This window comes from Rhinopithecus roxellana, chromosome 7, assembly GCF_007565055.1.
Source record: "Rhinopithecus roxellana isolate Shanxi Qingling chromosome 7, ASM756505v1, whole genome shotgun sequence".
Lineage (NCBI taxonomy): Eukaryota > Metazoa > Chordata > Mammalia > Primates > Cercopithecidae > Rhinopithecus > Rhinopithecus roxellana.
Genome location: NC_044555.1, coordinates 63,675,826 through 63,919,618, shown reverse-complemented (window position 1 = coordinate 63,919,618; position 243,793 = coordinate 63,675,826). Strand labels below are relative to the sequence as shown.

Here is a 243,793-nt window from a genome sequence, read left to right as displayed (position 1 = left end):
TAGGTGTGTATTGTTTTCTTTGCACTTTGAGAAGCTGGAGTTACAACTTTTTCTCAAACCTTAAAAGTGAGAAGAAAAATTAGTTCTTTTCCTACAGTTCCTTTGCTTCCTGAAGCAGGAAGACCAAAGGCATGTTATCCTTTCTTTTATCATGGAAGGGTTAGAGTCATAGGAAGAATATTTTGCAGAGATTGGGACAACTATTTTGCTTAGTTAAGGAGAAAACTGTATCTTCCTGTTTTCATGCAAGGTATTTTGATAATAAAAAAGAATATACTGGCAACTGTTTCCCTAGAGAAAGTTTTTTTCATTTGCTGGTTGCTGGCAGTAAGAGATGTACAGAAGCAGTTAACAATTGTCTTCAGGGCCGGGCGCGGTGGCTCAAGCCTGTAATCCCAGCACTTTGGGAGGCCAAGACGGGCGGATCACAAGGTCAGGAGATCCGGACCATCCTGGCTAATACGGTGAAACCCCGTCTCTACTAAAAAGTACAAAAAACTAGCTGGGCGAGGTGGCGGGTGCCTGTAGTCCCAGCTACTCGGGAGGCTGAGGCAGGAGAATGGCGTAAACCCGGGCGGCGGAGGTTGCAGTGAGCTGAGATCCGGCCACTGCACTCCAGCCTGGGCGACAGAGCGAGACTCTGTCTCAAAAAAAAAAAAAAAAAAAAAATTGTCTTCAGATTTGGATTAAAAACTCATATCTCTGTACTTAAAATATGTACTTAAAGTTATTTTCGGCCGGGCGCGGTGGCTCAAGCCTGTAATCCCAGCACTTTGGGAGGCCGAGACGGGCGGATCACAAGGTCAGGAGATCAAGACCATCCTGGCTAACCCACAGAAACCCCGTCTCTACTAAAAAATACAAAAAACTAGCAGAGCGAGGTGGCGGGCGCTTGTAGTCCCAGCTCCTCCGGAGGCTGAGGCAGGAGAATGGCATAAACCCGGGAGGCGGAGCTTGCAGTGAGCTGAGATCCGGCCACTGCACTCCAGCCTGGGCGACAGAGCGAGACTCCATCTCAAAAAAAAAAAATAAAATAAAATAAAGTTATTTTCAAATTAGCACACAAATAAAAACACATAAATCTGACTGAGAAAAAAAAATCACCTAGTCCTGTGAGACCAATTGAAAGGCTGTAATTTGAGGTAAAACGTGTGTGAAGAAGGATGAGAAAATTTATTTCCAAATAATACACAGTATTTGTCAAACCATTAGTTATTATGTTTTTTAATGTCAAGAATGGGGCTGTAGAAGAAAGCTTTATTAAAGTCTCCCAAGTAGGCTAAACTGTTCTTTGGTCATCAAATAATTCTTGGAAAACACTTACTTCCTAATGACTTAAGGTTCTCGGCAAATTTATTTGTGGAAGATGGGAATTTGGTGACATTAAATTTCAAGAGATTAATTTGGAAACAAGTCCCACAGTGATTTCCTCTGTGGATAAACTGTGTGTGTGTGTGTGTGTGTCTCTGTGTGTGTGTGTGTGTGTGTGTACTTGCACAGAGAATTATAATAATTCTTGTATGACCAAGTTCCTTATACCAGCCTTCAAGATTCTTCTTAGTCTACCCTGTATAATTTATTAATACCTTTTAAACTGAATTTTCTATTACTTTCCCATTGTTGAAGTTTTGGGGGTGCCAATTGCTCATCCTTCTTTTCATCCAAGAAGCCAGATTGGAATCAAGATAGCTTTGCTGATGGTAAAGCCAAATTGGAGAATGTGTGAGGGCTTCCTACTGCCACCCCCTGAATTAAACAAACCTCACGGAGACTCAGGGGAATGCTGGCAACCCAAGGGAAGTGGGGAGGGCTTGCCAGGCCCATTGCCTTGTCATTGCAGTGCCCTCATGCCCTGGCTAATAAGCACCAATAGTCACTGGGCTCTGAGAGTTCTTCATATTCACCCTACTACTTCTCATGGATTAGAAGTGTGATAAAGGTCTCCTGCAAATGACTGCAAGATCTCTCTGCCGTAGACAAACTGCTCAGTTTGCTGGTCCCAGGACGTGTAAAGTTCCTTTGGTTCCCCTCACCTGGAATGCTTTTCATAGCCTACTTCATTAAATCAAACCCAGCCTGCTTTTCAGCCTAGTTCCAATCTGCCTTCTGTGAAATTTTCCCTGACCAACTCAACCCAATCATCTGGCATGGATTCACCTTGTTTGTTTGTTTGTTTGTTTGTTTGTTTGTTTGTTTGTTTTGTTCTCCAAATATTTATTGAGGTCCTACTATATACAAGACAATGTACTCGAAATAATGCTGTTAACAAGACAAAGAAGCCCCTTAACCTAAGGAACATACAGTCTAGTGTTAAAGGCAAATACTAACCAGATAATTCCACAAATAAGCTATCATGGACTATGGTGAATGCTGTGAAAGAAAAGTTATGGGTAGCCATGAAGGAACCCCATCTGGGGGCCTGATATGGTCTCAAGACAATAGGTGAGGTCTCCATGGAAGAGACTTTGAGTTACATTCTAAAGGATGAATAAGAGTTATGTACACAAGGGGTAGGGGTGGAGGAAAGATGGTGAGGAGCTGTCCAAGCAGAAGTAGCAGCATGTGCAAAGACCCCCAGGTAGGAGAGGGCACAGTGCATCTGAGGACCTGACAGAAGACCAGAGTGGCTGACAGCAGAGAGCAAACAGGAGAGGGGCCCGAGATGAGGTGGGAGAAGGTGTAGGTGAGGACTTTGGCCTTTATCCTAAGAGAAGTAGTGAGCTATTGGAGGTTTCTGAGCAGCGGACTGATATGATAAGATTTGTACTTTATATCACTCAGAGTGCTCTGTGGAGAATGAACTAGAGAGGGCCGGAGAGGAAGTGGAAAGACTAACATGGAAGATAAAGGTATAGGGAGAGGAATAGAGAGAAAATAAGATAATGGGAGCATGTAACCCTATGTTGGTTGAGAGGTAGTACAGTAGAGCATAAAAACAGTGGCTCTGAAACCAAACTGCCCAGCTTTGTGCCCTGGCTTTGCCACGTACTATCTGACCTTAAGCAGATTACCTAAGTGTTCTCAGTTTCCTGATCTCCAAAACAGGGATAATACCTACTTCTTAGGTTATGTGAGGGTTAAATGATGAATATATATTTAAAAACTTAGAACAGTGCCCAGCACACAGTAACTTCTTATTAAATGTTGTGGCTACTCTGTTAAACACAAATTATGCCTAGAACCACAGAATGGTTTTACTCACTAATCAAAACAAAAACAAAACATTCTTCTGCTTGATGATGGGCATTCAAACTGTTTTAGTTATTTATTTGTTAACTTATTAATTTCTTAGAGATGAAGTCTCACTATGTTTCCCAGGCTACATGCAAACTCCTGGGCTCAAGCGATCCTCCTGTCTCAGTCTCCCAAGCAGCTGGGACTACAGGAATGTGCACCATACCTATGCTCAAACTTTTTTAATAACAGTGATATTGCAGGACAGTCCACAAAATGGACAAGAATGGCCTTGAAGGAAATACAGATCTCAGAAGGGTATTTTTAACAGAAATGCCCTTGAAGGAAGCACATGTCATTCCTGGGAAATTTATGGTTGGCTTCACCACCAGCCTGCTTTATTCATTGTGGCTCCCCCTCTTTGCCCTTCTTAAGCCATTGCTCTGCCTGGTTTTAAGCACGGACTCAGTCAACACTGGGTTCTGAATTTTTTCTTGGGGACAAGGAAGTCCATGCATCAACCATAGGCTTCATTCCAGGACTGGCCCCCTGATATTTCATGTCTTGTAGTTTGTCAGGTCACTAAGAGGTAAGAATAATGCCTATAAGCCAAGAACCCAGCCTGATGTTCTGGAATTAGGTCACAATGAGGGATACTTGGACTACTATGTGCCAAACACCTGTTCTAAGCCATTCTCAACATTCCTGACTATAGATGCAACCTCCTAGTGATTCTGATTTTACATCTATGGGACTGTGTGATCACGAGCTAAAAAGCTCTTCTGTATCTGAAGACCAGGGTAGCCTATAAATCTAGAACTAGCTCAGGACAAAGGAGAGATCTCACCAGCCCAAAGAAAGCAACAGAAGGTCAAATAGCTGGGAAAACCTGGGCAGGGGAGGACCTCTCCAGAAAAAGTAGGCTGCTGGACCACACGGCCACAGAGACACAATAAGAAAACAGACAAGCGCCCTACTCAAGATCACAAGGACAAGTTTTTCACTGAGAACTGGGGTAGGAGTAGGAAAATTGGCAATAGGCCAGTTGTCCCTAGAATAAATCAGGTAAATTATGCTCCAGAGAAGGCAGAGCTGGTGGTGCTGTTCTTCAGGGCAGTACAGCCTCTTTCTGTCACACCTTACTCGGCCAGGGCCAAGTTTGTAGACTACAGCTGCTGGGTCTCCTGGCAGATGTTCTGCTCCACTGTGCCACACTCAGCTACGAACACCTGAACTTTTTTTTTTTTCTTTTTAACCAGACCTTTCCTTTTTGATCTATTGTCTTTCAAATTTTCTGGCAGGATTAGTGTGTCGATCTCTTCCAAGATCTTCATAAACTGTTTGGTTGTGGCTTTTCCTCTCCTATCAAGTTTGCAGAGAGCTTCAGTTTGCAAATCCTTGGCCAGAAAACCTTGCTGGAGTCCAGTAAGCTGTTTATTCAACTCTTACAGTTCATCAACTTTCTTCTCCAACTCTTTCAATTTCTTCAGTTCAACCTCTTCCTCTGGACTGCTCTTTTTCCCAATTAACATGACTTGGCAACCATTTTGTATTCCACATGCTGACAAAGGTATCTCCATTTCCTTCAGAGATGTTCCCTTAATTATGAGTTTCTGAAAGGAGAGTGGAACCCCTGTGACCTCTCCAACAACCTAGGTCAGGTCTTGGGCAATTGGTTCACCGCTGGACCTGCTGCAGGGTAACGTGAAGGTCATGCTTCTCATTGCTGTGAGTGACGGTCATGCTGAGCTCGGCTGCCACTATTTCCTCCTTGGTCACCTTCTCGCTCCAGGCTGAGCAGGGGTGGATTTTTTTTCTTCACCTGCAGTGAGCTTGGCCAGGGTTCCAGGGTCTCCAACTGGTGAGGCTCCTGGCCTAGCCAGGAGCCCAGCCACTTCCAGTCTGGATTCATCTTCTTCTCTTAGTTCTTTTATGACTCCCACTAGACTGTAGGCAAATGGAAGCTGGAAGGCAGGTAGTACAGTGGTTGAGCAATGGGCTCTGGGCCAGACTACCTGTGGTTAAATCCTGCCTCCATTCTAACTCACCTTGGCTCAGTCCCTTCACCTTTCTCAGCCCCAGCTTATTCATCTGAAAAACCAGACATATATGCTCATAATCATAACGCTACCCAACTCATAGATCGTAGTGATGATTAAATGAGATAAACCATGAAAAGCCCTTAAGCTATGGCCCAGCACATGCTAAATGCACAATAGATGTTAGCTACTTTTATCAATTGTGTCCGAGCTATGCTAGTAACATCTCAAGCTTGCTTCTCAGTTTCAGTAAAACAGATAACTTTAGATTCTAGAATCTCCTTTAATGAGCATTCCTCCCTCTAAATCGCTCCTATAGGAATAGGAAGTAAAGTGTAGGAATTTGCTCATTTTTCGATGTGATGTTCAGTGAGTAGGAGTGGAGAAAAAAAAAATGAAGGAGGACCACTCTCTCCTCAACCAAATAAGTAGAGCCATCTTATTTAGGCCCTGAGATTGTTTTAATCACCATACTGCTAAAAAGCAGCCATGGCAGCATTTTAACCTCTTTCTCAGGAAGGACAAGCTGCACAAAGGGGTCGTTTTAGAAGTAAAACTAATTAACTACCGGCTGCTAGTCTGCATAGTTTCCAATTCTTGGAAGTCTTCTCCACCCACTCTTTGCCCACACATCCTCCTCCTTCCACTTTGTGGTAGCCTTGGATATACCAGTGAGGAAGCAGGGACAGAAATGGCACAATCAGAACTCTTGGTATCACTGAGACCTTGACCTCTTTTGCACTAGGGCCTGTTTAAAGCTCTTGCTCTTCAGGTACCATTTACAGGACTCTTCCTCTCTGGAAAGAAGAACAGTCTTACAGGTTGAGTTATAAGTGCTACTTATTTAGAAAAGGGAAATATCTTTATTACACTCATGTTGTGTTATTTATCTCTGTAAGCCATTTAGCCACCCTGATGAATAATTTACTCATTGCAATAATAAAAAAACAGGTACTAATCCCTGGGGGATTGGGGTGGGGAAGGACACACATTGGAATGAGTTTTGAATTAATAAGCTTTCTGCTTAGTGTAAACTCCCCAAGAAGCAAACATTCTCCTCAGGATTTTAGCAATTCTGATGGCTAAATTAGAGATCATAGGAGAAAGCAGAGAAAAGTCTGGATTTCACCAGAAAACCTCAAAAGCTTCCCAATTGTGCACAGTGTCAGGTCAAAGTGAGGGAGACGTGGGTAGAGGCAGCTATTCTGAGATTTTAAATCAACCACTTATTACTGCTAAAAATGTGTACCCTGAATATCATAATGAGAAATATCACATACATCCAAATTGAGGGGCATTCTACAAAATAACTGGCCTGGAATTCTCAAAGTGTTAGGGTCGAGAAAGACAGAAAGACTGTGGAATTACCCTAGGTTAACAAAGACTTAAAAAAAAAAAAAAAAAAAAAAAAAAAAAAAAAAAAAAGAATGACATCTAAATGCATGAACCTGAATTGGAGCAGGATATGGAAACAAAATACTATAAAGGACATTGAGACAATTGATAAAATTTGAAAATGGACTATGGAGTGGATAGTATTGTATCAGTGATAAACTTCCTGGCTTGAATAACTGCATGGTGGTTAGATAGTGGAATTTTCTTGCTTTTTGAAAACACACACTATGAAAAAGACACTTGCACATGCATGTTTATAGCAGCACAATTTGCAATTGCAAAAATATGGAACCAGTCCAAATGCCCATCAATCAACGAATGGATAAAGAAATTATGTGTGTGTATGTGTGTGTGTGTGTGTGTATATACACACATATATGTATATACATACATACTACTCAGCCCTAGAAAGGAGCAAATTAATGGCATTTGCAGCAACGTGGATGGAGCTGGAGACTATTATTCTAAGTGAAGTAACTCAGGAATGGAAAACCAAGCATTGTATGTTCTCACTCATAAATGGGAGTTAAGCTATGAGGATGCAAAGACATAAGAATGATAGAATGGACTTTGGGGACTCAGGGGAAAGGGTGGGAGGGGGTGAGAGATAAAAGACTGCAAATCGGGTTCAGTGTATACTACTTGGGTGATAGGTGCACCAAAATCTCCCAAATTACTACTAAAGAACTTCCTTATGTAACCAAATACCATCTGTTCCCTAAAAACTATGGAAATAAAAAAAAATTTTTAAAAGAAAACATGAACTAAAGTATTTAGTATGGCTAGGCACAATATCTCTAACTTGCTTGCAAATGGTTAGGAAAGCAATTGGTAAATCTGGATGAAAGGTAAACCGGAGTTCCTGTACTATTATTGCAACTTTTCTGTAAGTTTGAAATTATATTCAAATAAAAACCTGTCCCCCAAAAAATCAATCTCAGATAATTTAAATCAGACTATTTCTTGGGACCCAGTTGCTCGTGGCTATACTTTCTCTGTGTCTGGCAACATTTCTGTCACTTCCTTTTGCCAGGGGTGGAAACTCTGACAGAGAGTTAGGTTTGTTTTATGTCAGTGATTATTTGTCTCCTCTGATGGACTGTAAGCTCTTCTAGTAACAAGAATTTGTTTTATTCATCTTCATAACTCCTGCATCTACCATGGTACCTAACTTATACTAAGTGCTCTAAAACAATTTGTTGAATAAATAGTGGAATGGCTTTTAAGTGACCATTTGGACTTAGATTTCCAGTCGCAGGGCTTCATAAACGATTTAACCAACAGATAATTCCATATTCTGTTTTTATTCCAAAATATAAATTATATACTTTCAGATTTGTTATCTCTTATCCCCCAAAAGTATGTCAACATTTTTTTAGAAGAGAGAATAGCCAAAACAAGGAGGCAGAGAAAAGGAAATCCTGTTATTTTATTGCTACACAAGTGATATTGCTGCTGGATTAAGTATTTTAATTTTTCAGGGCTTATAGTTTATCTTCAAAGGAGGATCTGTGTTTCTTGCTTTTCAGTTGAAAAAATCTATTTCTTTTAGCCATTATATACATTTGGGACTATGTAGAGCTTCAGGATTTAAGATTCTTCTCAACGTGAAAGGTCACAGAGCATGATGGAAGATCGAGTTTGCTTTTCGGTTTTAGTCTCTTCTTCTATTCAGCTCCCATTTCACACTTGTGAATGCTATCAGTACCTGTACATATAATCTTCTTCTTTTGGGCCCTTCTCTCATCACCTCACAAAAGCATCTAATGATGTTCAGAACTTCTCTGATGTTCACAGTTACACCTCAGTATTATTACAAGCTGACCAAATGCTCACAGCCAGGCCATTTTTTTTTTTCCTGTAGGACATAAACAATCTCACAGAATACCAAACACAGATAAAGATACCCTGAGACCATCAGAAAATGAAACAAAACAAGGTCACTTCATAATTTTGTCTAAGCCCAAACAAAATCCAAGCCACTATGCCTTTCACAACAGACCCAATCATAGGATTGCCCCCACTTCTGATAGCATCTGATCGAGAGCAAATCCCTGCTTCTTTGTTCCCCTCCCCATCATTCATCCAAAGCTCCAATTGTATCATAGTTTCTTTCTAACACACTCTTACTGAGACTCTGTAAGGTCCACGATGATGTGTGTTTCTTCACTGCAATGAGTAAAACCCCATGTTGTTGAATTATAGCCACGTTCCTGGTCATACTTGGCTGAAGAGCATTGACACACTATTCTGGGGAATATTCTTCCTGACCACACATTCAATCTATAAATATTTGAGGGGTATTTTAGAGTATCCAAAGAGAGTATGTCCAACTCCTTGTTTCATTTAATCAGAAAGTATCTATTGGTAACATTCATTAATTCATTCCAAAAGTATTTATTGAGCATTGACTCCATGGCAGGCACTGAACTGGGTGCTTTGGATAAAGACACATTACTTTCTCAATGAGCTCACATTCTGATAGGCAGGACTTCAGTACAGTATGATAAATTGTATAGTAGAAGTAAGAACCAGGTAGTGGTTTGCAAAAGAGGGCATGATTACTTGGGGAAAACTTGGAATACTTTAAGAAAAAAGAGCTGCTTAGCTGATCCTGACAGATTATCAGTGTTTACCCATTGGACAAGGGAGGAAGGGGTATTTTATGCAGAGAGAAGGCACTTGAGGAATGGTTGGGATGCCTGGGATGAGAAAGTGGACTGTAAAGAAAAGTCTGGAGAGGAAGGCAGGGCCCCCCGATCATGAAGGGCTTAATGGATTTAATCTTGCAGTGGCAAGGAGCTCACCAGAATTTATGGGGGGAATCAACACAAATATAAGTTGTAGCCCCTGCACTCAAAGAGTTTTCATTGTTGTTGGTGAGATAAAACTCACACATAAAAAACAGCTAGAAAGCAACATAAGCAATATAAAATTGTAGCTCTCCTATCCTCTTGCTCTACCTAGAAATTTCCTGTAAAGAACTCCCATATCCATACAGTTATTTGCCAGAGGGCACTCTCTGACCATGGGAGCATGCTTGGTTTGCCAGTAGGGTAGGCCAGAAGTGTCAAGTGTTAACTTCCACCCCATCCCTAATAGCGACCCTAAACCAATTAGGGATGGAAATGAGTGGATACATATCTGAGCATCCTCAGCAATCAGCAGGACATTTCTGAGGCATATTTTACCCAATATCTCAGAAGGTGGCCAGTGACATTGAGCCCCAGTTGTCCACAGTAGTAACCCTTTCATTTACATCCAGAATATTGATTTTCCTTCTTTTCTTTTGCCATGCTTCCTAAGATTATACCCCCTCCTCCAATAAACTAATTGCAGTCAAATCCTTGCTCAAGGCCCACTTTTTCCAAACCTCATACAAAGACAAGGGTCAAGTATTAAATTATGTGTTACAGTCTCTATCAGCTCTAAGAATTTCTGGAATAACCCACTTTTTTCTTCCAACCAGCATGCCTCACCCTTCTGCCCCCACCACCTTTGCTCTATATGTTTCTCATTACCTTGCCCCTAGGTAGGTACCAGACTATCCTCAGGGTGTTGATGACCCCAGAGGATACTCAGCCTGTAAAGCCCCTACTCCCATGAAAAGCTACTGCTTTTCTTCTAGTCTCATCTAGGTGAGTGAGTTGGCTGCCTCGCAACTTTCAAAAAACTCGTCACATTTTAGGGGCACTGAGACCAATGCCAGTCATTTCAGCTTCCTAAACATTCATAAATACAACAGCTGGGGCTTGGTAAACACATTTTTCCAGCTAGGGGTCACATGGAGTTCTGTGAGTAATGATAGCCTTAGTGCTGGGCTTCGCCATAAATTTATTCATCTAAGTATCCAGGGCATGTACCTACTCAGACTTGAGAAGAACATTTGAGCCTATTTCTCTGAAGCAAATATTAATGAGCCGGATATGTATTCTTGAGTCAGCTCATATTCCAATTATTATTAGCTGCTTACATCACTAAACTTGTATTTAGCATGACACCTGTTGCAAACAGGATCATGTTTCTTTATGTCAGTAATAACAATTTAAATCTCTAGGATCAGTCACAATTTGACATTTAATTTATTTCTATTACAACATGGACTGGAAAAAATCTTTTTGGCATTGTGGGATAGAGTAAGAAGCAAAACCAAAAACAGAAATTGGAATGTGATACCTTTTTAATAATTGGCCAAAGCTAGTAAGAACTTTGAGAGTATATATTAAAACATGAAATTTAATAAGTTAGCAGGTTATGAAACCAACATTTAAAAATCAGTGAGGATGGTGGTTAAATGGGTATATATTTTTACTTAAACTCATTGAACTGTGTACTTAAAATCTGTGCATGTTGTTGCATGTAGATTAGACCTTAATAAAGCTGATTAAAACTCACGTATACAAACAAGGAAGTTAGAAAATATAATGGAAGAGAAGACGTCATTTTAATGGCAAAGGATAAACCAAATAAGTAAAATACGATACCTAGGTGAAAACTTACTTTAAAAAGTTTCAGAACCTACATGAGGAAAACTAAAACACATTTCTGAAATACATGAAAAAGCCCATGAACAAATCAAAAGACATACCATGTTCTAGGTCAGGAAGATTCATTATCATGAAGGTGTCAATTCTTATAAATTTGCATACTGACTGAATATTTAACAATATTAAAGAATTATTAATTTTTATGTGATGAAGGTATTACAATTATATTTTAAAATGTTTACTCTTTTAGAGATAGATCTTCAAGTATTTATGAATAAAATAATATAGTTATCTGGGGTTTGCTTCAAAAGAATCCAGTGGTGGGGAGAGGGGGGAAGTAGATGGGAATGTAGGTGAATCAAGATGGTCATGCGTTTATAACTGTTGAAACTAAGTGATAGTACAAAAGAGTTTATTATTCTGCTCTCCTTAGTTCTCCATATGATTTAATTTTTTATATTAAAAATTTAAATAAAGTATAATCTGTTTTTAAATAAAGTATATTTAGAGACATAATTAAGAATTTTCTGTTTCTCTCCTTGTTGACCAAACAAACAAAACCTCAAATATAAATCAGTATCTTCCAAAGCCAAAACAAAAAGAAAGAAAGAGGGTGGAAGAAAGAGAGGAAGGAAGGAAGGAAGAAACAAAGGAAGGAAGAAAAAATGTGTTGTCAAATAAGGTTACAAAATATTGCAGACTTTTTTTTTTTTTTTACTATCATAGATTCACAGTACATATTAGCCAGTAGTTCTTTCTAAAATTTATTAATTTTAATTTTTTTGTGTGTGACAGTCTCGCTCTATTACTCAACTCGAGTGCAGTTGGCACAATGTCGGCTCACTGCAATGTCTGCCTCCCAGGCTCAAGCCATCCTTCCACCTCAGCCTCCCAAGTAGCTGGGACTACAGGCATGTGCCACCACACCCAGCTAATTTTTGTATTTTTTGTAGAGACAAAGTTTCACCATGTTGCCCAGGCTGATCTTGAACTCCTGGGCTCAAGCCATCCACTCATGTTGGCCTCTCAAAGTGCTAGGATTATAGACATGAGCCACCATGCCTGGCCAATTTTTGACAAAAATTGTATATATTTTTTCACGTACAAATGTTGTTTTGAAATATGTATGCACTGTAGAATAGTTAAATTGAGCTGATTAACATATTCATTACCTCACATGGTTTTTTAATGGTGAGAACATAAAATCTACCCTCAGCAATCTTCAATAATACAATACATTAATAACTACAGTCACCATGTTTTACAATAAATGTCATGAATTTATGCCTCCTATCTAACTGAAATACTGTCTCCTTTGACCAACTTCTCCCCAGTCTTTCCCCTACCCTCTCCCCAGCCCCTGGTAACCACTGTTCTATTCTCTACTTCTATGAGTTCGCTTTTTTAGCTTTCAAGTATGAATGAGAACATGTGATATTTGCCTTTCTGTGCCTGGCTTATTTCACTTAACATAATGTCCTCCAGGTTCATCCCAGTTGTTGCAAATGGCAGGATTTAATTCTTTTCCATTATGTATATATACCACATTGTCTTTATTCATCTATCTGTTGACACTTAGGTTGACTCCATACCTTGGCTATTGTGAATAATGTTGCAATGAACATGGGAGTGCAGCTATCTTATTGACATACTGATTTCATATCCTTGGGATATATATCAAGTAGTGGGATTTCTGGATCATATGGTAGTTCTATTTCTGGTTTTTTGTTTTTGTTGTTGTTGTTTTTGAGACAGAGTCTCGCTCTACCACCAGGCTGGAGCGCAGTGGCACGATCTCGGTTTACTGCAACCTCTGCCTCCTGGGTTCAAGCAATTATCCTGCTTCAGCCTCCTGAGTAGCTGGGCCTACAGGCGCACGCCACCATGCCCAGCTAATTTTTGTACTTTTTTAGTAGAGACGTGGTTTCACCATGTTGGCCAGGATGGTCTCGATCTCTTGACCTCGTGATCTGCCTGCCTCAGCCTCCCAAAGTGCTGGAATTACAGACATGAGCCACTGCACTTGGCCTTATTTTTGTTTTTTGAGGAGCCTCCATACTGTTTTCCACAATGGCTGTACTAATTTATATTCCCACCTACAGTGTGTAAGTGTACCCCTTATCCCACATCTTCTCCAACACTTATATTTAATCTTTTGGATAATAGCCATTCTAACAGATGTGAGGTGATAGTTCATTGTGGTTTTAATTTGCATTTCCCTAATGATTAGTGACATTAAGTATTTTTTTCATATACCAGTTAGCCATTTGTATGTCTTTTTTGGGGGGAAATGTCTATTCAAGCCCTTTGTTTATTTTTTTAATCAGTTTATTTGTTTTCTTGCTATTGAGTTGTTTGAGTGTGTTATATATTTTTGATATTAACTTCTTATTAGATGTATGGTTTACAAATATATTCTCCCATTCTGTAGATTGTTTCTTCACTCAGTTGATTGTTTCCTTTGCTGTGTAGTTTTTTGTGTGATATTATTTCATTTGTCTATTTTTGCTTTTGGGGTGATATAAAAAAAATCATTGCCTAGACCAATGTTATGGAGGTTTTCCTCTGTTTTTCTTCTAGTAGTTTACAATTTCAGATATGTTTAAGTCTTTAATCCATTTTGAGTTTATTTTTGTGTATGGAGTGAGATAAGGGTCTGATTTCATTCTTCTGCACGTGGAGATCCAGTGGTTCCAACATCACTTATTGAAGAGACTGTTCTTTTCCCATTGTGTGTCTTGGCACCATTGTCTAAAATCAGTTTAACCAAGAAAGTGACATATGTGTGCACTGAAAACTATAAAACATTGCTGAATGAAATTGAAGAAGACACAAATAAATTGAAAGATATCCTGTGTTCATGGATTGGAAGAACTAATATTGTTAAAATGTCCATACTATCCAAAGCAATCTACAGATTGAATGCAATCTCTATCAAAATTTCAATGACTTTTTTTTTTCACAGAAATAGAAGAAAACAACCCCTAATTCATGTTGAACCACAAGGACCCCAAATATTCAAAGCAACTCTAAGCAAAAAGAACAAACTGGAGCATCACATTACCTAACTTCAAAATATGTTATAAAGCTGTAGTAACTAAAACAGTGTGGTATTGCCATAAAAAACAGACACACACACCAGTGGAACAGAATAGAGAGCTCAGGAATATAGCTAGTGATTCTTAATCAGGGTGAACATCAGAAATATCCAGAGAGTGATTATTTTTTGTTTCCTAAATCTTGGTGGCGCCCAGTCAATTCTAGCTTTTAAAAGTTCCCCAGGTGATTCTAATGTACATCTTTGAATGAGAGTCACTGATTGCAAGCATATCAAATGCCTAGAAAATTTCTGCAGTCAAGAAACTTGTTTGACATTGCTTACCTCGATATTTCCTAAACTTATGTGACCAAGGAAACTTTTTATCATCTAACAACTATTAAGAGCTCCCCAAAGCTGTGTTCTGTAACAGGTAGCAAAATGCAAATTTGAGCTTCCTTGAATGCTGTCTAAAAAGTAGGAGTTTAGGTTAGATTACCTCCAAGGTGTCTTCTAGCTGTAAAATTTGCAAATTGTAGGGTCCAGATCTTTAGAGTTTAAAAAGTGACTACTAACATATTTAATTTGTGCCTTTGAATTCAGCCAAATGATTTCTTCAATTAATAATGTACCAGCAAATTTAAATATGCCCTTAGTCCATACTTTTGACAGCTTTCTGTCCTCCAAACTCACTCTCCTGTCTCCTTCCCCCACCTTTCAGCTCGAATATAACATCTGAATAAAATCAGTAAAACCTTCTAACGTATTTTTTCACTTTTTAGTGGGAGGAATAGAATTTATGGTACTACCTTCAAAAATAAATTCTGCCAATAGGATAATTACAGCTTTCAAAGATAAAAGTTTAAGAAGATATCTTTTTATTGACTCTTCCAATTAAAAAGCAAATGTCAATGGGAGCTGAGCCCTTTGGGAGTTAATGGTTGTTGCTAGGGTGACCAACCATTCTGGTTTATCTTGGATCGAGCTATTTCCAGGAACACAGGACTTTCAGTGCTAAAATGAGGACAGTTTCCAACAAATTAGGACAGTTGGTTGCCCAAGATGTTGCCAACCACTGTTTGAAAAAGATGGGGAAGGTGTGCAGGTTTCTCTGTGGGTCAAGGGACATTATGCATTTGCCTTTGTCTTCTAGCTTTTTTCTACTCCTACCATCATAGTGGCAGACTGTCGCTCAATGTCATCCATCTCATTATTACCTTTTCTTGCCTACTCAAAGGATGCTTTCAGGCAGCTGGGGTAGTTGGAGGGCTGCATCTTTTTCTATTTTACATCTGTCTTCTCTGACTTCTGATCTATAATCCCATGGCAACGAAAGGAATAAAGAGTTGGAAAAACATCTTTGGTTGATTTCCATTTACATGACAATGTGCTGTATGTGGGTGAGTATGCAGGGGCAGAGAGAGGCACACGTTGGGAAACATGCAGTTGACTGGGAGGTGCTGAACACAGTTTTGCTGACGGTTGAGCAACAAGCCAGCTGGTGCCCAATTTGTACTGTCCTTTATCGATTGATTAATTGATTGAAACAAGCACAAAACCAAAGGCTTATTTTGGATGTGTTAAAATAATATCTTTGCTCAACCTCGCTGATAATTTATTTGTTGTTTACTTGGTTCTAAGGTTATCAAGTACCTATCACACTGGAAAGTTAATGCTTTTCAAGCAGTTTATTCATCACCATCCTAGCTAAGTTTATTGGACCATAAAACCACCAGAGGTGATAGATTATTAGTTAGCATCTATTGGTAAGTCACTGAGCTGGAGGTTTCAAGTGTTACACTGAATAACAAGGTTGACTCTCTGTTTTCCAAGCAGCAGGCTTTTAAAAAATGCCACACTCTGGCTGGACGTGGTGGCTCATGCCTGTAATCCCAGCACTTTGGGAGGGAGAGACAGGTGGATAGCTTAAGGCCAGGAGTTTGAGACCAGCCTGGGCAACATGGTGAAACCCATCTCTACTAAAAATACAAAAATTAGCTGGTGTGACATGCTTGTAGTCCCAGCTACACGGGAAGCTGAGGCATGAGAATAGCTTAAACCCCAGAGGGGTGGTTGCAACCTAGGTGACAGAGTGAGACCCTGTCTCATTCATATATATATATATATGTGTGTGTGTGTGTGTGTGTGTGTATGTGTGTGTATATATGTATATATATGTGTATATGTGTGTGTGATATTTTATATATATGAAATTATATATATATAATTTATTATCTCTTAGTTTTTGTGGATCAGAAATACAGGCACAGCTTATCTGAGCCCCCTGGCACAGAGTCTCTCATGTGCTACAATCAGGATGTTGACTATGGCTGCAGCCTCATCTCAAGGCTCCAGCAGGGAAGGACTCACTTCCAAGCTCACTCATGTGGTTGCTGGCAGGTTTCAGGGCCTCAGTTCCTCATTAGCTCTTGAGTGGAAGTCACTCTCAATTCCCTATCACATGGACCTCTCCAACAGAGCAACTTGATTAACCAAAGGCAGCAAAATGTTCTGCTAGCAAGATAGAAGCCAGTCTTGTATAACTAATCTTGGAAGTGAAATCACTTTAGCCACATTCTATTTGTCAGGGGCAAATTACTAGGTCCAGCTCACACCCAAGGGGAGAGAATTGTACATGGATGTGAATACCAGGAGACAGGGCTCATGCGGGGCCATATTAGAAGTCTCCTTTCCATGAAGTAGTTTCAGAAGGAGTATAGAAAATTGCTTGACTGAGCTGCCTCTGAAGCCTTGTTTGGACTCTTGGCATTGCCACATACTAGCTACACAGCTTTGAAAAAAGTTACTTAATCTCTTCAAACGCCAGTTCACTCATCTATTAATCAGAATAATAATTAGCTCTCCAGATGGTTGAGAGGATTAAATTAAGGGAAATTGCATATGTGGACATTTAGCATGGTGCCTGACACATGGCAGGTACTCAAAAACATGACTTGTCCTAGCCACGGTTCCCCAGCAGCAGACCCTGAGAGATAGAAAGATGGATTCCTATCTCATCTTCCTATGAAGATGAGATGAGCAGAGGAGAGGAAGAAAGGGAGAAAATTTGGCAGCCATTCTGCAAGAGGTAACTTCAGCCTGATCCTGCCAGGAAATTCTGCAGTGTGAGACCTCCAAGTTGTATCATCCCGAGGTCAGACAGTTGTGCTTTCAGAGTCCCACATTCTATAGCCATTGGTTAACAGTCACCCCCAGGTAGAGGTGAGGGATGAAAACTCTCCACTAATCCTCTGACCTGTGGGCAAAATAGCTCCAATAACCTGAGGGCAGCTTTCAAGGAAGAGCCCACTGAAACGTGGCAATTCAAAGAACACTGAAATCAGTGGAGGAAGGACACATATAGTAAAATGGCAAAGAAATCTGAAGGAACCTATCTGGAGCACTGACACTGTCCAGTGTATTACTCAATAAAACATACGGTAGTGGTAGTGAGAATGGAGTAAGGGGGCAGATGTAAATGTTGCAAAGACAGAGAGCTTACAAATTTGGCAATTGATTAGATACTGGGAAGAGCAAAGGATAGGCTTTGAACTTTTGGGAAAAGGAAGTAATTTGTGAGAGGACATAATGAATTTACCTTTGGACCTGTTGAGTTTGATATGCTGTTGGATTATTCAGGGAGTAATGTCCATCAGGAAGTTGTGAACATATGAATAGAGCTTGAAGAAATAACTAAATTAAGAGAAATAGGTTTTGTAGATAAAACAATGGACTCTGATGAATTCATCAAGGTTCAAGAGAAAGAAAAAATAAGAACCAAGGACAGAGTCTTGGAGCGCCTTTAGAAGCAAGAGGAGAAAGAAAATCAGTGCAAGAGTCAGAGAAGGAGTATCCAGAATTAGGAGAACAAAGAGGCTTCGGTGTCATAAAAGTCAGGAGAAGAGAGGCTTGAGAACATCAAAAGAGGGAGAGAGGTGGAGAGGAATAGAAAGAAGGATATAGCAATTGGATTTACAATTAGTAGGTTATCTGTGACACTGGTGAGTGGTTTCAGAAAGGTGGCAGAAATGAAATCCACATTTCAAGGGGAAAAATGGTGAGAAGATTATGAGAATTCTTTCAAGAAGTTTGAGCGCAGTGAGTTTGGCAGCTCGTGGGAGGCAGGATATAATTATTTTTAATATAGGATAGACGTAAAAATATAAGTGAGGGGAAGGGCCAGTAAAGCAGGTGTAATTGAAAATATAAATTGATGGAACCAGATCTAAAGTGTCACCAGAAGACAGTGAGGTCAAGAGAATATTCCTATTCTTCCTTTCATTTTGGGCTCCAGTAGAGTAAGTAAACCCATTCATGACAGCTTCCTGTAGTTGATGTTATTATCAGCGCCCCCCCACCCCGATTCCCTTTAAGCTTAGAATCTGTCAAATTGTGAGTCAAATAGTGTCTCTAGTAAAAAGTGCTTAATTTCTGATGAAGCTTGCCATTTGAAAAGTAAAATGCAAAAGATGACTATATCAGGATGATGAATAGCAGATGCTTAACTAGCAGTGAGAGCTCACAAATCCACCCACAACACTCATCAGTATGGAGGGAAGCAATAACCTAAAACCAAATGCAATTTACAGACCTAATTTTTGGTTTCTGTGAACTAAAGTTTGCATCAGCATACAGATAAAACAACCTTCAACTGGACTTCATGTGCCCAGTCCCTCTTGATATCTATAAAGGTAAAGACTGGGGGACAAGTTTGTTAGTCAAGGGCTTTAAATAGAACCAGAAATAAAAGGATCTTAAAACTAGTCACTGTATTATTTTTCATCTTCAATATGTTTTGTTTTTATTTGGATTTCTTTTCTCAGACACTGGGAGAAGGGATTTGGGGTTCTAAATTAGGCCTGGAATGAGGAAAATACAACTATCTCTTTTTTTTATTTTTTTTATTTTTTCTTTTTTTTTTTTTTGATTCATCATCTTTTTTTTTTTCTTTTTTTTTTTTTGAGACGGAGTCTCGCTCTGTCGCCCAGGCTGGAGTGCAGTGGCCCGATCTCAGCTCACTGCAAGCTCCGCCTCCTGAGTTCACGCCATTCTCCTGCCTCAGCCTCCCGAGTAAGCTGGGACTACAGGCGCCCGCCACCTCGCCCGGCTAGTTTTTTGTATTTTTTAGTAGAGACGGGGTTTCACCATGTTAGCCAGGATGGTCTCGATCTCCTGACCTCGTGATCCACCCGTCTCGGCCTCCCAAAGTGCTGGGATTACAGGCTTGAGCCACCGCGCCCGGCCCTTTTTTTTTTTCAATTCATCATTTATATCATGTATAACTCCCAATGCAATCCCTCCCCCTCCCCCCCATGATAGGCCCCAGTGTGTGATGTTCCCCTTCCTGAGTCCAAGTGATCTCATTGTTCAGTTCCCACCTATGAGTGAGAGCATGCGGTGTTTGGTTTTCTGTTCCTGTGATAGTTTGCTAAGAATGATGGTTTCCAGCTGCATCCATGTCCCTACAAAGGATGCAAACTCATCCTTTTTTATGGCTGCATAGTATTCCATGGTGTATATGTGCCACAGGAAAATACAACTATCTTTATGACATTATTAGTATTTTCCCAGAGTATTACCCTGGATTACAAACATGAAATTGAGCTTCTTAGATCCACCAGGACCCCAACTTGTACAGAAAAGGGCAATGGCAGCCCCTGTTAAGAGTTTAGTGGTGGAGGTAAGGACCTCTGAAACCAATTCAGAGCCAAGCAATACTTTGTAGCCACCTTCCTACTGTTAGGCTTATATATGCCATGTTAAAAAAACTGGAAATTAATTTCACCATATGATGTGTCCATGGAGTGGTTTCTTTTCACCAATCTGGAGCCCACATAAAAAAAAAAAACTAAGGACCAAACAATGGAATTAAAAAAAATTCATAGATGTAATTCAAGAAAACATTGCTGAAATCAAAGGAGCCTTGAATATACAGATTAAAATGCTGTACTCAGGAAAAACTGGTACTGAATGCACATTCCAGTTATTAATATCTCAGCTCCAAACCTACCCTTCTATATTCCACTTGGTGATGCTGGGACTGGGACCTGCAAATTACATTTCTCATCAGCCAACTGGCTCCTTCTTAGGACCTGCCAAAGAGGAGATAGGATGATTAATAATAGGTGTCAATTTGACTCCATTGAGGGATGCCTGGATGGCTGGTAAAGCATTGTTCTTGAGTATGTCTGTAAGGCTGTTTCCAGAGGAGATTGACATGTGAGTCAGTGGACTGAGAGAGGAAAATGGCCCACTCAGTGTGAGCAGGCACCATCCAATGGGCTGCCAGTGATGATAGAACAAAGCAGGAAGAAGAAGGGGGTATTCAGCTTGCTTGCTCTTCTTTCTTTTGCTCGCTCTCTCTCTCTCCTGGTGCAGTATACCCTTTCCTCCCTGTGCTCTTAGACATCAGACTCCAGGTTCTTTGGCCTTGGACTCTGGAACTTGAACCAGCAGCCTCCCCAGGGCTCTCAGGCCTTTGGCCTTAGAATGGGGATGCACTATCAGGTTTCCAGGTTTTGGGCCTTACAGACTTGGACTGAGCCATGCTACCAACTTCCCTAGGGGCCATGCTACCAGCTTCTATCTTTCTTCCCCGGCAGACAGCCTGTTATGGGACATCACTTTGTAGTTGTGTGAGCTAATTCTCCCTAATAAATTCCTTTTCATGTATGTATATATGTGTATATATATCCATATATATATATGGATATATATGGTATACATTTTAACATTTTATATATATCCTATTAGTTCTGGTCCTCTTGGAGGACCCTGACTAATACAGAAAATTGGTACCAAGTAGCAGGGCATTGCTATAAAGATACCTGAAAATGTAAAAGCAGCTTTGAAACTGCATAATGGACAGAGGTTGAAGAGTTTGGAGGGCTCAGAAGAAGACAGGAAGACACGGGGAAATTTAGAACTTCTTAAAGACTGGTTAAATGGATGTGATCAAAATGTTGACAGAAATATAGATAGTAAAGGCCAGGCTGACAAGGTCTCAGATGGAAATGAGGAGCTGATTGGGAACTGGAGCAAAAGTAGCCCTTGTTACCCCATAGCAAAGAACTTGGCTGAATTGTGCCCATGTCCTAGGGCTTTGTGGAAAGCCATACTTAAGAGTACCTAGGGTATCTGGCAGAAGAAATTTCTAAGCAATAAAGCATTCAAGAAGTGGCATGGCTACTCTTAGCAGCTTACAAACAGATATGGCAGTAAAGAAGTAATCTAAAGTTGAAAATTATAATTAAAATGGAAGCAGAACATATAAATTTGGAAAATTAGCAGCCTGGCCATGTGGTAGAGAAGGAAAGAGCATTTTCAGGAGAGGAATTTAAGGGTGCTATGGTGCATCAACTTGCTAAAGAGGTCAGCATGACTGAAAGGGAGCCAAGTGATAATAGTCAGAACAATGGGAAAAAGACCCCAAAGGCATTTCAGAATTCTTTGACGCAGCCCCTCCCATCACAGGCCCAGAGACCTAAGAGGACAGAATGGTATTTTAGGGGACGAGCCTGGGGCACTGCTGCCTTGTACCACCTTGAGATACTGCTCCTCGCATCCCAGCTGCTTTGGTTCCACCCGCAGCTTAAAGGGCCCCAGATACTGCTCAGGCCACTGGGCCTTCTGGAGGGTACAATCCATAAGCCTTGGCAGCTTTCACCTAGTGTTAAATCTGAAGGCTCCCAGAATGCAAGAGTAAAGGAGGCTTGGTGCCTTCCACTTAGATTTCAGAGAATGTATTGGAAAGCTTGGGATCCCAGGCAGAAGCCTGCCACAGGTGTGAAGGCCCCACAGAGAGACTCTACTAAAGTGATGCCAAGGGGAAATGTGGGCTTGGAGCTCCCACAGAGAGTCCCTGCTGGAGCATTGCCTAGTAGAGCCACTGGAGCAGGACCACTACCCTCCAGAACCCAGATTAATAGAGCCACCATCAGCATGCAACCTCAGACTAGCAAAGCCACAAACATTCAACTCTAACTAGTGAGAGCAGCTATGTGGACTGAGCCTGGCAAAGCCATGGAGTCGGACTGCCTAAGACCTTGGGAGCTCACCTCTCACACCAGTGTGCCCTAGATGTAAGACATGGAGCTTTAAGAGGTAATGTCTGCACTGTTGAGTTTCAGATTGTATGGGGTCTGTTACCTTTTCCTTTTGGCTGATTTGTCCATTTTGGAATGGGAATGTTTACCCAATGCCTGTATCACCATTGTATCTTGGAAGTAAACACTTGTTTTTGATTTTACAGACTCATAGGTGCAAGGAACTTGCCTTGAGTCTCAGATGAGATTTTGGACTTTTGAGTTGATGCTGGAGTGGGTTAAGATTTGGGAGCACTATTGGGAAAGGATGATTATATTTTGCAATTTGAGAAGGACATGAATATGGGGGATTGGGGTTGAATGATATGGTTTGGATGTGTGTCTGCTCCAAATTTCGTGTTGAAAGGCAATCCCCAATGTTGGAGGTAGGGCCTAGTAAGAGGTGTCTGGGTCATGGGAGCAGATTGCTCATGAATGTCTTGGTGCCGTCCTCATGGTAATGAGTGAGTTCTCCTTATACTAGTTCCCACGAGAGCTGGTTGTTAAATAGAGCCTGGCACCTCCCGCCCCTCTCTCTTGCTTCCTCTCTTGCCATGTGATCTCTGCACACCATCGCTCCTCTTTCCCTTCTGCCATGAGTGGAAGCAGCCTGAAAGTCTCACCAGAAGCAGATGCTGGCACCATGCTCCTTGTACATCCTACTTAACTGTGAGCCAAAAACACCTCTTTTCTTTATAAATTACTCCCCTTCAGGCATTCCTTCATAGCAACACTACACAGACTAAGTCAGGGGCCCTATAGGGATATTGTAAGGCAGGAGAAGAGACCATTCTTTCTCATTTTTGCATAATGCTCCTGGCAACATTGCCCCAGCAACATCACTTTGTCGGTTCCTATCTCCAGTTTCTTTGGCATTCTCACAACTGACTGATCTTGCCCCTTCAGAGACAACAGCAGCAGCCGAGAGTACACATTCTTCAGAGGTCTGAGGATCAGCTCTGCAGGGCCTCTTCAAGCTCCTGAAATGCTAGCACTGAAAGGAATCAGGCACATTCCTCAGTCCTGGGCCCAGTACAAACACGTCCCACCATATATCTCAACTTTTAGAAAAACACCACCTGGAAAAATCCCTGATAACGACACAGCTGTTTGTAGTTTTACTGAAAGCATGGGAACCAATAGATCACCGCTAAATGTATAACTTAATATGTTAACCAATTGTAATGCTGTAACCTAAAGAATTCCCTTGTTCCTCTGTAACCTTACAAGTCCTATTTACATCGGGCTATAAAAAGCGAGCGCACGCATTGTTCGGAGCCCTCTTGTATGTTGTGGAACGGAGGGACCAAGTTCGAACTTGCAGTAAAGATCCTTGCCGCTTGGCTTTGACTCTGGACTCTGGTGGTCTTCTTCGGGGAATAAACGGTCTGGGCATAACAGCACCAGCCAGGCAGCACCCCTTCCTAGAAGGTTGGGGTCCCTGCCTCCAGGGTTCTAGGTCCTGTTAGTTACTTCCATTTGTTGCCACCCCTCCCACCCTGTCTTAGGAAAGGTAGCTGTTTCCTGCAGGTATTATCTCTGATGATCACCCTGTGTACTTACATAGTTGTCCCGTATTTTAGTTGTATCTTATTTTTAAGTTTAAAGATTAGATGTTATTATCTTTATATTCACTTGTTTTTTTTTATATTCTCCATTTGGATTTTATTCATTATTATTCCTTTTTGCATTTCAGACCTTATGTCTGCCATTATTTTCTCCTGCTTGATTGACAATCCTTTAGAATTTAATGATGATCTACTGATAAAAGCCTTTTATTTTTCTTTGTCTAAAAAAAGTTTTTTTCATTTCTGTTCTTGAAATATAGTTTCTGTGGGTATGAAATTCCAACTTGACAGTTACTTAATCTCAGAATATTAAAGATATTCCACTGCCTTCTGGCTTCAATGGTGGCTATTGATCTAATAGCTATCCTTTTATAAGTGTTTGTTAGCCTTTTCCTCTCTGGTTGCTTTGGATATTTTCTGTCTTTGTTAATTCACAGTTTCACTAAGATATATGAAGGTGTAGATTTTTCTTATTTTTCCTGTTTGGGATTTATAAGAATTTTATAATGAGGCTTGGGTCTGTCAACAATTCGGGAAAATTCTTATCCATTATCTCTTTGAATAGTTGTGTTGCACCATGTCGTTTAACCTTTTCTTTAATAGATTTTATCTCCTGTCTCTGGGCTACATTCTAGATCATCTCTTTAGGTCTCCCAGCTGGTGCTATCACAACACATTCCTCTGTGGCTCAGGCTCTTGCCTCCCATACTGTAGCAGTGCTGCAGAACTGAGGCTCCCAGTTGCACCTTCTTTTTGTTAATGTGGGCCCTATCTTATGGCCCTCTCAGGAGACATGAATTTAAGTGGAGTTTGTTCCTGGCACCCTCTCTGCTTCATAGTCATCTACCTTGCCATGTCCTCCCAATTCTTATTTCCCTCCTCCAGGGACAGTCTAGCAAGTTGTCTGGCCTAAGGAGACATCCAATGAGGGAGTGAAATTCCAGTCTCCTTTTCTAACAGGCTATAACTTTATGAATGATTCTCTTGAAACTCCCATCTTGGCTTTGAAAAAGGGAAGTACCCTTGCCCCGAGGTAAATCAGAGAAAGGTTGATGGTGATGATGAAGGGTCACAATGGCTTACTTTACAGATACAGAGTCATGGGCTCTCCCTGAGTTCTCCTATAGTATATACTAAGAGAAGGGAAGGGGAGGATCTGCTTTCTTTTTTTAATTTCCAGTTCATATTCTTTGCAGTGGAGCAGTTGGCCTCAACTCTAGATGGCTATCTAAACTTAGATTTAGGGTACTATTTAGTCTTTTATTAACAGCTTTAGACCTTAACTTTAGTTCCAGGGAAACAAAAATCTCACTCAACATCTAATCACACATTATTTTTTAGAGAAGTTGCTCAACCATTGGGATACTCAACTGTTACTGTCCGTTGTATTCCTAACTTTACTCCTTAATATACTGTGCTTAACTCAAATAATTCAATGAACATGTGTTTAGAAGAATTATTAAATCTTTCTGAGCTCTTAGTTCTGATATAGCAATTTCTTTTATGATTTCTAAAATTCTATCTAAGGGATAGTTTGTTAAACACTTTAAAATATATGAAATCTATGCAACTCAATAGACCCTATCCTCATCTTGGCTATTCCCTAAAACAGCAGCAAAAAAACAAAAACATCTACTTCTGGTTAGCTTCTCAAATTAGAGCAAGTATAAGCACAATCTATTGATTGTCTGGGATGCACACACACTAGCGTCATCCATTAACAATGTTAATTAGAGGAATCATCAATTAAAGTATAGCAGGCCTTGGGCTGAGAATAGACATTACAGAAAACAGTCATGATCTGCTAATTATCTAATCACTAATGGACATGAGTGAGTTAAACAGCATTATGACACTCATAAAAACAGTAAAAATTTTAAATAAGATAGCATATGCTTTTTGTAAAACAAGTTAAATAAAACAGAAAAGTATTAAAAAGAACATAAAAATCCCCACAAATCATCTGACCTGGAGGTGAACACTGGGAATATTTTGGTAAACATCTTTATAGACAAATTTTAAAAGAATCACAGTTTGTCATGGTTTTATGTATCACAAGCATTACCATTGCAGATACTTCTCAATATTCTCTGTAACTTCCTCATATTCTTTCATTTTATAGAAGATTAATGATTCACTAGTGTCTATTTGCAAACATTTGCATAAAGGAGTGGGATTAACCTCCGGAAAACTAGAATGTAAAGAGGTCATGGAGCCTATTTAGAAGCATCAGACTTTAAGAGTTGCCTATAATTTTAAGGAAATTCCTGAGCTTTAATGAGGAAGATTATATCTAAAGGCATAACATAGCAAGTTAGTTTTGCCCTGTTGATCCGATGTTGGTGTTAAATCAGTGGCGAGTTCTTTTTGGTTTTCTTCTGTGTGAATCTTTATAGTTGTCTTTATGGTGTCTCCTTTAATTGCTAAGCAGGACTGCCACCTAGCTTCAATTGCCTAAGCTTTCAGAATGTCAGAGCTTCCATTAAATAATGAGTGGCCAACTTGAAAGTCCCTTCAAATGCCTCTATCACTATCACTTAAAGTGCCCTTATCCCAGGCCAAAGGAGATCTTCATTTGGCTTTGTTATATTATCGTTGCAGGCAATGAAGATTTTGAAAGAACACATTCCTCAACACATCACAGCCTTGAGCACATCACATCCCCCCATATGCCTCCACTTCCTGGGCCCGACACAAACACATCACAGCCTTGAGCAATGCCTCCACTTCCTGGGCCCGACACAAACACATTCCTCCATATATCTCAAAGAAAAACAACACCTTGAGAATCTCCGATAAGGTTACAACCGTTTGTAAAAGCGCAGGAACCAATAAGAAAGCTGCTAAAAGTATAATTTAAAATGTAAACCAATTGTAATGCTGTAGCCTAGAGAAATGCCTCGTTCCTCTGTAACCTGACAAGTCCTGTTTACCTCGAGCTATAAAAAGCAAGTGCACGCATTGTTCCAGGCCCTCTCGTATGTTGTAGAACGGAGGGACCAAGTTCGAACTTGCATTAAAGATCCTTGCCGCTTGGCTTTGACTCTGGACTCTGGTGGTCTTCTTCCGGGAACAAACGGTCTGGGCATAACAATTTCAGAGGAAAAAATGCAATTGTTACTCTTTGTGTAATCACAAGATAACAGGAATGAGCAGCCCCTTTGGCTACTCAGAGGATGAAGCCAAAGATATGCCATGGTCAAGTATGGTGGGCAGGGACATCCGTTTTCCCCAGGCAGATCTTAAACGTCATACATCATTCACAATACCAGGTATTTTGTAATAGAAATAATTATTTAATTATTGTCAGAATCAATTATTCTCAACCCTGGCTGCACATTCGAATTATCTGGGAATCTTTTAATCAGTATCAATGATTACGTCCCACCTCCAGAGACGCTGATTTAATTGTTCCAAGGTTCTTCTCAGTGATTGGTATTTTTAAGTTTCTCAGTGATTCTAATTAATGCCCACATTTTCAAACCACTGATTGAAATTAATAGAAAGGAGAGGAAACCTCATTATAGCTATAGTTTAGATAATGAAAGAAGCCAGTTTAGGGCTGGGAGCAGTGGCTCACAACTGTAATCCCAGCACTTTGGGAGGCCAAGGCAGGCAGATTGTCTGAGGTCAGGAGTTCGAGACCAGCCTGGCCAACATGGTGAAACCCTGTCTCTCCTAAAATAAAAAATAAAAAAATTAGCTGGGTGTGGTGGCGTGCACCTGTGATCCCAGCTACTTAGTAGGCTGAGGCAGGAGAATCGCTTGAACCCGGGAGGCAGAGTTTGCAGTGAGCCAAGATCGCGCCACTGTACTCCAGCCTGGGCAACAAGAGTGAAACTCCATCTCAGAAAAAAAAAAAGCCAGTTTGAGCAGATGCTCAAATTTTGAGGAAGGAAAAAATGGGAAAAAGTAATGTGTTTTTCATCTTAGTCATGTTTCAGTGCTGTTTCCTCATAGCCAGGATGACCATATAATTTATCATCCAAATCAGGACACTTCTGAGAGTGAAAGAGGGAGCTATTAACAAATATGCCAGAACAAAAATTAACTATTACTGTCCAGGCAACTTGGGACCAGTTGCTGCCATGCTTAGATATATGGCTTGCCTGTCCTCTTGATCTCAATAGTTGCCCAAAGGTAAGCAATACTGTTGTTGATGTTTTAGTATTTGCCTACTGGAAGACTTTTAAGTCACTTTTAAAACTATGTGTCACCATCATATCAAATTCTAGCAGTCATTTTTTGGAAAGTTATTTTTTGCTTGTTTAAAAGATGCATGTTCTCAATATTCTTATTTTACTGCACCACCTTTCTCTTGCAGAAGAGATAGGAAATGCAACCCACATATATTGCCTTAAAAAAAATTTTAACCACTGTGGATACTTTTTAGTACCTCCAGCCAAAATTAAATGAGACAGAAGTTAGAAACCAGTTGCTGTAATTAAGTTTTTAGTTTGTGTGTGGATCTTGCACACACAAACTCGGTTCATTTCCCATTAACAAGGATAATTAAATGTTAATTGGACTTAAGACATTTGTGAATGTATAGTCTTAATTAATTACATTTATCGATTAGCTTTATTCTTCTGGCTAAATGAAATGTCTGTGAGAGCTCTTTAAAGAAGTAGAAAGTGCCATATAAGTGAAAGACATTATTATATCACTGAAGTTTGTGTTTTAAAACAAATAATCCTAATTTTCCTATGAGATTTGGTTCAATGGGTTTTCAATAGTTTTCTTAACCTGAGAAATATTTTAGCAAATGAAATTTTATTTAGAAACTCAATATATAAAATAGGTTAAAGACCTGCTGCTTGGATTGAAGTGAGAAGAGGAAATTGGGGTGGGGACAAGGGGAAAGAGGCAGTACTTTGGCTATTCTGTTCACTCCCCCTCTTTCGGAATAAAGGTATATGAAGAGAGTGGGAGAGAAACTTGGGGCTTTGAAAATCTATGTTGTGTTCCTAGTTTCAGTACCAGCTTTCTGCTACAGCCCAAAATATTAACTTATTTCCAGGGGTTTCCTTTTCAACTGATAGAGGATAACACAGCCTGCCATCTGCCTGCCACTCAGGGATGATATTTGAGCCAAAGATGATAAATATGACATGCTTTGATTTGCCAATGAGAATTTAATTAAATCTAAAGTACTTTAGGTTTATATAATAAAATTATTACTAATGAACAAAAGAAGCAACAGGCCCAGAGAGAGAAAAGAAGACAGAGATTTAGTGCTGAGTTGAAGAATATTTTAGCAAGGATCTCACTCTCTTTACATCTTCTGTTATTCATAAAGCCAAGCTAATAAATCTACATGATCTTTTACCCAGACTTCCTTCTCTTATGACCATTTTCCCATCAATTGGTGAATGAACAAATTGTGGTATATCCACACAATGGAATATCACTCAGTAGTAAAAAGCTAAATGAACTTTTGATACACATAACATGTCTGAATCTCAAAAACATTATGCTGAAGGAAAGAATCCAGGCACAAATGACCATACACCCTATGATTCTATTTGTATGACATTTGAGAAGACACAAATCAAATCCATAGTATCAGAAGGAAGATTAGTGGTTGCCTGGGCTAGAGGTGGGGAGTATTGAATAGAATGGGGTTGCAAGGGAGCACTTAGGGGTTCGGGAAATGTTTTGCATCTTAATTGTGTTGATGCTTACACAAGTTTATACAAGTTTATACATTTATCAAAACTAATCAAAATATACACTTAAAATACATGCACTTTAGTGTATATAAACTAATGTCAATTTCATTGATTAAAAAGTTTCATTTTCTTTTCAAAGAAAGAAAGATATGGGAAGAGAGTGGGAAAGAAACTTTGGGCTTTGCAAAGTTTTCTTTCAGTTCTTTCCAAATTGAACAAATACTAGTTTGTTCTTGGCACTGATGCCAGTGGAACAAGATGAAATATTACATTGAAATACTCCTATGCAATATATTGATCAGTTGGTCTGCTATTATCTCCTAGACACTATCGTATCTACTTCTAAAGCTTACACTCTAGATGTGAATGTTGTTATTGTTTCTACTTCTATGTTTACTCTTAGCTTCACATTATCCTCTGATTTTATTTAATTTCCTTTCATGTAACGCTTGCTATTTTTTATGATGACATGCAACCATACAAGCTATATGTACTAGAAGTACAAGGTAGAGTATAAATTTTTAAAATAAAATAAAATAAACTTATTTGGGTTTTTAAAAATTATAGCCAAAAGCAATGTGTATTTTTAACTCACTGTATGTATATGTATGTGTGTGTATATATATATATACACACATATATAAAATAGAGCATGCATCTCACACACACAATTACTAACCATTAATAGATTTAGAAATCCAATGAAGTTGGTGGATTTGGGAAGATAGTTCATAACTGTGACAGGTTCAATAAATGAAATATTTGCTGTGTTCTATGAGTCTTCTCCTAAAACAGAAACTGATCAAATAGGATTAATAGTGGACACCCTGTAATTGAGAAACCTGGCAAAAAATAACTCTAAAAAACCTCATCAGAAGAGCATTGTACGGATTTAGATGTTGCTTTTCATGTTACTGGTGGCAAAGAAGATGAGTAACAGTAAGCCCTACTCTTGTATTTAGGAATACTGAAAACCAGCTTTTCTTTCCTGGAATCAAAGCTATCTCATGACACCAGTGAAATGTGTTGTTTAAAGGAGATTTGCTACTGGGAAGAGTGCCCAAAGAAAAGTAAATAAATTAAGTTTCAGATATGGAATTGAGGGAACAAATTTAGGAAGAACCCTTATTAAGTACTTTCATATCTTATGTATGAAATATATAGAAATATGTCCTTGTAATAAGGATAAAAAACATACAATTCTATTTGAAGGTACAGATGGTGCCTCTATGTGACTGAGATAGGAATTGGCAGTGCAGACATGCTAATAAAATTAAAATTATCTAAGAAAATACCATGTTCAAAATTTGTTCAAAATCCAAAAAAGAAAACTAAATAAATGATACAATATAAAACATATAGCAACAACTGCAATCTATGATTTTTGTATCAATTAAAATGTTAATTTTTTGTATCTTGAATACCTTTCCTTTAACTTTTTCATAAACATAAATGCTCTATTGGCAAGTACATTAATTTCTCTTTCCTTCACGATGAATAGTCATAAAGAGATATGATTATCACATAAACACTTTTCTTTCCTTAAGTTCAAAGTTCAATAAACTAGGGCCGGGTATGGTGGCTCACGCCTGTAATCCCAGCACTTCAGGAGGCCGAGGCTTTTCTTTCCTTAAGTTCAAAGCTCAATAAACTAGGGCTGGGCTAATTTTAGCTGGGCTTACGCCTGTAATCCCAGCACTTTGGGAGGCCGAGGCAGGTGGATCACATGAGCTCAGGAATTTGAGACCAGACTGGTCAACATGACAAAACCCTGGCTCTACTAAAAATACAAAAATTAGCTGGGCATCATGGTGGGCGCCTGTAATCCCGACTACTCAGGAGGCTGAGGCAGGAGAATCACTTGAACCTGAGAGGTGGAGGTTGCAGTGAGTCGAGATCATGCCACTGCACCCCAACCTGGTCGACAGAGAGAGACTCTGTGTCAAAAAAAAAAAAAGTAGATATAAGCTGAAATTAAATTTCAAATGTTGAAATGTGCAACAAAACTTAGCATCAATATCCCTACCCTTGACCCTTGCTACTTCAAGTGTGGTCCACAGGTGGATCAGAAGCATCAATATCACCTGAAAACTAGAAATGTAGACTCTCAGGCCCCACCCTAGCCCTGTTGAATCAGAATCTGCATGCATGTTAACAGGAAATTTGGGGAATTTGAATGCAGTTTACCATGAGAAGCCCCGTCCTAAACCAGTAATATAACCAGAATTATTCACAAAATGGCTACAGTAAATAACCATTCCAGTTTGCCCTATGTCTGAGACTTTCAATGCTAAAATTGGGAAAATCCCAGACAAATCCAGATAAGATGGTCACCCCAGAATTGATCAAAATTCAACTTTAGAATTGAGGAGGAACAAAACATGGATGTGGAGAAATTACATCCTGGATCAATTTCCATTCATGTTAGCTCTTCTCCCATAGCCTGTTTCCACTCACTAATTTTAAGTAATAATAAAATAAATGAAATGAGGAACAGCTTTCTGCTCTCTGTGATGCTGAAATCTGAGAGCTCTTTAGGTCCTTCTATAAATAAAAACATGAAAACCAGGCTGAAAGGCCTAAGAGATAAAACCTGCTTTGTCAGTAAATTTCTTGCCACTGGGCTAAAATACTTGATAGTTTCAAGCAAGGTATTCTGTTCCATTCCTTTCCTGGTTTCTCATTCAGGATTGTTGAGCTGTACCTCTGGCCTGTGTGTGATTATCTCATAGTTACAAAAACCTCCAACGAAGGCCGCCTGGGATAGAACTGTTTGCTCTCATTAGCTGAGAAAACAAAGCTCTGTTTATTCCTCTTGCTAGTATCAGGGGAACCCTGGTTTAATTCCAACACAGGTCTGGGTGTTGATTTCACACAAAGGGATTACCCTATGCATCAGTGAAAATTCTAAGGTACCCTCAAAGGAGACATTTGACTCAACACTGTGTGACTAGGAAATACTGGGTGTACATAATACATCATAATTTTCTTTTAACACATGTGATTAGCAAATTGTTATAAAGTCAAATCAAGTAAATAAGATGCCAATAATATTGACTCATCTATCATGGACATGGGTATTTATTTTGAAATCATCCCTGATACATGTCTCTTTTGTACAGTGCTGACCTCCTGTGAGTGTGGAATGGGTAGTCACTCATTAAAGTAGTTGCTGCCAGTGCTCTACCCATAACCTCTTCAGTCTATTCACCATGTTCATGCTTTCTGGCTCCCTGAAGGCTTTCATTTCCAGTAGCTACATTTCTTGTTGGATGACTGCTCTTAAGCAGCTGAAGCCTGATTTGCCCAGAGATATAGAGAGCTGGAAGTGCCTGGAGGCCTGTGTCCCCTGAGAGCAGCCCTTAACCAATCAGTGACAGACAGTGAAAAGAAAAAACTATTCTACCTCCCTTGCCACCTGTAGGGGACAATTCTGAGGTGTGTTTCACACGATCTCCATAACTCTCCTATGAGATTGACCCAGAGCAATATTCTCTGGAACTTTGCTTGCTGTCATACCCTGGCTTAGCCTCATTTTTCCTTTAGCATACTGTCTTTACATGGAAATACCTGCTAATAATTCACAATCACATGAATCCTTGTTTTACGGTCAGCCTCTGGGACACTGAAACTAAGACATTCATGTTACATAATTTGAAGAGCATTTAAATCTCTTCTGTCTTAAAGAGACAGACTGTCTATACAAATAGATATACAAATGAACCTCAAGCACATGCAAGGATGTTCTGCTTAATCATGGTAAGATAAACAAATGCAAATTAACACTACACAGAGATACTATTTCTCACCCATTCAGGTGCAAAAGGAATCTCAAGGTTTGACATCATACTCCATTGGTGATGTTGTGAGGAAACAGGCATCCTCATTGGAAGTGCAATGTTTTTGGAGAAGAATTTGTGACATTTAAAAAATTACATATGTATTTATCCTTTGACCAGCAATTTCACTTCTAGAAGTCTAGGAAAAATTCAAGATGACATATACCAAAAACTTCATTTCACCACTATTTGTGGTAGCACAAGCTTGGAAATAACCCAAACGACCCTCAAGGAGACTGGTTGAATAAACTATGCTACATCTAATCAATGAAGGACTAGTTTATGTTAAAAAGAATGAGGACGATCTCTTTATACCATTGTAGGTAATCTCCAAGATATATTGTTAAAACCAAAAAAAGCAAGGTGAAGTAAAATATGTATAGCTTGCCACCTTTGGCACAAAAAAAGGTCTTGGGACACACACGCACGCGCACACACACACACACGCTTGCTTCAATAAGAAACAATGGAAGGAAAAAATTAACAAAGAAATATTACTTACAGGAGGGGAAGGAAATATATGGGGATATGTGAACAACAAGAACAATGAAGAAAGTTAGGACTCTGAATGTACCTTATTCTATAATTTTGACTTCAGAATCATAGAATAATTTTTACACAAAACCAAAATTAAATTAGATTGTAGTGATGGAATCTAATTATAGTTCAGTTTGGTGGCATAACCACAGAAGTACTATTTCAAGTGATTTTTAAATGAAACCCTTTTGGCCGGGCGCGGTGGCTCAAGCCTGTAATCCCAGCACTTTGGGAGGCCGAGACGGGCGGATCACGAGGTCAGGAGATCGAGACCATCCTGGCTAACACGGTGAAACCCCGTCTCTACTAAAAACTACAAAAAACTAGCCGGGCGACGTGGCGGCGCCTGTAGTCCCAGCTACCCGGGAGGCTGAAACAGGAGAATGGTGTGAACCCGGGAGGCGGAGCTTGCAGTGAGCTGAGATCCGGCCACAGCACTCCAGCCTGGGTGACAGAGCGAGACTCCGTCTCAAAAAAAAAAAAAAAAAAAAAAAAATTAAACCCTTTTAACCCCCTTAAATTATTTGAGGAATATATCCTAAAGACCAAATAACCTCAAAGAAATCTTACACTGCACTCAATAGTCTTGTTTTTAGTAATAATATTGTTATTTCTGAGACTATGACATATAAAGCAGGAAAATAAAATGATCGATTATTAATATGTTAATATTATTACGATGTTTTCCATTTAAGAGAAAAGGGATACACATCGAAAATAAGTTAAAAACCCAGTAGTCTTAAATTTTTCCTTGGAATTAACAGTATAAACTCATGATTTGCTTTTCACTTTATAAAAGTGTATACATTTTGTAATTCTGTTCATTGAAAAAAATGTAGAAGCAATGAAAATCCAGTAGAAACTGGAATCCCTAATGTCCCAATTATGGTCTCTAAATAGCATTTGCCACAAAAAGGAATCAGGGCTCCTTAGAGTAATGTTTGGTTCCATGTCTGCAGCAGAAATGTATAAAAAGAATCTGAGACATCACATTGTTCCACAGAGCAAGGAAGCTATAGAAGCCTATTGAGGTCATGACAAAAAGGCAACAGCATGAGGGGGCTACTGCTGGTGAAAGATGGGACAATTTGAGCATCAAAAGAAATAACGAAGCACACCGGATATATAAATATTTATGAATTCACAATATTATTTGAAAAAAGGGAGGCTTCTTTGGAGGTTACTAGAACATCAACTCTTCTGAAAAATCAATAAAGAGACATAATCAAACATTTATTCTATTTATTGTACAAGCTGTACTTTAGGTAATGACATAATTGGTGCATGACATTTCTAGCAACAATCATCAAAACCTATCAAAATCATTAGATGGATGTCAGTGGGGACCTTTATAATGGAAGATACAGACTTACAACACCTGAACCCAATGTCATCAGTCAGGTCACAGAAGGAGACAATATGACACAGCCAAATAAGACAGTTGAGGACAGTTTAATAAAAAGACTGCTTATCATGGTATGGGTGTGTTTAAGGAAAACCAACAAGGAATAATGAGGTACCCTAGGAGTCCCATAAGAAGGATGCCATTATTGCTTCTCAGCCTTTTGGCTAAGATGAAGTGTAGTGGAGAAGGATGCCATTAACCCAGAGCCTGAAGAGGTAAAGGGAGCAATTACTGGAACATAGAGAGAGAACTGTAGCTATAAGAGAAGGCCATGCAATGGGAGTTGTGGCCTTTGGTGGAGAACTACAACCACTGCCAACCTGTGGCAACTCAGAAGAGAAGAAACCAAGGGAATAAGTACTCTGACTTCACTGCATTCCCATGCAATGATCTACATGTGTCTGCCATTAGACAGCCAGAAATTAGAAGACAAAGAATTCTGTTGATGCAATCTATAAAAGGCAGCTCCTGGGGCAACGAGCATGGTACAGAGGAGTGGAGAGTATAAATGAGAAAAACATATCTGACATGCAAGTGATAAATCCTTTCAGTACCAGTCTGAGTCTTCAATAGGCCCAAACAAAAGACCAGACTTCATAAGGATGCTCCCACCATTTAGGATTTTTTAATTCTTCCCTCACTTTGAAAACCAATTCCAACAGAGTCCTCAGGATAGAGGCCATAGGGACCCTATTTGTTCATCCCAATTTCCAGCTGGCGCACTAAAACACCCACAGTGAGATGCAAGATTTGGTTAAAATTCTGAGCTTCGGGAACTCCAGAAAAGGATAAAACTTGTAACAAATTCAATCTGGCCCCTTGCAGCTCCTTTAAGTTGATTTTAAACATAAAATTATCTTCAACAAAATCTTGGCAAAATTTTAAATCTTTCTTCCTCTCTAACTATTTCAGAGTTCCTATCCTTTCTACCCATGAAAAAAGCCTAATGACTTTCGTCACTTGATAACTGGGGTGAACTCTCAACAAACTAGGTATAGAAGGAATATACCTAAAATCACTAAAGGCCATATATGACAAATCCACAGTCAACATCATATTGAATAAGGAAAAATTGAAGGTTTCTCCTCTTAGATCTGGAACAAAGCAAGGGTGGTGCTTTTACCACTATTACTTAACATGGTACTGGAAGTCCTAGCCAGAGCAATTAAGCAAGAGAAAGATATAAAGGGCATCCAAATTGGAAAGGAAAAAGTAAAATTAGCCTTGTTCACAGATGACATAATCCTATATTAGGAAAACTAAATACTCTACCAAAAAAAAAAAAAAAAAAACCCTGTTAAAACTGATAATTGACCTCAGTGACATAGCAGGATACAGAATCGCCATACAAATATCAGTAGCATTTCTATATACCAACAGCAAAAAAATCTGAAAAAGAAATCAAGAAAGCATTCCCATTTATAATAGCTACAAAAAATAAAATACCTAGAAATAAATGTAACCAAAGAAGTGAAAGATATCTATAATGAAAACTATAAAACACTGATGAAAGAAGTCAAAGAGGAAACAAAGAAAAAAAAAGATGTCCCATTCTCATGGATTGGAAGAATTAATATTATTAAAATGTCCATACTATCCAAAGTGATCTATAGATCCAATCCAATTCCTATCAAAATACCAATGACATTCTTAATATAAATGGAAAAAAAATCCTGAAATTTGTATGAAACCACAAGAGACTGTGAATAGCTGAAGCAATTCTTCACAGAAAGAACAAAGCTGGGGCATAACACCACTTGACTTAAAAATGTACTACTAAGTGATGGTAATCAAAACAGCATGGTGCTGACACAACAACAGACACATAGACCAACAGAACAGAGTAGAGAACCCAAAAATAAATCCATGTATTTACAGCTAACTCATTTTCTTCAAAGGCACCAAAAACTTATATTTGGGGAAAAAAACAGTCCCTTCAAAAAATGATGCAGGGAAAACTGGATATCCATATGCAAAAGAATGAAACTAGACCTCTGTTTCTCATCATATACAAAAATCAACTTAGGTGCAGTGGCTCATGCCTATAATGACAGAACTTTAGGAGGCCGAGGTGGAAGCATCACTTGAGTCCAGGAGATTGAGACCAGCCTGAGTAATATAGGGAGATCCTGTCTCTACACACACACACACACACACACACACACACACACACACACACAATGTGTTATCCGGGCATGTTGGCACATGCTTATAGTCCCAGCTACTTGGGAGGCTGAGGTAGGATGCAGTGAGCCATGATCATGCCACTGCACTCCAGCCTGGGTGACAGAGCAAGACCCTGTCTCAAAAAAAAAAAATGTAAGACCTGAAACTATGAAACTACTAGAAGAAAACATTAGAGAAACACTTCTGGACATTGATCTGGGCAAAGATTTTTGGGGCAAGACCATAAAAGCACAGATAACAGGCCGGGCGTGGTGGCTCACGCCTGTAATCCCAGCACTTTGGGAGGTCCAGACGGGCAGATCACGAGGTCAGGAGATTGAGACCAGCCAGACCAACATGGTGAAACCCCGTCTCTATTAAAGATACAAAAAATTAGCTGGGCATGGAGGTAGGCTCCTGTAGTCCCAGGTACTCGAGAGGCTGAGGTGGGAGAATGGTGTGAACCTGGGAGGCGGAGCTTGCAGTGAACCAAGATCGCACAACTGCACTCCAGCCTTGGCGACAGAGCGAGACTCCATCTCAAAAAAAAAAAAAAAAAAACAATAAAAGCACAGATAACAAAGGCAAAAATAGACTAATGGAATTACATCAAACTAAAAAGCTTCTGCACAGCATAGAAAACGATCAACAGACTGAAGAGAAAACTTACAGAATGGAAGAAGATATTTTCAAGCTATCCATCTCACAAGGGATTAATAACCAGAATATGTAAGAAAAGAGGATGTGGAGAAATAGGAACACTTTTACACTGCTGGTGGGATTGTAAACTAGTTCAACCATTATGGAAAACAGTATGGCGATTCCTCAAGGATCTAGAACTAGATGTACCATATGACCCAGCCATCCCACTACTGGGTATATACCTAAAGGATTATAAATCATGCTGCTATAAAGACACATGCACACGTATGTTTATTGCGGCACTATTCACAATAGCAAAGACTTGGAATCAACCCAAATGTCCATCTGTGACAGACTGGATTAAGAAAATGTGGCATATATACACCATGGAATATTATGCAGCCATAAAAAAGGATGAGTTTGCATCCTTTGTAGGGACATGGATGCAGCTAGAAACCATCATTCTTAGCAAACTATCACAAGAACAGAAAACCAAACACCGCATGTTCTCACTCATAGGTGGGAACTGAACAATGAGATCACTTGGACTCGGGAAGGGGAACATCACACATCGGGGCCTATCATGGGGAGGGGGGAGGGGGGAGGGATTGCATTGGGAGTTATACCTGATATAAATGACGAATTGATGGGTGCTGACGAGTTGATGGGTGCAGCACACCAACATGGCACAAGTATACATATGTAACAAACCTGCACGTTATGCACATGTACCCTAGAACTTAAAGTATAATAAAAAAAAATTTAAATAAAAAAATAAAACAGCAAAAAAAAAAAAAACTCAATAGCAAAAACAGAAAACAAAAATAAAATAATCCAATTAAAAATGGGCAAATGATCTGAATAGATATTTCTCAAAAGAAGACATACAAATGGCCAAGAAGTATATGGAAAAAATATTTGACATCACTCATTATCAGAAAAATGCAAATCAAAGCCACCATGAGATCTTATCTCACTTCAGTTAAATGGCTATTATAAAAAGACAAACAATAACAGATGCTGGTGAGGATGTGGAGAAAAGGTAATGGTTTTACACTGTTGGTGGGAATGTTAATTAGTACGGTCACTATGGAAAACAGTATGGAGTTTCCTCAAAAAACTTAAAATAGAACTACCATATGATTCAGATATCTGACTGCTGGGTATATATCCAAAAGAAAGGAAGTCAATTTAGCAAAGAGATATCTGCACTCCCATGTTTGTTGCAGCACTATTCATAATAGCCAAGACGTGGAATCAACTTAAGTGTCCATCAAAGGATGAATAAATAAAGTATGGTATTCAATAACGTTCAAACTGAGAGCCATATCTGTAAAGAAATCATAGGTAACACAAACAAATGCAAAAACATTCCATGATCATGAATTGCAAGAATCAATGTAGTTAAAATGGCCATATTGGCTAAAGCAGTAAACAGATTCAATGCTATTCCTTTCAAGCTACCCATGTCATTTCTCACAGAACAACAACAACAACAACAGCAAACTATTCTAAAATTCATATGGAACCAAAAAGGAGCTCGAATAGCCAAAGCAGTACTAAGGAAAAAGAAGAAAGCTGGAGTTGTCTCATTACTCAACTTCAAACTATACTACAAGCCTTCAGTAACCAAAACAGCATGGTACTGGTACAAAAACAGACACACAGACCAATGGAATGTCATAGAGGACCCAGAAATAAAGCCATGCAACTATAGCCATCTAATCTTTGACAAAGTCAACAACAATAAGCAATGGGGAAAGGATTCCATATTCAATAAATGGTACTAGGATAGCTGGCCAGTCATATGCAGAAGAATGAAACTGGCTCCCTACCTTTTATCATATACAAAAATTAACTCAAGATGGATTAAAGATTTAAGCATAAGGCCTCAAACTTTAGTAATACTAGAACAAAACCTAGCAAATACCTTTCTGGACATCAGCCTTGGGAAAGAATTTATGACCACATCCTTAAAAGCAATTGCAGGCTGGGTGTGGTGGCTCACACCTGTAATCCCAGCACTTTGGGAGGCCGAGGAGGGTGGATCACTTGAGGTCAGGTGTTTGAGACCAGCCTGACCAACATGGTGAAACCCCGTCTCTACTAAAAAAAATACAAAATTAGCCAGGTGTGGTAGCACACTCCTGTAATCCCAGCTACTTGGGAGGTTTACGCAGGAGAATCACTTGAACCTGGGAGGCAGAGGCTGCAGTGAGACAAGATCCTGCCATTGTATTCTGGCCTGGGCAGCAAGAATGAAACTCTGTCTCACACACACACAAAAAAAAGCAATTGCGACAAAAACAAAAATTGAAAAGTGGGACCTAATTAAACTAAAGAGCTTCTGCACAGCAAAAGAAACTATCAACAGAGTAAACAACCTAGAGAGTGGGAGAAAATATTTGCAAACTGTGCATCTGACAAAGGTCTAATATCCAGAATCTATAAAGAAACCATACAATTGAACAAGCAAAAAACAACCCCATTGAAAATGGACAAAAGACATGAACAGACACTTCTCAAAATAAGCCATACAAATGGCCAGCAAACATATGAAAAAATGTTCAACATCACTAATAATCAGAGAAATGCAAATCAAAACCACAGTGAGATACCATCTCATACCAATCAGAATGACTATTATTAAAAAGTCAAAAGATAGGCCAGGCGTGGTGGCTCAAGCCTGTAATCCCAGCACTTTGGGAGGCCGAGGCAGGTGGATCACGAGGTCAGGAGATCGAGAGCATCCTGGATAACATGGTAAAACCCCATCTCTACTAAAAATACAAAGAAGATTAGCCAGGTGTGGTGGCGGGCACCTGTAGTCCCAGCTACCTGGGAGGCTGAGGCAGGAGAATGGTGTGAACCTGGAGGCAGAGCTTGCAGTGAGCCGAGATCGCACCGCTGCACTCGTGCCTGGGCAACAGAGCAAGACTCTGTCTCAAAAAAAAGAAAGAAAAAGTCAAAAAATAGCAGATGCTGGCAAGGTTGCACAGAAAAGGGAATGCTTATATGCTGTTCAAGGGAATGTTAGTTCAGCCACTGTGGAAAGCAGTTTGGAGATGTTTCAAAGAACTTAAAAATAAAAGAGAATTGCCATTTGACCCAGCAATCACATTGGCTGGGTATATATGCAAAAGAAATACATCGTTTTACCAAAAGACTAATGCACTCATATGCTCATCACACCACTATTCACAATAGCAAAGACATGGAATCAACCTAGGTGCCCATCAACGTGGACTGGATAAAGAAAATGTGGTACATATACACCATGAAATATGATGAAGCTGTCAGATACAACAGACTGTTTCCTTTGCAGCAACATGGATGCAGCTGGAGGCCATTATCCTAAGTGAACTAACACAGGAACAGAACACCAAACACCACATGTTCTTGCTTATAAGCGGGAGATAAACAATGGGTATTTGTGGACAATAGATACTGAAGACTACTGGGGAGGAGGTAGGAGGGGAGCAGGGGTTGAAAAACTACCTATTGGGTACTATGCTCAGTACCTGGGCGATGGGATCAATAGTATCCCAAACCTCAGCATCATGCAATATATTCAGTTCACAAACCTGCACATGTACCTCCCGAATCCAATATAAAAGTTGAACTTATTTTTAAAATGTGGTACATATACACAATGGAATATTATTTGGTCAAAAAGGAATGAAATTCTGTCATTTTCAGCAACATGGATGGAACTGGAAAACGTTATGTTAAGTGGAATAAGCCAGGCACAGAAAGACGAATATTGTCTGTTCTCACTCATGTGTGAGCTAAAAACGTTGATCTTAAAGAGGTAGAAAGTAGAATGATGGTTACCAGACGCTGAGAAGGGTAATGGGGATGGGAGGGTGAAGAGTGGTTGACTAACGGATATAAAAATACAATGAGATAGGAAGGAGTAAGTTCTAGTGTTCAATAGCACAGTAGGGTGACTATAGTTAACAGTAATTTACTATATATTTCAAAATAGGAGATTTGAAATGTTCCCAATACAAAGAAATGATAAATGTTTGAAGTGATGGATATCTTAATTACCCTGATTTGATCACTACACATTGTATGTATGTATCAAAATATCACATGTATCCCATAAATATTTACAGTTATTATGTATCAATAAAAATCTTTAAAAAATAACTAGGGTAATCATAATATACAGTCAGTTTTCTTTATTCATGGATACTGTATTTACAGATTTGCTTGCTTTCTAAAGTGTATTCATAACACTAAAATCTATACTTCTGGTGCTTTTGCCATTGTTCATAGACATGCTCAGAGTGACAAAAAATTTTAGCCACTCAACATGCATTCTCCTTGCTTAGGTTGAACAAGCTGACAGCCTGCCTACTTGTTTCAGCTCTTACACTGTAAACAAGTGTTCTTTTCATGGTCTATTTACTGCCACATTTTCCCCATTTTTGTGCTTTTACTTAATGATTTTGCTGTTTAAAGTGGCCTCCATGTGTAGTGCCAAAGTGCTGCCTATTATTCATAAACACAAGAAGGCTATAATATTTCTTTTTCTTTTTTTTTTTGAGACCGAGTCTCGCTCTGTCGCCCAGGCTGGAGTGCAGTGGCGCGATCTCAGCTCACTGCAAGCTCCGCCTCCCGGGTTCACGCCATTCTCCTGCCTCAACCTCCGGAGTAGCTGGGACTACAGGCGCCAGCCGTCATGCCGGGCTAATGTTTTGTATTTTCAGTAGATAACGGGGTTTCACCGTGTTAGCCAGGAGGGTCTTGATTTCCTGACCTCGTGATCTGCCCCCCTCGGCCTCCTAAAGTGCTAGGATTACAGGTGTGAGCCACCGTGGCCTATACTTTTTCTTAAAAAGAAAATATATATGTCAGATAAGTCTCCTTCAGGTGTGAGATAGTGCTGTTGGCCATGAGCTCAAATGTATAATCTATAACTATATGTTAATGTATAATGAACCAACAGTACACATTAAATAAGGTGTCTTTAAACAAGAACACACAGAAAACAAGGTAATATATTTATTTGTTGATAAAAATGTGACCAGAGCCTTGCCGGAACCTGACCTTATGTTTTCCCTAGGAGTGATAGTTCAGTATTCACCAATTTGGTGTTTGCAGTGAATTTATAGAACATAACTACTGTGCATAACAAGAATAGACTCTATTAAATAAAATACTTTGGGAAGTGAAAGGTGGCAGGTATGGACAACAGATACAGGCTGGGGCTGCCCTGGACACCCCACTAATAAGATTATATCTAATGTGTTGTAGCCAGCTCCCACTAACCTGCAGAGCTGATTGTGGGCGTCCCTTTCTGACTTCACATTCATTGATTGCACATTGCTAGCTTGTTATTGGCCATTGTGGGAGTATTTACACCATGGAAATAGTCAAACCTTGTAAATCATGGATTTTTTTTCCCCCAGGAGAGCCAGTTGTTAAACATTTACCAGCACACCACTGACTATAACTCTTCCTTTCTGTAATTCTCCCCTCAAATGTTTCACCAGTTGGAGGGATCTTTCCTCAGGTCATTGATTATCCCATATGCTGCCTAGGAAATGGAATTAATTTCTGTCTCTAGTTAATTCCTTTTTTGAACACTTCTTCTCAAGTGGAATCGGCTAGGAAGCCCCAAATATCCCAAACACAACCATGACAAAATGTGATGAATGATCTAGATCTCACCAACTATGTTGAATTGCAGGGAAGCTACCAGCAATGATATCAGCTGCCTGCAGCGCTGGAGAAAGGAATGCTAAGGCAGATGCCTGGAAGTGTGTGGCAAAACCCCATGCTTTTTGTCTTTGTCTGCTGATGCCCATTGCCTTCTATTGTGGAATAATAGATCCTCCTCATTCCACTTTCAATGTCTCTCATATCAAACTCTAACTGGAACTGTGATGGCAAAAGAATCTGGGAAATATAATTTCCAGGCTTTCAGTCCTTGTGGTACAAGAAGGTGTGGATAATAATGAATATCAGTAAACTCTATGTGACATGGAAGGTAAATAACTCTGATATTAATATATATTAATAAATTATTCAATAAATAGATGTGCAAAGCACCATGCTAGGGCAGTAATTTTCAAATTATGGGTAAAAATCTATAGTTGGTTGTAATATAAATTTATTATGTTGTGTTCGATATTATTTTTAATACAATTAAAGCAGAATAGAATAGAAATATCAAAGTGCATCACACATAGTTTGAGTAAATTGTTTTTCTAAAACTTTTAGATAGATAGATGTATGTATCTACTTGTTTGCTAAGTAAAATGCATTTCTTACTGTCAATTACAGTCAAAATTTTTTTTAAAAAATGTTGCTTTAGAACAGGGATCAGCAAGCCTTTTCTGTAAAGGGCCAAGTAGTAAATATTTGAGGCTTTGAGAACCATACAGTCTCTGTTGGAGCTACTCAACTCTGCCTCTGTAGTGTGAAAACAGCATATATAATAAATGAATGAGCATGCCTGTGTTCCCATAAAACTTTATATACAACAACAGGTAGGTGACCAGTAAGATGTGACTAACAAGCCATAGTTTGCCAACTCCTTATTTAGAGCAGTGCTTTTCAAACTATCTGCATTAAAGCACCAGTTCTGTTGTTCTTTTTGTTCCTAATTAGTTGCAAGCCAGACCAATACATGGTTCTGCTGCCCAGGGCAAGTATACAGCTCACACCACATGCAAGTCATTCTAGCCAGTTCAACAACACTCAATCTGGCCTATGCCTTGTTCTACTAGACGAATGTACTCATCATGCACTTAGACGGTATGGTAATAGTAAATTTCTACAAAAGATCTTAAATATGTACTCTCAATTTGTGTACTTATCTTGTTGCAAACTGGCAACCAACTGTTCCCAGACCAGCTCCTCTCCATGAACCACATCTCACTGCTTTAGAAAATACAAAGAAATTAAAGATACTGCCATTGTATTCAAAAGGTTTGTAAGCTAATGGAGATGAACTTGTTAACAAAGAGCAATAATACAAGGTAGAATACAATAGGTGCCCTAATACAAAAGCTAGCTCATAGCACATATTTTCCCCAAACCTAATTTACCTGTCTGGAATGGCATATGCCATTTACAAAATTTCAAATAAATTATTTCATGCATATCAGTCATTATTAAAACTTTGTATTTGATAATAAGATGTATGTGTGTATCACAATTTTACACACACACACACACACACATATATATATATATAAAAGAATATTTTACCATCTTTTTTGTTTTGAAAGGTGCTCTGTGAAATTTAAGAGGAAAAAGCCCTCTCATAGACATCATTATGAACAACTCTGTGAATGAAGACTTGGAAAACATCCAACTCAATTACTGCTGGAGCTGCGGTTGACCAACTAGAGACAGAAGCTATTGTTATTTCCATGTCAAATGGCTTGCTTCTGTCTCCAGTGAGAACCATTACTCTCCATATGCTAGTAGCAAAAATAATTTAGGAAATATTTTTAGATTTATAAATATATAATATGGTAGATGAGAGCCAGATCATAGTGCGACGGAGTCACACTTTTTGACGTGAAAGTTTCTGGCAATTCCCCCTCCCCATTCCCTCGAAAATGGACTGTTTTCTTGCTATTTCTTTTTCTGCCCAGCAAGGAGGGACTTCTGATGACAGACTGGTTTGAGAGCTTCTATGCTGGAGAATCGGAAGAAAATGGTGAAGTGGGGTGTGTGATCAAGAGTTGCATGGAATCCTGATTTGCTAGATGTGGCTAGATCCTTGCAAGCATGGGTTACTGATGTCAACTTCAATTTTAGTTACGTGAAATGTACTTCTTTGAAAGAAAACACTATGTGAGGGATGGTTTTATAACAGTAATATTGTTGCCTTTAAACGAGTAGCATTAACTAGCAACGTTTTACCTTGTCATTTTCCTCCCTCAAAGTACTCAATGTTTGAAGCTAGATCTTCAAAATCTGTCAGAGCTACTTTTTTTTGATGAATGCAAAACCAAACATGGATAATGCTGAAAGAATCCCATGAGTCATAGATTTTAACACTGTTTTTGGCTCTTATAATATTGACTCAATTAAAATTTGGGCATTTTCCCCTTTATAAGAACCTGTGAAATAGAAATAATCAATATAATCTCAGTTTTACAAACAGATAAATTTTAGATGCAAGAGATTAGATGCTTGATTTAGAGTCACTTGGTGAATTGGGTCTCCTGATAAATTAAATTACAAAACTGGCATGAACTCACAGAACTTTTTGTCCCAAAGAGAATGACTGGATGATTTTGGCAATTGGAACAGCTACAGACATAAGAATGAAGAGAAGCTTCAATCAGCTACTGATGTTCCAGCAAGCTCCTCATCCTAATATCCTGCCGTGAACACCAGCATGTTCCACAGAGACATTACTGTTAAAGAAGGATTTTTGGGACTTTTTGTGCTTTGAAAAAGGCTTCACTCCACCTATATCCCAGACCCCCACCTCCAGCTTCTCCTCTGCTCACATATTACCCGAGAAATGTCATACTCTTCACTACTTTAAGTTGGACTGACATCTAGGGGGATTTGGGACAATGCATTTTTATAAAATAACATTTTTATTTTATACAGTATGTTTTGAGGGGAAAAGACCCAGGAAATATCACCAGGACAAAAATGGGACAGAAAGAGGGCAGAGTATGAATTTTGTTTGAGTTTGTTTTTTATCATGCCATGAAATAGAAAGCTTGGAACTATTCTTGATAGTACACCCATGAATAAATGGGTCAAGGAGGAGCACTCTGAATCAGTCCTGTCACTAATAAGAGAAGGGGAAGTTGCCAGGCTCTGAAATACTTCCCCATGGGCAACAGATCTATTAGGTAGATATTGTCCCTCTCCCTGCTGGCAGAACACGATTAATATCATGGGAAAAGCTCAAGGATGATTAGGAAGCACATATTTTATTTTTAAAAAGCCTAACTATCTAAAACCTGAAATGTATGTATTTAATTTTCTCCAGAAATGGTTTGCAATCATCTTCCCTTGTCACTGCATTTTTCAGGATAGAGAAAGCTCATGCCTTTGTGTTTGTGGTACACTTCAAGTTCTTAGAGTGACTAATAGCACTGCATTCTTGGATGATTCAGGGGGATATTTAGTAGTATTAATGTATTATTTTAATAAGTAAATTTAAGGCAGACTATTTCTCCAGTTGAATTGCCTTTGTGAAGTCCCACTGAGTCTTCCTAGTTTATATAATAAGGCTGACTCTGTTGGAAGGGTGACCTGCCTGCCTGGCCAGAAGTAAGAGAAATCGCTTTTTGACCTAAACTTACTCCCATCATTGATTTATTTTTCCAGATGCTTCAGCACAATCTTTCTTACCTGGATCAGGGATACTGCAAGAAAGAAAGCATTGATCTGGATCAAGAACGGCTCCATATTGTGTTTCTGGTTTTTCTAAGGCAGGAATGCAAGCTCAGCATCTGGCAAATGGGTTGTATACAACCTTTTATAGGTCATAAAATTTTGAGTATCTGATGAAAGCTGTGTTGATCCAGGTCCTCTGAGATGGGGTTAACTGTGCAAGAGAGTCATTGAGGGAAAGACCTGTGAGGGAAAATGGTGAGACAGAGGTGGTTAGGAGTGCCATCTGACTCTTAGGGTAGGCCAGGAGTGCCATCAGACTGAGAAGGAGATTCTGACCCCCTGTGGAGGAGAAACAAAACGAAGGTAGGCTAGGTGGAAGTGCCTTAGACTTTAATGCATGTCTAAGAAACTTTTGGCAAAGCTGATAAGGAGTCCTCGGGCCACAGGGGCAGGTCAGAGGAGTCCTGCATCTCCCATTGAGATGCCTGCCCTAGTGTCCTGCCTCACTTACTCATGGCTGAAAGCAGCAGGTGCGAGGCATGGCTTCAGTGAGTTGATGGATTTCAGAGCAGCAGCACGTCAATTATAATCCTGACAGTCAGGTCTGAGAGGGACATTCTCATGGCTGCCACAGTCTCCTTGCACTGCACAGACCTACTTCACCACACAAGGTCAGGGAACAGATCCTACATGGTTTCCATGAACCTCTTTTTCTGAGGGAAAAACTTAGTAAAGGAAGGTTAATAAGACGAATTACAACCCCTGTTCTGCAGCAGGTCTTGAGGCTGCCTCTTCCTCAACCGTCACCTGTGCAGGTTTTACTGACTTTACCTGATGGTTTAATCCAAATCTTCATTCCTGAGAGGTCTGAGCCTTTGGGAATCATACACTTCTGAGGTTGCAGTCACCACACTTGCCCACTCAAAGTCATAAATGGGCAAGAGAGTACCTGGAGGCACCAAAGTGTATTATCTGGGCAACACGCACACATTCTTCCATGCTCCAATTGTATAAAAACAGCCCTACTTCCTCCTGGTGATCAGCATCAATTATTGCCATAATTGTGATCCCTTTTCTTGCCTGCTGGCCCCTGAACACAAGTAGTCCAAAGTGTCCTGGTGGCAGCCATAGCTTAGAGTTCCATGGGACCCTTCCTACACCCCTTGGCAAGAGTGGGCCCTCTTTGAGGAACATAACCACCAACTCTGCAGAACCCAGAGTTGATGAGACAAGAAGCACAACGTCCTCCAGTGGTAAGTGAGGCTACTCATGCTTCCACCCTTTGTCCTCTGGATCTATGTATTTTTTCCTACTGGGGACACAGCACCAGATAAAAGCCTCATATTTAATACATACACTGTATCCTGAAGGATGATGCCTCCTTCTTTCAGAGTGTTGCCTTCAAAGCAACAATTTAGTTACTTTCAAAGACCATTCCAGCATTGGTTGAAGCCGGCTGCCTCTGGACACTGTAGTACCTGATATGACCAGTGAATCTCATTATCATGGGGTCATTCTCACCCCTCCTTTGTAGTAACATGGGTCCTCTGGTCAGATGTTATGTTGCATGGGATTCCATGCTTATGAATCAGGACTTTCATAATCCCTCGATAGTGATGCTGGCTGAGATTCTGCAGGAAGTAACAGCAAACCTATGCCTAGAGTGGTTATCTATCCCTGTGAGGACAAACTGCTGGCCGTTGCAGAACGGAAGGCGCCCAGTGTTTTTGACTTGACAACTGACCAAGGGATAATGTCATATCTGGGAGCTCAGTATGGGTCTCTTTTGTTGACAGGTTGGATGTTCAAAGGCAGCATTAACTAGATCAGTCTTGGTAAATGGGATTCCGTGCTGTTGGCCTATGTCTCTGCCAACATGACCCCTCCATGTAGATGCCCATGGTGCCCTGCTTGTGTGGTGGATATTTTCTGGTGGATAGTTATGTGTGATACAAAGATATTCATACTTTGTACCCACTCCCATATGTCCATCTACATACCCCTACCCCAGCACCCCTGGTCTCTGATCTAGTCTTCACTTCCAGGATTCTGACTAGATGGACAGACCATTGGCCACTGCCTGTGAATCTGTAAATATTATTATTTCAGGCCACTTCTTCCACAGAAAGTAGATGACTAGATGTACCACTTCAGCTTCCCATTCAGAAGATTTTCCCTCTCACTGTCTTTCGGGGCCACTTCTGAATGTGATTGCAATGAAGCCATCATTCATGTTTAGCTTTCACTCACGTAAAAAAGCAGACTCATCTGTAAACCAAGAAAGAGGTTTATTCTCCTTCAGCTATTTATATGTGAACTCTCCTTCATATGGCTACAGGTGCAAACCAGGGAAGGAGAACTGGTGCATCATTTATGGATGATATGGGGGTCTGAGCTACCTGCTTATGCAATTTACTTGTGTTCTCGAGTCTTGCTTGAACTCCTTCCTAGATGTACCATTTCCATAGTATGATGGATTGATGGTAGGTCTATCTGACTTTATGACTTGGGTGGGTCAGAAAGAACCCAACTCATAATGAGTAGTTCTGGCTGCATGGTCACTTGACACCCATGGTCAAGTGTTTTGTCTTTATTGGGGCCCAGTAACATGCCGGGACTTGTTTCTCAAAAGGCATAACGTTTTTTGCTGCGGGTGGCAGGTCCTTGCTCCAGACTCCTAGGACCTACATTGTTTTGCTCCCACTGGAGCTTGCCATAAACTCCAGACTGTATCTTTGTCCACCATTAACAACTGTAATACCATATGGTCTGCTGGATTATATGGCCCAAGTGGCAAGACTGCTTGTACCATAACCTGGATCTGCTGCAGATTATATTCCTGCTCAGGATCCTACTCAAAGCCAGCAGCCTTGCATGCCACCTTGTATACAGGCTAGAGGAATATTCATAGGGGTGGAATGTGCTGCCTCCAGAACCCAAAGAGACCTACCAGGTGCTGGACTTCTTTATCTACAGTAGGGCATGTAACATACAGCACTGTGGTTTACTTTAAAAGTTGTATCCAAGCATGATCCTGACCACTGAACTCCTTTATTGGGACACTTTTCCAGGTCACTATCAGTGAAATCTTTAGCAATAGAGCTACCACTTTGTGCTAGGGACTTTCCAAACCCCACCTGTTAACCAGGACAACTCCTGGTACCACGTGTATAGTCCAACTCCTCCAAGAAGTCAATACTACATGGGATTAGTAATGCAAGAGATTTATTAAGGACAGTGCCTATGAGGGAAAATTGGGAGGGAGCCAGGGAAGGCTCAAAGCAGATCTGACCCTGGGTGAAGGACAGAGAGAAGGGAGGAAGGAAGGAAGAGAGGAAGGTTGAGTGGATGCATCTTAGACTGAAGTACAGTTCTGAGGGAGTTCAGCAAGGCTGTCAGGGAGCCATTGAGCCAGAGTTGCCATCAGAGGAGTCCTGCAATTGTCTTGGAGCAAGCTGTGGGCAGTGTAGCCTTGGGATCAACTCAGTAATGGATTTCAGAGTGCTGGGGCCATCAGTCAATATGCTCTTGGCAGTAGATCTGAGAGGTGCATATTCATGGCTTCCCAAAAAGCTCTGATTCCCATCACAGAAAAAAGTACTAATATACACATAAAATGCTGTGCCTAATTTTACACAGTTAATTGATCCACTCAGGTGTATTCATTGCCTCTCATGGGTGGTTAAGAAAACCTGTTTTCAGAGTTAATTGTTGATCTCACTTAGTAATAATAGATTCTGTGAACTTTTATCTGGAGGATATGCAACACATCAAAAATCACTATAAATTAATTGCTGCTATGATTTGAATGTGTGTGTCCCTCCAAAATTCATGCATTGGAACTTAAACCCCAAGGTGATGGTTTTGGAAGGTAGAGACTTTAGGAGGTCATTAGTTCATGAGGGCTTCTTCATCGTGAATGGGATTAATGCTCTTTTAAAGAGGCTTTACACAGCATTCATGCCCTTTTGCCCTTCTGCCAAGTGAGTATATAGCAACAAAGCACCATCTTGAAAGCAGAGACAAAACCTCCACCAGACACTGAATCTGCTGGCACTTTGTTACTGGACTTCCTGCTTCCAGAACTGTGAGAAATAAATTTCTGTTATTTATAAATTACCCAGTCTGTGATATTTTGTTACAGCAGCAAGGATAAACAAAGACAACTTCTTAAGGAGATATATAGCCTCTTCATTTATAAAAAAGGACCATATACTCTTAATATTATGTAAAGTACTGTATGCATTGTAGATAATCTGAATTTGTCAAATGGGTATCAAATAAAGATACTAGTCAAAATTGTCCCATGTTAGAAATAGCTTTAGCAGTAGGAGTGAGAAGCAGCAATGGCTTTTCAATCTCTTGTTTTCCTCCTTTCCCCATCCTTCCCCTGGTCTTTCAATCTTGAACCCGTCTCTTTACTCGTAGTTTGGCAGAGCAGAAATTTGGCGAATCTACCAATTGCAGAAGGTTCAGACCCTTATTCTAATAAGGAAGGTGCCCAATTTCTTTAATCAAATAAGATGATTTAAAAGTGTAATTCCTCTTTGATAGGCAGTTCAGTTGAAGTGATGCAGTAGAATACATTTCCAAATCCAGACTAAAGACGATCTTGGGCAACTCATTTATTTCCTTTGCTTTGGATTTCCTTACCTTTCTTAATGTTTACAAATATATAGTTATTTATTTACTTATAATTTTAATTGAGATAAAATTCAAATAGTGCATAAATAGTAAGGCAACAGCTCAATACATCCTTACAAACAGTTAGGTAACCACCAACCAGATCAAGTTAAATTACTGGGTCATAGGACATATGTATGTTAGCTTTGCTAGATACTGCTAAATAGTTCTGCAATGTGGTTGTACCAGTTTACAGTCCCATCAGCAAGGTATAAGAATTTTAGGGTCAGGCATGGTGGCTCAAGCCTGTAATCCCAGCACTTTGAGAGGCCGAGGTGGGCAGATTACGAGGTCAGGAGATCGAGACCATCCTGGCTAACACAGTGAAACCCCGTCTCTACTAAAACTACAAAAAAAAAAAAAATTAGCTGGCACCTGTGGTCCCAGCTACTTGGGAGGCTGAGGCGGGAGAATGGCGTGAACCCGGGAGGCGGAGCTTGCAGTGAGCAGAAACTGCACTCCAGCCTGGGCTACAGAGAGAGACTCCATTTCAAAAAAAAAAAAAAAAAGAATTTTAGCTGTTCCATATCTTATCCTTACATACACTAGGAACTGCAATTCCTTTACATTTTAGTCATTCTGGTGGGGATTTCCCACTTTTAAGTAAGACTAACTGAGCTACTATTACTCTGTATCACTCTGAGAGTCTCTTAGAAAGCTTGGGATTGTTTTATCCTGCTAGATACACAGAGTAGTGATGGGTTTTGTTTTATTGACTACATGTTAAAGTATTCTTAGTTCTTTGGAAGAGAGCCTCACAGGCTGGAGTGCAGTGGCACAATCATGGCTCACTGCAGCTTCAACTTCCTGGGCTCAAGCAATCCTTCCACCTTAGTCTCCTGAGTAGCTGGGACTACAGGCACATGCCACAACTACTGGCTTTTTGTTGTTGTTGTTGTTGTTGTTGTTGCTATGTTGCTCAGGCTGGTCTTGAACTCCTGGTCTCAAGCAATGCTCCTGCCTTGGCCTCCCAAAATGCCGGGATTACCGGATGAGCCACTGCAGCCGACTATGATAATTTCAAGTTCAAAATGATTATTCTTTTCTTCAACTTTTAGATTCAACTGCCAAGTCCTGCCAGTTTTCTCTTGGCTCAAATCTTCCATTTTCATGACTACTGCCCTAGTTCAGGGAACAAACTAGCCAGGAGACTGGTTTCCCAAATAAATCTATACAACACCACCAGATTAATCTTGAGGAAGCACTGCTTTCATTATATCCCTCTTTAATGTCAAAATGTTCTATGTTCCCCAGTGCCTGCAGGAAAAATTCTAAACTTAGTGCCTTATTAATGAAGGTGCTCCTTAGTTTTGTGCTAACATACTAAAGACTTCCACAAACAAATCCTCCACTTCAAATCATGTGGACTACTCACTGACCATCAAACATTCTCATCTCACACATTTACTCACAGTCATACCAACTGAATGTCCTTCTTTTTCTTTGCCCACCCAAATGTTGCCAGTCCCTCAATGATCAAGTTGCATCCATCCACTGACCTGAAGGGGTTCCTTATCAGTCTTGCAGGTGGCATTTTCTCACTCCTCTTAGGTCTTATGGCATTTCATAATTGTATAAAACAGAACAAATATTTACAGAGTGGCAACAGAATGCAAGGTGATATGGTAGATTTGAAAATAAATGATATACTCCTTGAACAGAAAGCACTCAAAATGTGAGATAACAGTAAAAACGGAAAGTTTGAATAGGAAATATGAGATATGTCACTAACATTTTTGAGCACGTGCTACGTAGCAGGCCATGCTCTAAATATTTCCCTGCACATATATTTCTATAAGTAGTTGTTATTACTATCCTCTGTTTACAAATGAGGAGTCTGAGGCTATAGCACTCAGTCAAGGTCATCCAGCTAAGAGGACCAGTAGGATTGGAATAGCTGATATTCTCATCCTTCGGGCTATCAAACTAAAGAAAGAAAAGGAGACAGAATTAACATAGAGAATTTATTTGGGCAAAGATTGAGGACTGCAGCCCAGGACACACTTCCAAGTTGCCTTGGGGAATGCTCCATTTGGGCCTTTTTGTTACAAGATTTTTAAAGGCAAAAGGGGACAAGGACTTGTCTGATACAAAGTTGTTTGACAGGAATTCTCACTGGTTTACCAGAACAAGTTTGGTTAGTGGTTGGTTATGCATTGCTAAACTATGGCTATGAATTATGGTGTCTAGCATATGGCATTTCATAGCTACTTGGCTTCAGTTAGTCTAGAGCCCATATAGCAAGTGCCCTCAAGATGTAGATGTAATTATTTAGCTCAAGTGGGAGTGAGATTTCACTGCTGTTGATTTTAACACCTCTCTGGGCCTGATAATTGAAGAGGGCTTGCATTCGTCAGATAAAAAGTCTCTTTTCCTTTTCAAGGCCATCCTGCACTTAAGATGAGATCCCAAGTTCCAATTCTTCCAGGAGAAAGAAAGATTGGGAGGATGGAATACATTGAAAGACAAATAGGGAGGTGAATACAGAGAAGCAGAGGAAGGCAAGAATTAACAACGGAGAAATGAAGAGATAGAGTGAAGCATGAGCCAGTAAAATGGAGCTCAGAATCCTGGAGCTAGTTCTGCCAATATTGATTGTGCTCCCAGGTACCTATTTTATAAACAGATCTGTTGTACAAACTCAAAGTTGTCTTCACAGAACACTTTTGATGGATAGGTTGTGTCAATGGCTTCCCATTGAACATAAAATAAACCAAATTTCTTATCTTAGCCTCAAAGGCCAATATGGACTGATCCCTGCTGAACTTTTCAGATGTGTCTTGTGCTCCTCTCTCTCTTGCTCACTATACTGTAGCTATACTCTCTTCCTCCAGTCCCATGAAGAAGACAAGCCCTCTTTCATCTCAGAGCCAATCTGTACACTATTCCCTCTAGCTGGAATATTCTTCCCCTCCATTCTTCACTTAATTATGCGGAAATCAGAAATTAAATACCTTGATTTCTTTTACTGACCTTAAAGAAATGTAATTTTTACAATTATATTTAATGAAAAGCCTTGAGGGGAGATAATCTTATTAGCATAAGCACTTTGAGAATTAATTCAAAGTGTCATGCTGGTTGTTAACTTCTTAGCAAGACAACGAAGAGAATTTCAGAGAACTCAGAATTTATCGTTCAGTGACTATGTAAAAAGGCATTGTCAGAAAAAGAGCCAATTGTGGTGAAATGTTTTAAAGGTAAAGATATGTGATCTGTCCCTTGTTAATGGGATAAGTCTTTCAGAGAGATGTTCCGTGACATGGTTAGTAAATACAAAATGTCTAATGTAACCACTCCTGCTCATAAAACATGTTTGTTACAGGAACCCCTCTAGTCGTTCACTTAAGTAATCAAATTATTTGTAATAAGAAATATGATGGGCTCATTTAAGCCATAAGTGAACTTCTCAGCCCTACAGCTGAAGCACTGGCATCACCTCAGACAAATCTGATTCAAAACCAATGAAAAGCCTGTTTTTCCCAATTATTCTCATCAGTCAGAACTCAGTTTAAGGTCACCTTCTTTGAGAGGCTTGCTCTGGGAACTATATTTAAAGCAGTACTACTCAAAATTTGGAAAATTATTTGGTAAAAATACAGAGGCCCAGGCTTTCCTTACTTTGATTAAGCCAGGACAACTGCATTCTTTATTAGCTCTCCAGTTAATTCTGATACCCATGAAAGTTTGAGAACTACCAATCCAAATGTTTATCTTTCCTTTCATCCCTTTATTTTCTATTATAGCATCCAATTTGTTTCCCACACAGCTCTTATCACAATATCTATTTACATGTGGTTGTCAGTCTCCCCTACTAAACTATAAGCATCATGAGGCAGTGATCATGTCTTTCTTGTCAATTACTATATCCCCAGAACCTAACACAATGCCTGGCACACACTTGGGGCTCCAAAAATAGACAGCTTTGTATGCATAGAATTTTTTTAAAAAAAACTTCAATGTGAATTGCTTCCTAGTACAGCCAAGACTTGTTTTATAATAGTAAATCATAAACTTTTTTATTTTCCGCCAGAATCTTTTTGAGGGAATGCTAATAAATATTACAGATAAAATCAGAATGAGAGTTGGGCCTGGTGGCTCACGCTTGTAATCCCAACACTTTGGGAGACTGAGGTAGGTGGATTACTTGAGGTCAGGAGTTCAAGACCAGCCTGGCCAGCAGGGCAAAACCCCGTCTCTACTAAAAATGCAAAAATTAGCCAAGCGTGGCAGCAGGCACCTGTAATCCCAGCTACTCAGGAGGCTGAGGCAGGAGAATCGCTTGAACCAGGGAGGCAGACATTGCAGTGAGCCAAGATCACACCACTGTACTCCCGTCTGGGTGACGGAGGAAGACTCCGTCTCAAAAAACAACAAAAAAAAAAAAATCAGAATGCGGTCAGTGGTTCTTGTTTAATCAAAAATGGTTGTTCCAGAGTTCTGCCTTCTTGGCCTCTCTTGGATCCCTGAAGGCAGTATAGGGCCATGCTTTACAAAGTGTGGTCCCTGGAACAGAAGCATCAGCAGATGATGCAAAAGAAATGGTGAGAAAAATTGCCGACACCTTAGCACAAATCAAAGCAGTAGAACCAAAAATCATTGTATTCTTCACTATCACACAGAGGCACTTATCAAAAAAGCCAAGTTCACTTAAGAATGTCCTCGATGGCTGGGGCAGTGGCTCAGGCTTATAATCCCAGCACTTTGGAAGGCCAAATCAGTCCGATCACTTGAGGCCAGGAGTTCGAGACCAGTCTGGCCAACATGGTGAAACCTCGTCTCTACTAAAAATACAAAAATTAGCTGGGCATGGTGGTGGGTGCCTGTAATTCCAGCTACTCGGGAGGCTGTGGCCTGAGAATTGCTTGAACCTGGGAGACAGAGGTTGCAGTGAGCCAAGATCACGCCACTGCACTCAAGTCTGAGTGACAGAGTGAGACTGTCTCAAAAAAAAAAAAGTCCTCGATGAAACAGTAAAAATTGTTAATATTAAATTTCAGCCCTTGAGGACACATCTTTTTAATATTCTGTGTGATGAAATGGGAGGTGAGCATTAAGTCCTTCTGTGGCATAATGAAGTATGATGGTTGTCTTGAAGAAAAACACTTTTGCAATTCTTTGAATTGTGCATTTAACTAGCCACCTTTTACATGGGACACCAGTTTTACTTGGGAAAAAAGCAACTGACAAAATGGTCGCTGAGACTTGGCTATTTGGCAGACATCTTGAAAATTAACAAAATATACCTGTCACTTTAAGGAAAGCAGTTGGCATTATTTCTTTTGTTGTTGTTGTTTTTTTTTTTTTTTTGAGACGGAGTCTCGTTCTGTCACCCAGGCTGGAGTGCAGTGGCGCGATCTCGGCTCACTGCAAGCTCCGCCTCCTGGGTTCATGCCTTTCGCCTGCCTCAGCCTCCCGAGTAGCTGGGACTGCAGGCGCCCGCCACCGCACCCGGCTAATTTTTTGTATTTTTAGTAGAGATGGGGTTTCACCGTGTTAGCCAGGATGGTCTTGATCTCCTGACTTCGTGACCCACCTGCCTCAGCCTCTCAAAGTGCTGGGATTACAGCCACCGTGCCCGGACAGCAGTTGGCATTATTTCTTGTCAAAGATACAATTTTAGCTTTCAAGAGAAAACTAGAATTGTGTAAAATGTGTACCTACTTCTCAATGCCTAAAGATTTTTCTAATGAGATCAGCAGTGATATTAACAAATATGATTTTCTGATTTTATGTAATGAAATGTGCCATTATTTGGAAGATCTGTATAACTCAGTGAACTAATATTTTCCAAATGATCAGTGTGGAATCATGTGTGAGTAAAAGGTTCATTCAAAGGGCAAGATAGACATGAAATTGAATGTAACAGTGTAGAAAAGTTAATTTATATGGTTTCACATTCCACATTGCAACTAATCTATAAGGAGCTATAATCAGTTGTGGAGTTTCAGTGTAACAACAAAATATATCCACAATTAGCTGCAAAGACTATTAAAATAGTCCTTTTTTCCAAAAACATATCATGTAAGGTGAGATATAAAACAAGTTTGGCCACTCCATTGATTAACTTTATTTTGTTGTGGAAAATGTAGTTGTTTCTCATAAAATATGTTGCTTATGTTAACTTGTGATATGTTTATTATTGATATAATAAATGAATCAATAAATAAATATTTCTAAAATTTCTGTTTTACTTTCTAGTGTGGCATATACTGATATATTCCACATAAATAAAAGCTTTTTAAGATCGTCAAAATTTATAAGAGCATAAAGAGTTTCTGAGTCCAAAACTTTTGAGAACTGCTGCCTTAAGAACAGTGTGAAAACTTCTTCTTTTGAGCAGTGCTATTCTCAAAGATGGATGATAAACCTTGATCAGTTCTTCCTAATATTTTCCTCTTTTGCCAGCTAGACCTAAAGTCCAGCAATTACTAAATGCCCCTGATTTATTTCACATAAATATATATTCCTGTGATGCCTTTCTAAGTAGAGTTTAGTCACCTTGATTGGATTTTCAGACTTGTTGGCCTCCATGATTCCATTTGGCAATGAGCCAAGTCACTCCCCTCAGTTGCATATTTACGAACCAGCTCCTAGACAGAAATTACTAAATAAAGTGTCAGCTGCTGGACCCTGCCAATTTCAGAAGACAAGCTCATTCCTTGTACTTTTTTTATACCAAATATTCCACTCAATATCTTTCTGATGATGGGATATAAATTTTTACAAAGGGCTAAAGAAACAATAGACAGTGTTAAAAACAATTGAACAAAGGGGGCTAATATTTGTTTAGCATTTGCTCTAAACCAAATTCTGTTATATATGTTACTGCATTTAATTCTCCCAACAACTCTATGAGATGAATATTATTATTCCCATTTTACAGATGAGAAGAGCAGGGTTGGATAACTGTTATACAGTAGAGGAGGGATGAAACCCAGGCCTCAGTGACTCCTAAGACAGAGCAATAGTCAGACAATCTGGGTTGTGTCATATACTTTATAGTGGTATTTTACAGATATGGGGGGTGAAAACCCTTCATACAAGCCTTCAGAATTGCCTCAGACCAGTGATCTCAGTGTGGTCCCTGGACCAGCAGCATCAGCATCCCTAAGAATTTGCCAAAGTACAGATTCCTAGGCCTTACTTCAAATCTGCTAAATCAGATACTTTGTAGGTGGGGCCCAGTAATCTGTGTATTATCAAGCCCTCCAGGGGATTCTGATGCACACTTAAGTTGGAGAACCACTAAAACAAGCTTGTGTTTGTCCAACCTGTGGCCCGTGGGCCACATGCGGCCCAGAACAGCGTTGAATGTGGCCCAACACGAATTTGTAAACTTTCTTAAAACATTATGAGGTTTTTTGCAATTTTTTTATTGTTAGTTCCTCAGTTACCATTAGTATTAGTGTATTTTATGTGTGACCCAAGATAATTCTTTTAATGTGGCCCAGGGAAGCCAAAAGATTGGACATTCTTGCACTAAAGTATGCCAACACAGCCTCAGGAAGCCAGGGCAAGGGGCAGACCAACTAAACAGCTACTGGGTTTGCCAATCTGTAAGGGTGCTAAAATTCCACATAACTTAATCAGAAATATTGTGGCAGTTAACTTAAATCTCCTCTTCTCTGGGGAAAGTAAATTGGTCTCATTCCTATTCCATGCAGGTAATAAATTTCCTGTTTTGAATTTCAATATGTGACAGAAAAATAGTGTTTGTTATTTTTAATATTCTCCTGTCTTCTACAAAAGGTTGATCCTGGTAACTGGAAGAGTTTTTGTTTGCTAAACGTGAGTTCTTCCACATTTGTCTAATAGCCTCTTAGCGCCCTACTCCTCCTTGATGCCTGAAGGATGAGCAGTACAGACCGACAAAACATCTTATTCATGGGTCATCTTAGATCGTATTCCCTAGAACGTAGCCTGAGATGGGGATTCTTGTGCCAGTGATTTATTGAGGACACACTCTCAGCAGAAGGCAATCAAGTTGAGGTGTCAGAGAGGGGTTGGGGGAGCAGTGTGGAGAGAAGCTAAGCAAGGACGTGGTCTCAAGTGGTTACTAGCTTCAGCCTGATCCCACCCACGTGGCGTTATGGGGCTGAAATTTCACCCACACACTTGCTCCTGCCTGGAGAGAAGGGAGCCAAGTTTTTATATCCCTATATCAGTCACTCATTAACTGTGGGCTACTAGTGGCCAGGCCAGGGTGAGAGTCTGACATCCTGGGCTAACAGTACTTCCTGGTGGCTGAAAGCAGCACTTTAAAGAAGGAGGCGGCTGTGAGGCATTAGCGCGCAACCCTGTCAGCAGCTGCCGGATGGACGAACCCAGGTGAAAGGCATCTGGATGGGGCACCACCAGCATCTACTACATGGATGTAATTTTAGGTTTCTGTTTGTATCTCTGGATATCAGTGTCCACTTCTGCCTAAGGTGTAAATTTTCCTCTCTAGCCCTTGGCCTTATAGAACCATAGCCCTGGACCAGCGAGCTTCCCGTTCCCCATTCAGCCTATGGGTAAATCAAATCAAGCAGCTGTATGTGTAGGATCCCAGATCATTTGCAGAGGGGCATTGAACACATGAATTATCCCTCCCTATTGAATATATTTCTATACCAGGAACATTGTTGTTATTTCCTAGTTTTTTTCTTTTGTGAAATGAAAGGATAGACTGGATTTTTTAAAACCCTGTTCCAGTTTTAAAATTCATTTGCCTAAAAATTTTGCTCCAGAACGCAGTTGTGCTTGCATTTTCTCTAGGGATGAGTTTCACAAAAGCGTGTATTAGAGACTAAGTCTACTGTCATGGACATAAGTGAGGCACTAATAAGACTATGAAATGTTTTAGCACATGCCAGGGAATTCAATTCCATTTGATCTGGCCATGATTCTTTTATCAGTAATTGATATTAATTTTTCTGAATAATTATTAGGGAAGAATTTCTTTAAAATATTAAAGAACTACAGGGTTGATTCTCAAATACTTGTTTCAATGATTCGTGTCATATGTTTGCCACACAAAATGGACAGACGCTATCATTTTCACTATGGGGTCTTAAGGAACCTAGCAGAAACTGAGGCAAGACACTGCATTGTATGTGTCTCATTGCCCTCAAGTACAAGGTGATACTGAAAAAATTCCTGATATAAGTTGTTGATGGCAGGGTCTCCCCTACTAGACACTGATCCTTTGTATGATTTAAAACAAAGCACCTATTTGGGTATATGAAATACTAAAAAGTGCCCCCTCTCCATAGACAACATACAAAAAAGGCGTTCTTTCCTCCTGGCCACAAGGCCTGTAAGGAGACACAAGACTTGGTAACTGAAGTGCAGACTGGGTCTCAACCTTTATTCATTTCTTTCATCTGAGACTTTTACCCAAACCACAACTTGCAAAGCAGTATGTGGCATTCTTGGTTATAGGAGTCTGATCATTGTGACTTGAGTGGTTTTCTGTTATTTAATATGACTCTTTATATTTGTCAAAGGATATCAATCCTACAAGATTGCCGAGTGGCACCATGTCTCAGATTTGCCTCAATCATCTCTATATAAGACATCAATGAGAGCTTCCAAGACGAAAAGGCTCAAAAGGAATGTGTTCTGAATACTTTCTTCATATGTAGTCCTCACTCATCTTTATCACATGAGAAGACTTGCTATGGAATTTTGGCACTGGACCAAGGGGGCTCTGACATTTCAACTGAGGTGGGTCACGAAGTCAGGAGATCAAGACCATCCTGGCTAACACGGTGAAACCCCATCTCTACTAAAAATACAAAAAATTAGCCAGGTGCGGTGGCGGGCGCCTGCAGTCCCAGCTACTCGGGAGGCTGAGGCAGGCGAAAGGCATGAACCCAGGAGGCGGAGCTTGCAGTGAGCCGAGATCGCGCCACTGCACTCCAGCCTGGGTGACACAGCGAGACTCCGTCTCAAAACAACAACAACAACAACAACAAAAGAAATAATGCCAACTGCTTTCCTTAAAGTGACAGGTATATTTTGTTAATTTTCAAGATGTCTGCCAAGTAGCCAAGTCTCAGTGACATTCCTACAGAATTGGGCTGAGAATGAGGTTAAATTGTATGTACACAATAAAGAAAGCTATAGGGCTTTTTGAGGAAAAAATGACTATATTTTGGCAAGAAAATTATTACAAGTTCTTTCCAATTGAGGGAAGAAGACTATGCTATCCATTTAATTCAAAGAATAACCAGGAATGAGATGGGACCTCGTTACTATGGGAGATCATTTGGTAAGTGGAAGGACACTTCTCTCTATGTAGGCAATTTGAGGGTGAGCCTTCCACAATCTATATGACACCTTCTGGTTAAATCATTGTTATACTCTCTGCTGAAAGATATTCCACTGAACTCCACTCTCTTTCTAAGTGCTTCCAATAAATAACCACGGACATGAAAGTCACCTTTAACATTTACTGGAAAATTTGATTTGTTTTTTCTGTAACATTATGAGCCTCTTTCTCCCACAAAAAAAAAATGTTTTATTGCATCTTCATTGCAAATCTAATTTGTAATTCCTTGCTTACTCATTTAAGTCAGACATGTGTGCTGAAGAATATCAGTCAACCAGCCTGGAAACATTTTTCTAATAGTAAATGTAGAATGTAAAGGAAATTACATTATTTTGTGTTCTGTAAAATGTATAATTTTAAAAAAAACTTCACTTATGTTATTTAACATTTTAACTAAAAAATTCAAATTATGTCATGATCATTCAGCAATACAAATGTTGGTCACCCACAAGAGAAATCTAGTTATAATTACATTATAATAATTCAATAATATAAATTTTTATTATCCCAAAGAAAAATTAGAGGAAAAACATTGGCTAAAATGTTGCAAGTAGTAGATTTATGGAAATATTCAGCATATGGTGTGAGTAGATGCATGATAAACACAGACACGAAAAAAATTAAATTGCTCTTGCTAGAGAATTTGAACCGAAGAAAATGCTACTCTAGGTATCCATGGTTTTACCACTTGCTAACAAAAGCTTCTTATGGCTTGTATCATTACAGAGAAGAGATGCATGCTCTTGAAGGACTCCCCACTACCACATTCTCACAAGTTATTGGAAAAAAACTTCAGAGTTTGGGAACAGTAATAGCTATATTTTAAGAATTTTGTTATTTGCCTCCATAAATGAATGCCTGTCTACCTCATTGGCCTGAAAATTGTACCACATCTGTAAGATGAATCATTTGGCTTTCTAGTTGGTCCTGGGGGACAGGAACACAGCCCACAGATTTACCAGTAGCTCACTGCCTGGTAAATGTTTACTTATAAATTAGCGTGGGTGATAATTTATTCAGGTAATAAGCATAGATTACATTTAATGGCTTAGACATTATACATTATGAACACAGTATTTTATGTTGAAGTAAATGTATATGATAATTAATATGATACCTAAATGTAACTCAGAAATTGTGAATTAGAGAGTTTAAGCAAAGTTAAGTGTGTATTACAGTGCATCAGCACTTAAAGGCTTTGGGAAAGTTTCACAATGGCAAAGCAGTATCATACAGTTCACCCATACCATGTGTTAGGGTTTTGTTTATTTTTTAGATTCTCTTCTCCTTTCCCCACAAACCAACTCATTCTGTTACTGAAGAACATTGCTTCTTTCTTGACGAGCAACACAACATCAAAATTTAGGCTTCTGGAGCTGAGGTGAGTAATCTGTCAGCAGGGACACCATGACAGCCTGATGACACAACAAAGAAAGAAAGAAATGGATAAACATTAGCGACAGTCTGCTTAGGGACCTAGAGAAGGTGAATTAGGTTTCAGCTTTGCAGGGCTACAGTTAAAATGCATTTTCTCAAGAAAACGGTAAGAGAACAGTTCTGAACTAATATTTATTTATTTATTGGAGGAGGGGATAAATGAAGGTCAACAGAGATCAGACTGACCCAAATAGATACACAAACACTGCATAATTAGGACTCACTCCAGGACTAGTGGGTCACAGAGTTGAAATGAGATGCTACAGTGATAGCCGTGATTGAATTTTCCAGTCATAAGTAAACCTAGTTATTGGCTAGTTTTAGAGAAATATAATCCCTCCTATCCCAGATCCTTGTGTTTATACTATGGTTTGATCACTCACAACCTAGAGAAGTTTAGGATGAATCAGATGTAGAGTGATCTGAGCAATGTCTGCTGTCTGAAGCTGGGTATTCCTGAAAGAGTATTATCTCTATAGCCAAGAGTATACAGCTTCCCCTTGGTCTGTCAACCACAAATGGTAATTTTCACTTTTACTCTTCTCAACTTCCACAAGAATGACAATAATAATATCAGAAACAATGGTGAATGTTAGCTGAGTGCCTACTAGGTATTAGATAGAATACTAAGTACCATTTCATGTATTAGCCAAGAAATATTTTTCAAGCACTGTGCCAGGAGCTTTGGTGAGCTAGAGGGAAATGCTCACTCATTACCTCATTTAATACAACAAAATTCTAAGGTAGCTTTTATTATTATAATTCATAGTTGAGGAAATCAATCCTTGAGATGACAGATAGTGCAGAACTGGGTTGGAACCCAGGTTTTCTCCGACTCTATTCTTTTTAAAAATTATTATTTTTTTGATTGATAAATTATAATTGTATATATTTATGGAGTACAATGTGATGTTTTGATATATGTATACAATGTACAATGATTAAATCAAGCTAATGAACATATCCATCACCTTACTTACCTATCTTTTTTATGGAGAGACATTTGACATTTCTTCTCTAAGTTATTTTGAAATATATATTATTATTGACTATAACAATCACTCTGCTGTGTAATAGTTCTCAAAACCTATTCTCCCTGTCTACTTGAAACTCTGTACCCTTTGATCAACAACTCCCCATTGCCTTCCTTACCATCCCCTAGCCTCTGGTAATCATCATTCTACTCTCTACTTCTATAAGTTCAACTTTTTTAGAGTCCACATATAAGTGAGATCATGTAGTATTTGTCTTTCTGTGCCTGGGTTATTTTACTTAGCATAATGTCCACCAAAAAACTGTTAGAACTGATAATGGAATTCAGTAAAATTACAGAAAATGAAATCAACATACAGAAATCAGTAGCATTTCTAATATACTAATAATCAACTATCTGAAAAGAAAATTAAGAAAATAATCACATTTGTAATAGCAACAAAAAATTACTTATGTATAAATTTTATCAAGAAGGTGAAAGACCTGTTTACTGAAAACTATAAAACACTGATGAAAGAAAATAAAGAAGACACAAATAAATGGAATGATATCCCATGTTCATGGATTGAAAGAATTAATGTTGTAAAAATGTCCACACTACCCAAAGTGATCTACAGATTCAATGCAACCCCTATCAAAATTTCAATGTCATTTTTCACATAAATCAAAAATACAATCCTTAAGTTTGTAGGGAACCACAAAGACCCCACATAGACAAAGTGATCTTGAACAAAAGGAAGAAAGCTGGCAGCATCACACTCCTTGATTTTAAAACATATTATAAATATATTTTAATAAAAACAACGTGGTACTGTCATAAAAACAGACACATTAACCAACAAAACAGTAAGGAAAGCCCAGAAATGAACCCATGCATTTATGGTCAATTGCTTTTTGACAGAGGTGCCAAGAGCACATAATGGGGAAAGGACAGTCTCCTCAGCAAATGGTATTTAGAAAACTAGATATCCACATGCAGAAAAATAAAATTGGACTCTTGTCTCACACCATATTAAAAAATCAACTCAAAATGGATTGAAGACTTAAATATAAGCTCTGAAGCTATAACACTACTAAAAGAAAACATAGGGAAAAAGTTCTGTCTTACTCTGTTTTCACGCTACTGATAAAGACATACACGAGACTAGGAAATTTATAAAGAAAAAGAGGTTTAATGGACTCACAGTTCCAATGGCTGGAGAGGCCTCACAATCATTGCAAAAGGCAAAAGGCATATCTCACATGGTGGCAGGCAAGAGAGAGAATGGGAGCCAAGCAACAGGGCTTTTCCCTTATAAAACCATCAGATCTCATGAGACTTATCCAGTACCGCGAGAACAGTATGGGGGAAACTGCCCCTATGATTCAATTATCTCCCACCAATCCCTTCCACAACACGTGGGAATTATGGGAGCTACAATTCAATATGAGATTTGGGTGGAGACACAGCCAAACCATATCAAGCTCCACGACATCGGTCTGGTAATTGTTCACATATGACCCTGAAAACACAAGCAACAGAAACAGACATAGACAAATCAAATTGCATCAAACTAAAAAGCTACTGCACAGCAAAAGAAACAATAAATAAAGTGAAGAGACAATCCACAGAATGGGAGAAAATATTTGCAAACCATACATCTGTTAAGGGATTAATATCCAAAATATATAAGGAACTCAAACAACTAAAGAGAAAGAAAACAAAATAACCTGATTAAAAAATGGGCAAAGGACCTGAACAGACATTTTTCCAAAGAAGATATACAAATCATCAAGTTCATGAAAAAATGCTGAGTATCACTAATCGTTAGGGAAATGCAAATTAAACCACAATGAGATATCACCACACACCTATGAGAGTGGCTTTTATTTTTACAAAAATGAAAGATAAGTGTTGACAAGAATGCAGAGAGGGAGGATCTCCTGTGCATTGTTGGTGGGAATCTAAATTAGTACAGCCTTCATAAAAAGTGGTATGGAGGTTCCTCAAAAACTAAAACTAGAACTCCCATATGATCCAGCAGTCCCATTTCCTAGTATATATCCAAAGGAACTGAAACCAATCTGGTGCAGGGATATCTGCACTTCCATGTTCACTGCAGCATTATTTACAATAGCTAAGATACGGAATCAACCTAAGTGTCCATCAATGGATGAATGGATAGAGAAAATGTGGTGTATATATCCAATGGAATAGTATTCAGCCTTAAAAAAGGAAATCCTGTCATTTGTGACAACATGGGCGAATCTGGATGACTCTACTCTTAAAAGGTAGTTTTGTGGTCTCTCAGGTACTTTTTCTTACACTTCAACCATACCGTACACATGTTCCTAGCCTATATCAAAAGTGCAGGTCTTGTATTTCAAAGGTGTTAACTGAATATACTTATCAAAGTTATCACATGCCAGGCCCTGTGCTGAGTGCTGTATGTGCATCATAACATGTAATATCCTTTCCTACTGTATGAAATGGTAAGAGATGTAAAATACAGATCGAGAAACTGAGATGTAGGAATTTTCCTGAGTGGTGGTGGTGAGAGGTGGATCCGCACCTACCTGTCCCTGGGTCCTGACTACAATGCTCACATGACTCTGATCTCATTGAATCCTCATAACCTTAAGAGGTTGGTTCTGTTTTTTTATCCTCATTTTTCATATGAGTAAACTAGTCTTAGTGAAGTTAAGGTATTTGCCTAAGTTGATTAGGAGCCCAAGATCACAGAGAGAGCCAGAATTTTAACCTGATTTCCAAAACTTACGTTCTAAAACCAATTCCCTATATTGCCTTTAAGCTGCAAAAATGTATGAGTCCATATTTAAAGTATGTGTCAGGCACACTTCTAGGTATAATAAAGAATGTTACAGACAGGATTACTGCTTTCATAAAGAAGTTTTCATTATAGTGAGGGGACAGGCAACAAACAGACAAAAAAATACAAAAATATCAAGTAGTGCCATTAGAAAATAAAATGTGAAAAGGAGATAAAGGAGCCTTGGGAACCACTTAAGAGTGGGTGGCATGGGAAGATCTTGCTCAACAGTAACATTTAAGGTGATGTCTGAATGACAAGAAGGAACTGGCATAAGAATGTCTAGCAGGTGAAAGACACTGTAAACTTTTTAATGGGTTCCTGGGAGCCCCTCTCATTTTTGCTTTGTTTTTAATTGTCTATGGATTGTGTCAACCTTATTTCCAAATAAAAACTTACAAATTCAACTTGGATTAGGATTGTCAGATTCAGTTAAATAAACACAGATAGACAAGCAGTTAAATAAGAATTTAAGATAACAACAAATACATTTTTTACTGTATGTTCTAAATAGTACATGAGACATACTTATACTAAAAATTATTCATTATTTATCTAAAATTCAAATTTAACTGGGTGTCCTGTATTTTATCGGGCAACTCTAACCTGGGGAGAAGTAAATGACTATAAAATACTGTGAGTTACATTTGCAATGGTGTTTTGGACTTAAGAGTCATATGTGGATAACAGTGCTTTGAAGTGTCAGCTTTTTTTCTTTTTTTCAGGATCCCTTTAAGTTATTTTAGCTCCAGTGTAAAATTTGTAGGCAGAGGAAAAACATCTGTCCACTTTTTGTGAGTCCTACTGCCTTATTAATCACTTAAAAATACAAAAGCAAGCTTCATGGGGAGGAAATGGGTGATTTTTGTTTTTAAACAAAGGGATCCAAAGACCTGTGCACCATGAAGAGAATGATGCAATTAGTGAAGCGTTCTGAACAGCACTACTGGAAATCTCTTAGCATGGAGGCCTTAAAAAGCTACTCTGAGCACTGAAAGAGGACACTTCAGCTTTAAAAAATGCTACACCATTAAAGAAAAAGCCCTTCATCCTATTTCAGTTATATACCTTACATCAGTCATTACAGGCATTTCAGAACTAGAGGGCCACATTGTGGCTTTCCTTTCTTATTTAATCCTGATTTTAAATCAAGTTGTATGTGTGAAAATTATTCCCTGGAGTAGTGCTGTCCAATAGAGCTCTCAGCAGTGATGGAAGTGTTCGATGTCTGTGCTGTACCTTCAACAACTTGGTTGGTATAACTGAGGAACTGAGGAACTGAATCTTCTTTTTTTTTTCTTTGTTTTGAGATGGAGTCTTGCTCTGTTGCCCAGGCTGGAGTGCCATGGCACAATCTTGGCTCACTGCAACCTCTGCCTCCCAGGTTCAAGCAATTCTCCTGCCTCAGCCTCCTGAGTAGCTGGGATTACAGACGTGCGCCACCATGCCTGGCTAATATTTTTGTATTTTTAGTAGAGATAGAGTTTTACCATGTTGGCTAGGCTGGTCTCAAACTCCTGACCTCAAGTAATCCCCCTGTTTCAACCTCCCAACGTGCTGGGATTACAGGCATGAGCCACCATGCCCAGCCTGAATCTTCGATTTTGTAAAATTTTAATTAGTTTAGATTTAAATTTAAAAAGCCACATATGCCTACTGGCTACTGTATTGGATAGGCTAGTCTGGAGGAAGACAAGTATTAGAACATCTTAGAAAAATGTATCACAGCAGTGCTGAACCTAAAAGCCATTCTAAATAAGCTGTATAAGAATAATTAATTTGCGGCCGGCTGCGGTGGCTCACACCTCTAATCCCAGCAATTTGGGAGGCCGAGGCAGGTGGATCACCTGAGGTCAGGAGTTCGAGACCAGCCTGGCCAAGATGGCGAAACCCTGTCTCTACTAAAAATACAAAAATTAGCCAGGCGCAGTGGCGGGCACCTGTAATCCCAGCTACTCGGGAGGCTGAGGCAGGAGAATCACTTGAACCCGGGAGGCGGAGGTTGCAGTGAGCCGAGATTGTGCCATTGTACTCCAGCCCCATCTTAGACCTGCAGAATTCAAATCTGCACCTTAACAAGACTCCCTACGTAATTTAAGAGCGAGAGCGAGACTCCGTCTCAAAAAATAAATAAATAAAAATAAAATAATAATAATTTATTTGCCTATAAAATAGGAATTTAACATGGATAATCTCTAAGATCTCATCCCACTTGAAGATGTTTATGCTTCTATGAAGTGTACAGGCTATGTGGTGGCTGCATACTATTCTCTTTTTTTCAATCTCCAATGCCTGGCAGAGGACCTGGCACGGAGTAGATGCTCATTGTATGGCTGCTGAAATAAACTGAATTCAAAGGGACCTCCAAATCATCTAGCTCAGAGACATAAAGAGCACAACACATGCCTCACCACCTCCTTTCTAGTGTCTGTGTAAGGCACGCTAATCAGTTATGCCACTCTTTCTGTCTCACACCACAGGCAGGCTCAAAATCCTTCTCAGCAGAATTTCTGTAGCCTGGTGATGAGATTAGGGATCTAAGAATTAAAATTCATTTGCCATCTCTATGGCTCAATCTGCTTATTTTACAGGAGAGGACACTGGGACCTAGAGAGTTTATACTTATCTAAGATGGCACAGCCGACTAGTATTAAGGCCAGTTACAGAAGTCAAGTCTCATCACTTCCAGATGAGCATTCTTTCTACTTTAGACTCTCTGCTTTCATTTTAACATGATTCTGTCTCTTGGTTTCTTTAAAATATTTCCCTCTAATAATAGTGCGTAACTCAGGGGCATGGGGAATGGGGAGATGGCGGTAAGATCTAGATGGATGGAAAAATGGGTGGATGTAAGATTTCACCGTAAATATTTCAACCATGTGAATACATTCCGTATTTAATTTTTCAAGTAAATTGATTTTAAAGATGTTGTTTAATACGCTCTTTAAAAAAATCAGAAGTTCAGAGAGTCTCCATAATTGATGTTTTAGAAAGTTTCCTTTTTGTTTTCCCTACTGAATTTCTACAAAGGATCTACTTTGATGGATTTACTTGATTTATCTTTGTAACTTCAATTGTCTTCTGATGCAAAACAGAGCTCAAGGAAAATGTTTCGCTGTGTCTCTTCCTAAGGTATGTGGTTGGAGAGCTCACATTTTCTTCTTTGTCATCTAGATCTTTGTTACTCAAAATGTGGTCTGCAGGACAGTGGCACCTACATTAACTGGGTCCTTATTAGAAGTGCTGGGCTGGCACGGTGGCTCACACCTGTAATCCCAGCACTTTTCAAGGCTGAGGTGGGTGGATCATTTGAGGTCAAGAGTTCGAGACCAGCCTGGGCAACATGATGAAAACCCCATCTCTACTAAAAATATAAAAATTAGCTGTGCATGGTGTCGCCTGCCTGTAATCCCAGCTACTCGTGAGGCTGAGGTAGGAGAATTGCTTGAACCCGGGAGGGAGAGGTTGCAGTGAGCCGAGATCGCGCCATTGTACTCCAGCAACAGAGCGAGACTCCATCTCAAAAAAAAAATAGATGTGCCAAATCTCAAGCCCCATCTTAGACCTGCAGAATTCAAATCTGCACCTTAAAAGGACCCCCTAGGTAATTTAAATGCACATTAAGGCTTCAGAAGTACTGGCCTAGATAACAAGGCAATTGACATTTTGGCCAAAGTTAGTGTCCTGAGGTGGCAAGCTGGAAAGATGCAGTGAAAAAAATCATCCCTGTTATTAGATATGACAAATTTAGGCCTAATATACAAGCTTCCATTGAAAAGGGAGTCATGGTTGGCTGCCAAGCAGCCATAGTTGAGCTTGAACCCCTGCTTATTTTATAGGGTCTATATCAGATCAATAGTGAAGATGATGATAATGAGGGTAATAATTATGATAACAATATTTACCATGCGTTGTGTGTTATGTACTATGCTAAAAGCTTTACAAATATTACTTTAATGTTCACAATAACCCTATTCCAATTTATAGATTAGATAAATAGTTAGCAGCTCGTCCTTTCCAACTTGCTTTTCTCTACTCCAGAGGCTGAAAGCTAAAAACTACATTTCCCAAACTCCCTTGCAGCTAGGGTACAGGCATCCCACTCAGCTGCATCTACTCCAGACTTGGATGCAGAAGTGAACAACATGCAGTAGAAGCCGTCTTCAGAGAGATTGGATCTTCTGCTATATATGCAGGTAGAGAAATCTATTTCAGCTGTGGTGGCTGTAATGGACTATCTGACATCTAGTTTCAAGAGCCTTAGGCACCAGGCTGTGTCACTGGTGTTCTGGCTACAGAAGAACCACAGTGTCATTGGGCAGTTTTTCTGCCTGTGTTGTCCCTGGCTATGTGGTGTCCAAGAATTATTCACTGCGCTTCCTTTCCCAAAAGATTCTGGGAGCAGCTTAATGTCTCTTAATACATTATTTTCCATGTATCTACCTAGAGTGGACTCCCATTTGCAAGTAAGATCCTTGCTGATACAGTAATTGAGACCAGTTAAGTCACTAAAAGCTAAAAAATGGTGGAGCTAAGTTAGACATGTCAGTACTATTTTCCAGAGCAGGTGACATTTGGGATATTGTAAAGCAGACATATGGTTAATATTTCCTAGAATGACAGTGATGAAGATGAAACTAGTGGCTTTATCTGAAAGGAACCATTAATTTTTAAGATAAGTTTGCCATGAAATTTGGAAATGTTCTATACCTAAAAACACATGTATCCCTATGGCCAAACTCAAAGAACCAAAACAAGTATCTAGCCTCAAAGAACCAAAACAAGTATCTAGCCCAGTCATAAAGTAAGGCATGGAATGACGAAAAAGAGAAGGGAAAAAGTAAGATGTTTTGAATGCCCAGTTTATACAAGAACTGAATTAGGGGCTTCTCTAAACATGAACAAAGAGATTCTAAAATAAGAATTATACAACTTAACAATGGTTGGCAAACAATGGTGGCTGGTGCTCAGGCGGATCAAGGGTGGTAAGAATTTTGGTTAAAATGGATTTATTTGAAAGGAGATTAATCTCACTCCATGCAAATACACTACAAATACTAATAAGCACTAATGATGTATTATAAAGTTTCTGGAAAAAAAATAGATGTTACATGAGCAAGTAATGTAGTTGGATAATCTCACTTGCTTATTCTTTCCCCAAAGGCATGAATGACCAAGTTGGAACCACACAAAGAACTTATCCTCCATTCCTTGTTTCTTGCTTACCATGATTGTCCACTTTCTGTTTTCTGCCTCTGGGAACACTAGTGATCGTGGAGAATAAAAGACTTCATCGTCCACTTCTTCTGGCTTTCTGGGCAAGCAGTGTAAAAATGTCCAGTCAGAGGCAGCAACTTTAGCAGTCTAAAGAGATGGGGATAAGACCATATTTTGACTATTATATGTGGCAGTCATATTTGTTGTCTTCAGTATTTAAAAACACACATGGCCTGCAGTCAGAGATCAATGCAAAGGGAGAGACAAAGGAGCAGAGCGGTGGTTTTATCTCAAGACACCCAGGAGAAATATACGTGGTACTTTGTTTTTTTTTTTTTTTTTTTTTTTTTTTTGAGACAGATTCTTGCTCTGTCACTCAGACTGGAGTGCAGTGGTGCGATCTCGGCTCACTGCAACCTCCGCCTTCAGAGCTCAAGCAATTCTCCTGCCTCAGCTTCCTGAGTAGCTGGGACTACAGGCATGCACCACCATGCCCAGTTAATTTTTGTATTTTTAGTAGAGACAGGGTTTCACCATATTGGCCAGGCTGGTTTCGGACTCCTGACCTCAAACAATCCGCCTGCCTCGGCCTCTCAAAGTGCTGGGATTACAGGCGTGAGCCACCTTGCCTGGCAAGTCTTTTTTTTTTTTTTTTTTTTTTTTTTTTAATTTAAGAGAGCATCACTTCAAGTTACACCAGTAACTCAGTTTTCTGGTATTCTATCTAGTGGAACAGTGAGCATTTCAGTAAATAACTCTACTAACGTAATATGTGGCTGATAGCAAAAGTCACCAATTATAGTCCACTATATTTAAAAAGTTGCTTTGGTGTGATAATATTATATTTGGAGCTTATCTCCAAATTATTATTTTTAGCACTTGAAGCATACTTCATCACTAGTTAAAACAATTTGGATAAAAGTACTGAGGTAGGGGTGAATTAAACAGGATTATAAGCACTATGCATTCGATTTTTCATTCTTAATGCAAATGTACTAGCGGTTTTAATTTTCTCCAACAGTTAATTCCTGAAAGTTACATTTCCCTATATATTTCTATTGTTCACATACAGATTCAAAACTACATTCCTTCATACTTTCTTACCTCAAAATTACTGCCTTTGTACTAAAATTTTGTTTTACCTCCCACCCAAGCTCTAGGTTCAGAACACTTAGAGTTTCTAAAATACCAGCAAAATTACATGGAAAAAAATAACATTTATACATGCCATACATCAATAAAATGACTGTTCTTCAAGCCTACAGTTCCAGCACCAGAAACACATATAAGATTGGCCAAGCAAGTGTAAGTATGAGGTGATTTATGTAATTTAAAATATCTCCATGAAAATATATTTCACATGTATGATAAGGGATTGGCCATAATATATAAAGAGCTCCTATAAACAATAATAGAAAAGGTGAAAAAATAGAAAATGGGCAAAAAATGTAATAGCAATTTATAGAAAAAAGGGCAATGCCCAATAAACATAAAAAGATGCTTAACTTCATTACTAATCAAGGAACTGCAAATTTTAAAAAAGATGAGATGCCATTTTTCCTCCAGATTTAGAAAAAATAAAAATGTAAATGAAAACTAAACATGGAGAGGGTATGGAAAAATAACTATAATATGCAGCTTCAGGAGCATACATTTTTAATCTTCTTTGGGTGAGCAATTTAGCAGCACTCTGATATTTTAAAAAGTATATACCACTTCACCCCAAAATTCTTCTCAGGATCTTATTCTCCAGTAATATTTGCACAAAGAAATATGTATAAGCAAGTTCACTGCAGCAGTTTTGTAATCAGCATTCTCAGAAATAGCCTAATTTATCAATAGGAAACATTTTAAGTTAATTATGGTTCCACTTATCCTTTGGAATTCTATGCAGCAATTAAAAAAATAAAAAATATTTAAATGAATGAGCAAGAAAATCTAAGATTTGTTAAGTGGAAAAAGTAGTAATAATAATAAATAATAAATAATGTCTAAAATTTATGAAAAATCAATAGTTATGTGTGTATTGAGGCATATATATGTGAATGCACAGAAAACGTCTGCAAAGAGACACATCAAATTGTTAAACAGTGGCTACCTCTAGGAATAGTCTCTGTTAAAGAGATGGGAGAAAGACATTTTTACTTTTTATTTTTCAAACTTCTATTTTATATGTAACAATAAAGAACTTGTATTTATGTATTACTTCATTAATATAATATTAATTGTACTTGCTTAATCCCTTTCTCCACCAAAGTAGATTTGTTGCGTTGCTGACAAAACCTCTGTGCACTTGGCTTTTAGGGTATTTCTCCAGAACATTGCTTCTCAAAGTGTGGCCCTGGAGGCAGCAGCATTGCATCACCTGGGAACTTGGTAGAAATGCAGATTCTCAGGTCTCACCCTGACCTACTGAATCAGAAACCCTGGGGGTGGGACCCAGCCAGCTGTGTATTAACAGCTCCTCTGGGGATGCTGATACCTGCTCAAGACTGAGAAGCACTGCTCCAGATCTTACTGGAAGACCGCCAAACAGATGAGTCCCCTGGAATGCCCTAGAGGGAGTTAGCAAAACCAAACTGGATTTAGAGGTCCTTGGAAAATAGAGGCAAGGACTAGTCTGAGGAGCATAGTTAAGGGGCTTTTCTTAGGCGAGAAATCACAAGAAACTACATGCATCAGAAGTAACCTAATTTCTTTAAACACACAAAGAGTAAAACACTGCAATGCCTCGATTCTTGTGAAAGGGAAAAGCCTGCTCCTCTCTTCTGACCGGGTTTCAAATTGCTTCATCCAGCACAAAAATGCTTTTCCAAAGGACACAGCTAATCTTTGGAAGGAGAGAAGTCCCTAGGGGATACAGTCAGTGAGTATTTTTATAGGGAATGAAAGGACAGTCTGCTCCCCCTAAAGTGAATGAGTGATTAGATGGTTCTGGCCTTTATGAATGGAATTAATGAACCTTCAGAGAGGCATCAATTTGTACCTTCATTGTAACCTGGTAACCTTGGAAAGCCTGGAGCCGCTTTTTCTTCTCCTCTTCTTGTCCCATGCTTATCCAAGTGTCTGTAATTAATACATTGCCTCCATGCGCTGCTTCCAATGGATCATTCGTCAGCAACAGCTTGGTACCATTCTAGGATACATAAGCACGCTGGTTAGATAACTTCATGGGACAGTAAAACGCAATCACAGCTTTACATGTAAAGAGCATACCTCTTTGGCATACTGCTCTGCCAACTTGGTTACACTAGGATCCGGCTCATAACCCTACAGGAGGAAGAATTTAACTGTTATTTAGGTAATTTTATTATACATGTTTTCTTCCATATGTATTATTTTCTTTTCAATATCTCCTCTCCTTCCCTTTCTCAAGATGTGGTCCTACCACGTTCAGTAAAATATGGTTTTTACACCTAGAATTCCAAACTCAATAGTGCCTTTTGGAATTTAAAAAGACAACAAATTGCCCCATCTTTCACTGTCTCCAACTTCTTTAATCATAAAGGCAAACATAAGACATGGTGCTTTCTAACTCTTGGACACACCTCTTCCGGTTTCCATAATGGCTTAAGAGGATTATATTCAGAAGTCTACAAATGAAAGCATGTTTGTCTGTCTTTGCACATGCTATCCTTTTTTGTCTGAAATTCTTTCTTCCACCCACTCCATGTGGGTAACTTTTTCAGGTCTCAGTTGAAATGTCCCCTCCTCAGAAAAACCTTCCCTGACCATCCCAGCTCAATACCCCCTCCCCCATTACACACGTCTCATTCTTTGGCATTCCCCAGCAAGCGTTTTGAGTGCAGGGTGCTTGTTTTGAAAGGCATTAACAGAACAAATACATTGTTTTTGCTAAGATTATATATTTGTTTGGGATTGTTTGGTGAGGGCAGAGTCAGACACCGGAGAGGCAAGCGAGGTGCCTAGGGCAAAACATTTTAGGAGGCGCTATAAAAAATTTTAAAGAAACACGCATTCTCAGGGCCATGCATGCACAAATTTTGCACTCTAGGTGACTCGCTTGCTCAGCCTAGCTCCTACTCTGGGTGAGGGGACGTCATGGGAAGAGCTAAAGCTCCCCAAGCTATCCCAGGTTCCCACAGGCAGCCTCCCTGCCTCTACCCTCACTCTCCAACCTATTCTGTACACAGCAGCAATAACTGTCTTCTCTGAAGCCTCTGATGTTTACTACTTGTTTCTTAAGTCAAAACTGATTAAGAGCATCAAGGCTCCCCACCTCCACCCCCTGCTACTGTCTCTTTTAATTCTTCTCAACATCTTGCTGCAGGAAAGCCAATCTTATTGTCATCCCTGTACACATCTTGCCCTTTTCTGCCATCACAGCCTTTCACCCTTGAACACCTCCTCTCTTGTCCCCTCCTGGGTGTCTTCATCACAATGTGTCAGCTCCTCAAAACTCTAGCCCAGCCTCACCTCCAAGACCCTCCATATGGAAGTCTCGTCAGTTCAAACACAGTCATTATCCTCACCTTCCTCTATCCTTCTCATTTTCCCAAGTTCTTAGCATTGAATACGAGTTGACTTTTATCACTTTTCACTGAGGCATTATAGTGAATGCTGTGGTATGCTCCCCAGATCCCCCTCCATGAATAATCATGAATAAAGGACTTATTCCCCCAGCTGCTGGGAGTGCTGCCAGAAGATGGCTTTCAGCTGTCAGCCCCCTTTGGGCACTGCCTCAGCTGCAGAGAGCAGCCTCACCCAAGGTCACACACCCTTTCGGGGCAACCCACATTCAATGTCTGATTGACAGGAGGGTAAGAAAACCTGACCCCCTATGCCCAACTTCAGACAGCTGAACGGACATCTCAGATACAGAACTTTCCATAAGATCAGCCAAGGCTATTGTTGGGCCTGCATCGCAACTCAGCTTCTCCCTCTTCTTACTCCTGCTTCCTTCCCTTCCTTTCCACAGTTGTTGATTTCAAGGGCAAATGCTAATAAGCATCCTGCCTGTCCTGCGAGCTAAACTCTGAGTCTGCTTCCCAAGAAACCCAACCTGTGACAGGCATGTCTAGGTTTATTTGTGAAATTGTGTTTATTTGCACATGATCGTCTACCATAGTTTCTTCTTCTATTAAAGCATTCTTGAAAGAAGAAACTACTCAGAGGTTGATGAAGATGCCTGCGGACATTTTAGCAGCTTTACTACCCTCATGTAGCGATGAATTCTGGGGCCTTGTTTATAGAGATTTGGGGAAAGTAATTAATAAAGGCTAGCTAATTTAGCAACTAATGTTGTGAACAGCCATACTGGTAAACATAAATGAAGAGACTTGGATATTACCCCAGGTGCCTCCTACCCAGAAAATTTAGCCTTCCCTTTGGAGAGTAGGTTTTATACTCCCTAAGTATAATAATTCTTAGAAAAGGAATCAATAAGTACTTAGAGAACCAACAGAGAGGGTTGGAAATTAGAAAATCACCCAACCTTGCATGCACTGTGGCATGACTTAGAATACAGAGAGGAATTCTTTACTCACATCTCAGCTTTCAATACTAAATCACTCACTAGCCTTTACATAAATTTTAAAACCAGACAAAGAAGGTGATTAACACACCCAGTTCAGTCTAAGTATTCACTTAGAACAATGTTAAAATCATTAGTATTGATAGTTTATGGAGCAATTTTACAATCATGGACAAAATTATTTTTTCTTGAACATTTAAGTTATTCTTGGTTAAAGAACGGGAAAATAGATTAATCATGGCCTTGGAAACGTTTCAGTGTTTCTAAATTTTACAATAAATCTCCTAGCTTTATCTTTAAAGGAAACAGGTCTGCTAACAACTGAAGACTTACAAATTGATGGAACGACTTTTGCACTATCAGACTTTCCAGGAGACTTTGCAAAACTCTTACTCCCACCAAGGTTTAACCAGGTTTTAGTACTCTTTATCATTTAAATGAGTTTCTGCATAAGAACAATACTGCAATTACTCTGTAATATTAGAATTTTTTCCTTTGATGTTAATAAAACATCTTTGTCATACAATAAAATGTTTAAACCATATATTTCTTCAACAGAATGAAGCCTTCCAAAAGATCTTTATACCAGCGAACAATTATTGTTAATGTATGTTTCATCTGTGGGAACCAAATGCAATAAGAGTTTGCATTAATACAGAGCCTTTCTTCAAACTAGCTTTGTATGGAGAGTGTACTCACCCTTCCCATAAAGTGAATAAAAGCCACCTTAAGCACATATCGGATCTGACCCTTATTTCAGTTCACGCTGAATAAAAGAGGAGAATTATCTGTTGTAAGGATCATCTCTCTGAGTCCCGCAAATTTACTATAATAGGATGACTTCCACTGCATGCAGTGGAAATTTTTTCTATGGCAAGTGTACTTGGTTGAATAGTGTTCTTCAAAATTCACGCCCACCCAGAACCTCAGAATGTGACCTTATGTGGAAATAGTCTTTCCAGATGTAATTAGTTAAGATGAGGTCATACTTGATAAAAGTGGGCCTAAATTTAATATGGTTGATGTCCCTATAAGAAGAGGGAGATTTGTACAGAGAGACACAGACAGAGAGGTAAAGTGATGGAAGCAGAGATTAGAGAGATGCACCCATAAGCCAAGGAACGCCTGGGGCTACTAGAAGCAGGAAGAGGCAAAAAATGATCCTCCCTGAGAGGCTTCCGAGGGAGTGTGGCCTGTCAACACCTTGATTTCAAACTTCTAGTCTCCAAAACTGTGAAAGAGTAAATTTTTACTGTTTTAAGCCGTGCAGTTTGTAGTAATTTGTTACGGCAGCCCTAAAAATCCAAGACAGCAAGATAAAAACACCTGGTGAAAGCATTTGGTGGTGTCTAGTTTTGTTTTGGCCGGATGCAGCAGATGATGCTGGTGCTCTACTCAGAGGCCCCCAGGAGATCCCTCTTCATGGCTTCTGCTTCCTCCCCAGTTTCAGTGTTTTTAACACCTAGTGCTTGCAGTTCATCTTCAGGGGACAGCTCTCTGGCTACCAGGCTGCTTTTCCCATCAAAAGTGCCAGGGGATTTACCACTCCACCTCTTCTGCTGCCCTTGACCAATGCTGGGATAACTTTAGGGCATAACTTACACTCCAGAGCTCACCTGTGAGATCAGACTGAAGCTACTTTCTGTGGGACTGTGCATGACATGGTACTAGGGTGACCAAATCACCTTGGTTTGCCCGGACTCTCAATTTTAGCCCCCCAAACCCCATGTCCCCAGAAATCTCTTGATCTTGGGCAAATCAGGATGGTTGGTCACTATAAATGGCATCCTTGCTTAGATTCTTCCCTTTCCCTGTCCTGCTCCCTCTAATCCCTTAGGGATCTCCCTTGGGAGTACTTCCTTAATGAATCATCTGTACACAAATCCCCACGATGGTGTGCTTGTGGGGAACCTGGCCTAAGGTTGATATTTAGTAATGGTGCTGGAACATTTATTTTACCATGTGAAAGAATATATATAAATAAAAATATATACCATCTACATTTGTGTAAGTACACTGTATGATGTTCCCACAACAACAAACTCACCGAAGGACCCATTTCTCAGAACGTATCCCTGTTATGAAGCCATACATGACTGTATGGTGAAAATAAAGTCTCCCTCCTACCTCTATCCTCAAACCTCCCAGTTCCCCTCCTCAGAGGCAACAATTATTGCCAGTTTCTTGTGTATCAAAAGGGTTACACTGGGCCTATGAAAGAAGTCATGTATTCCACACATGCTGTGAGAGCTAGCAGCAAGGTAGGAGGTATGCAGGGGTCATTTTCATAGCCATGTGGGGCTCAAATTTTATAAGCCAAAAGGCCCCCAGAGTTGAGTTTTGAAATACCAAGCTGATGTAGATGCCATCACTGTGATCCTCACATTGGATTTACATTTTTCTACCGAATTGCAGTATTAGGAAAATGACAGTGTCATTCCCACGGGTTGAGAATTCTATGCTGCCTGAATTTTATTGTTCTTCAGCCTTTGTGGTGGTAATGCATGATGCCAGTCATCATAATGGCCTACAGCAGGGTATTCAAAGGGACAATTCAGACATGCTTTTAACACTGACTCAGCCAAGTGTTAAAAGGCATCAGCCAAGACTATCTCTTATTGTAGAGATGGAAAATTGGACTCTCAAGAGGCCAGATAGCCATTTAATAGTAGGGCTAGTAACGTAACCTAAATTTTGTGGCCTCACCTGTGCTATACTTAAATGGAAGAGAGCTTTTTTGTCACTGGGTAATTGCATCTGAGGATGATTTAAGAGAGGGGTTAGTTTCAAGGCAAAAAGTTTCCCTACCTTTGGAGTAGCTGCCTGAAGGTGCATCCCGAATTTCGCTGCGCTCATCATGATGGAGTGCAGGATATTGTTCCCATCCCCGATCCAGCTGAGGGTAAGACCTTTCAGAGAGCTATAGTGTTCCTAAAAGGCAAGGGATGAAGGAGATGAAATCCAGGAGTAAATTCGCTTATGCGTAGCAATTATTAAGGTTAAAATAAATAGTCTTAATCTCAATATTAGTGCCTTGTTAGAAGGAATGAACTCCCAATTTTTTTGCATTACACAGAGCAATTCAATAAGATGAATGTACAATCACAAAAACATGGTAAAATGTCTTAATATCTTAAACCAAGGCATCATATGAACTTGTACAGAGACTAAGAGTTTCATACATTTCAAATCTGAATCTTAGTTGTATTCATTCATTGGATACAAATGAGCACCTTTAATGTCCAGACACTGAGACACTGTCCTTGGCCCTGGAGATATAACAATAAACAAAAGAGACAAAAATCACTGCTTTTATGGAGCTGAAATTCTTTGGTATGAGAAAGGGGAAATACAGAATACCTGGAACAGTGTAGCATGGTGGCTCAGAGCATGTTCCCATTATATGAAGTTGACAAAGATGCTCAATAACACTGTTAGTTGGCCAGGTGCGGTGGCTCATGCCTGTAATCCCAGCACTTTGGGAGACCGAGGTGGGTGGATCACCAGAGGTCAGAAGTTCAAGACCAGCCTGGTCAACGTGGTGAAACCCCATGTCTACTAAAAATACAAAAATTAGCCAGACGTGGCACACACTTGTAATCCCAGCTACTACGGAGGCTGAGGCACGAGAATCGCTTGAACCCGGGAGGCGGAGGTTGCAGTGAGCCAAGATCATGCTGCTGTACTCCAGTCTGGGTGACAGAGTGAGACTCTGTCTCAAATAATAATAATACTGTTGGTTGTTTATGGCTATAGATATGTGTAAAGATACTAATATCAGGATAATAATATATTTGTGGAAGGGAAGAAAATGAGATCAGGCAGAGTCACATGGTGGGCTTCAACTCCATCTGTAATGTTTTATTGAAAAACAGCAAAGAATTATAAAGTAACTACTCCATCACGTTAAAAATTGACAAAACTGTGTGAACACGTGAATGTTTGTTTTATTTTCTTGAAGTGTCTGTAGGTTTTATATATTTTATATATTTAAAAAGATTAAAAAAGAGAAAGGCTAAGCAATTTGGAGATCACAGAACTACTAGTTAGCTAAGCTAGAATTTAATTCCAGATCCATCTGATTTCAATTCCATGCTCTTAACAAGCTGCTATTTATTCATTCAGCTCCTACTTTAAGTATCTCCTATATGAAGGCATTACACGAGGTCCTGCAGGGGACATTATGATGAACAGGACAGCTCATTTTCCCTCAATGAATTTATAATCTAGTAATGAATGATAAAGCCCCAGGGAGAAGCATTAAATTATCTGGTGTATATGTAAAGCCACAGCCCCAGACAGTCACTTTGGTATCTGACATAATTATATCATCTTCTCTGCATGGATCTCATCCTCATGTCCAAAGTGTTTTATTTTGAGCTTAACCTCACATTTAAATGTGTGTAGTTTATTCAAATGTGGAAGAAGATGGGCCTATCCAGTTTATCTTGTCTCCTCAGTCATCCATAGACATAGAAACCATGGCTGTTAGGATTTCCAGAGGCAATACCATGTAGATTGGCTGTGGCAAACCAAACAAGGGAAATCTTTCAAAGTTATTCAAGTTCCTAATTTGGGAGGACTAGAATGGCTAAATTTGAGCTCCAATTCTATAAATTCTGCATATTCTTAAACCTACTTTTAAACAACTAGTTTATTAAAATGATAGAAAGTGGCCCCCTCTCCCAGAGTGACTTAGTAACTGACCATTTTGAATATTCAAAGCACACTCCGCCAGTCTTCACTCCCAAGCCACAGACTCTGATGTCTATAGAATCACATACGGCTTGTCCATTTTGTATGCTCCAGTGTTCTCTATTCATTCGTTGTGTTAAATATGGCACCAAAATCAAAGGGATTGACAGAACAGAAGATGAGATATGGGCTAAAAGAGTTTGGGAATAGAGTTGAGTGCAGAAGGATCTTAGAGTCTGTTTTTAACAATGCCCTGTTTTCCCCAGAAAATGCACACATAAGCTATAATTCTTTGTCAAGCTGGTATTTGAAAATAAAACACCAATGCCATGATTTAAGTAAACGGTTTCACTTAGAGCAAGTCAGGAATTATTTGTTGATTTTTCTCTTTTGTAAGACAAATAAATAAACCAACCTGGAGCGTGAGGTAATCAGCCAGGATCTGGATAGGATGGTATAAATCTGACAGCCCATTGATAATTGGGATGGATGCTTCTTTAGCCAGGGTGTCCAAATCTGATTGTTTATACACTCGAGCCAATACTGCATCTGTCATGCTAGACAATACACTGTTGCAAACCAAGAAAAAGATAATCTAAGTTAATTATGCTTAATAATGCCTTATTTAATATAAGATAAGAAATAATAACAAGAAATACTAACAAATAGAATTTTTACTACGTGAAAAAACCTACCAACATTACAGGTTTAAAAGGTAATATTAAACATGTATTCATTACATAAGCCAGATGTTCTACCTTCCACGACTTATCCAGTGACCAGCGATTTTACATTTTTTATGGTGATAATTGTGGGCCCAGCAGACATAATGATGAATTATAATTGATAAATGGCCATTGGTTAACAGGGACAAGACCAAAAGCAAGATATACAGAGAAACATTAATGACCTGCCATATGGCTGATTTTCTTTCACATCATCCGACAGAAAAAAGATACATTTTCACTGTGGAATTGCAAGTCCCAGTGTGGCAGCCATGGAAGTGCACACACAGATCACCCTACAGAAGAGAACTTGCTATGAAGAGAGCCATTGGCTGACTTCTAGCTGCTACACCTTCGGATGCCCTGCAGCATTCCTGCCAAGGCCACCCTCCCTAGGCTGTTCCAAACTGATGACAGAACACGGTGGGGAGAATAGCGCTGGGCCATTCCTTCCTGACAGGGGACCTCTCTGATGGGCAGTCTGTGCTCTGGGGCTCCCCATCAGCCTGGCTGAGACTTTCTCAGAGCTGCACTACTGGATGAGGCTCTCCCTACCCACCCGTCCTTCCTTCCCACAGGGGTCAGACCTGCCTCCCTGTCCAAAGGCCCTCTTGGCCCATTCCTGCTTCCTCTCTCTTTTTGTTTCTTGGTGTTTCCCTCAATAAATCTCTTGCAAGTCTAATTCCTTCTTGGAATCTGCTTCTTAGTGGACCTGAACTGACACAGAAAGCAATAAACTCTAGTGCTTACAAAATTCAAGGACTGCTTGGCCCCAGGGATTAGAGGATCAAAGATTAAAAACTATATTTCTATAACAATATTTTTCTAGACTTACAGATCAGATTTTTTTCTAATTTTTAATGGATTTATCATGCCCATGGCTCCCAGATTTTCAAATTTCATGAACCAGCAAAATTTCCAAAAATATGTGGAGATCAGCATAAGATTTGCAACTCTTTATTTACCAAATTAAGAGCATGAGAAAAGCAAATAAACAGGTATAATATGTTACTACCTTAATTTAATTTACAAAGGATATTTTTAACATCAAAAAGGTGTGAAAGACAATTTCAAAGAATAATCCTTGAAATGAATTATTTGAGCTTTATGAAATTCACTATATAATTCTTATCCTTATTTTTCTTATTTTACCACTTCTGATGGAAGTTTCTCCACACCAGGGTCAGTGAGGATAGAGATTTGTAAACCACTGCTTTGAACTATCTAAGCACGCTGTATTTTATAGCATGAGGAGTGAATAAAAGATTCATTTTACAAAACAAACAAACAAAACAAAAAAATGTGGTATTGGTTAACTTTTGATGGTGGACTAAGACAAGGGATTTTCAAATTTTGTTGCACATGAAAGTCACTTGGAGAGTGTTTGTTTTTGAGATGGAGTCTCAGTCTGTCTCCCAGGCTGGAGTGCAGTGGCGCGATCTCAACTCACTGCAACCCCCTCCTCCCAGGTTCAATCCATTCTCCTACCTTAGCCTCCCAAGTAGCTAGGATTATAGGCTCGCCACCACACCCAGCTAATTTTTGTATTTTTAGTAGAGACGGGGTTTCGTCATGTTGGCCAAGCTGGTCTCAAACTCCTGACCTCAGATGATCCACCCGCCTCGGCCTTGCAAAGTGCTGGGATTACAGGCGTGAGCCACTGCACCCGGCCACTTGGAGAGTTTTTTAAACTCTTGATGCCCAGGCCATATTCTGTATCAATTAAGTCAGAAAAATCAAAATCTCTAGGAGTGGGACCTAGGGATCATTATTTTTTAAAATATTCCTACTATATTCTAACATGTTGCCAAAGCTGAGAACCAAAGCTAGTACCTTGCTCCTCAGAGTAGCAACATCAGCATCATCTGAGAGCATGTTAGATCTTCAGAATTTCAGGTCCTACCCAGATTTACTGGAGCAGAATCTGCATTTTAACAAGGTTTCCAGGGGATTCATTTGCATATTAAAGTTTGAGACTCCTAAGAAAGGGAAATGAGACCGCCATATTTTTGAAAGCGTCTTCTATTATTTTCTTAAAATCCTAACCAGGCAATATATCAAGAGTAGACAAAGCTTCTGAGATGGCAGCCCACAAAAACAGAAGACTCTGTCTATAATATTCTTAGGAGGGAAGGAATTGAGGGAAAAAGGCAGCTAAACTCCTCTGAGCAAAGAATAATTCACCATCTTCTGTTAAGGCCCTCTCATTAGAGAAGCAACTACCCTTCCTTATTCGATGCCCTAAGAAAATGGTTCCCAGACTTGGGTGTGTATGGGAACTAAGTGAAGAACTAATACTAATAGATTACACAGAAATAGAGTAGGTCTTAGGCCTTTGTCCTCTTACTAAAACAGACATTCTGTTTTTCATACTATAAGAATGCAGGCTTCCATCATGGAAAAGTAACTTAAGTGGAGGTAGATATGTCAATAAGGTCTATAATTATAATCAACTATCAATTCCCTATATCAGATGAATTCATTAATTTTATGATGCCTAAAACCCCAAGAAAGAGAGAGAGAGAAGCGGAGGGTGGGGACAGAGGAGTGTTTAATCCTGGAGGTCATACTTCAGACTTCTTTAAACATGTAGCACTCCCTAAAGTGTGTACAGACAGGATAAAAAAAGGATAAGAAAAGTGTGGATTAACATTGCAGTTGACCTTCTGGAATCTCATAGCCAGAGAAGCAGATTTGACTTCTGTTATAGCTTCTCAAATCATTTTAGGCAGCTAGGACCCTTGACTGCCAACTTGTTATGGTTTTTTTCGAACTTTACAATACGTTGTTGAATTTTACTAGATTTAGTGTGTGTCACATGCAGACATTATCTTAACCTCAAAGACGAAGAAATCAAGGCCTTTTAAAATCTTGAAGTAATTAGAGCAAGGTTAGGAAAGAGTGAGGAAGATGAGGCTGAAAGACAGAAATGCTAGTGGAGCAACTGGAGAAGTCAACGACCTGTACACATGAGTCTTTCAAGAAGATTGAAAAACAGGCAGGTGTGTTTTCCTCTTTAACAAGTCCCCATCCCCAAAACTCCTGAAGCAAAGCAGTCAAAAGATAAGCATTCATTTAATTTCTCTGTTTATAATGTCAAGCTGGTATCCCTGGAACCTCTGTGGTGTAATTTCATGGGAGTGTGCCTGGTTGGTTTTATTCAGGTTGCAACACTTTTCTAGAACAGAGGTTCTTTACTTTGGCTGCACCTTAGTATCACCTATGGAGCTTTTACAAAATTCTGACACCATATTCTGCTTTTTGGAAGGTTAAATCAGAAGCTATGATAGTGGGACCCATATCAACATTTTTAAAGCTCCCCAAGCTGCTCCAGTATGAAAACTAGGCTGAGAACCATTGTCCCAGAAAACAGAGAGTGAGAGAGGAGGTGGGAGGAAAGTGGGCTACTATGCTGCTGGGTGACACAGTGCATCAATGTAGAGGAAGAAACTCTTAGTAACTGCTGAAATCTCATACAATAAGAAAAATAAGGGATAACGATATGATAAGCTATACTGGAAAGAACAATATTTTACACACTTATAAAAGAAGTATTTTCTTTAAGCTCAGTCACTACCAAGAGAAGTCCCAAAGCAGCAGCAATAACTGTACTCTTTCCCTACTTAACACTTGTAAACATCCCTAGTGACCAGATTTTTGTCTCTAATATTGTTCTATTTAAAAAAAGAACCAGAAACCATTAGAGGATAGTCAATTTCATGTTATTGGGCAGAATAAAATCAGAATAGGTCTGTAACATTTTGTTGTTGCCAGGAAACAAGAGTGATTTGTTTTCTAAATGGCAGGGGCACTGCTGAAAGGAAAAACAGTCAACTTAAAGGAGCTCCCATTTTTCAAGTTGTGATCATTTGTAGTAACAAAGATCATGAAATGAAACAAATTCAGTTTCTAAAGGGACGTGATGCACGTAAGAAAAAAGTTAATGTAAATAAAATGTACAAAATTATGATAGTAATATCAAAGAAGAGTGAATATTATGTACATTTAAATGTATTTACTTAAATAAGTAGGAAAGTGTTTATATATAGCTATAACTATAGATAGATATTTGTGGGGTTTTGTTAAGTATATTTCTGTTCATATAGTATAGATATGTGTTGTTTTTATCTCCATAAGCCACAAATAACTAACATAATTTGTAAGCCAAATTATTGTAAGAAATAGTAGAAACTGTACCATGAATAAACAGGCCTCAGCAGCATTTGTGGTCTTATATATAAGTGAAATAGAAAAGGAGTCCAGCGGTTAGCTAGCACCAGTCACATATGCAATTTCCAATGAGGAAAACAATAATAACCATTTACTCCAAAATACCAACTTAGTTAAATGTCCATAAAAATAAGTCAATTTTTTTTTTTTCCAGACGGAGTCTCGCTCTGTCGCCCAGGCTGGAGTGCAGTGGCGCTCTCTCAGCTCACTGCAACCTCTGCCTCCCAGGTTCAAGCAATTCTCCGGCCTCAGTCTACGGAGTAGCTTGGATTACAGGCATGCGACACCACGCCCGGCTAATTTTTGTATTATTGGCAGGGACAGGGTTTCACCATGTTGGCCTGGCTAGTCTCAAACTCCTGACCTCAGGTGATCGCCCGCCTCAGCCTCTCAGAGTGTTGGGATTACAGGCATGAGTCACCGCACTTGGCTAAGAAGTCTAAATTTTAAGATTCACTTTTCTGTTTCTCTGGAAGTGAAATCTTCTGATGATTTTTTAACTAATTAATTACAACACAATGCCAATAAGAAAGGTCAATGTTTTTAAATATTGAAACCAGGCCAGGTTAATATATTATTATTATATTATATTATATTATTGCAATGAGTCATGTGATGCCAGAGATTAAAAACAAACAAATAAAACTTAAATCTTCTAAATTTCTTTAAAAATCAGAATCCATGGCAGGGCGCAGTGGCTCACGCCTGTAATCCCAGCACTTTGGGAGGCCAAGGCGGGCGGATCAACTGAGGCCAGGAGTTCGAGACCAGCCTGGCTAACATAGTGAAACCCCATTTCTGCTAAAAATACACACACACACACACACACACACACACACAAATTAGCCAGGCATGGTGGCACATGCCTATAATCCCAGCTACTCGGAAGGTTGAGGCAGGAGAATCACTTGAACCTGGGAGGCAGAGGTTGCATTGCACTCCAGGGGACAATGACAGAGTGTAATTTTGATCATGGCCATTTCAAAAGCATTTGAACTGGAATTAGTTGGCCAGGTTGGGACACCATATCTTGCATGTCTATGTCAGGGAGACTTGGCTTTCAAGGGGACAGCACTCAGCCCCAGGAGGAGCCTGCAATTCGTCCTTGTCTCACAGTTTGTGCCATCCATGGGGATAAAGGACAGTAAGGAATGAAGCAGAACCTGCTGTCTAAATGGGGGAACCTGCATGCTGGGGTGCTTTCGTGTCTGCCCTTCCTCCTATGGATGCAACTGTGACATTGTTGTGTGCAGAGAGAGCTGTGAGTCTGTGGACCATGACACCTGGCTGCCCAAGAAGTGTTCTATGTGTAAATGCTGGCGTGGCCAACCCCACGGCTTTCCTGAGGCATTTCTACCTGGTTGTGATGGCCTTGTGATGGATAAGGACCTCATGGCTCCCAGGACTCTGGAATACTACCATCTACATGTACCACTTTTATGCTAGCTGGCATGTGCCGTTCCATACAAAGTTTCTATTAACTGACATTTACCTAATTTCCAGAAATAACAATTTTAGATATCATGCAATTTCATGACCAGTAAAGTCTGTTTCTCCAATGTCCTAACTGAAAGAAGATCATTTGTTAGTTGCCTTAAAATAATGAATACAATTTTGGGAGGCCAAGGCAGGCAGATCACAAGGTCAGGAGTTCGAGACCAGCCTGGCCAACATAGTGAAACCCCGTCTCTACTAAAAATACAAAAATTGGCTGGTTGTAGTGGCATGTGACTGTAGTCTCAGTTACTTAGGAGGCGGAGGCAGGAGAATCGCTTGAGCCAGGGAGGCAGAGGTTGCAGTGAGCCAAGACACTCCATTACACTCTAGCCTGGGTGACAGAGTGAGACTCTGCCTCAAAAATAAAAAAAAAAAAAAAACATTTCCGTAATGGTCCCTAACACTTCCTCACTTCCTTAACGTACCAATTACTTCTTACCTCTGCCCTACCCTCCCCTCAGAAACTACTTTCCTTTTTCAAAAGAAAGTCAGCCGTATGTACATTGTGCCCAAGTCCTATGTTTCTTGATACATGTAACTCTACCAAGGTCTTATTAACATGGTCTTTTAAGCAATTGAATTATATCTTCAGATTATTAAAGGCTAATCCTAATGTGAAACTGAGGATAAATTTTTGAGCAGAGTTGATCAAAATCAATTAAAATGGTCTCTTTAAAATGAAAGAAAGCCTCTTTAAAGGGAGGCGATGGAGGGAAGGATCAGAAAGCGCTGGGGTAATAGAAATCTGTCTGCATGTGTGCCAGCGAGATGGGGTAAAAAAGAGGAAGCAAATGGGAGAGATGGACAGGAAAAGAGAAAATGAATTACTTGATTGATGATTAGGTGGATGTAGAGAAGCAAGTTAAAAGACTAAATTGAAGGGCAAGTTTCCATCATCTATAGAAAGTTATACAAGACAGACTCTCCTTTTTTCTAACAGCATTGTAAAAAGAATGAACTCTCCTTGGAAAAAAATTATACCTAAATTTCCCCAACAAGATTGCTTAGTAAATTATGTTTTCTCCAAGCTATGCAATTATTTTAACTGTTATAAAAGAAAAGAAAATGTTCACAATATATTTAGTTGTAAACCAGGCAATAAAATTATATATTGTAAAGCCTAATTAAAAATACATGGTGTATATGTGTATGCACAGTAAAAATGGGAAATATATTGACAAAAAGTGTCAGGTGGTAGACAAAATAATGGTCCCCAGAGATGTCAATGTCCTAAACTACAGAATCAATGAATATATTGCTTTACTTGACAATAGGAATTTTGCACATTCATATTCATAAGTTAATGATCTTGAGACGGGGAGATTACCCTGGGTGGGCCCAATACAACACTAGAGAATAAGAGAGAGGCAGGAGGTTACAAATGAGAGGAGACGCTATGAAGACACTGGGTTTGAAGATGGAGAAAGGGGGCCTCAAGCCCAAGGATATAGGCAGCCCTTAAAAGCTGGAATGTACAAGGAATGGGATTCTCCTCTGGAGCCTCCAGAAGGAACACAGCCCTGTACACTCATGTTAGACTTCTGCCCTCCAGACCTGTAAGACAATATATTTGTATTGTTTTTTTTTGTTTGTTTTTTTTTTTTTTTTTTTTTTTTTTTTGAGACGGAGTCTCACTCTGTCACCCAAGCTGGAGTGCACTGGCCAGATCTCAGCTCACTGCAAGCTCCGCCTCCCGGGTTCACGCCATTCTCCTGCCTCAGCCTCCGGAGTAGCTGGGACTACAGGCGCCCGCCACCAAGCCCGGCTAGTTTTTTGTATTTTTTTTTTTTTAGTAGAGACGGGGTTTCACCGTGTTAGCCAGGATGGTCTCGATCTCCTGACCTTGTGATCCGCCCGCCTCGGCCTCCCAAAGTGCTGGGATTACAGGCTTGAGCCACCGCGCCCGGCCTATTTGTATTGTTTTAAGCCACTAAGTGTGTGGTAATTTGTTAAAGCAGCAATGGGAAACCAATGTAGATTCCATGACAAAAAGCAAAAACTATGTGATAAAAAGATATTGTCTAGTGGCTAGCAGCTTGAGTTTAAGTCACCTTGAATTTAGCAATCAGTTCCCACTAACCAACCAAAATTAAGTGACTTGCCAGTAATCCACTTAACCTGTATCCCTGACTTCCTGAGGCAATATGTTTGTTCTTCCCAGTCTGGAAAAATTACATAAACCCTGAGAAAGTATAAAGAGTCTCTTGTAGAATTCCCAACAACCCAACAATGCACAGAAGTTTAAATTCCAGGACCATACAAAAGTAAAAATAAAAGGAGATTTAAGAATAAAAAACAAAATTATATCTGTGATATTAATAGCTTTGTGCCCAGTTATGCTGTCAAAAAAATAGTTGGCTCTGTAATCAGTGTGGTATTTTACGTGTATTTTTTCCTTTGTAAGATGTTTAATGTAGGGAAATCTGAAATGTTAGGCTTGTGATTAAGTTAAATGTTTAAAAGCATTTCACTAAGTTTGCAATCAATGTGTAAATGGTTGAGGAGATTTGTTTTGTTCACTTAATATACATTTGATTTATTGGTTGTATAAGTAGTATGTGAATATTTAAAGCAACAAAAACTTGAACACGTATCAGAATTACCAGGAGGACTTAGTAGAACACAGCCAGCTGCTTCTGATTCAGGAGGTCTGGGTCGAGGCCCGAGAATTTGTATTTCTGAAATGCTCCCAAAGGCTATTTATGCTGTTGACTTGGTGGCCATGCTTTGAGGAACACTTATTATTTTAGGTTTTAAAAATGCTAAATGTTTGACAAATTCATAAGGTTGTGAAACTGGACTGTAAACAAAGGACAAAGAGTGTGGAATATCCCTGTAGGCACAAAAAGCCCCTTGGACATTAAAGAACCTGTGGGCAAAAGGGAGCATGACAAAGCCTGGCAGAAAATGCCACTTTAGTCCTCTTTCAGCCACAGGAGCTTCAAGTAAGGTGGAATCCAATGATGTGGGGGTTGAGACGGAGCAGCTTCTAGGTTGATTTCACATTGGACTCACTTGGGGGAACAAAGATATTAAAGACACTTAACTAGACAATTAGTTCATATTATTTTGTGAATGACATTGATATCTACTTCATGCTTAAAATTGCTAGAAATCACCATTTTAATTCTTCCAGGCTACTAAAGATTTTAAAAAATAAAAACAAACCTTTTTCACTGGAAACAATGGTAACCCTGTAACTAGAGCTGGACTACAAGCACATTAATAGTAATCTGGGATTTATAGAGCTCTCCATCAATCTAAAACCCCAGCTTTAAATATTGTAAGAGTTTTATTATACGTGCTACAAATGAAAAGTAGATAAGTTTAAAAAATACTCTCTGGTTCTGTAATGACTTTTCATTTTGGCGTCTGTTCATTTCTATTAATACATACAGTTCTGCTTGCCTTCCAGTACATTCTTACAGCTCTGCAGACAATCTTTGGCATTAGCCAACAATGGTAGCAAAAAAGCTTTTGCAAAATCCAAATTACTCAAATTTAAAGTTTCCCACATATACCAGTTTGCCCTGGAAGTTTAATGGCCAATATTAGAATTTTTCAAAAATGATTAACAAGTTAAAATATGTATTCAACCGATTTTGTCTAAATATTTAAAATGTCTAGTTTCATTCATCATCTCTTTTCCTCTGTTTAGAAAAAGGAAAGGCACGGCATGAAACTTTAAATGGAAAGATGGTTTGAGAGATAAAATGTTAACATCTATTATTTCTGGATGATGGTGGTATCAGTGGCTCTGTGTTTTTTTTAATCTTCCTTAGTATATTCTATCAAAAGGAATATTATTTTAATAATCAGACAAAATACAATTCAAGAAAGGAAATTTCTCCAAAGCATGACTTTGAAAGTAATTGAAAATGCCCCAAGTCTTCTTAGAGCAATGGCTAATTCTTGGTCTTGATAAAGAAATGTACAAGATGAGCCTGCAACATCTTGTCACACTGCAAAGCAAGGGAGTTATCAAAGACTGATGGAGTCAGGTCAAAATGACCCAACTTGAACAAAGATGACATTGACCAAATATGGGACAATTTGATAATCAATAAGAATAATAATTATAATACGTTGAAACGTTCAAATGTATGAGCATCCAATGAGTTTATAAAGATACTAATAAAATGGAAGAACAATAAGAAGAATCATAATAAGACCAATTCTAACTCAATTTCAAAAAGAATTCTCAGATTGTATAAACTTTTGGTGAGAACAGTCAGACTACATAGGTATCAGACAAAATAGCTGAGTATGTAAAGAGTGCCTTAGTACTGGGTACTTTCATGCAGGGCTCAATGACCATTTTGAGAGAGTGATGGTCACTCTCTCCATGAAAACGATGGTCACTATAAATAAATCCTTTCCAACCCTTAGTTTCTGTTGTTGTTTGGTGTTTTTTTCTTTTGGTATAAGATTGAAACTTGTTTAGGAATTAATGAAAACACCCTGAAGGCTGAAACAAAACAAAGCAAAATGAAACAAAAAAAGACAATAAACAAAGCCCCTCATGACCCCAGGAAAAGCTGGTGCAGAGTTAGTGTGGTTGGGTGAACAAATACTAAAAAATAAAAAACAAGTAGTGTGCTGGGTCAGATCAAACATGGATGTTGATGAGCAAACATGGATGTTGATGAGATGGACAATCATACAGCAATCCTAGTGCTCTTAGGAGTTGAGTTGTTCCTAAAGTATCGGAACATGGTGAAAGTGTCTCAAAAGCCAAAGGCAAACAGGTTGTATTCTCATAGGGTCCTGTTATTCATTTCCTCTTTTGTCTCCATCCTACCTTGTTCGAATCAGACTGCATGCCCTCTAAACTCCAGTTTCTTTCACTGACAACTCTTACCAGTTGAACAACTGACTGGGAGATAGAGGAAGGACGTTTTGGTTGTGCATATTACATCCTTGAGAACACCGTAATCACTTAAAAATGGATGTTACTGATTTTATTTTTTGTCAAATTCGGCCAAGTCCCAAAAGGAGACTTAAGCAGACTTAATCTCTATCCCCAATGTAAATTCGTTATGAGATAAACTCTCTGAGTCTCCCTCTAGGAAACAGAATATTCCAGCCCTCTGGCATCTCTACCCAGATAATGATTTTAGTTATATCAACATAAGAATGATGAGGAAATAAGATGGATAATACCCTCAGCAAACCTAGATGGGTTCTTGTCAAATGGGCTGGTATTGGAAGAAGCCAGAGATGTTGAATAAAATTGCCATATTCAATTTATTAATGAAGGATCTATAATGGCCAGGTTGTTTTGATTTAAATGTTAGATCCCAAGTTTGAAGACCTTAGAGAAAAATGAATGGGGTATAATGACATTTAGAATAACTTCTTCAAAATGTGCTAATGGAAGTTCAGTGGGTCAGTGTAAGCTGTTTAGGAGAACCACAGATATAGCCAAAACTGAGCCAGTGCTTGTCTTGAGATTGGGTTAGATCGTAACTTGATTCAACCAACATTGCTTGAGTTTCTTCTGTGTGCCTGTCCTTTACAAGCATGATCTCATTTACCCTCATATAATGCATTAAGATAAGTATAAGTATCTCCATTTTGCAACTGAGGAACCTGAGACTCAGAAGCATCTGGCCCAAACCATAAGGGCTGGTGTGCGGTAGAGCTGTGAATTGAACCAAAACATGACTCTGCTTTGAAGGCCCTGTCCTTGATGCTCCGGCACACTGCCCCTAAGAGAATATATCATTGTTCATGCTGTGAGAGACTGGTTTTGTCATCATTCTTCCCAAGAATATAGAATTTTCATACCTGCTGGGTTCTTGGTGGTCTCTGTAAAGGTTCATGGAAGTATCGTATTTCCCATTAAGTACCAATTTATGACTACCTCATGAGGTATATATTTCCCATTAGGTACCAATTTTTTTTTTTTTTTTTTTTTTTTTTTTTTTTTTTTTTGAGACAGAGTCTCGCTCTGTCGCCCAGGCTGGAGTGCAGTGGCCGGATCTCAGCTCACTGCAAGCTCCGCCTCCCGGGTTTACGCCATTCTCCTGCCTCAGCCTCCAGAGTAGCTGGGACTACAGGTGCCCGCCACCTCGCCCGGCTAGTTTTTTTTTTAGTATTTTTTAGTAGAGACGGGGTTTCACCGTGTTAGCCAGGATGGTCTCGATCTCCTGACCTCGTGATCCACCCGTCTCGGCCTCCCAAAGTGCTGGGATTACAGGCTTGAGCCACCGCGCCTGGCCTAGGTACCAATATTTTGAAACATTTTACCAAAAACCGTAAAACATTTAACCTTTTTAGTCTGGATATAATTGGTATAAATACATAAATAACAGTATTCCAGCTTTTTTTTTTTTTTAGAAACATTCCTTTTACTATGACAATGATTCACTCCTCTTGAGGATTGGGCCTCATCCACAAATCCCTCTATAACTTTCATTGTTTGAGAACAGCAAGGATTGGAAACCCCTTTTATGGTGTCATAGGGACATGTGGATATGTGGTTGTAGTGGGTTGAATGGTGTTTCCCCAAAATCCATGTCTACCTAGAAACTCAGAATGTGAGCTTCATCAGAAGTAGGATATTTTCAGATGTAATTAGTTAAGATGAAGTCATATGGAGTAGGGTAGGTCCTAAATTCAATGACAGATATTCTTATAAGAAGAGGAGAGGGAGAGGATACACAGAGAAGCCCAGGCAAAGATGGAGGCAGAGTTTGGGGTGATGCCAAGGAATGCCAAGGATGACTGAGAGCCACCAGAAAGAGAATTGTGGTCCTGTTGAAACATTGATTTTAGACTTCTAGCCTCCAGAACTGTGGGAAAATAAATTTCTGTTGTTCTAAGCCACAAGGTTTGTAGTAATTTGTTGTGGCGGCCCTAGGAAACTAACACAGTGGTCTACATTCGTTTTCTTTTCTACTGGTTTTACATTAGCTAAACACACTTTAGCAATCACTACCATAAGTAAATTACATCTATAGGGAAAGAAATTAGAGTAGAACAATGTTACATTATTTGGTTTTATATGAAGCCTTTCATACACGTGGTTCCTGAAGCTGCATTGCTAAGTAGAATATTAGAAGGCAAACGACTGTGAAGCTATTATGCACTTTTCAGTAGTACACTCAGAGCATTAGGCATAAAAAGCTGTCATTACAGAAGAAACAGAAAGCCTTGAAACTGGAGTGATAATGCCCCACTTGCTATTGCTAAATTCCATATGATTTAAAACTTCTAAAAAATCAGTGATCTGAGTCATGCAAAGGTGTCACTTCTAGTGTCACATCTAAAAGGACAAGCCCAGAGCAAGAAAAAGAAAAAGAATATCCAGTTCATAACCCCAGTAGAGCACCTGGTAACTGACAAAATCTGAAAATACCCTCACCTCTGACATAAACTTAACTGAATATTTATGTGTATGTTTTGTGTTTTCTGATATGTTAGGGGGTGAGAAAGAGTTTCTAAGAGAGACTCTTCAATAAAGGGACATGAGCAATAGGACTGATTCTATCCAGGGGAACCTAGGGCTCCAGGGATCCATACTGAAGCAAGAAAACAACTCAAATCTTAAGGCTGTCTTCCCATGGATATAACATACACTCCCTTACCAGTTATAGTACATCTAGGTAAAAGAAACTGAGCAAAATTCAGAAGAGAGATGAGAGCCTGGTTGTGTAGAAAAAAGCTAACATAGCAGCCTTGAGGTGGCTGTTCTCCAAAGGGCTAGTTACAAGGCTGACCCTTGACTAGCATCTGGGAACTTGGGCTTTAGGAGGGTTCCCACCATTCCCAGAACTGATTAGGGTGGTTCACTGTGCCCACACTGTTTGTATATGCACTATGTTTTATGCTGAACACCTGCTTTCCTTCTGGGAGTCTGGAATTTTGGGATCACGCTAGGCAGAGGGCACTTTTGTAATCAGGCCCCAGTAAAAGCCTTGGGAACTGGTTTGCTGGGGAAATTAAGCACATCCTTCATGACACCACTGGGAGGGGACTTGTGGAAGCTTGTGCCTAGTCTCCCCTAGACTTTACCTCATGCACCTTTTTTCTTGGCTGATTTTGCTCTGTGTCTTTTGTCGTGATAAATCTTAGCCATGAGTATCACTGTATGCTGTTCCCTGTGAGTCCTTCTAATGTGGTGTTAGAGACTCCAACACATCAGCTCCTCCAAAGTATCAGTGGACAGCTCCACCTCAGTGCTCCCCTTCAGTCACCTTCAGATTATGCAAAATGCAACTCAGACCGAGCTAAGGAGATTTCAGCCACAATATTCTGTATAGTGAATAGGTTTTATTATTGTAACAAGCAAGAAAAGAACAAGACATTTTTTTCCCTCCTTAATTGTCAGATCTTCTTTGGGATACTTGTTTATTATGATCTAATTTTTAAAATCTTACTTAACTCTAAATGTAAGACTTTTTATTGTAATAATACTTCAAATGAGATCTAAAAAGCTTCTGCACAGCAAAAGACACAATCAACAGAGTGAAAAGGCAACCTATAGAATGGGAGAAAATATTTGCAAACCTGTGTCTCATAAGGGGTTCATGTCCAAAATATTAGGAATGCCTACAATTTAACAGCAAAAAAAAGTCAAAATTAAAAAAAATAGGCAAAAGACTTAAATAGATATTTCTGCAAAAAAGGTATATGAGTGGCTAAAAGGTATATGAAAATGTGCTCAACATTACTAATAATTAGGGAAATGCAAATTAAAACCACAGTGCAATATCACTTTACACCTGTTAGGATGACTATTATCAAAATGACAAAAGATAAGCATTGACAAGGATGTGGAAAATCGGAACCCTTCCGCACCATTGGTGGTGATGTAAAATGGTGCCACCACTATGAAAAACAGTGTGGAAGTTCCTCAAAAAATTAAACATAGAATTATCATATGATTGAGCCCACTTCTGCGTATTTAGCCAAAGTAATTGAAATCAGAAACTTGAAAAGATATTTGTATTATTGTGTTCCTTGTAGCACTATTCACAATGGCAATATGTGGAAACAACCTAAATATTCATCAACAGATGAATGGATAAAGAAAATGTGGTATATATTTACAATGAAATATCATTCAGCCTTACAAAGAAGGAAATCCCAGCATATGCAATATCACGAATGAATGTGGAGAACATTATGCTAAGTGAGATAAGCCAGTCACAGAAGGACAAATATTGCATGAGTCCACCTATGTGAAGTATTAAAATAGTCAAATACATAAAAGGAGAAAGTAGAATGGTGGTTGCCAGGGGTTGTGGGTGGGGGGCAATGATCATAGATGTTCAACAAGTATTTCAGTTATAGAGGATGAATGAATAAGTTACATATATATATATATATATATATATATATTTTTTTTTTTTTTTTTTTTGAGACAGAGTCTCACTCTGTCGCCCAGGCTGGGGTGCAGTGCTATGACCTCAGCTCACTGCAACCTCCAACTCCTGGGTTCAAGCAATTCTCCTGCCTCAGCCTCCTGAATAGCCAGGATTACAGGTATGCGCCACCATGCCTGGCTAATTTTTGTATTTTTAGTAGAGACGGGATTTCACCATGTTGGTCAGGCTGGTCTCAAACTCCTGACCTTGTGATCCGCCCACCTCGGCCTCCCAAAGTGCTGGGATTTCAGGCGTGAGCCACCGCACTGGCTTTTTCTTTTTAACAGAGTCTTGCTCTGTTGCCCAGGTTGGAGTGCAGTGGCACGATCTCGACTCACTGCAACCTCCACCTCCTGGGCTCAAGCAATTCTCCTGCCTCAGCCTCCTTAGTAACTGGGACTACGGGCGAGCGGAATTTTATTTTATTTTATTTTTAGTAGAGATGGGGTTTCACCATGTTGGCTAGGCTGGTCTCGAACTCTTGACCTCAGGTGATCTGTCTGCCTCGGCCTCTCAAAGTGCTGGGATTACAGGCATGAGCCACCACACCCAGCCATAAATAAGTTCTAAAGATCTGCTGTACAATACATTGTATTTTGAATGTCTATTTAGGATTTTTATTCCTTGTTCTGATTTTATCTTTCCTTTCTTTGGTGGGTGAGACTGAGGACCAATCTGTAAGGTGCTTTAAAAAAAAAACAGGTTTAAAATATGTTTCTTTGAAGATTTTAGAACATTAATGGCTTCCCTTTTGTTCCTGAACACATCCAGCTTGTTGCTGCCTTAGGCTGATGCATCAGCAGTTCTTTCTGTGACGCTCTTCCCACAGCATTGTGTACCTGGCTCTGTCATTTTATTGAGCTCTTAACTGTCACCTCCTCAGAGAGGCCTTCCCTGACCACCCAATCTAAGGCAGCCCCCACCCCACCAACAAATAACCCTGCTTTAGCTTCATCGTAGCACTTATTTCAACCTGCTCATCTATTCATGCTTTATTTATTTGTTTAGCAAAAGCCTCTTTGCTCCAGAATGTAATTCCCACTCCAATAAGAATTTTGTTTGACTTGATCAGCATTTTATTTTATTTATTTATTTGAGACAGAGTCCTGCTCTGTCGCCCAGGCTGGAGTGCGGTGGCGCAATCTCGACTCACTGCAACCTCCGCCTCCCGGGTTCAGGTGATTCTCCTGCCTCAGCCTTCTGAGTAGCTGGGATTACAGACATGTGTCACCACTCCCGGCTAATTTTTGTATTTTTAGTAGAGATGGGGTTTTACCGTGTTGGCCAGGCTTGTCTTTAACTCCTGACCTCAGGTGACCCCCCCGCCCCAACCCCTCAGCTTCCCAAAGTGCTGGGATTACAGACGTGAGCCACCGCGCCCAGCCTTGATCAGCATTTTATTCTCAGTGCTAAAACAATGTCATGAAGAAAAACGAGGCATTCAATAACTATTTCTGAATAAATGAATAATTAAATCATTTGAACAAATAAGTGACACTTTGGAAATTGCATTTAACAGCTTTCAAGAGACTGGCCCGGTTTTCTTTCTTTCTTTTCTTTCTTTCTGTTCCTACACTCACTATATTCTCCCTCAGGCTCTTCTTTCACCAATGTCCAGGCACTTTTTATTTGACCAGGCCCTCAAAGCACCTGGACCAGCAAATGGAGAAGCAACATCGTCAATCAGTGTCAGGTATGCACGATTCTTTTGATTTGAAAGGGCCAGCAATGTCATTTAATCATCCTCCAATCCCGTTGCACCTTAAAATGTCAAACTTCTACAAAAAGCAAAGGAGGCGATTGCTGAGGGTTACAAGGTGCGTATCAGCAAGGTAGATATCATTAAGATTTGCTTCCTTGCATCTCCTGTTCAATTGCATCTGTAGAAAGTGGTAGATTTCTCTTGTCTTCTTCAATTTAGCTTTATTGAATTTCTGAGTCCCAGCATATCTTGTTTGTCAGATATTTTGGCAGATTAAGCAGTAATGAGGTACACAGAAGAAAGTCAGATTTCTACAATAGCTACTCTACTCCTTTTTCTGACATCCCCCATCTCCCATCCCAGCCTCTTCCGATATTGTACTATCCTTCTTCTCTTTGTACCTTGAGGATTTCCTCCTCCCCCTCCCTAATTGCACCTGTTCTCATGGCACAGCCTTCTGCAATTCTCCCACATTGAGACCATGGAGCTGATTTTTACCACTGAGCTTATATTTCTTCAGCTCTCAACTTCACTCAAGGTCTTTATCTCCAATGGCTTGTGAACATTTGCACTCAGAAGTTCAGCCTTTATTGCAATATGTTCAGTACCTAATCTGTCACTGTCTCCACAAAGCAGAAACTTCTTTCATTTTCCTGCTTCTGTCTTTTCCCTTTGTTGATTGTGCTTGGTATACTTTCATTGTAATAAATCATAACTATGAATATGACTATATGCTGAGTCCTGTGAGCCCTCCTAGAGAATCATCGAAACTCTAGGTTGTCATGGGGACCTCTTGATGTGAAAGTCAGTGTTTTCTTTTCTCTTTTTCTTTTCTTTTGAGATGGAGTTTTGTTCTTCTTGCCCAGGCTGGAGTGCAATGGTGCGATCTAGGCTCACTGCAACCTCCACCTCCAGGGTTCAAGGGACTCTCCTGCCTCAGCCTCCTGAGTAGCTGGGATTACAGGCAGGTGCCACCACACCCAGCTAATTTTTGTATTTTTAGTAGAGACAGGGTTTCTCCATGTTGGTCAGGCTGGTCTCGAACTCCCGAACTCAGATGATCCACCTGCCTTGGCCTCCCAAAGTGCTGGGATTAGAGGCATGAGCCACCGTGCCCGGCCCAATATTTTCTATAACTTGTTTCACTGCCCCTCTCATGGGCTGAATAGAAGAAGCATTATGGGGTAATCAAAACAACACAGCCTTAAAAAAATAAAGACAGCTTGATTTAAACCCTGACTTAGTCAGCTTCTGAGCTCCATTAACTTCTCTGAGCCATGCTTTCCTCATCTATAAAACCAGGCCAATAATACTTACTTTGCAAGATTTTTTAAAAGATTTAGAGATAATAGCACAAGAGGTCCACAGCAGACACTCTTTAAGGAGTAGCTATTATTTTCAGTGTTTTGCATAAGATAAAATGGTCAAAATGAATTATATGGACTCCATTTTGTGGACCCATGTATTCATGTAGCAATGGAACTATGATAATTATATGGACTCAAAATGTCCCAATCATTTTGGAACTTGTAACAAAAAAAAAAAAATCTGTAAGCAGGCTGTTTTGCTAAGGATCTATGTAGAACTCCTCTGAGGATTATGCAGTGAGAATTGTGTGGACAGCAAGCCCAGAAAAGAGCACGTTTATACCCATCCTCAATTTTCAGCCCATGCTTGGCTGTTTGTCTCTTGCTCTTGGGATCCTGCCCACTGCACTGATTTCTGGACCCTGACCTCTTTCTGACTGCCAACCTGCACTGCTCACCTCCTTTTTTGGATACTCAGCTGTTCCTCCCACTGAACCCTCTTCCAACCAGTGCTTTACATATGACTCATTCACCATCTTTCACCTGGTCCTATATGGAGGATCCCTGCTGAAACTTTGCTTGGATATGTCTCTGGCTTCATCCCTTGATCAGCTTGTAATATTTGCTTTTGAATAAAGTATATTTCACTTTTGTGGAAGCAGAATTATTAGACAAATATAATCCCAGTCAGTGGCAGATTATTTGAAAGAAAACATTTATGTTCCTTTATTCCTTTTGTCCCTAGAATCCAGAGGCTAATCACACTTCTTAATACTTTCATTGTCCCATCTGAAATAACATAACTAAAAGGTTTAAAGATGAGTTACTTGAAATCTCTTCAGCAAGTCAAATGAGGTGAATTTTTTAGTATATACCAGGGTGGTTGCCATAAAAAGCAGACGGTATCTGCAATAAATAACTTTATGGCATATCATTTTCAGGAAAAGAATCATTAGTCTTCTCTTTTGAGGGCAAAACTTTTAACAAAGATATTTGCTCTGGATTTTTTAGCCAGACATGATGTAGTGGTAAGAGCATTGCATGAGGAGTCAGGAGGCCTATGCTTCAGTCTTTCAAGATAATATAGTGGGTAAGAGCCCTTCCCCATCTCTCCCTTCACCTAGATGGGAGTGAGCTACTAGTACTTCCTAATGAAATGTAAGTGGAATTGTTTGCACTGCTTCCCTGCTAAGGCGGCTTTGAAACAAGTATGCCTTCTCCATGCTCTGTTCTCCTTGGTCCTGGCTGGATGTTAACACCCAAACTGACCTTGGAGGTCACATGTTGAAGATGGTAGAATCACTGTCAGCCAGTGTCCCTGAATAACCCACATAAATTAACAACCTGTTCTTCCCTCTTACCAATCAGGAACATCTGCACTATGTTAGCACATTGACATTTGAGATTTTGTGTTATAGCAGCTAGTCTGTGCCTAATTAAGTTGTTTCACTTCTTTATGACAATCTGTTTGGTTGTTATAAGGATTAAACAAGTTAGAAAAATACCTGGCACATAATAAATGCTCGATAAATGTTATTAATAGTTATCAATGTTATTACCTAGTCTGATAGTAACTGGTTATGAGTCACTGAACGTCAGTTTCCCTGGACCTTCATTTCCTCCTCAACTGTTTTTGTTTGTTTGTTTGTTTGTTTTTTGAGACGGAGTCTCACGCTGTCACCCAGGCTGGAGTGCTGGAGTGCAGTGGCGCGATATCCACTCACTGCAAGCTCCGCCTCCCGGATTCACGCCATTCTCCTGCCTCAGCCTCCTGAGTAGCTGGGACTACACCGCGCCCGGCTAGTTTTTTGTATTTTTTTTGGTAGAGACGGAGTTTCACCGTGTTAGCCAGGATGGTCTCGATCTCCTGACCTCGTGATCCACCCGTCTCGGCCTCCCAAAGTGCTGGGATTACAGGCTTGAGCCACCGCGCCCGGCCCCTCCTCAACTGTTAAATCTAAGAGTCATACTTGATGAACTCAATATTTCCATAAGTTTCAAGTTTTATGATCAGAAGCTTCTTCAAAAAATTGCCAAGAAAAATTATTTCAACCCATGGAAAGTGACCACCATAGGATGAGGGAGAGGCATTCTGAATATCAGGGAAAGAGGGAAAATGGAGAACAGAACAATTAGAGGGAAAACCATTATTTAAAGAGAAGCATGTTTTCTTTCTGAAATTTATCCATCAGATTCTGAAATCGGCTTTGGAGAGAAGAAAATATTTACAAACCGGGCCGTGTCCGTGAGACTTTCATTCACACCCAAATGAATATCTTGTGTGGTAAGAAAACAAGGGTGTCCTCCCAGAAGTGCAAAGCCTACAATAAAAAAAAAAGAAAAGAAAAGAAAAGGAAAGAATCATTTTGAAAAAAAAGAGCTAAAGTGGAAAACAAAATTACAAAGAATTGGCATAATCTCAACTGAAAAGTCAAAATCTTTAAAGCTCTCCAACTTCTCTGATAGAGAATTCCCATGCAAAACAAAATGAGGAACTGAGGGAAGTAGATAAGTTTTGTGCTCAAGTACTTAACTCTCCTTCATATGTGTGCCCATTTCTCCACCCTCTTATTCAAGACGTGGCAATAACGAGGCATCATTCCCTCTTTGGGGCTATGCCTGGTTTTGGTTCTCTAAAACATATAAAGCTGGCTGGGTGCAGTGACTCATAACTATAATCCCAACACTTTGGGAGGCCGAGGTGGGTGGATCTCCTGAGGTCAGAAGTTCAAGACCAGCCTGGCCAACATGGCAAAATCCTGTCTCTACTAAAAATACAAAAATTAGCCAGACGTGGTGGCAGGCGACTGTAATCCCAGCTACTCAGGAGGCTGAGGCAGGAGAATCGCTTGAACCTGGGAGGCGGAGGTTGCAGTGAGCTGAGATCATGCCACTGCACTCCAGCCTGAGCAACAGAGCAAGACTCTGTCTCAAAAACATAAAAATAAAAAAAAATAAACTCTATGACGCTGTCTTGGTTGCAAGATAAGGAAAACAGTAAAGTGGCCCTTTGACTTTTTTGACTTTTAGTGACTGGAAACCACTATCTCAATGCTTACTTTCTTTTATTTTTAAGCCTTTCATTTTTATTTATTTATTTTTTGAGACACAGTCTTCCCCTGTCACCCAGGCTGGAGCCCTTTCATCACACATTCTGGGGAAAATTATGGGCGATGGTGACATCCAATCAGAACTTTAGTATCTCATTTGAGACTGGTTTAATGCTCAGAATTTCTCCAATATATAATTAAAGGCAAATACACGTAATTGCAAGATAGAGGTTTGTCCAAGGAATTTTGCAAACATTACTTTTCTCCTCCTTATTATGATGTCCCGGATTTATCTTTTGGGAAATAAGCAACAGTCACAATTTGCTAATCCCATCTGTTTCCCATAAAGAGGGAAGAAATCATTAATTGCACGGTGAATTGGGGAATGAGGAGTTTCAGATCCACAAAGGAGAATTTGACTCAAAATCTCACGAAACATCCCACTGAAGCCTTAACACAGTTTGAATGTGGACTGATATTAAATGATATTAAGGAATCATTATTTTTGTTCAGTGTGATCATGACATCATAGCCATATAGGACAATATCCTTATTTTAAGATACAAAATGATGTATTTTGGGGTAAAATACCATTATAGCTTTAATTTACTTTAAAGTAGTTCAACAACAAAAACAAATAGACAAAGAAGGCAACATATTAACAATTGTTAGACTGATGTAAGAGTATTGGTATGTTCATTATGCTCATCTTTTTACTTTTCTGTTTATTTGAAAGTTTCACTATAAAAAGTAAAAATCAAACCCACACAAAGCAATGGTCCCCATTTCTGTTACTGTATATAAAACGAAATAATTATAGTCTACCTATTTTATACTCAAAAGTGTTCTCTTAAATATCCCTAGACCAAATGATCTTTTACTAGAGACCGCCATGTTCTGGCCCTAGCAACGACTCTTCACAGAGTATGGTCATGTGATGGCACATTATTAACATTCTTTCACTGAATCCCTTAGTCTGACAAAGTGTACAGTAGATATTACAAGAATTTTACAGAAAAGGGTTCTGAGAGTCAGAGTCTAAAAAATTGTGCAAGATTGTTTTTAAGTCCCCACAGCCTTAGGCCTTTGCCACAGGGATGCCAGCTATTGAGTCAGCTCAAAGTGTGATCTACAGAGACAGAATGACCTAGTGGGACTGGGCTCAGTCTTCTTCATCTGAAAAATAAGACAGTCTGCCTAGAGTTGTAAGATTCCTTGCAGATCTTATGTGCTAGGTGCCAGGTAGGATCAAAGAATATGAAATGCCCAAACAGTCCTACTTGCTATAGGACCTATAATGAACAATCTGACCCCATTTCTGATGTTTGCCTGCCCACCTCTCCCTGCCTGACCCTTCAGCCCTACATCTGGGCAAGCTGATAAGGAAGTTCAGGTGCTCCCTCCTTTGGCACTAGCAGGAGGTTCAAACTGCACAAGCCCTACCCTGTGCACAGAAATCCTCATCCCAGCCCCATCGCCAAATCACACTAGAACTCCGTATCATTTCTCTGCTCTCTGAGGCTACTTTTGGACCTGCTTGGTAGCCAGACCTACTATCCCCAGAAAGCCACATAATGTGAGTAATAAACTTTTTCATATCTTCCTGGTGCATGTGAGATATTCTCACTCTTAGCAATCAAACCAAATTTTAGGTGGATGGCACATCTCATGTCTATGGAGTAACTACACACCACAAGAAGTCCTGGTCTCACTGTATGATTCTGAAATTTATTCATTCATTCTGAAAATATGTGCCTGGGGCTGTTCTAGGCACTGAAGAAAGCATTGTAAACAATATACAAGTCTTTGACTACACGGAACTTACTATCAAATGGGGAGAGACAGAGTGTAAACTGAATGATTAAATTTAATATATTGTGTGTTAGGTACTGATAAGTGCTATAAGAAACATAGAGCAGGGAAGGAGAATAGGAAATTTACAGCACCCTAGTTGCACTTTTAAGTAGTATGGTCAAGGAAGCCACACTGATTGTGGGACATTTGAGTAAAGACCTGAGGAAGACGCATGGGTGAGCCATCGAAAACATATGAGATAGTGGGAAAAGCATGTGCAAAGTTCCTGTGTAAAGGTCATGATTGGTAGGTTCAAGAGACAACAAAAGGCTGTGTGCAGTGGCTCACACCTGTAATCCTAGCACTTTGGGAGGCCGAGGTGGGCGGATAACCTGAGGTCAGGAGTTTGTGACCAGTCTGGCCAACATGGCGAAACCCCATCTCTACTAAAAATACAAAAATTAGCCGGGCATGGTGGTGGGTGCCTGGAATCCCAGCTACTCGGGAGGCTGAGGCAGGAGAATCACTTGAACTCAGGAGGTGGAGGTTGCAGTGAGCCAAGATTGCACCATTGCACTGCAGCCTGGGCAACAGAGTGAGACTCCGTCTGAAAAAAAAAAAAAAAGAAAGAGAGAGAGAGAGACAACAAGAAGGTAGTGTGGACGGTGCAGAGGTGAGGCTGCTGAAGGAAGCTGGGGAGAAGGCAACAATTTTGACTTTTGTCTGGATAAAATGGGAAGCCTTTGAAGGCTTGGAGCAGTGGAGGGACATGATTTGACTTACATTTTAATTGGACATCTGTAGCAGGGCCAAAGCAGGGAGACAAGTCAGGAGACTGTTGCGAAAATCTGGGTGAGAGTTGATTGGCTGGAACAGGGTGGTAGCAGCTAATGTGGTGAGGAAATGGTTGGCTTCTTCATATGTTTTGAAAGTGTATCTTTTCAAAAACCCAACTTTTTATTTCATTGATCTTTTGTATTTTTTTAGTCTCTGTTTCATATATTTCTGCTCTGATCTGTATTATTTCTTTTCTTTTACAAGTTTTGGGTTTGATTTGCCCTCATTTTTCCAGTTCTTTAAGATGCATCATTAGGTTGTTTATTTGAAGTTTTTCTATTTTTTGATGTAGGCATTTATTGATGTACACGTCCCTCTTAGTACTGCTTTTGCTGTATCCCACAAGTTTTAATATGCTGTGCTTCCATTTTCATTTGTTTCAAGAAATATTTACATTTTCTTATTAATTTTGTCAATGACTCAATGGTCATTCAGGAGCACATTTTTAAATTTTCATGCGTTTATATTTTTTCCAAAATTCTTCTTATTATTGATTTCTAGTTTTAATTCATTGTGGTCAGAAAATATATTTAATATAATTTAAGTTTTTTTTTTTAATTTGGGGTACTTGTTTTGTATCCTTGATAAAGTTCCATGTGCTGAGGAAAAGAATGTGTACTCTGCACCTGTTGGGTGAAATGTTCTGTAAATATCTATTATGTCCACTTGGTCTATAGTGCAGATTAAGTCGAATGTTTCTTTGTTGATTTTCAGTCTGGATCATCTGTCCAATGCTGAAGGGGGAGCGTTGAAGTCCTCAGCTATTATTGTATTGGGTTCTATCTCTCTTTTTAGCTCTAATAATACTTGCTTTATATATCTGGGTGCTCTAGCATTGGGTTCATATATATCTTTAGTTGTTATATTCTCTTGCTGAATTGGCCCCTTTATCATTACATAATGGCCTTCTTTGTCTTTTCTTCCAGTTTTTGTCTTGAAATCTATTTTACTTGATACAAGTATAGCTACTCCTACTCTTTTGTAGTTTCCATTTGCATGGAATATCTTTTTCCATCCCTTCATTATCCGTGTATGTATGTCTTTAGAGGTGAAGTGAGCTTCTCAGCTGTTCACCTTGCTTCCTACCTCACTGAAAAAATTGCAGCAATAAGAGGAGAACTTCCAGATTCCACTCCATTTCCTCACTAGTCAGCATCTGTATTCATATACTCTGCTTTCCTTTCTATTAAGCATAGATGAATTTTCCATGCCCCATGTAATGCCTCCACTCATGCACTAGAAGCCACTCCCCTTGCCTACTCAAAGACATTGCTCTAGCAATTCCTCCCTTTCTCCCTTATGTCACCAACATCTTGAATGGGTTGTTCTCATTTTTTCACTCATTATTAAAAAACAGATACAGATTTTCTGTTGGTCCTAATTTCCCTGACAAGTATTCCTTTAGTTGTTTGCTCCCCTTTGCAGCAAAGCTCTTTGTTCTTCTTTCTCTTTCTAGTCCCTCTCTTCTCATTTCCATCAAACCTATAAGGCTTTGTCCCCAACCACTGCTGCACCAAAACTCCTCTCACCAAAGTTATCGGTGACCTTCACGTTACTACACCTAGTGGTCATTTCTGATCCCTCTTCCTTCTTGACTTAGCAGTATTTAAGAAAGTTGATCTTCATTTTCTACTTGATAAACTTTCTTCACACAGTGTCCAGGACATCACACCTCTTTGCCTTTGCATCTACCTTGGTAGTTGCTCCTTCTCAGTCACCATCGTTGGTTCCTTCTATTTTTCTTGACTTCTGAATGTTGGTTGTGCCCCAGGACCAGCCCTTGGTTCTATTCTCTCATCCTTCAATCTATACTTACTCTCTTTATAATTATATCCAGTCCCATGGCCTTAAATATCATCTATATGCTGGAGATCCCGAATATCTCTAGGCCAGTTTTCACTCCCAAATTTCAGACTCATGTCCAACTGCTATTTTAACATCTTTGCTTATATGTCTAATAGACACTTCAAACTCCATATATCTAAGACCGAATTCCCAACCTTCCCGTTTTCATTTGTTCCATCAGCAGCCTTCACATTTGCTCAAGCAGAAATCTTAAAGTCATCCTTGACATCTCTCTCTTACCCAATACATCAGTAATCTTGTCTCTCCCTTCAAAACATATCTAGAATCTGTTCCTCTTACCCTCCCCACTACTGCCACCATGGCCCCAGCTTCTATAATTGATAGCTATCTATTGACAGGCTTCACTACTTCTACCTTGTTTTCACCCTGGCCCCCGCCCCCACAGTCTATTCCACAGTTTATTCTCAGTCAGTGGGATCCTTTTAAAATGCAATTAGATCATGTCCCTCCTTTGTTCAAGATCATCCAATGATTCCCCATTTCACTCAAAATAAAAGCCAAAGTCCCAAAAACGGTGCACTTGTTTTTCCCTCAGTTCCAGGCACATTCTTCTCCTTGCTGAGAGTACTTAGCATCTTCCAACATACTGTACCATCCACTTATTTATTATGTCTGTTGTTTATTGTCTGTGTACCCACTAGAATGTAAGCCCCATGAAGGCATGGATTTTACTCTGTTTTGTCTACTGAGGTATCACTCTTGAGCACCTAAAATAAAACCTGGCAAATAGTAAGTGCTTAATGAATACTCATTGAATGATTAAAGGAGGAATTTTGACTCTGAAGAAAGGACCCATTCTTCTCATTTGTGAACAGCCTCTCATTTTGCTAACAGAAAGAACAGAAATTTCTATTGTCTGTGAAGCAACATAATGAAGTTTAGTGGTGATTATAATCACTAATCACTCTTGAGTACTTAATTTCTTTATAAACAGGCAACGTCACTTAAACACATATAAATACTGCACATTCGTCCAAAAATTATTTATTGTGCACCTACTAAGTGCCTAGTACAGGTATGAGTACCATTGAAGGTTGAAGACTATGGATGAAGATTTCAAACAAACTTTCGGACCTCCTGGTAGGTCTATTCCAAGTCACATTCTTTCTTTGATGATAAGTCATTTTGCTATAGCAACTCAGGGTTAGTCTGCTGCCCTTCTACTTCTCTGTTTGTGCTATACAGAAGATCCATATGGTACCTGGACTTAAGAAATAGGGATAGGAAGAAGAGTAACACAAAGTGTGTACAAGCAGGAGCCAAATACTTCAGCAGTTCATGAAAAAGATTAAATGGGGAGGAAATACTGCCTCTGAGAATAAATTGCCTTTGCTATTTTTGTCACAGATCAAAAAGAAGCCTCAGATCCCTGCCCAAAAGCACAAGTCACGAATTTGCCAGTTTGCCAGGTCTGGATGGTAATACGTGCTTACGAAGGGCATCAGAGATATTGAGAAGCCACTAGAAGCTGCCATTGCCAAGGAGAAGAGGACAGAGAGATGGGCTTCCACTCTCTTTCCACTCTTTATCCAGAGAAGCCTGCTTTTACCTGTTTCATTTGTTTATGCTTTAACATCAGCTATTTTTGAACAAAGGGTTTCTTCTGTTTTCTGTTAATTTCTTTTCTTTTCTTTTCTTTCTTTTTTTTTTTTTTTTGAGATGGAGTATCGCTCTGTCACCCAGGTTGGAGTGCAGTGGCGAGATCTCAGCTCACTGCAAGCTCTGCCTCCCACGTTCACGCCATTCTCCATTCTCCTGCCTCAGCCTCCCAAATAGCTGGGACTACAGGTGCCCACCACTACACCTGGCTAATTTTTTGTATTTTTAATAGACATGGAGTTTCACTGCGTTAGCCAGGATGGTCTTGATATCCTGACCTCATGATCCACCCACCTCAGCCTCCCAAAGTGCTGGGATTACAGGTATGAGCCACCATGCCTGGCCTCTTCTGTTAATTTCTTAATTCCTGTTTGGGAAAATAAAAGTAAATCTTATTTTGCTCTTTCACTTCCCCATAGATCCCTGCCCACTTTGGAAAAAAGAGTATAAATAGAATTCATTCATTGGAAATACGAGGGATCCGAGGACCCTTGCTGGTAGAACAAAGGCAGTTATTAACCTCTCTGTGCTTGGCTTTTGTAACTGCAGAATAGTATCACAATTTTTATATTGGCATCTTTGTATAGATGACGATTTTGAAACAGCTATTAAAACACCAGCTTCTATTTCACCTTGAAAGTGAAATACCAATGTTAAATAATGAAAAGAACCATCTCTTAGAATGCCTTTTGCATCTTTTATCAGCTACTGCATTTACTGAGATTAATAAGTGTATCTGTCTATCAGCTCAATTCATTTGCTATAAAAGAATATAATCATTGGTAGACACATAGGAGAATTGTCTGGTTTGCCAGGCAGGCACACACAAAGAGTGGATGAGGCATGAATGATCTACAACTACACACAGCTACATCGATACATCTCACAATGTTGAGCGAACGAAGTCAGACACAAAAGAGCGCATGCTGAATGATCCCATTTATATAAAGTTCAAAAATAGGCAAAACGAATCCGTGATGTTAGAAGCCAGGATAATAAGTTATCCTTGGGTGGATGAGGAGTAGTGACTGGAAGGAAATAAAGGGTATTGGGGAGCTTCTGGGTGCTACTACCATTCTGTTTCTCTAGCTGGGTATTAGTTAATGATGATTTGTTCACTGTAAGAATTCACTGAACTATACATTTAATGATTTGTGCACTTTTCTGTTTGTGTGTTACACTTTAATAAGCACGTTACATAAACAATGACTATGGTAAGAGTTGGGTGGAGAATTTGATTTTGTCTCCTGAGATAAGTAGGAATATGAATGTAGCTCTGAAACTCAGGCTTGGAACAGAATTGCCAAAGACTGTCCGTTGAGGATCATCTCAGGGGCTGGCACAGATTTGGGGCAGTAACAGTTATAATTATACCTATTTTAATTCTAAGCACCAAAGTAACAGGTGGTACTTGTTGAAAAATTGTACCAAAGGACAACTGTTAAGATGCACATGCACACAATAGGAATGTTCTGTCATGATTTTGATTGGGGTTTACTGTTTCTGTAAACAAGGCAGCTACTCGCTTTGGGTGATTCTACTGTTGAGTTTGGCAGGATGCCATATGCAATTATTGAGGATAATGACAAATGCTCCATGAACTATAAGTTTTAACAGTCATATGTTTCTTGCTTCATGTATTTGTTGTTATTATTTACAATTTTGGGAAGGTTTCTAACGATTTCTTTATAGAAAACCATCATTTAACAAAAGGCTTAATGCCACCAGTAGAAACAATTTTACTAGAATAAAACATGACTATTACATTCCGTATAATTAAATTAAATCAATAGATGTAGTTTACTAAATTAGATATTTAAAAATATATATTTAGTAATAGCTTCCAATCCTGGGTCTGCCATTTATTAGCTACGTGTCTTTGAGCCATTTGCTGGCCCCGTTTCAACCTGTTTTCCTCAATGGTCTTGCTCTCACAGAGTTGTCATGAGAATTAAGTGAGATAACATACATAATTAATGTAGAACACCTGGCACGGGATCTGTATCCAAAAAGTTATTAAATTGTCACACTCGTTTTTATTAATAGATTAACTACCACATTATTATAAATGGTGAAACCGATCATTTATTCAGAAATATTCTGGTTTCAAACATAACATTTGAACAGGGAAAAGTCATAGAAATGCCATGAAGTCAGCAAAATCCCTTTTAAAAAAACTTAAATTTGAGAAATTTCTATCTATTAATCAATTATTTTGGTGACTTCAAAAAAGACCACTTCTCTTAAGTACTAATGGTAAAAACAAACAAACAAAAAGATACAAGATAAAATAAAATAAAATAAAATAAAATAAAATAAAATTCTACCCAACTCATGGAATACTAGTGTTGAAAGGCAGCAGAATTTGAGAATTACTGACTGGTTTATTCATTTTTCCCCTACCATCTGTCAGATATCAACATGATCTCTTACAGCAGCCAGCTTTAACGAGCAGAATGTTCCTATCTGTTTTCTTCCTAGGGCTTTAAAGATTAACACCTTATAAATTTTCCCTCTTCCTCCTTCCTTCTCTTTAGGGGGAAGGCGTGTGCATTAGTAAGAATAGTGGGCTTCAGATCTGAATCTTGGTGCTATTGGTATTAATTGAGTGAATCTGGCAAGTTGTGTAATCCCCCTGAACTTTCTTTTTGATATCTATTTGGTAAGTTTCATTACTGATCATTGCAAGGTAAAAATCACATGTAATAGTTGTTTGCGTCTAAGCCCTAGGAAGCTCTGATACTCGTAAGGTAGAACAATCTATTTGAAATATCAACTAATATGTTTTTGTTTGTGGTACTTCCTCCTTAACCCTGTCTGACTGCTCACTTGGGCAGTTATATTATTGATTCAAGTGAGGTCTGGTAGAGCAGAAATGCAGAGAGAAAGAAAAGAGGCAATTTGTGTTATGAGTTTCAAAGTGTCCATTTTGAAATTGCAGAGATGATAGCTTGAGGAAAAAAAAATATCCTTAACAGCCTAGAATTCTAGGCACAAAAGCATAGATTTGGAAGAATCCATGGATAGTCAGAGCCAGTTTTTCCTCCTGCTTTATTTCCTGGCCTCCAATACTGGGAACTGTAAGGGGAAGAAGAGAAGCAAGAGAGGAGAAGCAACAGAAATAAAAATTGGTGGACCTTTGACACTGTACCCTGCTGTGTGTTCCCCAGGTCAACTTCTGAAGGATGGGGAGCATGCTGGAAAGCTCCATGAGTTTGGAGAATCCTAGAACTGAGGAAAACCTGCTTTTTTTTTTTTTTTTTTGAGACGGAGTCTTGCTCTGTGGCCCAGGCTGGACTGCAGTGGCTTGATCTCGGCTCAGTGCAAGCTCCGCCTCCCGGGTTCATGCCATTCTCCTGCCTCAGCCTCCCGAGTAGCTGAGACTACAGGCACCCGCCACCACGCCCGGCTAATTTTTGTATTTTTAGTAGAGACAGGGTTTCACCATGTTAGCCGGGATGGTCTCGATCTCCTGACCTCGTGATCCACCCGTCTCGGCCTCCCAAAGTGCTCGGATTACAGGCGTGAGCCACCGTGCCGGGCCCTGTCTTGCTTTTAGGACAGACCTCTAGAAAGCAGTAAATGTTATAGAGCTCCCTGGCACCCAGCAAGAGGAGGAAACAATACAGTAGAGGCAGCCTTGTAGTACCTCTGTGCCTAATGTGTCTTGGAAAGCTGCTAAGAGGTTGAGAGAATGAAACCACGAGATACATTGCTGTAATGGAGTCACTGTCACACAACCATGAAATATTAGGCTCACAGACACTTCGAAGGGTGAGAAGAGTAGGGTTTATCGGGTGAAAAGAGAAAAAAGGGAAAACAGGGACGCTCAAAAGAGCAAGAGTCCTGCTAGTAGTCTTCCCGCCTCTCAGATTGAATCCCAGGTTCCACCTCGGAACAGGAGAGGCCAGCTCTTCCCCGCTGCAAACGGTGTGAACTTCCTGAGGGTTCACCCCTGTGTGCACTCCTCCCAGTGTGCAGGCCAGCTGGAAGTTCTCCAGTGACCTCTTTATACTTGGTTGTCTCAATATCAGGTCTTTTAATGAGAGTGAAGCAAACCTTGCAGTAAGTGGGAGACAGCCAAGATCCAATGGGAATATAGAAGTCCCAACAGAACCCAGCATGGACATTTGATGACGATGTTCTAATGACCAAGGACCAGATCCCCATAGCCCTACATGTCTTGACATTCAGATACTCTCCATGATTTAACCATGGCTGTGGGGAAATGGAGAGGAGACCCAAAATGGACAAAATAAACCATGAAACAACTGAGGATTGCCTAACATTGCAAAGATTAAATTTCCACCATCTAGCAGAATTGAGACACACAAGGAAATGTTCTTTACATGCTAGAAAAATAGACACATTTCTTACCCACTGAGTTCGAGGCCTGAAAATGTGTGCCCACCTACATTTCTTTTCTGAACATGAAGAGTTATATGGAACTTCTACTCAGTTCCTTATGGAATTCTTATAGATGAAGCTAATTTTTCTGCTTGTAGCTTTTATGAGAACTGGAAATCTCATCCACAGGCTTGCACTGCTGCTCCCAGTAAAAAAGGTTTTTTTTTTTTTTGTGGTTGTTAGAGGCAGACAAATCCCCGCACTGGTTTTCACCCTCCAAAGTTTTCACCCTCAATCCCTCTCTTTAACACAAGTGTGAATTTGGCAGTGGACTTACCTGTTTCTGTAGACAATCTTGTTCGGGTACTTCTTTTCTCAAAAATCATGCCTAAGGACTTCCCTTGCAATAAAGGCAAATACTATAAATCAAGGACAAGAATAGAATTAAAATATATCTTATATATAAATTATGTTTTAAAACATATTCTTTATTGGAAAATAAGTAATAACTGCCCCCAAATAAGTGTTTAAAATATTGTTTAAAAAGTGAGTTTAGGCCAGGTGCAGTGGCTAATGCCTGTAATCCCAGCACTTTGTGAGGCTGAGGCAGGTAGATCACCTGAGGTCAGGAGTTCGAGACCAGCCTGGCCAACATGGCAAAACCCTGTCTCTACTCAAAATACAAAAAAAAAAAAAAAATTGGCTGGGCGTGCTGGTGTGTGCCTGTAATCCCAGCTACTAGGGAGGCTGAGGCAGGAGAATTGCTTGAACCTGGGAGGTGGAGGTTGCAGTGAGCCAAGGTCACGCCACTGCACTCCAGCCTGGGCGACAGAGCAATATTCTATCTCAAAAAAAAAGTGAATAGAAAATGTTTTTTAATATACTATACAAATGGGGGAAGATAACAGTAATTCCCACAGCTTATTGATATGTAATTAGAAAGCAGTATTAATTGTTCTGAGTTCAACATGTGAATTTTTTCCAAAGTATATTAATATTTCATACTGGAACCACCTTCTTACTTACACCATTGAAATCCCCATTCAGTTTTCAATGACCTCAAAGGTGTTTGGTTTGGAGGTGTTTTCTCAGCTAGGAAAATGCTACTCTGTTACAACATGGGGCACTGTGACTTCCACTTAGATCAATGATGAAGTCCTAGTGTTTTAGCTACACATCCATCATGCATCCTAATAGGAATACAAAGACTTTGCTTCTGGAAGTCATTTGAAAACAATCTGGAGAGTTTGAATGTGGGGCGGGGCACTTCCTCCTTCCTCTTCTGTAGACGGGCTTCCCGATGGAATGAGTTCTGGAACAAATAGATTCCTGCCAGCTAACCTCCCTCATCCACAAAGTGTCAAGAATATAGGCCTGGGCCTGGGGAGACCTTTTCTCCTTATTTCAGGTGTTTTATAGGAACATCAACCCATAGCAGTTGCAGTCACTCCTGTCCAGTTTCTCTTAGGAGCTTGGAAAGCCAGCCAACTAAATAAAATCAAAGCCGTGTCAAACTTTCTCAACCTGAAACCAACTCTTTAAAAAGGTTGAACAAGCTTGGAATATGAAAATGCTTTCACAATTAAGCAGTCTAAATGAAGCTACTGTATTAATTGTGTTTCAAAGATAAATTGCTGAAAATGCAGAATTATGCTTATAGCTAAGAACCATATGCCATCTCTTCTCCTACCTGGATACCATTAATTGTTTCTTTGCTAAACTAAATGCTTTTTAAAACACTGTCACATCATTGTGAATTTTTTGACATTATCCTAATGATTCTATATCTGATATGCATCCAAAATTAAAATTTGTCACTAGTAAAAAAAGGATCATTTTCCTCTCCTCCTCCTCCTCCTCCTCCTTCTTCTTCTTCTTCTTCTTTTTTTTTGAGATGGAGTTTCGCTCTTATTGCCCAGGCTGGAGTACAATGGCATGATTTTGGCTCACTGCAACTTCCGCCTCCCAGGTTCAAGCGATTCTCCTGCCTCAGCCTCCCTAGTAGCTGGGATTACAGGCATGTGCCACCATGCCCGGCTAATTTTGTATTTTTAGTAGAGACGGGATTTCTCCATGTTGGTCAGGCTGGTCTCGAACTCCCGACCTCAGGTGATCCACCTGCCTAGGCCTCCCAAAGTGCTGGGATTACAGGCATGAGCCACTGCACCCGGCCTTCATTTTTGACTTGATAGAAAATACACAGAGAAAAGAAAAGGGGTATAAAAATAAAATCTTGGCAGATCACCTGAGGTCAAGAGTTTGAGACCAGCCTGGCCAACATGGTGAAACTCCGTCTCTACTAAAAATACAAAAATTAGCTGGGCGTGGTGGTGTGCACCTGTAATCCCAGCTACTTGGGAGGCTGAGGCAGGAGAATTGCTTGAACCCGGGAGGCAGAAGTTGCAGTGAGCCAAGATCGTGCCAATGCACTCCAGCCTGGACAACAGAGCGAGACTCCATCTCAATAAATAAATAAAATAAAATAAAATAAAATAAATATTTTCAGACAAATGATTTCTTAGGTTCGATCCAGTTAATAATGAATTTCAGCATTCTACATGAAAAAAGTGCAAGGACTTGTCATTCAATAACTGATTTTTATGCTCTTTTGTATGCCTGTATGCTCCATGATAATCAATTACCTTGACTGTGAGGTTTCATTACTTAGCTACTGTTTAAGAATTTTAATGTATTTTCTTTTTCCTCTTTCTTTGGGAAGGCTGCCTTTAAAAAGGCGGACTGATAGTAATGGAAGGTAAAAAGAAAATGTTACATACCTCTCCTTTCTGTTTTATCCTAAATTTCAGATCTGCTGATAGCCATAGCATATATTTAATTTCTTCTCCAGTAAAGTTTTTTAGAGTGAGAAGGTCACGGCCCTTCAGTTGCACTTTATTTTGTAGTGGTTGTCCACACCTATAAAAAGAGATTTAAAAAAGAGAAATATGTATTTCAGAAAAAGCCCATGCACTATGGTGATGCTTTGTTTTATTGTTGATAAAGCATTCTTTTTTTTTTTTTTTTTTTTTTTGAGACAGGGTCTCACCCTGTGGCCCAGACTGGAGTGTGGGACAATCTAAGTTCACTGCAGCCTCTGCCTCCCAGCTTCAAGCGATTCTCCTGCCTCAGCCACCCAAGTAGCTGAAACTACAAGCACACGCCACCAAGCCCGGCTAATTTTTGTATTTTTACTAGAGACGGGGTTTCTCCATGGTGACCAGGCTGGTCTCGAACTCCTGAGCTCAAGTGATCCGCCCACCTTGGTCTCTTGATAAAGCATAGCAAATGCTTTATCTTTTTATTCTTGATAAAGCACAGCAAATCACATATAACCTCATGTGTCTCTGCAAAGTGTTAATGCATTGAAATTTGATATGGCCATGGTTTATATTTTATATGTCCAGTATTTTGGATGTTTGACAGAAAAAAAAAAAGAATTTGCAAAAAGAGATTGAATTCTTATTTGCTTGAAATAGCCACATGAGTGGCTTTGTCACTTACTAGTCACACAACCTAGAGCAATTTACTTACCCACTCTCTGCTTCTAAATTTCTCATCTAGAAGATTACTGTAATAATCTTATAGAGTTGTTGTGAAGATAAAATTATTTAATACATGTAAAGCAGACATTGTCTGGAATATAATAAGTATTTGATAACTTTTAGCTATTATTATCAAAATCATTAGGCTGTACAAGCAGCATTTGTAATGCACAATAGAAAATAATTTCGTATTTTCCCCCTACTGCCCTTCAAATCTGTTCTTGGAGCTTGTTCTTTTTATCCCTGGATGAAAATACAATGGACACTGTAGCTTTTCTACTAACTCAGAAAAATACAAAAAGCCCTCTGCTTATTTTACTACCTCAAAGAGTCTCAGTAAAATAACATGTAACAAAAATATTATAATAATAATAGTGATTAAAAAAAAAAAAACTTAAGAAATTTACTGCAGGTTAACACCTTTTCCCTTCCAGCTTATGCCTGATTAAAGCTGGCCTCCTCTATGGGGAAAGAGGGGTCAATGTGCTATTTCCTCTGTTTCCTTACTTTCAGTTCCTCTAAGTGAAGCCAAGGGAAGATGAGGAGTTAAGAGCCAGCAAAAGCCTGGTTCTGCTCTAGCAATCTAGCATTGGTGCAGGTGTTTCAAACACCTGACTCTCTTGTGGAGTGTTTTTGGAGGTCCTTTGGAGAACCCCCCCCCCCCCCTTATCATTAGGAATTTCTCATAGCAGTCTTTGATGCAGACAATTACATTTCCTCTGGCATCCAAGGGAACACATCCAGCCTCTATTTTGCTGAGATTTCCCCCACCCCTCCAGGAGGTCTCTTGGTCATGATCTGAAACAATATCATGCTAGGTCTTTTTTTTCTCATTCCCTATTGGTTCATGGGAAGGTCTCCACGTTCTTTGCTCTAACAAGTGTCAGGTCCATCCTGATATAGACTCCATCTTGTTCTGCTATCAGAACAGCTAACTAGCCTGTCCTCCTTACTTTAAATTTCTCAGGTATCATCCTGACATCAGTTTACTGTGGGCCCTAGTGGAGCCATTTCCTTGGGCTTGAAGTGAAGGAAGACTATCCCCTTCATGGGGGAGGGGGCATATGATACACAATAGAAACACTCTCTATAAATTATCTTCTAATTTCCAACCCCTCTCTTGGTTTCTGCAACACATTTTATAAGCTGAAGGTGGTACCCAAGGGATTCCAAACTGAATTTTGTCTATTTCCGTTGCAATTCCATTTGTAGTGGTCTAGCATCTCACTTTAGAACGAGGGAAGAATCAGTATCCACTGGGCCTGGGCAGAAACCAAAATTGAAAAATATTTATTTTAACATTTTGTTATATTGTTATGACAATAATTGTTATTCGCGGTAATCAGTCTGTAAAATAAGCATCATTTTTCTCTCATCATTCCCAGTGTCATCTGTGTTTAACAATAATTGGTATTTTCTACCATTCGAAATCATAAATAGCCAAAGGCAAATTGTGGTTCACCATGTGTACTAAACATTAATTTTACTAGAAGTAAAATAACTGTCACAAAATGATCATGCTTTAATTCTAACCTAACAAGAGAGCTTGTGCTACTTGGGATGAAGAGTTAATCATCTGTTGGGATTTATGGAGGCCTTTTTGCAATGGTAATAAGCTTATAGGTGGGAAAATCACAAATTCACTCAATTTGTTGTTTCCACTGCATGATGTCAGTAACTTAGACAAGTGAATATTGCACTACATATGTTTCTTGCAGAGTTGATTGGTTCATTTAATGTTCAGTAGGTGAATAGATCTTTTTTGGTAGACGTTTTGTGAGACTGAGCCCTTTAGAGGTCTAGTTAGTAGGGAAGAGAATTTCCATAAGGATTGAGAGTTTCTGGGTTGGTTGGCTAATTGGTTGATTGACTGATTTTTGTTTGTTTGTTTGTTTTTCTTTTTGAGACGGAGTCTTGCTCTGTCACCCAGGCTGGAGTACAGTGACGTGATCTCGGCTCATTGCAGCCTCCACCTCCTGGGTTGAAGTGATTCTTGTGCCTCAGCCTCCTGACTAGCTGGGATTACAGGCACCTGCCACCACACCCGGCTAATTTTTGTATTTTTAGTAGAGACGGGGTTTCATCGTGTCGGCCATGCTGATCTCAAACTCCTGAGCACAAGTGATCTGCCCACCTCAACCTCCCAAAGTGCTGGGATTACAGGTGTGAGCCACTGCACCCAGCCAACTGACTGATTTAATCTAAGACATTAGTGACATATTCAACTACAAGTAGAAATTACTGTTTTTAGCTTATATGTAGAAACAAAATTTTGGTTAATATTCCTATTTCAAAGATGTATTATTGTCTTTGACTTTTAAAAATATGTGAATCATAGGCTCTCCAAATGGAAATTTCTTTAAAGCAGTGGTCCTCAACTTTTTAGTGTGTACCTCTAACAGTAAAAAATTTTAAACATGGATTCATATGTATGTTTTATTTGTTTATATGTGCTGCTATACTAAAAGATTATGTACATAACAAAACATAAATGAAAATAAAAATTTAAAAAGTTTAGACTAAGAAGAACCAAATATTTTATTTTATTTTATTTTATTTTATTTATTTATTTTTGAGACGGAGTTTCACTCTGTCGCCCAGGCTGGAGTGCAGTGGCGTGATCTCAGCTCACTGCAACCTCTGCCTCCCGGGTTCATGCCATTCTCCTGCCTCAGCCTCCCGAGTAGCTGGGACTACAGGCATGTGCCACCACGCCCAGCTAATTTTTGTATTTTTAGTAGAGATGGGGTTTCACCATGTTGGCCAGGCTGGTCTCGAACTCCTGACCTCAGGTGATCCACCCACCTCAGCCTCCCAAGGTGCTGGGAATACAGCACGTGAGCCACCATGCCAGGCCAAGAACCAAATATTTTAAAAATAAGTTTGTAGATATACAAAGACATTTTGCTGGCTAAAGAAGTTTCTAGACAGCCTTTCATTTTCTTCCTTCTACTGAAACCCTAGTAAAATGCTTACACAACTGTGCCCAATATCTCCATCGTAGTCAGCAATTTGATAACTTTGGAAGTAAGGCATTTAGGCAGAAAATTTGTATTTACATACAAATTTTGGTTATGTGTTTTCTTCTGATAATATTAATTAGTGATAATATTAAGCAACACTTGGAATATCAAGTACTGATAATGTTAAGGAGTAAACACTGACTAATATTCATGCATTTTTCAGGGTCAACTGAAATCTTCTGGGGATTGTAAAACAGATTTGCATATGTGGCCTGAAATGAAGGCACGGCAGCTTAACCTTTCTCAATTCATAGTTAGGGCAGGTTTGAAAATACTTTTATTCTGGAATAAGATCCAAGCAACATAAAATTACAGAAAATAAACCTTCTTGACACCATGTCTTACAATAACACATTAATATTCCTTGGCTTAAGACTTCCTCTAATATTATTTTAAAAGGGGAAGAATACTTTGCTGGAAAACTCACATCCATCAACCACAGGAAAAACCACTCATGAACTAATTTTGAGGCCTTCAGTTTTTTGCCTTGAGTTCAAGCTCAGACTCCTGATTATTTTGGAGCCCACAAAAGCTGAGTCTCCAAACTGCTATACTCAAAGGATTCAATACCGTCCCCTATTCTCAGCCTCTTCGGGATTTTGTTGTATGCTCTCACTTCTGAATGCTCACAAGACTACAGGTTTTATTTAAGAGAATGTCATAGATCTTAGAATTGTGTCGTTCTTGTTGAACCTCAGAGAAATAGAAGTGGAAATGAAAATTTTGCAAAGAACAAAACTTTTTCTCCCCAGTTTCCATAAAAGGAAACAGGAAAGAGGAGGACCAACAATACCTTACCTTTTACTACTCCAAAAGCTCCAACTTCCAGTTCTTATTATCCCCAATGGAAGACAGACTGGAGGAAGTAACAAGTTTCTGGGGCTTCCTCAGCTTTTGTCCTACATACTTAGAAGTTTCTAAGTTGGAGGTGAAATTAAGCTTGCAGTTAGGGTTAGGGTTAATGTTCTGCTGTGGGTTTGCATTGTGAGATGCTGCTGTTTCTATTTCTCCACTGACAGAAGATTTGAATATAAAGGTAGAAAGAACACATAAACATCCTGCTTGAACCTTTCCTTTTTGTCAAGGCCTTTGATTTTCAAATGTATATAGAACAGAAACTTTATTTCAATATTTTTCCCTTGGACTACAAGTGATCGGAAAAATCTCTCTTTCTGACTCTACACTTTCCATGGCAGCAGCTGATAATGTTGCCCTCACTCTTGCTGCCCTCAAATCACATCTCCAATAAATGTTAACAGATAACCGTCCCCCACCCCAGAGTTTCCTTGTGCCCCTTTGTGTTTTTGTTTGCTGGTTGGTTTTGCAGTAAGGACAGTTAACATGAGATCTAGTCTCCTAATAAATTTCGAACTGCACAACACCATACTGTTAACTATAGGCACTAAGTTGCACAGCAGATCTCTAGAATTTATTCATCTACAATAATAGAAAGTTTATATCCATAGAAAAACTCCCCATTTCCCCCACTCCCAACTCTGACAACTGGTATTGTCTGATGTTTTAAATTAGAATCTATGAGTTTGGCTATTTTTGATTATTATATAGGTAAAATCATATCGTATTTGTCCTTCCTGGCTTATTTCACTTAGCATAATGTCCTCCAAAGTTTTTTTGTTTTGTTTTGTTTTTTTTAATAACACAGGCAGTTTTTAATTTGTATGGTAGTGTGTGGGACTGTGAATAGCCATTAAATCTGAAACCATGCAAAGTAACCTTAATATTTAGCAGGAAAACTGTAATTGTTCTGTGACTTTTTAAAAATTGTCAGAACATTAAAAACTTTTATTGTCAGCTATAAATGTGTAGGGAAGTGAAAAATAGTAAAACTGATGCATTTTTTAGTACAATCCAATTTAAAACATTAGAAGCATTGAGAATTATAGTGTTTTATTTCCTTGTAAAACTCTATCAAGAGTAATTTGAACAGTGCTTGCTTTCTCATCATAGAACTTATGGTATAGAGCAAGCATCTTTTCTATGTTTTGATAAACTGTCATAATTCTTTCTAAGTTTGGATAAACTTTTAACATTTTCCTTTGCACTTTGAATGCTGTGTAAGATCTCTGAGAGTTCCTTTAATGTGAAGTGTTTTGCTGGTGTTACTTCCCCTGGGACATCTTCATCCTTTTTGTCACAACCACTTTCTGCAGTTATGTCAATAACTTTATCTTCACTAAGTTCCTCTGGCTGTGTATCTACAGTCTCTCAAACAGCAGCAGGGTAACAATCACATAATCAGCTGTTTCTTCCATAACTCGATTTATATTCAATTCAAATTTAACTTCCACTGCTATCACTTTTTTTTTTTTTTTTTTTTAACGGAGTCTCACTCTGTCGCCCAGGCTGGAGCGCAGTGGGGCAATCTCAGCTCACCACAACCTCTGTCTCCTGGGTTCAAGCGATTCTCCTGCCTAAGCCTCCCAAGCAGCTGGATTACAGACGTCTGCCACCACGCTCAGCTAGTTTTTGTATTTTTTAGTAGAGATGGGGTTTTGTCATGTTGACCAGGCTGGTCTTGAACTCCTGACCTCAGGTGATCCGCCCACCTCAGCTTCCCAAAGTCACTTTTTATTTCTCTGCTGCACTTTCATACTGCACTGTCATTATCCATTTTTGTAAAATGTCCATGGGTTTGTCACTGGGAGAAAAGGAGGCAGCACAGCTATACTCTTTGCTGTCTGTATGCAAACTGTATGACAGATGCACAGTGACCAATCACCAACAGACTTTAAAAGAAGTGATGTAATTGGTCACTGATCATGATGTGCTGTGTATGTGTTATTTACATGGTGATTTGTGGACTGAAGAGTTAGCAATGAAGTTTTTGCTTTATGAATTACTTATAATTAATATGCCATGTTGACTGAAATTTGAACTGTGTTCGTAGTGGCCTAGTGTTATTAACTAAATTGTGGTAATTGAAATTTGTTCACGTTGGAATCTTGCAAAGGAAGGGCTGCCTGTACTCCAAAAGTTTTCCCATCACAGGACTCTGATATACCATTCCCTCTGTCCAGAACACTCTCTCCCCAGTTCTCAAAGCTGGCTCCTTCTCATTCTCAGGCTGTAAGCTTAAATATCACCTCCTAAGAGATTCCTTTCCTGACTCTACTGTCTAAGTAGTCTTCACTTTACCTTCATTTTGTTTGTAATACTTATCACAATTTTAACATACATTTATGTGTTTATTTATTGCTTACTTTTACTCTTCTCACTGGATTACATATGATCCACAAATAGCAGAGACCTTTCCTGTTTTATTCACTAATATATACCCAGTGCTTAGTACAGTGCTTGGAACATAGTAAGCATTCAATAAATATTTCTTAAGGAAATGAATAAATGATAGTAGGTCTTCAGGGCAAAAGTAAATCTATTTGTATAAGAAAGAATTCAGGCCAGGCGTGGTGGCTCACACCTGTAATCCCAATTTGGGAGGCCGAGGCGGGCGAATCACTTGAGGTCAGGAGTTCTAGACCAGCCTGGCCAATATGGTGAAACCCCATCTCTACTAAAAATACAAAAATTAGCCGGACGTGGTGGCAGGTACCTGTAATCCCAGCTGCTCCTTGGGAGGCTGGGGCAGGAACCTGGGAGGCAGAGGTTGCAGTAAGCTGAGATCGCGCCATTGCACTCTAGCCTGGGCGACAAGAGCGAAACTCCATCTCAAAAAAAAAAAAAAAAAAAAAAAAAATAGAAAGAAAGAATTAATTCCTAGCAGATTTCTGGGATGAATATTGAAAGATTTGTCATGATGGATTTTCAACATCCTGACCAAGTTCTGATGATAAGAAAAGACATAGGCCAGGTGCAGAGGAGAGAAAACAGTGCACTTTGATTATTCACAATGTCAAAACTTAAAATGAACGCCTTTTAAAAACATCACTTCAGCCGGGCGTGGTGGCTCCTGCCTGTAATACCAGCACTTTGGGAGGCTGAGGCGGGTGGATCACCTGATGGCAGGAGTTTGAGACCAGCCTGACCAATATGATGAAACCCCGTCTCTACTAAAAGTATAAAAATTAGCCGGGCGTGGTGGCAGGGGCCTGTAACCCCAGCTACTCGGGAGGCTGAGGCGGGAGAATCACTTGAACTCGGGAGGCGAAGGTTGCGGTGAGCTGAGATCGCACCATTGCACTCCAACCTGGGCGACAGAGCAAGACTTCATCTCAAAAAAAAGAAAAAAAAAAATTCCACCACAGCTTAGTGAGGGGAGGTTATGCTGTTTATACCACTGAAAAATCATTAGAGTAGTCACCACTTTTCTCAATTCCATCCAGGAGATGGGGCAGGAAATGTTAGCTTGGGAAAAAGAGCTGTTTTTCATAGATATCAAAAACTAACCAGGACAATTTATCACTGGAAGGAAAGCAAATACAATGGTCCCAGTTTAAATTCCTATCCTGTTTACTCTCTCCTCATAGACCTCCCCTTGGCTCCAAAATGGAGTTGCCACACCTCTTTCCTAAGCTACATAAAAATTAGAAGAGTTCCACAATTGTACCACATTAAGACAGTTCTGACACAGGCCTCCATTTTTTTTTTTTTTCTGGTCTGTATCAAGCATTTTCTTGCTTTGAGTGAAAAAGCCAAGCTTGAAGTAGCCAGGTAAGACTGCTGGCATCAGTGGCTATTAAGTTCCCCTAGAGACCTCATTCTTCAATAGGAGGCAGCCTGCTCTGGTTCACAAGCACCAGAACCAGGGCCAAATGCATTATTCGAGTCTCCTGTAAAATGCTTGCTTTTCTTGTACCAAAGTATACAAGAAGTAAATCAGAGTAAACAAGAAATCTCCTTGATACACCAGACATAAACCACATTATTATTCTTCAGCCTGCACATAAGAGGGAGGATACAATGTTGTGGCAAACAATGAGAAGCACGTACAAATATTCCATCAAAACTGTCACTGCAGTCTGGTCAGAGCCAGAACCCTTGAAAAAGGCAATACTAGTTCCTTATATTCATTTTATTCCTTGAAAAATAATTACAGAGATTTTTTAACCCCAAATCACTGAATGCTAAGAAGCTAAGCCAAGGTAATAAGAGATCCTTCTATTAACTTTACCCAAATATCTTCCTAGCTACAAAATGGAAGAGTATTCGCTACTGGCAGAATGAAGCCTTTCACTGCTAGTGTCTGCATTTTCCAGCTCTGGTAAACTAGGGGGTGGGAGATACTTGGACGTATTCCCTGGTATAATTGTATTTTATTGGAAGAGAAAGTGCTTGATTTGAGTACAATGTGGTCAGTCAGAAACTGATTTTGCCAGAGTAGGAAAAAATTCGGTGTTAAATGATACTCTGATCCCCATGGACAATTTGAGATAAAGACTTTAACTTCTGGAGATGTAAGAAGGGGCCAATGGGCCTTATGGCTGAGATTATGTTTCTTTAACCTTGCATTAATGCAAGAGCTAAGGCATGTTTTCTTATGTATGCTTTTTTTTCTTTACTGAGATATTCTGACTGTACCTAAAAAAGGATATTAGGCAAAAGGGTAGATTGGCCAACTTGATCAATTTGAAGGGATCAAAGTAATACAAGCAGTGAAATGAAAAGAGCAGTGCCTTTAAATATTTGAATTGTAGTCCTAGTTCAGCCCAGACTTAGGAATAAACAATGGCCTCGGGAAGGTTATTTGCCATCTTGACCTTCAATTCTTCATCTGAAAATTTAAGAAAGTGAACGAAATCAGGGATTCTCTTTGTCTATGTCTTCCCCCACACTCATGAAGTTTATAAACTGGAGCCACGTGAATTTTCAGTGGCCTAATTTTAATTACATCCCTTTCTTTCCTTCTCAGAAAGGCATATTAGAAGGCATGCAAGAGAAAGGAGCTGTATTTTCACACACACAAAAAAACCTTGCAGTGATCCCACTGATGTGAAAAAAAACTCACCAATTATTTCCAAATTTATTCTTATTAACAATAACAATAATAATGTATTAATAAAAGTTTACTTGAAACCCTCCTCACCGTTGCCACATACCCATATGTGATATAAATTATTGATAGAGACAGGAGGCAACCAAGGGCCCCCGACCCCGCAGCCCCCAGCGAAACCCCACGTTCAAGCCTAAAACAACCTGTAGGCTGAAAAACAGAACTGCCTGTCCTGGATGAGACCCGCCCTTTCCCCTCACTCCCCCGACTGATTCTTTCTGAATAATGCCCACCTTCACACTGGGAGGACAGGGTGGGGCCTTGGGGAAGTTCACACTGCACCGTTTGGAGGTGGGAGGAGCCGGGCCTCTCCTGCTCCTGTGTGGTAACCTGGCATTCAGTCTGTGAGATGGGGGCCTATTAACAGGAACCCCTCTGGCTTTGCTGAGTTTTTTCCTTTTCACCCAATAAATTCCGCTCCCCCTCACCCTTCAAAGTGTCTGTGAGTCTAACCTTTCCTGGTCGTGTGGCAAGAACTCAGTTTTTTCTACAACATTATTATTGATCACTGAATGACTAGTCGTTTCTAAGATACCTTAGATCATTAATAGTCTAAAATTGTGAAACTTCTCCTTATCTGAAAATTCAAGAATTCAGATAAAGGCTAACTTTCTGCAGACCTACTATTAAAGGTCTGGAAACCTGAAACTGTCAAAAATCAGTGGCTTATTTTATCTAAGTTAAATTACTAAATTACTAAAAATAAACTAGGAAACAAATTCCACTGTTGGCCAAGGAAAACATCATGACCTCGTTCAACTTTTGGTCCCATCTCGTATATGATTTTCTGAAGTGAAGTGATTTTTTTTTTTTTTTTTTGAGACAGAGTCTTATTTTGTCACCCAGGCTGGAGTGCATTGGCGCGATCTCCGCTCACTGCAACCTCTGCCTCCCAGGTTCAAGCGATTCTTCTGTTTCAACTTCCTGAGTAGCTGGGACTACAGGTGCATGCCACCAGGCCCAGCTTTTGTGTGTGTGTGTGTGTGTGTGTGTGTGTATTTTTATTAGAGACAGGGTTTCGCCATGCTGGCCAAACTGGTCTCGAACTCCTGACCTCAGGTGATCCACCCACCTTGACCTCCCAAAGTGTGGGGATTACAGGCGTAAGCCACTGCGCCCAGCTGAAGTGATATTTTTAAAAGGCATTCGTTTTAAGTTTTGACATTGTGAATAATCAAAGTGCACTGTTTTCTCTCCTCTATGCGAGAACATGAATGTCTTATAATCACGTTGTCTGGATGTCCACGTGTGTATGGATGGGCATGTGTGAGAGACGGGGGAACATAATGAGTTATGTGAGCCCTTATAGAGGTCTGGAATGAAATACATGAGAACTCATCACCTCTGGCTCCAATCCATAACCTCCACAGAATTGGGTGGCTTAGCTTAATATTCTCTGAAGAAATTTCTATTTGTGAGATGAAATTGAACTGCACTTACAAATTAGTCTTTTCTGATAAAGAGATTTTTTTTTTTTTTTAGTGGTTTCTTAAAAAGCTCTAAATGGTTTCCCTAATAGGCAACAGATCACAGGACACTCTCTATTATCCAAACACAGCAAGGCTTTAGAGCCTTGTTTACGACATGGAAAGCCTGTGAATTGGGTGTTTTCAGCAGTCTTGGTTTCTGATCCTATCGATTTTGTTAAAAAAAATTTAACTGACTAAAAGTGATTGATCCAGGGGCTGTGTGGATGGTTTCAGCCTCATTTAAGCTATTGTTTTATCATGTCCATGGCGATATGACTGCTCACTTCAAAACTGCGATTCCTATTTTGTGGCACTATCAAACTCTAACCACATATTTCCTATTCCTCTGGAGTAGTAAACTCACGTGATATGTTACATAATAAGGGCCCTCCACCTTTCCCAAGAGATGTGGGAGAAAAAAATAACTTGAATCCCTGTGAAAGGCTGAAAATCAAAGTAAAAATACAGAACAGGCAGAGTTGACAGGGCGTTTTTTTCTGTTGTTGAGGGCTTTGTCAAAGGTTGTAGGTCTTGTTGGAGATGAGAAACTCTGAATTTATCTAGCTGACAGGTAGTGCAACTAACCAATACAGTAGGAAAGAAGAATACCTATGCCACGTGAGAATGCATGTGGAAACCATGTCAACATTATCTCATTTTTCAATAGAGATTCACGCTATTGAGTTTCTAACAACATGGGTGACTCGAGGCTTTCACACTTTCAAATAGAAAGTTTGGATTTGGGCTGATTTAGCCATACTTTTGTGCCAGCCCCCATGCACTGTGAGAAATAGCTCACCAGGATTTTCGGAAACGTAGTGCGGCTACTGGATATAGACAGTAGTGTATTAGTAAATACAAAAAAAAAAAAAAAAAAAAAAGTCCAGCTATTTTGAAGAGGTTTTACTTGCAAAATTTAATCCATAATAATTATTTTAAAAATCAATTATCACTATAATTGTCAAAGAACAGTATAAGTTTAAGTTCCAGGCTTTGGTTATTCATTCAGTTGGGTGTTTTCAACTCAGTGATGATTCCTTGTTAAAAACTATAGAATAAAATTTCATCATCTCTTTTATCTGATGTAACTCAGTGTAATGGAATACTAAAATAAATAATGAACATTGGTCTGTCACTTTTTAGGTTTCATATACATTATCTCACTGATTATCACTAGACTGTGAACTCATGTAGCTGGAGTGAAGTATGTTTTTACGTAATTTACCACTGTATCTCCAACTCCTTGATAGGGCATGGCACAAAGTAGATGTTCAATTAATATTTGTTGAATGAATGATTGAACTACCCTGTAATGTAGGTAGAACAGGTATTATCCTTTTTTCCATTTTATAGGTGAAACAACATTGCAGAAAAGTTTAGTGACTTGTTCAAGGCCATATAGCCAGCAAGGGTGGTGCTAGGCCTTGAACCTGGTTCTTTAGACTTTTCCCCAGGTTGTTATCTGATCTAACTCTGGCACTAATTGGTAAACTCCATAATCATTCTGGGCTTTTTTTTTTACCTTATACTTAAAACAAGAGAAGTGAAACAATTTCAATTGAATATTTGAGCTGTCTAAGAAATACAAATCACAATTCCTCCCAAAATAAAATAAGAGAGGGCATTATTTCATGGTTCTGAGGTCTCAAGTAGGTCTAATATTATGGACTTAATTTACAATATTATTTACAGTATCATTCTGACTTCTGAGAGCCTTATATTCACTAAAGAAGTAGTGCTAATGGTGGAGTCCAGAGAACCTAGAACTGTCAGCTGGTCCAGAGAAGGGATGCCCAGGGCCACTATCACAGGTCCACTTCCTAATAATAAAAGAAAACTTCAGACCAAAAGCTTCTTCCTTAAGGAAGTCAGGGAGGTTGCTTTAGGTTATAAAGAGGCTCTGAAGAAATTCTATTTCATTATTAACGTGAAACTGTTCTAGAAGCTTTCTGGTAGTGATGTCTCCACCTGATGGCCTTGTTTACCCAGCTAACTCATGTCCCCTGTTCCCTTCCCCTTTCCCTTCCCCACCGACACACCATGCCATCTTCAACCACATGCGCAATGGTTGTAAGCAGGATGTAAACTTTTATAATGAATTCATTGGAGACAGTCTGCTTTACACATGCCAGCAAGAATTTCAGGGATGGTTTTCAAACTTGCATTTTATTTAAAAATGTCATTATCCCCATCACATATAAAACTTCTTTGCAGCAGCTTTGTCAGTATTTATTAGTTGCTACTTGGAGTCTGTTTTTTCAAAGGAATGGATTAGTCTCAACACCTCAGAGTGATATATTGTTTTCTAGCAAGCCCAAATACAAGCTGAAGGCCCTGTGTAAATTACTTCCCCTAATTTCCTTCAGCCACTTGCTTGTTTAGAATGTACACAAAGGAAAGATGTCAAGAACGTTTAGTCTGTTATACCTTCCATGGGTGGCTTCCCCTACAGCACGCAGTGAAATCTGATTACAGAAGGACTGAGAAATGAAAGTTCCTCTGGAATTAGAGGCAGCTGTCTCAGATAAGAGTAAAGCAGAGTGTGGCACTACACTCTGCAGTAAAAGGCCTTACTGCAGAATATAATTTTATGCATCACCATGATTCCTAAATCAAACCCAAATCTCTGACCATCACTTACCGAAAATTTCGAACCACGAAGTTGTGACCATTTCTAAAAGCTGCATTGTTCAACAGGATCCTCAGATTAAACAGCATCTTCTTTTAATAGTGAAAAGGATGATTCTATGCTCTTGAAAACTCCACAGCAAGTTAGCCAGTGGGGGCCACCTAAAAACTAAGAAATGTGTTCAGTTGCAGTGAGGGGGCAAAGGTAATATCAGCCTTCAGCTTCCTTATCAGAGTCCCCTGGTTAGAGATACTGCAGGGCAGGGTGCAGGAGCATTTGAACTTTATGCCAAACTCCACCACTGTGTGTGTGTGTTTTTTTTTTTTTTTTTTTTTTTTTTGGAAGAAATCCTGACTCTTTCATTGCCTGGTCTCCTCATTTTTCATAATATATTTATACTGTCACATGCATGTACAAAATCCATTGACAAGTACTCATTGAACACATAATATATGCAAGGCACTACAGTATTGGCTGCTGTGAAGATGCATAGAAGTAACTCACTCAGAAAATGCAAACTGGCACTGCAAAAACACAGATGTAGATGTGACAGCCCTGAGTAGTACTCTTCCCATTTATTTCACTTTTCTATCTCTAATTGCCAGTCTTTCTACAAAAACAAATAGAAGTGCCCTGGAAGCTATTTTGGGGGTACAAGAAGATAGAGAAGGTATAGTAAAAAATATCTCAGTCCTGGAGCTCCCTTTGTGCCTTGCACATAAGTCTTCAATAAAGAAATAATTGCTGGCCAGGCGTGGTGGCTCATGCCTATAATCCCAACACTTTGGGAGGCTGAGGCGGACGGATCACTTGAGCCCAGGAGTTTGAGACCAGCCTGGCCAACATAGTGAATCCCCGTCTCCACTAAAAATACAAAAATTAGCTAGGCGTGGTGGTGCACACCTGTAATCCCAGCTATTTGGGAGGCTGAGGCATGAGAGTTGCTTGAACCCGGAAGACAGAGGTTGCAGTGAGCCCAGATTGCACCACTGTACTCCAGCCTGGGTGACAGAGTGAGACTCTGTCTCAAAAAAAGACAGAAAGAAAAAGAAAAGAAATAGTTGCCTATTGATTCTAACAGGAGCCCACAGTCAGTACAAGTGGTAAGTGGGGATACCATATACTCCTCCCCTAGCAGCCTATTCAGATCACTAGGGGGCCATCTGCAACTTCACATTTATTCATTCATTTATCCTCAGTTATAAATCAGATGATTCAAAGTCAGTTCTGTATCAGATACCAGGCTACACTGAAGTTTCAGAGAGGAAAGATGACATCACCTTTGCAGAGTTCACAGTTCAGTAAAGGTAGTCTGATTTATAAACAAATATCCATAATACAAGCCTGTAGGAGAGGTCCAGACAACATTGTCCAGCTTCATCGAAGTGGGAACCCTCTAAGGTAGGAAGGGTAGGAGGAAGGAGAGGAGGGGTAGGGGTAGGGCTGCCTCTTCTGGTCAATTTATATGACTTTAGCAAACCCAAGTAAATATTTGCCAGAAGTTTGTGGGATACCAAAAAGTGTTATTTAAAAACCAACTATGGCCACCTCAGGAGCCGAGATGTTTGTGATGTCATAATTAATACTAGTAGACAAATAAATATTGACACCATTTCCTTCTACTTACAGAGAATGATGTGAGATGAAGTGAGGGGAAAGACTGACATTTCCAAACCTCTACCAAATCTTCCGTTCTGGAAAGGATATTCCAGGCAGAAGCAACTGCTTGCAAAGGCACAGAGGTGAGAAGGGAGAGAGTGACTTTGCAAACATAATAAAGCATCTCTGAAGAGGCAAACAAGGCCAGTTATTGAATAGATTTCAGAGAGCAAAAGTGCTCCACATAATAGGGGAGTGAAATAGAATGTTTGCATGGAGCCTGAGGGAGATGAGGCCAAACCACAGGCTAATATAAAGCCCATAGCTTGACCCCGTATCTTCACTGAACTGTGCTAGTCATACACACAACTCCTATTGGTAATGCTTGGGGAGAAATCAAGAAGTGTCTGCAGTTCCATGCTAGAGAGTAAAGGCAGCATTTTGAGATGCCAAAGCAATTCACAAACCCTCCTAGTGCTACGGATGCAGGAGCTCAAAGCCTGAGGGAACTAAGAAAAGGTTAAGACACCAATAACTCCCAGAGAAATTGGAAAAGGGGAGCTGCACCACAAGTGGGATGAAGTTAAAAGCGATTTCACTGAATCTCAAAAGGCAGGACATCTCAATGGACTTGCTGAGGGGTAGATTTCAACTACCCATCTTCTGCTGATTGTGTCATATGTGGAGTCTGTGTTACTTTACAGGTTTTAATGTTCATCCTCCGAATTCATCCAGGGGCTCTTGTTGACCCCATGATTCCTCTAATTCAATTTTTACTTTCTTGTTTGGCTACCTATCTAGTTCTCTTTGTTCACCTAGACTTTCATTCATCCAGTTTTCTCTGCCACCATCAACAATTGTGCAGCCATCATAAGCCAATCCTCTGTGCTGTGTGGGTTCTGAGAGACAGAGTGATAAAACAGGAATGATGAGTTCCTTCCAATATTCACCATTTGGAATGACTCCAGAATACAATTTCTGTCTCTGCTCTCTGACCCCAAACATCTTAACCAGGGGGAGGGGCTTTTTACCTGTTCCCTTGCTTCAAGCCACAGGAGACCTCCAGCTTGACTTGACCGTCATCCAACTTGTATCATCAGGGGGTGGGGATTAGATGGGATTCCTGAAAAAGGTGGCATTGATTTTTGATGAATTGCAAGAATCAGAAAATAGTCGGCCGGGCGCGGTGGCTCAAGCCTGTAATCCCAGCACTTTGGGAGGCCGAGACGGGCGGATCACGAGGTCAGGAGATCGAGACCATCCTGGCTAACACGGTGAAACCCCGTCTCTACTAAAAACTACAAAAAACTAGCCGGGCGACGTGGCGGCGCCTGTAGTCCCAGCTACCCAGGAGGCTGAGACAGGAGAATGGCGTGAACCCGGGAGGCGGAGCTTGCAGTGAGCTGAGATCCGGCCACAGCACTCCAGCCTGGGTGACAGAGCGAGACTCCGTCTCAAAAAAAAAAAAAAAAAGAATCAGAAAATAGTCAAAACTGGAGGGAGCTACAAAAGATATTGTAGCAAAAAAAGGAACCTGTGAGTAGACCCAAAGGAAGGAACAAAGAGAGTGTGTAGGGTAACAACAAATGATACATAACTGGAAAAATACATTCCATCATTGGCCATTGAAATGAAGCCCCACCACCACCAAGCATGCTATGAAAACAAAAAACCATGAGTGTCTGTATCTTGTTTATATTCCCTTGGCATTGGGTCTTCCCCTACACACCTGCTGCTTCTTAATGCAAATACCCACTGCTGTTTTCTTGAGGATAAACTTCTCATATTCCTCACTCTTCGTGTGGGTGGCTTAGTCCATTTTGTGTTGCTGTAACAAAATACCACAGACTGGGTAATTTATAAAGAAAAGTTGATTTGGCTTACAGTTCTGGAGCTGGGAAGTCCAACAGAATGGTTCTGGCATCTGCAGAGGGCCTTTGTGCATTGCCGTCCCGTGGCAGAAGGTAGAAGGGCAAGAGAGGGTGAGAGTGACAGACAGAGAGGATTGAACTTGCTTTTATAACAACCTATTCTCTCGATAACAAACCCACTCCTGTGATAACCACATTAATCTATTCATGAGGACAGAGCCTTCATGTTCTAAACATCTCTTAACAGTCCCACCTCTTACTACCATCACAATGCCACGTAAATTTCAACATAAGCTTTTCAGGTGACATTCAAACCATAGCAGTGGCAACTATGAAGCATATTCTACATGCTCCCCAAAAGGTCCCCAGTGGAATTGAACCTCAATTGCCCACAGTAATAACCTGCTCATCAATCTACCCTGTATTAGCCACCTTCCCTTCCCTGTCTCATTTCCCTCACTACCCTACTAGTGCTTACTGGGACTACCTCCCAAATCAACTACTTGAACCCAAATCCCTTTCTTGGTGTCTGCTTCTATGGAAACTCAACTTTTGCCCAGATCTACCTTCTCAACAGTTTTGCAACACAGCTTCTTGTTCTTTTCCCCTTGGCCTTCCTATCTTTGAGTTGGTACCTAGGCTTTCTGTGTCAACAAGTTGGTCCCCAATACCATATTGCACCCTCACTCTCAAGTTTAGTCCCAGTTAGCCTGTAAACAGTGGTATGCTGGTAAATGTTTAACAACTAGCTCTTCAAACAAACAAAAAAATAAGCTCTGAATTGTAGCAGTCTGACTTGTAAGGTGTAAATATTCCCACCACAGCCAATTTCAAGCTACTAATGTGACATCACTGAACACAGAGTTGAAGAGAGAGGTATAAAAATAGTTCTTGTAAGCTACTGTGAGCTGGCTCCTGTATACCACTGCCTAGTACTCCCATCCAGAAAGGAGGATTGTCTCAAGGTTTGGAACGAAATATTGAAGCCAGATTGCTGAGGGCCTTGAAAGCCAGATTATAGAGTTGAGAATTTAATCTGTAGTCAAAGGAAGATTATTAAAGTTTTGGAGCTGAGGCAGACAAGAAGACATATGTCATTATTTGCATTGGGTTTTGAAACCATTAACCTGGGGCCATTGTGTAAGAAGTACAGTATGAAGAAAATAGAGGCAAAGAGACAAAGAGGTTATTGTGTGACAAATATAAGGCCTGGACACATATTAGAGCTGTGGAAATAGAAAACAGGAGATGGATGCAAGAGAGATTTAGAAATTAGAATTTGCCCATCAGGAAAATTGATTGGATGTTGAGAGAAGGGAGATGAAGAAGCTAATCAGATGCTAGGATTTCACATTTATCCTATTACTGAGAATAAAATTCCAAATAGCCAAATGTTGCTATTGGGGATATAAAGAATGTTAGTTCTCTGACATTTTGAGCTTTTAAGTATCTGTATAAACTTGAAATATTTCTTTGAAATTGCCAGTGTGCTTCCCTAGTGAAATCCAAGCACTGAAGAGGGAATCAATGTGATATAAAGGAAAGAATGATGGGAATGATGTTTGAAGATCAAATGTGACCTCTGGCTCAGTCACTCGCTCATGGTGAATTTGGCTAAGTCATTCAGTACCCTCAGAGTCCTCACCTGTCCTACTAAATAAAATGAGTTATTATAGCACTGTGGGAATTTTAACATGCTAATCAAACATGAGGTATAGTGTCTAAGAGCCAGGGCGTAGATAGTTATTGTCAAAAAAATACTACAAATGTGAGATCCATACAAAAAAGACAGATGGCGATTATTGCAGTGCGAAGTTTTGATTTGTTTCAGAGTGTTACTAGTTACATAATTTTTATAGCTGGTTGCCTAGAATCTTTAAGATCCTAAGAAGCCACAGCATTTGCATGCAGTACACACTAGTTAAGTCTTCGAGTTCTGTGGGATTGTTGCTGGTGAGCTATTTTCCACTGGATATGGACAAAGAAGCTTGTATCCTTGTCTGAGACCAGTAGCCACCCTATGACAATGAGGGGAGGTAGCCTTAGAAGGAAGCTGTGGTTGACTGAGTGGAAGAAGGAGGGAGTCTTAGTCATTTAGGACATCACTGAGTTGCAAAATTAACCAGCCTCATGAGCCTCCCTACCACTTGCCACTTCATTATGTGAAATAGCAAATGTCCTTATAGAAGGACAATCCCTCTGAATTGGGGTTTTCGTTACTTGCAATCAAATCCATGCTAACTAATACACAATTTGGCTTAGGTATTTGAAGTTTTGTTTCTCATGTAACAACAGAAAAAAATAATGTTTTAGAAGTGGATTCTAGTTCAGAACCTATTTATTGGTTGAATAACCTTGGGGAAGTCAGTTTCCTTATCTGGAAATGGAAACCAATACTCTCTTACAATTTTTCTTTTGTTAAATGAATGTACTTGATATGTTTTGTTATTTAAAAAATGCTTACATTAGTATATAATAAACTTAATGTTTTTTAGCCTAGAGTGCTATGAGTTGTAATACATGTGTAGATTTGTATAACCACCACCACAATCAGAATACAGAATGGTTGTATCACTCCAGAAAACTCCCTTTTAAATTCCTTTGTAATCACATCCTCTTCTTTTCCAATCCCTGGTATACTCCTCCTGTCTCCCTTATAGTTTTGCCTTTTCCAGAATGTGACGTAATCGGAACCGTAAACTATGTAGTATTTTTGGACTTGCTCCTTAGCATAATGTCTTTGAGATTTACCCATGTTGTTGTATCACTAATAAGTTCCATTTTACTGTTGAGTAGTATTCCATTGTATCAATACATCATAGTTTATTTATCCATTCCCTCATTAAAGGACAATTGAGTTGTTTCCTGCTTGAGGAGTTTGTAAATAGAACAACTACAAACATTTGCATATAGGTTTTTGTGTGAATGTTCTATTTATTTAGGGTAACTAGGAGTAGAATAGCTGTATGTCTGGTAGTCATATGTTTAACTGTTGAAGAAACTGTCACGTGGTTTTGCAGAGTCAGTAGAGCATTTTGCAATCTCAGCAGTAATGCATGAGAGGTCCGTTTGTTCCACAACCTTTCCAGCACTTGGTATTGCAAATATTTTTCACTGTCACCCTAACAGTTATGTAGTACAAATTGTGGTTTTAATTCTCATTTCCCTAAAGGCTAATGATGTTGAGCATCTTTTCATGTCCTATTTGTCATCCATTTATCTTTCTTGGTAAAATATCTGTTAAATATTTTGCCTACCTGTTTTTTCTTTTATAGATAGAGTCTTACTATGTCACCCATGCTAGAATGCAATTGAAACCACCTTTGAAAATTATGACTGAGATAGTGAAAGAGATCTAACTTAACCGAGTCCATCTTGCTTCTAACCTCCAAGCTGTCCTTGTTCATTCCTGGGCAGAGGCTGAACTAACTTTGAGAGGAACTTAGTTCATAGTTCATAGCTTAAACAAAGACGATAACAGTCCTTTCCCAAAGCAGACCGCCTTCCTGCCTGGGGACTAGATTGCCTTTGTAGTAGAAATTATGGTTTAGGGTCGGTCACGGTGGCTCATGCCTGTAATCCCAGCACTTTGGGAGGCCAAGGTGGGCAGATCGCTTAAGGTCAGGAGTTCGAGACCAGCCTGGCCAACATGGTGAAACACTGTCTCTATTAAAAATGCAAAAATTAGCCAGATGTTGTGGCACACACCTGTAATCCCAGCTACTCGGGAAGCTGAGGCAGGAGAATCACTGGAACCCAGGAGGTGGAGGTTGCAGTGAGCTGAGTTTGCACCACTGCACTCCAGCCTGAGTGACAGAAAAAGACTGCGCCTCCAAAAAAAAAAAAAAATTATGGTTTAGGAGTCATGCAGCTGGAGGCTACAAGATTCTGACCCTCCCTAAACTGCTCCTAAAATCAGTGCTTGGGGTATCAGTGCTGCACTTGATGGATCAGCTGGCACCACCAGGTCGATAAACTGGCTCATCTGATCTGATGGCTCTCGTTAGTCCTACAAAGGAAGTCTAGTCCCCAGGCAGGAAGGAGGTTGCTTTGGGAAAGGGGTGTTACCGTCTTTGTTTAAATCAAAAACTATAAAGTAAGTTTCTCCCAAAATTAGTTCAGCCTATGCTCAGGAAGGAACAAGGACAGTTTGAAGGTTAGAAGCCAGATGGATCAGTCAAGTTAGATCTCTTTCACTGTCTGTCATAATTTTGCAAAGACGGTTTCACAATGGTGTGATCATAGATCACTGTAACCTTGACCTCCTGGGCTCAAGCGATCCTCCAACCTCAGCCTCCCAAATAGCTAGGAGTATAGGTGTGTGCCACCACACCAAACTAAATTTTTTGGTGGGTGTAAGTCTCACTATGTTGCCCAGGCTTGTCTCACATTCCTGGTCTTGAACAATCCTCCAGCCTTAGACTCCCAAAACACTGGGATTACAAGTGTGAGCCACTGAGACTGCCTGACCCCCATTCTTCTTCTCCTTCTTCTTTTTTTTTTTTTTACTTGAATTGTTTGTTTTCTTAATGTTTAGTTTTGAATGTTCTACGTATATATTCCGGATACAACACTTTTATTGGATATGTAACTTGCAAATCATTTTCCCAGTCTGTTGCTTGTCTTCTCAGCCTCCTGACTATGTTTTTCACAAAGCAAAATTTTCAAATTTTGATCAAGTTCAATTTACTATTTGTTTCCTTTCTCCGGATCATGCTGTTGAACTCCTTGCATAACCCAGGGTAACAAAGATTCTCTCCCTATGTCTTCTGAAAGTGTTGTAGCCTTATATTTTCCATTCAGATCTATGATCCATTATGAGTTTTGTCTAAGGCTTGAGGTTGAGATTGAGGTTTTTGTTTTCCACATATGGATGCCCAATTTCTCTTTTCTTAAGAGTCCTCTATGTCCCAGGTCATATCTAATGTGCTGAAGGACCTAAAAATCTTCATGTGTTAATATTCTAATATTCCCAGAATGTTTTAGAAGCTGTAAAGCTCTGCTCTGTTGTGAAACTGTATTGTTTTGTGGCTTGGACTTGTGTGGAAAATGGCAATAAGAAATAAATTAGAGGCTGGGCGCGGTGGCTCAAGCCTGTAATCCCAGCACTTTGGGAGGCCGAGACGGGCGGATCACGAGGTCAGGAGATCGAGACCATCCTGGCTAACATGGTGAAACCCCGTCTCTACTAAAAATAGAAAAAAACTAGCCGGGCGACCTGGCGCGCGCCTGTAGTCCCAGCTACTCCGGAGGCTGAGGCAGGAGAATGGTGTGAACCCGGGAGGCGGAGCTTGCAGTGAGCTGAGATCCGGCCACTGCACTCCAGCCTGGGCCGCAGACTCCGCCTCAAAAAAAAAAAAAAAAAAAAAAAAAAAAAAAAGAAATAAATTAGAATTATTATAGTAAAGGAAATCATCTATCAGCTGGCTCCTTTTTTTCTCTCCACGTGCATATATATATATAAATCAGGAGCTCTTTTGCTGAGAGAATCTGAGAATTACTTTATTTTCCATTTTTTATGTGGTTTTTTTTTTTTTTTTTTTTTTTTTTTTTTGAGACAGAGTCTCACTCTGTCACCCAGGCTGGAGGGCAGTGGCACAACCTCAGCTCACGGCAACCTCCGCCTCCTGGGTTCAAGCGATCTGAGAGTTACTTTCTAATTAACAGATGGTAATGGTAATGGTAGTTTGTCTAAAAGTACTGATTCAAGGGTGTTTTCTTGCTATATCACCACTAGGTATTTATTCAAACAGGCAGGCCCTAGGGGAAATTGTGAAATCAGTGAAGATTATCTCACCCCCTCTCCATCCCTTTTCCTGCCATACTCTTTCAATTGAGGCATTTGAAGAAGGTAGACAGGGTCCCTCATAAAGACTAAAATTCTGAACAGAGTGTGAAATGCCAATCATCAAATTCAAGTATAATCTCGCTTCTCTCTTGTCATATAGACTACATTTCCATTGAAATCATTCTTCTGTTAATCATTTGCCCTGGAAGTTATTGATTTTAAGCAGAATCCAGAATTTTTCGAGCTTAGATATGGGCAAAAATCTCAAGTTTCTATACCTGGTTCTTCTTATTTTGTGATCTGGTAAATTTCTGCATAGAAGACAAGATTAGGAAAAGCACAAGACAATTTATGAGGTAAGAAAGGGGTAAACAAATATGGTTAATGACCCAACCTTGTGTCAGAGGCAGTTGAAATGCAAAGGGCGAGGATGCCCTTTTATCTCTTCAAGTTCCCACACAGAATCCTAAAGCTATCTCTTCTCCCATAGGCTGATTCCAATTCCTCCCCATTGGAAGTTCAGAGGTCAAACTGCATAAAGGAGATTTGTTAGCAGACTGAAAGCTATCAGGCACTGAGCAAACAGGGAAATCACAGAGGTTCAAAGTTCACCAGTGTCTCAACAATCAGCCCTAATGCTCCCTGTGACTACCAGACACTCCCAGGGCCTGAGTGATGGGGACCCCATGAGATCACTTTCATTGCTTTCTACTACCAGGGCTTCATCCAGGAACACTGTCTCAGTAATAATTTTCATGGCAATATTCTCCCCTTGAACCCAGGAGACATGTCTTGGATGGCTTCAAAAGTCACTGCTTGGTGAATGCCTTCTCGGCCCATTTCTAGTTTTTGGTGAAACTTGAAACCATCTTTGTAGTTGGTGCCTCTCTCCAGACCCTACTTGGGAAGTGCTCTTGACCTGCTCTTGATTGCTTTATTGGGCTATATCTACTAAGCAGGGGCTCTGCCCTCATCTTAAGCTAACGATTAAACACAGCCTTCTTCTCTCAAGGCTGCTCCACTGGTAACAACTCTGTGGCCTGTAAAGATGGAACCTATTTAGGGTCTGGAAGATAGACCATGGGAATCTTGTCTTCAAGATTCAAGAGAAACAAGCCCTTTTCATGGGGCTTTGTTGAATATTTGGAGCCTGGGTCATGGGTGCTACATATTCACCATTATTGATTTATTCCTCCAGAATTTTTCAACTGGAGTTCACCATTTCTTTCAGGGAACTAAGGAGTTCATGGATTTCCAGGTCACCTTCATTGTTATGCAATGTATTGCCATTAAGAAGTAAGCAAATCACCTGGCATGCAGTACTAGCAGCTCCTACTCATAGCTTTGTTGTGAGGATTAAATGTAATAACGGATATAGAGTACTGTAGTACAGTACCCAGCTCAGTGTTCAATAAATGTTAGCTTTGTTAACTGCTACCATTGGCACATGTGGTGAGAGGCGCCATCCCTGGCTTAGTTCTTGGCTTATTCTAACCACTTTCCTAGAAATAAAAGTGTTGAGGTGTCCGTCTTTCTTTCATCCCCCCAACCCCACCCCGGAGCTGTATTAAAAGTGAAATTCAGGCTGGGCATGGTGGCTCACACCTGTAATCCCAGCACTTTGAGGCAGGCAGATCACTGGGTCAGGAGTTCGAGACCAGCCTGACCAACATGGTGAAACCCTGGCTCTACTAGAAATACAAAAATTAGCCAGGTGTGGTGGTGGATGCCTATAATCCCCGCTACGCATTGAGAGGCTGAGGCAGGAGAATTGCTTGAACTCGGGAGGTGGAGGTTGCAGTAAGCTGAGATAGCGCCACTGCTCTCCAGCCTAGGTAACAGAGCAAGACACCATCTCCAAAAAAAAAAAAAAAAAGTGAAATTTAAGAAAATAATAAATTTAAATAAAATAAAGAATAAAAAGGCAAAAAACAACAAACAAAAAAAAATCACACTCTTGTCCTCTAAACTAGTGGAAAACAAAAAAGAAACAGTGTTTCTCACTGAAGACCTATGATGTGTTTTCTTATTTCTTCTTTTCCCTTCTTGCCTAAATAATGTGAAAGCCAGCATCTTTGTTCTCCCTCAGTACAACTGTCTAACATTACAAGTTTCTAATCTGTTATTGTCCTTCTGTGACCCTGTTATGCTAACCAACCTATCCCATTTAAGATGAAAATAAGATAAAACAATAAATGATTGCTAAGTATTTCAAAAATACAAAAGACTCTATAAATGCCAAGAGTGATTATTGCGTTCCGGTGTAATGAAGATGTATAATAAAAATGGATCATAAAATCCCTTCACTACCTTTTTGCCAGTTAAAATGTACAATTACAGTCTGTTTATTCAAAGCAACAGGGTACCTGGAAACAGCTCAGTCATTTTCTGAAGTAGTTTCCCCCAATCACTTGAACACAGAACGACTCTAGAGACATCAGTGATACATTTTTCGAAATCCATATGAAAATAACACATCAAGATCATCTTCAGTTTCTAATAATGTCACTGAATCCTCCCCACCCCCATACTCTTTTTCTCCAATGCGTATGTTGTTCACATATCATCTTCTGTATGTATTGGTTAGTTTATATTACTACCAGCTATTTTTTCTTATATGCCATGCATCATGGCAATAGGACAATAGACAGAAAGAATAAATAATCCAGATAATTTTGGGTTAGGAAGGGAGCAAAACAATAGGAACAACTTCACAGACATAACATTGAGTGAAAAAACTAGATATAAAAAATAAAGCGTGTTTTTCATTTACAGAAAATTCAGAAACTGGCCGGGCGTGGTGGTTCACACCTGTAGTCCTAGCACTTTGGGAGGCCGAGACGGGTGGATCACTTGAGGTCAGGAGTTCATAACCTGCCTGGTCAACATGGTAAAAACCCCATCTCTACTAAAAATACAAACAATTAGTGGGGCATGGTGGCAGGCGCCTGTAATCCCAGCTACTCAAAAGGCTGATGCAGGAAAATTGCTTGAACCCAGGAGGCAGAGGTTGCAGTGAATCGAGATCGTGTCACTGCACTCCAGCTTGGGCGACAGAGGAAGACGCTGTCTCATAAAAGAAAAAAAATTCAGAAACTGACAAAACCAATCTATGGTGTTAAGAGGATACAAGAGTGGTTAGATTTATGATGGAATGTTAATTAAGAGGGCACAAAGGAAGCCTTACTTTTACTTTAAAGAACCATATTATCTGCATATTATAACTTTGATTCTTCTTATTAGTTTCATAACGTTTTACATATGTTGTTCTACAAAAAAAATTAAATACTATGGGGAGAAATAAGCATTTTTGCCTTCTACCTAATTTTTAAAAGAATATCCTGGTTTATAATTTATCTTGTATAAAAAGAAACATGCATGATTTTGTTTGCAAAAAGCAAATAAAAAAAACAAGGAAGGGTGCAAAGTGTGAATGTATTATTTAGTTTAGAAGAAACTATTTGATCAATTTAAAGTTAAAGCTATTTGCTAATATTCCCATTATAATTTCAAGTGGAAAAACATTTTGAATCTGCCAGATGTAATTGCCATTCCTGGAAGCCCACTTATTTATTTGGGTCTGGGGAAGTTTTTGGACTTTAGTAGAATTCTACAAGTAATTAAGATGTGTGGAGGGACGCAAAAAATGGAGTTTTCATTGGAGGGTCTGAACGTATTCTCCACCTAGGATTCAGGGTTATTTTCAACCAAATTCATATAATAGTGTTTCACAATTTTGAAATTTACCAGAATTTTCAACACATTCTGTGCTATTTTCTTCTTTTTCATCCCAACACTGCCTTTTGATTTGACAAGGTGATGTTGGCACCTGACGCTATTCCTTAACTTTATTAAGTGAGTATAATTAAAAGTTATTTGCGTTCAATTATTCGCTTATCTGCTTCTTTGATCGTGCTTTCTCTTTTCATCGATACCAATTTTGGCTTCATTTAATCAAACTGGTGAAATAATTAGATAGATAAGAATTTTAAAGTAAAACTGATGCATCAACCTTGATAAGACCCTAAGGTCTCCTGGAATATCAACTTCCTATATCACCATTCTCCCTAAGGTTCACCTTGATTTTTATATGCATTTTAACTTTTGTGGACTGGGGTGGAGTGGTTACTGAGGGGTCCATTAAAATAAACATAAAACGTTAAAGGGTAAGTAAAGTAAAAATGCTTTAATATCAACTATTATAGGGGAATTCCATAAATATGTAGAATCTTACATATGTAAAAGTTTCGTATTCAACAAGAAACTGGGTCAAAATGATCATTTAATACTACCCATTAGTAGAAGGAGGGAGAGAAGCAAAAATAAATAAATAAATAAATAAATAAATAAATAACTATTGGGTACTAGGCTTAGTACCTAGGTAATGAAATAATTTGTACAACGAACCCCTGTGATAAGAGTTTATCCATATAACAAACCTGAACATGTACCTCCGAACCTAAAATAAACGTTTAAAAAAAGCTACCACTTGATAAAGGGAATGATCTTGGACTATGTATGCATTTATTAAACTCCTCATGTAAGCATAGTACCTTCCTTACTAGATTTGTGAGAGGTCTAAGATGATAGAGCATTAGACATAGATGGATTAGATATAGATGGACCCTGAATATCTTAGTTTAACTCTCTGCTCCAGAGGACCAGAAAGGTACAGTGATTTCCTTAAGATTAGGTAAAGGAGGGAGAAAGAGAAAGAAAGCAAGTGTTGAAGTGAGAAATAGAAAACAACTTCTGGACTCCTAATGAAAGCTCTTCCTACTACTGATTCAGAGAAAATAAATTTTCATTGCCTGGCATCCGAACCCGCCCCCCAACTAGTTCCCATTTTGTGAGTCTGTTTAGTATAAAGTATTACGCCCTCTCTCCACCTGCTGCTAAGCCAGGTCATGGGCACATGACCCAGTCTGGAATGCTCCCCACCTGGGGCTTTGGATCTTGAAGGACTAAAGTAAAAGAGGCAGTAAATTGAGATTTACCAACCAATAATGCTGTGTCCCGTGGCTAGCAAGGCCTTGCCGTGGCGTTTAGGTCCCGTAGCGGTTGTGGACTACAGCAAAGTCAGCAGCAACATCCTAACCCAATTTCCTGCTGCCTCTCTTCCCTAGTTTCTCTCCTTTGCCCAAGCATTTATCTCTAGACTTTCCGTAAACTCTAAGCATTCCCTGATGGTTTTTTTGCCTTCTACCTAATTTTTAAAAGAATATCCTGGTTTATAATTTCTCTCATTTAAAAATAAACATGCCTGATCTTGTTTGCAAAAAACAAAAAAGGGAAGGGGACAAAGTGTGGATGTAGTATTTAGTTTAGAAGAAACTATTTGATCAACTTAAAGTGATCCCACTAAATCCTTTTTATTTCTCAAGAACTCTGACTGATTCAGAAACAGTGACACAAAATAAGCCACAGGCAACTGATTCTCAGGGAAAATTAAAAATCAGGACTGGTTGACTGACAGTAAACTGAACCGTAGAAACACAGGTGCAAAACAACTTAAACAGTTGCCTATGGTCACCTGGAATGTCCATTGAGAGTATGATTCAAGAATAGTATAAAGGGCATGAGGAGTTCAATGACAGCTGATGAGGTGGCTATTTCTTATAACAAATAGCTTAATGGTGAAAGAAGTCATTTGCCTCAGCAGATCTGAAGTGGTCAAAGATAAATTCAGACTTTGGTTTGATCTTGTGTGCTGATGAATTACAATGTCAGTAGTACTCACAGCCCTGACAGGTTTCTTAGGTGCATATTGTGGCATTATCTGGGTTAGATTGAAAGCTGGAAAATTGACATGGAAATATATGAGAAGAATTAGAAGACCCCATGAATGCTGAACCCTTAATTCTCATTAAATCTCTTTTGCCAGCTTCAGAAATGTCTCTTACTTTGTCTGATGAAACTGTTCTTCCCTTGACTGAAGATGCTTTTTTTGTTTGTTTGTTTTGTTTTTACCTGAGGGAGTTACTTGCAAGAGAAAGCCAGGTCTCGTCATACTCCTGTCTTCTCTATCATTTCCCAAGATTGTCAGATTTCAGCATGGCCCTTGGAGGGCCGTAGCAATAACAAAGTCAAAAGCCAGACAAGGCCAAGGAGCTTCCAGATTTCTAGTTTATACTGGAAAAATTCAGGGAATTGTGTATGGGAATAGAGTGTAAGGATGATTGATGAAGGTTGAGAAATGTAATTATAGATTGGTCTGGATCCAACAATTCAAGATTCATTGTAGGTCGAGCATCTATACTGAATCCAAGGGGTGAATACGGCAAGTGCTCCTGGTGGGCACACCTTCAAGCAGTGCCTCTCACTGCATTTTACCTGGAGAGAGAGAAGACCTGAGGCATAGACCTAGACCAAATCACGAGCCGGGGTTAATGGTTTGGCCAGATATTTAGGGACATGGAAGGAACAAGACTAGAGACTGGAGGCAAGGAAATTTGGAGAAAAGTGTAGATGGACTTTTCAGAGAGTGAGAATATTTGTTGTCCCTTGTGAACACATACCAGAAGACGCACACAGTGCAGAAGAGTCTCTTATGTGTGTCTCATCTTTTACTCTGTTAAAAAATGTTACATTATATTTCAAGGATATAAATATAATATAAATGTTTCCCACAGAAAGAGCAGCTGAGAAAAACACAACATTGTATTGAGATACATGCATCTTCAATGAAGTTTAGGTATCAATGAACCAAGAGGTTTCTACCAGGAAAATGTTGACTAAGGCATGCTATTTGGTGGGCCTATATATGTTTTTTGACGGCCCAGAATTTGAACTCACAGCTAGATTTGGTGATCTTAATGCTGCTCTCTTGTACAAAGATCTAGAGAGATAAAGGGGCTTTCCGAGATCAGGAAAGGGAGGAAGGAAGGAAATGAGGGAAAAAAGAGAACTGGAAATAGAAAGACAGATCTCTGTACTCTTGTCTGCTAGTTTCCTGTTGCAGATTAATAAAGATTTAGGAGGTAATTTGTTAGTGGAGACTTAACTTTCTTTAAAGGAGAGAGAACTCCCTTGTTTCTGAGCTGTTTTTTAATATCTACAAATCCCTAATTACATGAGTCTTGAAAAAAAGCAGAAGCCCAGTTCCTACCAGGGAGGGCAAAGGCAAGCAATATTCTTTCTCCCTACCCCTTGGCAAAGAGGGTGTGGGCAGATGAACTAACCTCAGCCAATTGAATGCTCCCACCTAGGACTTTGCTCTGGAGACTGTGACTGAAAAATAAAGGGACAATAAAATTAAAAGTTTGGTGAAAGCGGTACCTGCATCCAGCAGTAGTGTCCTAGCCAGATCACTCCTGCTCTGTAGCTTTTCTTGATCTCTCTCTCTATTTTTATTTTTATTTTTTTTTTTATTTTTGAGATTCACTTCCCACTGGTTGTGTGCACCAGCTGACAGCCTCAAGTCATACTAGGTATCTATGTATGAAAGCTGATTTGAAAGCTCATTTACACGGCTACATCAATGAACTCTCATATCTTCTAGTTTCTGGTTGGGTTTGGCCAGTGAAATCCCAGCAGGAGAATGGAGGGAGGGAGTACAGTCAGAATATTTATTCTCCCCTCTCTGTAAGGACATCTTGGGTTGGCTTGCTCCTTAATAGAAATTCACTGTTTATCTCAAGGTATACTGCTCTGCACAACTCTCTTTCCTTCCAAGTTCTAATAAACTCTCCATCCCTTTCTCTCTTTGGGCCAAAGAATAGTAACAGCTCTAATGCTGTTATCCCTGGATCTTCTGCACTACGCCTCGTGGTTACCCCAGTCTCCTTCCAACCCCTCAAAATTAGGTCCTTTATAAATAAATCCTTTCCAAATTATCCTAACAAGAGGGTATAATCTGTTAGTTGGAAATCTGACTGATATGCCTTCAAGGACATTTATTTTCTGGTTAACTTTGTGCCAAAGAAACCCAACAGACTTAACACTCTAAAAGAGGGTTAAAGAAGGAAAAAAACTCAGAGTTGGGATCAAAGGTGAAATTTTTAGTGAATGGTAGTAAATGAGACAGAATGTTTTCAAGGGACCCTGTTAGGAAAAAGTCGCCCACAGAAAGGCACAGATAAAAATGGCTCAAAGTACACTCAGAATTTTCAAGCCTGATTCCCAGTCACAAAGGGCAGTGACTAAGAGCTGATGTAAAACGGAGCTTCTGTTCACAGATATACAATTGCTGAACAGTTGGGCCATTCATTTTTAAGTGTCTGACAGTCAGTGAGTCCTCCCTTTCTCCCCCCTTCCCAATTCCTATAGTGCTTTGCACAAAGTAAAATGCACATAGGTTTTTCCAGATGTCTCCTCCTCAATTTTCTTTTCTGTCAGAGACACAGCTGCGCCATATTTGCAATAATGCAGCATGAAAAAAGCTATTAATCTGGCTCCATCTAGATGTACCACGTCTAACTGCAGGGCTGCCTGCAGCTTAATTACAGGAGTGGGTAGGAAGTAATGAAATTTTAAAAACACAGACCACGAAACACAAATATTAGGAATTAAAATTCTGGGAGAAAATAAGTAATAAGTAAAAAGCTTGCTGAAAACCAGGCACTGCAAGTTTTGTACACATCATATCAATTAAACCACACAACAATCCTGCAAATTAGGAGGTGTTATCCTGATTTACCAGATGAAGAATCAGAGACAGAGAGTAAGCAGCTTGCTCAGATTACTAAAGTAGTAAGTGATAAAGCCTATTCTCTAAATTGGGGTGCATGTCCCCTAGGGCAGCGGCCTCCAACCTTTTTAGCACCAGGGATCAGTTTCTTGGAATACAATTTTTCCATGGATCAGAGGGTGGGGAATGTTGGGAGGATGAGGAAGGTTTCGGGATGAAGCTGTTCCACCTCAGATCATCAAGCATTAGTTAGAGTCTCACAAGGAACGGGCCACCTAGATCCCTCACATGCGCAGTTAACTATGGGGTTTGTGCTCCTATGAGAATCTAATGCCTTCATTCATCTGACAGGAGGTGAAGTTTAGGCAGTAATGCTCTCCTGCTGCTCACCTCCTGCCGTGTGGCCCAGTTCCTAACAGGCCATGGACCAGACCGGTAGAGGTCTGCAGCCCCGGGGGTTGGGGACCCCTGCCCTAGGGAATGCTCAAGACAATCCATCTTGGTGGATCAAAACAAGTAATATAACTTGTAGTTATGTTTATTTATCACACCCTTTAAAATCTTGTTTATTGTGTATGCTTTACAATATATACAATATAGTAGTACAGTAGCACATGCATACAAATATATAAATACACATGTATTGCTTCTGCTGAGTAATCTTCCTTGATCTCTGCCTTTTTTTCTCAGCCTCATTCCTCAGTCTTCTAACTTGAGTCTGTGCACCAGCTGATCGCCTCTAGTGCTAGATATCTACCCAGGAAAGCAGATTTGCATGGGCTACATTAATGAGCTCTCATGTCTTCTGGCTTTTGGTTGATTATGAATGAAGATGTGTAAGCTAAAAGGTCTGAAGACTACTGTTCTGTGCTCTTTCAAGAAGCAGTAGAGTGTAGTTATTAGGAACATAGATTCTGGAACCAGGCTTCCTGTGTTCAACTCTCAGCCCCCACCATGCTTTCGCTGAGAGACCATGGGCAACTTAACCTCTCTCTGCATGCCAGTTTTCTCTTCTGTAATATGGGAATTTAAAGAGTTCATACATAGAGTGCTTAGAACAATATCTGGCATGTAATAAGAGATATTAATCTAAGCCATTATCATCATAGTACATGGTCCTTCAAAGTAGTCATTCAGGACATTACCTATTCATACAACTACTGTCACAGATACCTCAAAATTCTTCTTTTGAAACTCTATCCTGAGGAAGGAAAGTGCAAAATTTCTTCTCTGGCGTAACAAAATGTGCAGTAGACTGTACCTGCCATCTGTTTCTTGTTCATGAATAAAGCTCCCTGGCTTTGGACCTGTGAGTCCTCAAATCATATATCCTAGAACTGCACTAAAAAAGTTTAGAAATCAAAGAGGTAATTAGAATCTGTTTTGTAAATATATATGTTTATGGGATTTCCCAGTGGAGTTTGTAGAGACACACCTGTTTATCTGATTCCACATAGAGAAATAAACAGCGATGGCAGCTGCACTGTAACGCAACTCAAAATTGCAAGCTTTGGACATTTTGTTGAATGCTGTCGAGAAAGAAACAAATACAGCTAGGAAGCATAATCCATCAAATGTCTTCCTTGTTCATATACGCCTCTATTTCTAGTTGACATACAATGCTCCAGAAATGAATAACAACTTGAATTAATAGAGGAAATTGCTAAGACTTGTGCATGTTGTCAGACGTGTCATGGCTTCTGTGTATCAACATGATTTCCTAAGGAGCAGAGGAATATTTGGCCGTGTATGAAGCGGACATCAAAAGCGTGCATGACCGTTAAAATATGTAAAATTATACCCGCCTTCTCCAACATGAGGGAGGTGGCTCCACAGGCTGAAACCATCTGACTGCAGGGATTGTGGCAGAGGTGTTTACTACTTACTGAATGTCCATGTTTCCCAGCCTCTCTGCAGTGCACAGAGGCACGTGACACTAAATCCAGCCAATGGGTTGTGAGAAGGAGAAACATGTTACTTGTGGCCTGAAACATTTCAGTTTATTTCTCTCTCTTTTTTTTTTTTTTTTGAGACAGTTTTCTTCTTGTTGCCCAGGCTGGAGTGCAGTGGCACGATCTCGGCTCACTGCAAGCTCTGCCTCCCGGGTTCACGCCATTCTCCAGCCTCAGCCTCCGAGTAGCTGGGACTACAGGCGCCTGCCACCTCACCCGGCTAGTTTTTTGTATTTTTAGTAGAGATGGGGTTTCACCATGTTAACCAGGATGGTCTCGATCTCCTGACCGCATGATCCACCCGCCTCGGCCTCCCAAAGTGCTGGGATTACAGGCTTGAGCCACCGTGCCCGGCCAATTTTTTGTATTTTTAGTAGAGACAGGGTTTCACCATGTTGGCCAGGCTGGTCTTGAACTCCTGACCTCAGGCGATCCACCTGCCTCAACCTCCCAAAGTTCTGGGACTACAGGCATGAACCACTGTGCACAGCCTTAAACATTTCATCTCTAACTTCCTCTCTCTCTTGCCCTGCTACAGCAACCAAAGAGGTCATGAGTTGTATATGGTGTTGCTACAAGGTAGTTGAACTTCCATATGTAGCCTGAGCCCCTTCTTGAGCAGGTAGAGCAGATCCTCCAATTGACCCACATTGGAAATGTAGCATTAGTGAGAAAGAAACTTCTTTGTGTCAAGCCACTGAGATTTGGGTGTTGTTTGAGCTGCAGCATAGCATGGGTTATGCTGACGAATACAGTGAGCTGCCTTTGCCTTATTAACAGCTAACACTGTTCAGTGCTCCATCATTCCAGGCACCAAGCTGTAAGTTTTGCATGCATTACCTAATATTTCACAACCACTTTCTGAGATAGAGGATAGCATTATGTTATATTTTACATATATATAATATATGTATATTTATATATATATATAAAATCTAGGGCTACAGCATAGCTATATATACATATCATATATATATACCAGTGGTCCACAACCTTTTTGACACCAGAGACCAGTTTTGTGGAAGACAAGTTTTCCACTGACCGGGGATAGGGGGTGAGGGGAAGGGTGGGGATCGTTTTGGGATGATTAAAGCACATTACATTCATTGTGCACTTTATTTCTATTATTATTACATTGTCATATATAATGAAATATACAAATGTATGTTGGCATACATTATGTTATATACAAATATACAACATAGTGTAGAATCAGTGGGAGCCCTGGGCTTGTTTTCCTGCAACTAGAGGGTTCCCATCTAGGGGTGATAGGAAACAATGACAGATCATCAGGCGTTAGATTCTCATAAGGAGCACACAACCTAGATCCCTCCCATGTGCAGTTCACAATAGGGTTTACACTCCTATGAGAAACTAATGCCGCCACTGATCTGACAAGGGGGTGGAGCTTGGGTGGTGGGGAGTGGCTGTATATACAGATGAAGTTCCACTTGCTCTGCAGCCCTGTTCCTAACAGGCCATGAACCAGTGCCAATTCATGGCCTGGGGTTGCGATACATATTGTATAGCTCTGGATCATATATATCAATAGTATAGATGGCCAGGCACAGTGGCTCACGCCTGTAATCCCAGCAGTTTGGGAGGCTGAGATGGGCAGATTGCTTGAGCTCAGAAATTTAAGACCAGCCTGGGCAATGTGGCAAAACCCCATGGTGGGAGCAAGCCCTAGTGCAAGGGCTCAAGAGTCCCTTTACAGAGTTTTCTGGGGTTTTATTACCCTCTAGAGGTTTCCCATTGGTTACTTGGTGCCATTCCCAAGTAACCATTGGTACATTTCCCATTGGTTACTATGTAAATGAAGTAGTGGCCTTGCAACCAATCAGAGGCTGAAGTGTAGTTACAAAGGTTACACCCTATTCAAGCATCTGATTGGTTGTGGAAAGCAACCAATCAGAGGCTAAAGTGAAGTTACAGAGTTATACTCCTATGCAAATGTCTGATTGGTTGCAAAAAGCAGCTAGTCCAGCCTGTAGTCAACAGAAAGTAAAAGCTGAGGTGTATATGGTCCATTACTCACAGAACATGCACAAAGGGGTTCACCAGCAGCACAACATCATTGCTGTAGAATTTTCTCAGCGATGTTATATGATGCAGGGTTTCCCGTGTATCAACATTTGGCTATCATGAAACAAAGAAGCAAAAAGCCATCTTCCTGCCTCAGCAAACCCGGGAGGTGGAGCTTGCAGTGAGCTGAGATCTGGCCACTGAACTCCAGCCTGGGCGACAGAGCGAGACTCCGTCTCAAAAAAAAAAAAAAAAAAAAAAAAAAGCCATCTTCCAGGATGAGCAGATTTATGTACACTTGGTAGTTGTGGGCATGAGCTCTAGAATCAGACACAACTGGATTCAGAGATCCCTGAATTACTCGTGTGTGTTACCAACTCTTTCTCAGGAAGTTTGCATTAACATGAAGGGGGGACATTAAACTATTAGTTACACAAATAATCCTTTACTTACAAAGCAAACTGGAGGTTACTAACGAAGTGTTTAACAAGAAGCATTGACCTGGTGTAGGAGGTTAAGAAAGGCTTATCTGAAGAAAGAACATTAAATCTAAGAACTGGAGAAAGAGAAGCCAGGAGGAGGAGAGAGCTCTTGGCAGAGAGTAAATTGTGTATAAAGGTTTATAAGGAGCTTGACTCTTTAAAGGAACACCAAGAGGCGAGGCTGATTCCTAGCAAGGTGGCAAGGTCTTGGGCCTATTAAGGATCTGAGATTTTATCGTAAAGGCACTGTGAAACCACTGAGAAGTTTTAGGCAGTAGAACAACAGAACAGGATCAGTTATGTGTGTCCCTGAAATCATTCTGCCTGGATGCTATGTAGAGAATAAACTAGAGCAGTGAGAAGGGTTCAGAGGCTATTGCAGAATTTCAGATATGTGGTCAGGATGACTTGGAGTACAGTTCACCGGTGCCAGAGAGGAGTAGAAAGATTTGAAAATATTTTAGGTTGTAGAGTCAACAGGAAATGGTTTCTGACTATTGACTCCTAGACAGTGCTGGACTACCAAACAGTTCTTAGAGCAACAGCAAAGATGGGGCCCTAAATTATTTTGAAAAGGATTTGATATTCATTTTTAGAGCATCATAATTGTTACTATGGGAAAATTAGAATTTTTAAAGATTTACTTTATGATACGCAGTCATTTTTTTATTTCAAAATACAATAAGGCACATTTTGGTGCTAAGCATCCCAGAAGATAATGATGCAGCCCAACTCCAATGTTTCCAACATAAGCAAATAGCAGGAGGGGGGCACCATTTACTGAGATGGGGAACACTGAGGAAAGAGCTGGTGACATTGGAGTTAGGTAAATGGGGCAAGAAGAGCACAATGAGCTCATCCTTGAGCACACTAAGACATCAGATTGGAGGTGCTGAGCAGGTAATTGGTGAGCAGAAGCCCCAGAAGGAAGCACATATTCGAATGACTGGGTCTACATAGTGAAAGCAGGCTTGAGATACTTGCAATAAGACTCCAGATCTCTTCTTGTATAATCTCCACATGCTTAAACAGGGGTGACATTAACCACTTTACAGGGTTGTGATAGTACTCATTTGGTCAATAAATACGTAATGAGCATTCAATATAGGCCAGACCTTGGTTTAGATGCTGGGGATGCCTTTAGCAGAGTGCTTATATCCTTTAATGTTCCAGCTGGTCACTATTACTAGTAGTGTCATAATTGTGTGTCGATGTTTGCTTATGTCACGGGCTATGAGATTTGTGACGTCTGCCACTCATGGCAGGGTCCCTGCGGCGCCTGGACCTCCAGCGGCACGACGGCGTTGACTCCAGGGCATCACTGCGCGGCGTGGCCGCCTCTCTGCTCCAGGCCGCCAGAGGGCGCGTGGTCTCTACCGCCCCTCCGCTGTGCCTGAGTCTACCCGTTACCAGCCACCCGGCCTCCGTTCCCCTCCCCAGCGGCGCCTGCCCCGCCTTGCATTCCCAAGCTCCGCCCCCGTTGCCCCTAGCGGCTGTTTGTTGACTTCCGGCAGCGCGGTTGTAGTTGATCCACGGAGTTTCGCCATGCCGAACTGGGGTGCTTTCGCGGCCCGCGTCTGCGCGGAGTAGCTGCCTTAGCCCCGACCAAACCGTCCTCTACAGCCTCCTGGCCCAGGCGCAGGCTGCCCGTACCGCCCTTGGCATGAAGGAGCCCGAAGAGCTGTTGCCCGGTGAGTCGCGCCCGCTCCGGTGGCGGAAGGCCGGGAGGGAGGGTCCCCGGGCGGGCGGGCGGCCTGGCCCCGCCTCCGGATCGGCCCTGTAAGGGGACAGGCCCCAGGCTTGGCGGCCGGACTGGGGCGGGATCGCTGGTTGCTCTCTCACGAATGACTGAGGGCAGAGGACCGCACGGGAAGAACAGGATGGGGGAGAACGGGAAAGAGGGTGCCTGTCTTTCTTATGCTTTTAAAATAAGCTTTTGATGAGATTCTTGAAGGCGGGCCCCTTTTTTTTTTTTTTTTTTTTTGAGACGGAGTTTCGCTCTTGTTGCCAGGCTGGAGTGCAATGGCACGATCTCGGCTCACCGCAACCTCCGCCTCCCGGGTTCAAGCGATTCTCCTGCCTCAACCTCCGAGTAGCTGGGATTACAGGCCTGCGCCACCTCGCCTGGCTAATTTTGTATTTTTAGTAGAGACGAGGTTTCTGTATGTTGGTCAGGCTGGTCTCGAACTCCCGACCTCAGGTGATCAGCCCGCCTCGGCCTTCCAAAGTGCTGGGATTACAGGCGTGAGCCACCGCGCTCGGCCAGGCAGGGACATTTTTTACCTATCTGTAAACTCCCCAAAGTGCAGACTCCAGACTTGTGCACTTTGGAGGTCCTGAGCTCCCGGTTATGTATTGAATGCGGTAAAGAGTGAGTGATCAGGGTTGTGGGGGTAAAAGGGGATACAGGAAATAAATCGGATAAAGAGGAAGAAGAGGGACCCTTTAGAGAGTGTTTTTTAGCCTTTTTTTCCTGAGCTCTATAGTTAGAAATACTTTTGACATTGTGCCCCGATACCCCATACATACTGTGTAACAGAAATAGATGTCTCGTGATGCAGTCCTTGTTCTAACCACTTAGATTCCACACACAGCTTTTTGGTAATGCATTCTTTTAAAATGCTAATCGTGATCCACTGAATTGATTTTCTGACCCACTAGTAGGTCACGACCATGTTGAAGAAACACTGGGTTTGAGCAGAAATTATACCTTCACTGAAATATGTATGTTTTCTTCCATGCTCCTGGCCGGAACTTAGATTCCTGTCCTGCAGTTCACAATTTAGTGAGACATACAGGAAGGTGAACAAAATGACCATACAAATTGACAGTAGATGTTACAGGGCCAGAGCGGAGCCACCAAACCTTGGCTTGGGATGAGGGTATCAGGGAAGCCAGGGGAGCCAGGACAAAACAGTTAAAATGTTAAAATAATTCATTCTGGGGAAACTCAGAGTCTGTTCTAGATCCTAGTCGAACTGAGATGCCTCACAGTGGTTCTCAAAAAGTTGTCCACAGTGGCTAGTCTCTTGCATATTAATATTTATGATTAATACTTATATTCGCCATGTTTTCCTTTCTGGTACGAATTAGTTTATGTGTGATCACCCCCCTTGGGATTTCTCCAGAAGCTGGACCTGGCCTACTATTTGGTGTATGTGTGTGTTTAAATGGTTTTTGGGAACTGGTAGGGGTTTTTAGTCTCTCTTCAAAATGATGCTGTGCCACAACAGTTTGTGAATACTACTCAGATCAGGTAATGACTTGATGTTAAATCTCAGCATCCCGGTGTACTCCTCTCCCAGTCTCCTAGGACCGTGGCATTTTGTGATGTTGTTTTGAGGGGAAAGATAAACCATCCTTTCCCATGTACTGTTTCTGGAAAGAGAAAAAGACATCTCTATGACTGACTGTAGTGCATGAGTAAGATGAGAATTAGAAACTTCCTGACTAGCTGTGTTGAGAGGATCTTTTCATTTTGTACTGGATCCCTAAACATGCTGAATTCTCAGAAATCAAGAAAAGCTGAAGGGCTCCTTTGCTGACGACTTGGGTAACCTGTCTTTTATATTAACAATGTCGCAAGTTATATTCGACTACCTACTCACCATTATGATGAATTCGTAAACAAAACATTGAACAGTTACGAATATACATGTGTGTAAGGGGGACCCTTTCTGTGTGAAAAGTAGAACACACAATGGCTACTTTGTGCCAGGCAATGTGGGTAGTGCAGACAGTTTATACCTTCTGTAACCTTAGAAAACAGTTGGAAAAAAACAACATTTGGGGTAACAAATGGTGAACTCTGTCTGTGTTTCAACACAGAAAAGCAGTGACTTTTTTTTTTTTTTTTTTTGAGACGGAGTCTCACTCTATCGCCCAGGCTGGAGTGCAATGACGCTGTCTTGGCTCACTGCAACCTCCACCCCTGGGGTTCATGCGATTGTCCTGCCTCAGCCCCCCAAGTAGCTGGGATTACAGGCGCCCACCACCATACCCGGCTAATTTTTGCATTTTTAGTCAAGACGGGGTTTCACCACGTTGGCCAGGCTGGTCTCAAACTCCTGACCTCAAGTGATCCACCCGCCTAGGCCTCCCAAAGTGCTGGGATTACAGGTGTGAGCCACCACACCTGGCCAACATTTTTAAAGTATAGCTTTTCATTGCTTTGTGAGGACCTCATCTTACATATTATGCTACCTACCAAGCTCTCTAATCAAACTGTTACACAAATCTTGCTGACATTTGTAATTTTGCTGATTTGTGTAACAGTTTAATTAGAGAGATTGCTAGGTAGCACAATTATTTGCCATATAAATTCTACAGATCACATAGTTCAGAGAAGCCAGTGATCATTTCCAACTCTTATGGTAGAGGAAGAGTTTACAGAGGCAGCTATGAGCTAACACTTTGAGGATGCTAGGCTCTGAGCTAAGTTCTTTATTCATGTCATCTCGTTTAATCCTTACAACAACCTTTGAATACCTAGTTGCCTTTAAAGCCTGTTTTTTTTTTCTTTTTTCTAGCTGCTTTCCCTTGGTTCAAATGAAAGAGATAGTGGTGGAGTAATTTGTTTCTCTCTGTGCTGTCTCTGGTTTTATGGGTATTCATTGGGATTACCAACAGAGAAATTAGGAGCTCACCATTTTGGCCAGGTGTCGTGGTTCATGCCTGTAATCCCAGCACTTTGGGAGGCTGAGGCAGGAGCCCAGGAGTTTGAGACCTGAGCCTAAGCCCGGGAGTTTGAGACCAGCCTGGGCAACATGCTAAAACCCCGTCTGTGCAAAAATTACAAAATTTAGCTGGACATGGTGGCACACGCCTATAGTCCTAGCTACTCTGGAGGCTGAGGCGGGAGGATTGCTTGGGCCCAGGAGGTCGAGGCGGCAGTTAGCCGTGATTGGGCCACTGCACTTCAACCTGGGTGACAGAGTGAGGCTCTGTTTCAACAAAAATAAAAAGAGTTCACCATTTGGGCTAACGTTGTTTCCCTTGCATGAGAACACTGGAGGTTCCTTGGAAAAACTAGACCAGAGAAAATCCAAATTGACTGATAGAGACTCTCCCCATAGATATCCTGATGAAGTTAATGAGGAAGCTAAATACTGTCCTGTTTCTGTGTTTGGAGAAAAGCTCTCAGTCAGAGGCCAGACCATGAGATGTTAACCAGAGCAAGACTAGCACAAATTGTACAATTTCATTCCAGGGAATAGACATCTACTTGGTGACAGCAGAACTATTAGTAATAGATGACTGCCTTCCTTGTGATAGTATATTCCTTACTTTGTGCCAGTATATGAGTAATACATGTTCAATCTAGTAGATTTCAGAGATAAAACTATAATGGAGTCTGAGGAATAAGAAAGACTGATTTAAGGTGGAAGAAGGAAGGCTTAAACATTGCCAGAGTGGGGGCAAAGCCGTCATGAGACAAGAGGTTTGTATGGATAAATTACTGAAAAGGTATTTTAATAATAGGCAACATAGTAAAAGTTATAAAATAGAGACCATCTTATATTTGCAGATTCGGGTGCTGTGTTTACATTTGGGAAGAGTAAATTTGCTGAAAATAATCCCAGTAAATTCTGGTTTAAAAATGATGTCCCCGTACACCTTTCATGTGGAGATGAACATACTGCTGTTGTTACCGGTTAGTATTACAATCCTGAATGAGGACAGTAATACTTAGAAAATTCTAAATATTATGTTATAGATACGCTGCTGTGTTTTAAACATGTTGAAAATGTATCAAAAGTGTTGTTTTTTACTTTGCCAGAGAATTCTTCACAAAAAAGTCATCAGGAGTGTCTTTTAAATTTTAAGTTTCCTTAGTATATTTAAGTATGATTTTCTATACACACAACTTTCTTGAAATGGATCTATTTCAATATAATTAAAAAGCTGTTACTGTATAATTTTAGAAACTCTTTCCCACCTAATAGAATCTGGTTATACATAGATGAACAAGGCAACTTGTTTCAACACAGAAAAGCAGTGACATTTAAAAAGTATAGCTTTTTATTGCTTTGTGATGACTCATCTTACATTGTGTGAAAAATGCTTCGGTTGATTATTTCTTTTTCCCTCCCACCAGGAAATAATAAACTTTACGTGTTTGGTAGTAACAACTGGGGTCAGTTAGGATTAGGATCAAAGTCAGCCATCAGCAAGCCAACATGTGTCAAAGGTTTGGGATCTTTTTACCTTTTCACAAACTGTATAAAGTGTTTTTATGTTGCCTATGTAGTTCTTTAATGTCATAAATAATAAAGCCTTTAGTTGTTTATTTTCTGACATTTGCTTGAATATTATTAGCATTTAACTTATCTTTTATGTGATATTCAGAACTGCTTTTGTATGTTAGGGTCTAAAAATCAGATTGATTTTAAATCCAGGGACCACAAAGGAAGTAATGATTTTACAATATTGCATTTGAACATCCCCCCTCCTTTTTTTTTTTTTTTTGCTTGTTTGTAAAACTACTTACATATTACTGTTATTGTATATACAGAGAACAAACATATGTTAGAATTTTGAGCTTTTCTCATTTAATAGAGTTGTGGACATTATGCTTCTATTTAGTTGCTGGTTTTATAAAACATACTTATCCTGCTTTATATAGTGACTAGGTGAAGTAAACAAAACATCGAGACTAGGGATTGATTAGTACTAGTGTAAAAGAACAACAGGACAAAATATTTGAAATCAGGAGTGTTCCAGAAAATATTAGATATATAATACCCTTACAAAGCTTTCTGGATGTTATATGCAAAACCTCTGTTTGGGTATAACCTGTGAACATCAGCTAAACTTGAAAGGATGATGGAGATTCCTTGAGATGTAGTAAGAGCAGTATTTTTTATCTTCCTGGCTAGATTTTAATTTCAGCTCAAAATGTCAGTGTAGCTTATCATATTCGTGCTGTTTATGGGAATGGTTATGGAACTTTTAAAGTATTCCATGTGTTCAAAAAGTATTTATTGAGCACAGTCTAAGCACTTGGGGATATTCACAGTGACCATGACCCTTACTCTCAAATATCTTATCTAATAGAGAAGCTAACAGAATTGTTTAGACTATGGGATCCTTGAGACCAGGAATTCTATCTTAGTCATCTTTTTGCAGCCCCTATGCCAAGCACTTAGGAGATGTTCTTTAAATGTTTTTTGAATATGTAGATGAATGAATGAACAACTTTGATTCATACGTGTATACCTATCAATATTGGTCTTTCAGTTTTTCATTGAATGTGGTAGAAGGTGAGCTTGATAACGGTGATGGCAGGTTAGGTAATGGATCAGATTGGTGAGGAGGCAGCATAATAGAATGCAGTGAGTCTCAACACATATTAACTACCTGTGAAGTTGTTTTTGGTTATTTTTTTATTTTTTTATTTTTTTTGAGACAGGGTCTCGCTCTGTTGCCCAAGCTGGAGTGCAGTGGCATGATCTCTGATTACTGCAGCCTCAACCTCCTGGGCTCCTGCCATCCTCCCACCTCAGCACCCCCTCTCTGAATAGCTGAAACTACAGGCATGCACCACCACACCCAGCTAATTTTTGTATTTTTTTGTAGAGATGGGGTTTCACCATGTTGCTCAGGCCAATCTGGAACTCCTGAGCTCAAGCCATCCGCCCGTCTCAGCTTCCCAAAGTGCTAGGATAATAGGTGTGAGCCCCCGCACCTGGCCTACCTGTGGAGTTTAAAAATATACATATATAGATGCCTAGCCCCTACTTTAGACCCACTGACTCAGATTCCCTAGGGATGGGGCTAAGATATCTATATTGTATTCAAGCTCCACTGGTTATGATGGTACACAACCAGTTCTGAAAACCTCTGGTTTGCTAGTTAAGAATATTGACTTTGGAATCAGACAAGCCTGCTATTAAATCTCGGTTCTATCACTTAGTTACTATTTGTCCTGGACTACTGTTCATTTTCATTGCTGTAAAATAATTGTCCCATTTTTAAATATTTTTAGCTCTAAAACCTGAAAAGGTGAAATTAGCTGCCTGTGGAAGGAACCACACCCTGGTGTCAACAGGTATAGTGCTCAACCTGTATGATTTCCTGCCTGACTTTGAGAACTGAGGTCTCGTTCCAGTAACGTAGTTTTGTAAAATTAATAGAGATTATACTTTGGCAACAGTAAAATTAGGGTTTTTAAAAATGTCAATGGCTGGCACACGTTTGCCTTTGCAAATATACACATAAATGTCAAATGGCTGAAGAAAAAGCTTCTTTTCTTGGATTATATCATGGGACAGCATCTCCTAACCTGTGTGTCCACCTTAGGGGCTGGTTATTCCTGTTCTTGCTCTTCCTTACTAAGGTTGAGTGGAAGGCACCCAGAAGGCTGTTGATGTGAGCGAGCACAATCCCCATCAAAATCCATACCAGCTTTTGTGTGTGTATGTGTGTTTGTAGAAATTAACAAAGTGCTTCTAAAATTTATATGGAAAACAATTGACATAGAAGAGCCAAACAATTTCGAAAAATAACAAAATTAGAGGACTGGCACTACCTGATTTCAAGACTCACTGTAAAGCTGCCGTAATCAAGACAGTGTGGTATTGGCAAAAAGATAGACAAAGATTAATGGAACAGAATAGAGTCTACAAGTAGACCCATGTATATATGCCCACTTGATTTTTGGCAGAGATGCCAAAGAAATTCAATAGAGAAAGGGTAGTATCTTCAGCAAATGCTGCGATAACAATTAGACCTCCAGGACCTGACCACTGAGCAGTTCTTCCTACCACCTTCCCCCTGCCCCTGCCCCGTGCCCTGCGCCCCCAACCACTTATTCTGTCTTCAGGATGTTTTCACTGCGTCAGCTGCTCTCCACTTCTCCATACCTTTCCCTTTCTGAAGTGTCTTTTCTCTTTCTCTTAGGCTTTTCAGATTATCTTTTGAGATCCCATTAAGTGTTACTTCTTCCATGGAACATTTTGTGACTGTTCAACTTTGTGTTCATTTATTTGTTTGAATTATTTCAATCTCACCAACTCAGGTTTGCTCCATGTGTGTTAAATTGTGCACTCCAATTTCATGTGACCTTGTATGTATTTTCCATTTGAAAGCTAGTCTTGTTTCCCCAATTAGGTTTCCTCTTTTCTTAAAAACAAAAAATAAAAATAACAATAACTTTAAAATTTTTACTAATTCAGGCTGATTCTGCCCTCATTTCACCCTATAATTTAGCAAGGCTTTAACTTCGTGTATATATGTATGACGTAGATAACTAATTTTGTGTTAAAAATCTTCATTAATTTACAATTTACTGGAAATGTTTATAATCTAGGCATGATGCACTTTTTATTTAATTAACAGAGTAATTAACAAACATTTTTACGTACTTTAAATGAGCCAAATGCTGTTCTAAGAATTTTACAAATCTCAACTAATTCAATCTTCATAACAACTCTATGAAGTAGGTACTATTATTATCCCCATTTTATAGATGAGGAAAATGAGGCACACAGAGGTTATGGCTTGCCCAAGGTCCCACAGCTTTGGTAAGTGGTAAGCCAGAATTTGCACCCAAGCAGTCTGGCTCTGGAGTCTTTCCTCCTAAACAGAGTGCTATAGTGACTTCTTATTTAGCTAAGAAGTTAAAATGAATACAACATAGAATTATCATGTTTCTAATTAGATTCTTCTTGGATTTGCCTCGTTTTACTTATTTATACTATATCTTAGCGGGTACAGAAGTTAAAATTAATGGACACATCTTTTTTTTTTTTTTTTTTGAGGCGAAGTCTCGCTCTGTCGCCCGGGCTGTAGTGCAGTGGCCAGATCTCAGCTCACGGCAAGCTCCGCCTCCCGGATTTACGCCATTCTCCTGCCTCAGCCTCCCGAGTAGCTGGGACTACAGGCGCCTGCCACCTCACCCGGCTAGTTTTTTTGTATTTTTAGTAGAGACGAGGTTTCACCGTGTTAGCCAAGATGGTCTCGATCTCCTGACCTCGTGATCCACCCGTCTCGGCCTCCCAAAGTGCTGGGATTACAGGCTTGAGCCACCGCGCCCGGCCACATCTCTTTTAAAATAGATTTGCATTTTAAACTAGTTTGGAAGTTACTTTCCTTGTTTTTACTCTGAATTAATAAAGTACTATGTTAGCAAGAAATACGTTCCATTCATTCTGTTCATTTCAGTTGCTAGTTACATTCTAGATTGATTTCTAACATCTCACAAAAATATGTGACCTTGCTTGTTTTGCTTTATTTTGACGATGAAATGAAGTTGTCTCCCAAATAACAGGATAATGATAGCTTTCAGCTTTCTTCACTGTGAATAGAGGAAATCGCTGCTCTACACTGACCTGTCTCATAAAAAGGGGGACTCTATAGTCTATTGATGTTTTCTTTTCCATGTGCAGAAGGAGGCAATGTATATGCAACTGGTGGAAATGATGAAGGACAGTTGGGGCTTGGTGACACTGAAGAAAGAAACACTTTTCATGTAATTAGCTTTTTTACATCCGAGCATAAGATTAAACAGCTCTCTGCTGGATCTAATACTTCAGCTGCCCTAACTGGTGAGGCTTGTTTCTTTTTCAGTCTGGGACACATTCCTTTCCTGTGGATCAGTATATGCCAACTCAGTAAAGTGAAGGGAGCATTGCTGTTTAGTTTTCTTGCATTGACTATCTATGTGTTTTCAGAAAACATTTAAAATACTTTAAATTTTGACATACTGCAATTTTATGCTTATTTATGCTTATTTTATGCTTATTTGTGCTTATTTAAATGTACATTTAAAAAGTAATTGGCAAATAAGCTCTAAGCTATGCTCTTCGTCTACTCCTTTAGATATTCTTAAATATTATTTTCATTGTGTGCTCTTAAAGTTATACTTACAGTTTTAACTGAAGTTGCTATCAGAAACATCCACAGAAATCTATTGCAGCACATGATGTTAAAATGTGATTTGTAACAGTCATTGTACCTCTCTGCCCTCCCTACCAAAAGCCCATATGAGACACTTCTTTAAAATTTGGAGCCAAGATCAGCTTGATCTCACTGAAGCTGCTGGTTAGCTGCTTTGTTTCAAGCAGGAGACTGTGTAACATGCGGTGTTACTCTATCAGGAAAGTCAGAGTTGTATCTGAAGCTCAATCCTTTAGATTTTGTCAGCCCTTAAGTTAGTATTTTGACATCCTTCTTTCAGTTGTTATTTTCATTTATTTGTTTTGCATTACTAAACCACTTCAAAATTTAAATTATTTAAAATATATAAATAAATCTTGAGAATTCCTTTCTAAAATATTTTTCCTAGATTTTTTCTGACATCAAAACCCTTATCAGAAATTATATAAGTTACCTATTTTTGAGATGTTTTCCATGATATTATATCTTCATTCTCTAAGGCTAGATTCTGTGTTTTCAGGTTTAAATTATAAGGAAAAAAATAGGTAGTGAAATACATTTCTTCTGTTCTTTTTTCCAAAACATCATTTCCACAGTGCTCTCAAGAGCAAGGTCTTCCAGGCTTTTTTGACCTGCAGGTGTCTAATGTGACCTGTGCTGTCTTTCAGTTCAGTTGCAGGTAGACTGCTTGGAAGGAGGAGAACATTTCTGTTTAGAGACATTAGAATGGGAAAGGGTGATTGTAGGAAAGGGCATTCTGTCTTTGCTATTGAGATAAAAATATGGCCAGGACTTAAGTGATTTACAATCAGGCTGTTCTGTGTTCTTTATCATTATAGAAGTATTTCACAATATAAATTGACCTCTTAAGTAGCTAACTGGTGTAAATGTCTTAGTAGTACTTTATTGTTAAGATACATAATTTTTATGAACTATAAAATAAATGGTCTTTTGGAAGTGTAATAGCTTCAGAGCCTGACTACCTTTTAAAACGTTTTCTACCCCTTGTATTTTTCTTTATAGAGGATGGAAGACTTTTTATGTGGGGTGACAATTCCGAAGGGCAAATTGGTTTAAAAAATGTAACTAATGTCTGTGTCCCTCATCAAGTGACCGTTGGAAAACCTGTCTCCTGGATCTCTTGTGGATATTACCATTCAGCTTTTGTAACAAGTAAGACACATTTTGAAGTCATCATGTTATCTCCCACTTCTATGTTATTATTAAGTTAATAATGAAATGATGTAACATATTTTTTGGTTCTATAGAAATAATGCCATGGTTGTCTATGTAATGAAATTGTTTTGGTCTGTTTTAGGTCACAGTATTTCCCCATTTATGTAATAAGAGTTCATAATTTCAAACTGTGTCTGACATGATCACTTTTTAGGTGAATATAAAGAGCTCAGCATGGGATATGGTTTCCTTTGGTAGGACTTTCTCAGCATTCCCAACTTCTCCCTTTCCTGGACCTACTGGCAACCTTTTCTATCTTAGTTAAAATATTTGAAATGTTGGGCTCTAGCTGTTATAGTCTATATCTACACTAGTAATAACAGGAAGTGTGATTATGACTTTGCATCTAATTGATGGGATTTTTTTAATAGTAAAAATACCTAGAGGAAATAGTTTATGGACCCTCTTAGACAAATCTTTAAAGATTCATTTTATACATTTACTCTTTATTTCATGTACCACAGACTCAGGGTTAGAAAGTGGTAATTCACCCATCTCAGTGCCCACCAAAGTTACCAATGAATTGGCAGCAGCATGATACCAAGACAGAGTAAACCTGACTTTGTCAGTATTTTTCACCACTGCATCCCTGGTGTCTTGAACAAACTGATAATCAATAAATATTATTGAATGAGGGAGAAAGTGAATGAATGATGAATTGATTGCATTCCTTGGGGCAACACTACCTACCAACTTATTGGCAACTTTTGCCTCCTGGGGTTGGTATAGTCTGTACTTGCTTTGTTCATGAAACAAAAAACAAAAAACAAAAACACAAATGGGAAAAAAAGTCAGCCAAACAATAAAAATACCAAGCAAAAGCATTGTTTTATATTTGGACTTTCAGAAAACTGCCAGAATGAATTGTGTGAATGAACTCCGCATTAGCCATTAGGTGAACAAGTGGAATAGTTCATCTTAACCAACAGGCATTACATTGAGCTTTTTTTTTGATGTGTTTTTATGCTTTTTTTTAAAAATTAAAACCCAGCTTTATTGAGATATAATTCACATACCCTACAATTCACTCATTTAAGGTATATGATGGAATGTTTTTTAGCATATTCACAGGTTTGTACATAAAATGAACTTTTATACCAAGCATTTTGCTGAGATTCATTTACATCAGCTGATATGAACTGTCAGTAATTTTCACACTAGCCATTATTTTATGACTTTAATCACTTAAAGCAACTTTTTACAAATTTTGGAAAAAGTATAAGGGGTTTTACTTAATATGTATTTTATGATAGATGAAAATGTTATATAGAAAAGCATTTTTTTCTCTTTGTATGTTGAATTTGTAGATCAGAAAAAACAGATTAATTCTTTATTTTTAATTTTTAGTATTTGTGGGTACATAATATATATATAGTAGGTACATTTTATATATATATATATATATGGAATACCTGAGATGTTTTTATACAGGCATGTGATGAGTAATAATCACATCATGTAGAATGGGGTATCCATCCCCTCAAGCATTTACCCTTTGTGTTACAAACAATCCAATGATACTCTCTTAGTTATTTTAAGATGTACAGTTATTTTGATTGTAATCATCCTGTTGTGCTGTCAAATACTAGGTATTATTATTTCTAATTTTTGGACCCATTAACCACTCTCCTACACACACCCCACTCCCCTTTCTAGCCTTTGGTAACAATCCTTCTACTCTTTATTTCCATGAGTTTGTTTTGATTTTTACATCCCACAAATAAGTGAGAACATGCAGTATATGTCTTTCTGTGCCTGTTTTATTTCATTTAACATAATGACTTCCAGTTCCATCCATGTGATTGCAAATGACTGGATCTCATTCTTTTTCATGGCTGAATAGTACTCTATGGTGCATAAGTACCACATTTTTTCTTGTTTTTGAGACAGTCTTGCTCTGTTGCCAGGCTGGAGTACAGTAGTGCAATCTCAGCTCACTGCATCCTCCGCCTCCCGGGTTCAAGTGATTCTCCTGCCTCAGCCTCCTGAGTAGCCGGTATTACGGGCACCAACCATCATGCCCAGCTAATTTTTTTGTATTTTTAGTAGCGACAGGGGTTCCCCATGTTGGTCAGGCTGGTCTTGAACTCCTGACCTCAGGTGATCTACCCACCTTGGCCTCCCAAAGTGCTGGGATTACAGGTCTGAGACACCGCGTCCAGCTCCATGTTTTCTTTATTCATTCGTCTGCTGATGGACACTTAGGTTGCTTCCAAATCTTGGCTGTTGTGAACAGTGCTGCCACAAACATGGGAGTGCAGATATCTCTTTGATATACCGGTTTCTCTTCTTTTGGGTACATACCCAGCAGTGGGATTGCTGGATCATATGGTAGCTCTGTTTTTAGTTTTTTGAGGAACCTCCATACAGAATAGTTTATTTCATAATAAACATGCAGAACATATTACTAAGATAGTTATGTTTAAGACTTCCTACAGATTTTTCACCTACTAGTATGTTTAAATGCTCATGTTCGTATTTTAAATTCATGTTCTCAATTCAAGTTCATATTATAAATTATATAAAATATTCAATTTTTAGATGTTATAGGTAAAATCTATGGAGTTTTCAGGTATTATCCCTGATTTCTGTGTCTTTTCATCTGATATGTTAATGGTTGAGTCTGAGCATTTCAACCAATGATTCACTGATTTAGGTGTAGTACAATAGGGGATATAAGCAAATGAGTTGGGGTCATGGGAACTGGGGGCAGGAATTTGTGGAGCAATCTTCAGAGACTGGAGAATAGAGACTTGGCAGTGTGCTTAAGATCAGAATCCTGGGGAAGCTAGCTATCAGAGCCAGGTAGATAGTTTGAAGAATCCAGATTTTATAAAAATTAATAGACCTGGCCGGGCGCGGTGGCTCAAGCCTGTAATCCCAGCACTTTGGGAGGCCGAGACGGGCGGATCACGAGGTCAGGAGATCGAGACCATCCTGGCTAACACGGTGAAACCCCGTCTCTACTAAAAAATACAAAAAACTAGCCGAGCGAGGTGGCGGGCGCCTGTAGTCCCAGCTACTCCGGAGGCTGAGGCAGGAGAATGGCATAAACCTGGGAGGCGGAGCTTGCAGTGAGCTGAGATCTGGCCACTGCACTCCAGCCCGGGCGACAGAGCGAGACTCCGTCTCAAAAAAAAAAAAAAAAGAAATTAATAGACCTAAGTGAAGTAGATATAATTGATATGAAATGACCTATTTGTTCTTCATGATAAATGTTATTTTATTTTTTATATATAAATAAGAAAAAGACCTTGAAATTAAATAAAACATTTTATATGGATTAAAACCACTCACCTTCCCCTTTAAGGAAGGTCCTACTGCTAAGCTACAGGAAATATCTTTTCTTACCCTTTATAGCAAGCTCATCCAACCCGCAGCCCAGGATGGCTTTGAATGTGGCCCAACACAAATCGTAACCCTTCTTAAAACATGAGATTTATGCACAGACCTTTTCTTTTTTTAGCTCATCAGCTATCGTTAGTGTTAGTGTATTTAATATGTGGCCGAAGACAGTTCTTCCAGTGTGGTCCAGGGAAGCCAAAAGATTGGACACCCCTGCTTTATAGGTAAAACATTTTACTTTAAAAAGTTGACACTGTGAGAAACCTCAGCAACTTACTATGTAAAAGTCATTTTAAATGATATTTCTTACAATACCAAGTTGATTAAAATGTAGTACCTGCCCTTCTGGAGTTTACAATCAAACTATAGGATGTATAGTTTTCCGTGTACAAAGCATTTTCAAGTACAAATATATTTCATTTAATCTCCCAACCACTCTGAGAGAGAGTGATATCTCTGATTCCGTATATGCAGGCAGGATTCGAACACAGTTTTATTCCAGGTGATGCTGCAATTGAGTTGCAGAATCAGAATTTGAACTCCAGTCTTCCAGCTCTAAAAGCCAGAACAACTTCTACTGACATGCAGTTTCTCTCCATGTACAAGAGGAAGAGGAGGATGTGGTAGCAACTGATTGTGTTCTAAGTGCCTTTGAATGCATTAATTCAGTTATTCCTATGAAACAACCCTATCACGTAGGCACTTTTATCCCCATGTTACAGGCCTAGCGATTGAACAACTTGCTCAGTATGATTGAGTAAGTGGCAGAATCCAGATGCAAACAAGGCAGTCTGACTCTGTAGCACATACTTTTCACTACTGTGCTAGACCAATAAGTGCAATACACAGCAGACCATGATTGGTAACATAAGACATTTGATAGCAGAGTCTTACGTGAGATCAAGAAAGAAAAAATATTATTTCTTGTTAAGGACATCAGGACATATTTCAGAGAAAGGGTGGTATTTGAGATTAACCATGAAAGATGGAAGCAACTCTGAGAGAGACAGAGATGAGGGAAGAACAATCCAGGCAGAGACAAAAACATGTGCAGAGATAAAGAGACAGAAAAGTAAATCATGTATTTGGAGATTATTGCATAGTTGAGTTTGTTTAGAGGTTAGGGATCATGGATCCTAAAGGAATGTGAACCCCTAAAATGATATGCTAAATTTGGTAGGTGCATTTTTTTTTTTTTTTTTTTTTTTTTTTTTTTTAGCCAGGTCTCAGTCTGTTGCCCAGGCTGGAGTGCAGTGGCATAATCACGGCTCACTGTAGCCTAGACCTTCTGGGCTCGAGTGATCCTCCTACCTCATTCCCCTGAGTAGCTGGGACAAAGAAGCATGCCACCACACCCGGCTAATTTTTGTATTCTTTGTAGAGACTGGGTTTCACCATGTTGCCCAGGCTGGTCTCAAACTCCTAGACTCAAGCCATCTGCCAGCCTCGGCCTCCCAAAGTGCTGGGATTACAGGTGTGAGCCATCACACCCTGCTGGGATGTGTACTTTTTTTTATAGAGCTGTCATCAAATTCTCAAGGGAGGATGTGACTCAAAAGAGAGTCGGCCGGGCGCGGTGGCTCAAGCCTGTAATCCCAGCACTTTGGGAGGCCGAGACGGGCGGATCACGAGGTCGGGAGATCGAGACCATCCTGGCTAACACGGTGAAACCCCGTCTCTACTAAAAAAATACAAAAATCTAGCCGGGCGAGGTGGCGGGCGCCTGTAGTCCCAGCTACTCGGGAGGCTGAGGCAGGAGAATGGCGTAAACCCAGGAGGCGGAGCTTGCAGTGAGCTGAGATCCGGCCACTGCACTCCAGCCCGGGCGACAGAGCGAGACTCCGTCTCAAAAAAAAAAAAAAAAAAAAAAAGAGTCACCAGCTTGGGAGTAGATAGAAATATGACTGGTTAGTAGTCCGGGGACCTAATATGGAAGGTCTCTTGTAACAGTCTGCAGTTTATACTTGATACATGTATTTTTTTTTTATTTGGAAGTGTCATAATTAGAGCCTTGTTTTTGGAAGATATATCTGATGTTGTGTGGATATGTTAGACTAGAGGTAGGAAAGACATTTGGAAAACTTGATCCAGGTGAAAATTCATGTTAAGATGTAAAGGGAATCAGGAATCTGTAGACAGAAATGGAGAGAGACTCATCAGGACTTAGGAACCAGTTTCCTATGGGAGGCAACAAGCGTGGGAGAATGGAAGGGTGCTAACTTACTGGGCACCACTTTTATGTCAGTGTTTGCTAAATACTTCATAGAAAACTGTGGTCCATAAAACTTCATTTTCTGTGCAGATCAATTCAGAAAATCAATATAGCTGTGTTTACAGTATTTGAGCAAGTTTCAAGTGGTGCATATCTTGTGCATTGGCTGTCCCACACCTTCCCGAAGTTCCGTGATTTTCTAGAATAACTCACAGTCTTCAACAGCAGATTATACTTATGAATAAGATTTATTACAGCAGAGGATACAAAGCAAAAAGAAAAAGTGGGGAAAAGATAAGCATCTACAGTGGAGTCCAGAGAAGTCGTGCTTGGACTTCCTAGTACTTTCTCTTAGGAAACCACACAGGGCATGTTTTCTTCTTAGCAGTGAACTACAGGGACATGTGTGGAATGTCTCTGCCCAGGGAAACCCATTCTGGTGCTTCCAGGGGATTTAGGGGGCTGGTCATATAGGCACCACCTGCTAGCAACTGGCCACAGCAGCTGAAACTCAGGACCCTCAATAATGAAGCCAGGTGTACATCATCAATGTTAATGTTTGTGCAAGCAGCCCTGAGAAACCTAATCTGGCATAGTTCATTGCTCTGGTATATATAACAAAGTCATTAATCATTCATATAAAGAACACTCCAGGGGCCACCTTCTCAGGGGTTGGGCAAGGATCAATCATGGTTCTCTCAGAGACTTGCAAAGAATAAGCAAGCAGATCTGCTCTGTTGTCTCTTTGCTCATACCAATGGTGATGTGTTATAGAACCTATGTCATTCTTGAGATTGGACCATATACTTACACAAGGTTTTTAAATTCTACTTTATAGAACTCAGTTAATTGCATAGAAATGAATAAGAAAGTTCTTGCTTTGAAGAAGTTCACAGTCATAATACAGTGTGATAAATGTAATAAAGAAGCAAATTAATAGTGTTAGTATGGACAGGGCAGTGATTAAGTGTCAGGAACTCTTTGGTAAGCGTCTTTGGAGGAAATGCCATCTAAATGGGTAAAATCTGCTATCTTAAGATTAACTTAACATATTTACTACACACATAAGTGAGTTTTCTAAACCAGTTTCATATAAAGCAATTATTCATTCATTTATTCCACAAATATTAACTGCTTGTTCTAGACACTGCTAGGTTTTGGGGATACCATAGGGAGCAAGACAAAATTCGTGTTTTTATGGGAGCTTTAAGTAAGTAGAAGACACAAGATATTCTTCACTTTTGTGAAAGCACTAAAATGATTTCTAGTTGTTTATTAGTAGTGGTAGTCATGAATTTTTCATGAAGATTACTGGATTGAAATAATCAAGGGGAAAAGAAAATCTAGCTTTATTTCCTTATCATACAGTAAAAATATCTCAAGAAAGGTCACATGTATTAAGTTATCCTTGTCAAAACATTTTTTGAAGGTAAGATCAGCTTTTTGTTCATATGTATGTCATCATTAATCACTGTACTTTTCCTTCAATAGCAGATGGTGAGCTATATATGTTTGGAGAACCTGAGAATGGGAAGTTAGGTCTTCCTAATCAGCTCCTGAGCAATCACAGAACACCCCAGCTGGTGTCTGAAATTCCTGAGAAGGTGATCCAAGTAGCTTGTGGCGGAGAGCATACTGTGGTTCTCACAGGTATGTATGGAGTCCACTGTTCTGTTGCCTGCTTTCTGTGGAGACTAATGAAACTTTTTTAATGTTCATTTTTTTTTACTGTGGTAAGAATACTTGCTATAAGAACTACCTTCTTAATAGATTTTTAAGTGTATAATACAGTATTTTTCTATGTAGGCATAACCATTGTACAGCAGATGTCTGAAACTTATCTTGAGTAACTGAAACTTCATGCCCACTGTACAGCAACTCGTCTTTCCCGCCTCCCCTCAACTCCTGGCAACCACCATTCTGTTCTTAGCCTCTATGAGTTTGACTCTTAGATACCTCATGTCAGGTGGCTTTGCATCTCTTTCCATTAAGATTCTTACTTTTGGGGCCTGGTGCAATGGCTGACACCTGTAATCCTAGCATCTTGGGAGGCCAAGGCGAGCAGATCTCTTCAGCCCAGGAGTTTGAGACCAGCCTGAGCAACATGATGAAACCCCAACTTTACTAAAATTAGCCAGGTGTGGTCTCAGCTAGACCTTGTCTCTAAAAAAAAAAAAAGGAAACCCAAAAAGATTCTCACCCTTTATATCTATACTTAATATATATTTCTGGTCTATGGAATAATTTTTTTAAATAGAAAAAAATGAATTCTGCTAATGTAATTTACATTTTCATGACTTTAACTTTTTTTTTCTTTTTTTGAGACGGATTTCACTCTTGTCACCTAGGCTGAAGTGCAACGGCCCCATCTTGGCTCACTGCAGCCTCTGCCTCCTGAGTTCAAGCAATTCTCCCACCTTAGCCTCCTGAGTAGCAGGGATTACAGGCGCCCACTACCATGCCCGGCTAATTTTTGTATTTTTAGTAGAGAAGGGGTTTTGCTATGTTGGCAAGACTGGTCTCGAACTCCTAACCTCAGGTGATTCACCCACCTCGGCCTCCCAAAGTGCTGGGATTACAGGCGTGAGCCACCACTTAACATTTTTAATGGCAACATATTCCATTATTTTTAGCTCATTTTCAGGGACAAACAATTTTCTTATATATATGTTTTCTATATTTATCTAAAATGGACATTTTTCCTGAAATGCCTTCTTTTGGAGAAGCTTTTTGTTCAAGCTATTTTCTACATGACATTGATAATTCTTTTTTTGTGTGATATTTACAGTGTATAACTTGGGAATTTCTTTGTAGTTGTATGTTCCGTTATAGTAAGTCATTAAAAAGTGGTAAGGTTTTAAATTAAGATAATAAAATAAAGTTAGGACCTTAATAGTAATGTTACTTTTGGGATCTGAATTTCATATTTGTTATGACATGTCATTTCTCAGAATTCTAATCACTGTATTGAAATATACTCACTACTTGCTAATATGTTTACTAAATTGATGCTGCCAATTTTTTTTCAACATTAGATTTATTTTAGATGAGTGATGTACATAACACAATTAGGTAGTGAATTATTATATTTTTTGCACAAAAATTAACAGTTTGGGCCGGGCGCGGTGGCTCAAGCCTGTAATCCTAGCACTTTGGGAGGCCGAGACAGGCGGATCACAAGGTCAGGAGATCGAGACCACCCTGGCTAATACGGTGAAACCCCGTCTCTACTAAAGAATACAAAAAACTAGCCGGGCGACGAGGCGGGCACCTGTAGTCCCAGCTACTTGGGAGGCTGAGGCAGAAGAATGGCATGAACCTGGGAGGCGGAGCTTGCAGTGAGCTGAGATCCGGCCACCGCACTCCAGCCTGTGCGACAGAGCCAGACTCCGTCTCAAAAAAAAAAAAAAAAAAAAAAATTAACAGTTTGTGAAGTCACCACTTAATCTTTAGTAGCCCAAAGTTAGAAATGTTGCAGACAAATTTTGAATAATATCCAATTCTAAGATGATATGCCTAATGTTGCCGGGTAAGTGAAGAATATTTTATCTTTATATTTTTTTCTCTGATGTTACTTTTCCTCAACTTCCTGTTCCAGCCCCAGTCATGGTTATTAAGCTTTAGTTACTAGATGGAATCTTTTCTAAGTTAGAAATAATTTTTTTTTCAAAACTTATACTCTAAATTTGGACATAATTCTGAGGTTTAAGTTTTTTTTGAATTCCTGTTGAAAAAGTGAATTTTTGGCCGGGCGTGGTGGCTCAAGCCTGTAATCCCAGCACTTTGGGAGGCCGAGATGGGCGGATCACGAGGTCAGGAGATCAAGACCATCCTGGCTAACACGGTGAAACCCCGTCTCTACTAAAAAATACAAAAAACTAGCTGGACGAGGTGGCGGGCGCCTGTAGTCCCAGCTACTCGGGAGGCTGAGGCAGGAGAATGGCGTAAACCCGGGAGGTGGAGCTTGCAGTGAGCTGAGATCCAGCCACTGCACTCCAGCCCGGATGACAGAGCGAGACTCCGTCTCAAAAAAAAAAAAAAAAAAAAAAAAAGTGAATTTTTATATAATTTCAAAAAGTCCTAAAAATTAAACTTTGAAATTAATTTTTAAACATTATCTGAAAATTCATTCTATAGACAGAAATGCAACTTTATGTGTTATATATTTTCTCTAGTTTATACAAAGATTATAGAAAGAATGAATAGGTCATTCAGGGTTATTTTAACAGATACAAATGCTGATTTTATAATAATAGTGTCTTCAACCATTCATTATAAAATATTTTTCTATAAAGTGAGCGACAAGATAATCTATGATACTTTTAATGATAGCTTAATTCTTACTTTTATATTCTTAATTTAAAATAAACGCACTTAAGGATGATATTTTCTTGTGGTTTTAAAGACATTTAGCTTTCTGTGGTCTTTGTACTGAGCTTAAGTATAATCCTTCCAGAAATTGATTGCCCTCTCCAGATTTTTACAAGCTTTGGGATCTCATACACCAGGAAAGTTTTTTAAATTATGAGATGCATCTATTTGACAGACCTGGAATAGTTATTGTTTGCCCCTAAGATTTCCACTACAGATGCAAGAAAGAAGTGTCCTTGCATTTCCTGTCTGATTGTGGCAGCCAACATTGAATGGGGGAATACAGGAGAAAAACTTGGCAATACAGGGAAAAAAACATGGAGATAATTTTTACAGTTCATAAATAATTTTGTAAACAGTGAAGAGCTTGTGTTACAATCCAGAAAATAATCTCAAATTTGAGTTTAAAAAATTATGAGAACCAATAGATGGTTGTCAGCTTCTGATTCACATTTGCCTAAATATGGGCATTAAGAAAATGACTGTTTGCACTATCATATCATAAAATAAGGAATATTTTCAAAATAGAAAGCTCTTAATTGTATAATAAAGAACACCTCCTTAAACTGTATAAATGTATCTGTATGGAAATTTCACTACTTTGCCTGTTTTTCACATTTCTCCATGGACCTGTACAAGCTTTGTTATGAGCCAGCCCTGGTAAGGAACCTGATTCTGGAACACAGTATAGGCAGAATTTTAAAAATATTTAGTCCTAGCTGATGAAGAAATGGACCTGAAGAGTGTATTGATCATCAGTGTGACTAAATACTAAACTGGATTGCTAAGAGAGTTATGGAATATTTTGTAAGACCTTAAGGAAAGAATAGCTAATCACCTGTTCCAATTTCTTTCACTAAAGAAAAGCACTTGGATTAGATTATTCTATGAAGGGCCTTCCCAGCCTTGTTTTTCTGTATGTCTATAACTCTTACCTTAAAATCTATTAGAGGATCATTCATTAAACTATTTTTAAAACAATTTAGTTCATATCTGATGAATTTATTTCAAATATAATATTTGCACATGACCACGATAGGTTAGAAAATAAAATTGGTTGTAGTGATAGGGTGATTATAGTTTCTCCTTGGGATTAGGGAAACCATGGACCACTGTGGAAAAAGTCTGAGGCTGGAACTTGGTACACACTAAGTGAGGCAGAGTGATACTTGTAATTTTGTAAGTCATCCACAGCAGTTACCAACAGACAAGAAAGGCCAGTTGTAAGATGGGGTTCACAATGAAGTCTGGGTCCTGAGGCAAATGAGAATTTATCTTAACTTCTAAGATTATGTTTGGATAAACTTAAGTTTTCTACAGGTTAACAAATTATTCGTTCTGAAATCAAATATATTCTGTGAAATTACAGTAATATTGATCTGAAGCTAACTGATCACATCTGTTTTCCTAATGTAATATTACTTATTAACATTAAATTATGTTGTTAAATGTCACAAAGGTGATATGGCCAAAAATTCTATTGGTTGTTAAATATAATGTCCTTAAATAAGAGCACCTTAGATCATTTTTATAAAATAGAAACTGCTGTCATCACTAATATCCAAGCACCTGAATGGGAACCTACCAGGATACTGAACAAAACTTTTGTAATATGATTCAGACTGCCTAAACAGCCTCATTTCACAGGCTAATTAAAGTCAGACAGCCTAAGAAATGTAGAGTAATTGTTGGTCAGCTAGAGATAGATAGTTGTTTTAATTTACCCAGTATTCTACTGTTAAGCTGAACATGTAGAACTGGAAATATGCCATGTGATTATTAATTAAACTAAGATGGTTTTTTAATATTAAAATAAAGATCTGTTTTGCCATTGCCTCCATATGGCTTCATATCCTTAATACAGCATATTTTCTTTAAGGAGTAATATCTATTTGTCTTATTTATGAAGCAAACATTTTTATTAGAAAAAATTGTAAAACCACATGACCATAGACAGTTATGTTTTCATTTGTAACCCCTATTGATAGAATGAGTTGATTAGATACTTTTTAGAAAAATGTTCTTTACAACAGAATGTCATATTATGTTTTCAAATCTGCCTGAATGTTTTCTCTCTCTCTTTTTTTTTTTTTTTTTTTTTTTTTTTTTTTTTTTTTTTGAGGCAGAGTCTCACTCTGTCGCCCGGGCTGGAGTGCAGTGGCCGGATCTCAGCTCACTGCAAGCTCCACCTCCCGGGTTTACGCCATTCTCCTGCCTCAGCCTCCCAAGTAGCTGGGACTACAGGCGCCCGCCACCTCGCCCGGCTAGTTTTTGTATTTTTTAGTAGAGATGGGGTTTCACCGTGTTAGCCAGGATGGTCTCGATCTCCTGACCTCGTGATCCGCCCATCTCGGCCTCCCAAAGTGCTGGGATTACAGGCTTGAGCCACCGTGCCTGGCCTGTTTTCTCTTTTAATCCTGTCAGCAACTCTATAAGATAGGGATTATAACATCAGAGAATCTAAGTAACTCACCTGCTTCCCACAGCTAGTAATAACGAAGGTTTGGGTTCTGGCATGAATACCAAGCTCTTACCCTTCCTCCTGTAATAGGAGAAACTCAATGTACTAAACTCAGTGTACTAAGGAGAAGTGACTAAAGTAATCAACACTGCGCATCCTAATGCAGCAGCCAGGAGCATGATGGACCCTTTCATCACCACTCTTGTATCCTGTTTTTGTACTTTTTCATTTCTAGAAAACATATGACATAATATTTAATGAGTTATTGGAAGTCCTTTGGAATCACTTCAAAATACCAATATAAAGAAAAGCTTTTCCCCTCCTATTATAGTTGCATTTCCTAGTAAAGAAGCTTTACTTGTGAATAAATGTAGCATATGTACTATCAGTTTTAATTCTCAAGACAATTCTCTGAAATTGGGTTTTGTAAAATAGATTATTAAACTACTTGTATTTTGTTTTATTTTATTTTTGAGATGGAGTCTTGCTCTGTTGCCCAGACTGGAGTGCAGTGGCGTGATCTCGGGTCACTGCAACCTCCACCTCCTGGGTTCAAGTGATTCTCCTGCCTCAGCCTCCCTAGTAGGTGGGATAACAGGTGTACACCACCACGCCTGGCTAATTTTTGTATTTTTAGTAGAGACAGTTTCACCACATTGGCCAGACTCTTCTCCAACTCCTGACCTTAGGTGATGCGTAAACTACTTTTAAAAGGAAGAAGTTTTTCTGTAGGAGACACTCTTCACTTTTTATTTGACATAGTGAATTAGCTTAATGACAGTTGGTACTTTCTGTTTTATTTTTTGAGATGGAATGTCACTCTATCACCCAGGCTGGAGTGCGGTGGTGCAATCTTGGCCCACTGCAACCTCTGCCTCCTGGGTTCAAGCAATTCTTGTGCCTCAGCCTCCCAATGTAGCTGGAATTACAGATGCGTGCCATCATGCCCAACTAATTTTTGTAATTTTAGTAGAGATGGGGTTTCACCATGTTGGCCAGGCCAGTCTCGAGCCTGTCCTCAAGCAATCCACCCGCCTTGGCCTCCCAAGGTGCTGGGATTACAGGCGTGAGCTACCGGCCGATAGTTTATACTTTTTGAGCCAATGTAATTATGGGGACATTTCAGGTAGTTCCCTGACTTGTGTGCCTTGTAACATACCTGTTACTTACCTAACTTTTATGTTTATGTATAAAAGATAAAATCATACCCATGTCATAATTTTTATAATTATGTACCTTTTCATTTTTCTCTTCCTTCGTCATTGAAAGGTTAATTCTTCAATGTTAAATATTCTTAAATGGGTTTTTTTTTCCCCAGAGGCACTTAACCTTCACTATAAAAGGTTGAATGTCACAATTTTTCCAGATATGATGGTAACAGTGTCTACTTCCATAATCCTTCTCTTGTATTTGCCCCTTTCGTTTCAGAGAATGCTGTGTATACGTTTGGCCTGGGACAATTTGGTCAGCTGGGTCTTGGCACTTTTCTTTTTGAAACTTCAGAACCCAAAGTCATTGAGAATATTAGGGATCATACAGTAAGTTATATTTCTTGTGGAGAAAATCACACAGCTTTGATAACAGGTATGGATTAGAATTTCTGTTATATATTTATAGAACGGGGTATATTTTATTACAAAATAAATTATATATGAAATGAATGTATCTAACTTAAGTAAAGGAATTAATGACTGAGAAAAATGGAATTCCGTGTTTACTATTCCAAAGTATAAAGTCGTGAGCTCCTTTTTATTATTTTAATTCAATTTAGAACAATGTAAATGATCCCAAGATTTAGAACCTCACAATAGCCTGCTGATGTCAGAAGTTAGACCATAGTATTATTCTTTTGCAGAAAACAGGAATCTTTTTGAAATTATATCAGTTTGAAGGCTCTTAACTCTGCTCAGGCCAAAAGGAAAAATCCCACAAGCAGAAACTTATTTTAAAACATTCTTCCTATTCAGTCTGACAGAGCTGCATTCAGGCCGAGTCGATTCTTATGTTTTTGCCACCTGGAGGTGTTTTCAGGAATGACTCCTTTCCTTCTCTTTCCACAGTGTTAGAGAGAAAGGCCCCTCAGAGACCACTAAGTGGATACCTTCTTCCACTCTGTGGTATCACCTTCATGCAGGGAAATGTTCCTTTGAGCCCACTTCTCAGCCTCAAAACTATGTGCTGCTAATAATGTAGGACTCCGTAAAGATTCCCCCCTAAATGATTCAGTCACATATATGTAGGTAATGGATATAGTCTACAGTTTTCAATGCTTTGTAACAAAAGGGTGTATAATTTCACTATTTCTGTCTAAAAATGGAGTGAATCATCGCAGTCAGAAATCATCTAGTATGTTGACATAATCCATGTACTAGCATTTCTACTTTTTTCCCTTCTTTCTGAAAAGCTCCTGCTATGAAAAAGCTCCTGAAAAAGCTACCGCTCATCTAATGGTATCTGGCTAGGGAAACTAGGAATCAGCAAATACAAGATACACTGTTCCTTCTTCCCCAAAGAACCTTTCAGAGAGGATGACCTGCCCATTATCAAGTATCAATGCTCTTGAGAACATATCATGAAATAGCATTATATAGAATATGAAAAGTGTTATTCATTCGTCATCCACTAAGAGTTATTGATGTGTATCCCTTAACTTTAGGGTCCTAGTGTCACTTTCTCTGTCCTTACTGTCATTTTTCATCAACTCTAAACTGCCACTGATAGTAAATACATAGTTTTTAATCTGTCATCTAACATACAATTTGATTAGTTAAATTTTCATAGTACCTTTACTCCTGATAAAAAGAGTTACAGCACAAATCATTGAACATTAACTTTGTTTGCCTTTTTGTTCATCAATCGTCCCTAGAGAGCAAGTGGTGTGGAATTTTTTTTTTTTTTCCTCCAGGACTAATGAGAAGTACGTAGTGGGTTATCTGCAAGGCCTTGCCAGTTCCCCATTATAGCCAGTGGCTCATATTTTTAAAAGCTCTCTGAAGTTGGAAGTGCCATCAGGCAGCTTGGATCAGGGTTTATTTTTTTTCAGGCAAAAGACAATCAAATTTAAAAGGCAAACCTTAAAAAAACAGTTGGGTAAAGAAATCAGGTTGAAAAGAAGGAGGAAGAAGGGATAAAGATGATAAGGAGTATATATAAAAGAAGGACATAAATACTTAATAGTAAGAACTATAAGAGTCTACAGCCTGGTCAACATGGTGAAACCCCATCTCTACTAAAAAAAAAAAAAATACAAAAATTAGCCGGCGTGGCAGTGCGTGCCTGTAATCCCAGCTATTGAGGCTGAGACAGGAGAATCACTTGAACCCAGGAGGCAGAGGTTGCAGTGAGCCGAGATCGTGCCACTGTACTACAGCCTGGGTAACAGAGCAAGACTCCATCTCAAAAAATAAATAAATAAAGAGTCCAAACACTGAATATCACTTATTTACAGGGAATCTACTTATTTTTGTAAATTTATTTTTATACTTGCCACCTTACTGAATTATATTATTATTTCTAATGATCTTTCTGTCAGTTCTCTTGGATTTGCTTAGTATGCAGTCACTTTGCCATCTTAAATCAGAGGTCCCAAAAGGTGACCCAGTTGTTTCCCAGCTTAAAACCATTCATTTTCCTTCTTAATGTCCTTGAGATAAAAGTTCAAAAGTTCTTCATCTGAACTAATAGGACACTCCCTTTTCACCTCTTCAGACTCATCTCCTACCACTCTGGTGCTCCAGGCATATTAGTTGCCTTTCAGTTTCTTGCCCAAGCCATGTTTGCTCTTGATTCAAAGGCTTTCTATGTACTGCTGACTGCCTGAAGATTTTTTGCTCCCTTCTTTGTGCTGCTAAACCTTACTCATCCTTTAGGTTTTCCTTTGAAAGCCTTCCCTAATCCCCAGACTAGAGGAAAATTCCCCTCCTTTGCACCATATTAACCCCCCACCTTACTTCTGCTTCCCTGGCACTTACCCCAGTTGAGATGGAGGGTATGAAGGAGCGGCTTGAAGAAAGGAGTGTGAAGGTTCGTAATAGCTGCTATGTCAGTAAGCAAAAGGGCTAACTGGCGAGAAGTCACAAGATTACTCATTGGCGTTGTGGGCCCAGTTTCAGAGGGGACCCAAGTTTTGGTATAGGAATTAGTTAGCATTGTTGGCTTATGGCATTTACTTCAACAGTATTCCACAGCCCAGGAGCCAGATTAGTTACACTAAGCCAGTTGTAGAGATTTTATGCACATCCCACTCCCCAGGTCACATGACAACGTTTGGAGACATTTTTTAATGGTCATGGCTGCAGAGTGGAGTTGTCCTACTGGCATTTAGTGGGTAGAGGCCAAGGATACTGCTGAACATCTTACAGTGCACAGGACAGACCCACACGACCATGAATTATCTGGCCCCAAATGTCAATAATGCCAAAGTTGAGAAACTCTGATCTATCAATGACCTCAGGAAAAAGGAAAATAGACTGTGTTGGGATGTAGGGGTCAGAATACAAGCATCTCCTTCTCCTTCCCTTGGAATATATGATGTGTATCTCAAGCTCGCATGCTGTATTGCTGCTGCTCCACACACTGCCTTGCATGACGGATCATCAGCTTCACAAACCACCAAGGTTAATTGATTTATTCTCAGAATATTTGTTGCCTGATGTTACATGAAGGACCACAGAGACCATAGAGAGTGTGGAAAGATCAATAGAGTAAATTCAATGCAGAATTTGAGGGGGATAATTATAATTGCAGTATGAGTTAACATATTTATCTGTTTACAAATAGATCCATACAAGTAACACTTTTATAATTCTCTTCATTATTTTTGCATTTTAGATATCGGCCTTATGTATACCTTTGGAGATGGTCGCCACGGAAAATTAGGACTTGGACTGGAGAATTTTACCAATCACTTCATTCCTACTTTGTGCTCTAATTTTTTGAGGTTTATAGTTAAATTGGTAAGGCTATCACATTTCCCTGTTTATATATTCGTATTACTGTATTTGAATCTTTCAGTATTTCATAGAAAATAAGTACTTTTATGTTTGTATGGAAGAGTATCATAGATATATCTAAGAAATATACTTGTTTCCTGAAAGCCAAATGTCAGACATTATGCCAGTCAGAAAATGTGTTGCTCCTAATTGTCCTCCTTTAGCATCTTCCTTTTTGCTGAAATCTTGACTGTTCTGCTTCGTTCTCATGTATCTGTTGAAAGCTGGGACTGTGCCATGCCTGCAAGCTTTGTATCTTGTGTAGCACCCAGCAGAGTACCTTGCTCACAGTAGTCTTTAGTAAATATTTGCTGAATTAATGTTAGACTCTCAAATCCTGCTCAACAGAAAGTCTGATAATAAACAAAGAGTTTTGGTGGGGCACGGTGGCTCACTCCTGTAATCCCAGCACTTTGGGAGGCCAAGGCGGGCGGATCACCTGAGATCAGGAATTTAAGAACAGCTTGGCCAACATGGTGAAACCCCGTCTCTACTAAAAATACAAAAATTAGCCAGGCTAATTTTTATATAATATAGAGAAAAAATACTTGGCAGATTACATTTCTCCTTACAGTTAGAAAATGTTATTTTAATCTGGGAGAGACATTAAAAATGTGGTGTCACACGCCTGTAATCCCAGCTACTTGGGAGGCTGAGGCATGAGAATTGCTTGAACCCGGAAGGTGGAGGTTGCAGTGAGCTGAGGTTGTGTCACTGCACTCCAGACCAGGTGACAGTGAGACCCTGTCTCAAAAAAAAATAAAAAATAAAATAAAGAGTTTTGAAGATACGGTTTTTTGGCTAAATTTTCATAGGTTAAGGATGTATTATTTCAGTGTCACATCACCATCATGCATTATACCTGTATTGTTTCTTAATATTTTTGCCAGTTAAGTTTTGACTTTTGAAAATTCTGTTGACTTGATAATATTGAAATTTGTACTCCAAAGACTCAGTGTCTCATAATATGGGACACTTTCATTTATTGATTTGATGGTCATTTAATGAAAGCCTACTATGGGTAAGATAGTGTGCTAAGTATAAGAAATACAAAGTACTGGTCAGTTGCGCTGGCTCACGCCTGTAATCCTAGCACTTTGGGAGGCTGAGGCGGGCAGATCACCTGAGGTCAGGAGTTCAAGACCAGCCTGGCTAACATGGCAAAACCCCGTCTCTACTAAAAATACAAAAATTAGCTGGGCATAGTGGCAGACGCCTGTAATCCCAGCTTCTTGGGATCCTGAGGCAAAATAATTGCTTGAATCCAGGAGGCAGAGGTTGCAGTGAGCCGAGATTGTGTCATTGCACTCCAGCCTGGGCAACAACAGTAAAACTCCATCTCAAAAAAAAAAAAAAAAAGAAAGATAAAAAGAAATACAAAGTACTGTATACAGTGATGAATGAAATAACCATGTCCTCATTCATTGAGGACTTATTCATTATAGTCTTACAATTTTTAAAAGAGATATACAAAAATATATATAAATTTTAAAATTTAAAGTGTTATGAAGGAAAAATAGAACATTATAAAGTATCTAGAACCTATGTACAGAAAATACTGCACTATGGGTTTTTTTAAGCATTTTCTTGAAAATGACTTATTTCTCAAAATTCTTTGAATGCTGATTTCATTTTTTATTGTTCTGTCATCATGCATACTTGCATTTATTTTCCTCTAAGGATTTACTTTTAAGCATTAAACTTAGAAAATGTTCATATAAAGAGGGCTTAGAGACATAATTAGCCCAAGAGACTGATTCATACTTAAAAAAAAAAATTCTTCCAGTAGAACTTCTCTGAGCAATTTTTCACGTTTTTAATGTCTCTCCCAGATTAAAATAACATTTTCTAACTGTAAGGAGAAATGTAATCTGCCAAGTATTTTTTCTCTATATTATTTTAAATTGAAAGTTAAATGGTGGATTAAACTTGTTCTAATTTTCGATCACAGTATTTAAAGAATATGTATGGTAATTATGTACTTTTTTTTTTTGAGACGGAGTCTTGCTCTGTCGCCCAGGCTGGAGTGCAGTGGTGCGATCTTGGCTCACTGCAACTTCCGCCTCCTGGGTTCACGCCATTCTCCTGCCTCAGCTTCCCAGGTAGCTGGGACTACAGGCACCCGCCACCACACCCGGCTAATTTTTTGTATTTTTAGTAGAGACAGAGTTTCACCGTGTTAGCCAGGATGGTCTCGATCTCCTGACCTCATGATCTGTCCATCTTGGCCTCCCAAAGTGCTGGGATTACAGGCTTGAGCCACCACGCCCAGCCAATTGTGTACTTATTTTATACATATTGTATACACATTCTCGTTGTGCACACACATACGTATAGACAGATTCACCAAGTCAGTCTGTCTGGGAAGCCTACCACTAAGTAAATGTCTTATAGCTGATAACTATTAAAAACTCGTTTGTGTTTGAAGCCAATGTTGATTAGTTTTTCTGTGGATTTATGCTGCAGGTTGCTTGTGGTGGATGTCACATGGTAGTTTTTGCTGCTCCTCATCGTAGTGTGGCGAAAGAAATTGAATTCAATGAAATAAGTGATACTTGCTTATCTGTGGCGACTTTTCTGCCGCATGGCAGTTTAACCTCAGGAAATGTACTGCAGAGAACTCTATCAGCACGTATGCGGCGAAGAGAGAGGGTACAATGGTGGCCTATTCTGTATAATAGTATTATCTAGCACTGCAAAGAAAACTAGAAGAAAAAAATCTGTCTTCTTTTTAAATCAAAGGATCTTCTCAGATAAATTTGCTAAATAAAATTATTAGAGTTCAGTGCTTACAAACTTTTAGAGTTAATTCAGAAAAATTCAGAAAAGCTTAATGCTTTTTTTAAAGACACAAATTGGAAAATTTAAATTATAGAAAACCTTTGCATATAGACAATGGTGCTATAAAAGCATCCTTTTATAGTCCTATTTTATCACCTCACATTGAATGCTGAATTGTTTTTTCAACTGCATGTGGCTTGACTTTCACCTTGTTATATGCTTTTTTTTTATTATGGTAGTAAAAATACAACAAATATACCCACTTAACAGATTTTTAAGTGTGCAATACAGTATCGTTGACTATAGGTACAATGTTACGTTGTTCAGAACTCTGTAGAGCTTATCTTATATAATGCTATATTCTTTTGTCTTTCAGTTAAGCCTCATAAGCAGTGGAAGATTGTACACTATAAACAATGAAATGGGAAAACAAAGGAATAAGGACTTCAATTAGAGAGAGGAAATATTCCCTCTTAATTAAATTTAGAGATTTTTCTTCTGTGTTTTAAAATTATTGTTCCAATGACATATATATATATATATATATGTGTGTGTGTGTTGTTTTTTTGTTTTTTGGGTTTTTTTTTTTTTTTTTTTGAGATAGAGTCTCACTCTGTTGCCCAGGCTGGGGTGCAGTAGTGCAATCTTGGCTCACTGAAACCTCCACCTCCTGGGTTCAAGCAATTCTCCTGCCTCAGCCACCTGAGTAGCTGGGACTACAGGCGTGCGCCACCATGCCCGGCTAATTTTTTTGTATTTTTAGGAGAGACGGGGTTTCACCATGCTGGCAAGGCTGGTCTCGAACTCCTGATTTCAAGTGATCTACCAGCCTCGGCCTTCTAGCATGCTGGGATTACAGGTGTGAGCCATCAAGCCCGGCCCCAATGGCACATACGTTTTTTAAAGTAAATGGTAAATAATTTTTGAAGGTGACATTCCTTTTTTGAAAATTACTATGTTTCAAATCATGTTTTTTTGAAGGTTCCTAGCAGTTTTATTTGTAATAGCCAACATATTTCTTTTGAAGTAAAAAGGTTAAATCTGGTGTTTTGTTTGAAAAAGCATATATGGAAAAGTTGAGAAATACCCCATCAGTGTTTTGTAGTTGTTGTTAATTTACATCTTCTAAGTAATTTTTTGTTTCTCAGGGAGTGTGGAGAAAATGCACACACACTTTTCCCCCGTTATGTGAAAAATAAAGCTTCCAAATTGAAATTTAGAGCAACTAAGATACAGAGACAACAGAACAAAATGTTTTTGAGCCTTTGGGAATTATTAAGAAGTAAATGTTGTGGAGTGTCGGCATGCTTTGAACTCTTTCTCTTAAATATTTTTGCAACTTTTAGGAAGGTTTATATCAAGATTAAATATATAACATCGTTTAATAGTTTGTTTAACCTGCTTATTTTAAAGGAGAGGTCTCCAGATTCTGTTTCAATGATGAGAACACTACCTCCAATAGCAGGGACTCTTGGCCTTTCTGCTTGTTTTCCCCCCAATTTGGTCTTTCCACGTTGTTCTGAGAGTAACCTAGAGAGCGTCTTATCTGAACAGGACCTCATGCACCCAGAGGAAGCAGGTAACATTTGCTACTCTGTCTGCTCTCAGGATAAATGTGCCTTTTACTCCTGTTGTTTTTATGTTTATCTTAAGATGTTTTCTCCAGTTATATAAATTGTTCTCTCCCTGGTTAGAGCCTAACATCCCTCATTTGAACTCAACTCCAGGAATATCCTTACAAATAGAACGCACCATCAGTGCCCCAAGACTGCCATGTAACCACAGCAGCATATCTTTATAGAGCAGTGGGTAACAGTCATACTACCTTCCTTAACTGTATCCCCTTTAAACCCTGAAACCACTCGATGAACTTAGGAGGGAGTTACAGTCCTCATTTCAGAGATGAGAAAAGCAAGACTTGAAGAGATCAAATGACTTGCTCAAGGTCACTCAGCTTATAAATGAAGTGGTCAGAATTTGAATGCAGGTCTTCTGGATCTATGTGAAATTCTGTATTTAGGCAGTATAACATAATGGTTAAGAGCATGGAATATGGAGTTAAATTGATCTGGGGTCAAATGCCAGTTTTGACATTTACTAGCTGTGTGACTGACTTTGGGAAAGTTACTTAATCTCTCTAAGCCTCAGTTTCCTTGTCTTTGAAATTGATTTAATAATACTGACTTCAGAGAGTGATTGAGAGGATTCAGTGAGTTCAGGTATATAAAATAATTAGCATTGAGCCCAGCACCTCTAGAAACACCTCAGTAAATGTTGTTATGATTAATGTTAATACCTTTACCTCACTACCTGTTGATACAGATTTCATGTTTTAAGTTGCAATCCCAGCTCTTTCACTATTCTATACCTATTCTAAGTAATTTTCTTTTTTTTTTTTTTTTTTTTTTTTTGAGACAGAGTCTGGCTCTGTCGCCCAGGCTGGAGTGCAGTGGCATGATCTTCGCTCACTGCAAGCTCCGCCTCCCGGGTTTACGCCATTCTCCTGCCTCAGCCTCCTGAGTAGCTGGGACTACAGGCGCCGCCACCTCGCCCGGCTAGTTTTTTGTATTTTTTAGTAGAGACGGGGTTTCACCGTGTTAGCCAGGATGGTCTCAATCTCCTGACCTAGTGATCCGCCCGTCTTGGCCTCCCAAAGTGCTGGGATTATAGGCTTGAGCCACCGCGCCCGGCCCTAAGTAATTTTTCTTTACAGATATTTGTGTATCTTAGGAGTGTCTGTATGTTATTACAGGATGTCTAAAGAGGGAATATTCTCTCTTAATTAAATTTAGGGATTCTCGTGTGTTTTAAAATTATTGTTCCAATGACACATATATTTTTTAAAGTAAATGGCAAATAATTTTTGAAGGAGACATTCCTTTTCTGAAAATTACTGTAAGTTTCAAAACATATTTTTTTTGAAGATTCATAGCAGTTTTATTTGTAATAGCCAACATATTTCTCTATTTGATAGGGGTAAGACAAGAAACCAGGACTAGGAGATCAGAAAGTAAGCAGTAGATTTGAAATTAAGAAGATAAACCTGTCATCAGGATTAAGAATCAGGGTCTAGGAACAGATAATTTGTGTATCTTTGAGATCCGGAAGCTAGGCAAAGGGTTGAGGTAATATAGGATTGGGAACTCAGGTAAGAACTGTGGGCTGTGGGAATGGGATATTATATCTAACTAGGACCTTGGTAATGAGCTGATTTATTGCACCTGACCCACAACTTTTGTATGTTTTCTTTTGAAATAAGAATCAGTGTCTAATGGTACTCTTCAGCCCTGGACATGGAAAAAGTAGTAGATTCTGACAAGCAGTATGTAGTCTGTACAAGGAAAAAAGACATTTATGGTTTAGAGAAAATTGTTTCTCAGTCCCAGAGATTTGAATGTGAAAATATGCATGATTTTGTAGCTAGATCAAAAGGAAATGCCATCTCTTCTTGTCTTCTTGTGACTGCTAACACTCTCTTCTTAATAAAACTTATTTTGAAAGTTGTGTCTAACATATACTGTGACATTTTCTAAATCATTCACAGACTTCAGTCTTTATAATGGAGGAAAAGTATATCAGGATACGTCTTACTAAGGTGTCATTTAAGCTAAAGGATAAGAAAGGGATGGCTACACAAGGAGAATAGATGTATTTCAGGCAAAGAAAATAATATAGGCAAAGGTTTGGAGGCAGTTAAGAAGAAAAAGACAACCAGTAGGGCTAGAAAGTGAGGGAAAGGGTAAGACAAAGCGATATTGGAGAAAGAGACAGTGAAAAATTATTTATGATTTTATAGGTCATGAGGACCTACTTGATGTGAATGTTTTTCTTAAGTGCAATAGAAAGTCATTAAAAGCTTTTAAGCAGTAGACTAATGTGTTCCAATCCTATTTCCACTTTAAGATGATTATGATCATTTCTACCTCCATACAGATTATACAGAGGCCAGACTAGAAATAGGAAGAGTACTTGTGAGCCCTTTGCAAGAGATGATAGTGTATGGACCAAGGTGTTTGCAGCGTAGATGGAGAAAAGAAAAAGAAAAGAGGGACGATGTGAAATACATTATAGACATAAAAACCAACCGGACTTGCTAAACTTATTAATGCACCACACATAGGTGTGAATTAAAGTGAGGAATCAAGGATGATTCCTAAGCAAGAGGAAGCTTGACACGTTTGAGGAATAAAATTAAGAACCAAGCCTTGGATATCTGTGAGGCATCCAAGTAGAAATATCAAGCTGATTGTTGAAACACAAGCCTAAAGTTTAGAAGAGAGCCCTGGACTAGAAATATACATTTGGAAGCCATCAACATAGAGATGATATTTAAAAGAGATGGGCATGGTAACATGCCTATAATCCCAGTATTTTGAGAGGCTGAGGTGGGAGGATTGCTTGAAGTTAGGAGTTTGAGTCCAGCCTGGGCAACACAGCAAGACCCCCTCTCCCTGTTTAAAATAATAATAAAATCCATGGATGCTGGTGAAATCACCTGCTAGAGAGTTGAGTCAGAAGAGAAGAGGGCCCAGAATGTAGCCCTAAGAACGTCTAACATTTGCGAGGTAGAGAAGGAAGAGCCGGCAAAGAAGCCTTCCTCAGCTTTGTCAGCCAGTAAGGCAGGAGGTGGCAAATTAAGACAGTGTAGTGTCGTGAATGCAAAGTACTGCTCAAAGATCAAGGGAAAATAGCTCAAAGAAGTATCCAGTGGATTTGGTATAATGGAGTTTACTGGTGACCTCGACAAGAGCAGTTCTAGGGGAAGATCAGGGAAGAAGCCAGAGTGTTAAGAGTCAGTTATGAATGGGGAATGAGGAATTGAAGAGGAGATAAGATGAGCAGATAATTCCTTTGTGTATTTGCCGATGAAGTGGAGCAGAGAATTGGTCTGGCAGCTAGAGGGGGATATGGGCTCAATAGAAAATATTGGAGCACATTTGTATGGTAATGAATGAGCCAGTAGTCCTGGAGAGGGAGATAGCACAGAGGAGAGAGAGTATAACCAAAGTTGTAAAGCTCTTGCAAAACAGGAGGGGCTGGCATAGAGAGTGGTCTTTGGTAACAGGAAAAACATATCCTACATTTTAACAGGCAAATGAGAACTTGGGTACAAATATAGGTAGTTGTGTATGTTTGTTGGTGAGAAGATCAAGTGGATCAGATATGATGACTTCTGTTTTCTCAGTCAAATCTGAGGCAAGGCCATCAGTTTAAATAATCTATGTATTTTCCAAACCTATATTCTCTGCCCTCTCCAATCTATCCTGCATAACACTTTCCACATTGATCTTCCTCAGGTGCAATTCAGTTTACACATACTCCAGTGTCTTCAGTGAATTCCTAATATTTATGAAAATAAGTGTTAATTTGCCCATATAATTCCCAATTCTAGCTTTATCTCTCAATAGTCTTTTCCTTACAATCTTCATTTGGTAATAGGTAGTTTTATGGTAGTAATGTATTATGGTAGTCTACAAACAATAGCTCTTGTGCCAAATCTAGCTGGCCACTTGTTTTTACAAATAAAGTTTTATTGGAACCCAGCCATACCCATTCCTTTATGTATTGTCTGTGGCTGCTTTCTGCTACAATGTCATAGGTTGGTTAGGACAGAGACTATATGGCCCAGGAATCCTAAGATGTTTACTATATGGCCTTTTAGAGAAAAATTTGCTGATTCTTAATTTTGATCAGACTGATCTCTTCAGTCTAACTTAGTGGAAAGAACAAGGGCTGTGGAGTCAGACAGACTTAAGATTGACACTGGACACCAACAGTCACTGAAATTTAATTTCTTCATTTACAAAATGAGGATATAATACTTAACCTTCCTTGTTGTCATAGGGTCAGTGTAACATATGTAAAAGCATATGTTTCTGGCACTTGGTAAGCCGTCAAGACAAGCTTCTTTCCTCTGCTCATTTGCTCAGACTACTGTTCTGCTGCTTTATTAGGAATGGGCTTCATTGTCTTCCCCTTACACCTCCATCTCTGCCTCTCAGAATTCCACTTATCCTTCTGTGTACCTCCATAGTGAAACTTTTCCTGCTTCCCAACATATGGATGTAATTTCTCATAGACTATAACTTCATGGCAGTTACAATTTTTTAGCAACAAACAACAAAATTGTAATTGCTAATACTTAATGAACTTATTACTGTATGTATATCAAAACATCTGTTTTATACCTTAAATATAGATGATAAAAAATAAAAAAGAATTAGCAATTACTTAGGTTGCTATTCTGCTTATTACCGCACATGGAATAAATACCAAATGATTATTTGCTCGTTCAATTCAGTGGATTTAAAGGGGAGGGATCAGTGTGGACTGTCATTTTTTAGTGAAGACTTCATTAAGGAGCTGCTTCCAAATGTATCAGTGATCAATGAAGGCATAGTGAGAAATTGAGACATATGTAAAGTCAAGTAGAGCCTATGACTTTTAATGATCTACTTTATGATGTAATAACCTTGCAGTTTTCTTTGAAAGGTTCTAGGTGTTTATACTAGTTATCTGTTGCTACATTTTAAAAATGACTCTAAAACTTAGCAGGTTAAAACAAAAAGCATTTATTATTTCACACAGTTTCTGAGAGTCAGGAGTCCAGCAGGAGTTTAGCTGGGTGGTTCTGGCCCAGGTTCTTTCATAGGGTTGCAGTCACACTGTCAGATGGGGTTGCAGTTATCCGTAGGCTTGACTGAGACTGGAAGATCCACTTCCAAGCTCATTCACATGGCCATTGGCAGGAGGCCTCACTTCCTTGAGATGCTCACAACATGGACTCCTACAGAGCAAGTGATTAGAGAGAAAGAGAGAGAGTACACGTGTGTAGCCAGGGGCGGAGGGGAGAGAGAGCAAGAGAGCAAGCACAAGGGTGCATACATGTGTATAACCAAAACAGAAACTATAATGCTATCACAGGTACGTCTGCTTTATTTTACTGGCTGTGCACATACAGACCAACCTGGTATAATGTGCAAGGGAACTACACAAGAGGATGAACACCAGGAAAATGTAGGTCGTTGGGGCCCTTCTTAGGACTAGCTATTACAATGCTCGATACCTGGGTAGTTATTTATCCCAAAGGAATAGTGTTTGCCTGTTCATATGAATGAAACAATTGTAATCTAATTGGTGTCAACATTTTTAAACTTTCACAAAGATTTTAAAACCTGTGTCACTGTGAATGAATTCAGTTTCCCTGACACGAGGCTAAAGGACTTTTAGTAAAATTATACCTACACTTTATATTATAGAATAATTTCTGTTTTCTCTCCAGTTGCCTTTCACTTTTCTGTTGAAATCTGGATTTCCTTTTTCCCATTTAATCATTCAGATTATTTTCTAGATGAAATGACCAAAGAAGCAGAGATAGATAATTCTTCAACCGTAGAAAGCCTTGGAGAAACTACTGATATCTTGAATATGGTAATGATTTCCTATCGGTTTATCTAAATATGAGTTTGAATTTTAGTTCATTGTGTATGTGAATGTGTGTATACTTCCTATACTCTTATATGCATGAAAACCACTTTCTTGTTTCTTATTTTGTTTGTTATTTTTAACCAACTATATTGAGGTATAATTCACGTATAATAAAATCTGTATGGATCCTCACATTATTAGTATGGCAATTGAGAGTAGATTCTATTACTATCTGAACTGTTTTCCCTTCATTATATATATGTGTGTGTTTATATATACATATATATACATTTATATACATATATAAACACACATATATGAAATTTGTACTATATATATAGTACAAATACATAGTGTATATACTGTATTCTTTTTATAATATATATTTTTTATTTATTTCAGACACACATTATGAGCCTGAATTCCAATGAAAAGTCATTAAAATTATCACCAGTTCAGAAACAAAAGGTATAATATGGAGATTTATTTTCATTATTGTTGGTAAGAGCAGTTTAAGTTAATTTTTTGGATGGTTTTTGGAAAGAACACAAGAAACGTAAGCATTTACTTACTCTAGAATTTAAAAGACAGAGGGATACAATGTAGATAACCTCCATTTTGCCTTGTTCTGATGTTATGTATTTTCTGTAAAGAAACAAGAGTGGAAGCATTTTATTGCTGAAATTTGCTCTTTGGGATCACTAACTTAAGTTATACTAGCCATACTTTTCCTTCTGTCAAGCCATAGGTTATGATTGCAGTTCTTATGTGTAGAAAAAGACTACCATTTATTCATAGAGTGGCTCTCTGACTTTGGTTGAGTATGACTTTGAATGAATTACTATGCTGACTTTACTGAATGATATTAATATCTTTTTTAGCTTTACAATTTTGTGATTTTAGTGAAAATCTTTGATAACCTTTCCCAATATTGGGTTGGGCTTTAATTTATCAAGAAATTGATAGCATAAAAATAAGATTAAACATTTGGAAATTAGAGACTGTTCATGGGTAGGAAAGAGAGACTTTTAATGAATAACAAATAGCAAAAGAAGGAACTAGGCTGTGGTTTTCACAACCGTAGAGAGATAAAGGCCTGCCCTGAAATCCTTTGCTTTTCCTGGCTTTAAGGACTAGTGCGATGAATGAATGAGGGATTTGAGGATTAGGAAAATAAATTGGAGAAATGTAAATTGAGGGAAGAAGACTATTAAAAAAATTTAATTTCTATTTGTAGTGTCTTTGACATGTTTTCAAGTTTAAAACTCTTAAAATTGAAGTCACTGAAGTGCAGGAGAATCATGCTAAATTGTTAAAATTTAGAGCTAGTCCTCATTCGTTCTATCTATAATACTGAAAGGCATGGTGAATAACAGCATTCCTTTGAATATTGGAGAGCTGTTCGAACACAGTTGTAGAAGCTCAATGAATATTGACTGATTTTTGACTGACTATACTTCCAAGCAGACACCTTTCTTGTTTCTTTCCTTCCTCTTCCCTTAGACTCCAGGCTCTCCCTCTTCTGGGCTGCTTTATTGTACTAGGAAAAGAAAGGCATGTGCCTTTAGAAATCAGTTCTGGCAACCGGGCCTTCCTCTCTTAGGGCTCTTAAAAGAATCATGACTTTTTAAAGAGCAAGGCCAAGCACAACCAGAAACGGAAAGCAATTGCTTTTAAGCTGACATATATTTTATACTTTCTATAGTCCTTTTAAGTTTAGGCCCTACCAGGCCTACTTTAGTAAATGATAAAAGATTTATTATACTATTTCTGTGTATTAACTTGTTAATTTTTAACTTGTCGTGTTTTCATAATCTCTTTGGCACAATAGGAACCTCTTCCTAGGCCTAATCATCACAGTTTATAAAATTTGAATTAGTGAGTTTTTACTATCCAGAGACCCAAATTCATTAGATATTTGCATCCTTTAGCTTGTTTGTAGAATTTAGATCAGCAATTTGGTTTTGCCTTATTTTATCCAGCAGGAAATTAATTTTATATTGTTAATGCATTATTCAAATGTCAGTGTTTGATTTCATAGTTTTTATACAAATCTTACATTTTACACTTAATATTCTTTCCTCTTAGTGTTCTTTCATTTATAGAAATTATTATAATTAAAGAATATAATCAGTACAGGGAAGAAGGTCAAAAATTTGAAAGCGCATATGAAGGTTTTGTTTAGAAAAGAAAAATATATTCGTTATTATTTAGTTTATAGATAAAAAACATTTCATGTGCAGTTTCTTCAGTTCTAGGAGTGGACTATTCATTTTTTTTTAATTTTACATTTTTATTTATTTTGTGAATTTTGTGGACTCAAAAGACAAATGAAAATTTGAAAATTAGGCCTGGTGTGGTGGCTTATGCCTGTAATCCCAGCACTTTGGGTGGCCAAGATGGACAGATCACTTGAGGTCAGGAGTTCGAGACCAGCCTGGCCATCATGGTGAAACCTCATCTCTCTACTAAAAATACAAAAATTAGCTGGGTGTGGTGGCACGCACCCATAGTCCCAGCTACTCAGGAGGCTGAGGTGGGAAAACCGCTGGAACCCGGGAGGCAGAGGCTGCAGTGAGCTGAGATCATGCCACTGAGCTCCAGCCTAGGTGACAGAATGAAACTCCGTCTCAAGAAAAAAATTTGAAAATTAGAGATGATCGGGAAAGTGGGAAAAATATACTAAGCTGTACTATGTACAAGAAAAGTGTACTTTTTTTTCTTTGAGATGGAGTTTCGCTCTTGTTGCCCAGGCTGGAGTCCAGTGGCACAGTCTTGGCTCACTGCAACCTCCGCCTCCCGAGTTCAAGCAGTTCTTCTGCCTCAGCCTCCCGAGTAGCTGGGATTACAGGCATGTGCCACCACTCCCAGCTAATTTTTGTACTTTTAGTAGAGACAGGTTTTCACCATGTTGGCCAGGCTAGTCTTGAACTCCTGACCTCAGGTGATCCACCCGCTTCGGCCTCTTAAAGTGCTGAGATTACAGGTGTGAGCCACTGTGCCAGGCCAAGAAGTGTACATTTTTTAATAGCATCTTGCAAAATTAATCTCGAAGTTTTATGTAAGGATTGATTCGGATTGAGAAAAGAGGCAGAGAATAAATATTGATGGTATTGTGATTAATGGCAAAATTAAGGCAGGTAGTACGAGTTGAAAATTAAACACAGATACATGTTACTAAATCGAAATTAGATGTATCACAGACTAGAGAGTGGCACAAATGATCCTTAAAGAAAACAAAACTTCAGCAAACTATCTGGTACAATTTGCTATTTTTATTCTCCTAGACTTATAAAAATGTAAAATCTTGGCAATATTTAAAGTAGATAAGGTGTCCTTGTAAACTAATAGTAGTATGACTATGATAATTACTTCAAAAAATTTACAGAAACAACAAACAATTGGGGAACTGATGCAGCATACAGCTCTTACTGAAAATGATGATAGTGATGAATATGAAGAAATGTCAGAAATGAAAGAAGGGAAAGCATGTGAGCAACATGTGTCACAAGGGATTTTCATGACGCAACCAGCTACGCCTATCGAAGCATTTTCAGATGAGGAAATAGGTAATGACTCAGGCCAGGTGGGACCTCAGGCTGACACTGATGGAGAGGGTTTACAAAAAAGACGTATTTAGACATGAAAATAATAATGGTGTTGATCAACTTGATGCCAAGGAAATAGAAAAGGAAAGTGATGGGGAGGACACAGTCAGAAGGAATCAAAAGCAGAAGAAATAGTCAGTGAGAAGGAAACTAAACTGGCAGAAATAGCAGGTATGAAGGATTTAAGAAAAAGGGAAAAGAGCACAAAAAATATGAGTTCTTTCTTTGGCAACTTACCAGATAGAGGTATGAATACTGAGAGTGAAGAAAATAAAGATTTTGTTAAGAAAAGGGAAAGTTGCAAGCAAGATGTGATCTTTGACAGTGAGAGAGAATCAGTAGAAAAGCCAGATGTTACATGGAAGGTGCAAGTGAGAGTCAGCAGGGTATAGCTGATGGATTCCAGCAACTGGAGGCAATAGAATTTAGTAGTGGAGAGAAAGAGGATGATGAAGTGGAAACTGACCCAAACATATGGTATGGCAGGAAATTGATTGAACAAGGAAATGAAAAAGAGACTAAACCCATAATATCCAAATCCATGGCAAAGTATGATTTTAAATGTGATCGCTTGTCAGAGATCCCAGAGGAGAAGGAAGGAGCAGAGGATTCAAAAGGAAATGAAATAGAGGAGCAAGAGGTAGAAGCAAATGAGGAAAATGTGAAGGTGCATGGAGGAAGACAGGAGGAAACAGAGATCCTATCAGATGACCTTACAGACAAAGCAGAGGTGAGTGAAGGCAAGGCAAAGTCAGCGGGAGAAGCAGAGGATGGGCCTGAAGGTAGAGGGGATGGAACCTGTGAGGAAGGTAGTTCAGGAGCAGAACACTGGCAAGGTGAGGAGAGGGAGGAGAAGGGGGAGAAAGACAAGGGTGGAGGAGAAATGGCGAGGCCGGGAGAGGGAGAGAAGGACCTAGCAGAGGAGGAGGAATGGGAGAAGAGGGATGGGAAAGAGCAGGAGCAAAAGGAGAGGGAGCAAGGCCATCAGAAGGAAAGAAACCAAGAGATGGAGGAGGGAGAAGGGGAGGAGGAGCATGGAGAAGGAGAAGAAGAGGAGGAAGACAGAGAAGAGGAAGAAGAGAAAGAGGAGGAGAAGGAGGGAGAAGGGAAAGAGGAAGGAGAAGTGGAAGAAGTGGAGGGAGAAGGTGAAAAGGAGGAAGGAGAGGTGGAAGGAGGAGAGAGGGAAAAGGAGGAAAGAGTGGGGAAGGAGGAGAAAGGAGAGGAGGAAGGAGACCAAGGAGAGGGGGAAGGGGAGGAAAAAGAGGAGGGAGGGGAAGTAAGGAGGGGAAAGGAGAGGGGGAAGAGGAGGAAGGGGGGGGGAAGAGGAAGAGGAGAAGGGGAGAGGGAAGAGGAAGAAGGAGAAGAGGAGGGGGAAGAGGAGGAAGGAGAAGGGAAAGGGGAGGAGAAGAAGGAGAAGAGGAAGGGAAGAGGAGGAAGGAGAAGGGAAAGGGGAGGAGGAAGGGGAGGAAGGAGAAGGGGAGGGGGAAGAGGAGGAAGGAGAAGGGGAGGGGGAAGAGGAGGAAGGGGAAGGGAGGGGGAAGAGGAGGAAGGAGAAGAGGAGGAGAGGGAGAAGAGGAGGAGGAAGGGGAGGGGGAAGGGAGGAAGAGAAGGGAGGGGGAAGAGGAGGAAGAGAAGGGGAGGGGGAAGAGGAGGAAGGAGAAGGGGAAGGGGAGGAGGAAGGAGAAGGGGAAAGGAGGGGGAGAGGAGGAAGGAGAAGGGGAGGGAGGGGGAAGAAGAAGGGGCCGGTCAGACAGAGAGGAAGGGGAGATGGACGGGGGAGAGGAAGGGGTGTTGGTGGGAAGGCGGACGGAGCGGGGGGGGCAGGAGAGGAGAGGAGGAGGAGGAGGAGATAGGAAAAGGAGGGAAAGGAGAAGAAAACGAGGAACAGAGAAGAGGAGGAGGAAGAAGAGGGGAAGTACCAGGAGACAGGCGAAGAAGAGAATGAAAGTCAGGAAAGGCAGGATGGAGAAGGGTACAAAAAAGTGAGCAAAATGAAAGGATCTGTGAAATATGGCAAACATAAAACATATCAAAAAAAGTCAATTACTAACGCACAGGGAAATGGGAAAGAGCAGAGGTCCAAAATGCCAGTGCAGTCAAAACAACTTTTAGGAAACGGGCCACCGGATTCCAAAAAGTTCTGGAATAATGTATTACCACATTATTTGGAATTGAAGTAACAAACCTTAAATGTGACCCGATTATGGCCAGCCAAACAATTTAAATGCCTTGCATATAACAGGCACTCATTACATGTTGTTAAATTGATTTTATGTCAATTATTTTATGTGTAGTAAAAAAAAAGCAACTGATGCAGCTGTGTTAAGGAGCCAAAGACAACAGGAGGCACTGGTAAATTTTGGCCACTCTCAGACTAAAATTTTGGTGTATTTCACCCCCAAATTATAAAACCATAACTAGAAAATATTAAAAGGTCATATCAGATTATTAGCATTATATATTCATTAAAGGCAGCTTTAGGAAATAAGAATGTACTACAAGAGTGTTTTGTTTGTGTGTATAGATCATTCCATTTTTAAATGGTACAGATGCTTAAGGGCTATAAAAACTTCTAATTTCTTGTAAATATAGCACTTTTTAAAAGTTAGTGATTACAGTTTACCTACTGTATAGAATAATTTTCTAATAATGGATGGTATTCTAAAACTCAATTGAGGCATTCACATTTTAAAGAAAGTATTGTCTTTTACCTTTTATATGTTCTTTTTGCAAAAATCTACAAAGTGACAGCTGTGTTCAGAGCTTAGCTCCCAAAAACGTGATCTCTTTTAGTTACTCTCTGGACAGATGGCAGTATATCTAATGAAATGGTGATTAACTTAAATGTATAATCTGGCCGGGCGCGGTGGCTCAAGCCTGTAATCCCAGCACTTTGGGAGGCCGAGGCGGGTGGATCACGAGGTCAGGAGATCGAGACCCTCCTGGCTAACACGGTGAAACCCCGTCTCTACTAAAAATACAAAAAACTAGCCGGGCGAGGTGGCGGCGCCTGTAGTCCCAGCTACTCGGAGGCTGAGGCAGGAGAATGGCGGGAACCCGGGAGGCGGAGCTTGCAGTGAGCCGAGATCGCGCCACTGCACTCCAGCCTGGGCGACACAGCGAGACTCCGTCTCAAAAAAAAAAAAAAAAAATGTATAATCTGGAAATATGTAAAACTTGAAGTATTTTTTGTCCAGGCAAAGCTACTCATTGGGCTTCGGTTTCCTCATCTCTAAAATGGAGTGGATGAGATGATGTGATAACTACAGTCCCTTCTAACTCTTAAATTCTTTTCATTCTCACAGATTTACTCTATCATTGTTATTCGTGTAAGAAACGTTTTAGGGAAGAAAAATTACACTTTAAAATTAAATTAGTTTTCTATACAATTGTTTTCTTTACTCTTGAAAAGTTATGACAGCTTTAATGTCTCTTGTCTTCTGTAATTTTTTATTTCTAAACTCCTGTCATTTCCAAGCTTTAACTGTACTTTATCAGAGCCTTCATTTCCGGTATGTGTTATATGCCCTCAATGTATTCATTGACTATTCTGTAATTTCAGTTTGTCTGTTGCTTGTCAGAATGTTTCAAGTAAAATAAAAAATTAAATGTATATAGTCAGAAATTCTTTGTGAAAAGATAAACTGTCTAGTATTAGATACTGAATTTTAGAGAGGCTAGATTTCCACTAGAGTAATTACAGTTGTCTCTTAAAATTGTCCATGTACGTGATGCAGCTAATTTATCTGATTGTTTATTTGTGGCTCCTTTTTCTTTCTTTTTTTTTTTTTATCATACTTTAAGTTCTAGGGTACATGTGCACAACGTGCAGGTTTGTTACATATGTATACGTGTGCCATGGTGGTGTACTGCACCTATTAACTCGTCATTTACATTAGGTATATCTCCTAATGCTATCCCTCTGCCCTCCCCCCACCCCACAACAGTCCCCGGTGTGTGATGTTCCCCTTTTTGTGTCCAAGTGTTCTCATTGTTCAGTTCCCACCTATGAGTGAGAACATGCGGTGTTTGGTTTTCTGTTCTTGTGATAGTTTGCTGAGAATGATGGTTTCCAGCTGCATCCATGTCCCTCCAAAGGACATGAACTCATCCTTTTTTATGGCTGCATAGTATTCCATGATGTATATGTGTGTGGCTCCTTTTTCAACTGATTGCCTTTCATAGTCCCTTTTATATCCTGGACATGAGATATTTCTTATACTTAGTTTTATTAAGGAGGATTTTGATGATAAACTTCCTGTGAATTTTGTGTAGTTGAATTATTTGCACATTTGATTCTCTGAGTAAGAAGGAATATGAGGAAAAGTCTAGAATCGTATTAAGTAAGGTATTTCCTAGGAGCAATTACAAATTTTACCTTAGCTGCAAGGATCTCTGGCAGCTTCCCCTAACTAACCAAATGTACTGATTTGGCATTGCAGTGCTTTACTAAATTCGACCGCATTCATTAAGGGTTAGTAGAAAAGAATTAATACTATGATAAAAATATACGTGCCGAACATGATTATTTATAAAGTAGACTTAAAATGATTAAATAAGATGGATGACACAGAGTTCATAAAGAAAAAAACCTCCAGGGAAATGAGAAACTCTTAAACTCTAGTTATTAATGTAAAGCTATGGGCATTCATTTTCTGTTGAAGAGATAATCAGCCAGTAACACTGAAACAACGTTCTAAAATACACCCATCTCAGTATTAAACCTGGTCTGTATGTCCATGTTTAAATAGCAGTTCTTCACATTTCCCTGACCAAAAACGTTTTGTGCTCTTTAGAAGTGGTAGTTCGTGCAAGCATTGTTTTCTTGTGGAGAGCACTGACCTCCCTAGTCACTTTGAGACCAAAGCCCTTCTTCTGGTTTTGTACTTTTGAGCTGTCTGAACCTGGGCTAGTCTCTTAGCTTAGCAGTCCTCAATTTCTTCATCTGGAAAATTATAGAATGAGAATGAGTGACCTAAGGGATTCTATAGGAACGGCAGTTGTTCATTACCAGCTAGAGCTCTATCACACCCAGATTTTCTGCAGTTCCTTTTTCCTCAATAAAAAATCTTGAGTCTCATCACCAAAGGGACCCCACATTCAAACTAACTAGTAGTTATACTAAAGTAAGCAGTTATCCTAAACTACTAAGCACACACTAACTTTCTATGCCCATTGTTAAGCAAACATTTATTTAATAACATGTGGCAAGTCTAGTATCCTCAAAAAGTTTATGGAGAGGAGTGTATTGTGGGTTAGGGGTGTTTTGGGGTACAAAAGACCCAGGTCTAGCCAGGCTTTCATTGAGAGAAGTGATTTACATGTTTGTAAATTTTATATATCTTAGGAGAAAAAAAAAGGAAGCTTAAGAATGAGACCACTTTGGCCCTCATGAATTAACACTTGGTTACATAGATTAAAATAACTGGTTCCTTCTTTCTTGTTCCCGTCTGCTGGTTGTTCAGGCTTTTATAGTAGTTTATCACTGATCATTATTGAGGGAAGAGTGAGTAGTATGTATAGAATCCATTGAGTTACGTTTCCTAATGAGAACTCTGGCTGAAAAAGACTTTAAGGTAAGCTGCAAAGGATCACCTACCTCAGAAACTTCTGCTGCTGCTGCTGAATAGCAGCACTCCAGGTGAGTGCAACTGACATGTCTTCTATTATGTCACTATAGAGAAACTTGCTATACACTTACATAGCAAAAATAACATGTGACCATGGAAGAAGAAAAAGCCAAGCTTTTCTTGTTTCTGACCTGGAGAACTGAGTAGAAAGAGTGTTATTCAGCAAGATTGAGAATAAGGTAGCAGAAGCAGGTTTGGGAGGCAGTTTTTTACTATTGAATTTAGATTGTCTGTAGAAGATGTTCAGGAGGCAGATACATGTATGGATCTGGAGCTCACGGAGATTGCTGAGTATCGACAGCTCGTAGATGTAGTTAAAATTGGATTTGACTGAAAGGAAGTGTTCCTAGTGTGAATGGAGGAGAATTGAAGACAGAATTCAGAGAAATATCAGTAGGTAAGGGAGAGGTTGAAAAAGTGAAGTCTGAGGAGGTGTGGGAGCACACTTACTAGGAAAGGGAGATGCCACTCAAGCCAAAGAAGGGGTTTCAGAGAGGAAGGAGTGGTAGTAGCTGCAGAGAGAGCCTCTCAGAGGCAGCCTAGTAGAGGCCCAGGGGCAGAACCCACATTGCCAGGAAAGAATGAGCTCCAGGAAATCTGCTCTGCAGAGAAACAGAATCAGAACTGTGAAAATTAAATATCAGATATAGATATTTAATTTTTAAAATATTTAATTTTTTAAGCATATTTCTCAATTTAGGAAGGGAGATGTGTTTTCCAGAGACTTTGGTACTCTGGGGAAAAGATGATAAATTTTGTTCATAATTAATATGTACATAAGAATAGAGTGTTACTGATGTGAGCTTATGAACCAAAAGAAAAATCTGCAATGCTTTAAACGTTAGTGAAGCGGAGAAAAAAAAGATCTGTGAGAACAGCCATTATTATCCTCAAATGGGCAGGTTTGGAAACAAACATGGCCTCCAAAGTCCAGTAGAACTGAGTTAAAATCCTAGCCCTCCACTGATTAGCTGTGTGGACCCCTAGAAAAGTTGTGGTGGTGGTGGCAGTGGTTGTTATTTGACCTTTCTGAGTCTCATTTCCCTCGTTTGATAAAGGAAGGGAGTTTTGATGATTAAATTACCTAACACGTGAAACATAGGCACTCAGCAAATGGTAACCTGTATCACTCTAATTATACTCTGCGGTCACACCAAGGTAGGTGCAAAGCTACACTCGTGAATCTCCAGGTCACTAACTGATTTGCATGAGTTTAGTCCTGTGAACCTGACTTTTGTTTAAATGTAACATAATAGCAAAATATAAATTGGCTTAGAAATAGATCTCTGTGGGAATAAAGTAGATTGCAATAATGATAATGCTTAAGTATAAGGTGGAGTGAAACTATTATACACCATACATTAGTCAATGAATGCCCCTAAATATTTAAAGTGTATTGAAACGCTGATCACACTCATGTGGTTAGCCTAAAATGTAGGTGTGTTTTCTGTCACTGAACATTTCCCTCTGTGTCCTCACCTTGTTATCAAAATAAATAAAAATAGTTAGCACGTAAGGTATAGTCGTGGATCATGCGTTTGTTTATGGACAGCAAGAAAATCTTCTACGGAAAAAGAGGAGAAATAGTAAAGAATAAATCTGAAAATGAGAATAAAAATGCCTACCAGCGAGATATTCTATACTCTGAACATGTATTTGTGTAGGCCTGCTATCAGAGTCAAACTGGAATGTATTCAGTGGTGAGAATACAGGATTAGGAATGACATAAGGGAGTGGTGCCTAGAAAGAAGGAAGAGTTTAAGAGATTATAAAGTAGTATTATTGGCCAAGAATTTGGAGATCACAACTGGCAGCCCATGGGTGCAGTCTGGCCTGCAGACTTATTTTGTTTGGTGCAGTTATTATTTTTTTTTAAATCATATTGGTTGCCAACATTGAAATGTCAGGAGATTTTACATTTAAAAAATGTTTCTTAACCAGGCATGGTGGCTCGCACTTGTAATCCCAGAACTTTGGGAGGCTGAGGCCGGAGGATTGCTTGAGACCAGGAGTTCAAGACCAGCCTGGGCAAGATGATAAAAACTTGTCTTTACAAAAAATTAAAAGATTAGTTAGGCATGGTGGCATGCACCCTGTAGTCCCAGCTACTCAGGAGGCTGAGGTGGGAATATTGCTTGAGCCCTGAAGGTCAAGGCTGTAGTGAGCTGTGATTGTGCCACTGCACTCCAGCTTGAGTGACAGAGTGAGGCCCCATCTCAGTAATAATGTTTCTTGGACTTTTGGAAAGCCTGAGTCTGGGAGCATCACACTCTGTGGCAACACTGACCTGAAGCTGAGCTGAGGCTGGCCCCCCTCTCCCCAGTTCCCATGGCTGCTTCCCTCACTGGCCTTGATGCTGGGCTCCTGGCTCACAATAAAAGGATGTATAGAGGACACAAAAAACAAATAAGTGGACGTTTTAAATGAACTATTTTCCAGTGATAAGATCTGGGACATTATGGGGAAAAAAAGTACAAACTTTTTGTTTTTCGACAGTCGCACACTAAGAATTGTATCTTACATTTTATGGAGGGGCCTTTACAAAATTATTTATACTTACATACAAATATTTAGTATTTGCTCATATGTTACTTTTCTCTGTAATGTTTTTAATCTTTACACAAACCCTCTGAGGTAGGTATTGCTAATGTTATTTTTCCATTTTACAGGTAGACTATAAAATACATTCACTGGGTACCATGCTCAGGCCATGAGTGATTAGATTAAGGCTTGGAAAGCAGTGCTTAGGGCTTTGTATTTAATGCCCTTCCCACCCCATACTACTGCTTCCGTGATTTTCAGTGTAGTTAAAACATGAACTTACATGTTAACTTTTCCTGTCCTAAAAAAAAAAAAAAAAAGCTTGAAATTTTGGTTTTTCTACCTGATATAACTTAAATACAAAGTTTTATGCTATATTAACCTATCTGGGAAACATTTTCTGCCCTATATGACATTGAAGCATACCAGAAATTCTGAATTATAACACAAAATTTTATACTTTATAGTTCTGGTTTGTTTTATTACTTAAAAAAAATTATAATACCCACAGACAAAAGTGCCTGTCTCATACATGTATTGCTCAATGTATTTTTCACAAAGTCGACACACCCATCACAAACTGATCAGCATCCAAATCAAGGAAAAACACACTACCAGCTCCCCCAGAAGCTCCACTTTAACCCCCTTCAGTCATTTCCCACTCCCAGCCCCCATCCCAGCGATCTCTCCTTAAAGCATGCAATGTAATTGTGTTCTTAAGTAAAGGGAAACCTCAGTAGGAACCTTTGCTCTCTTGATCTGTTCCTTAAGAAATATGAAAAGTGTTGCCTTGGACCAGACCAGAGTCTGCACCTGACTGTGCCATGCCTGACCAATGAAACAAAGGGTCCTTTTGTGAGAGGTCAGGCCCATTCACTTCTTTACCGTGATCCTAACGCAAGACACAGACGCATACTGACCATTTCAGACTACCTGTTTACATCTTATATGGTTCTAGTGCCAAGAATGTACTTAAACTTTACCCTTTCTTTTTATAAAATGACAGTATTCTGCCAGTCACTCCCAAATTGTTTCAGTTTAAAGGTAAGTGCTTTCTGTGATTTCAAGTAGTCGTCCAGATGTGTTTAGAATAATTTTAAATGTGCTTAGTGTGAGTGCTATGTGATTTCTAGTGAAAATGTCATTTTCTAATAGCTTTCTCAAATTTAGAAAATGATATAGTTCCAAAAGTTCTTCATTGTTATAGATTTCTTAAAGTTAATGAGTAAAATTGTAGTTTGTTATGAGTGTTTTACTTATTTCTAAAATAAGGTAAAACTCCCAAGTGTCTTTTTATAATAGCATGATATTATCCTGTGGTTACATGAATACCTCAGTTAACAAGCCCAGTTGGAGTTTACCCAGATGCTGGGTTAGCCAAGCTTTCTAAGTAATTGAGGATTATGCTGGGAACACAGCTCACTGATCCCTCCCTCTGTGAAAAGAGAGGCATAATCTGAAATCCTTTGTCTCAGGAGCACTGTTCTTTTTAGTTAACCTTTCGTTTGCTTGTATTTATGAAGACAACTATCAGTCATAAGTCTTAAATCTAGTAATCTTCCCATTCCCTTTCAAAGTGAAGTTGTTTCTGATAATTTTAGCTACCCATAATGTATACCTGGCTAGGCATGATACACAATACAAGTCACTCAAAGGGGAAAATCAGGCCAGGCGTGGTGGCTCACGCCTGTAATCCTAACACTTTGGGAGGCCGAGGCAGGAGGATCACCTGAAGTCAGGAGTTTGAGACCAGCCTGGCCAACATGGCGAAACCCCGTCTTTACTAAAAATACAAAAATTAGCTGGGTGTGGTGGTGGGTGCCTGTAATCCCAGCTACTAGGGAGGCTGAGGCAGGAGAATCACTTGGACCCAGGAGGTGGAGGTTGCAGTGAGCCAAGATTGCGCCACTGCACTCCAGCCTGGGTGACAGAGCGAGAACCTGTCTCAAACAAAAACAAAAAATGGGTGGTTGGAATCATGCAGACAAAAACAAAGCTTAAAAGTAAATGGTAACTACTTCGTGTTAACCCTACCCAGTCTAATCAATCATTATTTGAAATAGCTGTCTGCCCTGGTACCATGTTCCTTTCTCCCACATTCCTCTCTTGCATACATTGCCCCATGACCTTGGATTAACCTAAATCTAGTTCTTCCCGAGTAACTTCTGAAACTCATTTTAAAATCTCAAAGCTTTATTTACTTAGGGCTTCCTGTCCTCAGTGGGAATGCTATTAGGCCACGCCTTTGCAAATTGGCCTGAGGATGACACTAACGTTTATTACTAAGGTGTACTGTATAAACTTTATCCTCTTCCTAGCCTGGACTTTCGCATTTTATATTTTTACCAGAAGAAAGGTGAGTTAAATTTTAGAGGCATTGTTTTCCAACCATGATTCTGTCAAGTATCAATCAGGCTTTATCCTTAGCCAAACAGCCACTAGAAAGCTGACCACCGAAAGCTAATTACAGTGTTGAAGGGGATATGGTCTGAAGCAAATATTGCCGAGGTGAACTTTGTACAAATGTTATTTGAAGGAGTAAATGACACTGATTACTGCTTCACATATTTTGGAAACAGTTATAATAGACTATAAATCAAGTTATAACTTCAGTGAAGTGTGTAAATGAAAAGTATGGGGGGGAAATCTAATGAGAAACCTAACATCTTAATGACAATAAGAGTATTTCACCCAAAATTAGAAAGTTAAAAAAGAATTTTCAGTGTAGAGTAAAGGTTAAAACTACTATTTTCTGCCTATACTTAATAAGCATTCCATGATTTACTATCATCAGTCTATCAAATCCATAGACAGGTTCTTTTATCGTTTGGATTAGCTGGCCAGTAGCCAGATAGAACAAGTTCTGCCTCTGGTTTTCCTTCTGTTTTTAATAACCATGAGCAAACCATTTAAACTGTCTCTGTTCCTTTATCTTTTATCCTGGAATGTAAATAATACTTACCGTCCTCATGACGATCAGTGAATTGTTCTTCTGAAGTGATTCTAAATCCCTATATTTTGGAAAATGAACATAATATATAGATATGATTATGTTATAATGCTACAGTGGACAGAAAGCTTTTTAAACTTTTCTCAAGGTTAAAAGCACTCTGAGACAACCAAGAAAGACTATTTAATTTTTTTCCCATTGTAACCTTGCCATGGGTGCTAATAAGAATTTTGGAAATCCTAGTCATTGAAATAGAGTGGCATGCATAAAATCCTTGTTAATATAGTAACTTGATATTCAGCAGAGATTATGCAGTGTTCTTTGGCTTCAATATTTGAATTAATATTTTTATGGTTTTTTTAGATGACACAAATTATTTATGACAGCAATATCAAATCCCTAGTTCTTTCAAAAGAAAGTCTTACTCTTCTCTGATGGTTAATTTTGTCACAGGATCATGAATTTTCTAAAACTGAGGAACTACAACTGGAAGACGTGGATGAGGAAATTAATGCTGAAAATCTGGAAAGCAAGAAGAAAATTGTGGGAGATGATGAAAGTGTTCCTACAGGTTCCCACAGTAAAACAGAAGGAGCAGAAAGAACCAGTGATGATAGCTCAGCTGAAACCATTGAAAAGGTATGATGCTAGGTGCTTAAATCCTGACATCCTGGGAGAAAACATACAGGTTCTCTAGTTTCTGCAGAGGACAGATCCCAGTTGCCTTTGGGATCAGAAATACTTCCATGAATATCTTCATTCATGTGCCATAGGAGAAAGGCTTTGTCTTATTTGTGAATTAAGCAAACTTTGTCTGTAGCACACTTTCTAGAATGCTGTGTGGTAGCATTCCGCCTCCTGCATGAGTGGAAGTAGAGTGGTATGGGCCAGGATACCACACCAAGAAGTTCAACACTCAGTCCTTGAAATGTTGAAAGTGCAAAGTTAGGGCCGGGCGCTGTGGCTCAAGCCTGTAATCCCAGCACTTTGGGAGGCCGAGACGGGCGGATCACGAGGTCAGGAGATCGAGACCATCCCGGCTAATATGGTGAAACCCCGTCTCTACTAAAAATACAAAAAACTAGCCGGGCGAGGTGGCGGGCGCCTGTAGTCCCAGCTACTCGGGAGGCTGAGGCAGGAGAATGGTGTAAACCCAGGAGGCGGAGCTTGCAGTGAGCTGAGATCCGGCCACTGCACTCCAGCCTGGGCGACAGAGCGAGACTCCGTCTCAATAAAAAAAAAAAAAAAAAAAAAGAAAGTGCAAAGTTAGGAGCCCTGGCACTGGTGGCAGAAATGGGTGTGTATGTATATGCGCACTTGTGTATGTTTTCATGTGTGAATGAATGAAAGTTGGTGATAGCAGTATTTGAAGTTGTGATCAGTTCTTCAAAGGTGCAGCCTAGACAAAAGTATGTATAGAAGGAATAGGAGAAGATATCACTAAGGAAGCAAAAATCACCCTGAAAGTGGAGCTAGAGATGCCCAAAACATAATCTCTTCCATTGTCAGTTTTGACCGAGAGTGACCTTGCTAGGAGATAGTTGGTAGGTTTGAAATCATTTATTTGCTAACATTACTCTGGATTAACTTCAGAAGTATGGAATTCCGCAACCCAAACTGAATGACATTGTACTGATTCATTTTTGTTTTCATTTTTTTAACCTCTCATGCAGAACACTGAGTTAGTCATACCTTCTAGTTGATGAAACACTGTCATCATTGGTCTGTGCAAGGCTCTTCTCATGTAAATGTACTCTCTTTTAGCTCCATTCGCCTTCCCCTTTTTCCCTAACATAGACAACCACTGAAACATTTTTGTCGTTTTATTTGAATGTGTACTTGTGAAACATGTTTTGTGTGCATACATGTTTAATTTACAAATTGGCATTGTGCTAAAGGTCATTCTTTTCCTTGGTTCCTTCTTTATCCGAGACTCCTTTCTCTCACTAAGAAAAAAAAATATTCTAGCAGTTACTGTTTTCTTTCAGAAGAAGAAAATGATTCTGTTTATAGGAAACATTTATGAGTTCAGGTTAGGGTGGTCCTTAAGATTATTTAACATAGCAATCATTAAATACCAATTTGACACTGTAAAATGTTGAGACAAGTCGTATGTCAATTAGCGTTCATGAATCTTCTTTGAGGAGAATTCTTGAGTGATACAGTTTTTTTAATCACACAATTTTAAGCCAAGAGGACATTTGCAATCAGTCAGCATCTAAGACCCCTTGCTTTACAAGAGTTCAGCAAAGTGAAGTAATTGTCACATGTTTATGTCATTAGCTAGAGGCAGACTCTGGAACCTGCTTAAAGATTCAGACTAAGTTTTCTAGAACAGCACAGAAATGTTTTTTGTTATATTGCTTTGTTACTGTTTATAGAAAGAAAAAGCCAACCTGGAGGAACGGGCCATTTGTGAATACAATGAAAACCCAAAAGGTATGAGCATGTTTGATAACATACATACATACATACATATATATGTGTTTATATGCCATAATTGGGTAATTATAAGCTTACATATAAGTTTACATATATGTTATAATTTTTACTGTCATATGATCCTCATAACAAGCTATGAAATATGTGATACAGACTTATCTGTTCTTATATATAACCACCACAGCTTCTTCACATACAAATATTTGCATTATTCATGGCTACTTATGTGTCATTGTTAAGGATTTTTTTTTTTTTTTTTTTTTTTTTTGAGACAGAGTTTCGCTCTTGTTTTCCAGGATAGAGTGCAATGGCGCGATCTCGGCTCATTGCAGTCTTCACCTCCCAGGTTCAAGTGATTCTCCTGTCTCAGCTTCCCAAGTAGCTGGGATTACAGTCACGTGCTACTACGCCTGGCTAATTGTTGTATTTTTAGTAGAGATGGGGTTTCGCCATATTGGCTAGGCGAATCTCGAACTCCTAACCTCAGGTGATCCTCCGACCTCGGCCTCCCAAAGTGCTAGGATTACAGGCATAAGCTACCGTACCCAGCCGGTGTTAAGGAATTTAAGCAGCCTTTTTACTACCTTTTCTCTCTTTATTAAATCAGTATTATTAAATCAAGATTTTGCCCCAAATTCCAATTTATATCTCTAGTGCACACTGCCAGACTCCATTGCCCAATCAAGTTGGGACTACTGGGCTGGCCTAAAGCTACAATGGCCACTCAGTTATTTACCCCAAGGGCCCAGACCTGAGTCTCTTACCATAAGCATTGAAGAGAAGTCCTTTCCCAAGCCTACCTATTAGTGTCAGAGAACAGGTGCTGTGGAATAGAAGCAACTGTGATTGCCCTTGCCATCTATATAATCTAGACCCAAATCATCTGTGTTTCTGTAGTACGACTCCCACATTGTTTCCACACCATCACACTGCAGTATGCATTTTACTGTGTTCTCATAAAAAAATAACTATCTGTAATACTGGATATCTGATCTAAACTTAAGCTGAAGAATGAATAGTTTCCTGAATCCTATTCCTTTTAACTTCTGCCACAAGAGTTTTACAATATTTTAAGCAAGTGTTAAAAAAAGTATCACCTGTAAGTATTCTTAACATACAGCCTAAAGCACTACAAAGAAATTAAATATAAGCTTTAAGTAGTTGATAATATAAAATTAAAACAATGCATGTGCTTCACAAGTATACTTTAAAGATAATTATTCAGATATAGAACATGTGGATTAATTTGAAACAAAAAATAGCATGTCCATTTGAGTACAAAGAATGTAATTATAACTAGGTTAATTTTTAAAGTAATTCGTATTTTACAGAAGTCTCTAACATTTACTATTACCTTTGTAGCTGTATTTGGATACTGGTCATCTAAACATTTACAACTTTGGTGAGGTCATTCTGGGCTTTTCACTTTACCTCAACTTTTCAGGAAATATGCAGTGTAGATATTGTCCACTACTCCAGGGGTGAGCTCTTTTCGTCTTACCCCACAACTCAGGGTTCATAGAGTTTCACTGAGAGCATCAGATCTTTTCTTTTCCCTATTAGTTAAAACTAGTATTTCTGAATGATCCAATTGTAGGATACATGCTTGATGATGCAGAGAGCAGTTCATTAGAAATCCTAGAAAATAGTGAATCAACACCAAGCAAAAACATGAAAAAAACACAGAAGGTAAGTGAAATGAATTGTCTTTTTTAATGCTAAGACCAAAGTATTGAATTGTTCCTTTTACTTTTCATATGGCGATCCACATAATGTAGCTATCTTAGTATGAGTTTTTATGGCCCCAAAACCTGAAGAATTTCAGGTGATGTTACATATTTTTAATATACTACCTTTCCTTTGGTTAGCATTTGAATGAAGATCTTCTTTTCATCCTTTTACTTTAACTTATGTTTTAGATGTGTCTCTTGTAAATGGCCTATACAGCTGGATTTTGTCTTTGACATTTTTAACATGCATACCTAAAATCTAAAGCTCATCAGTATTCCTATCTTTTTTCCCAAATAATGCCAGGACCTTAGAAGAATTTTCTTGCCTATCACCTCTTCTTTCTTATTTTAGAAGTCATGGTACCCAGTATTTAAAATTTTTTAACATCACAAATCATACGTGTTTTTTTTTTTTTTTTTTTTTTTGAGACGGAGTCTCGCTCTGTCGCCCAGGCTGGAGTGCAGTGGCCGGATCTCAGCTCACTGCAAGTTCCGCCTCCCGGGTTTACGCCATTCTCCTGCCTCAGCCTCCGGAGTAGCTAGGACTACAGGTGCCCGCCACCTCGCCCGGCTAGTTTTTTGTATTTTTAGTAGAGACGGGGTTTCACCGTGTTAGCCAGGATGGTCTCGATCTCCTGACCTTGTGATCCGCCCGTCTCGGCCTCCCAAAGTGCTGGGATTACAGGCTTGAGCCACCGCGCCCGGCCTTTTTTAGTAATTTTTATACTACTTTTTTACTCAGCTGTCCTTTCTGGAATTCTTATTCTTCCTGAAGAGATATTTTGGAAGTTTCTATCACAGGTGTCTGTTGACAGTTAAAACTTTTAGTTTCTGTTCTCTTGAAAATATCTTTATTTTACCATAGTTCTTGAATGATAGTGTGACTGGTTGACAGTTATTTTCTCTTAGTGTCTGCTCCCATTATTGCTGTCTATAATTTCGCTTTAGTATAGTTGCTGATAACTTTGTATAATATAACCTGCCATTCTCCATAAACCCGGGAGGCGGAGCTTGCAGTGAGCTGAGATCCGGCCACTGCACTCCAGCCTGGGTGGCAGAGCAAGACTCCGTCTCAAAAAAAAAAAAAAAAAAAAAAAATAACCTGCCATTCTCTATGGCTGCTTTTTAGATTGTCTTTGATGTTTTCAGTTCACTATGAGATGCTTGAGTATGGATTTTTTTTTTTTTTTTTTTTTTTTTTTTTTTTTTTTTTGAGACGGAGTTTCACTCTTGCTGCTCAGGCTGGAGGTGCAATGGCACGATCTTGGCTCACCACAACCTCTGCCTCCCGAGTTCAAGCGATTCTCCTGCCTCACCCTCCCAAGTAGCTGGGATTACAGGCATATGCCACCACGCCCGGCTAATTTTGTACTTTTAGTAGAGACGGGGTTTCTCCATGTTGGTCAGGCTGGTCTCGAACTCCTGACCTCAGGTGATCTGCCTGCCTTGGCCTCCCAAAGTGCTGGGATTGCAGGCTTGAGCCACCATGCCCAGCAGATACGGATTTTTAAATTTTAACTTACTTGGAATTTATTATGACTCTTGAATCTGAGAATTCATGTCATTTGTCAAATTTTTTAAAATTCTCATCCATTATATATTTGAATATTTTCTCTCCCCCTCTTTCAAATTCTGATATAAAACTTTTTATTTTATGGTACATGTCTTTTAATATCACCTTCATATTTTCTATGTGTAAGTGATATTCTGGGTAATTTCAGGACCTTCATCAATTTCATAGTTTCTCTTCAGCTGCGACTACTTGCCTATTTAACCTACCTATTAAGTTTTAATTTCAGTGACAACATCTTTCATGTTTTAAGTGAAGTTGTATTTTTGTTCTTTTTTAAATCAATCTGGTCTTTTAAAATCAGTATCTTGTTTTGTGTGTTTTTTTTTTTTTAATTCTAGTCCTTTGAGCACACTTAGTTTACATTCTGTATTTAGTAATTCCAATGTCATTCTTAGGAGTCTAAACATGTGTGTTGCTTTGGCTGACTTGCTAATGGTGATTTGTTTCCATATGTGTTTTGAAATTTCTATTGTGAGTTCATGTTTCACTGGGACTTTTTTTGTGGAAATCCTTTAAGGCCTCAGTTAGAGTAAATCCATCTATAGAGAGTTTGCGTTAGCCTTTATTAGCTCTGGAGTGACTGAGGGACCACTTTAAGTTCATTTCTCATTTAACGGTTGACCACAATGTTTGTAGGTAGACTTATATTAAGGGCATAGTACTTAGAAGGTCCTCACATTATGTAGGGTTCCCCTCATTTTGTGAGATCAAATTGTTTCAAAGTTAAAGGTCTAAGTTATGAGTCAGCAGATGCTATTTCAGTTCTTAATCACCTCTGAGGCTTCCTGTTCCTTCTTTCTTTTTTGGTCTACAAGAATTTCCCTTAGTTTTTAGGGAGATTGCCTGCACATTATAAAATTATATTTTTTATACTTAATCAGCATTTCTTGGTATTTTATAGTAGCAGACTTTTTGAAGTTGTATATTTCTTCACCTTTTGAAGTTGTGTATTTCTTCACCATAGCAGGAACAGGAGTTCTTCCATTTTAATCCATAGATCCTTTTTCTAGACTCTTACTTTTTGGATTGCCACTTTTTGCCCTAGTTTCTCCACTCTTTAAAGCTGGAGGTAAGCTATTATCATTAGCACCATTTTTATTTCTGGAAGAGCCAAGTTTTCACCTGGTTTTTGTTTCCTGCTTTTTGTTTTGGCATCTTGTCAAAACCATTATTTGTGTTACCACTCTTCAAGAATCCTATTTTCTTCCTGGCTACATTCTCAAAGGGCCTAAATCAAATGAAACTTTTTTCACCTTCATTTCTTCTGCATGTGGCCCTGTTGGCCACTCCCTTCTTGATGTATTTTTCTCTCCTGACTTCAGAGCTGCCTAGTTTCCCCAATTTTGTACCTACAAACCTTGGTCCTCAATTCTAGCTCCTCTTCTGCCTGCCTCTCACTCTGCTCTTTTTGTCTCTTTTCTTATATTCTGTTTTCTACCTGCCTGGAATCTCTGGGTTATGGGGGCTACTTTCATCTCTTGCTTATATTCTACATATCTGTAGCCCCAGCCTCCCCTGAGCAGCAGCTCCACATATTTGACTGCCTACTCAGACCCACACGCACAGGCTCACACAGCCATCGTTTGGCAGCACTAACTTTTTTTTTTTTTTTTTTTGAGATGGAGTCTCACTCTGTCGCCCAGGCTGGAGTACAGTGGCACGATCTTGGCTCACTGCAAGCTCCACCTCCTGGGTTCACGCCATTCTCTTGCCTTAGCCTCCCAAGTAGCTGGGACTACAGATGCCCACCACCACCCCTGGCTAATTTTTTTTTTTTTTTTTTTTTTTTTTTTGTAGTAGAGATGGGGTTTCACTGTGTTAGCCAGGACCGTCTCGATCTCCTGGCCTCGTGATCCGCCCGCCTCGGCCTTCCAAAGTGCTGGGATTACAGGCGTGAGCCACCGCGCCCAGCCAAGCAGCACTAACTTTTTGCCAGAAGTTCTCATGTACAGGAATGGGGAGGTACATCGTTCTCCTTCAGAGTATTACAATAGAAATTCACTGTAGCTGCCATACACTGAGAATCACAGACATGTCCTGAAAATTACCCCTCCTGGATACATTTAAAAGTTACAATAGGTAATATTCTAATTTTAATATATTTTTTCTCTTACAAACTTAACAAAGTGAGACATTAAATTTCTTCTTTGAAGAAAAAGATAATATATCACCAAGGTGTTGATGGTGTTGAATGTTAGACCCTGAGAGGTCTTGTGGTTTTAGGGTGGAATCCTGACTGCCTTTTGGTGAAAGGAAAAATACAGATGCTAAGAATGCACCTTAGTACATGTGGTACCCCATAAAGAGATGATGAAATCATGTTCATACTTGTTGAAAATGATATCCCCTAAATACTGTTAAGTGAATGTTTCACTTATGGAAATGAATATTTGTGTGTGTGTTTTTTTCCTAGATTTTTCTATTCAAAAGGGTCCCCTCAATAAATCAAAAGATGGTCAAGGATAACGATGAGCCGCTCTCAGAGATAAAATCCATAGGAGAGCAGATCATTTTAAAAAGCGATAATAAAGATGCTGACCAGAACCGCGTGAGTCAGAATCATCAGAATATTCCACCAGCAAATACAGAGAGAAGATCAAAATCCTGTACAATACTATAAACATATATTTATGTTTTCACAGTCACCAAGTGTACTGTAATTTATACTTGAAAAACGTTATAACTTATGAAGGAAAGTTTCTGATAGTAATCTTTTAAAGATATAAGTCAATATGTTTTATTCGGCTTCTATCAGTGTGACCAGTTTTGATATTTATTTATGCTAATATTTTTAACAAGTTGTTTCAAAATATGTGTATCTCAAATTCTCCCTCAAGTGTTGTGGCCTTAACTGTTCAGTGTTGCAATAAAAGATATATTTTTATACATTGAAAATTGAAATAAGATATTTCATAGCTTTACTAAACAATTTTACTTCTTTATAATTTTATAAGGCAATATTTGCAATCTCATGGCACTGTAACAGTTTTTGATGTATTTTCAGTTTTTACAAAACTGAGGTAAAATTGTTTATAATGAACATATTTTAATAAACTATATCTGGTCAGTTCCACTGTTAAAATTGATGAGTATTAATAAAATTAGGAGGTGCTTGGCATTAGCAATTGACAAAATGGGGGCAAAAATAATTTTAAAATATAGAAGTATGCAAAATGCATTTACCCCTGAGTAAAGAAAATTTCATTGCAACTGTATAAACAGTACATCTTGTGGACAACTGAGTGCAGAAGTTTCTTTCTTTGCTTCCCACTCCTTTCTTTTTCTTTTCTTTTTTTTTTTTTTTTGAGATAGTAGCTCTGTCACCCAGGCTGGAGTGCAGTGGCACGATCTCGGCTCTGCAACCTCTGCCTTCCGGGTTCAAGCGATTCTTCTGCCTCAGCCTCCCGAGTAGCTGGGACTATAGGCACACGCCACCACACCCGGCTAATTTTTGTATTTTTGGTAGAAACAAGGTTTCACCATATTGGCCAGGCTGGTCTCGAACTCCTGACCTCGTGATCCACTTGCTTCAGCAAAAATCCCCTCCCAAAGTGATGGGATTACAGACATGAGCCACCGTGCCCAGCCCCTACTCCTTTCTTTAGGGAAGTGACTTGCCATGAAAACATTGCAGATTATGTGGTATCATCTGGAGTGTTTGACCATTCCACCCATCACCACCATAGGAGAGGTGAACATAGCTAGGCATTGCTCATTTCAACTGTCTCTGGCATTGACAGTAGTAACCACATTTGGTTCAGTCACACAGTGCTCTGCCACAAAGAATAGGAATGATAAAGCTGCTAAGTCTTGTGTCATTCCATTTTTGTGTTGCTATACCTGAGGCTGGGTAATTTATAAAGAAAAGAGGTTTAATTGGCTCATGGTTCTGTAGGCTGGCTGTACAGGGAGCTTAGTGGCATCTGCTCAGCTTCTGGTGAGGCTTCAGTTAGCTTGTACTCATGGCAGAAAGCAAAGCGGAAGCAGGCATGTCACATGGTAGGCGAAAGAGGAAGCAAGAGAGAGAGGGTGGAAGTGCCACATTGTTTTAACCAACCAGATGTCACATGAACTCTGAGTGAGAACTCACTCATTATGGGAGAGGAAGGCACCAAGACATTCATGAGGGATCTGCTTCCATGACCTAAATACCTCCCACCAGGACCCACCTCCAACATTGGGGATTACATTTCAAGGTGAGATTTAGAGGGAACAAACATCCAAACCATATCAGGTCTACTCTGATAGAAACATTGTTTGTTTATTCTCTCAGGTGCTACTTATTCAATAGAGCAAACTATCTTCATTTTCCCCATTCTAACTTGTGAATAGAACATCTTCTTCTTTAGTCACAGTGACCATTGCTCCATTTAAACAAAGAAAAAGAAACTTTGTCTTTGCATTTCATGCACAGGGGTTGTAAGGATGTTAGTTCAGAAGAGATGTGATTTTGAAATCTTAAAAAATAGTCTTCTGTGTAAATGTTACATTTAGTAGAATTTTAATTTTATTAAAGGTAAATATAATAAAAAGTGGCTATTGCAATGATAATACAATATTGCAAAAATACTAAAATATAAACTACAGGAGTCAAGTGGAAGTAAAGCTCACAAGTGGTAGTAAGATATGCCAGTTGTGGTAGGCAGAATTCTAAGATGACCCCCAAGGTTCTCACCTGCTGGTGCCACATGCTCTCAATAATCCCTTCCTCATGAGTGTGGGTTGGACCAGTGAATATGATGGCATGTCACGTCTTTGCTTAGGTTACATATTGTGGAAAAGAGAAAAGATTTTGCAGATGTAATTAAAATTCCTTGTTAGTTGACTTGAAGTTAAGCAAAAAAGAGATACTCCTAAGTGGCCATGACCTAATCAGATGTGCCCTTTCTAAGAGGCTCTAAAGGTCTGACATGGAAGAAGTCAGAGAGATTCAAAACAGCAGAGATGCTCTCCTGTTGGGCTTGAGGAAGCCAACTGCCATATTTATGGAGAGGGCCATGTGCCAGGGAGTGGTGGACAACCTTTAGGATTGGAAGGCCTCAGTCCTAAAACTGCAAGAAATTTAATTCTGCTAGCACCCAGTGAGCCTGGAAGGGGAACCTGATCCTCAGATTGGACCACAGCCCTGGCTGGCACCTTGATTACAGCCTTCCGAGACCCTGAGCAGAGGACCCAGTTGGGCAGTACTCAGACTACTGACCCATAAAAACTGTGAGATAATAAATACATGTATCTGTTCACTAAATTTATGGTAATTTATTGTGCAGCAGTGAAAACTAATAACACTTGTATTATGGGACAGAACCTGTCTGTATGGTGGCTTCCTTCATCAAAGCCAACAGGGAAGGGTCAATGGAATCTGCTAACAAGACAGAGGTCATAATTTTAGGTTACATGATCATGAAAGTGACATCCATCTTTGCCAAATTCTGCTGGCTAGAAGCAAGTCACAGGTCCCACCCACGCTCAAAGTGAGGGGGTAGCACAAGGGAATGAATACCAGAAGGCAAGGATCATAAAGACCATCTTAGAACCTCCCCACTGTACTGGTCATTTGGCCAGTCATTCAAAAAGAGAAAGGGACAGCTTAGAGACCAAGGAAATCAAATCGCTTTTAGGCAAATAGCTTATTTCCAAAGAAAGGATTGAGTCCAAACACTTGGAGGAGGTGCATGAGACAAACCTTACCAAGCAGATGAAGTATCCCTGCTTTGTTAGAGGTCTCAAAACAATTTATACTTTTTAATAAGGTGATTTGTTGAAAATCATCAATACCAAGAGATAATTTTAATAAGGGTACATACTTTTATAAAAACCACTATAAACCATACCAGCCATCTGCCCTTGGGCTTTGAATACTTGTATTATATTTCTTTTCTAGATTTGGTTCCCTATCTGGCATTTACATTGAAGAAATACTTACCAAGTATCTCCTATATGCCAGATGTTATGCCAGAAACTAAGAAAACAAAGTTACAGTTACATGTGAGTGAAATGAAGAAAATGGGGTGTGACTCTGATGATCAATAAGAGATGGCAATTTAAAAACCTATTTTCTAAATGAATGGACACTAAAAAATATCTGAGAACTCTTTAAAAATACAGAAGAGATAATCGATAGAATTGAATATAATGATCAATTTATACTAGTTTCAAAAATAAATGGAGTTGCATTTACTGATAACTTCCTTATTTGAGACAGGGTCTTGCTCTTATCACTCAGGCTGGAGTGTAGTGGCGCGATCTCAGCTCACTGCAACCTCTACCTCCCGGGCTTAAGTGATTCTCCCACCTCAGTCTCCGAAGTAGCTGGGATTACAGCCATACACTACCACAAGCAGCTAAGTTTTGTATTTTTTTGTAGAGTTGGGGTTTCGCTATGTTGGCCCGACTGATCTCGAACTCCTGGGCTCAAGCAATCTGTCTGCGTGGGCCTCCCAAAGTGCTGGGATTACAGGCGTGAGCCACCGCTCCTGGCCACCCTTACTGATAACTTTATAGCTTTACAAAAAGTTAAATGATTTCTTCTAATCCCCAAACTACTCATATTTGTTATCTTTCCTATTCATTCCTTTCTCCTCTCTATAATGGTATTACTTTACACTTTCTTGCTGACCTTAATGGGACCTGAAAAATAGAATCCATTGACTTGAGCATTAGGGAGTCATTGACATTGTTCAGATATATTATGGATCAAATGTTAAATAGGTATTAATTTTTTAAATATCAGCAGTGATAAGATTTTTAGGTCTTATAAAAAAGCATGCAAATCCATGTCAAAACATTTAAGATCAAAGAAAATGTGGTATTCAAAAAGTCCCTCCTTATACAATAAGAAAATGTAGTTTTGAAAGGTGCTTTTATATAATATTAGTTTCCCAGGGCTGCCTTAACAAAGTACTACAAACTGGGTGGCTTAAAACAGCAGATACGTGTTGCCTTGCAGTTCTGGAGGCCAGAAGTCTGAAGTCACGGTGTTGGCAGAGCCATGCTCCCTCTGAAGGGACCAGGGAAGGATCTGTCCCAGGTGTCTCTCCTAACTTCTGGTAGTCTCAGGCATTCCATGGCTTACAGATGTATCACTGGAGTCCTTTGTCTTCATACTATCTTCCTTCTGTGTGTATTTGTGTCCACATTTCCTCTTTTTATAAGGATACTAGTCGTAATGGATTAGAACCTACTCTTAAGTATTCCTTTTAACTTGATTACCTCTCTAAAGACCCTGTTTCCAAATAAGATTACATTCTGAGTCACTGGGAGTTAGGACTTCAACATATCTTTTTGGGGGAAACAAAAATCAGCCCATATCAGTGCTTCAGTTTGACAGCTACACATCATACCAAGAAAACCCTTCAGTTGTTTATAGTGTCTAGTCTCCTAAATTCTTTCGCTAGAAACTCTTGCTAAATCCTGGATTTTTAGTGATATGTCTCCAGTGGAGGCACTTTGTGATGTTAAAACTTTCATTTAATGTATTTCCAGTTACATCAAAGCAGGAATTGTCAGGGTTATCTTTTTCAGTATCCTAGACACAATGAGCAAGTATTAAATGTTAAGTGATGACTAAACAAATGATCACATTTACACTTATAGTGTTTGGACAAGGATTTGTTTCTCAGAAGTTTGTGCACACATGCATTAAGGTTAAACTCCATTTTTTAAAATATTTGCCATATGCTTCATTGCAGAACAATTCTGTTACCCGTACGCTATTATAAATCCATAGACAGAAAACAAAGTCCATGAGCAGGGAAGACCCTGTCTCTTCCAACAGAACACCCTCAGAAGCATCCAAAAGGGGAACATTTGGTCAACTAGTATTATAATCATCAGGGTTGGCAACAAGAAAGAAGTTACTGTCACAGACCTCTACCCACAGGAGACCCAAGTGGCCACAGGATTAGAGATAAGATGCAGAATACACATTATGGGACAGAGCCATACTGATTTCTGTATTATGTTCCTCAACTTCAATTCAGAGATTTTCTGCCCACTTTGATTTTGTGAGGCAACCAAAATCGAAAGTATTTCTGTACTTAATATTTCCTTTTGCCGGGGCCCATGATTTAAAGATTTCTTATCTGATAGTAGTTCTTTAAAAAGCTTAGAATACCGGCCAGGCGTAGTGGCTCACACCTGTAATCTCAGCACTTTGGGAGGCCGAGGGGGAGGTATTACTTGAGCCCAGCAGTTTGAGGTCAGTCTGGCCAACATGGCAAAACTCCATGTCTATGAAAAATACAAAAATTAGCCAGGCGTGGTGGTGCTCGCCTGTAATCCCAGCTACTCAGGAAGCTGAGGCAGGATAATTGCTTGAACCTGGGAGGCGGAGATTGTAGTGAGCCAAAATCGCACCACTGCACTCCAGCCTGAGTGACAGCAAGACTCTGTTTCAAAAAAAAAAGGCCGGGCGCGGTGGCTCAAGCCTGTAATCCCAGCACTTTGGGAGGCCGAGACGGGCGGATCATGAGGTCAGGAGATCGAGACCATCCTGGCTAATACGGTGAAACCCCGTCTCTACTAAAAAATACAAAAAACTAGCCGGGCGACGAGGCGGGCGCCTGTAGTCCCAGCTACTCGGGAGGCTGAGACAGGAGAATGGCGTGAACCCGGGAGGCGGAGCTTGCAGTGAGCTGAGAGCCGGCCACTGCACTCCAGCCTGGGCGGCAGAGCAAGACTCCGTCTCAAAAAAAAAAAAAGAAAAAAAAAAAAAAAAAAAAAGGCTTAGAGTATCTTTTTAGACAGAACTTTAACATGTGCTTTACTTTTTTACCTTGTAAGAATAAGAAACTAGTAAGTAAAAAGAGGAGGCAAATCAAAAGGTTGGAAAAATCTTCTCAGGAATGAGGGAGATACTTTATTGAATTGAACAAAGAATGCGTTTAAACTAGGAGTCACATAACTAAATTGTTTTCAGTGGCTGGGCAGGTAAGCACATTGGAGCTGCTGCCAGTCTGTTCTAGCTGGCAATTGCTCTGTTTCCCAGTATTGTGCTCTGATTGCCAGCCCCTCAGCTGTTTTAAAAAGAAGCTGGAAATCTGGGTTTTTATATGGATAACTCGTTCACATACACACGTGTGCATGCGCATGTGTGTGTGTGTAAACTTAGGGCCAAACCATAACTGCAGGCTAAATTTGGCTCTCAGGGGGCCAAGTTGCGACCTCTCTTTTAAACAAAGTACATTATTTTGGCAAGAGAAAGTAGTTTACAAGGAAAACATGTTGAAATAGACCCTGGATTTATCTCAGTTGTAATCTTTCCTAATTTGATCTCAGATTTTAAGCAGAAAGTGAGAGTTAAAGAATTGACTAGAAAAGTGATCATTCTACTAAGGTAGTTGAAGTTTCCTGTTGCATACAGATGCATACTAAGCCTTCTTTGGAGTGTGGGGAGTCAGGATCATGAGGTAGTGCAACTGTATTAAACAGTGAAGTAGGATGTTTCTGTTGGAAGAAGACAGCAGACAGACTTGATAAGCAGTCCCTCTAACAATTGTGACAGAGGACTACTTTGGCATAGTGTTACTGTACAATACTAATCACCAAAAACATCAGGAAATGTTATCCTAACCCTGAAAATATTCACTAAAACTACAACATGAAAACGTATCTGGCCACAGCAAGCTGCATTCCCAAATAGTTCCACTTCTATTTTCATCTGGTATGTATACTATGTTTATTATAATAGATGAAATGTCTTAAGTAGCAGTGGGCTAGAGAAATGTATCTAACTCTAAGGAATGTGTAAGTGACAATAAGACACTTTTTATTTTTATTTTTTATTTTTTTTACGAATGAGGCAATTTATTAACCCAGCATGGTTTGTTCTAATGCTTCTTGTTGGCAGCTGCCACCTGTCCGGCGATTCTGTCCAGATCTCTCTGTCCCTGAGGTGTCAGTTTGCGGCCCCCATCTTGGTCCTTTTCCACCATTTTCAGCCCCTCCAGGGCTTGGAGGACCCGGCGAGCCACACTCTTGGAGCCTCGGCTGAAGTGGCTGGGCATGACGCCGTTTCTCTGACGTCCCCCATAGATCTTGGTCATGGAGCCAACCCCAGCGCCACCCCGGAGGTACAGGTGCCGCGCTGTGGAAGCAGCTCGTGTGTAGAACCAATTCTCATCGTAGGGAGCAAGCTCTTTGTGCTTGGCTAGCTTGACGGTGTCCACCCATTCGGGGACTTTCAGCTTCCCGGACTTTTTGAGGAAGGCTGCCAGAGCTCTGACGAACTCCTGCTGGTTCACGTCTTTTACAGTAACTCCAGGCATCGTGCGGCCTCCGCGCTGCCAGCCAGGGGAAAGGGCGACACTTTTTATTTTTACTTAAGAAAGATCTTATCTGGTTCAGTGGTAAAAATCTGTCCCATCCTGCCTAACATGGTGAAACCCTGTCTCTAGTAAAAATACAAAAAAATTAGCGTGGCATGGTGGAGGGCGCCTGTAGTCCCAGCTATCGGGAGGCTGAGGCAGGAGAATGGCGTGAACCTGGAAGGTGGAGTTTGCAGTGAGCCAAGATCACGCCACTGCACTCCAGCCTGGGTGACAGAGCGCGACTCCGTCTGAAAAAAAAAAAAAAAAAAAAAATCTGTCCCAAGGTGAACACCTTTTCACCTTTTTAATATTCTAGAAAATCTTTTGAGTTTTAGAAGCAGTTCGTCCAAGTAATTTGTTCAGAACCTGTCAAAATAGTAGTGCACTACTTTTAAAGTTTTTACAGAATTTTCCCTGTGAACACAAAGGTTATTACAGCAGAAAAGTTTTCTGTTGTATTGTTTTTAGCCTATAATTACTTAAAAATCATTAAAACTCTGTGCATATGAACATATGATTTTATATTTATAGGTAACATATGTTACAACTTGCCATCAGATTTATAGTGACTTCTTAATTATTACAATTATTTCATTTACTGCATATAGCAATCAATTAGAAAATTAATATAAAAGTTTAAACCAATTGGAGAAAACTTTAAGCAAAAGATAGACGTATAAGTTGTTTTTCTCAGTAATTACTAGACGATATAAGACTTTAGAAATTAAAGCTGGAAAATTTACTGTAAATATTAAACTTGTTTGTTTAAAATTAGTCTTGTGGTTTTTAAAAACTTTTATTTTGAAATATTTCAAATATACAAGAAAGTACAATATAATAAATACCCATGAACTCATCACATAGATCTTTCACTTATACTTTGCTATGTTTGCTTCATGTTTTAGCTAGACATCCTGACATTCCAACCCTAAATACATCAGGATGCATGTCAACAAATGACATTTTGTGCATTGTCCTGTGTAACCACAATGCTCGTATCTTGCCTAACAAATTTAGCAATAATTTTCTAATGTCAACTGCTACCCAATCTCATATTCACATTTCCGTTGCTCTTCTCAAAATGTCTTTTACAAGCTGGTTCATTGAAACTGGAAATCAATCAAGGTTTCTGCCCTGCATTTGTTTGTTAGTCTTTTAAGTCTCTTTCAATCTAAAAGAGTTCTCTTCCCATTTTTTTTTTCATGGCATTGGCATTTTACAAATGGGGACAGTTGTCTTGTAAAATGTAATCATGAATTTAAAAGCAAGTCTCTAGATTTCTAGTAATTCGCAGTAAGTGGCTCAGACCATCCTACCACTGGGAACAGATAGAAAAGTTGGACTAAAGTATATATATTAAAACAAAATTGGAAGTATCTGAATGCTATCAGGACAGTAAAGAAGTATGAGGTTCGGATCACCTGAGGTGAGGAGTTCAAGACCAGTCTGGTCAACATGGTGAAACCCTGTCTCTACTAAAAATACAAAAAAATTAGCCAGGCGTGGTGGCATGCGCCTGTAATCCCATCTAATTGGGAGGCTGAGGCAGGAGAATCGCTTGAACCTGGGAGGCAGAGGTTGCAGTGAGCCAAGAACGAGCCACTGCACTCCAACCTGAGCAACACAGTGAGACTCCATCTAAAAAAATGAAGAAGAAGAAGAAGAAGAAGAAGAAGAAGAAGAAGAAGAAGAAGAAGAAGAGGAGGAGGAGGAGGAGGAGGAGGAGGAGGAGGAGGAGGAGGAGGAGGAGGAGGAGGAGGAGGAAGAGAAGAAGAAAGAAGAAGAAGAAGAGAAGAAGAAGAATTATGAGGTCAAAATTTGGGAGAGAAATGAAGCCCAAAGAGATGTGCCTGGCACATGGGTCTGCTTTTCACCACGAGGTATTGGTTGTTTCTGAAGTTTAATATTTTCAAGGAATTAATACAAAAGAGTGAGGATTTTAGTAGAAAATGGAAGCTGTGAAAAAATAAATTTTAAATTCTAGAACTAAATACAAACAGTAAAATTAAGACATCAATGTGTGGATTTACTCATATATTGATGGAAAGAAAGTAAACTGGCCGGGCGCGGTGGCTCAAGCCTGTAATCCCAGCACTTTGGGAGGCCGAGACGGGCGGATCACGAGGTCAGGAGATCGAGACCATCCTGGCTAACACGGTGAAACCCCGTCTCTACTAAAAAAAATACAAAAAAACTAGCCGGGCGAGGTGGCGGGCGCCTGTAGTCCCAGCTACTCAGGAGGCTGAGGCTGAGGCAGGAGAATGGCGTAAACCCCGGAGGTGGAGCTTGCAGTGAGCTGAGATCCGGCCACTGCACTCCAGCCTGGGCGACAGAGCGAGACTCCGTCTCAAAAAAAAAAAAAAAAAGAAAAGAAAAGAAAGTAAACTGAAAGAGTCCAGAAGAAAATATGATGTAAGAGACAAAATTATGAAAAATACAAAAGAGAGTTGTTGAGCTATTTGTAGTAGTATGACATGGTCAAACATATGTGTAATTAGAATCCCAAAAAGAGAAGAGAGAATGGAACAAAAGCAATAGTTGAAAAAAAATTTCTGAGAACTTTTCAAAATGAAAGGTCATAGCCCAAAGACTCAAGAGGCACTAAAAACCCCAAGCAAGAAAAATATAAAACAACACTAATTCATAATAAAATTACTTAACACCTCTACTACAGTGTGACTCCATTGGTGATGTTCATTGACAAATTTTAAGCCCACTCCTCCCTGTTTCCCTCTGCCCTACATCTGGGCAAGGTGATAAGAAAGCCCAGGTGCTCCCTCCTTTGATAGTAGTTAGAAGTTCAAAACACTCAAGCCTCAGCCTGCATGTGGGAACGTTTATCCCAGCCCCACCCCTCAACTACCATAAAAATCCCAAGCCAGTCTTCTTTCTCTATTTTCTCAAGACGGTTTTCGACCGGCTTAGGATGCGTGCATGCCTGCTTTCCCCACTAAGACTCATTATGTATATAATAAACATTTTCATACCTTCTGGATGTGTATGTGACATCATCATAAGTAAATCTTGTGTTGGGGGGAAATCCATTTCACCTCTGTGAGGTGACCACAGCACCACCAAACATAAAAATATTTAAAGTTGTCAGGAAGAATGGCATATTGAAAGGAACACTATGAAGACATAACTGACTTCTCAATAGAAACTGTAAAAGCCAAAAGGTAATGTAATTATTTTTTAATGTAATGAAAGAAAACAGGGCCGGGCGCGGTGGCTCAAGCCTGTAATCCCAGCACTTTGGGAGGCCGAGACGGGCGGATCACGAGGTCAGGAGATCGAGACCATCCTGGCTAACACGGTGAAACCCCGTCTCTACTAAAAAATACAAAAAACTAGCCGGGCGAGGTGGCGAGCGCCTGTAGTCCCAGCTACTCGGAGGCTGAGGCAGGAGAATGGCATAAACCCGGGAGGTGGAGCTTGCAGTGAGCTGAGAACCGGCCACTGCACTCCAGCCCGGGCGACAGAGCGAGACTCCGTCTCAAAAAAAAAAAAAAGAAAGAAAACAGGTCAGGTGTGGTAGCTCATGCCTGTAATCCCAACACTTTGGGAGGCCAGAGCAGGAGGATCACTTGAGCCCAGAAGTTCGAGACCAGCCTGGGCAACATGGCAAAAGCCCATCTCTACAAAAAAAATACAAAAACTAGCCAGGTGTGGTGGTGTGCTTTTGTAGTCCCAGCTACTCGGGAGGCTGAGATGAGAGGATTGCTTGGGCCCGGGAGGTCAAGGCTGCAGTGAGCCAAGATCATGCCACTGTACTCCAGCCTGGGTGACAGAGTGAGACCCTGTCAAAAAAAAAAAAAAAAAAAAAAAAACCCTGCCGAATTAGAATTTCACATCCAGAGAAAATTTATTTCAGAAATGTAGGTAGCAGAAACATTTTAAAACAAAAGATGATATTTCAAAGGGATACCTGCACCCCCATGTTTATTGTAGCACTATTTACAATAGCAAAGATATGAAATCAACCTAAATGTTTATTAACAGATGAATAGATAAAATGTGGTGTATATATACGCAATGTAATATTATTCATCCACCAAAAAGGATGACATCCTGTTATTTGCAGCAACATGGATAGAACTGGAGGTCATTATATTAAGTGAAATAAGCTAGGCACAGAAAGACAAATTTCACATATTCTCACTCTTGTGTGGGAAACAAAAATGTTGATTTCATAGAGATAGAAAGTAGAATGATTGCTACCAGAGGCTGGGACAGGTGCATGGAATGAGGATGAAGAGAGGTTAGTTAATGGATACAAACATATAGACATAAGATGAACAAACATATAGATAGAAGGAACAAGTTTTAAAGTTCAATAGTAGAGTAGGGTGACTATATAATTAACAACAATGTATTGTATATTTCCGTATCGTTAGAAGAGAGGACTTGAAATGTTTCCAACACATAGAAATGATAAATACTTAAGGTGATAGATCCCTTAAATCTGACTTGATCATTACACGTTCTAAGCATGTAATAAAATACCACACGTATCTCATAAATATGCACAAATATGTATCAATAAAAATTTTAATTACAAAAGGTGATATTTGTCACTAGCAGTCTCACACTAAAGTAATATTAGATGTTTCAATACCTTTAAGACAGTATTCCTCAACCAGGGAGATTTTCCCTCTCCCCACACCAGCGGACATTTGACAATATCTGGAGACATATTTGGTTGTTACAACTTGGAGTGGGGAAGTGGTAAGGAGAATGCTACTGGCATGTAGTGAGTAGAGGCCAGCGACACTGTATCCTACAATGCACAGGATAACCCTGAAAACGACTTTTCCATTCCAAAGTGTTAATAATACTGAAGTTAAAAAAGCCTGCCCTCAAGAAAGGAAAGCTTAGATTCACACAAAAGCTTGTATTCGAATGTTTTATAGAAGCTCTATTCACAATCTCCAACACCAGGAAACAACACAAATATCCTTCAATAGTCATTGGAAAGCAAACTATATTAGGTCTGTATAATGGAATGCTACTCAGCCTTAAAAAGAAATAAATTGTTGATATCTGCGGCAACTTGACTAAATCTCAAAAGCACTATGCTGAGTGAAAGAAACTAATCTCAACAGTTTACCTACTGTATGATTTCATTTCTATGAGAGTCACGAAAACACAAAACTGTTAATAATGGATAACAGATCAGTGGTTTCAAGGGGTTAAGGGTGTGACTTCAAATGGGTATTATGAGGCAGTGTTTTGAAATGATGGAATGGTTTGTGTGCTAATTTTTGTGATAAAGCATGAAGCCATAAATGTGTAAAATTTATAAAACTGTGGAACTGTTTACACAAAAAGATCAGTGTTACTACATGTTAATTTTTTTTTAAGTACAATCAACATAGACTTTAAAACAACCCAATCCAGGAAAATAAATTATATGGCCCCAAAACAATGAGGTCAGATAATCTGGCTTCATCTAAAGATAAAATCTGGGTTATCTTAGAGTAGTGGTTCCTAGCCAAGGGTATATGTAAAACACAAGGAAGTTTTTCAAATATAACTACCTATGTCTTATCTAGTTCTGATTCACTAGGTCAAGGCTAGTCTTTTGGGATATATGTCTTTTAAAATAACTTCCTAGGTAATTCTGATACAACACTAAGAATTGAGAATAACTGATCTGAACTTAAAAATTACTGTACACCTTCAGAATGTTATTTCTCACAAATAAGCTTCTAGTAATAATTAGCAGAAATTTCCAGGTTATATTCTCTGAAAGTCACAGTTGTGTTAGTCTGGGGGTTTAACTGCTATAACAAAGACACTCCAAATATGAGTTGTTAAACGATAAATGTTTATTTCTTGTTCACATCATAGTACTCTAAGGGTGAGTAGTTGACTTTGCTCCACACATTCAGGGACCTTAGCATCTATCATCTCATGGCTTTAACATTTTCTTTGGGCCTTGGCATTTTCCAGGCCTGAAAGTGGCATGTATCACTCTGCCCACATTCCATTGGCGTTCAATGACATGTGCCCAACTTACTACAATGGAAACTGGAAAGTGTAGGCTAGTTGTGATCCCAGAAAAACAAGGAAACTACCACAATGGAATATACCTACTCTATGTGCCAGTGAAGAGTAAATCCATGTGCTTTCACAATTAACTGAGTGAAGGAACATGAAATATTTATTTTAATACTTTTTATAATTTAAAACTCATTTTTAGAAGACAATTCAAACAGCATAAAACAGTCAAGTTTTCTCCAAAGCGTAAATGTGTTTTGATTTTCCTCTAATTCAGTCTTAAGCAATCTCTCTGGGGAGTGGCTATAGATTCTAGCCCTGCCCTGACAGAACTCCAGGGGAAGGTTACAAACAGCGTTTCATGGGACACCACTTTTTTTTTTTTTTTTTTTTTTTTTTTTTACCTGAGAGCATTTCACTGGGTCAAGAAAGACACAAAAAGGATCATGGGTCGGGGTGGTGTTCACAGGGTTTGAAAATCTGATTGCCTCCAGCCCAGAGGATTTAGAGACCAGGCTCTTCAGGGGAAAAGCCAGGAGACTACATGTGGTCACAGTGTTCCCAGGCCAGGCGTGTGTGGAGCGGGACAGGTGCTGATCTAGGATGACAAGATGTCAGGGACCGATATGGTGGGACTGATCAGAAGGCAGGTGTATGTGTGCTGGGGGCTGGGGGGCAGGCTTAGATAGAGTCACATTGGCCTCAGGTGTCCCCAGGTCAGGTGGGTGTGAAGAGAAGGGGAGCCATCACTTGAGCACAGGTGACAAAGTCGTCCGGCTGGCTAGGGGTCGATGTGTATTTCTGGAGAGGTCAGACACACACTCACCAAGATGGTGGTAGTGAAACTGGTCACAGGGGTTTGACGGGGCCTGGTGTATGTGGGAGGGGATTCTGCTGAACCCAATGCCAAGGTCATCATCCCCAGGTTGGGGAAAAGGGACAACCCCCCCCCCCCCCACCAGACACCGTCACAGGGAGAGCGAGTGGGAGAATCCTCGGGTCAGAAGAGATGGGGAGGGGTTCTATGTGGTCAAGTGACCTCAGGTGTACCTAGGCCAGACGTGCGTGTGTACATGGATTGTCTGCTGCACTGGCATGACAAGCTCCCAGGCCGGGGGAGAGGGGCGCTGGACAGTCTCTGAGATGACGGGAGTGGAATCATCAGGTCAGAAAGGGCGTGTCTGTGTTTTTGGGGCGACCTGGATGTGGTCACGGTCGCGTGGAGTCGGGGGGGTCGCCGGCCCTGAGGATCACGGCGATGCGGGCGGTTCATAAGCTGGAGGCCTCGCCTGGGTCCGGGAACCGGGCTCCCAGTCCCCAAGGGTGCGAACCTCCCGGAGCTCGCCGGCCCCACGCCCCCCAGGTCACCATGACCCTCGCCGCGTGAGCCTACAGCGAGGGGTGGAGAGGAGGAGCGCGAGCGCCCCTGAAGTGGGGACGGGGCCTCGGGACACTTCTTCATCCTGGCAGACAGCCTCATTCCTAAGTGATCAACTCATGACCAGGTGTCCCTCTCACAAAAAAGTTGTTTATAGTCGCAGATGCCCTTGTGGCCCTTGTCTGACCTGTGTCCGGTGTATTCCTACCAAGAGAGCCACTCTCTAGGAGAACGCCGACCGGGAAGGAAGTTAGGTCCGGGTGTGTGCGTGGGGTAAGACGCAGAGACGCAGCTCCACAGAACGCATGAAATACCAGAGGCAGCGTCTTCCTTACAGATTCCTCTCAGGGCCAGCAGGAAGGAAAAAACCCTCTGGGCCATCCATGCTTAACCAGCAGGTGGGGAGCAAGAGAGAGTGAGGGGCCTGTGGGCCTAGGCCTTAATCCGGGTCCAAGCATTCCCAGGCCGCTTTCCCGTGGGGAGTTCTCCTCGGTGGGTTGAAAGCCGGCAGGCAGGAGTTCCATGGAGGCACACTGTGACTGAGAAGGGGTCACTGTGGCAGATCCGTGCAGCCCATGCAGAGTGTGGGGGGTCAATGGGGCCAGTCAAGTAGGTTGTATCTAGCTGTCCCGTAGGGAGGTGGTCACCAGCAGGTGACTGTATAAGGTAGATATCTGGATCGACCACATTGAAGAACAGGGAAGAGGTGGAGAACTGGAAACTGTGTCAAGGGTGACTAAGCCCTGCTTCTGATATGAGAAAGTCCAATATATTCAAAATGATGCTGAGACAACATAATATTATAAAAATTCACTACATGTGTAGTCCTAATAATACGAGAAAAATATGTAAAAGAGCTTAACTGAGTCCCAAATTCCCTTTTGCTTATATAAGCACACTTTAGCTTCATATGATGACACAACTTGGCAAGACTCTTTGACCCTTTCCCTTCTCATCCCCATTAAGTTTCCTCCATTTGACCTCTAATAATCCAGGATTTGGTCTTCCTATATATTCAAAGACTGGTGCCATAGCTATAACTCTCTTTTAAAAATATTTTGGGCTTTAGAAGCCTCCCTCCCCATTCTTGCTTATGATCACAAGGACCTGCCAACATCACCCCGATTGTTTCTCTTGTACCCGAGTGAATGATTTTGTTCTCCATGTTTTGTTCATCAGCTCTTTCTCTTCTCCAGAGTATTCGGTGAAGATCCAAACACATGTGTTTTCTCTTCACCTCCCATACTGACAATAGTGTGGACTCCAAAAAAATCCACGCAGTGCACATTCATTATTACAGTATGTACAAATATTATCCCTAACCGTAACATGTGTACTCTAAGTCTTATCACATACAGTAAATTGGATGTGGGCCATGGGATGAGTATCACAGAACTACTCCAAGAAAATGGCATACACATGGAATACCCTTTATCCCATTCTTCACGTTCCACTTTAGTGCTACAAAAAATGATTCTTTGGCTTTTAGGATAGTGGTGGCAGCAACATTTTTAGTGGGTATGTGTGGGAAGGGGTGGGTAGAGGAGGAAACAGAATAATGGAAATTGTCTACAATTTACTAAGGCATGAATTTATCACTACTTTCTTAGATGGGCCTAAACATCAAATAAATGGAATAATCAATGCATTCTGTTTGTTCCCTAAGGCTGTAACAGACTATGTTTGAATTTATTTGAAAGCAAGTTTTGTTTCCAAGATTAGATGACTTGCAAGGGATTTTATGCCTTCTTCTTGAAAACCCGAATAGAGCATCATAATTGGGTGATATTTTCGTCATTTTTCACAATCATTAGTAAAGGGATAACTCAGGCCACAAATATGTCCAAGTCAGTGATTTCAGGAGTCAGAAGAGAAAATACTCCAAAAGACTGCACCCCAGTCTTCAGCATGGGGTCAGTGTCAGAACTATAAGATTATGCCTTCTTAGTGAGAGGATTTCATATTTATAAAACCAGCAAAGTCTACTTTCATCAAGGATTGAAATATAAGACACAGGGCTCAGACAGTGTGTGGGTGAAGCAATACAGAAAGGAGTAAGAAGGTACATGTGTAAACGGATAAAACTGATGTCAACTAGACAGTGGGTGTATAATTTATATGCCTATATGTTACTTATTCTCTAAAGTTCATCCATGATGTAAACTTTGCATTCTTGAGACCTAGCAGAGCACTTTCCTCAGGGTTGGTATCCAATACCAAGGGAAATAACCATAAAAGAGAAATGTGATGGGTTGGAAGAAATTAGACATTAAGTAAACCATAGGACACATTAAAAAGAGAACTTGAAGGGAATGAAATGGCCAAGGTTGAAAGAAATGGAAATCCAAACAACACAGAGAAACATGGACCTCCCTCTGAACTATCTGGATTTGAGCACAGCTGAAAAAGCTGAAGAAAGTTGTTTTTTTAAAGCAAACATAGTACACTTTGCTTAAAGCAACTGCCTGCCGTGACCAAGTATCTGAAAATAATATGAATTATGTTATCAATAATAATTCCAGAGTAAAAATATAACCTTCCATAAACAACTGCAGGAAACATTATTCTTGTATTTGTGTAAGACTCAATGGAGTTGGCAAATAGTTTTTGGTTTTTTTTCTTTTTTTTTGAGACAGAGTTTCACTCTTGTTGCCCAGACTAGAGTGCAATGGCACGATCTGGATCTTGGCTCACTGCAACCTTCACCTCCCAGGTTTAAGTGATTCTCCTGCCTCATCCTCCCTAGTAGCTGGAATTACAGGCACCCGCCACCACACTCAGCAAATTTTTTTGTATTTTTAGTAGAGACAGGGTTTCACCATGTTGGCCAGGCTGGTCTTGAACTCCTGACCTCAGGTTATCCACTGGCCTCGGCCTCCCAAAGTGCTGGGATTACAGGGGTGAGCCACCGTGCCTGGCTTATATTTCAACACTTGATTGTTAATCACAAAAAACCTTTTAGAAAGAAACATAATAACATTTGAAAATAATTATTTTCTCTGCCTTTTATGAATAATCTCTGTTTCAGAGATCAACAGTATGTTATTAAGTAATTTACTCTTTACAGCTGCCAAAAAATAAAATAGGGCTCAAATAAATTGACCAAACTGACAGTTTAAACAGCTTGGTTACAATTTTCATCACAAGAATGCCCTCTCTCACCACTCGTATTCAACATAGTATCGGAAGTTCTGGCCAGGACAATGAGGCAAGGAAAGAAAGGATATTTAAATAGGAATAGAGGAAGTCAAATTGTCCCTGTTTGCAAACAACATGATTCTACATTTAGAAAACCCCATCATCTCAACCCCAAAAATCCTTAAGCTGATAAGCAACTTTAGCAAAGTCTCAGGATACAAAATCAATATGCAAAAATCACAAGCATTCTTATACACCAACAATAGACAAGCAGAGAGCCAAATCATGAATGAATGAACTATTCGCAACTGCTACAAAGAGAATAAAATACCTGGTACTATAGCTAAAAAGGGAAGTGAAGGACCTCTTCAAGGAGAACTAAAAATCACTGCTCAAGGAAATAAGAGACGACACAAACAAATGGAAAAACTTTCCATCCTTGTGGATGGGAAGAATGAATATTGTGAAAATGACCATACTGCCCAAAGTAATTTATAGATTCAATGCTATTCCCATCAAACTACCATTGACATTCTTCACAGAACTAGAGAAAAGCTACTTTAAATTTCATATGGAACCAAAAAAGAGCCCATATAGCCAAGATAATCCTAAGTAAAAATAACAAAACTGGAGGCATCATGCTACCTGACTTCAAACTATACTACAAGGCTGCAGTAACCAAAACAGCATGGTCCTGGCACTAAAACAGACATATAGACCAATGGAACAGAACAGAGACCTCAGAAATAACATCACACATCTACAATCATCTGATCTTCAACAAACCTCACAAAAAGAAGCAATGGGGAAAGGATTCCCTATTTAATAAATGATACTGGGAAAATTGGCTAGCCATATGCAGAAAACTGAAACTGAAACTGGACCCCTTACTCTGTCTCAAAAAAAAAAAAAAATAAATAAATAACTCAAGATGAATTAAAGACTTGAATGTAAAACCCCAAACCATAAAAACCCTAGAAGAAAGCCTAGGCAGTATCATTCAGGACATAGGTGTGGGCAGAGATTTCATGATGAAAATGCCAAAAGCAATTGCAACAAAATCTAAAATTGACAAATGGGATCTAATTAAGCTAAAGAACTTCTACACAGCAAAAGAAACTATCATCAGAGTGAACAAGCAACCTACAGAATGGGAGAAAATTTTGGCAATCTACCCATTTGATAAAGGTCTAATATCCAGAATCTACAAGGAACTTAAACAAATTTATGAGAAAAACAAACAAACCCATCAAAAAGTGGGCAAAGGATATGAACAGACATTTCTCAAAAGAAGACATTTATTCAGCCAATAAACATGTGAAAAAAAGCTCAACATCACTGATCATTAGAGAAATGCAAATGAAAACCACAATGACATACGATCTCACGCCAGTCAGAATGGCGATTATTAAAAAGTCAAGAAACAATAGATGCTAGTGAGGCTGTGGAGAAATAGGAATGCTTTTACACTGTTGGTGGGAATGTAAACTAGCTTAATTTACATTGTGGAAGACAGAGTGGTGATTCCTCAAGGATCTAGAACCAGAAATACCAGCAATCCCATTACTGGGTATATACCCAAAAGAATATAAATCATTCTACTATAAAGACATATGCACACATATGTTTACTACAGCACTATTTACAAGAGCAAAGACATGGAACCAACCCAAATGCCCATCAGTGATAGACTGGATGAAGAAAATGTGGTACATATACACCATGGAATACTCTTCAGCCATAAAAAGGAATGAGATCCTGTCCTTCACAGGGACATGGATGAAGCCAGAAGCCATCATCCCCAGCAAACTATGACAGGAACAGAAAACCAAATGCCACATGTTCTCACTCATAAGTGGAAGTTGAACAATGAGAACACATGGACACAGGGAGGGGAACAAAACACACAGGGGCCTGTCGGGGGTGGGGGAAGGAGAGCATTAGGACAAATACCTAATGCATGCAGGGCTTAAAACCTAGATGATGGGTTGACAGATGCAGCAAACCACCATGGCACATGTATACCTATGTAACAAACCCACACATTCTGCACATGTGTCCCAGAAATTAAAGTAAAATAAAAAGTAAAAAATTCATTTCAGGCCGGACGCACAGGCTCAAGCCTGTAATCCCAGCACTTTGGGAGGCCGAGACGGGCGGATTATGAGGTCAGGAGATCGAGACCATCCTGGCTAACATGGTGAAACCCCGTCTCTACTAAAACATACAAAAAACTAGCCGGGCAAGGTGGCGGGCGCCTGTAGTCCCAGCTACTCGGGAGGCTGAGGCGTGAACCCGGGAGGCGGAGCTTGCAGTGAGCTGAGATCCGGCCACTGCACTCCAGCCCTGGCGACAGAGCGAGACTCCGTCTCAAAAAAAAAAAAATTCATTTAAGTTATTGTGCTTTTTAACTCTAGAATTTTTTTATTTCACTATTAAGATTCTCTATTTGTTAACTCACTATTAATATATTTCCTTTTAATTTATCATAGTTTTCTTTAATTTCTTTGACAGATTTATAATACCTGCTTTGAAGACAGTCTCTGCTAAATCCAACATTTGAGTTCAATCAGAGTCAGTTTCTATTGACTACTTTTCCCTCTGCATTTAGGTTACACTTTCCAGTTTCTTTATATGTCTATCAATTTTTAGTTTAGAATTGAACACTTCAGGCTACTCTTGGCACACTGCCTATATGGTAACCCTGTTCTGCAAGGAGCAGTATTAAAAAAAAGAGAGAGAAAAAAAGAAAATTGAACACTTCAGATAATATTTTATAGAATATATTATAATAATTATCGATTGTTTTATTTTTCTGAAGGCTTTTTCTTTGTTTATTCTGCTTGTTTGGTGTTTAACACCTTTTCTGAACTTAAACTGCAGAATCTGCCTTCACTCACTTCACTCCTAGTATGTAGTCACTGATGTCTCTGCTCACGTTTTTAATTCTCATTTTAACATTTCAGCCCAACTTTCTAAAGATTGCCCCCATCTCTGAATAACTTAGTGATTGCCAATTAATTTGGCTGAGGTTGTGTTGAAACAGTTTCAGCTTATAAGGCTTCTACCCTCTGCTGATCGAACTATGTGTGGTTAAAAAATGTATTCAAAGTTGCAGCCAGTTTTCATGTTTCCCTTGGCTTTCACTTTTCCCCAGGATCTTTTGGGTCTCTCCCATGTGTTTAATTTGGCCATCCACCAAGGAAGTATGGAGAGCTTATCTCAGCACTTCTATGGTTCTCTGACTTCCAGACTCTTCCCGTTAAATATCTGGCTGCAATCACCATTCACCTCGAACCAGGACCTCAGCCTTGGGGAACAAGCAAAGCTGAGGCTTTCCCCATTTATTACAAACTAAGCCCACCACTTATATCTGGAAAATCTATGGGTTTTCACCTTCCTCTTTATCCTTTACAGGTGTTACTCTTAATATATCTCCTGTACATCTAACTCCATATTGACATCTGCTTTCCAGAGGGCCTAAACTGACATGACACAGTTGGTGTCATAGCTAAATGGTCCATCAACTCTGCAGTTGTCACTGATAGGATGTCTAAACTAGAATGGATGATCCACATTATCATCATTTATAAAACTAGGATTGGGCTGGAGCCACCAGCTAGTCTCTGTCCAGGCCTATTGGCTGAAATCAAAGACACTGCTTAATGCTTTAAGGAACCCCAGGGTGAAGTTCCTCATGTAGAAAGGAATGAGGGAGAATTCAATGGTCATTTGAATGTGGGCAGTTGTCACCAACCTGAGGTGGGAAAGCTAGATTTGGAACTGAAGGAGGATCCACAGGAGATACCATTCTGGCAAAGAAAATGTTTCTAAAAACCTTCCAGGACTTCCTGATTGTATTAAGTATTGTATTTAGCTAGTTGTAACAGAGACTTGAATACAGTGGCTAAAAACACAATAGTTTATTCTCTTGCACAAAACAAGCTCATAGGTATACAGATGACAATTAGTATGATAACTTCACAAAGTCATCAGGAATCTACGATCATCCCAACTTTTTGCCCAGCCATTCTTACCATGCAACTTCTGTCCTTTAGGTCATCCCACATCCCAAGGTGGATGCTGGAGCTCCAGCCGTTATATCTGTATTCCATCTAGGAAAGAACAAGGAAGAAAAGCAAAAAGCCCTCCTTTAAACACTTAGCTCCTTTAAACAGCCTTCCCAAAGGTTGCACACACCACCTCCACTAAATCCCATTGGCCAGAACTTGATCACATTTCTGCAACAAGGGAAGCCAGAAAATGTAGTCCTTTATTCTTAGAAGCAATATGCCTAGCTAAAAATCAGGATTCTCTTATTAAACAGAATTATTTGCCACACATCCTTCAGTTTTAAAAAAATCTACGTTGATCTGGTTTAAGTTGAACAGCATGGTCAGATAGAGAGGAATGTGGGTAACTTTTTTCCATATGGGTCCCCTGGAGACAAGAGGGCTGATGGCATGGAATCAACCATGACAATCAGGAAGAGCCCACTCACTACCTAGAGACCTTGAAAAGAATGCAGACCTAAGTCTTGATGAATGCAACTCTATGACTTTTTAAAGAGATGGGTCTTGCTGTGTTGCCCAGGCTAGAGTGCAAAGAAGCAGTAGCAGATCACTGCAGCCTCAAATTCCCAGGCTCAGGGGATCCTCCTGCCTGAGCCTCCCGAGAAACTGCGAGTATGGGAATATGCCGCCATGCTCAGCTTACTCCACTAATTTAAAAAAATTTTTTTTTTGTAGAGTCAGGATCTTGTCATGTTGCCCAGGCTGATCTTGAACTCCTAGCCTCAAGTGATCCTCCTGCCTCTGCCTCCCAAAGTTCTGGGATTACAGGTGTGAGCCACTACACCTAACCATCTCTATGATGTTTTTACATGTCATTGAATACCTTTTTTCTTTTTTATACGAGAAATTGGAAAAGCCCAGCCATACCTGTTAACAAAATGCAATCAACCAAATTGGCTGTGAACATCTACTAATACAAACTCTGATTTGATAATAGCCTCTCGTGCACAGACACATACACACAAATACATACAGATGTTCGATGGAAAATTATCACCAGATCTAGAATTGAGTCTGATAAACCACAATTGTACTTGCTTGAATACCCTGGCGTTATTTACCTAAGAGGATGCCTTAACAGAAGACAGGAAAAATTTTAGAAGAGTTTCTTTTTTTAAGTAGATGGTCTCTGCTTTCTCTTGAATTATTCACAGACTGTGAATATATCACTGTTCTAGGTCAGAAGTCCCATGTCAATGACACACGTAAACATATATGCACATAAGGTGGGTGCAAAAGTAATTGCGGCTTTGTAATTACTTTCAATGGCAAAACCACAATTACTTTTGCACCAACTTAATATATAAGTGATAATAATTCATGTTACTGAGCTATATATTCTATCAGACATCTTTTTGAAAGGGAAGCATTCTGCAAGAGAGACTACAGACTTGGTTTTCCCCATTCTGGACAACAGCATCTTGCTTACAACTCTCAGGCAGGGGTCCCCATTCCAAGTACCTATCTGCCATAACACATGGAGAAACATGTCACCTGGAACTTCATAAAGACAACCTAGAAATTTACTGAGCATCATAAGTGTGTATCTTACATAAAGTTAAAGCATGGTTATATGTACTAACTAAAATATTAATATTTAATAAGCACTTATGCACCAAACACAGTTACAAGGGCTTTATTTTTCTTAACTCTTTTAATCTTCACAACAACCCTATGAGAAAAGTTTTACTATCCCCATTTTATAGATTTAGAAATGAGTCACAGAGAAAAAAAGTCACTGTGTAATATCATACAGCTTATAAATGGATTTTTGACTTTACAAAATCTGTGCTCTTAATCACTATACTTTAAATTGTGTGCAGCACTGACTATAATCATTTGATTTCCTACATTTAGTTTTTTATTTTTTTCTCTATGAATTGATGAATATTTTTAGCCAAGTGTGGCTGAGATAATTGTCTTCATTTTGATTTTTTCTTACTTTGCTGTGTTACTCAAGTTCTGGGTGTCACACTGGCATCACTTTTCTGAGTCTGTATTACGTTAGGCTACATGTAGTGGTTTTGTAGGTCAACTTAGCTAACTTGGAACTATGTTTCTCAGAATTTCCTTCCCTGTGTGGTTCTCTTTTGTGGTTGGCCACATGAGAATTTAGAAGGTAAAGGTGAAGTAGCAGCCATTATTCTCTGCAGCTCAGTGTAAGGTGCCAGGCAATCCTGCAGGCTGTACATATCACTGCGGATATGCTGGGTCACTTTGTTGATACCCGACAACAGCTGGGCCCACAGATTCTTTACCTCCTTCCTGACCTCCTTCAGTTTCTTTAAGTTCTGAGCCAGATGCATATGCAGCTCCGTGACAAAAGATGCCAACTTCTGCAGGTCACGCACATCATTGAAACTGGAGACGGTCAATAATAGATGGTTTCCAGTTTGTCCTTACGGGCTCCAGTTTGGCCTTGCTTTCTCCCACTTTATATCCAACGTTTCTTTCTGACTTCTGGTCCTGCTACCTACAGTGACTTCACACTCATCAGCATATGCAGAGGCCACAACTCTTTTTTTGGCTATGATTTTATTTATTTATTAGTTATTAATGTATTTATTTTCCATTTTATTTTAGGTTCAGGGGGTACACTGCAGATTTTTTTACGTGGGTAAATTGCATGTTGGGGGTTTGGTGCACAGATAATTTTGTTACCCAGGTAGTGAGAATAGTACCTGATATGTAGTTTTTCAACCCTCACTCTCCTCCCACCCTTCACCCTCAAGGAGGTCCCTGTATCTATTGTTTCCTTCTTTGTGTACTCAATGGACAACAGCTTTCTATATGGTTCTTCACCAGCTTCCACAACTCCATAAGATGTGATCCTTATCATAAGTTCAAAATTCCATATCACTTACAGTATCTCTGCTTTCCTAATCCAACTCAAATGGATGAACCAATTCAAAATATAACAAATAAACATCCAAACAAGTGACTTAACACAACAAAGGTTTATTTTGAGCTCAGGATATAAGTTAAATGTGGGCCAACAAGGTGAGCATTGCGGGTAGCTCTGTTCCACATAGCGACACAGGCTAATGGAGACCCTGACATCTTTGTTTTTGTTTGTTTGTTTTTTGAGATGGAGTCTTGCTTTGTCGCCCAGGCGACACTGCAACCTCCACTCCCCAAGTTCAAGTGATTCTCCTGCCTCAGCCTCCTGAGTAGCTGGGATTACAGGCGTGCTCCACTGTATCTGACTAATTTTTGTATTTTTAGTAGAGACCAGGTTTGGCCATATTGGCCAGGCTGGTCTTGAACTCCTGACCTCGGGTGATCCACGTGCCTCGGCCTCCCAAAGTGCTGGGATTACAGGCGTGAGCCACCGTGCCGACGCTGATATCTTAGCATTTGAGCTTCATGATTGCTGAGGCAGGAAAAGAGAAGAACTAGGAGACTCTTAAATGCTTTGCCTTGAAAGTGACAAATTTTACTTCTTCAAGCACTTTGGCCGCATGGCCCCATTTATTTGTAAAGAGCGCTTGGAAATGTGGGGAAACACATGGATATTCAATGTGCACTAAATGCCTCTGCCACGGTCCACACTTCCGTTTACCAAACATCCCCTTGCTTCCATTAACCTTGTAGTAGATGCTATTGGTGCCCCCCACCTTGATGACTTTCACCAGGCAGGTGCATACATCTCCCAGCTGCTGTTAGTGTTGGCGAGTGGCTCACAGCTGCTTCCTCTTCTGGAAAGTTGCCTTTAGCCAAAGGGAAACCTCCTCCTGATCTAAATACATTCCCATGTGTAGAATACCCTCCACCATTCCCCAAGGGAGGCCACCCAAAGTCCCATGTAATCTATTAATATAGTTTATAATTCTGCATCTCTGGGCAATGCATGATAGCCTTCACCTCTGGACCAGTCCTGCTTCTTCTTGGTCAACAAATTGTCTGGCCTCCCCTTCCAACACACACCTAACATATAATGGTGGAAATAAGCACTCTCATTTGGAAAGGGAAAGAAAGAGACACACAGCAGTTATCGGATGTAGCAGTTCCAAAACTCTGCTGTGTGTGAGTGGAGGCCCCTATTCTGAGAGTGAAGAACATTCTGAATCAGGCCTTGATTTTCTCTCTGGAAGAAACTCTCTTGTCCATTGTTCTTGGTGGTCCCTGGCCTGCCCTCTAGCAGCTCTCCTTTTTCTATTCCACTTCTTGCAATAACTAAAGTAGTTACTGAAGAACATACATGCCCTCCTTCAGTCTATCTAGTGTTGTCTGCTGGCCTTAGAAGACTGGGGACCCAAAGATGGTTTATTTTGTTTTATAAAAAAAAAATTTGATTATTTAAATAAAGGTTGTATATACTCAAGGTCCTTGGAGGATTTTAAGGCTTGAATAGTCGTCTTATTTTATTTCATTTGTTATTGCCCAGACTTGT

The 243,793-nt window shown here is 39.6% G+C and overlaps 3 protein-coding genes, 1 non-coding gene and 1 pseudogene across 5 annotated transcripts; 2 read left to right on the top strand and 3 right to left on the bottom strand.

Annotated features, from left to right (window-relative positions):
• Window positions 1-3,572: 3,572 nt before the first annotated feature.
• On the bottom strand, window positions 3,573-47,450 carry LOC104671816 (annotated as a pseudogene).
• Window positions 47,451-63,434: 15,984 nt separating this feature from the next.
• Window positions 63,435-132,239, bottom strand: OTC (ornithine carbamoyltransferase). The gene is made up of 10 exons (XM_010375440.1): window positions 131,994-132,239; window positions 118,128-118,266; window positions 115,688-115,769; window positions 104,091-104,178; window positions 83,438-83,591; window positions 81,136-81,258; window positions 76,050-76,103; window positions 75,820-75,969; window positions 72,843-72,980; window positions 63,435-63,791 (listed from the first exon to the last, which is right to left on the bottom strand). The coding sequence occupies exons 1-10, from the start codon at window positions 132,068-132,070 to the stop codon at window positions 63,732-63,734; spliced, it is 1,065 nt and encodes a 354-aa protein (XP_010373742.1). The 5' UTR covers window positions 132,071-132,239; the 3' UTR covers window positions 63,435-63,731.
• Window positions 132,240-155,793: 23,554 nt separating this feature from the next.
• Window positions 155,794-217,405, top strand: RPGR (retinitis pigmentosa GTPase regulator). 2 transcript variants are annotated; one of them, XM_030934291.1, is made up of 19 exons: window positions 155,794-156,018; window positions 159,855-159,980; window positions 160,425-160,517; window positions 162,315-162,377; window positions 164,716-164,874; window positions 166,229-166,378; window positions 173,490-173,648; window positions 180,259-180,414; window positions 183,661-183,785; window positions 186,288-186,473; window positions 188,016-188,181; window positions 193,942-194,033; window positions 194,433-194,498; window positions 197,419-197,599; window positions 198,217-198,368; window positions 209,213-209,398; window positions 211,141-211,198; window positions 212,799-212,890; window positions 216,918-217,405. In XM_030934291.1, the coding sequence occupies exons 1-19, from the start codon at window positions 155,991-155,993 to the stop codon at window positions 217,122-217,124; spliced, it is 2,445 nt and encodes an 814-aa protein (XP_030790151.1). In that variant the 5' UTR covers window positions 155,794-155,990; the 3' UTR covers window positions 217,125-217,405. The 2 variants fall into 2 exon arrangements, with proteins under 2 accessions (XP_030790151.1, XP_030790152.1); XM_030934292.1 differs by lacking the exons at window positions 197,419-197,599; window positions 198,217-198,368.
• Window positions 176,528-176,657, top strand: LOC115898889. Its single transcript, XR_004058543.1, has one exon. It is a non-coding gene; the product is annotated as a small nucleolar RNA SNORA31 (small nucleolar RNA).
• A 6,881-nt stretch (window positions 217,406-224,286) lies between the features above and the next one.
• LOC104676875 (40S ribosomal protein S19) lies at window positions 224,287-224,802 on the bottom strand. The gene has a single exon (XM_010381758.2). It carries the CDS (start codon window positions 224,767-224,769, stop codon window positions 224,332-224,334), a length of 438 nt encoding a protein of 145 aa, XP_010380060.1. The 5' UTR covers window positions 224,770-224,802; the 3' UTR covers window positions 224,287-224,331.
• Window positions 224,803-243,793: the final 18,991 nt, after the last annotated feature.

Coding starts and splice junctions, on each gene's coding strand:
- LOC104676875 (XM_010381758.2), bottom strand. CDS start 224,769: ATGCCTGGAGTTACTGTAAAAGACGTGAACCAGCAGGAGTTCGTCAGA.
- RPGR (XM_030934291.1), top strand. CDS start 155,991: ATGAAGGAGCCCGAAGAGCTGTTGCCCG. Junction 164,875..166,228: donor TACTTCAGCTGCCCTAACTG/GTGAGGCTTGTT, acceptor TTTTCTTTATAG/AGGATGGAAGACTTTTTATG. Junction 180,415..183,660: donor TCACACAGCTTTGATAACAG/GTATGGATTAGA, acceptor TTTGCATTTTAG/ATATCGGCCTTATGTATACC.
- OTC (XM_010375440.1), bottom strand. CDS start 132,070: ATGCTGTTTAATCTGAGGATCCTGTTGAACAATGCAGCTTTTAGAAAT. Junction 118,267..131,993: donor TTCGTGGTTCGAAATTTTCG/GTAAGTGATGGT, acceptor CTCTTTTTATAG/GTGTGGACAACCACTACAAA. Junction 81,259..83,437: donor CTGATTACCTCACGCTCCAG/GTTGGTTTATTT, acceptor CTTGCCTTTTAG/GAACACTATAGCTCTCTGAA.